Source organism: Phasianus colchicus, chromosome 2, assembly GCF_987193195.1.
Source record: "Phasianus colchicus chromosome 2, bPhaCol1.hap1.1, whole genome shotgun sequence".
Lineage (NCBI taxonomy): Eukaryota > Metazoa > Chordata > Aves > Galliformes > Phasianidae > Phasianus > Phasianus colchicus.
In genome coordinates, this window is record NC_143437.1 from 24,471,001 (window position 1) to 24,675,634 (window position 204,634).

Below are 204,634 nucleotides of genomic sequence, written 5' to 3' on the forward strand. Positions count from 1 at the left end.
GTGCTAGGCCTGTGCTTTCTCAGTAGTTGTTACATGCCTGAGTGTTGGTGGCTGCCTTATTGTTTATGTGATTAGTCACTCTTGGACTATTTTAAGGAGGTGATGTATCATTTTTGTAAATTTTAGATAAACTTCATTTATATTCTGATGATTGATGCTGACCAGTTATCTAGCTAATTGTACTTTCTTGTGTATTTTCTCCAGAATCTGAAGTGCATTCAGAATGAACAAAAGCTTGCTCGCTTCTTCTTCTTCTTTTTTTTTTTTTAAAAAAGGAGGGGAGCCGTTGTAATAAAGCTAACAAAACTGTCGCTGAACTACAGCTTTATAATAAAGCTTGTGACAAGTTCTGGGATCTAAGCCAAAGTCAAACCGAATGTACATTTTATGAGGGTGAAAGGTTTTACTGGCCAGTCTGTTTCTCTTCCAAAATACCTTCATTTCATATGTAAACGCTAATAGAAATAAACAGGTAGTACCATTAACTTCTATTTTTGCCTCACCACCTCCATTTTGTGCAATAAGCCACAGAAATAAATTGCAAGAAAACTTGGGGAGGGGTTAAAATAAGCAGAAAAAATAATGAAATGAAACTGTGTTATATCCCTCCCTCTGAATTCCATCTGGCCCTTTGAGACTTCCTTAAAATTATTGGCAAAACTTATTATTTTGGGAGGAGAAAGGGAAGGTAAAGGAAGGAAAGAGGAGGGCTCAGGCTAACTCAAAAAGAATCGTAATTATAAAAAGCTGCTTTATGTTCCTCCCAAGCTTTGTTTTTCTTTGCAATGCTAAGCCAGCATAGTGGGGAATACATTCATCCCTTTGTGCATACCTGATCATCATTTTGCGAAAAGCCCTTATTTCTCTTACTTGGTTCCATTTAAGTCAAAACTCTGAAGTCTATGGGGGCTGTGCCTAAATAAGCAACAGCTCAAAGCAGGAGGGCCTCAGGGCCCCCTTGCTCACTGTATCATATACACAGCAAGCCTGTGAAAAAGCATGCTTGCAGTATTCATCCTACATCCTTCTTATTTCAGCTCCTATACATGTGTTTCCTCTGATTGCACCTTGTAATAGACCCAAGACTGATAGCTCCTCAAGGCAGTGCCTTTGCATTTACTATGTGTTTACAGTGTACTTCTGCCAAAAGCACATCCTTACGCCAGGGTTATATATCAGTACATAAAGATGATATATTTTTATTTTTTAATTTCAGAGCTATATTAAGTAATTGTAAGTAATCACATGATTAGTGGCAATTAGATCTTTCCTATATTTAAACTGCCTGCACTCCCACTGACTTCCGTGTATGCAAAGCTGGTGCTGAGATTGCAACACGACTCCCTCCTCGAGCTGTACCAACACTACTTTTTTCCCTGAGAAGCAGTTAACACAGAGAACTAAGCATTCTCTTCGTTTTGAGGAACCATGTTTAAAACATTTATAGGCATCAGATACAATGAGGTTAGCCAGATAGGGTGTTTCCATTTGTTCATGTGTTGTAACTATAGAATGTAGGAATTCTTATATTAGCATTTGCTTTGTTTTTCACAAGTGAACTATTTAACTGAGCTCATCTATCTGGAGTCCTGTATTTGCAGAAACCAGATATAAAAGATGTCAACACACGTAGAATCCTGCTCTCTTATCTGTTAGTGTTGCTATAATGGAGTACGTATGTATGTACTGTGATACTCATTAGATACGATGACAGTCATACATTCAGTTGTATTGCTTCATCCTTCTTTTATCTATTTGCATTTCTTTCTCTCTGGATGAAGTTAATAACCCACCTTTTATCACATATTAAGAAGTATCTTCTCCCGATAAATGAGGTTTTACTGGTAATTGAGAGGAACCTGACAAAATCATGCTCCAGAAGTTGTTTTTTTACAAGAATGAGCTCTAAATCTAAACAAAGTGGGAAGCTCTTTACTGACATGCCCTCGTCTTGCCTTCCTTACTGTTAAACTACTAAGTATATAGCACTTTGCAGAATGGTTATGTCATCTTAAAAAACTTAATTAAATCACTCAGCAGCCAGTTGGAGCTATAAAAGCACTGGTGGAATCTTCTTACTGAAGACACTTCACAACATGTCTCTAGGCCAGACATGCATTAAGGCATGATTGCACTCACTACCCTGATGTATATACTGATCTGAATCCTTGAGCAGTTGCATAATACACACACGATGTCTCACAAGTGACTCAGAATGTGTCCACACTGCAATCAGGGTGTGCAATTCATAAAGACATTTCTTCAGAGGTTTTAATAGACCTACCCCCAAATAGTGACCAAGTATGGCTAGTCTGAAACTGGGTGTTATCTCTTCCAGAAGAATTTGTGCATCTGATTTTTAGGACACTTGTGCCTGTAGCAGAGGCCTTTGCTGCTCCTATACTCCTATAGCTGGACTTGTAGAATCTTTTAGATGTGACAACATGGGAGAGAAAAAGAGCAAGGGCAAATGAGAACCATGGTGCATGCAACATTTTTTTTTTTGTTGCTGATTCACAAGTTATATTCTAATGAGCAGTAACTATACAAATAGGCTCTGTTGAAAATGATAATTTCAGGTTTGATAACACAAACACTGATTTCCATTAACTTGCTATAGATTCGACCTGTATACAATAGAGATTTTCTTATGATCACTTTCCATATAGTTCACAGTCTGTATTACAAGATGAGATTCATTTCACAACATCATCTGGTACAATTACAATATAAAAAAATGCTTGCAATCAGCAGCAGGCATGTCTTTGTGGACGGCCTTGTTTGTCACTCCACTAGAGTGGATTAACTGAAAAATAGTAAATGATTCAGGGCAGGATGAAAGCAGTGCTTGGGAAATAAAACCAAAAATTTGAAAACAGTACAAAAGACACAGCAGAAGCAAAATTTTACTCAGTGATTAATGATGAGAGTACAGCAGCAACCTGGAAAAGAATGCTGTAGTGAAACTTTATAGCTCAGTGTGAAAGTGAACAAGAGAAAGCATACACATTGCTGCAAAAGTTCTTTCTTAATAAATGCAGTATAACACTGCCACAGATGTAGCACTAAATTTTCTTGTCAACCCTCAATTAAACAGTGGCAAGACAACAAGAGTTCAAGTTTATGGTGGTTGTTTTCTTCTTTGTTTAGTCATTGTTTCAAATTGGCCAAGAATCTGAGATAGATTCAAATTTGGACAGGACAAATGCATAAATCCAGCCTCTTGTTTACTTCTGAATTGCAGAAGGTGTAACTTAATGTAACCATCCATGGTCAGCTTCCCTCAAAGAAAACTCTACTGTACAGAGTGGGTCAGATATCAAAAGGACAAAGTAGAACACCACATATCTAGGGGCTTTCAATATTGGAATATTTAGGATTTTTTAAGGGCTCAAGAGCAAGCAAATGAGAAATAACTCTGCCTCTAGCTCACAGCAGCACTGATTTCAGCAAAACATGCTCAAATCTTGGGATGAGCTTAAATGCTGCTACAGTTAAACTATGATACTGTTCAACAGAGAGCAAGTCAACATTATATTTGCTGTAATGGTGTTTCTGAACCACAGCATAGACTTCTTCCTTCATAACTGAAGAGTGATCCAAGCTCCAAAAGATAATTCTTATCCTAGCCAAAGGTGCTATAATTGTGGATATTCTTGTTAGTGATATAACAACTCCAAGGGAGTACATTCCTCACACATCTGGAAAGTCATGATCCCTCTACTTACTCTTGGGAATTAATGAATCTTACATACTTTTTCAATACACACACACACACAAAAAAAAAAAAAAAAAAAAAAATCAGTTGTAAAAGAATGATTCACTTCTAATTCTTCTGGCTAGGAAAGTAATAGATGTATTTTTCAACTCTTACTCTGTGGAATTAATTCAATAAGGCCACCCTGTTCTTCAGGCAAGTGCGCAACCCAATATCTGCCAAACAGAAGATAGATGGGAACAGATTGCTGCACCACAGTTTAGGTGGGAAACTCCTGACTTTGTATAGACACATTTAGCAAAGTGGCAAGTTTGGAAAAATAGCTGCTTTTTGGCATATTCGATGGCTGACCTGTGATTCCCAAGAGCTCCTTTCTGAATAAAGAAACTCTCTACCAAATAGTGCTCGTAAGTGTTTAATTTTGGTGTGTAAATATGACCCTGTGAGCCAAATGCTTCAATTATTTAATGGATATGAACCCAACTGCACTTGCTTGTTTGCTCAGTAAGGATTTAATTTGCTTTAGTTAAAACGTGTCTCCGTTTGATCTCCTGGGACCTGTCTACAGTTACTGAACTGGGCTTTCTATATAGGTGTCTCCCTCTATATTCTTTGCTTATTATGAGGTGTAATCATGTCTTTTTTAAAAAACAGTTTTAGTGTTGCAGTGAATAAATGATGGTATTGCAGCATTCTTTTTCTTTCTCAGATGACAACTTAGGCCCCATTTTAAGAGAGGCTGAGAATCCATATCTCCACTCGACTCCAGTGGGTGTAATTGAAAAGTAGACAACCGTTCCTCCCATTCTTCAAGATGCACAGACAATAGTAAAACTGAAATCTGAACCCCATGACAAGGTGTCAAAATATTAATGTCCTGTTCATTCAGTCTGTTCTTGCCTTTTCCTCATGGACAGCTCACCTCTTTCAGCCCACAGCAATACTTAAGCAACTGTGCTGAATTCCAAAAACTTTTGCTGTTTCCAAATATTTGTTGCCCTGGGAGTATGTAATGCCAATGGTACCCTGAGGGAGCAACAAAAGGCATTTGAACAGTGAGGCATCCCACAGTCTTGGCTCATCAAGGAACCTGGGTAGATATTAAAAATAGACTGATGCCAGAACCTTGTTCTGTGTGTTAAGAACAGGCTAAAGGTAAACCAGAAATGTTGAAGGGAGATAGGAAGTATTAAGGAATTAAGGATAAGTAACTAATATTCAATCTGAACATCCAGCTCAACGAGTAAGGAAAAATTTCTTTCAAGGTTTTGTTAAATGAAGAAAGCAAATAAGCAAACACCTGAGACAAAAGTTTCTTGGATGGCAAGGATCGGAAATCCTGTTAATTAACATTCACATTTCTTCCTTTCCACCTCAAGGAGACACTCTGTCTCCTTGGAGCATCTGTCCAATTGGTTGTTTCAGCTCTGTGGATATTCTGCTGATAGCTATACTGTAGATTCCCATGCCAGATACTTGAGTTAATTAGCTTGTGGGCTGCTAGTGTCAGACTTGTTTAGTGCAGGAAAAAGAGCTGACAACAAATCATCACTGTGTGAGATCTTGATTATTGTTTAGATGCAAACAGCAACATGCTGGCACCGCCTTACAAGTGTTTTCAATTACAGAAAGATGTTCTAATGCTAACACAGTGATGCTGGCTTTTTTTTTTTTTTTTTTTTTTTTAGGAGAAACAAGCTTGATCATTGATGGGCCCTAACCCTGCACAAGTGTTTTTTATGTGAATTTCTTTTAGGTAATCTTGTTTTCTCTGAGTTCACAGGTTCATAGGCCCAGATCCTCAGTTTTTAAGGTAGTCTCTGATAACCAGTTGCTAAAACACAGAGGGGCCACAAAGGATACTGGACATGCTATACAGTCAGCCTGCATTCACACAAATATTTACATACACGCATCTAATTGCTTAGAGAAATTAACATGAACATAATTTGAAAAAACACAATGTTCTGCAGTTCATTCTTTGCAATTTTTAAGTATGCATTATGGAAAGGCATGGTACTGTTGGTAACAGCAAGATGCTTAGATTCTGTGGTGTTAAGATCAAGGAAAAATACGCAAAATTACATACTTACAGCTGGACGTTCCTGCAAATGTTATTTATTGTCTCACTAAGTGTTGCAGTACCCAGAACCAGACCTGGCCAAGTCCTGGTTTGAAAATAAAAGGGACAATTCTCACTTGAAATGTTTTGTAATTTTTTTTTTTTTTTCATTTTCATCGAGACATCCTGTTGACAATACTGTCTTCTACTTTTATTGCCTCGTACCATTTCATTATTTTACTGTAAGAAACTATCCAGACTTACAGTGAAATGTAAGACAATCTCACTGACTACAGTAAGACTGTGTGAAGAAGGTTCTTCCATGTATACTTTTCACCAGTATTTTGCAACTTCCCTGGTCTAATCAGGAAAATAAACGGTCATGAAGCATAACCCAGAATCAGAAACCTAGCTGAGTCAGGATATAAAAAAGCCACAGCTCAGATCTCAGAGGATACTCCAATGACCTGTTTTGACCTCAGCTGCTTCTGAATCATCAAACTTCACTAGCTTGATAGCTGTAGAATCAAGGTACAGATAAAGGAAACTCTGTGCTTCATGAACTTGCACAAGCAGTAACAAGTAACTCGAGCCGTGTAATTAGCTACTTTACATGTAATTAGTATAATATGTAAATTGGAACTCTTGGAATTAATTATGCAACATGCATGCCTGAATTTATTCTATAAGTAGCAATCAAATATTCGATAAGTGCATTGTGTTGTATTCCTTAAATCTGTAAACAAAAAAGAGTTGGGGAGTGATAAAGCATAAGTACGTAAACAGATCAGAAAGAAGACATCGGATTGTTCTGCATATGTTTTAGGGGAAGCAAACAATGCCAGATGTTACGAGAAATAAAAATACCATACAAAATGAAATGCAACTGTCAGTCTATTCCTACTAAAGACATAGAAAAGCTATAACCTATGGGTAGTGGTCATGATGATAATTCTATCAGTGACGTTTAAAATAATCCTGATACTGATAGTTTTGAAACTATGATATCCCAACTTTCTCTGTCAATTTTCAAGACTCATACTTAACTCAAAATATAGGCTCAAATTTAATTTCTTCATCCGTAATGCTCACTTAAGAGGTTAATAGTTTACTTTCAACATGTACAGTCAGCTCAGGATTGATGTATCTAGATTGCTAAATGGTACTATAGATAAACGTTTTTCTTCAAAACACTTGGAAATTTGTGGAGAAAGCAAAGAGCTGGGGAATTCAGAGGAGTACAAGTTATTCATTGCAGTCTATCATTTTCATTAGATTATTGTGATGTGGCTAAGCAAAAGCAAGCAGGTAGCTAGAGAGCAAAAAGAGAGAATTTTTTTTAAATACCAGTTTGTCAAACACACCTTTCATAAATGGTGTGATTTCTCCTACCAGATCATTGCTAGGATCGCCCCGAAGTGTCTGAAGTGACACTGATGGTTCCAGACTGGTTTCAAGGCTTGTATTGCAAAAATGCCTTCTGAGTTGAGAGAGAGCAAATTGAGTCAAGATTTCCAAGTGATCCTTGCAAGTCAGTACAGTGTCAGGTGCAACAGTGATTGTATTAAACCCAGTTATAGATAACTGTGAAAACATTTATTCATGACAGGACAAAACAGAGCTAAGAAGCATAATTCCTGTGAGACTCTAAAATGGCCATGAGACAGACATTCCTCTGTGATAGCTGTAACGTTATCAGCCAGAGAAACTATGATTTAGCTAAAGATTTCCCTTTCATTAAGCAAAGAAACTTACCAAATTCTTGAAATTCACATGGTCAGACATGAGATGTGTTAATTTAGGACAAGCACACTATGGACAGGATGTACTTTTCACATTGTCAGAATATAATGCTTCTTCCAGGTGACATCTGTAGCCTGGCTGCTTTCTTTTATGAATAGATTAGACAGTTATCAGTCTTTAAGCTCAGATAAAAGAGCAAGTCATTTTATCAGTTCAAGCTATAATGCTTCAGATTGTGTAGAAGTCCCAAGCTTCTTCTAAAAATGATTTAACTTCTTCCTCTTATGCTTTCAGGAGGAAAGATAAATTAACAGGACAGTTATATATGAAATGACCCAGGAAAGCAATAGAGAATCATTACTGTTAGGAATTTATTGATGAGGGCAGCATACCTGTTCAATCTGGATCTAAATCAATGTTAGCTCTTGATTTAGGCACTGAAGACAGTGCTTGGATACTTCTGGGCAGAGAGTGCTGTTGAGATTTAGTAGTCATACTATTAACATGAATCCTGCTCAAAACCTAGGCTTTCCAGTGCTAAGTCATATGGAAACATGCTCTGCTCTGAAAGGAGAATTTGGAAGCCAGAAACACCCTGTGATGCTTTTGAGGTGGAGTTTGTATGGTGAGAGAGACACTTTTTAAGTCAGCTGGTATAGTCAGAAAAAACACTCAGGCCTACAAATGCTTTTTCAGGATGTAGGGATTTCTAGCATTTTCTCACCTATATTAAAGAACTCATTCTTTTTTCCTGTACTAAGGGTGACTGAAGGATCTGAGTCCAGAGAGAATTGTACATATGCTGTAGATTTCCTATTTTATTCCCTATCAGGTAAGTATGCCGTGTGTGGATCAGTACTTCCATAAATTACAGAATCTAGGGCCTGAGCAGCCAGCAAGTAAAGCAGTATCTTTCAATCTTATGAACATGTTAACTTTATACTACCTAATACTGGGAGCCATAGACCCTTCCCCAAGCAAGCAATTTCCTCCTAGCCACCTAAGCTCACAACTCAGATGAACAACTCAGAAGAACAATCAACAAGCATGTTGATTGATTCATACATGTGAACAAAGTATAATGCTGGTATAATATGTAAACAATTAAAGATAACCTCCCATCCACATGAGTGAAACTGTCCCTTCTCTCCTTGATTGCTAACAGAAGCTGCCCATGTGCATTGGGGTCAGCAGACTTTGAGTGGTGGGGCTCCCATAAGGTAGAAGAGCATCAGATGAGCTCACGAGGAATGAGAGCATGCAACCACTGTGCCTCTCATTCCAAAACAGCCACCATGATCAGGTTTCTCTTTCTTTGCAGTCTAAATGGCAATGGCCACAACTGGAAAGTTGCGAACTTTTCAATACAGTTAAGTTATAGTAAAGAGCTTTACAAAAGGATTCTTTGAAAGATTTTATGAAGTCTCTGTGTAAGCAGAAATAAAGAATCTGATCTGTAACTTTTTCCTTAACCAAACATTCAGCAACCTATAATATTAGTTATGAAATAACTAAATTATTTTCCTTACCAGTGAAATGTTCCTAAATTCACAGCTTTAGGGGGAGTGGGAGGGGATAAAGTAATTTAAAAAATAATAATAATTTCTGTGATTCTTTACATTTCATTACTAATATTTAACTGTTGCCGTGCATGGCCTGTTTTTATGACTGGATTCTGCAAAAGTTCACTGGGTTGGTTTTTTTTACTGGCAAAGATATCAGCAGAAAGCAGAGTTTGGGGGATGGTAGAAAAGGGCACATGTGGCTTTCCAGAACCAAAGGTTTCGTTTGCATGCACAAGTCTGCATGCCAGCACTGTGTGCACACACGTAGGCAGCGAGCAGCTAAGCAGCACAGCTTTTATTTCCAGAACTTGGTGCTCACACGTCAATGTAAAATATTACCCTTCAAAAAGAATTATTCTTGCAAACATCATGAACCTAACCAAAGTGTATCAGATAAATTATTCACTGTTTCATTATTCACTCAGCTCTACTTCTGTGGGTGTGCTCCCATCAGCATTTTGAAAGTCAGCCCAAATACTGGAGCCTACCTATGAGTATAATGAGAGTTAATGATTCACAAAGCACAGTTCTGATTTTAGTAACAAGTGTTTTTAAAAATCGCTTTCTAGACTCACTCTGAAAGAGATTAGCATAAAATGTCCTTATCTAACAACCTAAAAAAGAATGGTTTGATATCAGCTTTGACAAGCTTTTCAAAATCAGTTTTACTGTTGTCCACTGTTGAAGATAGCAAGACTGTACAACCAGTACTATTTCTCCTCGCATCTATCAAAATTTCAGACTTACCTCTTCATCCTTAATGAATTTCTTTTATATAAATTTCTCAGAGTTTTCAGTCCAGAAGATGTACAACCACATATAATTGGACTGTATAATAGCAGTTTGAAAACAATTCAATGTAAAGGTACTAAACCACTGACTTCTACTACCAGATGTCAGTAAGGGTCATGCTCTGTTAAGGCACCTCCTGATGGTCTGAGTGAATTCAGCCACACATAGCACGGACCAGTGAAAGTACTATTATAGGTACTTTCAACGTGCCTGCAGATCAGTCACATTTTAATTTTACATTCTGAATGGTGCACATCCAGCCTTTGGGCTGATCAGTTATATGAAAGTACCACAAGCAAAACCAGACAAATCCACCATTAAGGCAACAGGTTCTCAAGGACAGAACCACTAGAAATGTAAGAAAGCTTCACCCAGGAGGATTCCTTCTCAATTTTCAGAGCAAAAGAACATGCTAGAAAAGTTGCCAAACCAAAACTAGCTGATGCATTTCTTTGGATGAATACCTCCTTCTCCTTAGCCTGTTAGACCTTGTTGACCTAGGTCAATTTAAACAGAAAAAAAAAATGCAGATGGTATATGATTTAGCCTCTACAGCTATTCAGAATGAATCATAGATGTCAAATACTTCATTAAGAATCCCCAAGCTAGGATTAATCTCCAGGGCATGATACAGTTCATTCGGGCCACAAAAAGGAGAATGTGTTCTCTCTTCCTCGCTTCTAATCTGTTTGACTCCCAAAATGCTCACTGGATAGCTTATAATAAATAGTACAAAAAGGCATTTATTATGAAAACATTTGATGAGAGGAAAGATGATGATATCTATATGCAACTTAAGAATCTTAGGCATATACTGTTTCAAACGCTAGACCTGGATGGCAGTCAGAACTCTACTCATCCTTCTCAAGAATATTAAAATCCAACTTCTTCCCTGATAGCATCAATGATCAAAAGGTATAAACAATCAGGCTTTCTATGCTAATGACTGCACTGAAATATTTCCTTAAGTAGTTCAACCAATTAGAAGGAGTAGCCGCCATTAAGAGGAATGTTAATAATGGATTAGTTATATACAATCCTTTGAAAAAAAAAAATAGTTTTTGATCCCATATATCATTTTTCTTGAGATTTGAACCTTTTTTTTTTTTTAATTAAACTGTTCTCAGAAACTTAGAGCATGATGCTACCAGCCTCTTGCCTTTTTATTAGCTTAAATTGTGAATCATTGAAAAATTAATATATTTGTGATTCATGCATGACAGAGGAGATCTGAAAGCTTAAGTAATAGAGTTCTTATAGAAGAAAGACTAGTAAGGCAAAGGATTTCTAATTGCTATGAACAGAGAAAAGCTCTTAAAATGAAATCACATTTCTGTAATTGGATTTCAGTAAGAAGTAGTGTCAGGATTAAGACTTGACTTTTTAAAGTAGCACAAAAATTTTTGAAAAAAGAGTAACTGTGTTTTATTCAGATGGATATGGAAAAAAAGGGATTGCTTATGCTTTGGGAGTATATTAGCCACAACACATTTAGAAGAAAAAGAAAAATTCTAACTAATTGTGTCCTCCACTGATGATTAGATTAATACTTGTCAAAATTTGGCCAATATACATTATGCTAACATAAAGTCACACTCAACTGTGGATTCTATTTAGGCCATATGTTGAGCAATCAGTGCTGCAGTGCGGGAGGATATGATGAGTAACTCCATGGTCAATTCAAAATTAGTAGAAGCATCACATATGTAATTGTTACCAGTAGCAATGCAGACTGTTTAAAAGGTGTGTGTGATTCCTCTGTAGGCTGTTCTCACCATAGAGTTAAGAAAAATAACCTAATTTTTTCTTTGTTCCTCATTAATGTAGTGTGATTCTCTTACGAAGGAAAAAGAAGGGAAGGAAAGGGAAAAGCAGAAATACACAACAGTGTTGGTCAGGAGCTTTGTTTGGAGGGCTTCCCAAGTTTTTTCTACAGTGTCCAAATCGATATGCCATCAGGGTCAACCCTCATTCATAGCATAACAGGTAGTTCTGTCTCCCAAGTGAACCTGTGGCCAACTTGTCTGAATGTCTCCTCTGCTTTGCTGCAGAGCCAAGTTAATCCATCAATATGCATCCCATCGAGGCCAGGTGGAACATGTTAGTCAGTCCTAGCTTGGAAAACTACCAGTGAAGCCCTGCATGACAACTGCAGAAATAAACCCTGGTGACTGGTGAATCACAAATCTCCGACAGCAACACTGCTTTCCAAAGGAAATTTAGTTCTTGCTCAGCCAGGCTGAAGGACACATTTTGAATGCTAAGTACTTGTGTGGCTACGCTGTGTTAGTTCCTACTAGTTTCAAACTTCTTTCAAACTATGGTGACCTTCATACCAACCTGCAAAGCACACAGCTGAAACACAGTGCTCTGATAGCAAGCCTGCTCAAGCCCTGAGTAGTGGAGGGAATCATGGAACCATTCACTCTTTTGGCAGTTTTCTCTTTCCTTCAACCAAAAAAAAAGGGAGGTATTTTGAAGATGAAACTTCTGGTGGTTACGTGCCAGTCTCACAGTGTTAGCATCCTTAAATAAATATGAGCATGCTACTCCTGCCTTAAAAGGGTTGTTTTTTTGTTTTCTTTTTTTTTTAAATCTCAGAACAGCAATGTTTAGGAAAATACAAAAGTTTTGCAGGTTGAAAAGCATTTCCCACACAGCTCTAGTTTTAGTAATGGTAGGCCTCCAATATTTCAAGCAATTTTGGTTTCAATTAAATTAATAGAAGAGAAAATAAAAAAGAAAGGGCTGGGAGGGGGGGTAAATTTTTCCTACCCCGAGGGAAAATTCAATTACTTAAATTGTTCTTTTGCAGAAGAATGAAACAACTGCAGCAGAAGGAACGTTGGAAAATGTCATCTAATCTGTTTCTGAAATGCACTTTATGCAATGAAGCACCATTTCTGTGGAGTCCACAGATTTACTCCAATTTAGACTACCAGCCAAACCCCAGTTCTCTAGTTCTGGTGTTATTTAAAAACTTTTTTAGTTTTGAGTGTGCCTATTGCCAAAGCAACTGAAGCATCTAGGCTCATTCCACAGTGGCAGCTGAAGTACATGGGTTTCCTTGGCATCTCAATAGCATCTACGAGATGCCTTGGAAGCCAGTGACCAAGATGTGCAGTTGCAAAATACAGCTTTTAGGAATAAAGATGCTACAAAAGCTACAAAAGAGCTTTCCAAAAAGAAATACCTATGCTTGTGCTCATACAGCCAGCTAGTGAGCAACAAAGTTAAACTGCATTACCACTGGGTAATGAATGATTATTCTCTAAGGCTTGTTGGGCTATACCAATCTATGACATTAGTCAAGATCATTAGTCACAACTGAGGACACAGTCTAAATAAACATGATTCCTAACCTCATACAGACCCTGGCAGGGCTCCCCTTGAGATTCCTTAGAGAGCTTTGCAAATGGTACCTGTATTCTTCTGGAAAGCATATACACAACTAAAGTGTTTTCAGAGAGATAATTCACTTTCACTCTGCATGCTTTTAGGAACAATCCCATTCATAGCTGGTAGGAAAGGTAAGTGCTTGGAACTCATGTCCAGCAGCCAAGAGTTTTACTCCAGAACACATAATAAAATACCGCTTCAAAAAGACAGTAAATGAAACCAAACCCCAAAAAATAAATACGTAGCCAACATTTTCCAGAATATACCACCTTCAGCTGGTTCTTGTTTTAAGAATACGGTAAAATTGAGTTATTGCAGGTACTGCTGTCTGGAAACGCCCACTATTACAGCTGATAAGATAAACTCAAAGAAAAAATCTTGAAATGGCCTCAAAGAACCCTCTGAAAAAAATTTAGATCACTGCATATTTTGGAAAAGAATTTGGTTTTCACTACAGCAACATTCATCTCTTCCATTCTGTACGTGTGCAAACACATCACACCGTTTGTTCTTTTCTTCCAGTGAGTCCAATGACTGACTACCACAGCTTCGAATTTCATTAATTTCACTGGGTTTTGTCCTTTGCTCTGAAGCAGTCCGTTAGTGATGACAACTCAGTGCTACTAAATGAATCTCACATTTACACCGAGTGCCTGAGTACTTTTAGAAGCTTGACTTTTTCCTACTTCTGTCATAAGTCTGCTCGGCAAAAAAAAAAAAAAAAGAAAAAAAAAAAAGAAAAAAAAAAAAAAGCAGCTGAAAGGAGCATGTCCACTTTCAGAATTCAATGAGAGAGAGTGGAAAAGCAACTTTTTAACACTGCTCAAGAAAATACTTTTCAGCATACTGCCCAGTTTCTGCCTGCAGAGCTGAGGCTGCCCACGCTCAGAGGCGATTGGCAGCTAATGCTGGGTTCCTTCACAGCACTGCTAATCTGCACTAATACTCTCCCATGCTTCATTTAATTTCACTCTCAGGGCTCTTTTTCAAATTCCTCCTCAAATCTTCAAGCAATGCCCTCATTGTTTAGGATTCCTTTACCCTGACAAGGCTGACCTCAGATATCCTCTCCTCTTTCCTGCTCTGTAACTCAGGCAGTCCACTTACTCATTCATATGGTAACCGCACATAATGGCCTCCACATTAATTAAGTAATTTTGGTTCTTTAAGGTACTACAGAGGGGTTTTCAATCTTCCAGTGCCTTTCAGGCCAATTGAACTCATTTATTTTTTTTGCTGAATGGGCCAGAGAGTACATGGAAGAAGAGCCAAAGAGAGCATGCTCTCTCGTTGGGCCATTTCTTTCATGCTGTTGCAGGACCCCCACAAAACAACATCAGCAAGTCTAATTTGCCCCAGCAGCGGATGGGAAACAGCCAAAAACCCTGCAGATTAATTTATGTAAGATGTACACTTTAAAGCAAGTGAGAGCAAGAAGGAATGAGAGAGCACTTACAGAAGAAAAAAAAAAACAACAACAACAAAAAAAACCATGCTGTTGCTGCGGGATGTAGGAGGACCTCTTGTTTCAGCTCTCTTGGGAGCTGAGTGGCCCCAGGACAGAGTTCTACCTTTGATTTATGCTTCTTTTTTATTTGATGCTTCAGAATTATCTCACAATTCTGTCAAAATCAGAGGGAGAAAAAGAAAAATCATGCAGTGCATGATGAGTATTTGAGCAACCGCTGGCATTTTGTGCAAAGACATTTTGGTACTACACGGACAAAACAGGCCAAAAAAGGCTTTTTGTTGTTCATGGTGATGGCGTGTTTTTTGAGGAGCCACATGTAGTACCAGAAAAGGAAAAAAAAAGAGGTAGAAACTTTTTGGTACACATAAGTTAGTGTTCCACAATCAATACTGAAATCAAAAGGAAATTGCAGATCAATACATGAAATGGATTGCTTGACACTGCAACTGTGACAGTCATAGGGAAGCTTAAATTCAAGCTATCGTGCCTGCTGAACCAGTAGACTCCAGTTGCTCCCTGATGGCCAGCTGTGATCATCCAGCTATGATATTCTCATGACAGGAGTCCTGCAATGACATATTGAAATCCAGGGGCTGCAACGCTTCACGTTCACGCTACCACTGTGCAGTAACCATTCTACTGCTAAATAAAACTGACTTAATTTTGTATGTTCTTAGAAACTCATATCCAGTCTGATCTACCCACCACATCTAAAATCATTTGTTTACTCTTTATGCAGCCACAACGCTTAGTTCTCAGATGACTGCCTCTAAAGTTCTGAGGAAGTTCAAATTAAGTTTCGTAACAGAAATGCAGTATTAGTGTGGACTCATATCTGGTGAGAACTAGTTCAGCTCCAAAAGGTCTGTGCCTTACTTTTTTTTCCACACTGTTCCTAATCCTTGTCTTAACATTAATAAGGCAGAACTAATAATATTCAAGGTCCTACCTGATGTCTAAATGCTGATGTAATTCGACAGCAGAAACCTAACTGCAGAAACTTTCAAATAAACCAAACAGACAAAAAGTGCAAATCTAAAAAGATGGTGAAGACATTTTGTGGAATAAGACCTTAAATCTTGGTTTCAGAAGAGACTAATACCTTAAGAGCCTATGTCACAACTTTCAGCAAGATGTCAGGTACAGCTAATACAACACTTAATACTGATGCAGTTAGATTTGTACTCTTAGCAGTATCACCTATGTCAATCTAGAAAGGAAATAGCAATATAGAGAAGCGGCAACATAGTACGTCTTTATATTTATAAATGTGGTTGTGCTAGGACAATTTTCCAACAAAAACACATCCAGTAACCTAAATGGCTGTACAGATGCCAGATCTTTTATAGGAGACCAAAAGTCTCAGATGTCTTAGATGTCTGTAACACACTAGTTTCACTAGAATTTTGGCAGGTAATAGTGTTTCCAAGCCCATGTGTAAGCACCAGATCACATCTGAGAAAGCAAGAAGATCTTAAGTTACCTGAGCAATGTGAAAATATTATTTTTAAAACAGATGAAATGTATAGAATTGGCAAATTAAAAAAATAAGGCCGTCATCTTTAAAAGAAGAAAACTGAACAAAGCCATTCTGAAGATAAAATAACAAAAGTAGATAGAAATCTGGAATAATGCTGATTATATTGGCAGGACTTTTTATATAACCTACATTTATGGAAAATGGTAATGACAGCTATTAGCAATATGTATAATGCTACCTGAGCATTTGCTCTGAGTCAATAGATATGCTGTTATCTCCATATATATGAATAGGTAAATTCAATAACTCCTATATTCTGAATTTCATTATTTAGATCCCCCCACTAGAAGCTTGGAAACTCCAAGCAAAGGGAGAAGGAAGGAATTCCTTATTTTATCTGGCTTTTGGGAAAACTTCAGGTTAATTGATACAGTCTGTCATTTTTAGGGTAGTTCTGAATGCCCTGTCAGAAACAAGCTGGTGTGCCCATGCTGATAGATACCCAGTCCAAGGCAAATCTTCATGGCATCAAAGTCTTGATCATCTATCACAGGTTCAACAGTGCACTGTGGCAGTGTTGCACATGGATTTTTCCTCTGGACATTCACAAAGATTTGAGAACCTGCCATTAACATTTTCCTCTCCTTACCTAAACCCATTTCACATCCAGACAAAATTGCTCCTATTGCTCACTTTATACTTGGGGAGGACTGTAAGCAAGAACTCTAGAGTATCTGGTGCTCCAGAACTGGCAGAATAACATAGGAACTAAAGTGCATATGAGGGACTGGTTCTATGAACTCTTCCTGATCTATGCCCCATCTAAGCATTTCTGTACCTAGCATACAATCGCATTAGTATTTTCTTGTAGCAGAGCCCATGACTTCTATATAGTAAGAAGATGTATATAAGTAAGGAAGATGATTAGAATGTTGACAGCAGATATCTCAGCGTTCATCCTGCCATAAAGCCCTTCAGATCCAGTAAAATCTATACCTACTGCCAGTGACTAGCCAACACAGTCAGAAACTTCTATGATTTCATGATGTAAAGATCTAAAGGATAGCTGAATCTCAGCTAATCATTAATGTAATTTTAATATTTGCATAAATTTATTTTTAATAGAGTAATAACAATGGAACAATTAAGAAGCTTGCAGATGGCTTCGTATTTGGTATCCTCAAACAGCTATTTGTGTGCATTTCATCATTTATTCTACACGCTTATTTATCCTTTGAATTAACAAAGTACTTAAACATTACTGCTGGCACACATTCTAACATAGATTTCTGGCATGAATAAACACCAAGTGAGAACTAACAAATTGCCTGCCAGCAAGGTACCCTTGTTCTGCACTTTCCAGAACATCTGTAAAAGTCTGAAGGGCAGAAATCAGATCCCTGGAAAACAGTTTGCCACAGCTAATTCTTTATGAAAGGAAAAAAAAAAAAAAAAAAAAAAGTCCTTTCACATATTTAAGAAGGCTAGGAGATTGTTATCATTTCCTCTGCAAGTCACAAAGAGGTACTTTTAAGAGAATTCAGCTAGGGATTGTGCACTCTTAGCCACTCTGAATAGTCAGGCCTTGGTTGTCTGGTTTAAATGATAATCAAAAACCCTAAAATACATCAATGGGTTTTACATGAACTCCTGATATTTCCCGGTTTTTGTTTTTCATTTCAGAATGGTCTTCTGTTCACATTTATAGGCATCAGTAGGTATTTATTTTATTTCAGATTCCTTGCATAAGATATTTTTAGGTTCTGGGCCAAGTTATGGCCTCAGCTGTGCTAATATAAACCAAGGCACTCCATCTTTTTGAGTGAGCTCCCCTTAGTGAAGGTGTAAGCAAGACCTAGCCTTCGTACCTGATCTGTGGTGCCCTGTAAACATCTCACACTGAGATCTCAAACAGGAAAATTTTAGTGTTTGAAACACTGCTAAATATATAAGTCCATTCCTGCGCAGGTTTTCACTGGAGTGCCATTTAAGAACTGTTTAGAGAGAGAGAGGAAAAAAAGAGAAAGCTGGATAATTTGACCTAAGTTTCTAAATTTACCTTTTGACTGTACATTTTTCTTTAAATGTGCTGTGACTCAGACATGCATGCACTTGCCATCTGTGTACACAGTGAATAGCTGCACACATTTCATGTGACCAGCCCTGTTTACTTTCTCTCTAAAACTGAAGAGGTCACTGTGTCTGAAACAAACCTGAACTTGAAGCCCAAGTAATAAGTAACGTGAATGCAAACAGAACAAGAGATCTCTCCCTGAAGTCAGCACGAAGCAGCTGATATTCCTCACTGCCCCCCTGCAAATGAGCTAAGTGGGAAGAGGGAAGCATTAAAGCTCAGGAAGCCTGAATAGAGCCTGCAATCTGATAAACCCAAAGCTGCAAAGAGCTACCCTCCTTTCCAGGTTACCCCCGCTTCTCCCTGGCACAACATAGTTAGTATTCTGAGTCCCCACTCTCAGAAAAGAGGGGAGAAGCTTGCTATGGGGAGAAGCCTTTATCTTCCCAGCTGTGTGAACTAACCCAGATTTACTGAGCAAGCTTCTGTGAGTCGAGCTAAATCAATGAAACATCAGCACTCAAACCTGATGCTTTATTTCCTTCGGTCTGAGGTTCTGCTCGCTATAAATATGATCTGGACCAGCACATGTGAGATTGTGAAGCAGAAAAGAAATGAAAACAGAATGTGATGGTACGTGAGATCAGCTCCATGCTGATGTGATAATACATTCAAAATTCTCATTTCTGTAGAAAGCTGACCACAGGCACTTCATCAATCAGTATTTCAATTTGTAATGTGTTCCGTATGGTTCTCTGTCATTACTTAATGGGGAACATCCCCTCTGAAAACATCTGACTCGGAGCTCTGCATCGAAAGAGCCGCTCATGTTTCAACCACGTTTCCCAGAAACTGAACACTCAGCAACATATTCATTTTAGTGACAGCCACTGCTAATGAGAAACAGCCATGCCTTCATCAAATCCTTTACAACCCAGAGACTTTCATATTAAACAGGAAAAAAAATTCACTCATTTACATGATGACCAAATCGCTATAATCCCAGCTTCACCATCCTAAGGCTTATACTATGTTGGTGTCTCTATGCATCCTTTCTTTACACTTTTTATTCCCCTCACCATTTTTCGTCTCTCATTAGGCCAGTTGTTCTGACATGTGTTCTGCATATCAGGAACAGGAAGCTGGACAATGAGCTGCTGGGTTTATCAGAAGCTGAGAGCTAGTGGAAAAAAAAAAAACCAGTAAGTGCAACAGAAGTAAAAGGCTCACACAACAGTGATTGTGTTAGATCAGAAGGATTTACAGAAAGCAATTAGAAAAGTTGAGTGCCTTTTGTTGGAAAGCTAGATTATTTTCCTCTATTGGTCTCCTTTTTCAGGGGATGATTGATCTCAAACCTTTTTTTTTTCCTCCAGTGTTTTGTCATTGTTGATGTGCTTTGTTTCTAAATAAAAAGCAGCTATCCTAGACTGTAAGTTCCTAATATACTAAACAAAAATTCAGCAGATCTATAACTCATACAAGTTGGTTTTTTTTTTCACAAAAATTTCAGTATGCATGAGGGCAATCACTGTTGCAGAAGATGAGATAGCACCTCAAGCTGTACCTTCATTTGGAAAAGTCTCTCTGCTGGTTATTCAGGGCATCCCTTTGAAACCGTCATTAAAAACACAGTAATAAAACAGCTGGATGTTCAATATGTCACAGAGTTTAATCAGGGAAAAAAAAAAACGTTTCACTAATCTATTAAGAATTATTTAAATCTGCCAACTACATAGTGACAACATAATTTATTTCCATAACGAACCTGACAGAGGCAAAAGCAGGACAGCAGGCAAGGCAAAGCTGTGGTAAGAATGAGAGCAGCAGTTCTGCCAGCCCTAAGACCAGGTGGCTCGCTCCTTTGCTCCCAGGGACTTCAGAGGGATTTGTTCCAGGACAAAGAGATGGAAAATGGAAGAAAAGGTTTTTACAGTTACTTACATTTACGTTATGATATTGACCAAGGTAAGGTATATGGACTTTTGTTTTGGAAGAGTATTGTAATCAGCTGGCTAAATGCTCTTAAGTCAAGGTCAGAGTTTTTGACTAGCACACCAAGTTCAAAGCATGATTAATTAGCACTTTTCATTTCTTGAAACACAGAAACGTATTATGTTTCTTCGCGCTAAGAAAGTTTACATTTTCCTCTTAGATTCATAGCTTTTAAGACTACGGTCCCTCCAGAACCTTAGCCTGAATTGCTCATACTTTTCATTTTCACCATGGAAACCAACTGCAATGAGAGAGGAATGAAATCCAAGCAAAGCACGTAACAAAAAAAAAAAAAAAAAAAAAAAAGACCCCTAACTTGTTAACTTACCAGGTTCAGATGGAAGAGGCAGTAACTCCAGTCATTGCAATGGGACTTACTGAGAGAAACCCTTTGAAAATGCACGGCATGGGAATCCAAGCCTGAAAAAGTTTCTCTAAGACAAGGATTGCAATATGTGAAACAGGAAGGCTTCAAGTGATTTGAAGTACAAGAAATAACTAAAAAGTTAATAATCCTCCTCCTTGAAACAAAGCACCCGAGATAGGAGATGTGAGAAGTACTAGGTTTAGAAATCAAAAGTTGCTTGAGCTAGAGAAAGGGACAAGCAGAGCTCAGAGAGCACTAGGGAGTGACAGGGCTAAATTCTCAGCAGTGAAGTTATTTTGAATGGGCTAAAAGATATCTAAAAACAAACAAAACCTGATTTATACTTTATAGGTGATAGATAGTACTATTATGTGAAATGAAAAGCCATAAAGAAAGAGGAAAAAAGACCAAGAAGCAAGTTTATCTACCTCTCAGAATCTTTTGCAAGTTTACTTAAAGGACAACTACTGAGATTTGAAACGTGACATGTATCGCTTCACAGATGAAGAAAAATATCAAATGAGAAGGAAAAATTGATGAAGAGGTTTGTAAGGTAGAATGATTTCTGGAAGCAGAGCAAAGGAAACAGTAACAAGAACACTATTAAGGTGCATCAGCATTTATGGGAAGTAGCAGCTGAAGCCCATCACACGGCCTTGACCCAAGCAGCAGAAGCAAGCATTACCACCTACAGAGAGAGAATGGCCTGGGCACGTGTTAAGTTGTGGGCTAATCAGGTAACTAGCTCACAGGTGCAAACAATAGGATTTGGAGAAACTATGTTTTCTCCAAACAAGAAGCTGTTAGGAGTCACACAGAGAATGACTTCTACTGTATGCTTCAATGCCCTGCTTACCACTTCAGGGACCTTTATGTTGAATTCATTCAGAAAGGTTGCGTGTGTTGTGTTAAATTCAGGCTTTTTTGTTTCATCTTATTTTTCGGTAGCACAGAATGGCTTTTCCACGTGGGAAAGGGCTTTTAGTCTTTCTGCTTACCTTATACCTCTGGGCTGTTTTGTTGGCTTTGGGTGGTCTTTTGATGCCTTGTGAACACCACCCACCAATGGGCCCACCATGGTCAAAGGGTACCAGTGCAGGAAGGATCACGTGGACATTCCTGGCTCCTTCTGGATTTAACCCCATCCCAGGGAAAAATTTGAACCTTACAGACCAAGGATGAATGAGAAAACAAAGCCTCTCTAATGCTGAAAATAAGAAGTTACTCATTTTGCAGTTCTGTGGCTTACACCTGCCAACGGGAGCCATGGTGGTGCTCACACCAAAGTGGCTGCAGGACAGCCAGCCCCAGCCTCCTACTGCTACCACCCTCTTCCCATTGCTGATGACTAATTACCTAAAATCAATGACTGCTGTCACCGTGTTCCCATTACTTATAACTACATGTTAGAGTTACTGTTGTTGTTATTAAACTAGCAATAGGCTAAATCCCATTTTCCCAGCTCAGTTTTTATTCACACAGTTATAATCAGCAGGCAAAACCTGGCTAAAGCATTCAGTGCCACAATATAAGGACACAAAACTATTACAGAGCATCCAAAGAAGGGCTTTAAAGATGGTGAAAGATCTGGAGGGGGAAGGTGTATGAGGAGCGGCTGAGGTCCCTGGGTTTGCTCCATCCAGAACAGAGTAGGCTGAGGGAAGAACTCATGGCAGCTGTAGCTCCTCACAGGGAGAGAAGGGGCAGTTGACAGAGGCCTAAGGGAAGAGCATGGAGCTATGTCAGGGGAGGGTCAGGTGGGGGTTAGGGAAAGGTTCTGCACCAGAGTGTGGTGGGCATGGCCTCAAGTTGCTGAAGTTCAAGGAGCGTTTGGACAACACTCTCAGACAGTGTTTGAGCACTGGGTGGTCCTGTGTGGAGCCAGGGGTTGAAATCAGTGATCCTTGTGGGTCCCTTCCAATTCAGGATATTATATGAATCTATTTTGTTCAGATTTATCCTTCCATTTCCAGAGCTATGTAGCTGCACCAAATCAAGGGTGACTCTTGTTTCCATTTGCAGTTCAGCAGCTGCCTCCTACTGTCCCCCTGAATCAGGGGTTTGGATGAAGTGTTATTGCCATAGTCTACATCACTGGAAGAAAGGAAAGCACAATTAATCAGCCCTTCATTTCATAGCTTTATAAAACATTCTTGCACAAATAAGCTAGACAGCTTTTGTTTGGAAGGGATGCAATGAAATCCAAGAATTAGACTGCGAGAGGAATTTGCAGTGTCAAAAGAAAGTTAATCACAATCATTCTCTTCACTTGTTCTGGCACAGATTTAAGAGCATGATTTTATATGAATTTAGTAAAGGAAAGAAGTTATGCTGAAGTGATCCTATTGCATCAGTCATAGCTGAACTTTTAGAATAACTTTCATCTTTGATTTGTAAGCCTCTTCAGTTTGGAGCCCCATCGTAAGCTAACATTTTGGGATATAGTTTTGAGTTCACAAAGAGGTTTAGGGACTTAGTAAAGGAATCCTGATTTCCAACATATTAAATGCTCACTGTAGGGATCTGAGGCTTATATCCCATTATTAAGCCTGACCTTTAGCATGCCCTGATGTTCAGCACTCTTCACTGACTTTTGAGTGGGAATTTATGCCATGCTGCTTGTCATGTGTGACTAACATAGCAATGTGGTCGATTTTCACATCTTATTATGTGCCCTCTGCATAAGAAGGGATTTACAATAACTGTTATTAGTGATAAAAACAATAATCATCAGCCTAATATATGTTATTAGTTATACAGAATTACAGGAAATTACTGAACAACACATCTGCCAGTAAAAATTATGTGTTCCTCCAAAATACAAATTAATTTTAATACTTAAGGAAGGTTACTTAGTAACAGTAAAAAAAAAGCCACATTTATTATGATTAGCATACTTAAACACATTTCATAAGTCTTATATTGCTTATATAATAAACACTAATTTTATTTTAAAAAATGACTTACCATTGGCAATGTTTTTACTGCATCAATACAGATGTTATTGAGTTATTGAATATATTCAATTATTTAATACATTTTTCAAATTATTGAAAACTGCAACATACACAAAAAAGGAAAATATAAAATTGGAAAAATGCAGATCAATATTTTCTTACCTATCACCACTCTACTGATTAGAAACATATTCTAGAGAACATACAGATTCCTGCACCATATTTTCATGATATGTTACGTAACTGTTAAGGATCAGGGTTATATAAATATAGCAGATTCTTATTCTGTTATCCTTCCATAGGCACTGAATAAAGTGACATGTACAGGCCAACGTATTCATTTATATAGAGGTCAGTAGAAGATAATCAAATTATGGCAAAAAGCACTGTTGTACTTGATGGGTAAATATATATATATATATATTTTAACATATAGGCAACTCAGTACTTCTGATGCTTTTTAATCATTCTATTCTCTATTTTTAAAATACTCAGGTATTAAAAAAAAGAAGTGGTGTTATGTGCTTTAGTTAGACAGGTGTCAATTAATAAGCATTATTAGAATTCAAAACACAGCATTTTCATATCTCTTGAATCATTCCCTGAGTACAAACTTTGTATGAATAATCCATTACAGGCAAATAAAGTAAGACCATAACTTATTTCCAGACATGTTGCATATTTGTTCAAGACTCTCACTGTTTCAAAACTACTTTCCTTTAATATATATTTTTGTAATTTTAAGTATACCATGTTGCCTTTTAGTTAGGAAGCTGATACAGAAATCAGCCCTCTCTGCAGCAGCCTATGATGGTATTTGGCTATACACACAGCTGCTGGAGCAGCTCTTTGTGAGTGTTACCAGGGGATGCCCATAGAAAGCCTGTTTGTGCTTTATGGGAGGAGGGAGGGCTTCTCTACAGTCATTCAAATGCATTTTCTGCTAATGTTGTACAATCTCCTTCCAACTTTTGAATCTCCTGGCACATTTTTGTGCTCCCTGTTGACCTCATCTTCATATAAAGCATGACTTGGAGAAAGAGAAAACAGGTGGAGGCTCAGTTTCCCATTCTGTCTGTACTGTTTCTTCCCACCCGGCTGCCCTCCTTCTCCCCCTTCCCTCCCCTACTTCAGTTACTCAACAAAAAGCAACAAGTGAAAAACTAACCAGGGAAATGCCTCACAAAAAAACATTCCATGGCACCCTCTCCCTAGTGCATACACACAAAAGCCAGCCTTAGTGATAACCATGCCTTAGTAATAACCACAGCCATCCAGCAAATCCTAAAAACCCAACATAATGACCATAGAAAAGTGTGAAATGCTAAACTGTGTTATTCAGTTAGTTCTTGGCAAAACAGTTTTAACATAAACAGCTTTGACATCTGATTAGAAATATGCTTCTTTTTTCTCCTTTTTTTGTTATTGTTGTTCCTTTTTCTTCTCTTTCTCCATTTTCTTACTGAAAATGAATTATATTCAGAGCTCTCTGGTGCATAGATAAATGAAAGCAAGCATATTTTTAACTTGATTACGCTCTGCAGTGATGTATAGAGGCACATAGCTACAGTAAGTGATTCCATGAGGAGAGAGGGGGAGGGAGGGGAAAGCCCTCCGCGGATATGATAAGGAAAGCTGGGATGAATTGTGGGCTCTGTTCTCTGTTATCCAAGGGTGGCTAGCTGCTGCTGCACTAAAGGCCTTTATTCCCTGCCTGTGGGAAAGTGGTGGGCGAAGGCTGTGTGTTCTCAGTTACACTGCACATGCAGATTTTAATTAGCTGGATTAAAAACAAGACCGTATCATGTCCTTTAGCAGTATTCTATCTAGAAACAAAAGATTTTCTTTCCTGGCTTCTGCAAGCAGCACAGTAGAGCATTAATTAAAAAAAAAAAAAAAAAAAGGTCATGGCAGTTTAAGATGAAAGGTCACACATGATAGAAGCTCTATGTGAGGGGGACATCGTGTTTATCTCTGTGATAAAGGAGCTCTGTCCAGGCAGGTCAGCACAACATGCCTCAGCAGTAGGAAAATATAAACATATGGGGTAGATAGATGGTGCAATGGGGAGTTTGGCAAAGCAGGTTCAGAAGTGGAAGTAGAGAGGGGAAGGAAAAAAAAAGATTTGTTAGAGGGAGAGTATAAACTGAAAGGATCCAGCTTTAACATAGACAGTGAGGGTCAGAAAGAGCCTGAGACAGAGCCTGGGGTGATGGCTGCATAGCATTGCTCAGCGCCTGTGCATTGTGAACAAGTGCCAGTCTGTGCTGGACCCTGCATAAGGGGCACCAGCCCCATCTGCACAGCCATAAGGTACTGATAGGGCTGGGCAGTGCCTGCACCTCTGCCCACAGAAAGGGAGGGAGATCTCAGCCCTGGTTCACGCCTTGAGTCTCTGCCTAATCCCTAAGCACTCCCACGCTGGAAGGTGTCTGGGTTGAGATTCTTTTGTTGTTATTTGGGCCACTACAACTAATGTTGGTTTTGTTGTTTTAAAATGGAGGCCCGGACTCGCCCCCAGTGAAGACCAAAGGAATCTGCACGTACTTACAAAGGAGTTAGCAGCTCTCTAATCCATAGCCTCTGAGGCTTTGCCCTGGAATGCACTGAGCACTTTCTACACCACCGATATTAGCGTGAGGGAGATTCAAGTCCTCTTGGTTCCTCTCAAGATCATGCTGCATAAATAAACACATAATGGACTTTCAAGCCTTAGCTGATGCAATAGTCTCTGTAGGTCTGAACAGAGCCACTGCCATATGCAAGCAGCCACAGGAGAGTGCTTCAGATTTGGGGGCAACAAAGCAGGAACAGGGAACTGAAGGAAGAAAATCAAGTGTTCCTCTTCTACTTTGCTGAAGTGCATTCCACTTCATAGAATCACTGAATCATTTGAGCTGGGAGGGATGCTTAAAAGTCATCTAGTCCAACTCCCCTTTGCTAAACAGGGACACCTACAGCTACATCTGGTTGCTCAGAGCCCTGTCCAGCCTGGCCTTGAGCGTCTCCAGGAATGGGGCATCCAACACCTTTCTCGGTAACCTGTTCTCACAGTCCAGATCAGAAAAAAATAAATAAATAAAATAATAAAAAAAAACATATATATATATGTATCAATTTATATGTATATTAGTTCTATTATTTCTTCATAACGCTTTCCTTAAATAGGATTCGCCCATGTTTATGTTGAGCTCCATCACCTCTTTTATGAGACTGATCCGTGAATAGGTCAATTAAGAAACAAAGAGGCTTTTTAACCTAAAAGGAACATGGAGTGAAAGCCCACAATCAAGTTCTCATGGTTCAGCAAGGTGCTGCACATCAAATGACTGAATTAATTGACAACACTCATAGCCTGTAGAAAACCCAAGGCAAAAAAGCTCGTTTGCTTAGATGTTGTTGAAATCAGTACTTGTCAGCTTCAGTAATTCAATCGTATGTCTGAGCCTCAAGAAAAGTAAAGGCTAGTGCTAGAAACCAGAAACCTTCTGGATAAAACAATACCGTTTTTCATTTAGAGCAGAAATTTGGCATAGAAGTTACCTACCTTACAAACTGATAATACAATGATTAAAACGTCTCCATTCTGCTGCTGAGATCACTGGAAAATCATGGTTTAATTCAATACATGCAGGTCATTTCTGTAATACAGCATAGCTTAATGTAATCATTTTATATGATGAGCTTTTAAAATCAACTTGATCTCCACTACCATTTATCTTTAAAATAGAGAAAAAAATAATAGCGTGAATTACCTGATTCCTATTCATATTGCTGCACACGGAATTACAGCATAGTGAAGGATAGTTTTACATGGGTTAATTGGGGTACCAGGTGCAGAGAGTTAGCTCTCGAAACAGAGCAGGCACTCCCCAAATTAGCACAGCCATCCCTGTAGAGTACTTCAGGCTTATACACACTCTCCCTCTGCGCTACACTGAATGTATCCTGATAAGGGGGTGAATGGACTCATGTCCATTTCACAGAGTTTAAAACAAATTCCCTTCCCAGATTCATGAAAAAAAAGAAAAAAAAAAAAAAAAAAAGCCACAGAAATCAAAGGGAGTTTTATGCTCACATCAGTTTGGTGTGTTTATGCACCTGGTATGTTTGTGTCTCAACACCTTGCAGCTTTTAACTCTTTATCCAAATGAGTTGAAGAATCACAGATGACCTAAGCTCCTTGCTCAAAGTCACTGGAGATTGTCTGCCAGGAAATTGAGCTGAAGCTGGCTTTTCCAGAACCTCTGCCTGTTTCTTAACCCAGAGGATCACTCAAAACTAACAGCAAATTTTGGTCAGGCAACAACCCAATTTCATTACTCTATAAGACTGAAAAAACTGTTCATTTCACTATTATTTTGGTAATAGCCAGAATGAGGAAAAAAAAGAACACAAATATGAAGGAAGTGAACAAGCTAATAATTATACCTCTCAGCATCTTCTGATCATTGAGGCCAATAAAGGTTTTCTGCAGACTCTTGCCAGTGTGACTGAGGTTTCATTCTGACATTAGTAAACTTAACAGGACCACCAAGGCATGGATGGACCACCATGGATGGCTTTGTGCCTACTACTAAATTGAGCCCTAGCATAATTTTAGTTCAAGCTAGCTAGCGTTCTTCCAGGCAATGCCAAAGCACAGTTTGGGTATTAGCTGGTATCAGGGACCATCTCCAGTAGAGATTTTGGATGTGGATGCTGTGATTTGGAGAGTAATAAGAGCTCAGCTGTGTTAATGCAAGCTCTTTCATCCCTGTTAGTTTCCAGGAAAAAGCTCTGAGAATTTTATTTCATAGTTTAGATGTAGTTGGTGTGCCCAGATCTTTCTTTCCTTTTCAGTATTACCAAAGCCAGCAATCAATTCTCAGTCCAAATATTGGCACTGTGACATGGCATTCAGCAGGGTGGCAGGATTAACATCATTTGACCATGCGGTTCTCATAAATGCAAGACAGTTCATTATATTTTAAAGAAGAGTACTGTTGTTTGGGAAGGGGATTGAAGCAGAGCTATGATTAATAAACAAACCACAACGTAAAATGATACAAACAATTGAAGAATGAATAGTTCAATTTGTTTCAACTAATTAAGGGCTGGGTCCCTATAACTATAAAGCTGTCTACGAAGTAAATAAATATACATCTGGGTAGTCTTTTTTCTGAACACAAACTGTGATGTATAAATTAACAATATTAAAAACACAAACTTTTGAATATCATATAAAAAAATTAGGTACATTCTGAATAGAAGAAAACAATCATTTTAAACAAAGACCTTCTCATTTAAAGCAATAATGATCAACATGTGGCTTACATGTAGTATGTGGCAGCTGCAACAACATTCATATCTGTGTGCCTGTTCTCAGGCATAGCAAAAAAAGTGTTGAAAACAGTAGCATTCCTCATGGATTTGCTCCAGATCCCACAGAAGTCAGGGAGAACCTACCCTCCGTGCTTGCTTTCACATTTGGGCGGCATAGTAAATGTTGAACTAACAGACCACAACTATGAGGCTCTCTTCCAGCAGCCAGGCACATAAGAAACATTTTGAAGTCAGCATTTCGGGGGGAAAAAGAAAGCAGTAGAGAGGTGGCACTGCAGCCACCTGGTTCCTTCAGCAAAGCCTGTCTTACATTAACCCTGACATCTACAAAGGCCTTGAAGCCTCCAAGAGGCATCAGATAAATAACCATAGTGAAGTTTTCTTTTGGCGGAGTTAAGAGGGGGAGTGTATATTTTTGCTTACTGTTATCTTAATGTAATGCCATAAAACACATTATCCCTACTAGGAATATTCCTAAAACAATATCAAATTATCACAGTATGAACATTAATTTTGGATGAGCTGGCCTACATGTTCTAGAAGGATAGTTGGGAACCGAGAACAGTGACATCTCCCAGGAAACAAATTACTCTTTTCACCTGTGCGCTGTACTTCTGATGCTTCTGTCCCACTTCAGATCATGCTATGGGGAAAAGGCAGGAAGTAGGGTAGCTGATCTTTTCTCCAAAGAGCATCACCATTGCACTGAGTAAGAAGACAAAAGTACTGGCTCACGAAGAAGATAAGGTCCTCCTACAGCTGCCCAGTGACAGACCAGATCCTAAGAATTGTGAAAGGTGTACTGTAGCAATTTAAAAGTTACACCAGAGGGGCAACAAAAGCACTTGTGTACACATCACCAGTTTTTCCATATCTTCAATGCAGATGGTCTGAAGTTCCTAAAGAGGGACTCCAGTAGGCATGGTTGTGAAGTGGATTGCAAGTCCATCCTGTTTGGTGTGCTTAGCTTTCCTATAGAAAAAATATTTTGTGTCAACATGAGTCAAGCTAAGAACATGGATCCTTGTTCCTAAATTAGGTGCATTCACTCAGACCATTTCCACCATCTGTTCTACACGTAGGATGCCAAGGTGAGTTAGGAAGAGGCTTGCAATGGGACATCACACCAGATACTGTGAACTGAGGAAACTGTCTGAAGAAATGGTAGTCTATTGTGTGCAAACTTGAAATCACACTTAAGAGAGGTGACAGGAGGTAAACCAATTTCCAAGCAGTTTCTTAAATAACTATCAGTTTTGTTGTTGGGTTTTGTTGTTGTTTATTTGTTTAGCCTTTACATCTGAGTGCATTTTAAGTTAAGAGTGTTCCATAAAAAATACATACCAATATGAAGTCTGGGAACCTTTAGCCTACACAGTAATTTCAAATCCCCAAGGGGACCTTGATAAATGATAACTCACTGAAAAAAAAAAGAAAAAAATCCAATCCATAACTGATATTAAATCATACAGGTATCAAATGAGAGACCTAAATTTGAGACCTTTAGGGTCTCAGACCCGATAGTTTGCATTAGCACAATGCAAACAAGATTTGCTCCCAAAGACCTGGCACCAGCATTGCTATTGTGTAACACAGCTTTAAACCTGCTCTGACTCAACGTTGTAAATCAGGACTCATTCCACCAAAGTCAATGGAGCTAAGTGACCGTAAAAGTGGTATGAGAGAGAAATCAGGTTGTTAACCTCTAAGTAGAGCTTGCACTCCTCTCACAGCCTCTATTGGGTCAGGCTGTATTTTATTCATTCAGAATGTGAAATGAAGCCTCAAGCTAGGAAATGAGTATTTGATTGCAGTAAAGCTATGCTTGATATAACTTAAGGATACTAAACTTTTAGCATAAACTTCTTTACCCATCTCCAACAACACTGCCTAAATTGGAGTGGAGGTGTTTGATTCTAACCTCAAACAGCAACTTAGACCATTGTCTGCCTACACAGTCTAATGACAAGAGAACTGAAAAGCAACTACAGGCTTCCTTTTTTGACCTGGAAGTTCCTAAGACATTTCCCTAGAAACACTTAAGAATCCCTCAAGGAAACAAGAGAAATAACTTATCTATCAGATAGTGGTAGGAGATAGCTGTAGAATTCTGGTCCTTGCTCTCAGGAATTACCTGACCACTATCATGAAAACAGGAAACTGGGGCCAGGAACTGGAACCTCAGAACATCTACCATACCATCCATGTTTTAAACATGGGCTTTAATTGGTGTTTTATTGTTCAGAAGATAATTGCTACTTGAATTCTGAGTGGGCTGAGGTGTTTAATATTCAGTGTCGGCTGAAAGGGACTTATCCCTCAGGAGCACTGAGGCACCACCATTGCACTGTAGGATTAAAACACATAGGTGTGCAAAGTGTTATCTAAAGTATTCCACAGAGGGTATAAAATAGTCTGAATTCAGGTAAAGCAGCCCTATTTATCCATGGATCAGAAGAATAACCTCTCTTTACAAGAGACCCTTAAACTCCATGTTAATGCTCAGTAGCAGTCAGACAGCAGACAGGATATACACCTCTGATCCACTCACTTCTAAAAGGACACAGCAGAAAAAGGAAAGCTCCATGGGGGTTATCCGATGTGTAGAGAGCTCCTCTTCATGAAGAGTTTAGGTCACAGACAATTCTTCAGTTTGGAAAAAGGAAGAGTGATGAGTATTTGGCATAAAATTATGACCAAAATAAAAAGAGACAGTATTCTTGAAACTTTTATTATGTCTCATAAAGACTAGGAAGATATAGTAGGAAGACTGAGGCATGCTAGAACTAGGAAGACTAGGATGTCATTTCCTTTCATACAGCTACACAGCATTATAAAGGTCACACTCTACAAAAATACAAAATACAATTAGATAAGTTATTTAGAAAGAGCTATAAATGGTTACTGGACATAGAGATAAAGAGTCCTTCCCTTTTTCTTTCTTTGCATGCATTCTGAAGATCTGATCATTCACTCAGCTTGGAAGAGTTCCTGCATTTGGTATCATTTCATTACTTTCATAAAAAATACATTAGAATTCATCACAACACAAGGTTATATAGAAAGATAGCAGATTTACATACTTATCCAAAGGAAAAGAATGTTAACTAGAGATTAAGAAGCTGCCACATCCAGATCTGGATTTTAAGTTATTCACTGCTGAGAGGCATCTGGAACATATTTAATGATTAGTGTTATTAGCATTATGTTATGTGTTAATGTGGGATTGTGTGCAAAAGTCAGTCAGAACGCAGCTCCTGATTTCTGAATTCCAGCTACACTGTAATTTTAAGGCATTTATTCATACTGTTTGTTTTTGCCCCTGGCTTGGCTGGAAAAGTACAAAAGAGACATCTAAAATATTTAAAAATGTCAAAGAAAATACATAGCTTATACGTATATATTCACCAAAGAGTTGTATGAAGAAGCAAAGGTAATACCTGAATTTTTGTAACTGCAGCCTACAAGCATCTGTCACTGCACAGAGGGGAGGAAGTTGCCAGAGAAAAAGCCCTGGCCCAGGTTAAGTGAGTGCATTTCAAGGGTTTTGCTGAGCTTTCACCCTGGCTGCCAGGCCACCCTGGCACCAAGTGCTCTTTCCGCAGTGTTTCAGTTTCTGTTTTCTCCAGGTGGTAAGGAGCTTTCTGTTTTATCAGGGGGGAAATCTGGGTTTGGCAGGCATAAAAAAAGTGCTGTTCACTTTCTCTGAGAAATGTAAACAGCATCACACCCAGCCAGCAGCACCAGGTAGTGTAACAGCAGAGGAGGCTGTTCATATCTGCATTTCACCTCTCTAAGGGCACATCCAGATGAAAGTAAAATAATTAGTTTGAAAAGGCTCATCCATTTATCCTGCTGACGTAAAGACCTTTGTTTTCTTTTAAGGGCTTTTAAGTTCCCATTTCTCATTTTTTAAATTATTAAGAAAGAAAGAAAGAAAGAAAGAAAGAAAGAAAGAAAGAAAGAAAGAAAGAAAGAAAGAAAGAAAGAAAGTAAGAAAAGATGCTGCAGTATGAAAAAGCAGCAACCCTAAAAGCATTCAGAGAGAGTGCAGTAGTTTCAGCCTTCTGTTTGTGCGATTCCAATAGGTGTATTTAAATGTAAATGCTAGCCTTTCACCCCTGAGCCACCTATTCTTGCAGCCAGCAGAAAGAGAGCATTCATGGTATAATGTCTTTATGAGGACAGATCTTATACTTAATTTCTCATGTGAATCAAACTCTTTTATAACACATTTTTGCAAGATTAAAAGAACAATATTAGTCTAGTGGCTCAGCAGCCAGATCACTGCCCTGTCACATGGAACCTTGGGTTCAAAGGGATGGCAGGCAGCTTGGCTGGGAAGCGTGGAGTTGGAGCTGCTCGCTGCGCGGCTCGCTCCTCTGCTGCCAGTGAAGCATTCAGCTCTGCACCGAGTGCTCCCTGGGGCAGCCACTGCCACCCTCCCACCAGCTCCTGGCTGGAAGCCTCAAGGAGAGCCATTAGGGAACGGCCTGAAACCCCAACTCTTCCAAAGCCATCTGTGCAAGCTTGTATTTACACAGTGAAGAGGATACTCAGGAAGAAGGAAGACTTCAAACAGCTGTGTTCACTGTCCCGAGGCCCTTTGCCCAGTTTCACCACAGCACATTCAGGTGACCCACGCACATGGCATGCGGGTGGCAGCTGGGACCCACAGCAGAAGACAACACGGCTGTGGTTGGATCCAGTCCGGATCCTTCTGTGCCAGGGAAGATCCCCACTGAAGCAGAGGGCAGAGACCCAAGTGCTCAGTGTTAAGAGACTGATTTCTTAAGAACAGAAAAAGATCCCATTCAATTTGGCTAGACAAACTGAAAATTAAATTAGTTAAGCGCAGGCCAGGCCAACTGTTTTATCATACTTTCCCTCCGCTGAACTGAAATGAGGTTTGGTTTTTCTTCAGAATTACTTCTTTTTTCTCTCCATGCAAAGTACTTCAACATCACACCACCTCTGCAACACTACATACAGTTTGTGGCATGGCCTCAGAAAGGCTGTAAGATGTCTGCATCACACAATGCTGTAAACTTGGCTCTGCTGGGTACTAGAATTATCACTCACTTTGGGATGCTGCTCAGAGGGCACAGTGTTAGGGGTCTTTGTGCAGCATGATGTTTAAATGCTTAACACTGTGATATTTTTCTCCTCGAAGATTTTACGTCCAAGTCCAAGACATGCTATTTTCCCCTTTCTCCAGCCCTATGATGCCAGACAGAGATGCTTGTGTGTGTCACACATGTGAGCCGTGATGTCAGAGAACCCCACTTATGCCTTCCTTTCCACTTCCCTTTCCCCTGCTGCACAGTGTGCGTCCTGCTGTGGCACCAAGCACAAGAAAACCAAGGGGAAATAGCCTATTATTTTAGGAGGTGCAAGACCAAGCACATGGAACAGTGAAATTCTTGGAGAACACTTCTGTAAATGTTTTAAGTTGTAATATATTAAACAATTAAGAGGTGTTGGTATTTCAGTGCTCCAGGGCTCCTGAAACAGGGAAGTCCCCTTTAAAAGCACCAGAGAGGAATGTGTATGGTCATGCTCTTTAGAAGAAAAATGACCTCCCTTTTTTCCCCCTTTCAGCAAAAAGGAGTTTCAGCTGACTTGCTCTTTCAGCTGAGGAAATGAAGCCAGATTATTTCAATGCTGTTTTAAACAGTTAACTCTTTAAAAAGTCCAAAAAATAGAATCAGTTGTCTTGAAAGCCCTACTCAGGTAATTTAGAGAACAGTTGGGCTAATAACCTTACTGTGCTGCTTGTATACCTGGGACTGTCAGCACCACAGCTTACTACAGATATCAGTACATTGCTGATAGCAGCTGCAACCACTGCCTAAGATATCCAGGCAAAATGTTTTTGCCTGTTTTCCTGACACCAACAAATCAGTGTCTGTGCACCATCAAATCAGTCTAGAAGGATAAGAACTGATAACTGACAATTCTTAGTTGAGAAAATATTCAAAATTTAGTGTAGCTAATGGCTGCTTAGTTAATTCTTAGAAAGCTCTTATCCGTGTGCTTAAAGTACATGAGAACAGAAAGCAAGTTCTCTTATGCAGGTAGGCAGGGAGACAGTCACACACAGGACACATGTAGTATGTAATTACATAAATACATCAATTCAGACTAGCTCTAGAAAACTTTAGTAGAAACAATTAAACAATCATCTTCTGGTCCCTATAACATCAACAAGTGCACAGAGTCTACGGAAAAACTTTAGAATCATCTGGTCGAGTTTTCCCTAGAATACATTCACAATCATTTTCACCAAAATGTTTTTCTGACAAGAAAAGTATTAACAGAACCTAAAAATTAACAATGGAAAATGCCTATTTCAAGTTCCTTGTAAGAAAACAAATACATGAATTGGCAAATTCGGTGCAGCTTTAGCTCTGAGGTAATTATGGCACGGTTTTGCTTTAATCACTTATCTCAGGGCAGCCCATCAGATTAATGAGGGGAAAAAAAATAGTATTAAAACTTAGTGAGTTACTGGAATTTTCTGGAACTGGAACTATACAGATGGTCTGCAACATATTTGTATAGGAGATGCCCGAGTGTTGATGGGTTTCCAACTATTATAGTAGCATAGCAAGAAGGCAGATATTGGGCAGTGAGCACTGAGCAACTGTTGTCACTGAGCCTTCCCTTCTTGGCTGCTTCCCCACTCGCCCAACGAGCAGTTTTGGTCTCCCAGAGCAGAGACAAAGGTTGCTTTGGAGAAGCTGGGAAGCCTAAGAACACCATGTAGATTTAGGGCTGGATAGGAGGTATTGTCTGGAGGCCATGCCCATTACTCATCCGCTGGCAACGGGCTCTCTTCCTTTTGTCTGGAAAGACGGTAAACTTTCAATGCCATCTGAAAACAGAAGGCCTTTCACGAACTGCAAGAACTCTGCCATCTCAATCATGTGAAAATATTGTAAACACTTTCCCAGCCCCCATTCAGCTGTCCGAAAAGCAGAGCTAGAAAATACAAAACAAAACAGGAAGGAAAGAAAAGGGTGTGCGTTGCACACTTCGTTTCAATTTCTGTATTTACTCTTGGTAGGAATTTTACATGGAGTCTCTTCTTTTTTTTCCCTTTAACATTAGTGAACAGGGTTCAATATCTATGATGAGGAAAAGGCAGTTAGAAGCCTGCTCTATGCTTTATTTAGATGGAAAAAAAATCCATTACCCAACAGTTTCTCTCCAGCGGAGCTCTCATATTTCCTTATAGCCCCAGCAAAAGTAGATTTCAAACATTCTGTGGGACTTGAGTTTCTCCTTCAATGCTCAGGTTGACCCACCCCAATGAACTTTTCCCAGGAGGGCCTTCCCTTCAAACTTTAAAACAACAGTAGTGCTGTATTACTGCCATATCTTAACATATATAATTTCAGCTCCAGGATCAGAGTGGGAAGTGTTTCAGAAATAAGAAGATATTCAAATAACACGTGTGTGTGTATGCATACATACTTACATGTCTATCAAACACAGAACATATCAAATATACTTTTGCATAGTTTTCACAAAATTTTAAACTATCTCCCTGATTGCACCTTCTAGATAGGCTATGCTGGTGCAATATCCCATTCAGTGTGTGGTGTGATCGTGTAAAAGTAACATCGTTCCTTGCTGAAAGAGATATGCTCATTCTACTGAAGTCAGCGACTACCTGAAGTTTCATCATAACTTTGAACTACAGTAATGCATTAGAGCCTGGTTTCTACACTATTTCAAGTATAAGGCTTTGATTGATGCTAATCAATTTAATACTGGAGAACAGCACAGAAAAATAACTAGGCACATAGTAAATAGGATATATGCTTTGTTTTCTTCTGTAGAAATCCCTCTCCAGAACAAGATCTCTGGCCCAGGCTGGTCCATGACCCAATCCTCAAAACACAGCAGAATCAGGTACTGCAGGTGAGCCTGGATATGTTTGTCGACTACTCTTGATATCTAAACAAATCACAAATGTGACAATGCAGACCAAATGAAGCATAAACCTGTGTACATTCAAGAGCACTCAGTGTTCTGTTCCCCACCAGCCATGTCCAACCCATTGTCTGTAGGCTGCGTTAGGCCTTGGACAGCTAGTAATGTAGCCCCACAAGATTGTAAACTTTTAACAAGATTATGTGATTTTTAATGATATTTCTCAGGGGGCAGTTTTCTTCACCATTTCTCAGTACCTATTATACATCATAATGACCTATTTAAGATTTTTAGAGGTCCAGAACTTGAGTTCCATATCCCTCAAAAAAGAATGTATATTGCCTGAAAAGTCACTTAGACTTTCTGTATATACAATGAGAATACATAATCATAGGATAAAGAATGAGGAAAGGTATTTGCCAATAACTGAAGCGGGGGCTGATAAGCTGAATGATGCTTTAAATTCACAAATTCATTCCTTGAGGTTGCTTGCACATACTATCTCAATATTACCCTCCTACCCCCTTCATTTTATAAAAAGAAGCTGTAATAAATTAGAATTTTATGAGTCTCCAAATAAAAACCTACTCTAAAATTGAAAACAAAACATGGTCGTAGAAGCATATGGAAAGCTTATGAGAGGAGGCAATAAAAAACCTGTCCCACTCTTTCTTGTTTTTTTACAGACCAAAAATTACAAGAGACAGATGAAGAAGTTTGCTGTACAATAGAGTACAGGCACATCTCCCAGAGAAGAGCCATTATAGTTTCCTTAATCATTCCTTTAATACAAGTTAGCCTAAGAATAACTAGTCTTAAGATCCATCTTCTGACTTTCTTCTTTAAAATATTTTGAAGTTATATATGGAAATGAGATACCTTCCTACTTTGATCCTTAGCTTAAGGGTAACCAAGCTGAAATGGCTTCCTGGCCTTTCATAGAGTTTTCTTTGGAATTGAACACTGGGCCCTCTGAATTTTGTTACTAGCTTTTTAAGAGTTTTATGGATAAAAGCAGGGGTTTTATTTTACTTATTTAATTATTTATTTCACTTTTGTTCCAAGCCTCAAAATGATTAATTCTGGTCACTGTATACACAGTTTTATTTCAATCATTTTTTTTCCATCATTTCTGCCATCATTACCATTCCCTTCTTCCAGGATAGTGTGGGTACAGGAGCAGCTATTAAGGATTCTTTTCCTTTGTTTTTAAATACAGTACTCCACATTCCAGACATTTCTACCAGACACAGTGGTTTGGAACTGAAGACCACTGCAAGCAATGAAGTTTGGGTCTGGATCTAAGCTATTGCAAAATACTTAGAGAACTTTTCAGATTGTCCATCTCTAAGTTGGCCTAAATTTGAGGACTAAGCAAAGAGGATATTTGTGTAACTTCTTAGATCAGTAGTGAGAATTCTATCGTATATTTTGTTCTACGGGAATAATTACAGATTCCATGTTCAGTGCCTAAGTTAAACCTATAAAATGCTAATTTCCACTTATAGAGGACAGAAGTGATACCAACCATACACAGACAGTACTCTATTGGCTTAAAAGTATATTGATTTGACATTTCTGGTAAACTGATCAATTGTGAAATGGTTAATGGTGGCAAATATTGTTACCCTTGTTTCTGATACCCAGTTAAATACCCAGTTCTGATACCAGTGTTCAAAATATGAGCAATAGATGGCAAGGATTGCTCATCATGCCCAATCCCTCAGCTGTTAAAAATGAATTGTGAAGAAACTGTGATAAAATGAAGGTGAAGACATTCCATATCAGTGTGGGGGAAGTGTATTTACAGAATAGACATGCCTATGGTTTGGGGAGGTAGCATTCATACAGAGAATTTGCTGTAAAGGCTTTGTGCCCAACAAATTCACTCAGACTTTGAAGCAAGAACTTCTATATTAGCACATGAAGAATATCTGAAGTGATCTGGGCTTTTGCATCTTTCTTTAGCAATAATTTTGCTGAAACTCAGGACTCTTCCCTGAGTGACCTATGACTTAATCAAACATCAGTGAAATGTCATCCTCTCTAACAACAAAAAAAAAAAAGACAACAAAAAAAATCAATTTTGTGCCATACAATTCACTAAGAGACCTCAGTGGCATGCTGTTTTGTGGTAGCTGAGAAGAATGAATACTATCCAGTCTTCTGTCATAATAGAGAATAATAAAGAGAAAAAAAGTTATTTAGACATTGAACAGGATTCCGTCTGACTTCTATTTCACCAGAGTTTTGAATGTCCCTTGATTTTCTGTCTTTTCCTTTTTTGGCTCCTACCCGTTTTTCCCACTGTACAGTTCCACTGAACTATTTCAAGAGATTCTCCTTGGATATCTACAGAAATGGTGCTACTTCACAGTTTTCATCTGTTTCCAGATATTGAACGTCCACACTGTATTCAAATAAATCAAAGATAGACCATCTGAAAAACTCAGCTACTGAACCAACATGAACTCTTCACATCTTTCAAAAGCTCTCAAAAGATGAACTTTAGCAGTTTATCAGGTTAATATTATTTACAAGTTAAATTCTGCTTGATGTTAGGGATTTGAAAGTAATGAAAAAAGACACATTTTCATTTCATTCTACAGCTACTGCAGTCTATGTTCTGACTTTCTCAATTCTGGAATCCATTAATAATGGATATTTTTTCCACTGTAATTATTTTGTCACACAGCATACTCATACCTAAGTACTGTCACAAAGAGGAATGCTACAAGGAAAGTCAAACCGCTCTAAGGATCTCTTAATGTCTTCTGGATCACAATCCCAAACAAATATCCTTATGAAGGATGGCACCTAACCAGACTTCACACCTTTCTATGGTATTTTCTATGGTGGTATTATCTGTCAACAAGTCCCCTTCTGAGACAAAAGGCATTCCCAACTAGTGTCAAAGGGAGGAGCATCTAGTGAGAACTCCCTAAGAGAGGTTAGCTAGAAGTGTAGCTTTGTGGAATATCCCACAGTTCCTCATGGCAAATCCTGCCTTTTTATGCAATTTATTTTGCCTGCTGCCCCGAACATCCATATTTCCCCCACTCCTCTGTATGGGAGATGTAAGACAAGTCTAAACACAGCTGTCAAGTTCTAAAATCAGCATCAAAGCTCAGTAAAAGCAAGAGAGAAAAACAGTATGCTTTGTTAAACAATACTGCCTCAGATCTTAAAGGGTTATACAATGAAAGTGATACCCCCTTTGAGTTCTGTATATGGCACGCATTACCTAACATCCTTAGTCAGAACCCCACTGTTTATGAGGTGATGAGAAAAGAATACAGCTCCCTCTTGTCAGTAGGATATCTCTACTGCCCTGCAGGAAATTTTTTCCTTATATTTCAGATGTATTGAATCTTCTGGACTTCAGAAAAGTAAAACATGCTCTGTGCCCTCTGGAGCCATCACCTTTCTTGGTCAGTTCATAGGTTCGCTAAGGTCACAGAGAACACCCTTTTACATCATAAGTTGTACCTTCAGGCTGTTTTACTCCTCCACAGGAATCCGAAGGGATTTAAACAGATTTATCAAAACAGAAATGGCAATATTTATGTTTGGAAACATCAGGATTTATAACATTTCTTATTTCTTTCCTTCCCCGTTGACACTGATTCCCAATTGCTGAGCTATGTGAAGAAGTTTAAAAGTTACTTCTCACGAAAAAAATCTGCCTGCTAAGTCACACCCCCTTCCTCTTAAACATTTATGCGTTACTACTGGGGTTAGTGCAGCCACTCTGTATATAAGTAATATTAAATAAAGGTATATTTATGTGTTTATGGGGTCGTTTTATGCAACTATTTTATTTTATAAATATCAATTTTTAAGGATAATGTGAAACCTTGTGACGATCTAATCAAATTGTCTATATAATATAAGCCACAAAATAAACTTTTTCTGTTGGGATCTTGACCCCAGATTGCATCTTTAAGCTGCAGCAAAGTTGCAGAGAGGAAAAACAAAACAAAAACCTTTTGCTTGAAAAATGTGCGTTCTGTCAGTAGAGCAGTCAGGCAGAGTGAAGATGTCTCCTTACACATTCTGCAGGAGCCTGGCCCTCTCTCGAGGTTCTTCTAGGAAGGATCACTGTGGATTTAGTCTTCTTGGACTAAATGTTGGCACATTCTCTTGGCACAGAAATAACAGATTCAGAAAGAAAAAGAAAGTTATGGTAAATGGTACGACAAAATTTTTATTTTTTATATATATATATTTATTTATTTTTAAGTCTTAACAGCCAGGTGAGTTATTGCACTTTTGGCCCTAAAAGGTCTCTGAGTGGGAAAATCAATATCAAGCTCATCATTTGCTGGTGTGCAGCAGGTCAAATGATGCCAGAAATGCATTTGGTAATGATGATGTTGTTGAGCTGAATGAGGATCTACTCCTCTATCACAGCCATGTATAAAACACTTTCTGCTGCCACTCCATTTCAGCTGACACTTTACTTTTTACTAGATAACAGGGTGTGTTGTACTCCATACTGCAAGTATGAGCAAGGAATGGGAAATACTATAAACACTGAGCTAATGTTACGGTATATTCCTGAGAAAGGGGAATGGTTTTGCAACGATCACAGCATGCAGTCCTCACTTCAGATTATAACAGGAAAACACCTCAAGAAGGGAACAGAAACAAACTTAAGACTAAATAACAATTTTTCTCCTGTAGTGAGGTACAGCTGAAGGGACATAAATTCTGCTCCTCCTGATAAATTACTCACCAAGAAACAAAACCAGTTATCTAGCAGCCACAGGCTGTCATGTAGCAACAAAGAGAAGGAGACCACCACCTGTCATTTTGCCACAACATAGCTCATGCTGTTTTTCCTCAGACATACATAAAACCTTCAAGGTGAGGGATCAGCTAAATCATCAACTGGACATGGGGATAAGGAATGGAGACACACCTGAGTTACTCAGCAAGTAAAGGCAGCTTCATGAACCTCCATTGTGAGGAGAATGGGAAGGAAGAAAGGCATTTTAGTCTTTAGTCAGCAAGACTGGCATCTTCGCTGGTCTGCAGTAATTCAAGTCTGGACAAATAAAAGAAAATAAAAAATCACTTTTTAGCAAAAAAAAAAAAAAAAAAAAAAAGACTACTATATGGCACCATGGTTTCATATATATACACATATATGTATATGGCACCCCAGGCCAACAGCCAAATAAACGTGGGATACAAGTATTCCAGAAATATACACCCTTTCCTCAAAGTGAGCCCTTCTTCTTTCCTTTTCATTGTGAAACTCATTCCCCTCACCAGAGAGGGGTTGTGTGACTGTGAGTTCCCTGGGACAGTTTCCCTATTCATGACACCATACCATGGGCAGCTTATCTTTGTAAAAATGCCTGGAGGTCTATGGAGGAAAAAAAGAAAACACCCATTCCGCCCTTACTACCTCATGCTAATGCTTGGCTAAGCTTGCAGTTCTCAGCCTAGCTTTTGCTGTCATACACTGTTTGAGCACAAGCAAATTCCAATCCACTCCTTTTCCTGAGGCTCCCATTTATTTAAACAGGTGGGACCAGAACTGCTGCACTTCCCAAAGTGCTGCTGCAGCTGAACCAGCTTATATAGTAATTCTACAGGTATCAATTAAGAACAGGCAGAAGTGGTAAGGGCAGTGCAGCAGCAGCCATTTCTGGAGCTTTGGTGCTGGCAAAGTGAAAAGGAGTTCTTAGCTATTCTGTAACTTTCTTAGCTTAAAAGACCCTCTAGCCAAAAGACCATTAGCTGGAATTGTTGCATAAACTTAATAACAATCTTTTTTTCATTTAAGGCTGTCCCACCATTCTATTATCTGTCATTAATTTTCCATATGTTCCCCTCACCACCGCTCCTAGGCTGGGTTCAGTTTACAGAGTTGGATCAGATTTCTTTACAAGCCAGGACATTTGCTGGCTTGCTTACTAGCTTGAGGCCAGTTATGTTTGAGTGAGGCCCAAGCAAAACAAGTGAGATTTGGTGACTTTCCAGAGAGTAGGCACCAAACTGACAAGATCTGAGATTGTTGTTTTTTAAAAGTTGAAAAATTTTAAAGTAATAGCTTTTCCATGAATTCAGACAATCTGATTAAAAAAGAAAAAAAAAGCTGCTGGCTAATACTTAAATATTGCAGCATCTCTCTGCTTCCTATAAAGCACAGCTTCTGGTTCTGTTTTCTTTGCACTTAAAGTAAGGCAACAGTTTCTTTGTTATCTATATTTTTAATCACAGATGGGAAAATGCACCAGTACCTTGGGAGAAAACAAACTGATGAGAACAAGATCAGCAAACCATTTTTCCCCACTATTTATGCTAGATAACAAAGTCTACTGTTTGTAGCTCTTTCTCTAATAAGCATTCAGACTTCATGTAAAACCCTCCTCTAATTCAGTCCTGACTTCTAGAAACATTTCTTACACCGTCACATTGAATCAAGAAAAATAATTTAGTGTCCTTCCATCCAAGCCTTTACACCTAATTGTCACTGATCTTCTAACTATATCCAGTGTTATTCCACTCCTTTGTTCTCTCTGTTTTTAGTTTTATTATTCTACATCTGAATTATATTCTAAATGCTTTTGGATAAGGACTACTGGAAATTGCCAAGAATATCTGTGGGCCTTATGTGGAATTTCAAATGCAATTTGAGACTGAAGGACGTCCAGACCTTTGACAGTCTCCCATTGCATACTTCCCACTGTATATTCACAGAAAGGAAGGTAGCAGAACCAGGGTACAGACCAATGGATATTGCATTTCAGGCTGAGTCAAATACAGAGCAGCACACGAATATCCAGTAGTTTGAAATTATCTTGAATAAGAAGAGATTCTCACAAAACATTACATTTTATTAGGGATGGACAGCATATGTGGCAGGAGAATACCCTGACATTTTGAAAGTGGTAGGATTTTTTTTATTAGCATCAGTGTGATAACAGAACAGAATAGAATAGTTCAGTTGGAAGGAATCTTCATAGATAATCTAGTTCAGCGGCATTAGTGTGTGAATTTAGCTGTTCCAAAGGTATTCCTCTGGTTTTGCTCCATGCATTTAAGCACTGTGTTATAGATGTTGTAACAGACAGCATGCAAAAAGTTATGCAAATGCTAAAAAAAAAAAATCATGTAACCTACATTCTTAATATTAGTTGTACTTATCAAGGCAAGAAAGAACAAGGCATGGTAGTGCTAAGCATTTACTGACATACAGATAAATATTCTGGTCTGGACACGAGCAGGATTTTGGCCCCACAGTGCCAAAAAAATTGCTGTTCCTGACTCCTAGGTGTGTACCTGCCTGGCGGGATCCAGAGCTTGGGCACTGAAGAATGCAAACATCCCAAACAGCAGCTACCCAAATTAGCCATTAGGAAATGCTGAGGAAATTGGAATTATCTTAAGCCTCTATGGAATTTTGTTGCCTATCTCAAGTCAAGGATCTCCACCCTTCTCCACAAAAACAAAGAAAGAAGGTGCTGCTGCTGCTGGCGGCTTTGCGCAATAGGACTACAGCTGGGGTGCTCCCTCCCACTGCAGGAGCTCTGGGCTCCATTCCCTTTAGGTATGAAGGAATCTGTATTACCCACATCTGTGCTAAGAACTGCCAGGCTATAGGTTATCCTGATCTAGGAAGTTTCCACTCTTTCCTTCCAAGGCTGGTTCTTTTGGCATGTTTAGGAAATGAACCGAAGGAAATAAACCTAATCTAAGCCAAACATCATAGTGACTCCATGTTTTTTTTTCCTTTCACGTCTATTCTTTTTGAAAGGGACAATTCATTGCCTATCTGAGGTTATTTACAAGGTCATAGAAACCACTTAAGTACTGCACCATCGCCATTTCCCAAATTGCACATGCTTACTTGCAAAACAAATTAGAGTTGGATAAAGAAAGGGTTAAACAAATAGTTGAAGACAGAAGAATGATCACAGTCAACTCAGGGCCATGTAAGGGTTCTGCAAAACAGAGAAGTTTATACCACAAAACCATAGGGACGTTTTTTTCTTATGTTTGTTTTAAAGTATACGACATGGATCAGAAGTGAAGGAGGCAGGAAGAGGGAGACATATAGGGAAGAACTCAGAAAGATTCAGTGACAAAAGGAAACTGATCAAGTTGGAAAAGGCAGATTTGCAAATCATTAGCAAAAATGTAGTTGTTCTGTTATACTCTCAGTAGGCTAGGCAGAGAGCATAGAAGGGGAAGAGGAGAACCACACACAGAGCTCGCCAAGAGCCCTGCAGAGATCAGAACTATGAGGGAACCACCAACTATCCACCAACAGCAGCTAAAAGTGGAGCTGAATGAGAAAACAGAAAATTAGAAGAGAAAGTTGGGAAAGAACAGTCACAAAAGCAAAGAAAGAGTAAGATTTCAATGAGTCAATGGGGTAAACAGCATTAAAAGCAAGAGATAGGTAAAGAAAGATGAGGTTGCAGAACAGACCTATGTCTCGATCAGGAAAATCCCAGTGGGGAGTTAACTGCACACTATGGGTTTCTGTGCTTAGACACAAAAAGCTTTACAAACCAGACTGTTGGCAAAACTTAATGAGTCCCACGCTGGAATAATTAAAATAAAAGCTGTTCACTAAAGTTATTTTTGGTGGGCATGTTTGGATCAGAGAGCAGAGTTGTTGAGCACAGTCTAATACATGCCAAAAGTCCTATTATGAGCCTGCCACTGCTCTCTGCCATACTTGGAAATATCTTCAAAAACTGTGGTAGAGAATCATTATTGGCTTCACACGTGAAGGACAAACTAGAGTTACGTTTTAGTTGGAGGGTGTAGTGTTCCTTGTGAGATTTTTCTCCAAGAGGTGGGAGCCATCTTGCTTGGGCAAGGGAGATGTTTGTTCTCTGACAAACCTCAGAGTGGTCAGGAGACCGGTCTAAATTCAGTATTCCTAAGGGAAATTCCATACTTGAGAAATATCAGGAACAACAGCTTCATTTCATATTTTCCAGAGGAACCAGGATGTATAAGTCAACAACAGGTTATAACACATGGTTACTTCCTAACTGATGAAATGGGATGCTCATACCAAATATACTCTCATAACTGACATGGGCTGCCAAACCAGATGATGAAGTACTGAGATCCAATAGAAAAATATCACCTCTCAAGAGCACACCATTTTTGTTTTCTTGTAGTGGAGTTCCTCAAAGGATCTTGCAGAGAATCATGATGATTTTCTGGATATCTCTTCACTGCTGTTTTTCCCTGAAAAACACAGTATAAAAGCTGCTGTAAATGTGAAAATGTAAGACAAATAGAATAAAAAAAAAACAAAAAAAAAAACAAAAAACAAACAAAAAAAAAACAACCAAACAAACAAAAAAACAGATCCCAAACAAGTGTAAACCAGAAATTTCAGAGGATTCATCATTGCTTGTACAAAAAATTGGTTGATATTTAACTGATTTCAAACTTGTGGAAACCTAGACACTAGGCATATAGCTTGTGAAATGACTGAAATAACCCTAAAGCATTGCAACTATCCCTATCAACCTACCAGGGACTTAGGAACAGAAAAGTAGAGCACATACCCAATTCTTTGACAGTTCTCCTGGTATGACCATTCCCACACTATATGTTTCTTCTCCTCTGCAATAGATATATGCCAGCAGCCTTTTCCTCAAAAATGTCGTCTTCTTTCAGCACAGCAGAGCCTGATGACTCACTGCAGGGCAAATTGCCTTCCTTTTCTCCATAGGTTATTTTTCCTTCAACACTGGACAATGTAGGTTGACTCTATTTGTTGTTATGCAAATACAATCTCCAGACAATAGCTTTCCAAATCAGGCTTTTACTGAGAAAGAAAAGAAAACAATCTGAGAAGGGCTTTAAAAAAGAAAAAGCTTAGATAATATATTCAGTCTTTTTCCTTTTTAGGGGTGTGGGGAAGCTATAATTTGCCGAATACTTACTATTTAAGCAGCTTAGATTTGCTTAGAATGTAACTCAGCCATCAAAGTGTTAACTAGCATACGTGTGAGAACTGAGACTGGGCTCTTGTGCGCTGTTGTATTTCTGTCATCTGAAAGTTAAACACTGGGTTAGGAAAATCCAAATGGCGGCTTCATCATCAGAATGACAGCAGAAAGAAAAATATTTGCACTTTTTTCCCCTCTAAGTAGAGGGTTGGAAGGGAGCATTTCTCTCAAGACATTCCTTTATCCTTTTGACAGCAAGCACTGCATTGCTGAGACTGTCTCCAGTCACACGTTACTAATGCCGCAGTTTCTCCTGTCTAGAGCCCATGCTGCAAATATTGTTTTTCCCAGAAATCACAGCGTTCGTTGGCTTCATTTTATGGACACCAGACTCCCTGTCCTCTATACCCCTGCAAAAATCCAGGCAGCTTCTGTTCAGTGGATCCCAAGAAGCTGAGCAGTGAAACTGCCAAAGCCAGGATTTGTACAGAGCTTGCAGAGTCAAAGTCTTTTTCTAGTTGCACTCAAGTACCTCTGTTATAGCCTCCACTGTCATGGGTATGGTTTTGTACATCAAAAAAATGATCTTAATAAGCTCTTTTTATCCTTTTTATTCAATATCTGTATCTGAGACTTTTGGGATGAAATAATGACTTCCTACTTCCTGAAAACAAGCTGGGTTCAGAAACACTCTTCTGACAATGTTTCTCAATAATTTTTTATATAAAGCTCAATAAAAACAACCACATTACTTCCTTTCAAATCCTACCTTGAAATGCTCCTTTCCTGCAATAACCATTTAAGACATTAATGGCAGTGTGATTAGTGCTGAACTGAGGCTGTGTTGATGGATATCGCTGCCATTTGTACTCCCTTCTTTTCTGTCTCCATCTTCTCACTCTTAGTTTTATGTTTAGACTGTGAGCTCTTTCCCTCAGAGATTGTTTCTATGTTCTCATTTTGGACAGGAGCTAGCACCATAAGTCTCAGTGTTTCCCCAGTATAAAGCATCAACAGGGAAGACAGATTTCCCTTGTTTATGAAATGACATTTTAGCTTTTGTTACACTCAGATAGGAGGAATGTTGTCTGTACAAGAGAGATGAGACAACAGTCTGAATTTTAATCTACAATGTTCAAAATTAGGAATGATTTTGAAAGCTTCAGCTTCTTACCTGAAATTTGGGATATCTGTATTAAGCTTTTTTTAATGCTTTTAATATAAAATATGACATGACATAAATACCATTTTCAAATAAATCTTCCCAATTTCTCTCTTCTCAGTTTCTCCTCCCTGAGAAGAGGTATTAATTATAAAATCTTCAGGGGCCCAAATTCTGTTCTCCTTGGCAGGTCTGCAAAACTACAGCAAGTCAAAGTGGAGCTCATGGGAGGAAAAACAGTATTTAACACTTATTCATCCCATTTCTGTTATATTCTTGCCTCTCTACACAAACTTCTTAAAACAACTTGCTCCAAAAACATAGCAGTGTCTGTTACCCTGTGCATCACTAGCAGCCGAAGGCCACGTCAGCTTAAGAATAGCCATGAAGAAACACACATGCTGCTCAGGTGCACCCTCTCACTACCAAGGGGCTGTCAGCAGAAGTGATGCAGCAGCTCAGATATTGGACTTGACTTATATGATAAAGTTTCCAAAGACAGGCTGTCTGCTGCCCTTATTTTCACGCTACAAAAATACGAGTTACTGTGGTAAAAGTTTCCATCAAAAAGTGAGAGATTCCCAAGCTGGGCTTTTGGAGGCTCTCGGTTCTCACTAGCAGGGCCTGCAGCAGCTGACCTCAGTGCAGTCTGCACAGCCTGGCTGCTGGGCTCCCACACTGAAACCAGCCAGCCAGTTTGCACAAGCCTCCCATTCTAAAATATGTGTAATTTATTTGAGCTGATAGAGAGGATAAGAATCAACTGTCTGTTTCCCAGTTAATAAAAAACATACAATGAGGAGAGAGCTCTGCCAGCATATCTTGTTTACCCAAAAATGTTTGGCATTAAATGTGAAATCGGAAATGAACTCATTATCTGATTATTTTCATTTTGAAGAATTAACTGCTTTGGGGGAAAGGCTTGTCCTAAACAGTCCCCTTGTATGGATGACTAATTGCAAATACATATCTGAGAAGAATACAGCAAGCTCTTGTGACTGCCAGGGTAGGATAGAACTCTATCAATTTGGACAAGAACACTGGGAGTATCCTCCCATGTGATGTATTTCAAAACAGGAGGAAAAGTGTTCAAGCAGCATTACGTCCATATAGATGAGAAGAGTTTCAGGAAAGGCCACGTTCTATCATTTTCATCCAGAAAAATGGAAAATTAAAATTAAAAATTATTTAAAAAATTATTTGTAGTACATCTGCCTCTTCCTCCCCTACAGTATAACTATATAGCAGACTGGATATTTATTACTTTCCAGTTATAAAAGTGTGTTGAAAACAGAATCCCTCAGTAGTATAAATAGGAGTACTTCAGTAAAAATTAAGACAGTTACCATTGGAATCAGATACTCATTCAAGGCTAACAAAATTTTAGGAAAATTTCCCACTCCACTGTAGAACTAACCTTAGACCACTCTGGATTAAGAGAAAACTGAGGTTAAGACAGCCCATGGGGCTGCATCTTTTTGCATTTTCTTCTGCTGTTTCTTTGTTCGGCTCTCATCTGCTTGAGTTCAGCTTTCAGTGTTTCTGTTTTTCCCTCTCCATATCTGACTCAACAGCTGCTGCTCCTTCTAGGCTTGCTGAGTGCCTCTTCTATACTCAAATACTGCTTTCTTTTCATACTGGGAACTGAAGTGAGTTTTGAAAGCGTACTATGGAGCCCTCCACTGTGTATCAGCACCGTGCAACTTAAAGTGCTCCACTGAATATTTGTCTCTTCCTTTTCTTCTCTGACTGAAATATCCCCATCCTCACATGCCCTGTGAACCTCTCCACAATGTGCATGACACGAACTTCCTTTTAGCTACATCTGATTCATTTTTTTCTGTCCAGACCATCATTAGATAGGCAAAAATGCATTGGTGTCAAGGGAAGTGGCAGGCCAAACATCCCAGCACAACTCTGGTCTGTCCAACAAGACAACATCACTTCATAGGCTTCCTACAGCCCACTGACCATGTGTAATATAGGCAGGGGCAGCCCAAATGCATTCTCTCTATCTCAACCAGTACAGAGAGCAGATATCCAAAGGCCAGCTGAATCACTGTGTACTTGGTCCGTACTACTCAGCTTGTGTTTCTGTGTGCTATAGCATAGATGTTCCCAGAGCTGATCCAGTTGGGAATGAAAAATCACCTTGCCAGGCTGAACACTGTTTAGGTCTCCAGAATTTTGCAGCTGCTATTTGTGATTCTTCCTCAGTCTACATTCTCCATTAGTTAGAGTACATAGGGTGGAGCCAACTCCCCCAACTGCGCAAATATAAGCAGCATTTTAGAACAAAAATGTATCATTGCAGATGTACCTCGTAAAAAAAAAATTATGAAAAAAACTCTGAAAACATTACGTTCCCACCAACAAAGATACACATTCCCAGACTAATGCTGATGTGACAATTTCCATGTACTCTGGTTTCTTCCCTTTCACGTAGCAGTGCACACACCAGTGCTCGCCTTTTCTGCAACAGCTGGTCTAAGGCAGTGAAGGGTCACCAGTACTGTTCTGTTTCAGTTCCTGGAGGCTCCCTGCTCTGGCAAATTGCCACGCTTCCTGAGCAAGTCTGTCTTGCCCCAGAAAGAGAAGAAATATTCTGTATTTGAACTGTTAAACCTTCATTTCCTCTCTGAGTTGTCTCAGCATGAGTAGCATTTTTGAGTCTGTTTAGGTGTTTGCTCTTCTTTCTTCAAATCTCTGAAAGATCTTATTTGCACTGAAAGGGACAATTGAGCGTGAACTTTGTGAGTATGGCAAATGTAAGCTTTTAAGATAAGGTATTTGAGGTTTTCTTTCCATTAAACTATAGAAAGCAATTAACCAGAAAGTGTAAACAGTTAGCAAATGTGAACGCAGCGGAATAGGCTGTTTGACTCTCTTTTCATTCCAAATGAAATGGAAAAGAGAGAGTAATAACATTCTCAGAGGAATTTGTCACATGTGTTGTTTGTGCATATCTTTCACATCTTGTTCTTTCACAGCCTGTTAGATCCTGGAGTTGAAGGCACATTCTTCAACTTCCTTCTGTAATCCAGACCAAACCATGGCACCCATATCTGTGTTTTTATCTCAGTGAATAGTAAGGGTTCCACTGGCTTATTATTATTATTGCTACTATGTCTAATATCTTTTCTAGGAAGTTACAAGTTACATCTGCTCCCCACATTACTAAAATTGTACAGTGGTGCTGGTTGTGCTGGTTTCTATCACCCTTGATGTTGCTGTTACTGACACCTTTCACCACTTTCAATAGTGCTTTGAGTTTACCTCACTAAAGAAGGGAAGTCAAAAAAGTGACCATCACCTCATCAACATCACCAGCACTGATTAATGAAAGCAACTTATTGATCAATGTTCAAGCGCAGGGAAGAGCAAACTTGTTCTAGTACTTCCATGGATGCAATGCTACCTGCAGTCTTTTTCTACTGTTTCTGCTTTTTCGTTATCTTAAATTATTTTGCTTTAACCTGATTTGGGGTTGGCAAAGATACTACTACTGATACTGTCACCTGCCCCCTTCACCTGTGAACAACATGAAACCAGCACAGCTTCTGATAGAATCAACCAAAGATCCCTGTTAAACTTCAACCCTCAGCAAGCCAGTTCATTTATTTTTAACACACAGTACTGTGTCACACTTGCACATGCAGCACAAAATGATTTCTTACCCTTGACTAGCCCTGTGCCCAGTTGCGTGTTTGTCTGTCTGCAGGGACAAATGGAGAGAAAGGGTATCTATTGTCAGTCATCTCTGTTAAAGACTGATCTACTTGCATAGTGTTATTAGCTTTGCATTTTTGTGAGCTTTAATCTTGAATATTGCATTTTGCTTTCCTGATAAAAATATTCTCAAGAATATTGTTCATTAGGACCTGGCATACTGCGTGATCAGATTCCAAATATGCTTTGGTACAGGAGATGCTTTCTTGTATCTTTGGGGTAGGGAGAAGTGTATGAATCAACTTTTCCATCGGTAGGCTTTACCACATCTTCTGGAACCACTCAGTGATATGGGTACATGGATTGATTTCCAAACTGCTGCTATTGTTCAAGCTTTCTGTGATTCTGTACCCATAACTGAATGCCAAATGCCCAGAGAAGGCTGAGATAATACTGAACCAAAGATGAAGCATACACTCTCTCATAGTCCTCTTTTTTTTTTTTTTCCTGCTGAAATACTAAAATAAATACTAAAAAAAGATTTGTTCCCCATTATGTTGCATACCGAAGTGTGTCTTTGACATTTTTGTAGATAGAGTATTCTTTTGTCTGTGTTAATCAGCTTCTTAGGGAATCAGGTTTATTCAAAATATAAGGCAAAGACTTCTGTGAGAAACAAAAACATTGTGTCTCAGAGAAGTATCATATAAACAATTCCCATTTGTCCTCAAGTTAATATGCAAGATGAGGATATGTAGCAGAGAACTTGTCAAATTCTACCTTAGGCCCTTGGGAAAATTATGTTACATTAACCCAACTCCATCTGCAGTTGGGAACTTGAGAGCAGCAGCAGAAATGGTCAACTAGTTTCCAGCTGAGTAAGCACACATTTAATACAACAGCTTGTTCTAATAAGGCATTTTTCTATGCTATATTAAGGGTCCATGCACAGTAAGCAGCAAAAAAAAAAAAAAAAAAAAAAAGCTGAAAAAAAGCTGATAAAGATTTACTGTCAGAATTGGAAACCTGTATGTCCTATGCTGAAGCATCACAAATGAAGCAAAATACCAAGAGAGACTAAGAGTCTGAATATTCTACCTCTTAACTCATGTCTGAGGATAGCACTAAAATAGTAAATTAATTGAATTTATACTGATGATTAGATGTGAGGTTAAGGGCATATGAAACAGATGCAATTATATGGATATATTAAGATGAGTACTGCTATTTTATGACACTTCAGAGTGCCCTGTGCTTTTCAGGGCAGGTAAAGGGCATGTAGCTGCTTCTCAAAAGAAGTTTTACAATCCATATTCACACATGATTAAATAACTGTACATGGAGACGAGGAATATGTGTAAATGTTAATTCAGAGAAATGCACATACACAGAGTAAATGAATAACTTCTGTCTTTCATAAGAGACGTAAATGAAGGTTTAAAAAAAATATATTTAAAAAGTCTTTTGGATATATCCATATGCAATGAAGATCGCAACAATATGAGATGTGCACTGCTGTTAGGTCAAGAACGCTTCTGAAAACATGCTCATTAGCCTTGATGAGATGAAGTCTATCATAAGTGTATGATGTTAGCAGTCCTATCACAATAGCATATACGTTGCACAGATGAGAGCTGTCATAAGATGAAATTCAATTTGGAAAAAGGCTTCTTAGTTTTAGACCAGACAATAGCAGGTTCCAGCCCCATTAGGTGGCTGTGGTGGCCATGGGATGTTAAAACACTGCACAGACTGTATGTCACCTGTCCATTTTTACTTTTTACTCATTTGTGCGTTCAGGCTTCCGACACTGACATCCTCAGCCCTTTCTGGTCCTCTGTACTGCCTGAATTTGTAGCTGCAGTAGAGAATCCACTTGATGTCTTGGTCCCAAGACACATTGTCTATCTATATTGTCCATCTATGTTTAAACAGCAAAAAGTTTTCCCCAGATTTTTGCATATCATTTCCATTTTAAGCCTATCTGCATTTTTTTTTCCCAAGTAAAATATAGAAATGACTGTGACTCTTCTGGGGAGGGGCTCTGCAGAACTGCATGATACAGTGATTATGAAAGGAGGAACTTGTACCAAAGCACAGCCTTTAACAAAGTGCCACCATCTGCACTGTGTCGCAATAAATGTTCCTCTCATTGATGCCTCACTTGGGTTCAGATATGAAGATGAATAGCCATTATTTATCCTGCAGTGTAGCTGCAACTCTGGAATTGCATAATTAGTATATTGTAGCCATCCCAGCATATGGGGCCTTCTGTTGGATTTTATGAACTTAAGAGGGCTGGGTCTGGCTGATAATTTGGGAAAGGGATGATAGGGGAAACCCCTAGCCCAGCAGGAACTGGTGTTTGTAAAACAATAGCTGGAACTCTAAATCACTGCTAAAGCAATATTCAAACATGAGTATCACAGGACACACTGTACTGCAAAAAGAGCCAGCTCCTGGATAAGCTGCACACATGGAGACCTAAGAAATGTTCAATTCCAAAAAAATTAAGAATCCTTCTATGCATATTTCAGGAATGAGATCAATACCCCCGGGGTGGTTTTAAATTTGGTAATTACATTTTGTTAGACTCCAGCAATTTTAATTGGATTTTAGCCCATTCTTCACTTTACTGTCTTCCACAGTGGAAGCACTACTTCCATAAGACTGCACTATTAACTAAAAATTCCCTATATTCATTTACAATATAGCAAATGAATGCTTTGGTTCCTGACTTAAGCCTTATTATCACGCAGAAAGTTTGAAAAGCCAGATAAATATGAAGAAATCAAGTCCAAGAGCTGTCGGATTTATTGAAATGCCATAAAAGAAATGATCTGTTTGAAGGAGGGAGGCAGACAGTCTGATTACACATGTAGTGTGATCACAAAGCCAGGATAAAAAGAGAAAAAAAAATGAGCTCACCTGTCTGCCTAGGGCCACTCTTCCTGTTTTTTAATGCAGTTCTTGGTCTTATTACCTGAATGAAGTCCTACTTGAAGAGAGCATGTCCATCAGGTCAGAGCTGTAGTCACAAGACTGCCTCTTCTCTCTTGCCACAGAAGGTTTTGCATTTCAGGAGTTGCTAGAATAATCCCTGCAGAAGGTAAACAAGACTCTGTTCAGCTGAAAATAATCAAATTTAAGATTTTAAGGAATACTGAGAACTGCAAAGCACTTCAGGTGAGAAGCTCAGTTTTGGGGAAAGATATTATTTGTTGCAGGGTTTTAAAAACAAGAACATGAATGGAGTCGAACTATTCCAAAGCCTGGATATTTTATGCACAATTAGCTTAATAAATAGAAAAATGTACAAATCCTGTCCTTCTAGAGCATTATAAAAATGGTATGACATAGGAGATTGATTTCCAGAACTCCCAGGGGTATTGTTCTCTTCTCTCAATGCATATGTCTAGGCACCAAGGGGACAATATATATGTCAGTATAAAGTACATGATCACAACCTTCTGAATTACAACCCCCTAATTAGCATCCCTGTGTCAATTATCCCATTCAGGATGTCAAATATTTCACAAGGATTAAATTTCAAAATACTCAGAGAGACTGATATATAAAATCCCAAATGGCTGCTGAATGGTATATTAATGTTATTGTATCACATCTAACAGGTAAAAGATTAAAAAGCCTTTCACACACTTCTACAATGGCAAAGGTACCACAGTTGCATCTGTACACTTCACTTCTGGGGATATCCACTGTGCAAAAGGGGGAGAAAAAAATGTTTCATTCAAGCATTTTCCTTTTCAAAATAGTAACAATGTTGTAATTCAATACCCACACTGAACCTCTCTGACTCCTGAATCCAAAACTGCAGGGTAGGGGAGAGAGAGGAGAATGAGTGGGCTCTGCTGTGCCAACGTCATAGCAACCTTTGCTTCATGGCTTGTGCCTCACTGTCAGCAGGCAAAGAATGCACACGTGTGCAGCCAGAGCATAAACGTATCAATTTAGAAGTGTTTGGGCTTCCAGATTAAATCAAACTTCCTCTAAGAAATCTGGCTTTCTCAATATGCATTAATATTCCATTTGTAAAACAAACTTGGGCTCAGTCTATTATAGGATGTAGATCTCCAGGTGAGCAAAATAACCTTGGGCTGATCCATCAGGGCAGAAACACACAACTAAATTAAAATCTCTGTGTAGTCCCTAGCCTGAATTGTTTGCAGGAGGAAGATGAATGAGTGAATCAAGATCTAAATTATTTTACATCTAAGGCAGCTTTAATGCTTCACAAATTGAAATCTTTTAAAGTTTAGTGTCTAGTTTAACTTGTTAACCTTTCCTTTAGTTACTACCTTTTCACTGTCTCTTTTCCACAGATGTCTCAATCAAAAGGCAGTTGCATTAAAATGAGCAAATTTACTGACTGAAACCAGAACAAAGAACCTTAATTGACTATTGAAGAAAATGCACAGAAAACAACTCTTAAGTTCAGAATTGTAAATATTATGTCAGAAACAGAGCCTTCACAATTAGATAGAAGCAAGAACTAGCAAGCCTAATCGGCTCAAATTTTGTCAGTAGACCACACAATAAACTACTCTTGAGCAAGCAGCAACCCAAAAATTAGTCCCAGAAATGACTGAGGAAATAATTTCAAATATCAAAGGGAAGAGGACTGTGTTTGGCTGGAAAGAGGCAAAATGTAGCAAATGAATTGTTTGTTTCAAAGAAATAACCAGAGTCCTACCCAAGGGATTGCTTCTTGTACTTCAAATGTGTTGCAATGGTACATGACGTGATCTGAAGGTATCAAATCAGAAAGAAGCACATTGTAATAAAATAAAAAGGTCTAAACTACAGTGGCTCTTAAGATCTCTGGCCAGCCTTGAGGAAGAAAGGGGGAGGTGGGTGGGGAAGAAAAAAAGAAAAAAGAGAAAAAAAAGAAAAAAAAAAAAACCAGAAAAATCTCAATGAAACCACAATGCCTCAAGCAGCTTTACACATTCATAAACTACATTTTATCAAGTAATTTCAATGGCATTTTCAAAGTCTAGTAGTCAAGCTCCTGCTGTCAATTCTCTCTGTAACTGGGAACTCTCTTTATCCCACTTCTGTGGAAGCTGTGATCCATTGAAGACAGAGAATCTTTTATTAGATACATGCACAGTGAGAAGTGCAGAGGGACTCCTCCCTGTCCTCTCACCTCAAATCAGACAGTGAACACAGTACTAATACAAATAATAAGCAACCGCTGGCAATAAAATATTTCTGCATAAAAATGCATCAAATTTCCAGTTATCTTATATTTGCTTTTTCATACCATCTCTAGTAACAAGAGCCATTTGTATCACTTTCACCCTATCCCAGCCTTCTAATTTTTGCCTAAATTCATTGATTCATCAGAGTGTGATACTCTTTAATAAGCCAATCTAATTTCCACCTCCTAGAGCTCTCCCCCGCAATCCCATCTTCCACGTGTTTCAGCTTTACTTTGAAGTGACTTCCTTGCCTGGCATGCTAAAATCCAGGAACAAAGTGCCTACCATTATGACTGCAGTTCATGCCCTGACTAGCCACAGCAGCAGCAGAATTAGACTATAATCTCCTAAACAATGTAGAATCTGTAAATCAAAACCAACCAGCTCCCTTTGGTGTGTAGATCACTGAACCTGTGGGACTATGAAAATCAAAATCACTTTTCTAAGGTGAAATAAACCTTAGCATATGGATTTGTTCAGCTTGGATTCTTCTCTCCTTATCCCCAAAAGCTATTCCATCCGAAAAAAACAGCAACTTTTTCTGAACCAGAGGGCAAAATAGGCACATGTGAACATAAGCATACAGGCAGTACAGAGATTAAAAACAACCTACCTTCAGTACTGCCCCGCCTAGCCTTCTTGATGGTAAGGATGTTTGCGTTTCTTTGCTCTAAATATAAAAACAAACAACAGTGACTGCTCTAATCAAAGCAGTAATTACACATTGCCCCAAAAATGTACAATGCATCAAGACACTTAGACAGAGCCTAGAGTTATTTTACTGATGAAACACCAACTACCCATAGCACATGCAGAAAACATTCAGAGAGAGTCAGAGAAATGGAGTTGTACCTGATGGAGTAACATAAAATTTCTTGGCACAGAACAGTAATTTCCATAACACAGCACACAAGGGATTTCTACTTGCACAAATTAAGCCCCCGCATGCTGACTGATGTGTCATCATGCACAGAATTTAACTGGGATAGCCCAAGTCTCACGTAATTCACTGACCACTTTATATTGTAAGTTACTTGAAACCTCACAGGTGTACAGAGCTCTCTTCCAACAACGCAAATGGACCTAAATGTAATCCTCCAAAGAAGAGTGCACAAGATCAATTTTTTCTTTATCTGTCCTAAAGAAAAACATCAAATAGAAGGTTTATAGAAAATAATTATAAAGTAGAGTTTTTCCTCCTAGTCTTCTTCAGTTTCTCAGCTTTGATGTCTCTCAGATTCATACTTTCCAGGGTATTTTTCCTTTTTTTTTCCTTAGAAGCACATGAAATTCTCCAGAAATGGGGGAAGGCAGCAGAGGCCGATCTGCTGACCACATACTCCCAATATATGATTCCTAAGACTTCCTCTTAGTGACATTTCTGAAGTGGAAAGTCAATAACTATCATAAACAAAAAATCTGTAATCCTAACTCCTCCTTCCACTCAATTTTTCATGCCAATGTGGACCAGTGTGGAAAGAGAGGGCCTCCAGAGTATCAGCTTCGGTAGACGAGGACATGCAGGATAGTGTGAAACAGTTGGAAGGCCAGATTTAAACATGTAACCTGAAACGCTGGAAACCAGAACTCACGGTGGGACTTAGCAACAAAATCAACAATATAGGCATGGCATGACATGTGATCACCAAAGCAGAGGCAAGGTTGCTTAAATATAGCCTCTGTAGGTATTAGAATATTTCTGAGAAGTACACATCAAGCACGAGACAGATGCTACTAATAAGTAGAGCTTTAGACATTTATTTTTGTATTTAAATATCCAGCTATATTTATCTGAAAGATTTAACCACACCATTCTTGACTGAAAGGTATGCCAGTTACTTACTGCTGTCTAGACAAAAAGATTTAAAACTGCAAAAGATAAAACCTTTACAAAAGAATATGGAAAAGTGCTTTAAGAGTCTATGAGAAAGGTAGGTTCTCTACACTTTAGTCTCCAGAGTTTCGGCTTTAAGAGCTTTGTCTATTGAAGAACTCAATATATTAATTGCTTTGTAAAGAGTTTGCTTTTGCTTTTTCTTGAATCTAAATTGTTTGTGCTTGGGGGAGATGCCAGTAAGTTATAAAAATTCTGGAAAGCTGGGAAAGATCAAATCATCTCATAGGTATAAGTACTGTCTGATGATCACCTGGCATCTTTGGAGTCGTGATCGCGGTGTGGTGAAACACTTCAAACTAGAACATAAAGATATGAATCATCTACAGTGAGTAAGCTGTCCCACTTCCAAACTTCTTGAAAAAAAATCCAGACTATCTGGACACTCACCCTAAGTGTTTGGACAGCTTCAAATGATCCTGTGATCTCAGTGAAGAAATTGTTCTTGAAATGAGTTACACATTTCACCTCTATTTTTAGCATAACCATAAACCAGACCTGCTAAACAGAGGTTTCCCAATCTCTGCTACAGTAATTTGGTACCATGTGGTGCATAAAACGGGAAGGAAGCAGCATACAAAAGACTTACCACAGACATAAAGGAGCAGAGAGGTCTGAAGCATTCCCTTAAATGCTACATATTCAGAAATACTTATATTTCTGTATAGGGCAAATATTTCTGTACCACTGTTTCCTTGCATTTCATTTCTGGCCTAAACAGATGAGAAAATGAGAGCAGTTCATATGTAACACTTCAGAACATCAAGTCCCTACTAAAAGAGAGAGTTCTGGGTAGGCACAGCAATCAATTTGTACAATTTGCTCCTTGGTCTCTCCATTTACATTGCACAAATGATGTCCTGAGAGAATAATGTATGACATAGCCCAGATGGTAAAAAGCAAGCGTTCACTCTGTGCAACTAATTTCTACCATTATGCTGGGAAGGATACTGAGCTTCAGGTCATGGGCACAGTGCTCAATGCCAAAGTATGCAGTGCTCTGGAAGCATCTCTTATAGCCACCAGCTTCTGAGGCTGATGCAGCCAGACACAGCAGGCATATGTATTAATGTGGCAAGAGTCGGTCCTTTTTTTTTCCAAAATTTTCCATAGGCCACTGAGCAAAATTTGATTTTACTGAATATTCGCATTCAACTCATTTCAGAAGTTTTAATTTCTTTTACTATACTTGTACTAACCTGAAATACTGATGCTAAAATACTTCCAGGTACAAGTTGATTTAAGTTCAGCAAAAGAATTCACACAGCAAGAATGTCAAACAACTTCCCCTAATGTAGTCCTTATATGTAAGTTAGCATTGCTCTTGCTGACTAAGAATTTTTCCTGTAACACAATAACCCTCCTCATGGAATTAGGCACTATTCAAGATAAGAAAAGGTTGCAAAACCTATTCCTGTCTTGATATAAAATTATGTAGAGTAGAGCTGCAAGAGACATGAAAAAGTCTTCTGGTTTGTCCTCAGGCACAATCAATATTTGTGTCCCTTGTGACAGATGTACATTCTTAATGATAGTGACTTCACTGTATCCCCAGGTTTCATTAAGTTTATGTTTAGAAAGTTTTTCCTAATAACTATTCTGACTCTCTAGCACAATTCAGCTTGTTTCTTAACATGTCTGCTATGGCCACAGAGGATAAATTACTCCCTCTTTACAACAGGGTGGGTTTTGTTTTTTACATCTTAACTATTGCCCTTACCCTTCCATCTTTTTTTGAGAGTATAATAACTCAAATTTTGACAAGTTCTCCTCACCACAGTGATCCAGCCTCAAAGTGCTTGACCACGTGATCCAAGCTGAGTCCCTACTCAACAAAAGCACCAGAAGATTAATTCTGTAGGCTGCATTCTGGCTTTTTAATAATTCATCAACTTGTGTTTAATTTGATTTAGTTTCATATCCAGATCTTTTCCAATGAGAACTGCCCTCTATAGTGTTACCCCTGGCATGTCCAATCTGCAGCCTGGCAGAGCTCACATTGCAGCCTCCCCCTACTCTGCATTGTAAAGGAAAAGGCTCTTTCCCACCAAGCACCCAGCCTGGCCCTGGGCATACACTCATCATTCAGTAAGTCAGTGTGCTATTAAAGCTGTCTGGGCTGAAAAAAGAACACAGGGAGGGCTTGGTGCAGTGCTAGCTCAAGTTATGGCAAATGATTGCACGCATTGTATGCATTGGCTAAACATAGTCCCGTGAACAGCAAAAAACATGCAGCCAGGATTTTCATTCTTAAAAAGGAATTTGAGGTTAGGTTTCAAGACTACTGGAATTTTTTTTTTTTTTTTTTTGTATATTTGAGGTTTTCTTTTCAGTCGTCATAAATATCCTGCAGATTTTCAAATGGAATGTATTACATTGCAATCATCAATTCAAAGCAAATTTGATCATGTCTCTTTACCAGATTTTCATCAGACCTCTGTTACCAGAGAAAAACATCCCTCGCTTCACAGTCATGCCTTATTCATGTCCTTGCTTTCTCAGACTGTGTACATTTGTGAACAACTATTTTGAAGAATGAAGCAAAGGAAGAGTAAAATTTCATCAAAAAATCTTTGATGAACTCCTTGAGATCTCACAATGAATTGCAGCCACTTCCATTGCACCTGACTGAACTAGTTTCACAAAAACAAGGTCAAATATCCCACTAGTTTTATGGGGTTTGTTGCTCTCTTTTCTTTTAAATGTTTTTGTAAAAATATTACCACTTAAAATGAGTTTCATTACTTATATACGTCAGCTATACTATATATTTTATGAGGACTGCTCCAAAAGTAATGTCTCCTATTTCATTATGTTGGCCCATGATATCAGATGTGGATGTTGGTCATACAGCAGTAAGAGGCTGAACCATCCTGACAATATCCCATTATATTTTGTTGCCATGTGACAAACGGCAGCAGAGAGGCAGTCTGACATAATGGCATCTGACATGGAAGTCATGGAAGAAAATGTATGACACTGAATTCTTCCATGTGGAAAATATTGCACCCACTGACATTCATTGACGCTTGGTGAACTTTAATAGACACCAAGGAGTGGATGTGAGCACCGTGAGGCCATGGGTGGCACATTTCAGCAATGATGAAAGTAAGTGGATCATCTTCAATGGTGCAGGTTTTGATGAGTATGGATGGCATGTAGGCTCTTGTTCATAATTGGAAAAAATGCATAGCTAATGGTGGTGACTATGTTGAAAAGTGTTTTGTAGCTAAGAATTTGCTCTGTCAAAAGGAGATACTGTGCTCACTGTATCTGTTGTAGCTTCCATAGAAATAACTAGGAGGCATTATTTTAGGAGTGCCCTATATATAAGCAGCCCAAGGCAAATCCTGTTCACACAGTGGGGCCCAGGCAAGCCAAAAAGTTGGGCATCCATGTGTTACCCTATCCTGTATTTGTGCAATCAATTATTTCTGCCTACCACTTTGGATTTGTCCCTATTGGACTTAATCCTTTTTTTTTTTTTTTTTTTTTTTTCAGATGATCTCTCCAATTTGTCAAGACCATTTGGGATTCTAATTCTGCTTCCCACATGTTCAGAATCCCCCATCTCCTGTCATATGCAAATTTATTGCATATCATATTATTCTCTCATCGAGATAATCCATGAGAATATTTAAAAGCATTTAATCAAGATCAACTCCCCATAGAAAATTTGCAATACATTTCAATTAAAAAATAATGTTAGGCAAATATTCTCTGAGATTCACTTTTCATTCAGCTTTGCATTTACTCTGAAGATTGAACAAGATTGTTTCTTTAGCTTTCCTGTGAGAATATCATTCAAGACAGTGCCAAGTCATAAGTAAAATTGGAGCAGTGTGTCCCCTGTATTTGTGAACTTGTTACCTTGTCATAGCAGGAAGTTAGTTCACTTTGTCATAATTTCCTCCTGTCAAATTATTTGCTATTCCCTCTCTGCATGCTGTGTTCTAGCTGCCTATGAATATACAGGCTATTCATGTCACAATTTTTCTGAGACATTTTAGTGATTTTATCATACAATATGCAACTGAAAATCAGGATTCTCAAGGTACAATTTAATTTTATGCAAAAAAAAAAAAAAAAAAAAAAAGTACTTTTGAATCCTTTTGCATCAAAACATATTCCTAAATATCACCATTAAAGAAGGTAATATCTTTAACAACAGCATCTGATACAGCATCTGTAACAAGTCTTATGTGAGTACAGAACTGCTTATCTCATGCATGAATGGTGTATCTCATTGATCAGCACTAGTAGAAACATCTCTCAGTGCTGCTGATTTATGTCTCAATGTGTCATTCACTGAAATAAAGGCCCCCATAAAGTTTATGGATATCATGAGGTAGTGAATCAATTATGCTCATTCAAATCACACTCAAAGCACTTATGTCATATTGTTGACTCTTCAACCACCTGCTCTTGTCAAGGAGGTCTGGCACACAGGCTTTGAAGCATTCTTGATTTGCTCCAGTCATGCCATGTTCTGGTTATAGAAAAAAAATCTGTTGTCATCATTTTCATATAGACATCTTTTGAATAGCCAGCAGTATCTGTAGAAGTGCATAAATGGGATGGGAAGGGTGCAGCAGACACATGGTCTCTATAGAGGAATATATGTTTTGTGCATCAGTCAGATGATATAGGTATCTAAATATACATCTGTCAAATTAAAATCCAATTAAAAGTGAAGTATCACAACATCTCTGACCAGACGTTTTACTAAGATATGTGATCTATTTTTCATCTGAAGTCAAGTCATGTGGAAGACTAGGAGGTACTCAGATGTCAGAATCCAACAGAATTACCCTTGAAAATAAAGATGTTGAATTGTTAGACTATGCAAAATGAAAAACAAAGACACCTTAAACCAGGACAGCTAATCCTGGTCAACTCTCCAAAACCCATTAATCCTAACAATCAATGGAGTAACTCTATGCCAAGGTGTGGGCTTTCTCTGCTTTTAATAGGGGCAAAAAGAGAAAAAGTGAACTGTTCATAATAAGTCACATGAGAATAAAAATGAACTTGTACATCACTTTTTCAATTAGCAAGACTCAATAAAGAAAAACAAGAATTAATCAAGACAAATCCTGTTCATGCAGTGGAGCCCAGGCAAGCCAGAAAGTTTGACACCCATGATCAAGTTCCAGTTCCCTGCTATGGGCAGGATTGCCACTCACCAGGTCAGGTTGCCCAGGGTTCCACATAACCCAGCCATGAACACTTCCAGGGATGGGGAATCTACAGCTTCTCTGGGCAGCATGTTCCACTGGTTCACCACCCCAGCACTGAAGAATTTTCTCCTAATATCTAATTTAAATCACCTCTCTTTCAGTTTAAAAAAATTTCCCCTTGCCCTTTAATTATCAGACCACATAATGTGTTGGTTTCCATCTTGTTTAAGAGCTGCATTTAGATACTGGAAGGTCACTGTAATGTCTCCCTCTGAAGACCTTACAGAGCTTTCTCTTCTGTAAGCTTAACAAGCTTACAGCCTCTCTTCATAGAAGTGGTGATGATCATCCTTTGGCCTCCTCTGGTCCTACTGTAAAACAACCTCACTTCTGATGTTATTTTATGCTCTATCTGCAAGGAATTATTAATCAATGGCGTTATCCTCTTCCTAATTTATCCAGAACTTCAACTTTCCCCCAAGAACCTCATTTGTTCTGGATTAAAAGTACTTTACGTAAAAATATAACATTTTTCTTCCTGAATTCACAGAAGCAGAAAAAGGTGAAAAATACAGAGTAAGAGAAAATATACTGGAGGCTGAGATCAAACCTATCTACTTGTGCTATTTTTTTACTAGATGCATATGAATTTCTAAATTCAATAAACATGGAACAGAAGCAAGAAAGTGACTCAAAACTACTGAGGTATTTTAGGGATGTTCAAAGTATGGCCTTAAGGACTGTTAATTCTTCTATTCCAGAGCAGAAGGAGTTATGCTTTCAGGAAAAGAAACGACACAAAATAAAAAACCTTAGTACAACTACTAGTCCTGAGGATAACAGGCAAATGTCTTTCCACTTAGCCGTGATTAATTAATATGACTAATATTCCAGCATCTGTATAATAAAATTCAGCAACTAGCACCACTAGGAAGTTGTAACCAGGCAATAATAAATTGCCATTCCTTCCCTCTCTCTATTACCTCATTACAGACTTCCTGTAAAACAATGAGATGCAGTGGTCTGCAAGATCTTTCTGAAGATGCTATACCACTGAATGATAAATGGAAAAAGAATTGACAGATAAAGGAAGGGCATACCTACTTCTTATTAAGTACCTGCTACTGTTACTGTGGAACAAGGCAACAGCTTTCTTTCCTTCTCACATCAAAAAATATAATTGCAGGCAATTTCCTGGAATGGCACTTTTAACTAATGGGAAGGTATATTATAGGACAGAGAGGGAAACTATAAATGATAACAAGGTTTAAATTCACTGGCCCAGGATACCCCATAACCTGTTGTTAATCTAGTCAGTCTGAGGAAATGGTGGCAAGATGATAATTACTAAACTGTTCCTTCAAAGGAGACACTATACAGTATACTCTAAATAGAAATAAAAGAATACTATCTTTTTAGTATTTTCATCATACATTGTTAAGTCACTGCATTCCTATGCTCCATTCCACTGTGATGAAACCCAAGGTAGTATCTAAGTGGGCAGCACTTAACAGTGCATGTGCTTAGAGCGATTTATCACAGCACAGATATCACTAGTTCCTGCTATATTCCAAATACACCTAACAAGAAAGAACACGGTGGTGAAAATAATATCAGAACTGCAAAGAAGTTTCCATGCGATTGATGCACTGGTGTCCATTGATTTCAGCAGGCAGTAAGACAGGCTCCAGGCAATGTTATTGGACAGCAAAATTCCATCATTACTGAGGAACATTTCAACAGGTTGACCAACAGTAGAAAAGGAAGGACCATGTAAAAGAACACTACAAATCATTTCAGGTCTCAACATGTTCTGCACCCATACTTCATCAAACAACATGGAAATACAGCGCTTATAACCTTCTTCCAGTGCTTCTTAATGTCAATGGAATGTCAACCAAATAACATGCATTTTCAGTGCAAATTATTGAAGGTTTTTAACACAGTGAAAACATTGTAAATACCTTTCTTTTTAAATGAAAAAAAAAATATTAAATAAGCAGATTATTAATATAGGCCAGTATTTGTCAGAATGCACATTCCAAATATAACGTAGAACTGCATGAAGCTCAAGTCTTGCATGTTTTTTAATGATTTTTTTTTCCTACTGTAAAAAGAGCAATGCAACTGGGTCATACCAGTTTTAAATAGCGAATCACAGTGCAGTGATAAAGGCTGCTATACCTTCAGCTGTTAAAGTTTGTCCAGAGTGAAAGCATGGTACGGTGTGTCAGAAAACTGGGAAAGTTCTACTTCACAGCATCTATCTACACAATGGAAGATTTTATTGCTTTCAGTGAATATGCTGGTTGTTAGCACAAATCTCTTTGCCTGCTGTTCTGTGAAGACACCTGCGAACAATGAGGTAAAAACAATACAAGGATCCTCAGGCTATGAGCACACACAGATGCCTAAGCTTTGTCTACCTTCCAATGGAATGTCCCAAGTCCTTCCATTGTGAATCCCTCAGTCACTTTTCATTCCCTCTGGATCACTGTTCCTTACCCTGAGCCAAATTTCTTAAGTAACTTTGGCCCAGAACATGAATTGCCATTCTGGCAAGATCAAAATTATTCTCAATATTTCTGGTGCTTCTTATTCCTTTGTGTGAGTAAAAAAAAAAGAAAGAAAGAAAAGTGGATAATTACTCCATTAACTGCTGTAAATTTTCTTCTTCCCGTGGAGACAGATGAGGTGGTGGCAGATGGAATGAAAATCAAATGTTTCTGAGGCTTGTGCAGCCAGCCCCTCTCTCAGAAATCCAGAGCAGCTAATCTTGAAAGGAAAATGAACACGTCATTCAAATCCAAATACCTGGTGTCACATGTGCAGTTTAAGCTATCTGCCATCAGTTCCAGTCTCAGTAAACCAATCTAGAAAACAGCTTTCTTTCCCATGCTCATTTCTTCTCTTGGTCTTTTCAGTTGGGTAGCTGTAATGAGTAGTGGACACATACAGATACATTTCTGAGCTCCAGTATGATCCAGTAGATTAATCGCAGATTTGGGATTTTAGTTACTTGATCATTAACACCTAGTGCATTTTCTGCAAAGCTCTTATGTCTTCTTTTTTTTTTTTTAACAAAGATTTTTTTTTTTTTTTACAAACAACATTTTTTTTTTTTACAAATATCTTACTCAAAATAACAGAGAGTATCTGTGTGTAAGAGGTTGCTTGCAGTTACAGAAATACTTTTGACACATCTATGCCAGAACAACAAGCATTTGAATAATTAGATTCTTTTGTTGGCCAAAGAGCTCGGAGTTATCCATCTCTCCAGTTGCTGGCCTTTGGTGAAGGTGAGTTGCTCTGTTTTAAAACTTTTATGGGCTACAAGCTGACTCTTAGGACAAATAGCTCCCTTCTCAGATCAGAATCTGAGAATTATACTTGCTGTTGCCATGCCAACATGCTTTCTTTGCTCACACTTCGTTTTGCACTCTGAATGGCATGCCTAATAAAACAGCCAGGACTTTCCATTTTAGTCATCTCAAACGTACATCTGGACTCCATCCCAGATTCTAGGTTTCTTTAGGAAATATTCTAACTCCAGTTAAAAATACAGCTCTTAACCATTTTAAGGTGGTTAGGCATAATCTCTCAGTAGGATGGAACTTGAACACAAAGCACTTTGATAGAGAATCACTATTCTGGTTTTGTGACATTATGGAATTTGTTAGACCTGTAGTGCAGAACATGAAGTTGTTTTCCATCAGGCAAGGTACCATCAGAAAATTTAGAAGGAAGAAAAAAAAAAAAAGAAACCTGAATCTAGCAAATAATCTATAGACAAAGATGAGCCACAGAGAAAGCCTGATAATATATGCCTTGTGGATACATTGCTTTCCTGCAGAATTGTTTGAAGTATGTCTTTGATGATAGTTTTAAAAGTTATCCAGCTAATCTTCATTGTGCTACCAAGATAACATGTAGCACTGCCTTATTGCAGACACTACCTTGAGTCTTCCACTCTCAGTCCTTGCTCGTGGAAGGGCTAAGCTACAGGAGCATTCTCCCTGCTGCCTGGGGCAATCCAGTAGGCAAGGGACAGATACAGTTCACCTTGTGCCTTGCAAAGTCTTGACCCAACCAAGGAAAACAAACAACAGGTTTTGAAGACACTGTAAACTTTGCCCTCACAGCTGGAGGCAGTGAGGAACTGGTAGCCAGCAATAAGGGATAGCCGAGAAGAAAACAAAGTGCTGAAAGTAGGCAGCCGCAGCACAAAGAGCTCATTCTGTTCCTATATTAAGAAGTCTGAGAGTCCCCTACCAGGGAAAAGAAACCAGTAAAGCATTCATTAAAATGAATATCACCTTGGGCAATTATTATTTATGGCAAGTCTTTATAAGCCATTACTCTTCAGATACATTCCAATAAGTCCCCATGTACTTCCCACCTTTCTCCAGTCTGCTAACAGACCAAACATCCTGCATCAAGTGCCAGTGTCACCATGCCGCTCCATGGCAGCAGGACGTTTATTATACATGCGTAGGTAGGATTGATTTACAGTTTGAACATCTGCAGTTGAGACCAGACTACTTAATTTTAGATTATCCAAAGGAAGAAAGTTACACAAATCAAAAGTAAAGCTGCATGTGCTCTACACACTGTCTATTCAACAGTGCCAGTGGTTTTAAGAAGGATGAAACAAAACGGGAAAGTACTGAATCTAAAATCTAAGACTGAATCTAAAACCCCTGTCGCAAAATTCCTATGCATTTGATATCTACATCTCCCTAAATTAAAAGAATTGGAAACAAAATATAAGAGAGACAATTGTCCACATAAATCAATCTCTTTACTGATAGCAATTGCTGCTTTCCCAGAATTATTCCTACACCCAGGAATTCTTTTAGTTACAATAATAAAAACTAGGTGCCCTGAACATATCTTTAATGATCCAGAATGAACAAGCATTCAACAAAATGTGTAACCACTCTCATTGCCGGTTGGTTCAACAGCATCAAAGCTAGAAAGATTCTTTTTCAAAGCATTTCTCAGTTCCTTATTTTCTGATATCATTGCTTGAAACCACTAATGTCAAGGAAATATTGGTATGGTCAGATATATTTCCATATGTTCAGTCACTTACAATATTAGTACAGGCAATAAAAAAAAAGTTGTACCCAAACATGGGATGATGAAACATATTGAGAGCAAGAAGCTGGAATGTACCTTCTTTAGCCATATGCTCTGTGATAGCTCCTGAGGAACAATTTCTCTGGTGCTTCGGGCAATAGGCAGAAAATAAAGATGCTTTCAACTGTGCCATCTTACTCAACACGTCTTCTGCTTGGGCATACTTAGTCACAACTGTCAACTTGATAAAAGTTGTTCTTTTCCTTGAAATAACAACTGCTTTCAACATTGCAAAACGAAATATTACTGGATTTTCTTTCATAGCACTGAATGTGAGCACAATGTCCTAAGCACAAGTATAAAAGAGACTGCAATTACCTGGCCTATAGCACCTGCTTGAAGAATGGAGAAAAGTTTATTTTCACTTAATTATAGAATTGCACCTGTTTTGTTGTTAGAGTTTGACTGGGGGCAAGAGAATGGGAAGGATTTAGCTGCCTTTTTGTCACTTTCTTACATAAGGAAACACCCCGAAGATGTAAATCCATGGTTTTCTAGCGGCCTTTCTAGTAAATGTACTTTATAAGAGAAAGAATGTCATGTGTTTTTTTAAATTCAAAATGTGTTAAGTTTTAGTCTGGGATACAGCCTATAAAATTACCAAACTTAAGAGATTGGAGAGAGAATACTTCTCATTATTTGATTAGCAACAGCGGATGGGACATTCTTCCTTCAAGAGACCTAAATTCTGGTGTTCCTTCTCCTCAATATGCAAAGGTGCTGTCAATCAGCCAGGCACAGTTAGAATATAAGAATTACTCTTGACGTATGTTAATTGATCTCTATGTGTAAGAACTTAAGGATGTGTTAAGGATATGATGTGTACTTCTGTTATATGGAAACCAGAGTCGATGTAACATAATACTGTAATGAATAAAATAAAGGAATTTCTATTTAGAGGGAGAGATACTTTAAGTTTCTATTTATAACTTGTTCAGTGGTTCAAACCAACTTTCCAGCCAATTTCTCATTTATTTATCACACAGCTATCTTCTCATACCCTGGTAAGGAAAAGCAGCAAAAACAGAAGTCTTGCAAATGCCTACAGCTGTGGTGACAAACTTATGAAAACTGTCCAGAAAAGGAAAACAGCAAATTCTTTGGCAACTCTCATCGTTACAGTTCTAGTCTGCATTAAACACAGCATATTTTTGGATATATGGAAGAGAGAAAGGTAGCAGCAGCTGAAATGGACAAAGCAGACCTCTGAGGAGATGATACTCATCGCATGTCACTATGACCCACATCTTTGTCAACACCGGAGAAATGGGTTTACAATTTTGCTGTGTGGAATGTACACTGAGATGAAGAGATAAATGAGGATGAATTTATGACAGTTTCTAACATTTCTACTTTTCCAGACACAGAAAAGCGACGTGAATGCACCATTTCAATAATCCCACAGCATTAATAGACTCAATCATTTGTAAAGTATGAGTTGTGTAACAGACAACCACCACTTCAGCATGTCACATGACTTGCTGGCTACAGACAGCTGATTTCCCTGTGTGTTCTCAATAGATTTCCTCTACTACATCTCCTGAAGTTACTTGAAATAATTTAATATTCTCACTTCCTCCTAGGTAAATCACTTCTGTGTTTTTCCTGCTGGAGTTTATTGTCTTTCTCTGCATTGTGTTTAGAACGAGGTCAATGGTCCTGGGTTTTGCTTCCTCCCCAATGACCTCAGCCCCCCCATCTCCTTTCCAGTCAGGAAAACCCGTGTGATGGTCAGTAGCAATGTGAAGGGCAGAGATTTCCTCAGTGCCTTCCCGCAGAGCCTGAGTCAGCAGTGCTCCTTATGAGCCTCAGTGCCCCAGCTCCCCAGTACCTTGGGGAATACAGCTTCGTGTCTGCTGTCTCCTTCCAGAGAAATCCTGTAATTTCCAGTCCAATTCTTAACTCTAGCAGAATGCACTTCTTCACAGAGTGTTAAGCACTATTCTGGCAAATCTGCTTCATGTCCGTCAAGGTATTGAAGTACTATACATAAATGTTCATAAGTCTAACCTTAACTGAATGTAAATCCAGACTGCAATCAAAATATAATTTTACATTCATTTAATAAGTTTTTTTGCTTTAATGTTTTTGCTTGATCATCTTTCTAAACAAGTTTGGGTTGACCCACTTTTCAAAATAGTTCATGTTATCAAAATACATCATTCTTACACAGTTTTAAATTAGTACTCCTTCCTTACCATGCGCATAAAGTACTGCTCAAGAAGTAGAAAGATTTATTTTACAACTGTAAATCTACGCTTTCAAAACTGAGCATTGATTCTAGTTTCTGATTATTCAATATGAGCCAGTTTGCAGCTTCCAAAACGTGGGCATTCAGTTCTCTGATATCCTATGGAGTTATTGCATCAGTAGTATATAAGCTTTGATCAGTGGAACCTTCTGAGTACAAAATCCACCCTGAAGCTGTTGCTTGATGGACTTCATTCTGAAAATAATTTATTTCTGCATTTCCTGGAGCTGTTTTTAAAAGATTTTCATTTGTTTATTGTGATTTCTTTTTCCTTTTCTTTTTTTCCCTATTTTAAAACTTATTCCATATCCCAGATTAGATTAAAAAAAAAAAAAAAAAAAAAAACGCCCCGCAAGACAAAGTACACTCTCATTATCAGGCAGGAAGATATTAGTAGGTTCAGCTGTCCTCAGTAAAAATTAAAGAGAAATAATAGGGTAGTGGCAGAAGGTAACTTTTAGTCAGCCTGAGAGCTCTACCCAGGGTACTCAGGTCACAGCAATCTCCTGCCTCTTAGGATTCCTGAAGTTCAAGATGTTTAACTGTCCATTTGTGATAGAAAGGAAAGTCTGAGATACAGCATATGTCTGTACTAATGAGCACACAATTAACACACCTTTTGAGGTACTCCTGTGGAAAGCATGAGATGTGAATATTTCTCAAATGTAAGAACAAGACTGGTTGACAAGACAAGTGAAACATGGACAACTGCTGCAAGAGGTAGACAATTCTCGTGCAGAGCTGATCAGTGGAGAATGTCTCTTTCTTTCTCCTCCTAGCACAACTTCTGCTGAGACAGACAAGAACATCCTAGCTTCAAAGCTCCACTTCTATTTACAGCCATGTAATTTACACTGGGGCAGACAACCAAATGGTAAACCATTACCTGAGGATACCTGCCTTCAATTTCCGCAGTTATGCTTGCATCTTCAGTGGAGCCATCATACGGGAACATTATGCTACAGGTAACCTGCTCTAAGAGGAGGCCATACAGTCTCAGCCCAGGTAGCAACTCCTATGCCATATAGAAGCAGCTACATCTCTGGCAATGGGATTTCCAGCAGCCAACAGTGCACACCTGCTGAATAAAATGCCAAACGGAGAACCACACCTGGAATCCTTCCTTTCTTTAAAGTGCAGAGCTTCTTAAACACAGCCAGTGCTAATATTACCATTCACCTTATCTACAGCCCAGAATACAGAAGGCTTCTGCATGAAACAGGCAACAACCAGCTTTGGTAGTTCTTATCTGAGGTGAAAGATGTGGCTTTGATCATTTAAGTAGGAGCTCCAATGCAGCTAACAGCTATCATCACAACCCAGTATTCTGAATACAAGTGGCTGTAGCTGCTGGCTTCTGTGCTCAACGCACTGCTGCTCCCACAAACAGATCTACCAAACCCAGTCTTCCAGGAAATGTCAACTCAGAAAACCATTTCGTGACTTCTATTGATGCTTTAGTGCCAGGACACTCAGTCTTACCAAAATAGTATTATTTCCGAATAAAGACAGTGCTACGTAAGGAAGTTATTGACAAAATTGTATGCCTCTCTGGGCTTTCAGAAACCATCAAGGTTAAAGTTGGCCTTATGGGCTCCTAACCTCAACTGAAATGTTGGCATCTGAGATTCACTTTAGAAACTTGATCCTTTTGTCTTGACCAGGACAGACAAGTCTGACTATAGACAAGATCTACACCTGTGTGGGTAAATTAAACAAAACACAAAATGCCTTTCCTGTTTAAATGGTAGAGCATCACTGACACAGTTTTAGTATGTGCCAGCTAGCATTCAGGAGAGTGCTAGGTGTCAGTTAATTCTTCACCACAGCTTAGGAGTTAGTATAGGCCAGAGACTGCTCCCAGAAGTCAGGGGTTTGTCTGGTTTGAGTATAGGAGTGTTCAGCAGTGGGGGCATATGTAATTCCAGTTACAAATACCTGCAGAAAGCTTAATTCACTAACATGGCAGCAAGCTCTGGATACAGAAGTTCTTCAATGCCTCAGCATATTATCTTCTACCATTCTTAAAGACAGCAAAGGAAAGAGGAAAAAAAACATAATATTACACAAAGGAAGCTATTTTTCTTATATTAGGAACATTCCATTCTTGGAGAAAAATACATATATAAATTTGCTAATGACAAAACATATGATCTTCTTATGTTATAGAATTACACTTGTGAAATGGAAACACAGCCTCACAGCTGATAAATAGCCAGGGAGAGTGCTCACCAGCTGATTATAAATATGTGTTCAGATAGCTCAGGGACTCTGAGGATTGAAATCATGAGATACTCCACATGGCAACGTGGTTATTTAAATATATCCTCTTCCACTGGGAGTTCAGCCATTATTCAAAGAGAGGAAGCATATTCATTCCTGAGTGCTCTAGACATGGGACAGTTATGAAAAGCTTTCTGCACAAATGAAGCAAATGTGGCATCCCACAGGGCGACCAAACAGCAGCTTCTGTCACAGTCTCAAAACCAACTGTACCTGAATGAATGGAGACTGGAAGGGAGCTGAATTCACAGTGTGGCTTTACTCGTTTGTCGCTGTCTCTTGAGGGTACTTCTGCAAGTTTAAAACTTTATAGAATTCTTACAGATAAAGCTGATAGCACGAAAACAATTAGATTAACATATAAACAGTTGAGGTTATTAATGCTATTAAAACGAAAATTCAAGGAAGCTGTAGCCATTTCTACAGCTGTTTTGGAAAGTTGCACTTTGGCAGAACATGCTGGATTGTCATTCTAAATGCCTGCACTTCCCATGCTGGTTTCCTGAGGAAGGGTTTGTGAACGGACTTGTTTATTTATTACAGGTTTTTTGTTTGTTTGTTTGTTTGTTTTACCCCTCTTAACTGTAGTTGTGGATTCCCCAGCCTTGTGAAAGCAGTCATTAGTTGCCTTGTTTGGCCAGGAGAAATATAAAGAAACTGGCGCTTGTCCAGAGAGTTCCTGGAATTTTCTCCAAACTTTGTGTAAGAGCTTAATAAAATCAAATTTAATTTAATTTAATGTATGATCCCTTACTTGACCATAGGTTTTTATTTTTTTTTAACAGAAGGTAAAAGGAGTGAAACTGTGCTTATTGTTTCAAAGTACAATGGCTGATCTGAATGTCAATTTATTATGTTGGCCCATGACATCAGAGGTGGACGTTGGTGGTATGGCAGTAAAGGCTGAATCTTCCCACCAATATTGTTACGCTTTGTCATTGTACAACAGATGGCAGCAGAGGGGCAGTCTGACAGAATGGTGTCTGACATGGAAATGTGGATGAAACAAAGGTGTATCATTGAACTCCTCCATGCAGAAAAAAAAATGGTACCTACTGATATTCACTGACACTTGCAGAACATTTATGGAGACCAAACAGTGGATGTGCACACAGTAAGGTGGTGTGTGATACATTTCAGCAGTGGCAACAGCAATATGAAGGATAAGCCATGTTCTGGATGGCCACACACAGTTGTCACACCAGCAAATAAAGAGCATCTCAGTCAGCTCACCTGTGCAGCTTGGTGGATTATGATAAGGGAACTGTGTATGGAGCTAAATACTGGCACCAATGCATTGGAAATGATGGTGGAAAACTGAAATATCACAAAATTTGCATCAGGTAGGTTCCAAAAAAGCTCACGCAAGAACCAAAAGAACACTGTATGCAAGTTTGTCAGGACCTATTGAACCAATATGAGGCTGAAGATGACAGTTTCCTGCATCACACCATTACTGGTGATGAGATGTGGTGTCACCACTATGAGCCAGAGTCAAAACAGCAGTCCATGGGAAGTGTACATGTTGCCACTCCATCAAAGAAAGTTCAAGACTCAGCCCGCAGCAGGTAAAGTGATGCAGACTGTGTTATGGGATAGGAAAGGGATGATCCTACTGGATTTCCTGGAATCCAGAAAAACCATCAACTTTGACCACTACATTGTGACACTGACTAAACTGAAGGCTTGAACTTCCAGAGACAGACCAGAGAATACAACAACCTTTCTTTTGCAACGCTGTAACACCAGGCCCCATGCCAGTTTGAAGACTTCGGAGCACACTTCAAGTATTCATTGGATCATCCTAACACATCTACCATACAGTCCAGATTTGATGCCTTCTGACTTCCAGTGGTTTGAACCAATGAAAGATGAACTGCATGAGAAACATTTTCCTAGCAACATCATCATCATAGCAGCTGTGAAACACTGGGTCACCTCCGCTGTTAGAGACTTTCACAAGCCCAGCATGCAGGATCTTGCACAGCTAGTGGTGGTGACTATTTGCTCCATCAAATAGTGTTATTGTGCTCTTTGTAGCTGTTGTGGCTCCCATAAATCTAAAAAGAAAGCATTACTTTCAGAGTAACCTAAGTAAATCAAACTCAGATGAGGTTCAGATGGGACTTGCTAAGGTGGATCATCCCTCCATCTGCAGTAAGACTCCAAGGAGCAGATCTTTTCTTCCAAAAAGGGAACTGGAGGAAAACAACATCAGCTACATCTCATATACCCAAGGCTATTTTTAAGGCTAGTTTCATGGCTCTGCCAGCCAAAGGCTGCTATAAACTCCCACAAAAACAATGGACAGTCTCAGCACATACGACCTCCTGCCCCACAGGGGTTAACCTTTTTTCCTGCCCCTCCCCCCCATCTGGAAAACAGAAAGCAACCTGTTCTTGCATGTTTTTAAAACAAACGCTCCTATACAAATGCCATTACCTTTTGAGAAAGACATACAGAGCAAACACCTAATGAATTTTAGTCATGCTATTTAATACACTGTTAGAAGAAGAGCAGATGTTACAGCAAAAAGCTCATTATGAAGCCAGTACAATATCAGACATAGTAAAGCACTAGCTCTTCAGTAGACATTTTTGCACTTGGCACTGAACACGTGAAGCTTAACAAAATACTACCTTTCATAGAATAAAAGTCCTCTTTATAGAAATTATGTCCTTGACAACAGCATTCATCATTTTCTGAACCAAAGCCTTCAATTCTGTTGTGATTTTCAGCCACATCCACCACACTGACATCTGGTTATCCACTGGTCACCCCTTCAGAGTGCTGCATGCAGCACAGCCATCTGAACACTATTGTTCTGATTATTGACTTATGATTATGGAGTTCTCCTGTGTTATTACATTTTTATGAGCAAGAGCAAGCCAAAGTGCTATTTATAGTTTCAGCTGTCTGGGAGGACTTAACCAATTTTGTCATTACTGATGTTACAGCCCTTCCTTTTGCTTTGGGATATCACTAGCTATGAAAAAGTTGTGAAGAAGCTTTGTTGGTTAGAGAAATAACTTCTATTTGTCCACTTTCTCATGGAATCAGAATAAGCTGACATCAGTCCAATACTGCTTGCTGTGGTATACTAGCATACTGCCTGATACTAGATTCAGTTTAAGATTCTTCAGCACAGATCAAGGTCTGGGCCTTGTACAATTCTTGTACTACCTTGCTTGACAGCTTACCATGACCTAGCATGACAGCTGTGGTCATCAGTAATCACTGCCAAAAGGGAGGATCATAGGAGTGGGTGGAAAGGAAATCAGACATTCCTGGCAGCTGGCCCACAGCTCTGAAGCTTCCTTTCACTGAACATCAGACTGAAAACAGATCGCTGCTTGCTGAACAGAAAAGTATGGTCTTCTACTTTTCAATCACTTTTCCTTAGTGCAACATACAAATGTCTTCCTTTACCTGACAAAAAAAAAGGAGAAAAGGCAAAGGGAAAAACATGTGTTCATCCAGCAGAGTGAAAACAAAGGGACAGAGAATGCTCTTGCTCTCTGGCTTGTTACTGTCATTTTTGTTAGCAAGAGTAGATTAGACAGAGAATGATGGCCCTTGGAAAACAAAACAGAGAAGTGTTTACCATATAAACAGAGATATAAAGAGTTGCATAACACAGAAAAGTTTTAGCCTTTTTTTTTTTTTTTTTTAATGAGTATATACACAGAAAATATCTTACAGTAGACTTTAATATTAGCTTTAACTATTAAAGTTTCATAAATTCAGTGACTACCTACAACTCAATTCCTCTTGAGTGCTTGATTGTCTCTACCTCTAAGGACAATTAACCATTTTGTTTTCTCATAAATAAATCATGTTAACCCAACTCAGTTCTACAGTATTTAGTTCCATAAACTCTTCTCCGAGAAATGCAAAACAGGTTCTGCTTCCTTGCCTAAATCACATCTTTTCTAGGGCAGATGGAAGAGAAAGTAAAAAAGAGGAACAACTACCAACAGGGATTATGAAATAATATGGTGTACAAACCCATTGATTTGAAAGCAAATAAGTAAGATTTAGTGGCTAAGTCCACTGTGGTAGAACTCCAAAGTTCAAGAATTTCCCTGGTTTTCTGGCCTGCCTATAATTTCAAAACAGTCTTGTGAAATCCTCCAGCTATTTTCTCCAGCTGAGTCTGCTTAATTAGAATTCCTGAGCACTTACACATATTTCCTTAACAGCTATTGATACAAATAGTCACTTCAGGAGACAACAGAATATGTAACAAGGACTCTTTTTAACAAAATAGTAGTTGTTATAAAACTGAAAGACAAAAGCAATAACAAGAGCTCTCCAACAGACATTTGTCAAACCAGGTGCAATCAAGAACATCCCAAAGTTTCTGAGGTTATACTCTCAGGCAGTTTAAAACCCCTTCTCTAACCCCACCATCACTACTCTTTCAAGTGAACAAACATGCAAAGACATCGTAAGCACTGTGGCAGTGTTGACTTGGAGCACTGTTAATTTCTACCAAAAGGCTGCGGGAAGCATGGTAAAATGATAAAAGGTTTCACTTATTAATCTGTGATGAAAACCAGGCTTCTGTTGATGGAGAGAATGGGGGAAGGGTAAAGATAAGTTTGCCTGTTTAACGCTTGACTCAGATTTTATTTTTTTTAAGCAAGCAGCTGAGCGCATTGCTTCTGGCTGTGTCTTTCTGTAGGTTGCGGGTTGCCAGTGTTCACAAAGCACAAGTTATGTAATGCTCTCCTATCAGGAGACTGAGTTTAAAAACATTTCATGAAGTCTCACGCTGTTCTTGCTGGAATAATTGCTCCTGATAATGAAAAGTATATATCACCCTGATTCCACTGCCTCAGCCTCTCCAACAACAGCATTTTCTGCTTTCCCTTGGACTTCTCTCCCCTCTCTCTCCACCACAATGATCTTTGCTCATTTCTTAAGGACACCATTGGCTTCCCTGAACCCCTTCACTGACTGTTGCCAGAGAAAAAGAAAAATAAGGGAGGACATGCAGGTTTTTCCTTCCCTGTACTTCCAAAACAGGCTGTTTTTCCTTGCGTATAATTAAAAAAATTCTCATGTTTTTTTGTGATCAAAATAAATGCTAGATTTACAATTAAACGTATATTTATCACGTTGCCATTGCATTGACAGAGTACCTTTTCTGACCAAATTTTCAGAGCAAAGACTTAGACTTCACAGCAACCTGCCTCCCAGAAACATATTCACCTCTGATAGAAACATTCGAGGTACTTTTCAGGAAAATTCTGCAACTTCTCACAGAAATAATTACTGGATGACTTATGGAGTACAGAATTTGCAGTCACTCTGATATCATTAAAATCAGTCAGGCACAGATGAGAGCATGTAATTATTTAAGGTATCTTAATTGGAGAACATAAAGTGGAAAACAGGTAGGACAACTCTCTCTTTCAAGGTGTATTCAATGTTTTTATGCCAGTATGTAAACATAAAAAAAAAATATTCAATATATTTCAGCACATAAATAACAGCAGTTTTCTTCCATGGTAAAATTTAAATAGATGAAATTGAAAATTTTCTAAAAATCACACTGCACTATGACTCAGAGTTAATATAAACTGTGTGTATTACTTTTCTCACCAAAGTTCAGGTTTAAACTTCAGCTACTATTAAGCTATACTTTCCTCACCAGTCTGTCTCCAGCACAGTTGTGACTACAGTTAACAAGCAACTCATTCTTTAAAGAAGAGTGAAATGTGATTCATATCATTGTGCCTAAGCAAACATGAAACTTAGGCCAAAGTATCTTTGGGAGATCTGATCCATGACAGCCAGTAAAAAGGATTCCCATTTCTTTCAACAGACTTCCACGCAGATGTTTGGAGCAAGGATATCTGGGAAAGATGTGTTTAAAGTAATGATTTACAAGGTACTGGAAAAGAGTACTGATAGAAACCTTCAAAGCACAATTAGATAGATTTAAAGATAAAATATCTGTATGTAAATCTCTGCGGATTTCACCATGTATGTTGAAATAAAGGAGATGAAAGGGGAAGAATATGAAAGTTACTTCTAAAACAACAGGCAGTTCTGTTATTCTTTCACACAGGTGATTTTTAAAGAGCGTAACTGTTTTAAAATCATTTTTATTCAAGTATACTACCTTAAATTTCAGGGGTTTTATTTGTCCTTACTATTTAGTTTCCTTTAAAGTTAAAAGTGAGACCTAGAAATAAGGGAATGGATAGACCCTGTTTATCTCAAATTCAGTCTTCAACTCTCATTAGACCTAGCTCACAAGAACTCTTGTTCCATTATTTTGTGGTCTGAAAAGCCTCAAGCCATATACATGGAGGAAAAACACCTCCTATTTCAGTGAAGGGAATACATAAAATTACTATTAAACATGGGAGGACAGACCTTAGTTAAGGTTCTTTTCACTTAACTTGAACAACTACAAATGTGAGTTATTCTTGCAATGAAACTAACTGATGAATTTATGCCTGTCTGAAGGACAGAAAGATTGATTATCTTTCCAGTTAAAGTGAGAATCAGTGTCAGAATCAGTCACAAGTGCTCCAGGTTAAAGTTCCTAGCTACAAGAAATACCTTAGAAATGAAGAAAACCACAACAACCAAAAGTGCCCACAGTCACTCAGACCTCAAATCATTCAAGCAATTAAAAATTTCCAATCCTGTTTCTGTGAGTTATGGGTGAAATCCAGACAACACTGCCTAAACGATCTAGGGACACAAGGCTAAACAAGATCTGCTTCAATTTCTGTAACTATGAAATAAGGCTAACCATACTAATCTCTTTTTAAAATGCCTAAAATTTTTCAGATCAAAACAGTTACAAAGATGTACTGCTTCTGGATTTCTGCCTACAAAAATCAAACATAGTTCATAGATTCAAACATGGTTCATAAACTATGTCATCCCAATCTAGTGCTCTGAGAAAAATGAATAAAAAACATGGCAAGTGTCAGCTTGCTGCTTCATGCAAAAGCACTGTGAATGAAACAAGTAAAAGCAGCAGCTGGATAAGCAAAGAATAGAAATCCTGATTTGTGTAGCTCACAGTCAATGAACATCACAACATAAGCAAAATAAAATATTTATTGCTACAAGGGTTTGTATAATTGGATTTCTTTTCTCCCTCTAGCATATTAAATTTCAAAATATTAATGAGTCATTTATGTTGCACATGCTTTGCTAAATAATGCCAATTGTGTATGAATCTACACAAAAGAGCAATTTGCTGAAGATTTTTTTTGGCTTTGCAAGACAGAAAAACATACAAACAGTGCTAATTCGTGTACTGGAAAGCAAGTAGGATATTCTTCAAGCACTAAGCATTCATTCTGGAATATATTTTGAACAAATTCTTGATTAACTGAAAGAATTCCAATACAATGTTAGGTAGGACTTGAAAAATTGCCCAGTACCCTTGAATTACCCTGAATTTAAATAGGTACATAGTAACATATCTTGGCCTAGTGATATTGACACTACTACCAAACACAAGTCACATCATTGTCAAACTGGAGCGGGAAGGAAAAAATGAAATACTGTCATAGAAAACAGAAATTAACAAACCTAGATGCTGACATGTGTAAGAAAGCTAGTTATGACTCCATAATCCAGTTTGGTCTGATGATAGATGGACCGCATGGGCAACATTTTCCTAGCAACAATGCCATCGTAGCAGCTGTGAAACAGCTCTCCACTGGAGTAGATATTTACTAGCATGGCATGCAGGCTCTTGTTTATTGATGGCAAAACTCCATATCTAATGGTGGTGACTGTGTTGAAAAAGAGTGTTTTGTAGCTGAGAATGTGCTGTATCAAATAACAGCATTGTGCTCTTCATAGCTATTGTGATTTCAATGGAAATAAATAGCAGGCACTACTTTCAGAGCAACCTAGTACACAAAGAGTTTAAGAAACCTTCGTGTCTAGTGATAAGCACAATAGTGAAAATAGCTTTTTTTCACAAGTTTGTTCCACCCAGTATTTCAGCCACTAACATGTTAAGGCTCACTGCAAGAATTTTCATCACAACAGAGCATATACTAAGTCTCATTCCTGATAAAGTTTCAGTCCTCTTTTCTGAAACAGAAGAATTTCACTATAATGTCTTCTTCTAAACTTTTGCAAACTGAGGAAGTAGCAATAGAGATTTATCACAAATTCTGTGACTCAATTTATATTCCAAGTTAATCACATCAATTTCATGTAGCTATTCAATAAATTATAATGTACTGTTGTATTTGCATACATGCTAATTAGAGAATTCTCCTTTTTCATTCAGGACTATACTGAAGTCCTTCTGCATTTCTCAGAAATATGTGCCAAAAATAATTTCAATGGTATCTATCACTTCCGCCCTCTTTGAATATTACTCCATTTAAGAGTGTGAGAAGGAATAGTGGAATCTACATATCTTTGAATGATATGACTGTCTTTGCAGGAAAGACTTATCAACTTTTACATAGTTAAAAGTTGATAAACCTATGTAAAAGTTGGTTAGCCCCCCCAAAACCTCATCAAGGATTTATCCACATTATTCAAGAGATTATTCAAGAGAGAAAATTAGGGACTATCAGAGAGCAATCATCTCATCCCAAGTTTAGGTCTCTCAAATGAATCACTCTGGACACAGGCTGTTTTCTATTAATGGTTTTTAAAAAGAAGTAAATGACTCGTGCATCTAGAGTCAAATTTAGACCATTAAGAAATGGTGAAACACATTTTACTTTTACTGTCAGGCATCCATTTTGGATCAGGCTACCTTATACTATGCCATGGACTTTCCTAGGCTATGGTGAGAAAACCCACACTAAGTCCCCACCCATTAGTAAGAAAAAACTTATTGATGCCAATGCCTTCTATTAAGAATATTAAATATAACAGTCCTTATGGCATGGTGATTCATGAAATTAGATTGTTTATGGCATCACAAACAAAGGAAAATATGTAGTTTCCAAAATAAACACTGAAATAGAGCAATATTAGAGAAGTTTGTAAGGTTCCAAGTAGTTAATAATAAACAGGATAAAACAGCATGTCCGTATGCTGGCAGAACAACGCCTCATGAATCATGCACCTACTGTGAACAAATATTTGTTGGAGGGTTTTGTTGGGGTTTTTTGATGGGTCATACTGCATTCATAGGATGACATCTGAGAAGAGAAGATGAGCAATGAAAGAATAAATGTTTTGGATTTTGGTAATAGCCATCTTTTAACCCTTGACTGAATCTGCTCCAAAACCATCCAGTAGTAATTCTGCCTGGTTGCAATCTCATCACAGAGCCAACCAAGAAATAAGAGAATGAACTAATGAATTGGCAATTTAAAGTAATAATCTGGGCGTTAAGATTCTCAACAAGTGATGGAGAATTTCACAGCTAGCAACAGCCTCACTAGTTGTCTTTCCAAATAATCTAATGATTCTGTGATTGGTGACAGAGAGGCACAAACATTGTTAGATAAGAGACAACTATCTGATTTTTGGCCACAATCCATCTCATCCCTCCCCTGTAGCATTCAAAACATTTTAACTCTATGAGTTTAAATTTTACTCAATGAGAACATGGAATCTCAAAACATGTTGATAAAAATGAAACAGCTAGCTCAGACACTGGATAAACCAGATCTCCCAAGTTCTTTTATTTTTTTTCCCTCCATTCTATGCTTCTATTGGCAGAAAAATGCTACAGAAGACATTTAACTTATTTTTCTTACTAAAAATACGGTTTTTCCTATAGCATATATTATATTTTTAAATTAATATTTAAATATTTTGAATTGTCTTAAGCCATATTTAACATAAAGATGACAAATTGCTGTGGGGTGTCTCTGTTTACTGCAGGGGAGTTGGACTAGATGATCCTGAAGTGTCCCTTCCACTTCAAACAATTCTATAATCCTATGTTATCACATCCTGCTCTGATAAGGTTGGAAAATGCTGTAATTAAATCACCAGTAAGCAAAGGAATTTTACTAATAACACCATGTCTGAAGTAAAAATGGTGGCTATAACAATGTGAATATTAGGAAGTCAAAGGATACTGAAAACATGGTCTGAGGAGGCTGTTCACATTCAACACCAGGGAAAGATCTTTCTCTCGGGACTCCAGCTGGCTATTCCTCACTGCATTTCCTGTCTGCATAAGAGCGATCACTGCCTGTGAAGCCAGTTAACAGGCACGGTATTGCAGGCAAATGGAGAGGGCATCACAAATCACAACCATAAAACAATTCCTACTCAAAACATACTATCCTAAAGATGGAGAAAGGAAATAGCTCCGATTGCTAGGACTATCATGAATAGCAGGGGGAGGAACTTGAATTAAGGCAAGGAAGAGGTGACAAACTCCCTATCGGTGCAGCAGAACAGTGCCTTGTAGTAGAGGCCTGAGCTGAAGCACCCACCTCTGGTGACCACATGACACAACTGGTACACTGAACAACAAGACTGCTCTCATTTAAATCAGGCAGATTCAAATCAGAATCTTTTTCCTAGGCATTTTATCTAAACCCTTTCTGAAAGAATGGAGAGAATCAAATAGTTCTTCCTAAATTATCTAGGAGAAGCGGAAACACAGACTTTCCACAAATGCTACAGAACAAAGGAGGCATGGCCACTAGAAGACTACACAAGTGGTTGAATCCATCTGGAAGAAGACATCCTCATGTATGCCCACAATGAGATGAAAAAACTCAAGGAAGAAAGAACAAAGGACACCTAAGAATGACTGCAGACAGCCAATTATGCAACAGCTTGCAACACAGCTGCAAAGATCAGTACAACTTCATGTTGCACGCACATATGCATCGTGAGATAGTGCAGAATGGACATTTTAACAGTCCAATTTTACACAGTTCCCATATGATCCCTCATGGAATACTTCAGCCATTTGAGCATCAGATTACCAGATCCATATGATGAGAACTAGGGAAGTTTCTGAGCTGGGTAATGCTTATTTAATTTTCTGCATAAACACATTTATAGAACATCCAAGAGCTCTCACAGAAAGGACTGTAAACAGCAGCCTGTAAGTATTTGCAATGTAAACATGGAGAATGGAAGCCAAATATAAATGTATGCTCAGAAAAGTAATACAGTTATTGAGAAAAAGAAAAATCTTGAAAAAAAAGAATTAAGTTGCAGAATAGGATTTAAAAAATACGAAGGAATCTTCATTCTATGAAACTCCATTAGAAGAACAGAAGACCACAGAAATTTCATAGACCATTTCAAAAGTATAAATACAGGTTTCATGAGGTGAAATGTAAGGAAAGTGAGGATATTCGCAAACAAAAAGAAGAGAGTCACAAGAAGCTTGTCTGTATTTTCTTTTGCAGACTCCACTGGGGCTGTTTGCCAGAAAAGTGTAGAAACACCCCAACTCCAGACAGGATATGCAGGCATCCCACAACAAGGTGTCATTAACCAAACATTCTGCAGTTTCTTCAGACAAATAAGGAACTTCCTAGATTTGAAGTTTAGGTTTCTTACTGTTTTAATTCCTTTTTTTCTTTTTTTCTCTGGATTCTGCAAGCAAGAATTTCTCCCAAATCTCTTTCATTCCCTGTCCTAGATGGATGAAGCTTTAAGAAATGAAGTGATATAGGCATAGGCATGTTAGAAGCTGCAGATAGAAATCAGTCACTGCATTCAACACATCAGCTGACTAATTGTACCTGAAGAACCAACTTATCCAGTACAGTGATCTATGGAGTCTGTGTTAGAGTTCAACTGTTGTCACAGCAAAATACAGCATATTATCTACTTTGACTTCAACAAGGTGTGTTTCTGTAACAAGAAAGATCTATGTACCTCTAGTCCATCTACACAGCTCTACTCAACAGTTACTATTTGTCAGCAGGCTTCTCTAATCACAGAGAAGAGAGAAAAGAATTCTTCTAAATGCTGTGTGGTTTTAGTTTCCCAAAATAGTTGACCTTCTTCTTTTTTTCAAAAAAAAAAAATTAAAAAAAAAAAAAGAAAAAAAGAGGGAAGGGAAGGGAAGGGAAGGGAAGGGAAGGGAAGGGAAGGGAAGGGAAGGGAAGGGAAGGGAAGGGAAGGGAAGGGAAGGGAAGGGAAGGGAAGGGAAGGGAAGGGAAGGGAAGGGAAGGGAAGGGAAGGGAAGGGAAGGGAAGGGAAGGGAAGGGAAGGGAAGGGAAGGGAAGGGAAGGGAAGGGAAGGGAAGGGAAGGGAAGGGAAGGGAAGGGAAGGGAAGGGAAGGGAAGGGAAGGGAAGGGAAGGGAAGGGAAGGGAAGGGAAGGGAAGGGAAGGGAAGGAAAGGAAAGGAAAGGAAAGGAAAGGAAAGGAAAGGAAAGGAAAGGAAAGGAAAGGAAAGGAAAGGAAAGGAAAGGAAAGGAAAGGAAAGGAAAGGAAAGGAAAGGAAAGGAACTTTCCCCTGCCTCCCCACTGCCTTCCGGCTGGCAGACATTAGGAAAGAACTATGTTTGTTTTCACAGTAAATGAGAGGCTGGGGCAGCACAAGAGTGATCTCACAGTTTCCAGCTGTAGTATTTGATTTCTTTACAACTGCACATATGTAGGTACTCATCTAGCCTAGTAAAAACAATATGCCTAAAAATCTGAGCTCAAAAACGGTTGAAGCAGCAATAGCTTGGTTCTCTACAAGAAAGGAAATATCCCAGCTATGACACGATGGTCACCTGGGTGAAAACTGTTGAACACAACAGCTGAGTCCCAACATCCACATCTTCAAAAGCATCATCTTTTCAAAAGCATTGAAGGTCTGAGATCTTATAGTGAAAGTTAGGCTTTTAAGTCACCTGTTTTATAGAGCCAAAGAACATAATGTCAAAGTTCACTTAAAAAATGTAAATATATGTATTTTATTACTACAATATCTCAGATAGTTTTGCTTCTCCCATGCACACAACTCTCCAACTGAGATTTAGAAAGAAGCACATGCTTCAGGAGCACTCTGACATGTTGTTTCACCCTCTCATCCTGGTGGCTGGGAGCTTGGCTGTTCTGGGGCCCTGAGGAGCTGGGCCCAAGCCTTCCAACTCACTGATGCAGACTGGAAAACTTGAGAGCTCCCGTTTCCAGGCAAGACTCCTAGGTCCCAAACTATGGCAGCTCCCAGGCAGACTGGCTTGGTGTAGGCAGCGTTGCACACAATTGAAAGGGTTTCCTTAGAAAAAGGCAGATTTCCTTAGCAAGCCTTTTTTGCTTTTATTGGCAGATCAAAGCTGACACTTAGCAGTACACTTCGTTTCATCCTGTTCAGATTTCTAACAGAAGATGCTTTGTGAGGGAAGTCTCTGGATAGCTCTAGCTGTGTATTCTTACCTTAAAAACAGATTTTTTGTTTTATTTCAAGACTGGAAGCACATAAATGATCACTTCTGAGCAATACTATAACTAGTGTGGTGAGTCCTACTCTTAGTCTGAAAGTTATTGGACAAACCTGAGTTTTGCTTGCATTTCCTTGAGAAAGCCTGGACAGAGTTGATGTGTGGTCCAAAGCCTACCAGTGAGAAAGTTCACATGGCAGACACTAAGAGCTACACCACCGCTATGGACCCAGTGACCTGAGTATTTCCAGTCCTGGCATTAGCTTCCTTTATTCACCATGCATTTCAAGTCAGTTTCCACCCTGCTCTGGCATAGATTCTTGCAAATGAAATGACGATTGAAGTACTCACATTTCTTTCAAATATCAGGAACCTTATTTCAATTTGAGTTTTGGAAAAGACTTGGGAAATCCTAATTACTCTAACTGGTTCATACCAGGACAAGCACAGAGAGAAGAAAAGCAAGGCTCTTCTCCTCTTGTTGCAAGAGAACAAAGCAGATCTAAAGCTGAAGAAAAAAGAAAAGGAGGTTACATGGCAAATCTGTCTTGGATGTGCCTCAGCGAGAGGTGATATCGCACCACTTTACTGCTCCCCCTCAGCCAGACTTCTTCTGAACCCCCAAGATGGAGAAACTCTGGATTAGACCCGTTGGAGATTAGCTCCTCCATAACTACACACAAGTTGTCAACTGAGGTTACACAGACACATGCTCCCATGCTCTGCCTGCTTCAGAGCAACCCCTAGGAGACTTGATGAAGGTGCCCATTTCTTTACTCCCTGCCGACAGCAACTGCTTCTTTGGCACATAACTCTTAGTGAATACTTTGCACCTCAAAAGGAGCAACATGGAGATGATCTAAGATGAACCTTATGCCTTGGATGTCAACCAAGTGCATTATTACTTTCCACAGTTATTTCAGAGGCTGCTCATACCTGGCATGCCTGGGAGAGGGACAACTGTGGGACTTTTGCCCACAGAGCCATGGTATCGGCCCTGTGCACATTAAGCGAGTCGTTCCAGTTGTGCTCAGGTTGCTAGGTTAACAACAAGGAACTTGCCATTTTTTCAGAGTACAACAGAAAGCTGGATAGATTGCAGCTAACAGACAATACTCATGATCATCACACACAACACTAAGCACTAACGGATGCTATGACTTAATACGTTAACTCTGTAGAAAATGCTTCTCCTGCTTAATTTTCGTATCAAATAATTTCTGTAATAATTTCCTATCTTGTAGGTTTTCGAGACTAATTCAGTAAACTCTTACTCAGTCTCAGTGTGGAATTAGCCCCAAAACACTACTATCCTTCCAATATGTATTTGGCTACTTCTTTTTAGGTGTTTACAGTTTATAACTTTTAATTAAAATTCATCGAACTGCAGAGTTCAATATGTGACAGTTATTTCACAGTGTTATTCCATATATGGGATTTCAAGAGGGTGATAAAAAAGGAAAATAATTGGTTTATTCTGCTTATACTCCATCTACCCCATTTGGTCATATCTGAGACTGAGAAGAATTTCTAACATTAGAGGTTTCAGAGCTAACCTTTTCCTTATTCTTATCCCTCTTTTGGCCCCAGTTCTCTGCCCAAAACACAATTCCCCTCCCTGATGGAAAGTGTCCTTATGAATACAAATGCCTGTGGGCAACTTTTTATTTGGCAGCTGTATAACATTATGGACTTATTATCCAAGAAAAAGTTCTGCTTTCTTCAAGCTGGAATTAGAGTGCATTAGGAAACCAAGAAAAATGTTGTTATTGCACATCACACTGGGTCAGACAGCTTTAGAAAATCCCCAGAAGTAAAGGAGAAAACCATTCCCTTTTTTTCCAGTACCATCAGTATCATCTGACTGACTGCTAATTGTACTGCTGAGGTTTTAAAGACCTCTATTCAGGTAAGTGCTGGCCAAAAAAACCTGGTCTCATTCATCAAAGCACAAGTACTTTCAAGAGTAGCCTAGTAACACAGAAAAGACTTGAAAATCCTCATAGTCCAGCCACCTATGGAGCAATCATGTGAAAAAATGTCAAAGAATCACTTTTGTAAATGCTTAAGACAACTGCTACTGAATGGTAAATACAAAATACTGTTTAATTGCAATTTTCAAAAATTCTTCCTGCTTTCAGTCATTATATGTCTGCCCCTCTGATGGAAATGGGAATTCTTTCAGTTTTCAAGCCTGTGCTCTCCTTTCATTGCAATGAGGACCTAATTCAGAGCTTTAAACTGTGTTCTGCAATGCATAATTAATCTGGCTTCATAGAGACCTGGACAAAAGACCCCATTCAATCTTCAGCTCCTTCCCCCTGAGATATTGTTATTTCTAAAAACTCCTGCCAGCTGGGCTGGAGGGAAATCTCAGCACTGTGGGAGAATGAACAAACTACAGGCCTCTGAGGGATTTGAAGTAACTATCTGACTAAATTGGATTAGAAAGTAAGGAAGGGGAGGGGAAGGAAAGCTTATTCTGAAGTCTACAAAAGCTCATAAAAAAAATCTTAGAAGATTTTTATATGCTGAAGGGGAGAGAAATATGCTAGTTTTTATAACAAAATGGAGAAAGAATTTGAAGGCATGAGCGAGCCAATACACTCGGGGATGTTTGAAGGGATTACTGCTGGTATTATTTCAGGAAAACTGTTGTGTCTGCCTGAGAGCTTTGAAACAGCATTTCTCAGCAAAATCTGGGCTGCCTGACAAACCAAAATATTTGTACTTTCCTTCCAGGTATTTGATACATGTCTCCTTTTTGAACGTATAATGGAGCCTAACCATAAGTTCCTTTAAATTTCCTCCTAAGCACGTTGCATTTAAAAGCCTCTGCCCAGAAGGATTTCAAAGGGCCGTGGAAAAACAAATTCAATCTTGTTATGAGAACCAGCACCCTGCTTTCATCCCCAGCAAGATCATTCGCAGAAGCGTGTTGGTGACACTTCCCAGATCACCTGGCCACCTCTCACACATTTCACAGTATTTTTAGCACGCATGTGCATACTCAGGAATACTGTCCCATTTACAAGCGGGCTTTTTGGAAGACAAAGTGGAAAAATCTCACTGCCCCGCTGGGTAAGGGGGCAGCTTGGTGAAAAGATGCTCTGGGTTCACTATCTCCTCCCACCCCACTGCTGTGGAATGGCTTTTCTGCCATTCCCGCTCCTCTGGCCAGTCCCAGTCCTCAGCTCTGCCAATGATGAAGCTGATAGAGATTACACAGACTTAGCCCAGGACAGAACTTGGCTCCCTACCTTCAGAAATATTTTTAAAAGCCAGATTTTTAGCCACTCTAACACTTCCTATCTTTCCACAGGCAGTGCCAGGAAGCTCAGCTGCTCATGGGATACACTGGGTGAGGGACAAGTGTCAAAGACAGAGAGTTAAAAGAACACACACAATACATGGTTTCTCTACTGTCAAAGAGAAAGAAAACATGCCCTACAAGTTAATTTCCTTAGGACTTCCATGCTGTTAAGAGTAAAACACAGGATACTTTTCAGAGCTCTGGCAGGCATTGAAGATATGAGTAGGCAGGATGAAAAAATATACTGTACTGGACTATACACCTGTGTATGATGGGCACAAAAATTGCATGCACTCAGAGCAAACATTATCAAAGATCCTGCTTATTATCATCTATGATCTCTTTGCCATTCCTAAATCAATTATCACAGAATAATTTCACCAGGGAGGAAAGGCACGGAGGAGAGAGTGGGAAAAAGGAAAAAAAGATTCAGCAAGATCTTTTAAACCAGTGGAGTAGGTTTTTTTAAGGATATCACTTCATAAAGAAACACTTGTGTGTCACTTAGCAACAGCAGCCACAGCAAAAATATTGGTAGCTCATATTCCAGACAAACCAAGAAATGTTTAAAACATTAACTTGTTATACAAAATCCACACAGTTCATTTCAGTTAATGCTCCATGCCTCTAATTCCTGGGACTCAGGAAGAGCAAGCCAACATCACTGCCTTTTCTTTCTCAATGAACGTAAGGAGTGGGAGCCACATGTGATAAGAGTTACCCATAATCCAGTGTTGTTGGATGTTGTCAAATCCATGTTGAGGTATCATGTCAAAAATCCTTATTTATAACAGAAGTCTAATGAGTGTGAATAGCCCAGCGGTATTTCTCAAAAAGGATAACTAAAGGTTTCACATCCATGAAAGGGAAATGCTAGTGGTGGCTCTTAAGTTGCAGTAATAGCACCTTACTTCCTATTGATAACAGCATCTATGATCTTTTTATCAACAACACTGATGTTCTCTCCCTATTTCATGGCTTCCTACCCTAAAATATCAATGGAGACTGCAAGGAATGAGAGTCAGAAGACCCAACCTAAGGCAGACCAAGTCACTTGTAAATTTCAGAGCACCAGGTTATACATCATGCTGCCATAACTGCAAGATTGCCCAGAGGACCTCCTGGCAGATGACACTTTCCCTACAGACTGCTCAGGCACTGAATCTCCCACCATCTAGGCCTTCCATAAGCAGCATACAAGTACCTTACTTAATCCCATTGTGACAGTCTGCCCATGGTTGTTGGGGAGTCTCATCCTGCAGTCCTCATCCATCTCCTCAGGTGGATCCAACACATAAAAGATAGGAGCAGAGACAGAGCAGCCATGACAAATGTGGAGGCAAAACACAGATCTGCTGCTTTGGGGAAGACAAAATAACTTACTTTCCCTGCAGGGATCACTGGATCCTGGCAGCAGCACATAGAGGGCGATAAAGGAAGGAATGGGAACTTGAAATGATTGCCAGTCAGGTTTCTGCAGGGAAGGGGGGTGAGGCCCACACCTGCTGCCAGGTGTGGGAAAAGGTGGAAGAGTAGATCTGGAAAGGAGAGCACTTGTGTACTTCCCCCATATCTACAACTCTTCCAGTCCAGCTCTGTCCACAGACAACCACTCTCTTTATGACAGTCACACTGGGACACCAAGCATGTGGAGGCCCAGCCTAACAGCAGAGACAGAAAAGCCTTCTGCCATTCCGTCTTATTCTCTAGCCTCAGGATATGTCCTTAGTGCCATGAATTAACTCCTTTTTTTTCCATGTGAGCTCCCAAAATACAAACTCAGAGGCTTTCCTACATATAGAGCCAAGGAATTTTGGCCTATTTTTTCAGCTTTGGCCAGAACTTCAGTGCTTGTAGTGCGTTCGTTTAAATTGGTGGAAATATATAATTTAGTATTTGTTGATAAACTTGCTCTTTGATTGTTAAAATAGCTTAATGGTACTCAAGCAGGTCCCAGGTCAGTTTACTAGCTTGTAGGCAAAGGAACATTAGGAACAAAGTGAAGTAAATTAAACAATTGGGAGTTAAATGAATACTCCCTTGACCTAAATACTAGTATGAAAACATACAGATGTTATACATCCCAGAAGCCTTTCATTCACGCATCTCCAAGTATATTTCATCCTTAGGGAAGAAAACCAAGGTGTTGGTGACAAGATTGGTCACACATTGAAGAGTGAATGAGGATAACCTGTAAGTTTTGGAGTCAGCTTTCCCCTTCCATATGCCTCTCTGTAAGCTTGGGATGTAGACAGCCAGCCTGCAGTTCACCCTGTGGGCTGCCAGCCAAGCCACCTCTCAACTGCTCCTAACCCACTGCACTTACACACACACAAACTGATATGCACGTATATACTCTTTTCAACATCTGGGGCAGACCTGCCCAAGAGTCATAAGAGCCATCTGACTTGCATGGGTGACACAGGCCAAAAGCTATATGCCAGGTAGCACCCAACCAGGCATGGTGGCCACCTGCCAACAGAGGTTGCTTCCCTGAGGGTCCCTGCCCAACCTTTGCATTTTAGAACATCATTCTTCTTAAACATTCAAGTTCATTCCATTTTAACAATTCTTCTTCAGCTAAGTGATCAAGAATCTATAAAAGTCTCTTGAAAAGGGATCACCTGAGTCTCAAAAGTCTTCAACAGCTTCATTTGCTATGGTACGTTTCAGCTTTGGCTCCTCAAAATCCATGGCCCAACTGATTTCATACAAACTTCCTTCTTCTTCAAGTTTGTTTACTCTGTGCTTTTAAAGTATACTCAAGAATAACTCTGACATTACTTAGTTCCTTGTTTTTCCCTCTTCCTCAAAACCCTGGTTTCCAAATGACAGAAATCCCAGCATAAAAGCACAACTGAAAAGGGTGAGAGATCAAGGAAAAACTGAGGAAAAAAAAAATAACATATTTTCCTGTCACTTAATCTGACATTACCTTGCACTTGCATGTAAATAATAATAATAATAATAATAATAATAATAATAATAATAATAAAAATCAAAGCATTGCATTCCCAAAAGGACGCAGTAGTCTCTTCAACAGATCTGCAACATACAGCTAAACAGCCAAAGGGATTTCTGCAGAGAGACTTGCACAACATGAAATACAGGCACAGAAAGAGTCCTGAGCGTACAACTCAGAGCCCTCAAGTCTGTCCTGGGGAGCACTCTATTGAGAGCATGCCCTGCATAACCTCATTTGTTTTCAGCTGCCTCCATAAATTACAAATGTCACTGTCTCACCTATATCATCTGGTCCTAATCTCCCTGTTGAAATGCAATCCTTAAAAATTTTGAGTCTAGGAAATGAAGTTACTCAGTGTTTTCAAGAGAGTCAATGTTTTCAAGAGAAATAGGTATCAAAACACAAAAAATAATGCTTGATGGAATAGGAAAGCTAGTATGAGGCTTCTCATTCAGTTATGTACATTGAGTTGGGCTTAGAAAATAACTCAAGATAGAAATTCCTAACTTTAAAGTTCAAATAACAACAATTCTTTTAATCTTGTTAAAATCTGCAACATACAGAGTCATGCATTTCCAACAAAAAGTAGAGGTCTGTAGGAAATAAAGCGGCTCAAACATAAATTATTCAAATTTGGATGCAAGGAAATCTTTAAAAATTTGTCATTTTTGTATTTTTCCAGTGTTATAGTGATAGTAATTGGATCCAGAAGAAATGCTTCAGCTTGTCAGCTTTAATAAAGATGACACTGTGGAGACTCTCAAGAGAGCAGAGATCGAAGCATAGCATCAGACACACCATGCTGAGGTCAGAAGGTTTACAGTTGCTTGGCTCTAACAGCCCCAGCAGAGCAACACTGAGTAGCATTCTCTGCTTTGTGCCTGCACTGTGGTGTCCCACCAACCCACGCCACACCAAAACTGAAGTAAAACATCATTCCAAGTGCTGGTCTTTGAAAACTTGGTAGAAAGCATTTTAAATAAAAGAGGGAGGGAGGGGAGATGGAACCCAATAATGAGATGATCTGATCAAACTTTGAACAAAACTTTAACGTCATCCAAATTCTTTTTCATCCCAGGGCACATTCTTAAGATTACGTAAAGATATTACACATAACTACATTTCTGCATGGGTTATCTACAAAATCACAGCCCTAAAATGCAGGATAGACCTCTTCTGCTTCTGTTGTAAAAATACTCCGTGGTCTTGCCTAATAACAGTTGCGAAGAGCACAAAAATAGTCAGGGAAAAGAGCAGGGAGCAGGATGTACTGTCTGTCTCCTGGCGCGCAGCTCAGTACACGTTCCATTGAAGTGCAGCTCCAGCACAAAGTGCAGTGATGGACAATGACACACACACATGCTCTCCCTCCCGTCCAGGTGGTACTTTTATTTCCAGCCCTTCTATCTCTGGATTGCAGAGAAATTTGACAGACCCATCTAGTATCACAGGGGGTGCGTAGGGGCTGGCAGATTCTGGCCTGAATTTCATTCTCCTACAAAGCGCAAAGCAGTTTAAAGTTCTGACCAAATTATTTTGTTGAGAAAGACTACTCCTTGCTGGAGAAGACGTAGGACTGTGAGCACATAATGCAGCCAGACGTTAGTCCCTCCAATGCAATGCATCTGAGGAAGATCGGGCAGCAAGTCCTTGCCCTTCTACAAGATGAGAGGGTACAGGTCTCTGGACTCCCATCAGTGGACATATCTCTTGCCCTGCTATCATTGTAGTCTCAGCAATCAGTCCATTCAAAACCTTCTCAGTCAAGAAGACTTCATTGCACAGAATGCTCAACACATTCATGAAAGTGCTGCAGGAACCTGTGATTTAATGGCTACAGACGAGTGTCATAGAAGGAATGTCAAATATCATTCAGTTCCAACCCCCCTGACATGGGCAGGGATGCCAACTGCTAGATCAAGCACTAGATCAGGTTGACCATGGCCCCAGGAACAACATCATAGAGGCCACACTGACCTAACTCAGACTGAAAAAAAAATGACTGCCCACTAGTAGAAAGAAGGTGCCTGTGCTTTCTTTCCCAAACATTTCAAAAAACAAAAACAACAAAGAAAATCATCACCCTCTCCTATCCTGCAACTTTGTGAAGGTTATTTTGGTCACAAAATCATAAAAATGAATGAGACTTAAGAAAGAAAAGCTATCTACAGGGTATTTTGAGTGCCTTGCTAGATTTAATTCCCTTTTGAAGCATCCTTAAAAATGTGATTTAGGAAATGGAGATTAGAGTACAGTTGGCATAGGAAGAAACAAGAAAACAAAACAAAGTCACCCACTCACCCACCATTGAAACAGCTAATCTAAACCCAGTTTAAAAATAGAAACCATTTATAAGACAATGTGTGCTTTAATCAGTGCACAAGAAACACACCAGTAATTAAGAGTTCAAAATAAAGGTTTAAACTCAAACAGAGTTTTGCAACTGCAGTTGTAGCCAGATTACAAAATTCCTTTCACACAATGCACACAGCATCCTTTGAGACTTAATGACATTCTGCAGCTGGGGTAGTATGAATCTGAGTTCTTTCTGTTCTGAGTTATTTACTTCTGCAAGAAAATTCCCCATGGCAACTGGCCAAAGGGGCTTGTCTCCTTAGTGTGTGAAATGTGAGCAGATACAAACTTGACACCATATTTCATCCCCTCGCCTTTCCTCATGTCTGCATTCCTAACTGTAAATTAAGGGGTGGCACTGACCACTCTGGGGTGGCAGGAAGCAGTTTATTCAGAATGATAGGAAGAGGTGGAGAAAAAAATATTGCAATACTTTGAGGCAGTTTTCTGAAACTAGAGTGAGATTCCTTTCATCCCTAAACAAGACAAATTGAAACTGTACAACAGCTGATTCCCTTCTAAAATGCAATATTTATCCTTCTTATTGACTTTTCAAAGATGTAGTTATCATCTAAACAGAAACCAGTAGGAGTCTGTGGATATTTGGTAACGTATGCCCATACTTCCACCAGCACCCTTCTCGGTTGGGGTCTCTTTTCAAGAACATGGAGATTTTTCTCCTGTATGGAGGGTCCACGGAAACACAGTAACTCTCAGCACAGTCTGCCAAAGCTGATTACAAAAGCAGCAGTTCAGAGCTGCTGAGACTCAAACCAGATTTTAGAAAAGAAGATGCACCTGGGAAATGATGTGCAACTCACAGAGACTCTAAATACACTCTGGCAAAACCAAAATTCCCCTAAGGACCTCAGTCAGCCAAGGGTGAAACAATGACCTTGGACACATGCTTGCCCTTCTTGGAGCTAAAATAGCAGATGTAGATCAGCTAAGAAATATCATGATTGCACTCTTGCTTCCTTTTGCATCCTAGTTTTCACTCCAGTTGCGTAGTTATGTATAGCAGTGACACCAGTAAAACTTGTTTAAAAGACATCTAGTTAGCAAGGTATGTTTTCCTAGAGAGCCTAAAAGGCTCAGAATATTGCTATGCACACTCTGCCATGCACCACAGTTAGGGACTACATCTAATTATTTTGTATCCCATACGTTATCTAGAAAAGTTCAGGCTATAGGCTGCCCTGCAGAGAATCCAGCTACTCCTTTCAGTCCACAAGACAGAGAACTTTCCAATTCTATTTGTAGACAAAGTCTGCTACACTACTTTAAAAAATGTAATGGGTGCAGCAACATTTTAATTAATTTCACTTGAGATGAGGATTACATTTTTAGCAACAAAACTTCATCAAAAAATCCTTCAAGTCCAACCATGGTTTGACTGTTGTTTTCTTGTTTTGTTTTTATAAATGCTCAGTACTGTGCACTCCCTGTGGCCTGCAGGAAAACTAGCCATGGGTGAAAAGGACTTTTCCTGTGAAAGGGACTCACAGCAGTTGTTGCTGTGCTCACTTTCTGCTCCCCACTTAAGCTGATCTTGTTCAGGCTGGCTGCAGAGGAAAGGCATTCCAGGGCAGGGAAGCTGAGCTGGGTGAGTACAATGCACATGCACTGATCCCAACCTGCAAAACACTCCCCGGGGATCATTCTAGCCCAAGCAAGTGAGAACAGGTTAGTGTGTACTAAAATCATGCCAGAAAATCTATCAGTGCAGCCAGCTTAAGTAAAAATGTTTGCAAATCTTAGTGATTTTGTTCTTGTTAAGGTGAGTAGAAAGCAAGGCTGAAAGTTTTGAGCAGAAACCCAAGAAGCTCTTAGAAACAGAAGAGATAACAGCATATTCTGGAGATTCTTCTCAGCCTGCTGCAGGGAAACACACACACAAAACACATAAATGTGTGATTTTAAGAGGCTCAAACAGTAAATTCTTCTTACTGCCAGCAAGTTACAGATAAGCTTTTATGTATCTTGGGAGGGTGAGGTACTGCTGAAGTAAATGCTCACTAGTGAGAAGAGTTACCTACCAGCTAATCAATGAAAGGAAGAGATGGGATACATGTTTTTTCTTTCCTCACTGAGAAGCCAGGCAGCAATGCAAAGGGCTGAGATCTTAGGACTGGCATGAAAAAGGCTATTTGTGTACAGCATCTGTAGCACTGCCTTGTCCAAAACAAAGTGTAGCATAAGTTGCTGTACACACTTTTGTTGTTGCCAGCAGTACATGAAAAGCTTGCAACAAGATGTCTTTATTCTGACAAGGGAGAAAGGGACTGCTGCATTTTGTGTAGCCTGGTAAAAGGCTGAGCTGAGAGCTGACTATCCAGCGTCTCCTCTTAGACCTACCCCAAGGAGAAAAGATAAGGATCCAGCAGTGAATGCTGGCTCTCAGCTCATTGACAGAAGCTGGACAGACTGAGTTGTCTATGCCCATCCTCTTCCAATTGCAGCAGTGCCAGCTGAGAGGACTACAGCCTCTAACCCAGCACCAGTTACCCTTCAATGCTCTTCTGCCAAAAGTTACTGTCTCCTCAGACCTGCTGGATGAGCTGCTTCAGTGGTCATCCCCATCCTGTTTCATTCAAAAGCCCAGATAATTTAAGTAACTTAATTATTGCTCTCTGTCAGTCCAGCTCATTTTGACTGAAATTGCTAATTGGGAATAGTTTCAAGAGAAGCACAACTGGCAGACCAGAGAAGTGTGTAGCCTTCAGCAGGGGTTATTCATTGTAATTGGAGCAAAGCTTGTGCTGCTAAATCTCTTCACCCATTTCAGTTGCTGCCAGGAAAAAGCTCATGTCTCTTCAGTTACAAGGGCTATTTTAACAAACATCATCTAGCTGCACTCACTTCAGAACTGTACATCAGCTGAAAGCCAGCAGAGTACTATATAAATACTGTCAGCTCTGAAACATTTCCAGTCCAGACCCTCTGCTTCCCTGCTGGAGTAGAGTGTGTGTGGTAGTTACTCCACCACTCTATACTAGAGGAGGCCTTAGCTGGCCAGCTGGGCTGCAATTCTGCTCCTGTGCAATAGCAACAAGACCATAAGAGACTGAGAAGAAGAATCTGTCTGGAGGCTGAGAGAGAATACAGGCAGTATGTACACAGGGACAGCCTGTGTGTCCAGGTCTAAATAACATCTCCTGAAGGAATGGCATAGTGGAACAGACCAGCAAAGAATAGGACTAGAGGAATACATGTGATCTCACACACTGCAATAATAAAAGAACTTTTGAAAGGAAGAAACAAAGACCAAATTAGGGACAGACAAGTGGTTCATCAGCTCTAAAACAAGAGTTTGGCAATACTAAGTCAGCTGTTTCCTATCATTTTAAAATAGATGGGTTTAGTTTACTTCCCTCTTAAAAAAAAAAAAAAAAAAAAAAAAAGTGCATTCTTTCTCCTTCCCAAATGTCATTACCCACGTTCATGAAGGAGGTGAAAAGATCTAACAAAAGAAAAAAAGAAAAAAAAAAAATCAGCTCTGCTTCAAAAGGCAGTTACTGGAGCAGAAGATGATTTTGGTTTTCTATTGAAGAGACCTGATTTCACATAATATCTAAGGTGACGTGAGTTGGTACTACTATGTTCATGTCAGAAGATCCACCTGAATATCTGGTCCAACTGCTCCTAGATTCAAATTCTGTGCAGTGGAGCTCATCTCTGTAGTGCTGAGATGAATTGAATAAGCGCTTTTTCAATACTGATCTTTTGAGAAAACTGATCAGTAGACAGCGTTTTCTAAAAGAGCTTTTCATGTTTTAAAGAGCTCAATTTTTTTCCTTTCAGTAACTCCAGCTCATGTGCAACAACTATGCACTCAGATCCTACCACTTTAGCATGAGTTGATGCCCATCTAAGCAAAATGGGATGTTGAAGTGTGAATAAGTCCCTTCTCATGCACTCCATACAAAGTGGCTAACAAGTCCAGCAAAGGTGAAAGCTAAGCATCCTTACAGGAGTTTTCACTTCTATTTATTAAACACTAGGAACACATCAAATAAAGACTATCGTCATTATCATAATTTATTTTTAAGTTATGAGAAAAAGAAAAACCCTCGTGTTTGTCATACTCTTTGCCAGTTACTTTTGCTCCTATACAACACAAAGTGGAGATATTTTTATGTAATTAGTACTCTTGTTGATTATCAGTTGGAATTTATACCACTGAGATCCATGTTATCAACCACGGATGTGTCATGTTAGCAACCCATCCCAACTGAGCAAGCAGTCAAACCAGAACCAATTCTCTCATCTCAGCAGCATCACACCAAAAAGCTCTCAGATAAAAGAAACATAGGGACACTCAGAAGATGGAAACCAACTGCGCTTTCTTAGATTGCCCTTGAGAACTGCAATGCATTCCTCCACTCCTGCCAGCCTTTGCTGGACATTTTTTAAACCAATCTAGCTACCTGCTACCCTGAGAATGACACCACAATCAATAGTGTGATCTAAAGAAAAGGAAGTTGCTGAGAAATCCCAAGAGCCAGTAGAAAGATCTGCCTACAAAGTGAGAGTTTCCTTTATTACCCTACTTGTACTAATTTAAAACTACTCATTTGTAGCAGGGCTTCAGATAGGCACAGGAGGGCCTATCAAACCAAAAGACTTTGAGTCAAAATACTGAGAGTTCTGGTATTTTTCATTATTACACACTTGAACACATACTCATGGCAAGGCTTGTAGTGAGCATTACTTGTATCAGCTCACTGAGAAGACCACAACCTTACAAACTGAAATTTCACCTCACACAGAATTAGGAAGGAAAGGAATTTCTGCTGATGTTGTGCTGAACAGAACTTTTTCTTTTTCCCAAAAAAGGAAGTCCCCTCATAATAGTAACATTGTTGGATGTATTTACTACCAAGTACATCAAGGCTCTTGTTTTTCCTTGTTAAGTTACTTGTATCTTTCATCACTATGGTGTTCGCAGTGAAGCATCGTTCCAGTTTTGAGACAGCAGTTAAAAATACTGTCCCCTGCTCAAAAAAATAAATAAAAAATTATTCTCCTTCAGAGCAATTATATGCTACAGCTCTCTAGCACTTCATACTCAATCATCTCAAAGCTCTTCTGAAAACAACAATGTAGGCAAGTCCACATATTTCCTTTAGAAGAGAGATCCCATTTTAGAGATGAGGAAATAGATGAACTTTTTTTCAGAATTGAAAGGCTAGAATTAGCCTTCTAAACTTACAGTTTGCTTTTCCAGAGACAGAATTTTTTCATTATTTATTTTCACAAATAGGTATTCAATGTGTCTGAATTTCTGCACTTGATTTTTTTTATATTAAATTTGAGTTTGAAAATATTTATACTTGTATCTTTTTTTTTTTTTTTTTTTTTTTTAACTCAAAATCCTGAAGGTAAATTATAAAACAATTTACCTATAAATTCTTCATTTAGCCATAAATCAAAATGTTTTTCCAAAGTATTTAGTCATGGCTAGATACATATGTAGTGGTTTGCACAGGTAAGATAGAAATCAGTTTTTACTCCCATGTAAGTTTGGCTGGATACAGATTTTTAGCACTGTTTTGATGTGCTCCAGATCCAGATTTAAACAATGCTCAGGGAGATTTGTTTACTTTTTTATTTAGTGAAGGCAAATGAGCAGGATGGGAAGAAAGTTTGCAGAAATACAATTTAAATTTCTTCCAAATCCACAGCATATCCTGAATCAGACTTTAGTATGATCTAGTATCCTCAGTAAATAGAACACATTAAAATTTCTTCATGTGATAAAGATCAGAAATCGTTTCATAGGAGCAGTCATTGTCCCTTGGAAGATCACCAAGATGATTGAGAACTGCCGAAGCTGGGACGAAAGCTCAGCCTTCCATCACGATCCTGCAATAATTCAACTCTGCACTTGCCATCTGCAAAGACTCCATAACGAAATGTTTCAATCCACTGCTCTCCCATGAGCACAAGGAAAAGTTTTCCTTTGTCCACCTGCACATTTAAATGCTGATCATCAACAAAATCAAGGTTTGTGCTGGTTTTCTGCTTTCTAATGGAAACGTTTAAATAATTTTCAATATTTATTAGTACAAGAGTATAGTAAAACGTAAGAAAACAGCACCTTCAGAACAATAAAAGCAAGATGTGTGGAAAATATAAACAACTTGATTTGGTAAGCACGCAATGGATTGAGGCCTGTTTGTCACCAGATCTCCCCCAAACTTCCCCCTGGAGTGAAATTCAAGAAGCATGTATGGACGAAAGCATGTCAGGACTTGGTGGGGAAGCCAATACAAGAATAGCTGTGGTAGTAACAGTGTTCCACATTCATGGAGATCTTGGGTTACCAAGATAAATTCAGCTAGGAGACTCACCCATGTGCATTCTTAACCCCTTCACTGCAGGAAAGCAGGAAAAGGCAAAGCAGGGAAACCTCAGGAGGGTCTATTTCTTCTGGCAGACAGTGACATACAGGCTACTACTTAGATTATATCTTCTTAGAAATTTTAAAAGCTCAATTTAAGAGTTAAGAGATATTACCATGGTTATAAAGTCTTTTGCTGTTAAGCCACACTGATGTCAATATTACAGCTGTTTTTCTTGCATATTGAGGCATAAGACCTAATCTTCATAGCCTTCCCAAATGCAATTTTTTTTTTTTTTTTAAAAGCAGCATGGCTATATTTCTTCCATGCTGTTTCTGAAAGCTTTTGAGCTAATAAATGGCATCATTTGAGGTAATAGCTTTGTTTTCCAGTTCCCAAATACTATACTAGCTGCAGCATTAACAGATAGGAAACTATGATTTTCTTGTCATCTTTCTGAATCATAACATTACAAAACAATTATCTCAAGGTTTCCAGTTTTCCACTAACTGGAACCTCTAATCTTCCCTTTCAACAATTCTGAGTAAAGAACATTCATTCACCAACACATCTTACTACATTCCTTATTTTAAAAAGACGTTAAATTAGATCTTTTAATAAATACCTGTATGCATTTAACTCTTCAAAGAACTTTCTTTTTGTAATTATTGCACAATAAGTGCAAGTAGCATAACATCCTCAAAACAGCTCAGAATTTTCTCCAGAAATGATGAGCAAGAAGTAGAAATATTGCAACAAAGACTACTGACATTGTCCCTGCTCATTGCAGGGGAGTTGGATTAGATGACCCTTCCAACTCTAAGGATTCTTTGATTCTATGACATGATAATTGAGTTCAAATCCTATTAAAGAATCGAAGTTCAGCTATGGTTCTATCAAAACCCCTATGAAGCATGCTCCCACCTTCCTCTGCCAGTATTTTGATTTGGGATCATCCTGTCAGCGTCAATGTCTCATCTCTAACATGGGGATCTGTAAATAGTTTGCCCCATGACAACAGAGCTATAGGAATAAGGCCATAAATTTTGGGCTGAATGAACAACACACATTAAGCAAATAACGTGTAAGTATTGAGACAGCAAGACTCACATATGTGAGTATGGAGGTCTGTGGAGCACCCAGTAGAATACAGAACTGGGAGTTAGGTTAATGCTGGATATCTTGAAAGAATAGAGAGCATTGAAAAAAACTCTTTTTGTCTTGTGACTTCTCTGCAAAAGGGTGGGTGTTGGTGCATTTTCCTCTTTCCAAGAAGTATTTGTAAGGCTGCAAAGGAAAAAGCTCCTTTAATAGGCAGAAAGGGGCATCGTGTACATAAACTGGGAAGCCTGGTTCAAACCTAGCAGCAGCCCTCCCTCAGATCCAAACACTCAGGTTGAATCCCTCTCTGAACTCTTCACCTCCTCTCCAGCACGCTTCCCCTCTAAATATAAACTGCACTGCTGACATGATTGCAGCTGGCATTAATCTTTTCAGATGTTTTCCATGTTGTCCTTGGTTTTGTTTACTATATTAAATCAGAGGAAAATCTTATTTAAGCAGCAAAGAAATATAAAAGATATATAAACATGAAAAGAAAAATACAGTTTGATTAAAAAAAAAAAAACATAGAAACCAAATGGTGGGTGTAGGGAGTCAGGGGAAAAAAAAAAACAACATTCATAGAAAGCAAGTAATCTGATGAGCATGAGGCAAATTAAGCTACTAATGCTAATTTGCAACACTAAATATCCTGGATATGTTAGAACCTCTTTTATCTATGATTCCTTTTGGTGGAGCTGTACAAATTTCCAGTCAAATCTGTGTGCATGACTGTGTCGCTGCATAAAAAATTTGAAATTACAAGTTTTTTTGAAAGCTCACAGTACATTGCAAAGCAAATATGAATAAATGTTGGAAAACATTATGTACTCTAACAGAGGAACATTTTCACGCTTTTAGATCTCAAGCTTCTTTTTTAAAACACAAGTAAAGTGTTAGCAATAAAGGGACTCTTCTTTCCCTTTTCAGAGTAGCAAGCACCACCATGGTATGCAGACAATCCAGCTTTGGTAGAGCAGTCATAGAAGCTTATGTGTCAATTCTAATTTTTCCATTCCAGTGACACTGGTGTAGGATCCAGTCTGAGCTCTGGAGGCAAGGTGTGAGGGCAGAGACTTTTCAGAAACAAGAAAAAAAAAACAAGTGGAGAGACGTTGAAAAACAAACACGCATAAAAAAAATGCCAATATTAGCAGAACAGCAAACAGACAAATCAAAACTGTCAGGGCCCTACTTTTCCAAATCTACTAGCTGTTGCTAAGTGCAGGTTTTGAAAAGGAAAACAAGCTTAGCTCTGTACTTGAAGGAAAGTTTAAGAAACAACGTGCTTGCAGTGATGTCTGCTGCATGCTGCACTACTTCTCATGCCTGCATGGCCAAGCTGGAAGGCAGATGGATAAAAAGGCACAATTATGTTCTCATAAAACAGCTACAGCCCAAGTACATACATATTCTACACGTATTTCACCAGCATACTGTTGTCTGCTGTGTTGTTCTTCACAGCTACCAGCAAAAAATTATTTTCCACAAATGTTTTACAGAATTTTCTTAGATCTCTCCTTTATCACTAAGTGTAATTGCATGATACTTATTTCATCTAAACACTTGAATTCACATACAGGACACTCATTTGCTGAAACAGTGTACAACAGAAAATGCTTGGACAGAAGCCAGTGCACAAAATCATGAATCTGTATCGAGATGTAACAGGCATAAAGATATGCATTTCTATGCTTTCCTTATTTGATGCATGCTCAAAAGCAACTTTAAACCTGCAGCTTTATCACTGAGATGTTTTCTGTTTCTCTTTCATCAGATGAACATTCATCTGAAACGCTAACCATATTCATATGAGTGGTTCTGGACAAAGGTCATTTCACTGTGAGCACAGGGAGGAAAAGGGATGAAGTAGCATAAGAACAGCATGTGTAGTGCACAGTCACAGCTCTAATGCTTTTAGATCATGCAGGTGTCAATGGAAAATCTGTGGCAGTAATGTATGTGCACACACACTTGCCCACCATTAGACTAACACTGCACAGCATAGCCATCAAAGTTGTATAAGCAAAACAAGAGCATTTAATTTTTACGCATTAGAAAACACAAATATTATCCATAAATTTTAAAAGGACCATCTCCTGTGAGCTCTGTTCTAGAATCATAGAATCAGCTATGTTGGAAAAGACTTTCACGATCACCAAGTCTAACCATCAAGTTGATCTACCAAGTCCCAACACTAAGCCACGTCCTTTGGTGCTGCATCCACGTGTCCCTTAAACACCTCCAGGCATGGAAACTCCACCGCTTCCCTCAACAGCCTATTTGAATGCCTACCCACACTTTTCTTAATTTTTCCTAATATCCAATCTAAGCCTACTGTGCTTCAGGACACAGATTCCCTTCAATAGTCTGAGTTAAATATATACCCTCTATACAACTACACTGGGCAATAAACTATTTCTCAGCAAAGCTGGAAAGCATTGAATATCCATTGCCACCTATGTACTAGGATGCAAATGGCCAGATTTGGAGAACCACAGCTCTGGTTTTCCTATGATATATTCTTAAGTAGCAAGGGACAAAATAATTCTAAGTCTAATTTTGTACAATAAACTCTCCTGCTAGGTAACTCGTACTTCAACAGTGATTGCTGTTAAGTATTTGACAAAGGCCAGACAGAAATCTCCAGCCTCCCAGCATCTACATAGGGTAACTCTCTTGCTGCAGCAGAACCCGCAAAAGAAAACTGCACCTCACTCACATTATTGCAAATCACTGATTTTCAGAGCAAATGAACCACTACCATAGAAATTTAGGCTAAACAGATAAAATGATCAACATCACTAAGGGCATGCAGTGCTTCTTTCAAGATCTGCAGAAGGAGGAGAGCCTTTGACAGTGAGTGCATGGGGCAAGAACAACTACAGCAAACTTCTGCAGCTTCAGGATTGCTGCAAAATTTTCTGTCCTGTTTATAAAACCTGTGTATAAAACCATATCATCTGGGTTTGCAGACTAGCACCAAGAAGAATACCTGCTCTTCCTATAATTGCATAAAGGTAAAGACAGCTCAAGAAAACAAGATTAAAGACGAGACTCATACTCTAGTTCACTCCTTTTCTTTTCTGTTGTTTTGGGTTGGTTTTTTTTTGTTTGTTTGTTTTCTTGAGGGAGGGAAAATGAGGGCAAAGTTGTAAGATTTCCCACAGGCTGTTAATCTACATAGGCAATTACTTTTACTTCACAGGCTAAGGAAGGAACTGAAATGGAGAGGAAAATAAAATCCCTATTAAAACCCCTGAAGAATGAACTGGACTCCTCCTTGCATATTATGTATAATTACGGAATTTTAGATAGAACTCTTTATAAATATATCTGGTGAAAAAAAGTTGATGTGCACTGCTCAGAACTGTCAGGGTTCCTGCACTGAGGGCAGATTTCCTTAGACTGAAAAACAGCACTAAATGCTGCAAGTGTGCCATAAGGGGGTGGGAGGGATCTGTGTAATTGCAATTCTTGCCAGTCAACAGAACAGCCATCCACCACTCCAGCCCAAATATAAAATCTGGCAGAAGGGCACTAAGGATTCAAACATCAGTTGGCCTTCTGCTTCAAATGATACATGACTGTAGACAAACAAAAAAAGAAGTACATCTGTGTTTTCAGGCAACACCAAGAAGAAAAAGGAGACTTTTTCATGTGTTGACTAAATTCTCAATATGCAAACCATCAGCCAAACTCAAATTGTCCAAATTAGTAAAAATGCCTTGTAAAATTACAACAAGCACTATCTGATGGCTAACAGAAACATTAAACTGCATATTAACAATGACTTTGCAATGGCATTAACATAGGAGACCTGAGAAAAATGAAAAATTAGATCATTCCAGAGAGTAGACAGGAAAACGCACAGCTTTCTCGCATTGCCTACATGTTTGCAAAGAAAACCACACCGAATTTGCCTGTGTTCAAGTTTCATTACAAACATGAAACTTAGCTCAAGGGAAAAATTGCTAATGTTTGCATAACTATTCAGTCAACTGGGGCCCAGCCTCAAGCAGAACTCTGTGATCTAAAGAGCCATGAGAAATGTGTGCAGTTTCACATCAAAACCAGGTGAAGCGGGGAAAAATCTGAGAGTTTCATTTTGATTTGTGAAGATACTTTAATCGAAACTCTGGAGAGAAATACCATAACAACAATACATGTTGCACAAAAAGAAGTGGACTCCGAGGACAATGTATTGTAAACATACTTTTTTTCTTTTTTTTAAAGCCATTTAAATTTGTTCTAATAAGCTCTGTCAGAGAACAACATATGTTTTCAGCCTCATAATACACCTGAAAGATGGGGGATCATCTTAGTTCAGTGGAGATGAAGAGAACAGGCACAGTGTGGTTACTTGCAAGCAACAAAGCTTGACTGTTGATATGGATGGGAAACTAAGCTCACATCTTTCCTCTCTCTCAAATTTGCTTCAGCATGCAAAGATAGTCACACACATGGGCCTGCTCCAAGTGGTCCACTCACTCCAAAGCCAACTGCAACATTTCCAGTCTCATTTTGCACATATTCCAAGAACATCATTCAGGCAACTACAGTCATCCATTTGGTTTTCCTTACATCTTCTTATCACTGCCTGATGCCCTATCTTCTTTCAGAACTTTCAAAAGTAGTTTGCATCCACATTCTGTTCATGTCCTGTTGAATCATTTTGGGCTTTCACTTTGCTTCAGTTGCATTCAGCTTGGCAGGATCCTTAATGGTGGAAACACTAACACAGGCAGACTTGCTTAAGAATCAGCTTGGCAGTCCCCACAGCTGCCCAGATCTTGTTTGTGGTGTACTGAACCTATTCCTTTGCTTCATGTCACTAATAGGGCTGTTGGTAAACAGCATCCCACACTCTGCACAATCAGAGACTCTCTCTTAAGTGAAGAAAATAATAGTAAAATACATCATTGTAATGTCAAAATAGGATTTTACTTTGAGATAAGTAACAGAGAAGTATGGCTTATTTTTATTGAATTATGCATAATTGCAGTGAGACATTTAAACTGTCATCACTACTGAGGAGGAGGAGGGGAAGAATAGGAGGGGATTTTTTTTGGCATAGGGACAGTAGTGATTTTCTGTTTTGCTCTGTTTTTACAGTAGGACAGTTATCTTAATATCAATATTCTGATGTGGAAAAAAAAAAAAAAATCCCCATTTTACACTGAAAACATAGCTTCTACTCACCATCACATGAAGTCAATGGTGGAAACATTAGCAGACACTATCCTTTGAGAGTAATTTATTCCTGGAACCCAATAGCCTCTGTCAGTGAGATTAAATTCAAAAGTGAATAACACTAGACAATCTCAGCAATAATACAGCAATCTTAGCAGTATACAGCAAATTGTACAGCTAAGAATTTTTCCTGACTCCGTCTGGTGCCCAAATTAAAAATACGTTAAGAGACTTGACACCCCAAACAAAAGGATTGTTTGGCCCAGGTTATAAAATACACATGCATTGCTTCTGGCAGCACTGCAAGGCCTGCATCTCAAAGGAGTGGGGAACATTATTATCAAAAAAATTTCTGAAAAATAAAGTGATTCTTGCCTACAGCTCAAAAAAATCTGAGGTACCAGCAGAGACTGGGACCTCCACACAGCTCAGCTCCATAGACTTAAGCCTAAGCTGCCTTCTTCACCATGATCAACTGGGGCATCACACTGCTCAAGATGCACATTTTCCATTTCCAGCACCATCTCCACAAAATCAGGCATCTTTTTGGCATACTCTCTTGATTGGTGTAGACATGCTTTATGCTCAAAACTATAAATCAGTTCCAAAACCAGACAGATCCTGGAGTCACCTTGCCATTGCAACTACAGCTGATGCCCACAAATTCCATTTAAAATGGGAGCCAGGGTCACCGCCTGTCCTGATCTGCTTCCCCATTGTATCTCTTCTGCAACAGCTGGTAGATGTGCTCACCCCTTGGCACCTAACAGATAACTTTCTTTCATTTTGCATCGAATTGCTCTAACTCTGCACTCTTCTTAATTCTGTGACTCATTAGGTGAGTATCGAAATACCACTTTAATTGTCTGGACCTTTACAGTCTGTAGAACAGAGATCCTGGTTCTGAAATTATACCAAGCCTCAGAGTGTTCTACTGTAATCCAGTTTGGATTGCATCCTGAATTAAAGGTACCTGATTTTGTCAATTGTGGTGTCAAGTAAAGGGACATGGTCAGCAGCAGCTGCTTTCCTGCAGTGTTTCCTTAAACTTCAACACTCGTTCTTTCTTTCTGTTTGCTACATTCATAGCAAGTCAGAGAGACTATCAAAAATAAATGTCTTCCATGAGAAGATGGACACTTGACAACGAAACCTGAAGTTTCTCAAGACTGGTTCAAAAGCATACAGACTGCGTAGACTGTTTCAGGGTCATAAGACAAAGGCAAATGTAACATGTCCAAAGTCAGACAAAGCCATAGAGTGCAACCAAACCTGATCCCACCAGCAGAAGTGAGAAAAGGCACAGTGTACTGGTAATCCGCTAATCACTCAGTGACCAGTCATTTCAAAGTCTTCTTAGGAGAGCCTGACCATCTTTCCTCATTTGACAAAAATAAATAAATAAATAAATAAATAAATAAATAAATCCAACAGAGGATAATTAAATCACAAATTCTGTTGGCCAACCATAATCATATTTGCTTTATGTATACAAAAGATCATAGGAAACAATATACTGAGGGCCATTTTGCGTTGTTGTAATTTATGTTGATAAACTCCAGGAATACAGGATGTATGATATGTCAAAAAAAAAAGAGATGAAGAGGCAAGCTTAAAATATGCACTTGGTACAATCTTCATATCATGTGCTCTCACTCTTTCTGAGCGCTACAGGCTGTCGGCCAAGATTTACACAACTCCTCTGGCAACGAACAGGTAAGAAAGAATATCAACAAAATCCATCATCTTCTTTAAGGAATTCCTTCCAGGTAGTTGGGAAACAGCTCTCAGCCTTCCTGCTATGGCTAAGTCACTGAGCAGCTTTGGCCATCATTTTTTATTTTTATTCATCATCATTTTACTTTATTTTTATAACCCAAAACACCTCAAACCAGCACCTCTCTTCCGCCATGTTGAACAGGCACGTCCCTGACTTTGCCTCATAAAACATCCACCCTTCACCCTCTTACTCATTCCTTGCCACAATACAAAGCAATTCTATTTTTAAAGCAGAGAGAAGTGTCAAGAGATTGTCAGAGGTGGCATGCCACTGAACTGACCTAACATCATTCGTACACATTTAAGAAAACAATCTTCAAGGGTTTTTGCTTTCTCAAAATAGAAGATCACAGCCAATAAGATATCATTTATGAGAAACAGTGCAATGAATGAAGGAGTGAAAATTCACAGTTATTGGTGAAAAAACAGACACTGGGTTTGCTACTGCCAAAGGCAGGAGGGAGGGGGGGAGAGCAGAAAATGCTGGGCTCAGAGTTTAGGGGCTTCTTTTTATTATTATTTATATGAGCTCTAAGTGAGAAATCACTACTATTATTTTGAACAGCCTGTTGGCAACTTTTCAAAGCTGCTGGTAAATATTTCAAAACAGGTTTGAATAAAGTAATGCAGATTTAAATTTAGTCTTTTGTTGTTTTGATCCTGCCAATCTTTTTTGTTCCAATTGTCTCTGCATGTAAGAGCACCATCATTCAGGTCTGCATCTGTGGCCCTACTCATTTATTTTGCTTTGAAACAAAAATTCCATTTTTGGAGAATGGGCAACAAAACATTGCAGCACTGATCTTGTAAAGACTCACACAAGCAACTCCATTTAAATAAAAATTTTCAGTACTGCATTGATCACGCCCATGAGTAAAACGCAGAGGGACAGACTGTGACTTCACATTCAAGAAGTGAATTGAAGGAAAAGTACAAGAAGGATCTTACCAAAGCAAGCCTTTCCCCACGGCATCCTAACAGCACAAGGGCCCATATTATAGAAAGTGTCATAACCTGTTCCAGCTGTAATCCCTTCTGTCAAGATTCCCAGCAGAAAGCACAAGAACAGGGCTGAGCCTCTGGTATCCAAAGAAGTCATTCAACCATCTGCCACTAAAGGGGTGCTGTATGCATCTGGATGATACCCAGTTTATATAAACAATTTCCACACAAGCATTGTTACAACCTTGTCCATGCTTTCTTAAGCGCATAAAATTCAGAAATACCCCACGTAGTATTTTCACATGTATAATCTACAGGTAGCAATAAAGAGCAAAGCGTTTCATAGAATCCGAATCACCTATGTTGGAAAAGACCTTCAGGATCACTAAGTTCAATCATAAATCCGATCTACAAACCATGGCCCTTAGAGGGGCATCAACACATGTCTTAAATATCTCTAGGCATAAGGACACTTCCCTCAGCAGCCCATTCCAATGCTCACTCTCCCCATTAATAAATCCTTCCTAACATCCAATCTACACCTCCACTGGCACAACTTGTAACAATTTCTTTCATCCTATCACTTGTCACCTGAGAAAAGGGACTGATACCTTCCTCTATGTAGTCTTGTTTTCAGGTAATTGTAGAAAGTAGTGAAGTATGATCAGTTTTGGAACAGATTTCTGAAAGAGTGAAACATTTTTCATATTTGCTATGAATGCAAAGAGGAAATTTATCCCTGAGCTCCCTTTCTTTTCAGCTCTAACGTCTATAGTTCTGCCCTTGCTATCCTCCAAAAACTCTCCTACTCCTAAGTTTCTACTGCATTCTTGGTGTAAAGATACTGTCATAGAGGAAATCAGATTTGTATGAAATTTCTTCTAAAGATTTGAGATTCACAGAAAGGGTACAAGATTTGGGTTATATTTTATCCTCCATAAGAGCAAATTCAGATCTTGTCTGACTTGTCTGACAGGTGGCTTCAGCCACAGCACATAGCAATCACCATCACATCCAGCTGTAACCCAAAAAAGTCGACAAATGCAGTAAATCCATATCTTCAAACAAAAGTAATTACAGAGGAGGCAGAAATTTACCAAAATGAGGCAAAGATTTACCAAAATGTCTTTGATTCTGTCATGTCAGCAATGGCATACTTCTTGCAACAAGAAAAGCGGCCAAGCAACATCATTACAACACCTCATGATCTAACACTGAGTATGAAAGGTAGGCTTTCCACTTCAACAGAACATCTGTGTAGTTTCTTAATCTTTAGTTTGGCTTTGGGCAACATTTGAAAAATGAAAGAATTGCAACTGGATGTCACAACAAAGTATTCATCAGTAAACAGCAATCTGGCAAATCTGACAGACCAGTCTGATAAATGCAGTAAAATAAGAAATGAAATCATCTTCCAAATTATTTGCAGAACTAGCTGCATGAAACTTGTCTCAATGGTGTCTGTATACATTTAGGTTCATGTGCATACATCGTTCCATATATATATATATATATATATATATATATATATATATATATATATATATCAATCAGGTCACTAATCTACATGTTTATCAACTTTATTCTCAGCCACAAGAATCAAGCAAATGGTGAGTCATTTTAGATAAACCACCAACAGTACAGAGAAAAGTAACATAAGTTTATTTTAAGTGAAAATCTTGCTCAGAGTTTTCAATTATGTTTCTCTTATTTGGAGGTAATTATTCCCAGCAAGAGAAGGATTTATTTTTTGCACTCCCTCTGATAAACAGAAAAGCCCAGATGACAGATTGCACAGAATTATCTTTAAGCACACTGAAGTTTTTTTTCATTGCTCAGAACCTACACCTTGAACTGTGCCTGAGAATCATTCCAACTTGCAGAACTTTGAGTATAACTCAGCACTGCTGTGCTGACACTGTCCTGCCCTACGCTATGAGGAGAGTGAACTGACTGCCCTGCATTTTACCACAAGCAAAATCCACTCACAACTGTTACCACCGAAATGTAAAAAACTGAAAAGCAATAGTTAAGTCCCTCACCACGCAGTCATAGGTAGTAGTGACCTATGCTTATTCTGAAAAGACTTTAAGGAATTTGTGTTGGCCTATTTCCTCACTTCAGATACTGCCTCTGCCCTTCTGTTTCTCCTGAGGCAACAGTAATAGCTTTCCAGCTACAAGTAGACAAACTGACAAGTACTGCACCAAAAATAGAGATGGATAAATCTGAACACAGAAATAGTCCCACAGAGGTCAACAAAGCTGCCTGAATTCACCAAGTTTGGCATGAATGGTGCCTTAATGTTAATCCATCTTCTCAGCAACTAGAAGTCTCACAGGGTCCTAAAGGAAATGTTTCATTTCAGAATATATATCCCTAATTCTTTCCTTTTGGAGGAGGGGAGAGAGGGTGGAGCAGACAGTGGGAGGGGGGGCAGAGGAGTAGAGAGATTACATGTATGTGATAAGATGCTTTTTGCTTTTATATTTTTGCATTTTAGTTTCTTTCCCAAGTAATTTGTAATTAGTCGTGATTATTTGTATCTACAGACAAGCAAGTATAATAATAAAAGAATAATATAACCGTATTTTATTAACGTGGCTTAGATACAAGTCCAGTTTCTTACTTCACTCAAAAACCACACACAGAACAAACAAGACTCACAAGCTCTAATCTGCAGCTCAGTAACAGCTTTTCAAAACCACATTATGCATAAGCTATCTGCAGTAATGTCAGGTATATTTTAAAATCTGCTGATTTCCACCTAGATCTCAAGAGTGTTTTGCATCAAATATACCTGCTGAACAGGAAGGATGCTTGAAAAAGTAGCAAAATTTTTCACTTTCCTAATTCAATACTAGACACATGTATCAGTATACATAGATATACATACATGCACTATTGCTCTGGTAACATTAGGAATATGTTCCCTATTTATTTCCCCGTTATCACAGTGGGTTACACAAACTTGCAGTTTCTATTACGTCTACCAAAGTCTCAGAATGACAGATCTCTAAAGCAGAAAGCATGTGCTGTGAATTTAAAATCTTGCTCAGCTGTATTTATTACTACTGGATTCCACCCTCTTCATGTGTTTCATTATGAAATACAAAATGCCCATGTAGGTTTAATCATTCAGTCCATCAAATTAAACAAAGTTAAGAGGAAGGCAAGAAAGGTTGGTATTAAAAAATGACAGTAGCATAAGAACCACAGGAAACTTCCCCTTGAATCTCAGGGCCCCTTGGCAATTGCATTAAAACTGAAGATGAAAATAAACTCAATCAAAAACCTTTGAAGAGTTGAGTTTTAAGCACTTACACAAGCTCAACAGCTATGAGTGGAGTGATCTTCCACTCATTTCAAGAGTATCTATAAACCTGCATCATAAACCTGTACTACCATTTGAAAAGAGGTGTCTGAGTTTCATCTACAGAGATTTCATCCACGTGCCTGGGAAGCAAAAATAAGATTTCTTACACGATGAAGGCAACATGCAGAGAAAAAAAGGAAATGGGGTGGAGAGACCCACAGATCTAGGATCAATGGTAAAAGCTGTTAGCTAAGGCCCCAGCAAGCATGATGGAGGTGGTCACATCCCATGGATTACAATCAGCAGCTCTCTAAAGTCTAGAGCCCGAGGGGATATAGGACGAAGTTTTTAACAGTAAGTGTTGGGAGACACTGGAACAGGTTGCCCCGTACCTGGAGACACTCAAGGACAGGCTGAGTGGCCTCTGAGCAATCTGATCAAGCTGTAAGTGCCCCTGTTCATAGGGGAGGAGTTGGACTAGATGGCCCTTAGGAGTCCCTTCCAACTGAAATGATTCTGTGAATCAACTGATGAATCAAATCTTCAGTCAATTACTTTGGTTGGAAGGAAAGTGCAGTGTCAGTTTTTGACTATCTGCAAGGATTGTTTTTCCGCACCGTTATTGCAGACGTGCTTCTGCTCCATGCAAACTGAGACAGCGTGAGGCTTCAGACTACACTGAGTGAACAGCCTATCCTGTGGCAACACCACATTTCCATGCAAATATTTCTTCTTCCCAATTTGAAATAGACAGAATTAAGCCAACTCCAAGTCAGCGGTCAGGAGACTATCTGAAGAGATGAGGAAAGACACATCATGGTTTCCTGCAGCTGCTGCTGCAAGAACAGACTTGTCTCATAAAGCCAGCATGGTAATTGTCTTTTTCTTTTGAGGTCAAGTGATAGCAACTCTCTCTCATAACATTTTCAGACTCTCTCACCAGGCCTCTTTTCTATTTCAAAAACGTCAGCACAAACAACTCCCTATGTAGCTCCTGTGTAGTTCTGCAAGCTCTAAAAGACATATTTGTTTGTTCATCTAAACTCACTGAACTACCAAAATTTTGGCATTGCCTTAGAAAATGCCTTACAATCATTAGGCAGCCACAAGATAAATGAGCATTGAGTTTGCACAAGTTTGCTTGTAGTCTGAAAAAGAATAAAATTCTTATTTCCAGTGTAAGGCAAAGGAAGCAGTGGCACACAGCTTGCAAGCCAAGGATACGTACTAAGCTACCTAATATTCTCTCACTGTCCTATACCATTTTGTCTTTCCTCTGGGCCCTCACACATAAACAAGGAGAGAAAGGACACAGCTTACCTGAAAAGAGTAAAATATCCTTCATTATTCCAATAAATTTGCAGATATTTAAAAAAAGATCAAAACATGAAAAGTTCAGTATCTCTAAAACAGTAAGTAAGAGTTAGTAAAGGATCAAACTGCCTCTCGCAGCATGTACGCATTTATCAGTTTTCAGTATTAACCCTTGTCCTTTCAGCATTTGACCACCTAATGAGTAGGAATTTGGGGGAGAAGTGAACTCACAGTTCAGTATGGCAAGCACATTTTTATCCCAAACACAAACCTTTATCCAAAATGGTAACAGAAATTTGTTGCAAGTGTTATAACTAGGTAACTTTACTCTGCATGGACAAAAAATGTGGAGAATATAGCACAACCTGGAGATATGGTTTGGCTTCTGACAGATCCAGATTCATAACTTGAAATCCATTTGAATGCATCATATAGGATTCTCCACATTTTCTCATCTCCAGGTTATTCCCACTTTTATATATTTCATACTTTATTTTTTTAAGATAGGAGCACAATGTATATATCATATTCTCCCATGTCTAACCAATCCATTTTTCCCCTCCATACATCTTTTTTTCTAAACATAATACTTGCAAGGCCCATCATCCTCAACATCTCATACTTCAGGCTCAGTAATAAATACCACATGCCAGATTTCATCCCATTTTTATTCACATCAGCACCAGGCTTCCACACAGGCTTCTTAATCTAGATGGCAGCCAAAAATAAGTGCTGAGCAAGAATATAATATATACAAAATGCAAGTAGAATAGTCAGATAATTCTTCACATTAAATCAGTCTGGCATAAGTCAAGAATTAAGTATCTGTGAGAACTCTCAGTCTCACCACTTAACACTTCACTCTCAAAATTAAACAGGATTGCAGTTGGCTTGACACATTGTTATCTTTATAAAGCAGTAACAGAAATGAGAAAGTACACAAGTATTGAGGAATAAAGATATTTTTTTCAATTTAGCTCCTAACTCCAAAAAACATTTTTATAAGCAATTTTAGAAGTAACAAACTCATTTTTGATCTTCTTGGTCTTGAAAGAAAACATTCTATTAACACTTCGGCTGTTTCTGTGTATGCAAAGTCACTGCCTTTGTGATGTTAATGGACACTGCTTCTAGACACGTTCAGTAAATGAGCATACCTAGGGAACATCAGTTGTAATGTATAAATTAGTAGCTTAGATCTCGACCAAAACACACATGAAGCTGTATTTTTCAGAAGTTCAGCTGTGCACTAACCTTGCTTCTCAAAGAATGTGGGCAACTGTTTACAGAAAAAAAAGAAAAAACTGACCTGCCTTCAAAAGATCATCCAGGTTACCCACCATTCCAAGGCAAGAGGAACTCTACCTGTGCCTTTCCAGCCCAATATTTATCTAATCTATTAGGATTTCCATCACTGGAGGTCCTTTACAGCTTCTCCAAGCAATTTATACCAGCCATTTAACATCATTCTGTTTCTAGCAGCAGAAAAACTGAATTTCTTTATCTTAGTTCACGCCCATTAATGCCCTGTCAAATTATCTGGGAAATGGTTATCAGATTGATTCTTTCATCTTCACAGCTGCTTGATACATACTGGAAAACAATAATTCCTCCCTCATTCTTTTCTAGCACTAGGCTCTTTGTTGCTGAACAGCTACCTACATTATTCTCTGTCATGCTTCTGCTTCCTGCCCAAGTCAGCCTGTCTTTACACTTATTCCTACTGAATTGCATCCCATTTCTCCAAAGTATTTATTTGATTAATCAGGATTATTTTAAACTTTACTCAGGGCTGCACTCAGGGGGATGCCATTTCTAAATCAGTTTTCTTTGAATCAGTTCATCACTTTCTGGAATAATCCCATCTTCACTCTACCTTCCTTCTGACGGAATAATGTAAACAAGAGTCATAATACTAGCAAATTCAATGTATAGAGTATCTTTAAATTATACAGTACCTTTAAACCGTATTTGGCCTTCCTTCCAATAGCCACCACACAAGTAGAGACAAACATCTCCAAAATTGAACTTTTTACCAGAAGCAGTAAAAACTTGAGCTTGTGGTTACATCTTCGGCAACAGTACTGCACAAGTCATCTTAGGCCCTGTCTGCTCGGGGCTACTCATTCACACCTTCATACTGCTTAGCACAAACTGAATGCATTGCAATTGTATGTGGCAAACAGAATCTGAAAATCAAACCACCCAGACACTCCTGCAAGCACAGACCAGAAGCATGAATTATGATTTCTGTGGCCTCAAAGTAATTCCTAAATTATACAATTGTTTTAATATCAACCTGAAAGTTAAATCTAAACTTCTAAGATAAATTATCTGGTGATTTAACTCAGTTACAATTTTCAAACAGAAATCATGAGATGCTTAAGCTGTAGCCAGGCATTCATTTTGCTAAGAGCCAAGCAAACTAAAAATGGAAGCATCTTTCGATGTTCATCATCATCCGCATGCTGCCAGTTACTGATCTAGAGATATATCAGCTTGAAAGACTCACACGAGCAGAGCTGCAAGAAAAGCCTGCCAGTTTCTTGTCATGTGCCAGTAAAGAACTACAGACACTACAGTTCCCATCTGGTGGGCCATGCTGAAGTATTAGGGATATTACTGTTGTCACCTAATGCAGATAGATCCAGAAAAGGTCAACCTGCTTACAGTTCTCATTTTTCAGGAATCTGGCCTCAAATCAAGTCAACATCTTCATATTTTTCTTCAATGTCATAAGACAGTTTGAATCCAAAATTCACAAAGAGCAAACTTCTTTTTGCTAGGATAATGTATTTTAGATCTCTGCAAAGTGAGATCAGTAAGTTTGCCACATATGCTTCAGAACATATCCACATATCTTATTAGTCATAGCATGGCTTACCTGCACATACACAGGACCCAAACTAGAACAGTACCTTCACACATCCTTGACATAAGCACATTCCTTTTCAAACCACAGTACAACCCTCACATATGAATTTTAAGTCATTGACAGAAAGTGGATGATGGAACTTGTTCCTTGTTAATGTGGCTGTCTCCCTGTCACTGGATTAAATGGTAGAACTTTGAAGTATGCTGCTGCAGTGACTGAAACACTTATTTTCCTTCTGCTATTTTGGACATGACAGCAACTAATTTTTAAACAAGTTTCCATTCATAATTAAACTTCCAACATGCAAGTTCAATGTTCTCTATTTGATTATTTTAATAGTTCCTTGTATAAGCCAGCCAAGGCTATTATTTTTATTTCTGTGTGTGAAAAGGCGAAGACTCATGAAATAGCTTGCATTCCTAGAGTCTCTTGCCTTTGGGTAGGAGCGCTCTTGATTATAGACACTGGCAACAATAGACAGTATTGTAAAAACAGCTTGTACGTACGCAGGGCGACAGACTGGATAGCCATCTTAGGACAAGAGAAGTACAGCTCACTATTATGGCCTGAGCAATAGTTGTCTGTGCCAGTTTAAATCTTCAGCAGAGGAATTTGAATGAATGTTGGTAACTGGCCAAATAGACTCTACCTTCAGTGATGAAACTAATTCTTATTATTGCCATTTCTGTCTATAATAAAGATGGAAGGTCTTTTTAGTATCATACAGAAAATCATTATAGCCTTGGTGCAAAAGTAATTACTAGTGGGCAGTGTGCCGTCAAGTCCTTTCAGTTTGTTGTTTCATCACTTCACCCATGACCTAGAGGAATAATCTCTCCTTCCACAATATATCAGTGGTTTACTTTCCATGATCATTAATGTCTGGTGCCTCTTACAATTAAAGTTCTCAGCAAATCCAAAAGCCATAAAACATCTTAATGTCTTTGAAATTCTATGTCTATCATGACCATGTGGTGCTAAATTCTCACTTTATGTTAGATTTGCTAAATGAAAGGATACAACGTATTTGGCTTTGAAAACAAATTTATCAAGATGGGATATTTCATTTGACATCAAAAAAAGACAAATAGGAAAAATCATCCTGCACTGGCAGAGAATGACATGGACCATTTGATTAAAGAGAGTCTCAAGTACTAAGTTCAACTTCAAAATACCTAAAGGTAATCACACTCACATTCTCCATGAATTGGAGCCAGCTGCAAAGTTTACACCAATGAAATATAAAGTCAGGTAACATCTGAATCTGTGGGCTGAATTCAAAGCCATAATTAGAACAATTAGGTCTTTAACACTTTCCGCTTTTTAAACTATACCAGCTTTTAGTTAGACATAGAAGAAAATGAGCCTTAGACATGACCATCACCAAACTGTCCATCCCTCTGCTTCCTGCATACTCCCTTTCCTCTCAGCTTTGAACTGGCTGGTCAATTTCAAGTTTAAAAACTAGACAGAAATCTCAAAGATCAGGTTGGGGATATGAGATAGAGAAGGTGTCTAAGATTTTATTTAGCACTCTCCACTTGAGAGGAGAAAGGCAGAAACCTCAAGAGCAGGTCCATCTGACATCTGGGCAGTAAACACATATAGCCTTCTGAACTAGCATAGCACTGTAGTCCCTTAGAATGAGATGTCTATAAGCACCAAAGGAGAAGGGAAAAGAAAAGCTACTTTAAAGGTCACATATAAATGGTGTACATTGGCTCTCCTAATCCTATTTCTCACAAAACAACTTGGTTAGCAACTTAAATAATTCACAACCATGATCAGAACCACCTTAAAATGTTACAGATTGAATGACTCTAGAATTCATAGCAACATTTAAAAAACAAACAAAAAATCTCTACTTAAATCAAGACTGGAAGATTTTTGCCTTTATTGTTTTTAGAAAGACTTCCTCTAGTTCCAAACAGAAATAATTCAAGGAAGTCTTACATAAGAAATCTGATTAGGCGATCCCAGCAGCCCTTTCTGTCTTCATAATTCATGCCACAAGGATCATTTTGAAGATTCACAAAGCAAAAATTTCTAAGGAAGTCAAAGTACCTGCAGAAAAATTAGAAACATCAAATTGTGAGATTTAAAAAATGAGTCAGAGTGGAGTTGGGTTTACGTGCTAAGAGGATGGAATGCAGTTTGGAGATTATTACATTGCTTACTTTTACTTCAAACCAGACTAACTACTCCTTTATGCCAGCATATTTCCAGATATGCTTATCCCTTCCACTGAATTTTACATTCACTTCCAGTCCCTTTCCTATGCAGGTACTAACCAAATCCATAAAGATCAGTTTGCTGGTGTTCACATACAATTTGTTATTTCAAAGGAGGAATAAATACTTTCTTCCCACCTGCCCAGAATCAGTAGTTACAGATCTCTAGTTGTATTGAGAGGCTTAAGGGCAGAAACAGAGAGCATAAAGTTGTGACTCCTTCCTGATAATGATGCAGTGATTCAGTCTAACCACTCACTGTCATGTTACATGGAAGGAAAGACATTAAAAAGAAGTATGGGTGTTACTAACACAAGGAAAAACATGAGACAGGGAAAAAAATTGTCCTTAGTATACCTACTTGAGGAAAGAACTAAGGTGCTCTTAATACAGCAATGAAGATTCCACTACAGCTAAAGGTGTTGACATTCTTCTTGGCAGTAATTTCCTATACCCTTAATAGAGATGCAAGAGACTTCTTTTTATTTTTTATTTTTTACTTCAAAATTATTCCTTGTCAAGTAATACAACCTCTACAGAACAGAGAGAAGAAAAATAAAAAAGGCTAAAGTGCAAGATATTTTTAGCCTTCCTAAAGGAGTTTCTTCCAAATGTCATTCATTACAGTGGAGCTACATGAAATCATCTTTCTGGATGCTCACTTCAAAATCTAGGACAAAGTGAACAGTTTCAGCTACAGCCCACCCCAGAGAAATACTGCATTCTCTCCTCCAGCATAATGCATTCAATTCAAAATGGTTTGTTCTTCAGCCAAGGGACACAGGAACATAATTTACTATTTCCCTTTTGAATATCCAATACTGAATAAATCCGATCTGCTGAGGAAGTGTTTTGAAAGTCTAGCCTGAGAGCATATCATCTGTTTCCCGGAGCTTCCTTCCAAAGGTTCAGCAGCTAATTTTACATCATTTTCACTCTTGAAGTCTTTCAAAAAGATAGAAGGGCAAGAGGGAATTAAATTAATTACAAAAAGTGGACAAAAAAGTATTTAAAAAAAATTGAATCAACAATTATATTCATTACCCTTTGTTGCAAAGCATTCAAAAGAAAGATAAAGTTGCTATCAACAATATCATTGTAATCATTCCTCTCTCATGCTCATGTAAGATCTCATCTTAATCTCTTCCAGCACTTTTCGTGTTTCAGACCAAATCTCCATTTATCAGTTTGCATGAAGCTAACTGGATATATTGTTTAGCAATAACATGACTCATCTTCTCCATGATCCTCTTTGCCTCTCTCAAGGGATAAGTTTGACTACCTGATATTTTATAGGCACTGAGACATAGCAAGTTGCTCACAAGCGACAGTAACATTAGGATTGGTGTTGTCTGTGGTCTTTCTCAACTCTTCCTATCTGAAGACAACTCTGTACATAAATTACACAAAGAATCATAGAATGGATTGGAAAGGACTTTTAAGATCATATAGTTCCAACCCCCCACTATAAGCAGGGATGCCTCCTTCCAGATCAGGTTGCTCAAAGCCCCATCCAGCCTTGTCTTGAATGCCTCCAGGGAGGGGGCATCCACAATCTCGCTGGACAACCTGTTCCAGTGTCTCACCACTCTCACAGTCAAGAATTCCTTCCTAATATCTGGTCTAAATCTACCCTTTTCCAGTTTAAAGATATTTCCCTTTGTCTTGATGCTACACACTCTTATAAAATTCCCTTTCCATCTTTCCTGTAGACCCCCTTCAGGTACTGGAAGGACTCTATAATGTTCCCCTAGAGCCTTCTCTTCTCCAGGCTGAAGAGCCCCAAATCTCTCAGCCTGTCCCTGTAGGGTAGGTGCTCAAGTCCTCAGAAATACACTGACATCAAATGAAAAAGCAAGGTTTTGTTGCTTCAGACACTGTACATGCAGCTGAATAAGATAGCTCAACCTATTCAAAGTTCTTTAGCATTAACACAATACTTTTTGAGAGACAGACATCTGTGAGCACAGGCACATCCCTCCAGAATTACTGGCAGCAGTAACAATTGTAGGCAACACTGGGAGGGATCTGTCTCTGAAGCTCATCATTCCCCTTTCCTCTTTGGAGCCCAGTGTGAGAGTTATTCGCCCTAATGACCTGGGATTGTGCAAAGGGACAGAAAAGAGGCAGAACAACTCACTTATCATTGCCCTCAGGATTATTCAGGTGTAGGATAATGTCAGCTCAGTGTTCACTGATGCTACTTTTGTTGTCCACAACAAGGCTCTGATCCGCAGTGTCATTTATAGAAGTAGGATATAAGTACATAAGTATATTTATATTCTTAGGATCTGCATTTGGGCTTTTAGTCTGCTTGTAGTTTTCTGTACTGTGAATGTTTAGATGGTTTACAGAAGAGAATAAACTGTCAAAGCAATTTAGTGTACAGACCTAGGCAGTGATAGCAGCGTAAAGAAGAAATGATATCATGTGAGTAACAAAAACAGCTGTAATGAGGGCACGTTAACAATGACAGGTCAAGTCTACTTCCTTTTTGTTTAGTATGACTCAGCTACCCATATCTGACATTCACAGCAGTGAGGTCTCACGTTGCTAAAATCTAGAGAGGAAAAAAGAAAAAAAAGCAAACAAAACTGAGTATAAATTCAGAGTCATGCTAAAGATTTTGCCAAAAGTTTGCATTTTTCTCCCGTAAGGGGGTAGGGGATGACAGAATTATAGTACTTACTAGCATACATCTCTGGAGAAGGGTGCCATCTTTAATGAATACCATCAATCATACTGAAGGGTGTATAAAATACTACTGTAGACCTCATTCATTCATTCTATCCATCTCTAACATTATCCTCCTTTTACTGCCATTTATCCTTTATGTTCTCTGCAATTTTCTATTTGTTCCTAACTTCCCTTCTTTAGCTCTCTGTTCCTACTTGATTTCTTTTACTTTTCACATTTTAGCAGCACAAAGGAAATTGTCCCAGTTTCTCATTTCTTATGCACCCCTATGTATTTGATGACCTCTATAGCAACAAGGAAGCCTGAGCCCATATTGCCATATACCTACAAAAATAACCTGAATGTGCAGTAAAGTCATGGAACTGACTTCTGTCTTCCCTCCCGCATCCTTTATAAATGTTATTTATTTATTTTTAACTACGCGATTGCTTTAAATTGGCTGTGCTTATGGAATGCATGAAAGAGTACTATGTGCCTCATTACATTTAGCACAGTGGCATTATCTCATTATTTCTAATGAAACCTGAAATCCACACATCCATAGGGGGAGAAACCCAAGTTAGTACAGCCCTTTTGAAGCATTGCATAATTCATACTTCACATTCAGCTCGTCTAAGCAGAGTTTCTGTCTGTCCACTCCAATCCTTTCCGTGGCGATAAAGCTGACACTTTCTAACAGGACCCTATCTACACATACATCACTGCTTGAACAAAATATGTAGTAGTGATAAAAGGACTTTCAACATCACCTTTTATTCTCAGTTAACCCAACATACCTCCTAGTCAATGCTGGCAAAGTTTGTACGCCAGGACAAGACAATGGTAAAACTTAGTAACGAGATGCTTATCATTCCATGTAAAAAAGGAAACACAACTTGGTCACAAGTTATTGTGTTTTATCATCCTGCAATTGGATGAGAGATTTTGTGGGTTTATTGTTGTTTGCTTGTCTGTTTTCTTCTAATAGTAATGAGGTTTTGCCAATTTTAAGAATACAGCATAGGAAACTTCTGATCCAATTGTGGTAGAGTTTTCTGGGCTGCCTGACTCAACAGTAAGTGAGCTCATCCTCAGTTCCATGCTTAAAAAAGACTCAGCACCTAGTGAAATTCAAATACCTCAATCAGGTATTTGAACTCCCCAGTACTCTCTGCAGAGCACAGAGGAACATGGTGTCAAAGATGGCCATTTGGACAAAACGTGAGACAGAAAGTCAGCAAGTTAGCCACGAGGAAGTGCTGCAAAGTTGGACTGAGGAAGATTATTATCTGTAAATTGGATTCACAGCTCTGAAACATCTCCAGTCAGAAGGAAATGACATCAGCCTAGACTAGAGCTGACTGACTACTGTCCAGCAAAGACAAAGCTTTCTCCCTCCTACAAAGAGGTAGTAGTAGACAATATGGTTGAAAATGTTAAAATACTTTAAAGGGGTGCTGACATATCTGCTAGAACACCTCAAACATTTAGACAAAATAAATTTATTCTAGCCTGCCGGGACCAACTGAGTTTTCCACAGATAACTTCATCAATTTCAAATGGCTCCAAAAGCTCAAAGCAGAACAAAGAGGTCTGAAGGTGAGAAACACAAAAAATCCTAAACTAGTGAAGAGACTGCATAGGAGGGCACCAAGAACTATGAACGGATTAGTATCCATCTATATTTCATACAGGTAATGAAACAGTGTGTGAGGAGATCTAAAATGCTCATTTCCCAGGTCTTAAACAGAGAGGGTTAACAGCAACGGTGAAAGTCATATAAACCTACGTGTCAGACCAGTTTCTAATGTTTTACTTCCACCTAGTCAGACAGGACAGCTCTGGTCTACTCAGAAATGCCTGCACAGAACGCGGACAAAGACCACTGGACTAAATAGAGATTGATGTGTTAAGGAACACTGGTATGATTTTTCCATGAATAAACAAAGTAACATTATTCTAAATTCTTCTGTTGGCTGGATAAATGAGATGCATCCATAAGACAACAATGCTATATGCATGCATCCTGCACATACACTGGATCTTTTAAGATTTTACTTCAGTCCATTAATATTCCTATAAATAAATAAGGGAAATAATTACAAGACAAATGCAAAGCTTTCTGAAAGAAAGCCACACGCATTAGAAATGTGAACCAGACAAAGTCACAGAGAGACTGCTCAGCCCAACTCCAATCATCCACTGCCAATTGGCCCTGGATAATCCCACAGCAACAGTTTATCTTATAACAAGACCATGTAGATGCAAAACAGCGCATGTCATGTTCATGTTGAAAGAAGTTCACACACCTAATACCTCCAAAAGTAGACTGGAAAGGTTGTGATGTTCCACCTTCAGGCATTTGCAAGAAGCACAGGACAAGCACTTCACGGCCTGAGCCCCTCTGCATGTTGAGCTTTTGGCCATCATCTCCTCCACTCCCAGTGCCAAAGCATTCCAGTAATGGTATCTCCTGGACTTTATTTTTTGCAGATACAGTTTACATTTTTGTTGGATTCAGAGCTTTGCCAATTGTGCATTTAAATATCTGGAGTATCCTTCACAATTTGATCAAAGTTTTGTTTTAGGAAGAATCAGATCTGTACTGTCTTCTGCAACACCTCAGGACCAACCAGTTTAGAGGGCAAGGATTATACTGCAGACAGTTTCTCTTTTTGTTTTATTTTTAAAAGTTACAGAAAGCTTGCAAATCATTTTCCAAATTAATAATTTAAGATTGTTTTTCTGCTCCACATCCTCAAATTGTGTACATCAGAAATAAATTAAAAGAGGGAAGCTTAAATGTAAAAAGGAAAAGATTTAAGCTTCATCTCTCCCAGTGAAGCTACAGATTATGCTTGATTGTCATACAGTACTGTACAGGTAAATCATGATGTAAGGATACACACGGATCAATTAGATATCAGAGCTACTGAAAATTCTGCTGAAATCCAGGGCTGTCTTCAGTTCTCTCAGAGTAAAAACATGCATCTGGCCTTGTGAGTGCTGCATCTAATGAAGTTCATGGCCAAGCCCAGCATTCATTAAACAGGAAATTCCTAGGGGCCAAATCTCAAAGCTGTTATTCAACCCTATACTGCACCAAGAGTCTTTTTTGATTCCAGAACAGTCCTATGAACCAAAACAAGAATCTTCTCTCACGAAAGCCAGAGTTCAGCTCAATGACCTAAGATTATTTTTCTTCCTTAAGCGAGGGTTGCTCCAGGATTTGACCCCCTATGATCAAGGCAAGGATGTTTAGTCATTTGAGACTAACATGCTCAGCAAGAACAAAAGTTAAACACAATCTTTGTCTTTCTCTATTTCACATAATGTCTCAGGCATACTTGTATAGCATAACTTTGAGTGCAAAGCAAAGAAGAGAACTGCACTAGGAGAAAGCTCTCATGAGACCCCACCTGGAATACTGTGTTCAGTTCTGGGCCCCCCAACATAAGAAGGAAATCAAACTTTGGAGCAGGTCCAGAGAAGGGCTATGAAGATGATCAGAGGGCTAAAGCAGCTACCCTATGGGGACAGGCTGAGAGAGTTGAGGCTTTTCAGCCTGGAGAGGGCTCTAAGGGGACTTCATAGTGGCCTTCCAGTACCAGAAGGGAGCCTATAGGAAAGATGGAGAGGGAATTTTATAACGGTTCAGGACAAAGGAAAATGGCTTTACACTGGAAAAGGGTAGATTTAGACCAGATATTAGGAAGGAATTCTTGACTGTGAGAGTGGTGAGACACTGGAACAGGTTGTCCAGCGAGGTTGTGGATGCCCCCTCCCTGGAAGCATTCAAGACAAGACTGGATGGGGCTTTGAGCAACCTGGTCTGGAGGGAGGCATCTCTGCCTATAGTGGGGGGTTGGAAGTATACTATCTTAAAAGATCCTTTGCTATCCAAACTATTCTATGATTCTATTGTCATATCTGGGAGAAAAAAAACAAAAGAAAAAAAAAACCTTTAACCCAACTATGCTGCACAACTGATCATCAATTTAAACAACTCAAACAAAACAACTAATAACTCTGGTGTTCACCATTGCTCAGTTCATTGCGTTTCACACCTTCTCTATTCTAAACTTTCTGTAAAACAGTTATACAGCTTACTCACAAAGCTGGATATTAATATGAGAGTAATGGTTTTCAAAGCAAATCACCCAGAGTAGGGTGAAAGCTTTCAAGCAGATTCAAAGTCCACCATTTTGCAAGAGATTTAGTACTCTCAAGTGACTTATACTTCAAGCATCAAAAGTAGCCCATGAGATAGTACAGTAAGGAAAACATCACACTGATAGCAGAAGCAAATTCTTACTGGAGATGGCTTAACAATGGTTTTTTAGTCAGAGCAAAAGATTCACAGACTTCAGTGTATCAACACAAACTGCTTTAAAATACACTCTTCTAAATACATCAAAGAACCTCAAATCAATCTTCAGATTCTTCACATCTCTAGAAACAAATACACTCATTAGCTCACATATTCACTATGTTTAGAAACAAAGCGACAGCACTATTTCTCATATAAGCCATTACAAAGAAACTTCTAGAGACTAGAATTACAAAGCTAATCTTCATTCTGTTCTACATTTTACATCAGGAACGTGAAGCCATGCCAAAACACAAAGCTCCATACAAACAGGAGGAAAAACTACTTTACTGAATGGGTGGCAGAGCACCCCAGAACAAACTGCCCAGAGAGGCTCCACAGTCCCCTTCTCTGGAGATATTCAAAAGCCAACTGGATGCTTTCCTGTGCAACCTACTGTGGGGAACCCGCATCAGCAGCAGGTTGGCCTAGATGATCTCCAGAGGTCCTTTCCAACCCCTATGATTCTATGATTCTGTCTATTGGACATCCAACAGCAAACTTTTCTTGTATAAGAACAAAAGTATATAAAAAACACTAAAACATTAACTATAGCTTTATGCTTTCACTCAGTTACTCCAAACTGTGCTACAATATCACCACTGCAGTGGAACTTGGTTTCCTTATCTATAAGATCAGAATTTCAGGAAGATCTACTACCTTGTAGTTGGCATTTTCATGAAATCTTAACAAATCATGATGTCATTTCTTCTGGGATTTTTTTTTTTTTTTCCAGTTTTACTATTGGTGTTTTTTTTTTCCTTCAAGAGTAGCAAAATATTTTAATCACTATTTTATTTGTAACTCATGGGCTTTTCAGACCACATTAAGGGAGTGATCCTGGAGGCTTGAAGCAAAATTGCATTTGGTTGCCAGTGAAATCAGAGTTGCCAGGGAGGTATTTTTCACATCATTTTTTCATAATGAAAATAGAACTTGTCAGACTTCATAGATCGCAGTGTACATATGTTGTAGCAAAGTGTTTTACTGATTTTCAACATCAGATAAGAAGCTGTGGATCAAATTTTTATATTTGAATTATAGTCAGAAACCTAGTTCATCGGTTTGAATAGGAATAGTGTTCTACCTACTCAAGGAATTAAGTCAGTGCATCTTCATAGGAAACAAAAACTCCAACAGACCCTGACAATCAATAGAAATCTGACCCAGAAACTCACAGCCTTAGACCCCCCAAATATGTCTGCAAGAAAACATGAACCAGACCCCTGAAAATGTAATGCCACTCAGAGAAAGAATGTAAACCGTTGACACCAGCCTAAATCCCATCTTTTACTGTGGTTAGTCTCCTGTGCTTCAGAGAAAGACCAGAGAGCGCCCAAAAAAAACAGAAGTCATTATAACATCACAGGGAAGTTTTCCTTTTCATGACCCCATAGATGACAACTGAAATCCTCAAAGCATGGCATTATTAACTAACCAAACTTTTTTCCCTCTCTTTAATAAGCACCAGCAGGAGACATCTTTGCATCGGATGCAAAAGGAAGCTGAGGTTCAAAGTCAGACCATTCAGGAACAGATGTTTCCTAGTGGAAAGCTATGCATGAGGACTGAGATTCTCAAAAGGAGCCAAATGACTGGTGGGTGCCCGTGGTAGTCCGTAACATTGGAATCATCATTAGTAATGCTTCAAACCCAGACACTTAACTGTACAAGGTTGAGTTAAAGATGTACAAGGTTGAGTTAAAGAGGTCTTTGTTTTCAGATCCTTAAGTCTGAACTCCATCACTACAAAAGTACTTACAAAAGACTGAAGACTGTAATTTCTCAGGTGGAAAACACCTCACCATCACGTTCCAGTCTGATAAGTAATGGCAAGAAGTAACCTCTATTTCTAAAAAAGTTTCTTCAAGCACAGCCCTTGAGCTGTAAATATACTTTAAATCATGGTTCAGTGCTATCTGAACTGCTGTTCTGGTTTTGAATTCCTCTGGGCAAAAAAAATAGCAGTGTCATGGTGATGAAATTTTTAATTAAGAGTTGTTCAGTAAATGATCTATTTTACAAGTTTATTTCCAGACTCTCACATTCATTCCACATTTAAAGAGCGAATATAAGGTTTTGAAATAACACTTTGTGAGTGAAAGTTGAATCCCTACATGAAGTACAAAACTGAAATCAGTGTTGACTGCAGATCTGAGATCAGCTCTCAATAAAACAGCTGCAGACTGTGGTTATCATCATGTCCTCTAGAGTATTTCTGCAGATGCTTCATTGCATCAAACTGGAAAAACTGATTTTTTGTTAACTGTACTTTCAATTGTAGAGAATGTTATGGAGACAAAGTCATTTCTTATCATAACTTTGTAACAACAAAGCAGTTCAAAACCTGGCAGTTCATGCATGTCAAACATCAGTAATTACTTAAAAAAATCATAATAGCCAGGCATACAGATCTTCAGCATTTTTAATGCCCTTTTTCACAATGTAATCTGTACAGCAGACACTTGAATTTGTTCTAAAGCTGACAGCAACTCCTACTCCCTAACAGGGGGTAGGGAAAGTTTAGTTGCAACAGGCCACAGCAGCTGCCTTGATTCCAGTCCAGGCAGAGAAAAATAAAGAATTCAGTGACCCTCACCAATAGACCCCTTTGTTGCAGGGTGAAAATAACCTGGCAGTACCTCTGATTAAATAGGTACAGATAACAGTCAGAAAGGCAGAGGGGAAAATCAAGCAATCCCACGGAGCACTGCTGCCATGCACCCCAAACACTTTTTTTTATGGGCAGGTTAATATTGAGATTGCAAACTCTACATTAGCAGAAGCAACAAGTTGTAACTTGTCCCCTCTGTCCCCCTCACACAAGCAGAAACATTTTTGAAGGCTCAGTGCATTTGTTGATTTTGTGCAGGTGGGGAGACTGCAGAAATTCCACCTGGATTCAGATGAAAGCCATTTCTTGAAAAAAACTGAAGCATTCTGATATTGTTGAAAGCCTCAGCAATGCAGAAAGATCCTTTTCAAATAATGTAGCTGTTTGACTTCAAAATGTTCAAATGAAAAGTTTTTCACCAGTGACAGTCCGATAGTCAAACCATCCACCACAGACAGACTTCTCATCTTCACTTTCCCACCACCCTTTCCTATCCAGGATCTCCCCTCTCCTTCCCAGCAATGCTGAAACACAAACTCCTTATTACTCTTCGAAACAAGCAGGTAGTCCAGATGTTCCTGCATAACTGCCACCAGTCAGTGGTGCCACATCGTGCAGTAACCCATACAGTCACCCTGTCATAAATTATCCAAAACCCCTATACATTCAAGGGAAGAAGTAATTATTTCCTCTCACCATGTAGACACACAACCCTCTAAGAACAAGACTGGGTACCAATACTCTTTTGCTATACAGGAAGATGGTCAGAAATAAGAATTTGTTTTGCGAGGAGAGAAAGAAATAACAGATTTCAAGCAAGAGGAAAAACTGCATAAGTGTTCTAGAAAAAGTGTTCTAGAAAAAAAAAAATTTAATCATAAATAATAAATAATAAAGACATTTCAAAGAATGGAGAGGAATAAGTTCTTCCACAGGCAAAAATAAAATGTTCAAGACTTAAAAAGGAACTCACTTAGAAGGGACCTTCAGGGATCATCTAGTCAACTGCTTGAGCAAAAGTTAAAGCATGTTATTGTGGGCAAATCCACACGTCTCTTGAACACTGACAACCTTGGGACATTTCTGTGTTTCTATAAATGTGACAAATTCAACAAAACTTCACTGCTCAAAGAAATACTTCAAATGAATAATTTCTCACTGTTAGCTCCAACAATTCATTACAAAGTAACATCTAGGAGTTCTAGACTAAGACCTGTGAAGAATACTGTACAACAAAAACAAAGTCCTTAGACCTAGAGTTAGTCCTAAAATTATACTCTCAAGCTTCCATTTGAGTTTTGCATGTTTTGTTTTTTAATCAGAAATCCTCCAATAACCTCATGTCTCACAGCACATAGCCATTTGACCCCTTCAGGAAACAAGACATGAGTATTATCATTAACTTATTCTATTTTGCACTACAGTGCACTTTTCTGAAGGAAAAGCTTTTCATAAGTGTTGGTAAGTTCAAATTTTTCCACTGTGTCAAAAATTCCCATGATTTACCAAAACAAGTTCAAAATAAATAGCTGTAAATCTGTCCGTTAATAGACAGCTATTTTTGGCAAATAAATCTTCAAAAACACTTGTTCTATTTTGTTGGGTTTTTTTTCTTTAAAACTCAAGCACCTCTTTTTGTAATCCTGGAAAGCAAAGGAAGCTTGATTTTTACATAGCATTTTATACACTTTTTTCCTATTTTAAACATATCCTGATGTTTTACATACATAAGAAAAAGTTCTAAATAACAGTTCCTCATGACTTGTGTGCTGAAACAGCCCATGAGGAACAAAATCCATTAAATTCTGGAGTTATTTTCTTACCTATGGTATCCATGTCTTAAAATAAACAATATACAATAGAAGGAGACATGCCTCTCTTACACCATAGTTACTTCTGAGGTCCACATGCTCTCCACTGATTGACTTTGGCCAAACAAGTTGTCCCTGTGGCATACTCAGAAAAGTACTAAAATTGCGTTGTTATGCTGCCATCATCTTATTCTTTTAGGGTTTTTTGAAGCAAGAAGCCTGAACATGCTAAACATTTTGGTGTTTCCAGCAATAGAACTACTGTGCCTTTCTGCTATACTTAGGCACAGATTGTCCTTCAACTCCTGCAGGAAATCTGAAGCTTGCATTCGAGTATGAATTGGGGTGTCCTAGTGGATCACTCATACTGATACTATTTAAAACACTTGGACAGAAACCATCACAGCCAACAGCTAGGGGCCCTGCAGGACAAGGTAAAACCAAATAGTGGGTACAAAAATTCTTACCCGAATAAAATAATTGAGTTGGAAAGGACCTTAAAGATCACCTAGTTCCAAATCCCCTGCCATGGTGAGAGGGCTCCTTTAGCACCTGAACTAAACTGTTACTGGATTTGTTTCTCTCTTGGCTTTAGTTGTCTATATGCCTTCTGAAAACCAAGGCAGTGTTTGAACCATTCAGCAGTGCTGCACCTACAGCACTTCAGTATGGTGGATGTCAGTAGCACCATGCTCCTGGAGCATAGCCAGCCCCAGACAAAGCATCCAAAAAGCACTGTGACCGCCCTCCTTTTCAGGAGTTTTTCCATTTTAATATCATTTAAGAGTGCCAGCAATAAAGCTAAGAGGTCACTGCAGAAACAAAGAAGTCCACCGAAATACTCAAACTCTTAAAACAGATGTATTCAAGCCTGATGGCTTACATGGTTCTTCAGACTTCTTCAAAATTAAGGAAGAAGATCCATGGATTGTTAAATATTTTGCTTCCCTGATTAGTAAAGCATGCGGGCTATCCAAATTTTCAGCAGGCAGACTGACAGTCATTTCATTATTGCCCTTCAATGCCCATGTCAGTTCAAAACCACCTTACTGGTTCCAGTGAAATTTTCCCTGTGCAAGACCTGGACTAGTAGAGAATCACCCTCTGGCATTTTGCTTTGGGGCATTCTAAATTTAAAAGTGAACTGCAAAGCTCAAATCTGAGAGTTTGGATCCACACCCATTTCAGGTTTTTTTGTTACTTTTTAAAGCTACAAAAGTGTGCTCTAATACATACCATAAGCAAACAAGTTGCAAGCCAGACTAATTATATCACTTTCGCCCTTTGCTCAGAGCAGTTTTAACTCATCTCTAAATTCCAGTCATCTGTTTCTAATTTGAGTACATTTCAATTTCCTCAATGTGAGGACCAGAAGCACTATTGCTCACCGGGGGCCCTTGTCAAGTGCAAATAAGAGTCAAGAAGAAACCCAGTACTTAGTGGAGCAAGCTGTCCTGGCAGTCCCCAGCACGGGCATTCAGTCAGACCTCATGACGTGCAGAGCATGTAGTCCATACTTGCGCTGTTGCTAGTGAATGTGAAAATATCATCTGCTCCCTTCAAGAAAAGACTACCCCCCAAAAAACATTTTAATAAATTGGGCAACCAGTTTTCCCCCCTGTTACCACTTGCTATAAAAAGCATGCTAATCGATAATTCACATCTCCACCAGTTGTCCTGCTTTGATACTTCTTTTACAGTAGAAAACACTTTTGAATACTCTCATTGGTGTTCTAAGGTCTATGCCTGGAGCCTGTAGAGATAAACAACACATGAGCTTAAAAGGTTGGAAGGAGAAAGGAGCACAGTTGTGTGCCTATCAATCTATATTACTTTATAGCTCACATTTTACAAGTTTCCTTTGTTTTGGGATAATGGGATGAAATGCAACCACCGCCAAAGAAGTAGTGCATTTTTTCCTCCCTGGTAGGGGGAAAAAAAAAATTGCTTACACACTTGAAGAGCAGAATATTATTGGTATATGATACTCAGAATAGGCCTTTCAATTTACTCCTAGAAGAATCAATCCACAAAAATCATGAAGTGGGTGATGGAAAATTAAGTTCTTACACTTATTCTGCAGATTAAGTTGAGAAAAGACTGTCCAACATGTAAGCCTGGAATAGGCTTTCTTGTGTTAGGATATGCAGCTCCAAAAACAAAAAATGCAATGTTCTCACGGCAGTGGGGAATATTCAGCAGTATGGATAGAAGGAAAACAACTAATCAATTCTGAATAATATTCTTCTTAGTTACTAGAAGTTTCACTTAAACACAAAAAATCCCCCAGTTGTGATATTTTAATACAAGGTCATTGGGGGGAAGTTGTGGCTCATTTTACATTTACTCTCAGAAGTCTGTTATTTGTTATTTTACTTTCAAGTGTAAATTAAGAGGAAATGATATACTGCATCAAGGCTTTTGTGAATTGGGGTTCCCCTCGGATTTTTTTCATGATATTTCTCATTCAAGCACTTGGTAAGAATAGAAACAACATCTGCACCAAAAAAAAAAAAAAAAAAAAAAAAAACCCAAAAAAGAAAAACAAAAAACAAAAAAACTCCAGCACTTCTTTGCGTACTTGAAGAGTTCTGTGATTTCCAGATAATCAGTATGAAACTGTCAAAACTTTGTCAATTAAAATCTGAGATATTTTAAAACAATTTAAGATATTGCTGCAGAAAAACTGAGGCTAAGTTCAGCACTCTCATTTATTAACATCATATGATCCAACCAGCCAATTTCTCAGTCAACCATTTAACAGCTATTTCTCAAGCATCATTCCTAAGCACATTTCTCACAAAGGTATTAAATCCCTAAAGGATCTATTCACTTTTTTTTTTTTTTATTGTTGTTGTTTGATTAGCATTAACTGCACGGTGCATACCTAGAAATAACTTCTCTCAAAATTGGAGCCATGTGCAAAACCTGCAGAGTCCAAAATGAAGAGAGACAACCTCAGCTTCTTTGAGTGGTAGCAGATGTGGAGCCCTGACTATAAGACTTCCAGGCAGAGCACTATGAGGGGTCTTAACACACATTTGCTGGCAGATTTAGGTGTGCACCAGAGAAACACCTCCAATTGACTGCTCCCTCCCAACCACCTCCCACTTCAACATCTCAGCTAACAGCGGGCACAGCTGAGTAGGATTCATACACACTTAAATGACCATTTACTTCTGGCACAGTAATGTAAACAATTGGTGGATATACCATTAGAGCTACTTATTTGACATTCTGCATGGAGCCAGAGCAATTAACAACATTCAAGAAATCTCCCCATTTAGACAGAATTTGGAAGGAGAGACAGCTTCACCCTGACCACTACCCAAGCTCTTATGTGAGAGCTCCACAGAACAAGACATGTTTCTTCAAAAGGCTGAACAATGCTCAGACACATGAATTCATAAGAGTACAGGTAAGGTTGCCACCTAGTGACTCCTGCCATAGCAATATTGGCTAGATTTCAACTGGCTCTATCAAGTATCCTTAAAAGCCATATGGCTTTCTCCAATTTGGCAGATGGAGTGTGTGAATTTTGGGGTTGCAACCTTTTTCATATCACACCACATTACAATAGAGAATCTATTTTAAAAAAAAAAAGTCAAATCATTTTCAGGTCTCTTTTCCTCTAGCTCCTAGAACAGCAGTTGCAACCATTCTTCAGCCTGCTTTTGATCAAAGCAAGGAACCATGAAAACCTACCACTCAACAGATTTATTCTGCAAGTTCAGTGATTCTTCTGGCACCTGGCTTTTACCTTGTACTGCTATTTAGACTGTTACAAAACATTTTGTTAAATCCAGCTTGCAAAATTTCAATGGATTGAAATATATCCAGCAACACTCTTGTAGTATGCATAGAGAACAATACTTGCAGCTTTTCTACATCTCCACCACACTAGCCAAGCTTTAAATTATATTTCAAGTCAGTCACCTCACAATGACAAAAACCTCAGCCTGCCAACTGACCTGTTACAAATACAGTAGGTCAAGACTGCACCTCTCCTAATGCAAATTTGTCAGAGCTGCAACCAAGTCTGAAGCATTTAGTGCTTTTGTTTATGCACCACAGAAGACACTTCCTTTCACTGGGGTGTTTAGTGCTGAGGTCTCTGTAGAGGCAATATGAGGGAGTTACCATGTGAAGACTTTTTGTTTGTCGCTTTTTTGTTTGCTTTTTTTTTTTGTTTGTGGGTTTTTTGTTTTTGTTTTTTTTTTGCTGTTTTTTTTTCAGATTTTGGTGAGATTTTGTGTTTTTGTTTTACACCAAGAACGTGGTAGCAATTTCCCTTCAATAGGCTGGAGGTTCTTGGGCAGGAGAAAAAAAAAAATGAACATCAGTAAATAATTTAGTAGGAAAGCATGATCACTACACACTGGAGTAGGTAGAGAGCTACAAATAGAAACACAAAGGCAAGCTCTAAAAGAGGTGGCTGGGTTTAGTTAAAAATAAGTGAGAGGAGAGCAGAAACAGACAAAATTCAAAGGAACTTTAACAGTGAAAAAAATAGCAAGATAAGGAAAGGACTCTAAGAAAAAGAATGCACAGTCTTGGGAAGCAAGAGAAAAAGTGCAGCTCTGAGCACCTAAGAGACAAGCAAGGCAAGGATCCAAGAGCAAAGAGCAGTTAAAATTAGTTAAGGATAGAGAAACACCTTTTGAAAGTTAGGGAATTTGTTAATGCTTCACCACAGGGAGCAAAATTAGAGGATTTGAACAGTGCTGTTTCATTCTGCATCTCTTGCACTGACAGCCAAAACTCAAGTCTGTTTCATGGGTTAGTCAATAGCATACACACTGCAGACAGCTTCTGTAAGTATAACTTTAGCGCAGAACAATTTGGAACAGTCTCAGTGCATCACTTTCATATCATTCTTGTACTTGAATTACTTCAGTAAAGTCAGCTGCATAACTTGAAAAATTGAGAAACCCTAACAGTGCCTCCATTTCAGTTTGTTTAGCTATACAACTCAATGCCTTGGGAAACTGGTGTGGTCTTGTGTCCCCCCAGTATTGACACTGACCTCCAGCTCTCCATTAGCTTCCTTGTGCATTCCAAGATTTACTCTTCTCAATGAAATTTGTTCCACAGTTTGGGATCATACCAGTGCACACATTCATATGCACACAAGCCTGGGAAGGTCAGAAGTCACAGATGTTTTGCTAAATACACAGAACTCGTGATTTGCACGAGATCTGCGCCTTACTCATAATGCACAGAGAAGCATATACAATACTACATATGGAATGCATCACATTTAACTCACTTAAAACACGATTCACATTTCTCATTTTTGCACAGCTCATCCCAGATATATAGTGGTTGCTATTGCAAAGTTAACATCCAGCCTTAAAAATATTAATAAAAAAACCTATTACTACAGAGTACTGTTCCCCACAGATGAAGACTTGAAGGTGCGACTGACAAAAAATGTAGGATTTAAGAACAGAAAAGACTGAGCAATACAGAACACTCATGTAACACTTGTATCATGCATATAGGAGACATGCCTAGATCTCATTTATGAGCTACCACCCATAGTGATGTTTATATAGTGCAGAAGCAAACAATGGATTGCTACCTCAGAAGACTTACAGCTTAATTCTCCAGCTAGTCCTTATGTCAACCCAGCCATAGCAAGCAACAATAACATAGTCTGAAAGTAGAAATGGGCTCCGGTAAAGTAAACACAAGAGTTTTAAAATGCACTGAACCCACCCTCAAGGAGAGTGTTGAGGATGCTTTCTAAATGCTCTAATTCAGCCCTAAGGAGATTCATCCCCCTACCTTTCCAGTTACATCTTGTGGTACACAGAGCTGTCACACCACAATTCATCTTTGAGATTCTCTCTACTCAGAGAGAATGCCTACATATTATAGTGTGCCACTTTTGCAGTGTTTTGTAGGGAGCTAGCAGCACCAAAGGTCTTCCTGCCCTTAAGCAAAGTATTAATCTTACAAGTAAGACAAAACTTCCTAAGCTGGAAATTAAGTTGCAGAACCAGAATTCAGAGTTTGTTTCAACAACTAAGCCCTAAACACTGGAAAAATAGGACTCTGTTCCTTTCCATTGAGCATGCAGAGTACAATCAACACTAATGAACTGCAAGCCAAGCAGAGATGAAGAGGCAAAATCTTGGGAATGAAACACAGCTGTAGAAAAGTAAAGGAAGGAGAACATAAAGTTAAAGCAGTTCAAAGAGATTAGATCAAGATTCATTCAGATCCAGATAAAAACCTGCAGACTCCAACAGTATGCTTAGCCCAGGTCAGTGCTTAAATAACATCCTTGGCCATGCCACATAGGGTCTGTCAAGGTGACTGTCCTTACATGCACCAGTCTTGCTTGTCCTACCACTGAGGTGTGACTCAGACAACCTTTCCTGCCTCCCCCAGCTACATACAATGACCTGACTGAGCAAATAATAGGGATTAGCAAGTTGCAGCTGTAATTTCTTCCTTCCATTGAGATAAAGCACACGCAGAGTGTCCAGGCACCCATCAGGCATAATATAAGGCTATGGATCTGATCTGCAGAAACAACACAGGAGAAAGGCAGAAGTATGCAGTTTGAAAGTAACTTTCTTCATCCTAGCAAGGGATGTGTACAAGGTGAAATGTAGCTTCTGCAGAATGTGAACTCTCACACTGTCAGGCCTGGAGATATCTCTGTGCATCAAGCCTAATGGGACACATCCATGGTGGGACTTGATCTGAGGACAGGGAAAGTAGATACAGGGCACAGGACATCCCTCAGGTGGGAGCACATTGGACACATGAGAAAAAAGGCTTCAGGGCAAGCACATGGACCAGAGAATGAGCCTGAAGTACTTTCCTTCCCCCTCTGAAATGGCCATTGAGGAGTAGTCAAAAGCAGATGTTACAAGACTTTAATGATTACTTCTACCTGTTATCTACCTGATTATCTACTGTTACCTCCATCAGTTACAGAGAGTGCATGGCTAATATTTCCTTTGCTATGAAGGAGAGGTGCACAGCAGCATCTGCAAGAAATTAGGCTGCAAAATTTGTTCTGCAGATATAATTGGCTCAAGTATATTTAAATTTCAGGCATATTGCAGGAGAGATTTTTGCAGAAAGATCACTGGAGAAACTTGAGAGCTTCCCTCCCCATTGTGAGGAGGTATCTGGCTTTCTAAGTAGCTCTAGCAGACATGCAAACTAGCAGAAACTCATCAGAATGACTAGGTAAGAAACTTCAGGTTTCAAACATAGTTCTTAAAGTTTATTAGAACAGAGAAATGAGGAGGAGAATTTTACTGGGGAAAAAAAAAAAAAGAAGAAAGGTTCCAACACTGCATGAAAATACAAGACCTCAATTAGCAGAAATCCAAACTTTAAATGGACTCTTGTAAACATGCATGTAGTAGAAGGGTAAAGGCTTATACAAATGCTAGAAACTCTGCAACAAATTGAAGAAGAGAAAAAGCATGCAGTGAGTAAGAGCAAGCCTTTTTGCTTGTTAGATCTGAAACTCTGTAGTCTCAAAATACGTGAGCTGAGACATTAGAAACTGCACTACATGAACAAGGGGGAGGCAGGAACTGTAGAAATTCATGCCTAGGGGATGACTTTTGCAAGCCTTGCACTTCTGGACGTGAGCACAGAAGGAGGGATTTTACAAAAGCAAGAAAATCTAGCTTACCCCGAGCCACATACCCTTGTCTGTGCAATAATGGAGGAGATCAGGAAATTCAGATGCACATATGTATGTCTCACTGAGTCCATACATACCCAGACCATCACCATAGCCAACACATTTTCTGTTTAAGCCCTTTTTCCTCCCTTGCAGTTTCTGTAAGTTTCATAAAGCTGACTTGTACTTTTTTTTCCCTAAAGCTCAAGTGAGCTGTGCGTGTTTTATAGTCAATCCATCCATAAAGCAAACATGCCAAATGCTAGGGCAGCTTGCTAAAACTCATTCAGGCAAGCCCTAATTAAAAAGAAAGGAGACCATTGCAAACAGCGTGTCTCCAAGAGGTGAAAGGTCCCCATGCTGCTCGGTGAGGAAACACTATGGCCACCTTTAAACTTCAGAGTTTTATTAGTGCCTTTGTCAGCAGCGTGTATCTGTGCGCACTGCGTTTTAATCGAGGCCCTGAATTTGTCTGTGACAGACTCAAAACAGGAAATTAACACCCTGCGGTGTGGCGGCAAGGCCTCAGAGGAAGCAGCGGTGGGGTACACGAGGCCGAGGATGAACAAAGACCCATAAACATAACGTCACCCATAAAAGTCACACTTGAAGGCACAGGAAGGATACTAAACAACACTTGGCTGCATTACATTCTTGCAGTAAAAAAAAAAAAAAAAAAGCCTCAGGTTGAGAGGCAGAGAGTTTACGAGGCAGTTATTTTTCTGGGTTCTGCTACTATTTTTTATTTTGAGCAGCGGAGTTCAAAGTTAAGCATAGGAAATACCCCACAAGCTCCCAAATGTTAGGCTTCCACTTGACACGTGGCTCAAGGCTAAGATACTGCTTTTTATCTACCTCCCTGTTTATTTGGGCTGTTTCCTATTCAGAAGGGTTTCGACTTTTCTACAGACAGCTGGATGGATTTCTAATGTTACCATGGTATTGCTGACCTTTAACATGGGGCTGTTAACGTGACCTTTGCTTCTTTCCATTTCTACAAGGATGTTTCAGTGTAAACAGTTTGGAAGCCAAATAGCACCAGGAGATTCTTCCTCTCAGAGATGGGAATGCACAGGGAGAGCTGCAAGCTGAGAGCAGACAGCAGAAGAGAACAGAAGGCGGCTCTGGAACAGAGCACTTTCCTGCAGCTGAAAGATAGCTGGCAACTGAGTCCTACAGCACTCTACCTGCTGTCTGCCCCACCTCCAAGGGAAGAGGCGCAGGAGGTTGTCACAGAGGCCCAAGGCAGGCTTCGCAGGCCAGAACATCTGATAGTTGTTTGGGTGGAGCAACAGAGACTTCAGATGAAGAAATATGGGCAATGTTGCCTAAGACTGCAATTGTAACTCCCAGGATTTTGAAAGTCTGAAGTGTTGTCACAAAAACAGGGAAGATACTGACTTTTTAAGAAAGCCATACATTTTATAGCATGCCAATTTAAACAATACCAGATAAAGCCTTTTTTTTTTTTTTTTTTAGGAAGGGAAAAATTCACTGTTGTAGCCTTTATCTAATGTATTATTTGCCTCAAGCAACTATTAATACAGTTACATAAATTCTCATTCTATTAACCTAAATGAAAGGAACATCCAGTTTCATGGGGCAATAGGAATTGCTGCTGTAAATTAAAACAGCATGCAGGATATTGAAGTGAGGGGAACTGTAAAAGATTTCTACCAGGCTCCTCAGGCATGAAGTGGTATTTTGAACACTGTAACAGCGGTTAGAAGCTTCGGGAAAAGGTGTACATTATTGGAAAGAAGTTCTGTTCACAGTGGGAGTTTCCTCTAATCCTCCACAGATTTAGAAATAATTTTTCAAGAGAGACCAAATAATACCCTAAATTCCATTAAAATCCGATGGGATTTATGTGCCTAACATCCTAAGTCCTTCTGAAAATCTCAGCTTTTATGTTTGGCTTATTCTGTACAGAATGAGAGGCAGATATTTCTTGTATAACTCAAACAGTTCAGATTATATGCAAGTAATCCAAACCACCTGTGAACTGCTGCATTCAAAAATGTGTAGTTGTTCCCTCCACACCACCTTCCTTTTTCAAAGTGTGGTTTTTAATGCATTTAGGCTTCAGACAGACTACAAGAAGCACAACTCTCAGGTAAGCAGAGTGTTGCTTTTTTTTTTTTTTTTTTAATCTGCAGGTTGGTCCTGACAGCTCCTTGGTGAGCAGCTGCAGCTGGGTGCTCCTGCAGGCGGGCGAGCAGCAGCTGCTGAGTCCCTGTACCTGGGGAATCCCCAGTGATGGAAGTCAGTCAGCCTCAGTTCTTTAAGCTACCAGAGCAGCAGAGGTGCTAGATCAACTTTGGATACAGCTGTGGTATTGAGGTGGCCCAGAATATCCACCCATCGCTACTACAAAATAAGCTATGGAATCCTGCATTCACTTTTTTACGGATTACCTAAAAGTAACCTTTGAAGACTCAAACTACTAATCTATATAAATATTACTTTAAAAGTGTACATTTATGGGGGCTTTTTGTTTTGTTTTTAAACACAGGATGGAAACAGTAAGATGGACCCACTTGAAACGTCACCTGGTCTTTGGCAGCTCAAAAATGTGGCTCTCTACAAGTAAGGTCTGAGTGATGCTCTGCACTAGCTGATACTGTTGCAAAGAGTCAGCAGAGGAAATCACTGAAGGAAATCTAAAAGCGTTCCACTACCAAACAGGAAGCAAAGCAGCAGCAAAAAGCTGTGCTGTTCACTAGGGATCTGTTCAAATGAGATGGTGTTGAAGAGATTCAACCCAGGATAGGATGCTGCAAAGATGAGTTTAAAGGCATGTAAAAGATTGAAATGGAGCCTAAAATTAGTACAGAGCATTTCGCCTCTTTGCAATATGTTCCTATCCAATGCTGTGAGATCATATCACTATTAGAGGCAAAAGCCTTTCACAGGAGCAGCAGTGAGAAAGCAAACAGAAGATGCCCAAACCTCTAGTGAGGAATATTAAATGAAAATGAACTTTTCTGCTGTCCTCCCTGTCATTGTACAGTATTTTATAGTGATAGCAATTTGATTCAGTAGTTACATATCTAGCAAAGAGCAAAGCTGTGCCTAATTTCACAATAAACAGCTTTTAATACAACATTAGCAATATTTTGAGTGGAAAACATGAGACAGGAGTTGGCTTAGGGGCTTAAGTAGAAATTAAACTTGGAATAGCCTCAGAAAGCTCTCATACCTCTCACAGTTACAACTAACAATCCAAATAAACTCCCACATAAACCCCCCTGCAAGCTGAACAATAATCCTAGAGTAAAATCTAGTTGCAAAATTAAGCACCTTAATATTGCTTCTAAGCCCAGGAAAGAAAAATCTTTGGATAAATGTATTTGAAAAAACTAAAAAGAACACAGCTTTTGTTTTGAGAATATTCTGTGAAGGAGTTATTTTCAGCCAGCTGGTACTTGTTGACAAGCAGCACTTGGGCAGTCTCCTATTCCTTAGGTAGATCCAGAGACCAAATCACAGATATACTCGCTCTCAACACTCACACAATTGCCACTGGCAAGCAAAATTACCATTTCTTCAGTTTCTCAAGCGCACAGCACATAACATTGTTCAGATAATTTGGATTTACAGTAGGATCTAGTGACACTATCCAAACTGTGTTGCCAGTCACCTCTCATAAGGAGGCAAGACACAAGGAAACTAGATATAGCCCAAGGAGGCAAGCACAGCTGGGATTAAGGGTGTAACATAACTGAACTGGACAGCATTTTTTGGCTCAGATTATTATTGCCAGCCCTAACAGACCTTGCGATCCTGCTCTTGATTTTCTCAAGTTTTTGCAAGTTTACCCAACTTTCACTTTAGAGGTCAGACTAACACATAGCCCACGAGATTAGCTGCATAAATCTCAGGGCAACTTTCCCTCTTTGGAGTAAAAGTGCTGCTACACAAGGGGCAATCCATAGGCTTTTCACAAGCTCAGCTTCTCACTCTCGCTGAGACATTTGGCAAAACCGAAAGGAGACAAGAAGAGAGGGAAAAAAACAATTAAATGAAATGAAGCTTAGATATGTAACATATATATATAAACATATTTAGTATGCACTTCATTTACAGCTTTTGATTAAATCTATTTTGCTCATTTTGGTACATTTAATTTTGGAGACAAGGCCAACACACACAAGCCAGCTAAAAGAGAAGAACGAGCTAAGAGTTAAAGCTTTTCATGGAGTTCACAGATGATCAGAAGCAAAGCTGCAGCTAGAACTGATGTTTCATCCTAGTCTTGCTCTGCCACTTCTTGGCTTTGCCACTGTTAAAGCCTTTCCCATCTACAGGAGATACATCCCCTGCATCTCAAACAAAAATCAGGATCACATCTGTTGAAATTGGAGTGACGTGTTGTAATAGGTGTTAGAAGAACTAAGGCTTAAAGTGCTAGTTTTATCTCCTAAGAAGCCATTTCAGAAGAGAATGATCAACTGAAGTTTACTCCCAGTCTTTTTTTTTTTTAGCCCCTCATAGACAAATTCAGTTGTGTTAATCTAGAACAAAGAATCCATTTCTAGATTATATAGTTAAATAGAGTAGTATCTTGGTTCAACAGTTCATGAATTTAACATATGAAATCATGCCTGTGTAGCATGAGGCTGCATAAGCTGTTTAAACAGACTTAATCCTAGATCCTGAGAAGACACTTAGGGAAGCAGCGCTTCTGAATGGATTAAGTAATGCATTATAAGCCTTTTTCTTAACTAGCATCTCTACCAAATATCACCTTGTTGCAGTTCTCCAACTTAACAATAAAAATACAAAGAACCTGTCTGGCCACTAACAGCATTCGCATAAGGGGATTTTCAGTCTAGTTCTCTATAAGCATCCACTAAGAGGTTTAAACCACAAACTTTTACTGCAGCATAAAAAGGGACTATGCAGGACTTTCTAAAAACATTTGTGCAGAGGTATGAATAGCTGCCTTGGGGAAACTCCCCCATATTAATAGAAATAGCTGTTATTGCCCATGCTGTGCAATGGCTCAGAGGGAATACTTACAAAGTATTCTTGTAACTTATTCCGTTTGAATGCAGTGGTTTCCAGAATAGGATCTCAGTAAGTGGGAGTCAGAAAGCAAGCTGAAAAAAAGAGGCAATGTTTACCAGCATAAATGCTGGAAGTAAGTACTAGTAAAGATAACAGACACATTTCTGGCCAAGAAAGCACAGGGGCTTGCTGCCCCTCCATTCTCTGCAAGATCAAATTTCCCTTTTCCCTCAGGATTTGTAACTGAACTAAGATAAACTCTCAGTTTCATGGACTGCAGTCTAATTAGTGAAGTATCTGTCCAGTTCATAGGATATCTGTCAAACCGAAATCCAAGATAACAAGAAAATGTGGCTGTCAACGTAAACCTATGGATTCTGATTTTAACACATGGCATTTTTCAACCATGATCAATTACAGCAAAACTGCAACAGTAACGCTGTACTCTCCAAACAGTTCAGCTATAGTGTCTTCTCATCCTTTTATCCCAAAAGACTTCAGCTATAATGGCTTTTCTTGTCCTTTTAATTAGTCCTAAATAAGGGGAAAAGGTCATAAATGACTGACAGTCAATCCATTTTTATGGTCTGTCTCTGAAGAATCAATATCCACAGGTGTTAAAACGGCAATTTGACAGTGATTACTGAGGAATATTTAAATCAGCTGCTCTTTAAATTTTCTCCAGCATTTCCTGGAAACACATTCTTGGCTTTCTAGAAATCCCGTGGAATTAATCAACACTAAAGGAAGCAGCATGAAGAGAAAAAAAAAAAACTGAAACAACAGATAATACATGTTTTCTTCATATCCAAGTGTCATTCATAATAAAACAATGCTGATCTCTAAAAAACCATGTGCCATTAAATCTCCTGACTGTAGAGCACTGCAGTTTTCCAGGGAAAAGGAATGACACCTCATTTGCTGTTTACTGATGAGGTCTGCTTGAATCTTGCACAGCAGTGAAAAAACATTCCAGCGTATGAATATCACCAAAAACATTAGTGACCTGCCAGGAAGTCTTTGTTTTCTTCATCTTGAAGTTGCCCAAAAGAGCATCCTTAAAAGTCACCAGGAGTTTGCTGGGTGCCAAATCTAAGATCAAGAGGAGTCATGGATCAATGTTTCATGAAATAAATAAATAAATAAATAAATAAAGGAACTTGTAAGACTAACATGCTGAAGTTTCTCAATGCCCTGCCTTTGACTAAACCAAAATGGGAGGAGAGGGAAGGAGAAAACAAGAAAGAAGAAAACATTCACAGTCCAACTATTTCTAAGAATAGAGGCAAAAATAAATTTACCTTGTTAAGTTCAAACTCTACTGAACTTCTCTTTAAGCATCCCTAAAGTTTCTAGATTTAAAACCAGAAAAGAAGTTCTGTAAGAGAAACCGCATCAATAATTGGCCTTCGTGGCTCATGGGTATACATACCTAAATCATGACAGGCTAAGCATTAGCAAGTGAAAAGTGAAGTTTGTACTTCTACCTAAAGATATTTCAGAAGTTAATAACTCCTTGTCTCTTTTCATATGGCAAACTTCCTTCTCTCATGATTTCAAGTTTTGTGTACGCTACTCCAAACAGGAAATTTTAACATGCATCATACATTTACAACTCTTGCCGCAGAAAATCTGAATTCATTCCAGCTTGAGAAGAAACAGATGAATAAAGATTTATTATTATTTATTTATTGATGTAATACTTTGTATGGTTTCCCTTGGTTAGGAAGCTGAAAGCAGGGACCTTGCTTGCTCTTGATAAACCAGTGAATTCCTGAGAGATTTAAATAATGCCTGAAGAACGCTCCTTCGGCATTTAAATAAGTTGGTTTGGTTTTGAGGTGAGGAAAAAGGGACACAACCAAAGAGCTAGGATTTCCTGGTCTGCAGAAAGGATGTTTACCAGGTTTTAATGTAGCAGAGGAGTCTACCAGTGAAGATAGGAGAACTGAGCACCATCTAAAGACCAGGAGGGGAAAAAAGCAAAAAACATACAGAAAGGAAAACTGGACAAGAACATAAGAGACTGAGGACTATAACTGATTCAGGAGAAGGAATAAGCAACACTAGATCTGGCTGGGAAGCACGCAGTGAAAGTACACAAACCTATTATTTGAAGAAGAAATCTATGATCTGAGAGCAAGCATTAATGAGAAACAAGAAGATGAGTTGTACAAGGAGCCCAGCAGCCAGGTTAACCAACAGGTGGGTCGCCGTGGGTTAACACACAAATTAGGAGCAAGTTAAAAATAAACCAAAGACAAGAAAAATCTTATGTCTAAATGGTGCAAAAGAGTTTGGACTTGCTGAATGAAGTTTGGTCTCCACCAAAGCTTGAAATAGGTTTCTGAATATACAGATTCCCCCTTGTTTCCACATCCATCACTACTGGAGGAACTGACTAGCACGGTCCAGATTTCTGCACACAGAGTAATAATCTGTTTGGATTACCAGTTAGTCCAAGGTAACTACTAAGTCCCACTAGTGAGATATCTGAATTATCTGCATTAAAAGAACATTGACTATTAACTAAAAAGACAGGAAGTTCAGGATAGTCTCTTCTACAGATCTCATCTGCAGAGCAGTTCAAGATGTTACTCCCCTTTCAATTCACTCTGACAACACACTGATGTTGTATATCAAACACTCGGGCTGACATTCTGCAAAAAAAAAAAAAAAAAAAAAAAAAAAGAATTTTACCCAGAAAATCCTGCTGCAAGTCCAAAATATACAACTAAACTAAACATTTTTCAGAAAGGCATTCGACATGGAAGTTAGGCCTTCAACCAGTGACAAACTCATGCATCATTATCTAAATTGCTTTTAGACCAAACCATATTTTCGTCACAATTTTGCATTACATATTGTAGAACAAATTCATCCAGCTTCTGGATTTTCTTGACAAAGTTCTCCAGTGCTAATAAATACAAAGCCAGTTGGTTAAAACTAGCATAGGTATAATATGTATCAAGTAGTATTTTAAAATATATTTTCTATGAACAACAGCAAATAGCTCTATAGGAACAGCTTTCATACGACCCAATGTCCTTTTAGTGAGCATCACAGGCTTGTTTCTACTTTTAACTACTTGAAAATGTGCATTTTATACAGCAGATTTTTCTTTTCTAAATAGACTTTCTTCTCTGGTTCCCTATCACTTAGATATTGAGCTGGAATGCTAGATAAAATTTTTAAGTTCTCATTTTACAGCACCATAGCAGAAGAATAAGCAATTTAATATGCTTTAAATAATTACTGGAATGAAAAAATGCATTCTCTTACTCAAAACTCTTACTTGAGGTCTGTCAATTTTTCCTCAGCAAAGAACTTGATGCTGGACCACAGTTTTAATGGATAGAAACCTACCACATTTACAGAGTTGTTCAAGGAAAGATGACTTTCTTCCCTGCTGATAGCTGTGTGGAGAAAACAACCATATAGAGACATGTGCTAAGCAAAAGGAACGAAAACAAAGCTCTGTTTACACACTAAGCTCAATTCAGAACACAGCAGAAAAACAGGAAGGCACTTTCTGAACCTGGTACCCATTTGGTTTCCGTATGCGGTTTTGTGCTTCTGATGTAATGGACTGATGTTAAAATGCAGCATGCTTACATCTTGCTATTCATAGCACATCACATTTGAAGAGCTACGGACCACACTGTGAAGGCACAGAGTGCTTCTCTCACCATCTCTGCCAAAACAGGTAATAGAGATTACAACCACACCAGTTGGTGGCAACCATGTAATACGAACATTAGAACACAGCAGAAGCAGACAGCTGGTTGAGGCTCTTAATTCTTTCCCCCCAAAACCAGAGAACTGGTGGAGAACACTGGAGGTGGCTGTTCCCTCCATTTCATCCTATTAAATGGCTGAAAGTACAAGCAGCCTGCAGTACAGTCCTGCATTTGTTGATCCATTTTTTCAGTAAACAGCACACAAAAAGTCTCACCCTCTTCAGGATTTCTACAAGTAGGTGATAATTGCTTCAGAACTTATCATTAAAACAGGGATGTAATTAAGACATATATTCCATTAAGAAAGACAATTTTCCCATCGGCTTCAATGGAAACATACTCAGGCCTATTATTAGATGTAAAGCAGACTGAAGATGACACCAGGGCATTAGTTCTCATTTTTTCTTCCTGTTCCAATTTCTATTCAACTGAGATTGAGACATCCTTACTTTGGATAAAGGGAGGACAGATTGCAAATTTGCAGCTGTGTGGTTTGAGACTACAAAATGGTTAGAAAGCTTAGCTACTGTCCATCTAAAAAGTGCTTGACAACAGCATGCTGTCATATTCAAAGATCTGCTGGGATGGGGACTCAATCCTTACAAGACCCATCAATATTATCATTCTTTTGTATACCACCTTGCAGTATTCTTATCTGGAAAATGAATAAAATACTTGGCACACATAAGTGAATATTGATAGTTAGCATGTAGTAAAGAACTAGATTTTATAGTAATAAAATTAGTCAGCCATACTGATACAATTCATTTTACATGACAAAGGGAAGAGAAGCAACTTCAATTAAGTCAAAAGACCTGACATTTAAAATTCAGAATTCAAAAGCCTTATCCAAAGACCACTCTGCTTCTTGAAATCTTTGCAATTAGTGCTTCAGACCAGCAATTTGAGTAGAATTTGGCCTTCAGAATGTCACGAAGCTTCCTGTCAAAGCTTGAGAACTGCTTTGGCAGATTAATCCCCATGCAGTTCTCATTACTCCACAACCAGATGAAATATAAAAGTGTTCTAATACACAAATAATCATGATGCAAGAGCACACACAAAAGCATACAGTCAAGGGAGTAAGGAAGTTTACAGAGCCAACATGTTTTTCCAGAGAGAAATAATAGCCAAATGGGAGACAGAGCAGCAGGGGATGAAACAGATTGCACAGTTTGAAGAAAAACAGGTGGTAAAAGGAGATTCAGTAACAATTATGTCTGGTTCTGAATAATATGGATGAAAATTCTAGACACAGCAGTACATTTTGTGCTTACAGTCAGGTGTGCCAAAAGGACATTTGTTTGTCCACACATTTGAAGCCAGACACTGTAATGAGAGATTGCTAAAGACCTTTCAGCAATGCCTGAAACTTAAACTAGAACTTCTTTGCATCTCCCCTTAAAACAGACATTCTGTAAATCTATGGAATAAAGATATCTCAGCATAGTTTTCCTGCCTGAATCCATACATGGAGGCTAAACATAGTTTGCTACTCCTCTAAACCAGCCAAGTGAACTCTTTGAAACAGTGTAGGTTAAAACCCACACTCATATTTATTCTATGACACAAGCTTCTATAGAAAAGCTTTTGCATCATCGCCTAAGTCTGACTGACACTTTTATTACCCAAATCACTAGGAAGATTTTCTTGCATTCTACTTCTGCTAGAGTTAGACTTTTGGGCAACGCACCAATTACTCATCAGGAAGTGAAAAAGGAGCACCACACATTATTTACGCACGTTAGCAGCCCCATCACAAGTAAAAGCAGTGGTTATATAGATATCAGGGGACCATAAACAACCACAAAAAAATCAAATATACAACGCAACCTAACATATGTAACCTCTACTTTAACCAGAGTTAGCAATAAAACATTTTGTTCCAAAACGGTTACCCTCAGTGTAAACATATTTCAAAGTACTGCAAGACAGATTGATGCAATGTAGCACTTAGGAACCATACTGATTTGTATTACTTCAATCACAGTATATCAGAGCATTCTAACTGAAACAGTCCTCAGTAGGAAAAGAAGTAGTATACTGACTTCAACATGTCACTGTGCAGAGACATGTCATACCCTGGAAGAGTTGAGAGAGAACTTCAGCAAGTCTCTCGTTTTAAGTTAGGTCCATGCTTTGAAACTTGTAGGATTAGGGGAAAGGCTGGAGTTCAGCACTCACTGAAGCATTCCGTACCCAATAACTTGAAAAAGCATATAAACTTATGCAGCTTTGGTCTCCATAAGCAACAGTTAAGAATAATAAATCTCAAAGAACTATAGTGTAAATATCTGCTTTAAAAATACACCAGTTCCCAAAAAGATTATTACTACAAAGAAGTCATTTTATCATCTTAGTCTTGAAAAGTCCTGAAGAATGACAACTGTAACCATGCACCCCATAGCTTTCCTCACTTTGCCTTTCATCCTGCCAAGAAGCACCATGAATCTTTTCCCATCTGCATTAAGCTTCGGTCAGTTCAGTCTCTCTTCACAAATAATCTTGCCACTTTTCCTATGAGTGAGAGGATATTAACAGAATATCCTTTAACTCTCAAAGACCTTATTTTCCTTCCATCTGCCTTATTCTTCATTGTAATTTCCCTTTTCACCTTTTTCTTCTCAAATTCTGTTTTCCAGTTCTTCCCTGATGAGGGAGATAATGACTGGCCTCTTGGCCAGCAAGGACAGACTGAGGAACCACATCTTGCTCTGCCTGTGGGTGAGATAGCTTCAAGGAAGGCCAACCAACAGCTGTCCCCTGGTGCCTGTGGGGAAGTTACAGAGCAGCTGGAAAAAGGCCATACACAATGGTGTGTGTTGAGATGACAAAAAACGATGGGCACAAATTGAAACAAGAGAAGCTCAGACTAGATACAAGAAGCAGCCTCCCCTATGAGGATGGTGAAACAGGCTGACCAAAGTGTCCTTACAGTCCTTGTCCATACCAGTTTCAAATACCCATCTGAATGAAGGCAAATCTGAATTCACAGCCATCCCTCTTCCCTCAAATCAAAGCACAATGACCTATGAGAGTAGTGTCTGTAGGAACTGCTTTACAGAACAAGAACAGTGCAGAAATGTCTAATCTCTCTAACCCTAGCCCTCAGCAGCAGCACATCAGTGGGAACAAGTCATTATCATTTATCAGGTAATAACATCAACTACTGATGTGCTAGCTGATGTTGAGACAATCTTCCTTGTTCCAGGTTCCTGATAGCCATTCAAATGCAAAGCTTTCTCCTGGACAGACTTCACAAGCCAACAACTCATAACAAAGTCTTTTCAGCCTGCCAGAACCATGACGTCAGATTTAGGGCCACGTCTCTAAATCTTACATTGAGCCAGGTGCTCACGGTGATCTAACATTCTTACAAAGACAGCCTGACCTTAGCAGCTGCACAGGTGCAGTTATCAATCAAGGTTTTCAAACACAAAGACAGCCCAGCTCTCTGCCCTGGACAGAACAGAGGCACTGGTGTTGGTTAGATGGGTGCTAATTGCTTCACCCTGTAGCACTCGGTGCTGGCCAGAGCAGAGCTGGATCTGTCACAAGACTGAGGGGAGCAGATGCACAGAAATAGGTGCCCAAAACCCTGGTTGCTAAAGGACAAACACAGTGACATTGCACATCTGGAAGAAGCTCTGGAGAAGGAAAGTAGATCAGGCACAAGTAGAATTTAAGTGGTGTGAGATGTCATCCATTACACATCTATCCTGATTTCTCTTTTAGAAGAAGCGACTGGTTTCCTGAAATGCTGTTTAAGAATTTATACAAGAATTTTATAGTGTTTTGTCTCTGCAGCTCAAGAAAAAGAAAATAAAATTCAAATGAAAACCAAGATCCAACAATTCTGTTTTGACCTTTTTTGTTTTAAAGAATGTTTCCCGTGGCCTAGGCCGATTCTGGTGGCTCCAAAGCTTATATTTAAAATAGGCAGCTAGGTAGATCTGCTAAACACCCTATCTTTTTGTTAAAGCAATAAAAAAGAAACCAGAAGAAGTGAGTTAGCACAAGATTTTTCTTGTATATGTGGGACATTCCCTTAAGGAAACCAAGATGCTTCCTGATCAGCATTTTAATGGAAAAACAATAGCGAGCTGACATGTTGTAAGAAATCAATATAAAAAGGACATAAAGTTTATGCACATAAATTGCACAAGCCATAACCATAGGACTTTAGATTTCATTAGTCCCAGCACTCATAGGAATACATACTCCAATATAATCCTGCTCCATGAAACTAGTAGAGACTTGGTAGAGCACTGACACAAAAGCCAGAACACGGTATCCAAAGCATTTGCAGGCAGTAAAAGCACGTCCATACAACTAATCAGAACAAAGGATAAGAGGACTTTCAGTTCTCTGGTGGTTTTGGACACACACATCTTGCGTTGGCAGAATGCTGAGACTGTAAACAAATTAAGAAGTCATTGAAAGGCCAGAGGACAAACAGCATTTTTCACTTGCCCCACATTACAAAAAGGGACATTTCAAGAAAAAATGTTAAGTTTTGACTGAGAGGTCTGCAAACATTTTAAGAACAAGAAATAGAACAGATATAAATCAGTCTTTTGATGTTGCCAGTTTTCTTTTGTTACTGAAAAGTGGTCAAGGTTTATTTATTTATTTATTTTACTTTTTTTAGGGGGAGGAGAAGCAATGGGGAGTAGAGGGAGCATGTTAAAAATTGATCTATAACACTGAAATGCAAGCACATCTGTGGGGCTGTTTCTGATGTTTTCTGTTTTGCTTTAGTTTTAAGTGTACATATACACACACACACACTTGGGCACATGTGTTTGAAGGCATCAAAATCAGCTCTTAGAGTATTATTCAAACATTTGCATGTTTTTTTTCCACACCAGTTTGAAGCATTCACAAACAACAGCAGAATTACTCTGGTCTCCCATTTTACTGATAAATTTCACCTGCCCTGGATTTCCTAAGTGGATTTCCCAGATTTGCAGGCAGAAACTCTTATAGAGCCAGGAACAGGAGTTAACTCTGCTGGTTTCCTGCTCAGTAACTTAATGAAGAGGCCATCCTGTCTCTTTTGCTCATGTACATTGTATAATTCCTTTGGGGACTAAGGGGAGAGATGTGCGTGCACACAGACTCACATGCATCATAATGAGCTACTCTATGAAATAATGCAGAACATTTCTCTATAGGAACCCTGCCAAAAAAGAAACAATTGGCAGAAGATGTATGTTAATATGTGTTCACCAAAATATTCACATCCAAACACTCCACATCTCTCAAGAGTTCTCAGAGAGTTTTGCAGCCATTGGATTAAGAGATGGTAAGAATAGCAACAAATCATAGTCTTTACAGAGCAAATCAATCTATCCAAAAATGCTCCTGTAATTTCTCACCTAACAGTCTGCATAATGGCCAAGTATTCTAAAATAGAAACCAATTCATAAACCAGAAAAGGACCTATGTTGTTGTCACAAAGGATTTATTGCAAATAGCGCACCCAGCTCTCGTTGTTGCTAGACTTTACCAAGATGTCTTGGATAACCTGCTCAGAAAAAATGTTTTTCAAACTTCACAGGTCAGGTCCTTAAAAAAAAAAATCGGGTAGGAAACTAGTCACCCAATGGAGATAATTAACTGCACTGATACATACTGTTTACAAGGGTGGGTAGTGATAGGACAAGGGGGAGTGGTTTTAAACTGAGACAGGGGAGATCTAGGTTAGATATTAGGAGGAATTTTTTCCACACAGAGGGTGGTGACACACTGGAACAGGTTGCCCAAGAAGGCTGTAGATGCCCCATCCCTGGAAACATTCAAGGCCAAGATGGATGTGGCTCTGGGCAGCCTGGTCTGGTGGTTGGTGACCTTGCACATAAGCAGGTGTGTGAAACTAGATAATCAATGTGGTCCTTTTCAACTCAGGCCATTCTATAATTCTATGCTAGAACCCTTAATAAATCACCCTGAATTTAAGAGGAGGCAAATAAAACATCCTAAACACGTGGATGCTCAGGGAATTTATAAGTGTTTACTAAAAGTGCTTTGAAAATGTATAGCACAGCTGCTATTCAAGTTCTAAGCATTCAGCAGGTCTAGGTTTGCTCAGAAATTCTTGAACTCTCAAAGAACCTGATCTGAGTTTTGACTGTAAGTAAACATGAAACCAGTTGAGATTTGCTACACCTCAGTTTTCACTGAGTATATAGCATAATTGATAATGATCCCTTCGGATTTATGTTCCATTTCCTTGAGGTTTTTTTTGTTTACTTTGTAATGGCTGGACAACAAGAAAACGTGACACTCCACCTCTGCAAGAAATCAGTAGTAAGGTGCTCTAGACATCTCACACATTTATATTTTTTGTCAGTATTTTATATAAACGCACAACTCCATTTAGAAAATACAAGCATATGAGCTCCCATATTTATCATTTTGGTAATCTCCCCTTGATCCTCCCAAAAGATGCTCAGTAAAGACTTATAAACACTCCGGCAGCATTTCACTACCAAATCCTAGGCATAGCTAAGTTAGCCTTTCCAACATAACTAAGAGCAAGTCCATGGAATCAAGAGCAAAGCAGGTGTAGCTACCATAGAACCAAAATAAGTGCTACTAACAATACAGACACAGCAAGTTCACATTACTGCAGAAGACTAGGTAGACAGTTTCTATAGCAGCCACCCTGCTGGAGTTCATTCCCTGGACAGAGGGCAGTGAGATAGTGGCAAAGACTGGCCAGAGAAGCTATGGATTCCCCATCCCTGGAGATATTCAAGGCCAGGCTTGATGGGTTCCTGGGCAGCCCGATTTAGTAGGTGACAACACTGCCCACAGCAAAGAGAGTTGGAACTAGATGATTTTTGACATCACTTCCAACTCAAGCCATTCTGCAATTCTATGGTTCATTTTGGTCAGTTATAAAGCAGTCTGGCTAGCTTAAGTGCATGCTGACAAGAGAATCTTTTACAGAGAGATGTTGTTACCCCAAGGTCCCTTCTGACAGCTTTACCTATTTCCACATTCCCACTTGAAAGCCAGAAAATGTATACTCAGCAAGATGGAGGATATGCTTACAGAGAACTTGAGGCATGAAATAAAAGTATCAGTACCTCTACTAGTATTAGAGCACATTAGGGTAACAGCGTGACATTGCATCACAAATTTCATCTGCATCTTTTCAAGACATGCCAGATTAATAACTACGACAAACTAGATAAGGAAAAAAGTCCCTCGCTTCTGCCAAACTATCTTTCCTCTTTGAGATCCTCAAAAAAGAAAAAAAAAAAGATAAAGAACATACTTCTACCGGAATTTAATGTGGATTCACTTTTGGCTGTTTCTTCTGTGACTTTGAAGATGCTATTTTCATACACAGAGCTGGAAAGAAAAAAAAAAGTCCTTTCAGAGACATGGCTCTCAGACACGCTAGTTCCCCAGTGAAGAACAAATAATGCCATATAAAGCTAGACACAATCAAGCAAGTGGCTGATCTTGTCTATAGCATAAGTCAGGAGTAACTATTCAGTAGAAATAGAATTACATAAGGTTTTGACTGATAAACTTCAGAATTACGTTCCTTTCTGTATCTAGGAATAAAGTCACTGTTGATAAGCTGTTATTTTTTATTTATTCACAGAAAGATCAACCACTCAGTATCAACCAGAAAATCTTTGTATTTCTCTTTGTTCTCTTTTTGTTTCAAAGGGGAAAAGAAAAGGAAAAATCTTCAAGAACAGAGAGCACATTCCTTCTCAGTATCATTATGCACTTCAGAAGACATTTTTATAGAAATCCTTCAGAAAAAAAGCGTGGTTCAAGAACAGATCTGAGGTGCACAATGCATGTAAGTATACTGTAAACATTGTTCAGACAGTTTTGATAGTTCAAATATAGTTTCATTTGGAGGCATCTTAGATTAGTACCAGTGTGATGGCAAAAAAAGCCTACAGAAATACGTACCTTGTTATCTGAAATATTGACAAAAATAATCAAGCTGCAATTATGCTGTAAGTACAGATACTTTCGCCTCCTCACTTCATCTTTCTTCTATTAAGGACTTTCATCCCTAAGGAGTCTTGGAGAGCCTTCCAGAGCTCAAAGAACTGAGTCAGGCTCTGGACACCTAAAGCCAATAGCATATTCTCACTGAGTCATTGCTTTAGACTTTGTCACAGAGCCGAGTATGAACAACTGCATACCCACAGCATTACAGATGTGCTTCTGACTATCCTATTATATCCAGGATGCATGTTTTGTTATCCATTTCCCTCCACTCCAACCTAAATTGAGCTCTGTTTAGAAGAGATGTTCAACTAAGTGCTTGCAGTATGTATGTAAACTGCAAAGCACAGAATGGAACTGTATCTCCAAATCGCATCCATCTTAGACCAAGTCAGAGCACAAGCTAGCACAAAGTTCAGCAAGGCTTATATGATATTAATTACTGTACGATTCTATCGCAAAGCTACATGTTTCTATCTGTACTCATCCTTGAGCACTACAGTTTAAAAACAACCATTCCAAATAAAAAAATATGCATTTCTCCTCAGAAATAGCATTCAATCAAATGGTAGAAATCTAGTCAATATCCAAAAACCATTCAAGGACACAAAGGCATCAGTGAGGTTCTTTTTTTTTTTTTTTTTTTTTTTTTTTTTTTTTAACTTTTGATCCCTTTAAGTGCTTTTGCATCTCTCCTTGTCAGGTTAACCTCAACAGGCCACATTTATATCCACTATTCAATAGAAAAGCATATCAGAGACTTGCTAACCAAATAAACTTTGAACTGCATCATACTTTGAGGAAAGGTCAAACACAAACAAGCCAGTATTTTCATTCCACAAACCCAGTAATTTAGCTAGTACTTTTCTACCAATTTTAAACATTCAAGAAATAATGTCAGGAAGGTACAATATGTGAACAGTAATTCAACATGATCAAATCACGAAAAAAATAGGGCTTCATCCTAATAATTAATGGATCACAAAGATACCTTTGAAACCTCTTTTGCATCTATCAACTAGCACAGGGTAGCATTCCCCATACCATACCTCCTTGGCTACACCTCCTACAAGAAGGTATATTCCCACAAAGACCCAACCCCACACCACACTTTCAGTCATACACCATTTCTTTCTCCAGTGCTTCATTCCTACCCTCGTTTTTGTGAAAAATAGTTCTTTCTTCCTTTATAAGGTCAGGTCTTGTCACAAGCCTCCACACAATAGCACCTTCCTGAAAACTTCACCCATGTAATGATTCCTCCTCCTTATACAACCTTCCCCTGAGTGTTTTTATTCTCTACAGCTGTGCTCCTTCCTGCACCCTATTGTCTGTTCTCTACCCTTTCTCTGCATGTGGGCATTTTTCTTAACCCCCAGCCAATCAAGACTATTTGTACACAGAATTTATAGTTTTTCCTTATGATATTTTATTGTGAGTTACTTCTCTCATCCTAACACGACAAGAGTTCCCAAAGACACTACAAACTGCTGTTGAAAAAGTTAACAGGAATGGCCTGATTCGTACCGCTCCCCAAACAAGGTTGATGTAACATGGTTGTTGCCATCTGCTACCAAGCAGAGGGAAAACTCAACCACTTCTAAATCTGCTAAACTTCAGTAGGAAATACTAAGAATTGTTAATGAATACAAGCTGTGAAATGCTGCAGTTTAGCTATTACTTTGCAGCATATTGGCTATTCCTGAAACAATTTCACAATTTCTGGAGGGGTAGGCAGAGATAAAGGAAAATACCCTTTTGAACCAGGGCTTTTTGCCTCTAGTCATTCAAGAAAATTGAAGGCTTAACTCAAGATTTAACCTTGAAGTTGTCCATTTCTCCACTAAGTTCAATTAGTCCCCTCTTTTAACAAAATCACTATCCTATTTTTGGAGTACCTACAACTAAGGAAAGTCGTATCTGTTACTTGCTTCAAATTCTTTTTTCTGAGATGAGAAATGATTGGTTTGGGTCATTAATCCTGCAGCCTCTGAAAAACAGAGTTCTTGACTTTGAGCCCCTTAATAACTGTACCAGCTGTAGTTGAGATGATTCACAGATTTTCCAACCATTAAGACAATCTCTTTGAGAAGCACAACACTGAAAGTCTTACGTGGTATTTCATGCAGCACAATGGATCACAAACCACAGTATAATTTTACTGGTTCTAAAACAAAAACTTATTAACTGAATGAAACTGGTGAAAAAATAAAGTTACAGGCAGAAGCACATGTAAAACTCTTTAAACAGGATTGCCCTTGACAATAGCTGAATTCCAGAATAGGGATTCCTTAAAAAGTATTCTTAAAAGTCATCTGACTCTGAGTTTTCATCTTTTCCTAACCTCAGATCCTAGCCTGCAAGCAGTCATGCTGAGGAAAGATGAACAGTTTAGGTTTATGCACTCTCTGTAGCATATAATCTTGGTAGGGAGGCTGTGTTGCAGCAAGCAGGGTGCTCTGTTATAGATCATGGATTGCTCCTCATCTATGCGAGTCCTGCCACAGGGAAAAAGTAGTCAAGAGAAAAAGAGAATGTAGAGCTCTCAGCAGAGGGAGGTATTGACACAGCATATAACTCCAGGGGAGGGGAGCGGGGACAGACTGTTTCAGTACTTGGCTACAGTTAGAAACTGTATATTCCTCCTCCAGCAGTATTAAAAATAAAAATAAATTAAAAAATGGAATAGCCTGCCCTCAAACAGCTTTGCTCATGTTGTTTTCCTGTTTGCAGATGTTGAGTTGCTTTCTGCTCTCAGTGAAAAAAAAAAAAAAAGCACACAGAAACGAGAGAGTGGGGGAAGGAAAGGAAATAGAGACATAAATTTAATGAGAGAAGCCTCTGGTCACCAAAAATAGCCACAGCAGATAGTGTAACTAAAACCTGTGCCTACACTGCCGGCGTAGCGCAGAGGGCAAAGTTACATAATATTTTCCACATTTATTTCAAGCAGGGCAGCCTGCCAGCTTGATAGATTTCTAGAAAGGGTGGGAGAGAGAGAGTGGTTTGATTCACAGACTGTTGTATTTACAGCTCACCCCACAGCCACTGCCTTCCCTCTTTGGGCGTTTACCTTCACACTTTGCAGACAGCAGTGTGAGCATAACCCTGATACAGAAAGTAAGTCGCTGCTCGGACCGCCTAAAGCAGTGCTGCTGCGTAAGTTAGCTTTGCTTTTCTCATTTTGCCAGTGCTAATACGCACTGATTTGCTGAAAGCGCTGCCTTTGTCAAAGTCCAGAAATTAGCAACAGAAGAGTGCTGAGATGATGGGGAATGAGGGGGCTTCACGTCCTGTCTCTTCCATACTGAGAGTCTGAGGAGCCAATCTCGGCAAGAGGAGCAGAAGTGGTGTTTTCTGAAAGAAGAGGTTTGTGCAAAACTGTTAACATGAAAGTTTCTCCATGATCTGCTCATGCTAGAAGTCAGCGTAAGTCTCCAAAATGGATCTGGATTTTCTCAAAAGGCTGGGCTACACCAATCAGGTGCCTGGGTGAAACCAGCTACTTCTTTTCTGTGAGGAAAGGTATAATTATGTGAAAAACATTCATCAAGGACAGTCATACAAATGACTAAATGACATTCTGTGCTACGTGTGGCAGGACAATCCATAAAGTTAAGCATTGGCCTGTGTATTTCCTGCATTTATTTTATATTTTCTTTACATGTGTCTGAACCTCCATTGGGATTTCCCAAATACCTCATTAAGATTTTACTGTTGCTGGCAAGCACTAACACTAAGCTCCCCATCAAAGCTAGAAAGGAATAATGAGTAAAAAAAATGGTAAACAAAAACATCTGCTTCCTATGTCCAACTTGCACGAAGACAAAATGGGACTGAAAGAAAGAAAAATAGAAGACTAATATCTAGCATCATATATACTGATATATAGTAAGATTAGTATGCCATAAAAACAGACTACAAAAAAAAGTTAAGACTCTTCTTCCCACTCCCATCTGCAATATATGCACAGCATCACTGTAGCCATGTTTGAATGGGAACACATGGAAAAATGAGTTTGGCCAATTCTCACCAAGCTGAACGTAGCCACACAGCATAAAAGCTGTTAATACACTCTTGTACAATATTAGTGCCAGAATCATTAAATCAAACTTTGACACTAAAGAAAGTTGTTCTGACCATGTTTTTAAACAAAGAAAACAAGAGGATGCCAGCTAAATGCCAACATGTCATAATTTTAACCTTCATACAAGAGATGTTCTGAAACCAGTGTAGAGATAAAACAAAAGCACAGTTCATGAAACAATACAATGATGTCAAGTGAGGTGTAATATTTCCTCCCGCTAGTAACATTCTGTGATCTGAGAATAATGCCTTTGACCCTAAAATCACCCTCCAAAGCAAATCCCTTCTTTCCTAAGTTGGTCTTACCAGTAGTTTATAACTGGAGCTTTACTTTTACAACACAATGATCTCCACTAAAAACATAGAACTGGGTAGACCATTTTTAAAGAAGACTTTTGCTTCTTATGACCATGTTTAAAAGAAATCCCTCAATTCTTTCTCTGTCATGGAAGTCATTTCACCATTTCCACATTTTTTTCCAGTCCGAACATGGACATTATGCACATTGACAAACTCTAAACATTTACCCAGAGAGAACTCAGTATCCGCTACTTTCCCCCTGCAAAGGTAACTAACTTTACCAAAAGAAAGTAAACACTATTGAACTTACAGAACCAATAGTAAGCTTAAAGAAAAATAAAAGCGCTAGTTTTGGAAAAGGGTAACTTATTTGCAAGAAGATAAAACAATAAAATATCTCTAACACAATAAGCAATGAGATTATGTAGCACCATCCAACTGTAACTGTTTTTCCAGTGTTACATTGCCATTGATTGAGTTTTCTGAATATTTGAAGACTGAATAATAAAAAGTGGCAGAAGGGAAAATAGAAGGGGAGGCAAAATTTTGCTTAGGGGGAAGAACACAAAATCAGACAAAAATGGTGAAATGGAAAAAAAAAGGATGTTTGAGAAGAGCTGACTCAGACCCTGAAGAACAGAGAGTGACTAGGACAATAGACTGAGACACAAAGATGCTGGGTCAGTTCCAGGATCAGCCACAGACTCTGCAGCAAGTTGTATAATTTTTCTGGAGCCTCAACAAGCTACTGGCAAATGGGGACAAAAACCTCACCACTCTCAAAAAAAAAAAAAAAAGAAGCTACTGGCAAGTGGGGACAAAAATCTCCCCACTCTCAAAAAAGGACAAGCTATGACTGTGAGGCACAAGGTGCGTTGTATCAACCACACTGTTAGGAACACCAGGCATGGAACCCATTTGGCTCCAAACACCTTGCCAAAAGGCAACATGCAGCAACTGCACGGTCCTGCTCCAAAATCAGTCTTGCAGTCCTGCACATCCTCAACACAGAATTACTGTCAGGTAGGAATATTCACTGCAATTTAAGTGCAAAGTTTGGAGTCACTGCACTGAAGCTTCCTAAACACCCAAACGAAGGTCTACCAAAGCTCTTGTTCCACAGTTCAGCTGCAGAATCCTGTCAAATTATGGTTCTTCTCAGACCTGAGTTATATGCCACGTAGAAGTAAAGCCACACAATGAAGTCTTCAGCTCAGACGAGTTCCAAAGCAGCTAGCATGTACTGATTTGCTGAAAGCACTGCCATTGCACTTCTCTCAAAGAGGGAAGAATTTATCATCCCTTTTCCTGAGACATTAATAAATATATTGCACATTATAAGTGCAAACTTTGCTTTTATCAGTAACTAATCAGAAATTAAAACATAATTCTCCTGTTGCTACTCCTGTCCTTTAGAGTTCACATTCCCCTTTCTTTAGAAAAGGAAATTCAAAAGCTGCAGGTAGGCAGCAGGACAGAGGAGAGCACTGCAGTTCCCAGGGTAGGGCATGCCCTTTCACCACATCCTGACTGTGCTGTTGGACCGGACCAGTCTGCACATCACTTTCCTCACCCCTCTTCACTCCTATCTGGCTGCCCTCCAAGGGAGGTGAGTGGTGAGAGCTGCGGTGCCATCAAAAAGGCCCTGTGATGGATGTGGGAAACTGGGACCAAACGAGCTGCAGCCAGTCAGTTTCACTACTGTCCCCTCACTGCCACTCACTCAGTGCTGGATCACTAGTACTTGCTTTTACTTCAGTTATTAAGGTGAGGATTTCTACTTTATAGAAATATTTTGCTAGCCCAGAAATCCATTTCAAACTTCAATTAAATGCTAATATCAAGGAAAACACTCACATGTTCACAAGCAGCCTCCTTTCAACTGAGAATCAACATGCATCTTCCTGATGCTGTGGAAAAGCTCTCAAACATATTCCTCGCTGTTGAGTCTGATTTCTTGTTATACGTTTAATGTTATAACAGGACAATATTGCCAGAGTAAGGGTTGTTACTTACACAGCACTATAAATATGTAGGACATTTGAAAAAAACTACCAAGCAGAGTAGCCCCAAAAGCTCTTAACTTATTGGTACAATGCCGCCATGTGTGCTGCTCAGGATTTCCAGCAAAACTATTGTGTAATGGAGTTCTCATCAACCTGTAGGAAATTAAGGATATGCATACTCACTTAAATACGCTATGTTATGTTGTGGTAGGAGGTAATTTAATCTAAGCCAGCCAATAGACTAGTTCAGAAAGTGATATGAAAGGCTGTAACTCAGGAGATAATAGGGGTATTTTTGAAAGATGTGGGCAATTTCGCTGCAGATATAACCAAGATTCCAGCAGCATTTTCACCACCATGTTTAGCAAAGAGTCACTAGCATGGCTCCACCATTATGTAGGAGGTTGAGGAGAAGATCTCCACTACATATTCAATCACAGCTCCTTAAGCCTCCAATGTTGGTCTGGAAGTACAATCAGCCCAAGTGCCAGGACCAAACTCCTAGGGATGCCTTGATCAACAGGCAGGAGTTTATTAACTCAAGAATGAGCAAAGTAGGCTTGTTTTGACTACTGCAAACTCCCCTTTCCGGAAGTAGGCCCTCCTAGGCTCTGCTGTACACATGACTACAGGGGTAGTGAAGGGAAGGATGTCCTGATACAAGTAAGGTTGGAAACGCATATGATCTCTTCCTTATTTTTACCAAGGAACTACAAAAAAGTAGTATTTTCCTGTTGATAAGGAACAAACTAGCTAACAACACAGAAAGGAGTGTTATTTTCATACTACAAGCTCAACATATTAAAGTATTTTAAATCTATTTTCCCACTTAAACCTGGATTTCATTAACAATTACAGATTTCACTGTTTGGATTTAATTTCTAAAATATTACAATCAGTAAATATGCAACGCTGTTTGTTTTCAAATTTAAAAAAATAATTACAAGCAAATAAAACTAAAATTTCTATCCCTATCAATAGCAAAAGCATCAAAACAGATTTTAACCTTTTTAACTAGATATATACAGAGAGTGGCAGACAGCCATCATCCAGTTGTCATAAAATATAAAGATAAACGTGTTGTATGGGAACTGCTGAGTCACAGTCTGAAGCACTGATTGAGCACCCAGGGAAAGGACCTGGTCAGCCCTGGGAGCACAGGTGAAGGCAATTCAGCTGTGTGACCAGAAGGGATGGAGCCTGGTTGCATCTCTCTAAAACTCCATTTAAGGGCTGACTGCTACTGTGGAAGGATCTCTGGTTGGAGATCCCTCCCTTGTGGAGTCCTTCCTGCGTGCCTAGATCTTTGGAGATAGGTGAGCACCTTCCCTTTTGTAATACCATCTCATCTGTGCCAATCTTTCCAATTGCAGCACCATCCCATCCACACTGATCTTTCTAATTATAGCACGTCTTTTAGTTAGTTAGGAAAGGATCCAGCTGCTGGACTCCACCTGAATTCCAGCTGCCCCTCCAGAAGAACAAGGTTTTATTCTGTACCTACCAGCTTCTCAGACATCTTAAGGTATCTATCATCTACATTTTTTTTCCCCCATCACTTTTACTGATGTACACTAGTAATTAGTAAGAAATTAAGGAACGATGTCCTAAGTTATTTCCCCTGAAAGAGTATTGTCCCATCAATTCTCTAATGTTTCATGAACAGAGTATTCTCTCTTCTGGGTATTTCATTACTCACTTCTTCCACAGGCATTAGGTATGAGAATCTGACAGATGCAGCAATATTAGTTATTTACATTGGAGTAATGATTTAAACTCTTACGCTGACTACAGTAACACCATATGGCAAATACAGTAAATATTCTTACTATTGTTCAAATATAAATAGAATGAGTTTTAGTTTCTAATTTTCAATGCTTTGTCTTCCATCCTGTTTCCACAAATTTGGAATCCACCAGAAGAACACAGAAAACATGACTTTTCTGAAATCAAAGAAGATATAAACTGAGAAGACACATAACATAGAAGCAAGTTAATCCTAAGTGTTAACACGATACTTGCAGAGTGAGCTTGTGGAAAACTGTGCCTCCCTGGTCTTAAATTCCTAAGCAATCTACCTCTGTGCTTAGAGTTAAGAAGTAAGGCCAGAAGTTTGGTTCCTAGAGCAATGCAAAAACTGGATGCAGCATGACATTGGTGCAAGCTGATCTTCACAACTGATCATAATATGCAATTACAGCAGTCCAGGACAAGACAACGAACTGACTTTTATGTGGTTTCACAACATAATCAGATTAGCAGAAATTGCTTTCTGCTGCCCAGTTCCACTTACATATGGGCCCTGGGCTTTTTCTTCTGAGCATAAAGGAGCAGTTGTTCTTCCAAAGGGCATGCAGGTACTAGCATATCTCACAGAGCAGGCTGGAGACCTTATGGAAAAGATGTTCAGTATAAGCAGCTCATCAGCACACACAGCATTTCAAGGAAGGGATATAGCAACAAATCACAGCAACTCCATTCTGTCCTTAATCTGTCATAATCACACAACTGTCAGCCTTAGCCTGACTTAAAACCTTAGAGGTTTTCTTTAGTTAAGGTTCTCTGTACATAAAAAACTAAAATACCTGAAAAACACAGAGGAGTCTAAACCAACTGACAATGGCACAGAAGTGTGTGCAAGTTAAGATACAAAGCTCATTCCAGCTTTGCACCTTCCTGCAAAGTTTTATACTCCCTTCTCCTCGCACAAGCCTGCAGATTTCATACATTAGAAGTATACAGATGAAAAAGCAATTTGATAATCAATTTTCACTTTTTCTTTGTGAGTCACAAAATTCTATTTAGGGAAAGGACTTGAAATATATACACACACACTTTCCTTTTATGTGCCAATTAGAACAGATTGTCTTTAATTACTTATAATTTGTTTGTACTGTGCAAACTGTAGATACAAATTCTGCTGGTACATGATGTCAAAAAAAAAATAGAAAAAGCTTCTACCCAAAAGAAATTATATCAAATTATATCCTAATTATTGTAACACCTACAACTGAGGTATTTTGGGCACAAACTTGATTTACTTTGGAGTTCAAAACTGGGTATTCTGCAGAAAAGTGGTTAGATTCCTTACGTATCACAGACAAAATAATTCTTTCAATGTGTCAGAAGATGAGAGTTACAGTTAGGTTTCCTCACTCAGTGGTTCCGCCACACAGTTGAGACTTAAAGGTACATACATTACCATAGAGCTAGGGAGTATAAATTAAATACAGACGTTAGATTCTCCTATTGCTCACACTTTGCAAAAGTATTCAGCATCACTGGGAAAAGAACTTTGTAACAAACCAACATAACCTCTAAAACTGAAAGGAAAATGAAACCCACAACATCCAGCGGATGTTATAACCATCTAGATGAGAAATTCCTGAAGAAATGGGTCATACTTGCTGCAGCCTATAAGCACCTACAGCCTAAGCAATGCAAACTCATATAGCTGAGGAGGTCTTCTGACTGCATGGTACATCAGCAGGCTCAGTGGGCAGCAATGATTATATGACAACAGCTAGTCCTAAAATAAATCTAACAAATTCTAACCAGTTTCTTATTCATATTCGTAGTTCTACAAAATTGAGATACAGCCACATAGGCCACATTTCTTCTTACTGATAAGCTCTTAGGCTCCTTGGGAACATAAAACCACAATTGCATTTCTGTGAGGAAGAAAACCCAACCAGCCAAGAAAGAGAGAGACAAGAACCACTCTTATATTTACATTTAGCAAAAACATGCAAAAGCCAGGTTCTGCTGGAGCAGGTAAGCAGAACAGTTTTGGTCAATTCTTTGTCTGTTTCTCGGAGATAGAAAGCTCTTATTTACATTGCAGTTTCACCAGCTGAAATTCCTGAACCACCTCTGTTTGGACTCAGTGGCAGATGACTCCTTTTCAGACTGCTCAGTCCACAGAAAGCTGTCACTGAAGGTTATTTTAACCTGGAATTTCCAGGTACACATGTAAAACAAGCTCTGTGCTACTCACTGCCTTTGAGAACCCTGTGAGGTAAGCTATGCACACCAGCACCATGTACCCTAAGGCCAAACTATAACATCACCCTTATTCAAACAATTCTGTCCAGTTTCTCAAACATGGACAACAAACAGAACAAAAAGCATTAGATATGGTTCCTTCACTTGCAGCAATGAAGTCGCGTTCCTAAACCAAAGCACATTCTGAAGATGATCCATACACTCTGTACACTACTGCTAAAAAGCAGTAAAACGATGTGGATAGGTGCATCTCTGGCCTCACTGAGATAACATTTCTCACACTTTCTCTTTTTCCACAAGGGGAACAGAAACATCAGTTCCTCTTGGCATTCCATGTAGTGCAAGACACATTACTCATTCCTTGTCTGATCAAGGAAGAGGAGATTTTCTAAATTGAGCGGAGAAAAACAGAGTGGCAATGTATGAAATGCCTATCTGTGGTAATTACTGCAGAGGGCAGGGAGTGAAATCCGGCAGAAAGAACAACTCCGGAATGCAAACGAAAAAGAAAAGATACGTGTACATATTTGCCAGGGAAGAATCAACGCTAACACATCTGAGAACTATTTGCGGTGCTGTGCCTTTCAGGAACAAGTCCCTCCTTGCTGAAGATCTGGACAAACGGAAGGTACCTTTGGTTTGAATGCACCAAATTCAGCAATGAAGCAACGAGAGACTTGCTGTGCAGCGTGCAGTAAGTGTGCCACAGAGAACAAGCCTCAGGTGCAGCTGGAACATGCTGTGCTCTTTGGCCTCACATCACCTGCTGCTATTGGCTGGCTCTAAGTATCAGATGGAAATATCACACCGCAGCTCACCAAAAACTGCACCCACTCTTTCACAGCAACAGACATTTATGGCTTACAGTTTGCGTCATTTATGCCCCTCTAACAACAGCAGGCTGCAGATCTGCCTGCATATGCAAAGTAATCAAACTGCCTTATCTAGAGATGCATGCTTTCTTGTGGCTTTTTTAGGACAACCTTTATTCTATCATCCTTTTTAAAAAGTGCTTGATTTCACAGTCATAATAACAGAGCTTTGTGACACATTTTGTTCAAGAAATCCTGCTTTAAAAAATCTTGGTTTTTAAAATATCTTTAAGAATGCTTTGTCCCACTGGCAATAGCAGAATAGCATTATCCTCAGTATGGGTGGCAGTTTAATGGGTTGAGAGAGACAGTTTGAATACTTTGTTTTGCCAATATTTGCTAAAAGTACTGGAAAATTAAAAGAAACCTGTAATTACACTCCAGAGTCTAGACATCTTTAGGCTCTACTTTGCAGGGGTTATTCTGCACATTTTCTGTCCAAAATTTTGCCTATCTGCTCTCAGTCATATTCCCAAGAGATTTCAAATCCTTCCTCCATTTGAGAGGAGCTGGAATACTTCTCTCCTGGGAGAGATCCCTACAAGGACAATATGTTAAGCTTTGCTTTATAGAAACAACACAAATTAGGTAAGCTTTCCGTAACTTGACAACTGGAACATGCACTGCTAGAGAGGGAACCTGTCCTCCAGGTTCTGTATTGATGGGATTTAAGCTCAGTGTGACAGAGGCTGGGACACAGATCTTCCTTCTCCCTACTGTTATTACACAGTAATTAAAAGCAAGTTGCCAGATAAAAGTGGCATAGGCAACATGCAGAAGTCACTTCCAGAAATGGTTTCAAGGCCACTTTTACAAGGTATTCACCGGGAGGATGCTTCTGAGCATGGGCTGATATTGTCTACCCACCAGATTTTCAGTTACATGGGAAACAACTGCTACTGACAGCATACTTCTGAAGTTCTTGCCTTTACCATCACAGCTACTTAGACATAGACCTTTTGAAAATTTGCCTGTAAAAATGAGAACAGAATCCTGAAAATGCACTCAAACTCCTCATACACACACTTGCATGGCAGATGAGGAAAGTACCTGATGCTGGGGAAGAGATCTTCGATGAATTAGTTTGTTCCTATTAGTTTGGACAAATCATTTCATTGCTAACATCTTGCGCACAGCATCATTCCACGTGCATTGCACACAGAAATAAATAAGGGTCATGCAACGTTAGGAATGTTTGAGTTCTAAATTAAAAAAAAAACAAAGCTGTAAAGAATCAATTACGATCATAGACTCAACTACAAACTGTATTTTCAATGGAAAGCAGTAGATTTTAAAATCTTAAATATTTCCCTTGTAACAACTTTATAAAAAGAACATTATTTTGATTCACTGAAATATTCTGCGTCATAGTTCCCATTAATAATTATTTCAATCTGCCTTTTTACTGGCAAAACATGCAATCTTTCCTAATCCTTCAGATTTGTGAGATAACAGCCTTATTTCTACTATTGGTCCGGATGTTTCCTCCAGACACTGGAATTCAATAAAGCAAATGGATTCAGAAAAGAACAGTTGCTGACCACAGCCATAGTGAGTTTGCAATGTTAAGAAGAGCCCTGGGGTACACAGTTGCAAGCCAAGTGCAGGAGGGGCAGACAAAGGTGCAAAATATGTAATCATCATCCCTGGATGACAAAGACAGGATTTAAACAGCAGCCCCCAATCACTCTGGACATATGCCATTTGCAGTGCTAGTGGGAGCTGAAGATAGCAAGCTTGCTGGCTGCTGGAGCACCAGTGAGGCTTGTATGTGTTTTGCCTTGGAGAACCAGTGGGCCCACCAGACTCTGGAAAGCTTCAAGTGGCCATTTGCCACAGCTCAACCCTTGTCCCATCTCTCTGCAGAAGGCTGTACGAGGCCCAAGATGTGTGAGAGAGCTCTGACTCTGCAGCAGTGGAGGGAAAGCCTTTCCCTGAGGTGACACATTCCCAGACACTCAGAGAAGCCTTTCTTTTCCCTCTCTTGTGCAAGAATGGAAAACCAAGCAGGTTCTCAGAGCCTCTCTCTCCATACCCAGTGGCCTTGCACTCTCATCAAATGCCTCTACACTTTGTTTTGTCATCAGTTCATTCATGATACAAACCATAAAGCTACAAGTAAACCATGCCATAAAAGGCTGGCGTGTAGGCCTTTCTTTTAGAAAGAAAACATATTTTGAAGATGGTTTGGCTGATAAAAGTTTCGCAATTCTAACTGCAACTCTAACCAAACCACACTTTGCTAAACTTACAGAGCAGGAGAGTGGGAGTCCTACGGAGGATGCTCTTAGCACCACGAATTTCCCTTCATATACAGAACAAGAGTCAGGCACTAATTAAGAAATCTTTTTACATGAGATGTATTCATAAAAAGCAGTAGCCCAGAAGTGACCAGTAAGTTTGACACACAAGGCTGCAATCCGCAGTAGGCAACACTTTGCAGGACTTTCTCGTTAGCTTTTAGACTTCCTAAAAGCAAGCACTGTATATCAGGAGCTGACATTATTATTTCCCTACTAACGTCTTCATGTAACCACTTTCTGCAGTTCATAGGTACAAAATTTGAAGAAAAAAATATAGTATGGTGATCATATAGGTTGAGGGAGGTGATCCTGCCCCTCTCCTCTATGCAGGCCTCACCTGGAACACTGCATCCAAACGTAGAGTCCTCAGTACAGGAGAGACATAGACCTGTTGGAGAGTGATGAGAGAAAGGCCACAAAAATGATCCAAGGGATGGAATACATCTCCTGTGAGAGCAGGCTGAAAGAGCTGGGGCTGGTCATCCTGGAGAACAGATGGCTCTGGGGAGACCTGAGATCAGCCTTTTACTATCTAAAAGGGAAGCTGTGAGAGACTTCCTAGTAGGGTCTGTTGTGACAGGACAAGAAATGGCTTCAAACTAAAAGAGAGGAGGTTTAGACTGGGCATAAGGAAGAAGCTTTTTACAGTCAAGCACTGTAAGATGTTGCCCAGAGAAGTGGCAGGAACCCTGTCCGTGGAGACACTCAAGGGCAGGCTGGACAAGGCTGAGCAACCTGATCTACCTGTAAGTGCTTCTGATCATTGCAGGGGAGTTGTACCAGATGACCTTTAAAGTTCCTTTCCAAATCAAATGATTCTATTTTGCTATTTTACTTTCCTCTTTGTAAATCCCCTTTTTAATTCCCCTTTGTGCTTTGAAACTGGACTTGAAGCATTGAGAAGCTCCAGACTGACCTCCAGGAAAGCTCTCTCCTGTTCTGCACGAAGTGAACCTCTCTGTTCCTGAGCAGTTAAATTGCAACCACCTTCCTCACCCACGAATTTCAGTCTTCCAGACAGTGGGCTCTGGCCACAGTAGAGAAGCTGCAGACAGAAAGCAGGCTTGCTGTGATTGTTTGCCATGGAATGGATAAGCTAAATCTTCTGTAGTGTGGCTGAAACACAAACTAACTTCTGGGGAATTTGCATTTCTTTCCCTTTCTCTCTTGTTGCAGCAGAAGTTGCCAAATGCTCGGGATTTAGATGCAAATAGCCCTGCTAGTTCTCTGGCTGCAGAGAAGCAGCAAGCCACAGAACAGAGGGCCGCATAACTGGAGCTCATCGCCCTTTTATCCAACACAGATCAGGCATGCTGACGACTAGATACACATCAGACTTTCTAGCTGTGGTTTATATAGCTGATAAAAGTCGCTAAAACAAATTTCCTTCTCTTCTCTCAAATCAAGAGCCCCTGACAAGAACCATTGCTAATCCTGGGCTTCGAGAGGGTTTTTATTCACCCCGCAGACAGTTTGCACTGCAGCCCCATGCTGTGCAAGCCTCAAAGGCCTCTTATGCAACGCAACTCTTTCTCTGCACGAGTGTATCATGCTTAGGCTTGCAGTGTGCACTGAAAACTCCATCAGGCTGGGACCCACCAGAGACATTGAAGAAAAAATATCCAAGATAGCTTTTCCTTAGGAAAAAAAAAAAAAAAGGAAACTTTCTGCACGAGCAGACAGAAGACGGTGTTCCACGTGTCCACACATTTGTGACCACAGAATGCTGTCTACTTATCATAGGAAACAATCCACTCTTATTTATTTCCTATGGACCCAATAACTGCTAGAGCTTCTAACATACCTAATTCTTCCTCTTACCACAATGCAAAATATAGCACAGAACTAGAAATAATATCCAAAGGGAGTTACAAAATTTGGAAAGGTTTCTCTCTGTAGGTATCTCCAGAGTTGCCATAAGAATGCATTACCCTCTGGAGGACAAGTGTACATGAAGATCCATTTAGTTTCTTGGTTCTGGAACCACACTCCAACAGCATCACTCCTTTGTCCCAGTGGTCTAGAAGCAATCTTGCAGATAAAATTCATCGCCTGACAAGGGTTCCAGCATTTTCTTCCCTCTATTTGTGCCAAGAGGTCACCATTGCTTGAAGCCCAGGAAAAAAAAAATAATAATCCTGCAGCAGCAAACCCCTCGGGATCATTGTTAGAGCTTGTACTAAGGTGGTGACTGCACATTGCTATATTGGGAGCAGCTATATTCTGTTGTGCCAACAGCACGGACGGGGGGAGGGAACAGCAAGAGTCTCCAGAGCAGCTGAGTTTGGACATAGCAGTGAATGCAGAGCCTTCAGTGCTGACTCACTTTTTCCATTTTTAAAATAAAAACACTAGCAAAGATATTTTTAAAGTGGTTACTATGCTTTTCTGCTGCAAGCAAAGCCTTCTCGCAAGTTTCAACTGTCCTCACTCCCTTCCTCATCCGTAACAAGCTTTAGTAATCTCTTATATTAAATCCTTCTAACCAAAAGACCAAGATAATTTTAAATGGAGCAGACTCTAGTCTATAACTTATTGGTTTCTAAGGGAAAACTATTGTCCAGAGAAAGCGTAAGAGCCTCAGAGGCAGGATCCCTTGACTCTGTCATGTTTCTGCTGACATGCTGTATTATGGAAAAATGAAACAGTCCTGGTTGCGAAATTAGGGCCTGAGCTGTACGAGCAGATTCCTGTGCTCATTGAAGTAGACAAGGACTCAGAAGTTCAGCCACACAGATGAAGATTCTTCAAACATAACCTCTCCAGAGCACTAAATACACCAATTACTAGCATCAGCAAGAGCAACGTTTTCAAAAATCCTAAATTAAATCTAATGTTAAATTCAGTCCAGAACTTGAGTTCATTAATGTTAAATCCATTAAATATAATTTAAATTCATTTCCAAAATAAAACAACCAAAATACTCCAGTGCTACCAGGAAGGACAAGCACATGACAGGATACTACCATCAGATCTGGGCTGGTAACTCATGGAGTACCCTCCAGTTAAACTGGAAGGATTTCAACAGCTAGCAGTGGTACTCAAACTCACACGTTAAGCCCTTGAGAACACAGCAAATCTGAAAATTAAGCAGCAACGAACCATATCTGTGATGTATGATAGCAGATGAGGTGTAGCCTAGAGCATATTAGAGAGGTTGTGTGGCATCTTTTTGACATTTGGAGCAAACAACAAATTTCACACGCTCTGCTGCTCGCAAGTGGTGCCTAATCTAGAAGCTAAAGAAGCCTCTGTATTTTTGGAAGTGCTCAATATCCATAACGTAAGGCCAGACACTTCAGGCTCCACTTTTTTTAAAAGGCACACTGAAAGATTTTGAAAGGTTGTCACATATCTTCAGATAAAAGTAAGAGCACAATTCTTTTGAACTTGCCCCTAGTTATGGGCTAGTGGGCTTAAAAATAATATCTGTCCTTGAAAATAACTGCAAGCGTAAAGCAGTTATTTCAAATAGAGGGGGGGGGAAAAAGTCCTACTTGAAGTTCAGCTTAGGAAGTCCCCATGTGGAAATCCCCACTGTTTTATGTTCTGTGATAGCAATTTTCACAAAATTCTCTTCCACGTACTTTTTAATTAGATAGTATCAAGAAGTCTCACAGATTAAATATTTCTCCTGTAGTCTTGAAATTACCAGAACTATTTAGCTGATTTTGAGAGCTCTCTCGTTCTCTCTTTCCTCCACTTTTGTGTTTGTCTCTGTATTCTTCTGCATCATATTTTTCTGTAATTTGAGAAATTCTCAGCTATTGTTTTTAAATAATATCCATTTCATGGAGGGGAAGTCTATTTTTCCTATTCCTCTTCTCCATCCCCCACCCCTCCAATTGTGCATTCCTCTGCACAAACAGATCCTGGAGTATGTTACTGGGCATTCTGTCTCTCTCTATTTCCCCCGCAGTTCCCACAAGAATATTGTATTCCTGTTTCCCATCCTGTTCCAGACTGTCTCTGTGGTTGCCATGTACTGTTTAACAGTTGCCACATTCCACCTAAAAAGTGGAAGAATTTCTCTAAACACTCAGCAAGTGATTTCAGTTTGCTCAATACTTCCAGACCTTCCCTCGCATGTGACTGGTTTACAAATGTATTGGGTGTAATTTTGTGGTCCCTATAATGATTAAGGTGTAGAAATTGTATGTTTTTTTAAGCTCACTGCTCAATTACGTGGCTAAAGGGTCAAGTCCCCATCTGGCAGAAACTCTGGCACAGATGTACAAATGAAAAGAAAAATCAAGATTTGAGATTAGTTTCCTTAGGAGAAGGGTTAAATGAATTAAGAGAATGTGTTAACTCATACTAGCATACTCCTAAAATCTGATTTAACTCTATCCCAGTAGCCTAGATTTCCATCCTTGAAGTGCACGCAGAACAACAGCTACAACTCGGATCCTATAAAAACAGCACAGCCCTTCTCCAAAACTCACATCTGCACAGCCTCATAGCCACGTGGTCAGCTCACCTAGTCAAAGAGCTCACAGATCAGCACAGTGTTTCTGTCTGCATTCTGCATGCCAGAGAGCCTATGAATTACACTAGAGGTATCAGCAGCTTCTCAGTCCCAAGTGGAGTAGCTCCACTGACTTAATAAGAGCTGTGCCAATCAAGCTGAGGACTTGGGTACAGACATGCTCAGCAAGTAAGACCGCATAGGCAGAGCAGACAGAATATAGTTTCACTCCTGGCACACCAGTGGACAAGTACCCTGTAGATAGGAGGGGGAGAGAAAGAGTTTTTACCTCCATCTCTCTATTTTTATAAATCTTTCCCTAGACCCTTTAAGAGATTATACCTTCAGTGCTTGCAGGAAGCTCAGATCCTTGTCCAAAAGCTGTAGAAACAGAGATTAGATTTTTCTTCTCTCTCAAGATGGAAAAGCAGCAGCAGTACACACAGATAAATCCAGAGTTCACCTTTACACACTGGGCTGAGAATTACAATTAATGTTGTTGGTATGAAACTGATGAGTCCTTGCAGACAAAGATGTTTGTGTGATAAATTAACTGAGGCTCTCTTTTATGACGAATTGCGTAAAAACTGTTTCAAGTCTACATTTCTGCAACTTTCCACATGAAGTGAGGAAACAACGAGAGAGCAGCATCTGCAGCATGAATACATTTTAAGAAAAAAGGAAAACCCTATTTTGTGACTGAAGTTCCTTAGACACTTTGTTTACCAAAAGAAGTGTGTCCTATTTTTCTGTTTGCTGCTTGTAAAAGCTCCTCTTTAACTGAAATGTGTGTAATTTCCATCCTGGAGTCAGGGTAGTTCAAGAAAATTTGTTCTTTCTCTCCTAAAAAGAAAATGAAATTCTCACTTCCCGGAAAATCTCTTGACCCACACCATTCTATGTTTTGTACTGTTTCTCAAACCTTATCTCTTTTCCAACTGAAGATAGCTAGAAAGAGTAGGAAGGTGAAAGGAAATACAAAGACTGGATCACCTCCTCAAATGCCTTATATCCTGCTGAAGGCGAGTCTTAAAGAAGACTGTTTAATCAATGGCATTTCGCAATTATTACATCTCACAATACACTTAGGTATAATCATTAGAAAATAGGAACATATATTAAGAATATATGCCTGAATAATTTGCAGACACAGTGGGGAAGAGAGAAAGGTGAGTTCCTCAGAGGGAACCTAGGCAGGGCAATAATAGCAGTCAAAGTTCCAGAAAAATTAGATGTTTGTCCCCCAAAGCTGTCTTAGCAAGAAACAGATTTCATTTTTCATTACACAGCAGTGGAACAAAAACTGAAATTTGAAGTTGGTGCCACACCACATGGAAACACTACTTGTGACTTCAAGCCTGGAATCTTGCTCTGTTGGAAATTTATGGTGCAATGTTTGATTACAAAGTTTTGTTACACATCTCTTGGACTTTCATTTTTTGGTGAGGGAATAGGTACCTATTTTACACAGAGATTTCCCTCTTTGGCATACACCTTTTGCCTTTTTTTGCTCTCAGCTCTGGAGAGAAAGCACACTCCAGAAGCACAATATGCTCATACTATTATAAGAATGGTTGAACATCACCATCTTCTCCGCACCTTCATATGTACTTCTGACCTTTTCAGGAATCTTACTTGGGCTACACTAACAAGAGAAAAAAGTCAGTGAGACAGCATGGGGGACAGAAAGGGCCATAGGAAAGATGAAGAGGGGAAAAAGGATAGAAAAATATAAGAAAAAAAACACTAAAGAAGCTGTGTTGAGAACCTAGTACATGTTTCAATTCAGCTTGTCTAAGTCTGTACACCTAATGGTGGACCCTTAGTTAGAAGCACCGTCATCTAATTCCTATATAGGCAATGGAAAGAGAAGGACATCTCCAGAGAATGCTTCAGAAATTAGTCATACTAAGTCTTCAGACACCAACTCTCATGAAGCCTCCTGGCCATATTTTTTTTTCCAGTTTAAGGACAGACCACAGTTACAACACAGCAATTTAACAGAGTTCTGAACATCAACCAAGTATGTTTCCTTAGACACCAACAGCAGATGTTTTTTGATGTGAAGTACTTAGAAAAAAAGTGTGCATAGACTCCATAGCTCTTTAAACAGTTCTCCTTTGTTTTGCATTCTTACACTCACATATTTCTATTCTGATAGAGCTGAACATACTTGATGATAAAAGTTGACCTGTCCATCTGGAGAAAGTGCCATATAGCAATTGATAATGCAGGGTCCAGTAGAAAGCTGAAGAACTAGAGGAAAACACAAGTTTACACTGAAAAAAATGCTTAGCTGAGGAAGGGATGGAAAAGTCCACATTCCCTAACCTTTCTGTATTATACATAGAGTAATGTATCATCCTACTTTGAATTTTTAACATGAAAAATTGTTTTCTGAGCTGCCACACCCTGCGTCAGTAGGACTTTTACCCCATCACAATACTTGAATCCCTAAAGGAATAAGACAGGGTTTGCCTTTGACAACAAATACATCTTCTGTTAATGTGAGGCCCACAAAGGAGCACAAAGCTTGTGCTAAAGTAATCATACTTGAGTTTGGTGCCACTTAAGGCCTCTTCAAATTTGTTTTTATTCTTGTTATGGGATGCCAGATATTTAAGTATGTTTTGAACATATTTCTCCCAACTATAGCAAACTCTTCCAGACAATAGCTCTAGTCCACAGCGAGACTGAAAGGTTCAGATGATTCGCTCTGAAGGACTGCAGCTTCTCTGGATTAAAAAAAAAAAAAAAAAAAAAAAAAAGCAACAACAACAAAAAAACACAGCTAAACATTTTGTTTTTAGATGACATCTGACCGCTTGCTGAAGCAACTACGTTATGATCAATTCATTGGCTATGGTCTTGTGGTTGGAGCATAAAGGTCAATAACTGCTGGTACAACAAAGCTTTTATAGTTAATAGAAATATCATAGAAAACACTGAAACTATCATAAAGGAAATTTATCTATGCTACAATGAAATCACGCTGAGGCATTTCCCTAGGGCAAAAACTTCCAATAAGTATGCTAAAACTTATTTTTCTTTTTCCAAATAGCAGAATACTCATTTCACTACTTATAGAATAATCTTTCTCCTGTCCTATATGCCAGCCTGATATGACAGTAGAATATATAATGCACAATCAATGTTAAGAGAAAATTCATCAGGAATGAAAAGCAGTTACACACTGTTCTGTCTTCTATGCCTCTTTTTCCCATTCTCTTCTTCATACCAAATATCTGTAGAGTTTTTATTATAAGATCAGGGTCATTTCATGTTTAATTAAAGTTACCAGATTGTCATACAAAAAGAACCCCACAGCATTAATAAAATGTAATCAGAAGTCCAACTCAGGCTGCTCATGGGGGCACTAAAACAAACAAGACAAAAAGGATACAATATATGCTAATGCATATGAGGTCTCTCAACTGCTGTGTACAGCTGAAGAAGGAAATTCCCACATGTGAAGGCAAATGTCAGCTGCTCAAAATCCCCTGTCAGCTTTGAACATGGCAATAGATAGCACTCTCCACTACAGTCCTTTCTTTTTTTGACCAGAAAAATGTCTTACGAGTATGGGTGTATATATACAAATTAAATGTAGAAATACAGATCTCAGGACAGTCACATCAACTTCTATCACAGACTACTACAGCATGGATAAATAGCCACAGCATTTCTTGAAAGCGCATCGCATAGTAGCTAAAGTCTCAGTAACTGCTCTCATTTCTCAACATCAAAAATAGATTCGTATGCTTTTAAGATTTAAATTTATTTGACTGACAGTAACTGACTCTGAAGTACTACATTTATATTTAGACATCTCTTTACACGCATTCTACTGAACCAAGTCACATTAGCTATTCATACATTAGTTCCACAAGTGATGGGTCGTACCAACTGCTAGGATACAGCACACGAAGAAACCAATGAAGTTTTGTGCTGCACTGCTTCTTGCCTTTAATAATCAAGGCCTAGAACTAAAGATCCTTCTGATCTTTCGGGAAGAAGAAAAGGAGAAATTCACACACATGCAGAAATTGAGTTTCTACATAATTTACGTTATAGTTGTCTACCTTTCAATAAATATTGGAATTTTCAGCTTATTTTACTTATGATCATATGGAAGAGAAATCTACCAACGTACATAAAAGCCTTACATCCAAAGAATTAGTCAGGAGATCTGCAGGGACCTTCCACTCACAAAACTCATCCATGGAGTCAGACTTACACAAATGGAAGTCTAGGAATTCCAGAAAATGCCCATTCTCAGGTAGAAATAAATAGTTATAGGCTGAAGACCAAGAGACAAAAAGCAGAGCTACAAATGGAAAATGAAGTCATTTGAGCTTTTAAAATTCAGAAAGGGCTGGAACAAAAATCAGGCAAGATAACTTTTTATTCCCTAGTTTAAGAATAAACTCTTGTTTTGTTAATCTCTTGTATTTCTTTTTCTTTAAAGATAGAAACAAAAAATATGCATTAAGTGGCCTTTTCAGCATGGAATTTCACTGAAGGAGCTAAACCAAAACTAGCATTTAAAAGTTTTTAAAATGTGTTTAAAGTAAATTACCTTTTTCTATACCTGTATCAATATAATAGCTTGGGAAATAAAACCCAATTATCTAGATTTATCATTCAAATTTTACCCATTACAGCTTGTATTAAAAAAAAAAAAAAAAAAAAAGCTAAAAAACACATCTAAGGAGAAAGCAAACCCTTAAAACTAAATATCATAAATTACTTTATAAACTAATTTTAGCAATGACACCAAAATGAAAAGAAAAAGTGAGATAAACTTCTAAAATATCTCTAATCTACCTTAAAATGAGTTTAGCCAAGATTTTCCTGTAAGCTTAATCATTCAGCATTTAAAGACTTACCCTGCATATTTTCTGCGGGAAAGATGCATGGTATATAGAGCCTAATGGCCTAGCACACTGAAAATACAGAGCATAGGTAAGCTTTGCTGCTGATTACTAACTGGAAATTTTTTATCTTTCTGCATTCCTTTCTCAGATCATAGACACTCCAGTGACCCTACTAATTGCATCCCACTGACATCCAATCCCTAAAAAGACAACTTATTCTATCCAGAGCGACTTGGAAGATCATTTCACATGGCTCAGTAAAGACAAATATTTGCCACAGGGCTGCAGTTTATGCAGAAGTTTCTCAGTGGACTCTCAGTCACAAGCATAAAAGCAGAACAAAGCAACAGAAAAAAAAAAAAAAAAAAAAAAAAAAAAGCAGCTTCTGTTACACTGTTACAGTTGATATTACAGCTAGAAAGATTATCATGGTGAAAGTGGGAAAAGAAACAAACATGGAATGAATACTCACCTGTATCCAAAGGTCCAGATTTGAAGGAAAGTCTCCACAGAGAAGAAATGTCTAGAAAGAGATCATTCCCTCATGGCAGTCAGCCCTTAAATGGGGGGGGGGGGGGGGGGGCGGTCTAGGTGAATTCACCACTGAATTGCCTTCACCTGTGCTCCCAGGGCTAACTCAGTGCTTTCCTCAGGTGATCAATCAGTGGTTCAGGCCATGACTCATACAGCTTCTAAGACCAAAATTCATACTTTTTGTCAAAAAATGTTACGTTACTTGAAAGAAAGCTGAGTGCAACAAAATAAATAAATGCATCATTGTTTTTTCTTATACCATTCATACAAACCACTTGACTGCAACAGTAAATTAAGTAATATCACTCTCCAAGTTTCATCATATTTTAAATTTTATGTCCTGCTAGAAGAAAGCTTCCTATTCTGGTCGTTGCATTAGCTCCTATTTCATCAGTGTAAATAGCTAAAAACTTAATTTTGTGTTGTCAGTGACACACACACACCAGTGGCTTCAATGGCTTCATTTTCTTTATGTAGCTCTTTCAAGCACAGCTGATCTCCATGATTTTTCCTCTTATACAGTCCCTGCCATTTTACCAGTGACTATCGTCCTCCCAGATTCTCTTAAATTCCTAGAAATTTCTCATTTTCCTGTGAAAACAGGCTTTTTTTTTTGTTGCTGTTACTGTTTATGCCATTTATTGAAGGTAAAGTTAAACAATTTACAAAAATTACTTCATCAAAATAAGGTCTGCTGTTATTTAAATAGCTATCCAAAAAAAAATCAGAAAATTATAAATTCACGTTTGAACTTTAGCAAATGGCACCTCTACAGTCTGGTTCAGCAGTACTCTAACAAAGCCGACTTGTCATGAAGTTATAAAACTACAGGTGCAGATCTGAAAATGAATACAAACAAGTCATTCACACCAAGAATCACACACTAAGAAGTTACATAGAGTCCACCTCTAAGCTTTTGTTTGCTCGGTTTCTTACCACTTGAAGTGTTTGGTGTCTATTCCACAAAAAATAAGATAGCAGAAAGAACTTTTTCCTCATGTAAATCAATTCAGGCAGGCTGTAGAAATGTGCTGAATGTTAATTAAGGTAGGAGTCAGCCTGAAATTAAAACCAATTTCAGCTGTAACTGTAAGGAGGTCCACTACACAACTAAAAAAGGAAAATATCCTGAGTTGGAAAGGACCCATAAGGATCATCAAGTCCATCAGCCCAACACAGGACTATGTAATAATTAAATCTGTCCTGAAAATGGAAAGCAGAACACCAAAAAATGCCATCAGCCAGGAGCCTTCCAGGCCACAGAAACTGGGATAATCTTCTTACCATTCTACGCTATTTGAGCACCTTGTGAACAGCTTGGGAAGTACAACAAAAAATGTTCTTTTTCTCATAAGAAACTCACTCAGAATCCATTTTTAAATCATAGAATCACTGAAGTTGGAAAAGACCTCTAAGATCATCTAGTCCAACTGTCCACATATCGCCAATATTTTCCACCAAACCATGTCCCTTGGTACAATATCTTTCTTGAACACTTCCACAGTCAGTGACTTTACTACCTTCCTGGGCAATCCATTCCTGCACCAGACCACTCTTTCAGAGAAGTATTTCCTAACATCCAACATGAATCTCCCCTAGAGCAACTTGAGGCCATTCCCTCTAGACCTACTGTTAGTTATAAGGGATTCGAGACTGACCCCCACCTCACCACAACCTTACTTGAAGCAGTTCTAGAGAGCCTCCATTCTCCAGACTAAGCAATCCCAGCTCCCTCAGTTGCTCCTTATAAGACTTGTTCTCCAGACCACTTATCAGCTTCTCCGGACACGCTCTAGGGCCTCAATGTCTATCTTGTAGTGAGGAGCCCAAAATTGAACATAGTACTCAAAGTGCACCCTCACCAGACAGAGCTGAATACAGAAGGATGATCACTCCCCTGCTCCTGCTGGTAACACTATTTCTGATATGAGCCAGGATGCCATTGGCCTTCTTGGCCACCTGGGCAGACTGCTGGCTCATGTTCAGCTGAGCAATGACCAACACACCTAGGTTCTTTTCCTCTACACAGTCTTCCAGCCACTCTGCCCCAAGCCTATAGTGTTGCCTGCAGTTGTTGTGGCCAAAGTGCAGGACTTGGCATTTGGTCTTGTTGAACCTTGTCCTATTGGCCTCAACCCAGCCAACCAGCCTGTCCAGATCCTTCTGTAGGGCCTTTCTACCCTCGGGCAGATTGACCCTTCCTGCCAACTTGGTATCATTTGCAAACTTACAGAGAGTACACTCAATCTCCTCCTCATCCAGATCACCAATTAAGATGTTAAACAGCATAAGCCCCAGTACCAATCCCTAGGGAACACCACCTGTGACCAGTAACCAGCTGGATTTAATTTCATTCACCACCACCCTCTGGTTCCAACCATCCAGCAAGTTCTTTACCTACCAAAGAGCGTATCTGTCCAAGCCACAGGCTGCCAGCTTCTACAGAAGAATACTATGTGAGACGGTGTCAAATGCTTTGCTGAAGTCCAAGTAGACCAAGTCAGCAGCGTTTCCCTCATCCACCAGGTGCATCACTCAATCAGAGAAGAAGTTCAGGTTGCTCAAGCAGGACCTGCTTTCATGAATACGTGCTGACCAGACCTGATCCCTCAGTTGTCCTATACAGATGCCATGTGATCTCCCTCAAGATAATCTGCTCCGTAACCTTACCTGGCGGCACTGAGGTCAGACTGATTGACAGGCCTGTAGTTTCCCAGATCCTTGTAGATGAGAGTCACATTGGCAAGCCTCTAATCCTTTGGGACCTCTCTGGTTGACCAGAAACACTGATGGATAGTGGAAAGTGGCTTGGTTATCACCTCTGCCAGTTCCCTCAGCACCCTCAAGTGGATTTTAGTGACAGAAATGATATTAGTGACAGAAAATTTGAAAACTTCAGATATGTCATCAAGTTTTTTAAAACAGATCTGTGGGCCCCTCTGACAAAAATTGTCAGATAATTAGCTGATTTAACAGAAGATTCTTATCTACTTTAGACAAATACATACAGATGGACAAATTTGAAGATGATTTAATCCTGATTTCAGAAGCAACTCTCACCTTTGTAGTGTAACAAAGGCTGCTCTAAACAAGATATACTGAAAGGTATTAAAAATGATAAACATTTTTTTTAAAAAAAGAAACTGGAATCTATAATAATTGAGCTGTGGTTTTGTCACAAATATATGTAGGTAAAAAAAGATTGTGTCTGCATAATTCAATATTGAACTGCAACATTAAATGAAAGCCATTCTATTATTTAGCACATCCTATATACTTCATAAAAAATTATGAGCACTGTGAAGCATTTGTAATAGCCCCATGATGTTCATCACATCAGAGTAGAGGAATGATGTCATACAGCTCTGCCAAATCACAATGAAGAAACTCTGTTTCCATGAGCAATACACATAGTAAATTTTTTTCACATCATGAGTATATTCAAAAGACAGTCATGAGCAGTGTCCCCCAGGACTCGGTACTGAGGTTGCTTATATTTAACATCTTTATTAACAATCTTGATGAGGGGATTGAATGCACACTCAGTAAGTTTGCAGATGACACCAAGCTGGGAGGGAGTGTTGATCTGCCTGAAGGGAGAAGAGCGCTACAGAGGGACCTGGATAGACTGGATTGATGGGCCAAGGCAAACCTTATGAGTTTCAACAGGGCCTGCATTTTGATCACAACAACCTCGGGCAACCCTACAGGCTTGGGGAGGAATGGCTGGAAAGCTGCCTGATGGAAATGGACCTTGGTGTACTGATGGACGGTCAGCTGAACATGAGCCAGCAGTGTGCCCAGGTGGCCAAGAAGGCCAATGGCATCCTAGCTTGTATCAGGAATGGTGTGGTGAGCAGGACTAGGGAAGTCATCCTGACCTGTACCCGGCACTGGTGAGGCCTCACCTCGAGTACTGTGTTCAGTTTTGGGCACCTCAGTACAAAAAGGACATTGAGGTCCAAAGAAAGGCAACAAGGCTTAAGAGCTTAGAGAATATGCCCTATGAGGAGAGACCGAAGGAACTGGGGCTGGGGAACTGTCTGGGGAAAAGGAGGCTGAGGGGAGACATCATTGCTCTCTTCCAAAATCTGAAAGGTGCCTACAGCAAGAATGGGGTTGGCCTCTTGTACTGGTGACAGATGACCGGACGAGGGGAAATGGCCTCAAGCTGCACCAAGGTAAGTTTAGGTTGGATATCAGGAAACACCTCTTTACAGAAAGGTTGTTAAGCACTGGAATAGGCTCCTCAGGGAGGTGGTTAAGTCACCATCCCTGGATGTGTTTAAAAACAGTTTGGATGTGATGCTCAGATACATGATTTAGCAGAGGGTTGTTAGTTAGGGTAGTATGGTTAGGTCGTGGTTGGACTCAATCATCTTTAAGGTCTTTTCCAACTTGAGTGATTCTATGATTCTATGACTTTAATCCCCTTCCAGATTCTCCACCACAGTGGGGAAAATCTAAATTCACTGTCCTCAACATTACTGAGTAGCAGATTGGAAAAAGAAAGATTAAAAAAAGAGCGAGGAGACCTTTTCTCAGCTGAAGTCTATAAAGAATTACATGTTCTCTTCCTTCTTCAACTCAAAAAAATCCCTATAGGTATCTGTTTGACAGAGCATACGTACTATCAAAGCACAAGTAATTCAAACACTCCAAGTTTCAAGTTCAACTGCCAGCTGAAACAGAGAGAGCACAGGGTTCAAGCCTGCTCATTTCCCCACACTGAACACAGGTGAGATGAGATGCCAGACAGACACGACAGCAGTGCGTTCAATTTGAGATCACTTTTGGAAGCTACAGAATGTATCTTCCATTTTAGGACAGCTGGAGCTAAAAAGCCTTGTAAGCCAACTCCAAACATTCACCCCTTGGGTCACCATGTGGGTAAGCAGCTCCCCACAGGTGTCCTTTGAGCCTGTCCCATGTCCTGCCACCCCAGCCAGGAGCACCTCCTTCAGAACAAGCCAAGATCAAGCTAGGATATGGGCCTGGCTCAGTGGATCCCATGGCCAGGCAGGGCTATGGGGATCTGGAGCCTGGCCATGCTGCAGCCTCACTGGGGTAGTAGCTGATAGGACCGGGGCTGAGGTGGAGTCCTGGGCATGGGCAGAGTTAGGGAGTCCTGAGGTGGGCAGAGTGTTGGTGCTCCAGATTCTGAGCTGGGAATCCTGAAAAACAGTTTATTATTTGAGCTGAACAGCCCCCCAGCCAAGGTGCTAGACATTAAAACCAACCAACAAACAAACAAACAAAAACCAACAGTGTTTTCTAGCCATAATCCCAATCTCTGGTCTTTTGGAGACTTTACTTTTTTTTTTTTTTTTTCTGACTCAGCTGCCCATTTCAGAAAAGTGAGAATACAATTTCAAGAAATTTGACACGCCTGGTCATAGTGTTCTCAAAGTGGTAAATACTGCTACATCACAGAACTATGAACAAAAGGCCAAAAAGGTCATTTTATTTTATTGTGACTAGTTGTATCTTTCATCAGAGATGCATTGCAGATGGAGAAAAAAGAAAAACATTTTGTTGTCTTTCCCTTTTCTATCTCTCCAAATTAATGCATTTACAGCTGCTGTTGAAATATAATTTACATCTTTTAACATCCATCTGTGCCATTTGCAGGAGTTAAGATAACACTTCAGGATTCCGCTACTCCCATTCCCATGGAAGCTGCAATCAAACTGCCAAAAATGGGACATGATGTTTTAAACTAATCACTTTTCATTGGAGGAAGGCTTTTTTTCTTTTTTTCTTATTTTTTTAGAGCCGTTTCCATGGGATCAGAAGCCATTACTGGTTGCTTAATATTAAACAATTAGGTGTACAGGCTCTTTAAACAATTAGGTGCTCAGCTCTTTCAAATGGACCCTTTTCCACTAGGCTACTACAGGAGAATTTGTGAGCCTGATTCTTCTGCTATCCATTAAGCCATTAGAAACTTGTGAGCTCACTACAGTTTCACCAGTTTGAAATCAGCATCCAAAAAATGCCATCATTTAATTTAGAAAAAAAGTTTTCAGAAGCATGAATGAAAGAGGGAACATCCATCGTTTTCATCCCACAAGGTAGCTCAATGTTGTTTTGAAAGAATTCCTGGTCTGCTATTGTCAGCCAGCACAGGAAAAGGCTATGTATCAGGAAAGCCTGACTGCAGACACAAGGATATAACAGAATTCCTTTGTGACTTTCTGTTTGCACATATGTCACCTTTATATTAACTTCTCAATCTATAAAATAAGAAAAATTAGAATATCAGGTGCTACTGAGAAGAAATGAGAAGAACCATCCAGTTGCTCACTCACTGCCTGCAGTGGGACTGGGGAGAGAACCAGAAGGGTAAAAGTGAAAAAAAGAACTTATGGGTCAAGGTAAAGACAGTTTACTAAGTGAAGAAGGGAAAAAAAAAAAAAAACCCTGATTGAAAAAAACCAACAGCTATGCAAAGTCAATCACTACCTCCCACCAGCAGATTGATCCCCAGCCAATTCCTGAGCAACAGCTACAATGGAAAAGCTCCGTGTGGTTTCATTGCATGATAGTATACAGTCTGTAATATTTCTTCTGTGACACCTGTGACTCCCCCCAACCCTTTGCCCACACCAAACCTACTTGATGGGGAACAGAGACAAAGAAGCTCTTGCTGCTGCAGTAGCACTGTTAAGTACAAGCTAAAACAGTGGTGTGTTATCAACAACACATTTTTGTCACAAATCTGCGCTGCAGCACAATATGTGCTGCTAAAAGAAATTAACTTAATTCCAGAAAAACCCAATACAGACTGTAAAATATCAGCCGCTGTTTGTTAAACACTTTCTCTATTACCAAGCCACAGAAACTCAAAGGCTACAAGCTTTTTCACTCACATCATTAGTTTCGAAGGTGGCTCTGGGCAGGGCAGCAATGATCACAGCCATAGATCCTGAGCTGCATGAAAAAAAGCATGGCCAGCATGGTGAGGGAGGTGAGTCTGTCCCTCTGCTCTGTGCTCGTGAAATTTCACCTGGAGTGCTGTGTCCAGATATGGAGTCCTCAGTACAGGAGAGACGCAGAGCTGTTAGAAAATGATCCATGGGATGAAACACTTCACCTATAAGGACAAGCTGATAGAGCTGGGGCTGTTCAGACCAGAGAACAGTTGGCTCTGGGGAGATCTGATATTGGCCTTTCAGTATCTAAATGGGGACTATATGAAAGAAGGGGACTGACCTTTAGCAGAGTCTGTTGTGACAGGACAAGGAGAAATGGTTTCAAACTAGAAGAGGAGAGATTTAGATTGAATATAAGGAAAAGCTTTTTTATAATAAGGGTGGTGAGGCACTTGAACAGCTTGCTCAGAGGTGTGGTAGATGCCCTGTCCCTGGAGACACTCAAGGTCAGGTTGAAGCGGCTCTGAGCATCCTGATTAAGCCATAGGTGCTCCTCTTTGGCAGAGAAGAGTTGGACTAGATGACCTTTAAGGATCCCTTCCAACTCAAACAATTCTATGATTCTACAATTAAAAAGAATAGAATCATATCATAGAATCGTAGAATGGCCTGGGTTGAAAAGGACCACAATGATCATCGAGTTTCAACTCTCTTGCTATATTCAGGGTCGCCAACCAGCAGACCAGGCTGCCCAGAGCCACATCCAGCCTAGCCTTGAATACCTCCAGGGATGGGGCATCCACAGCCTCCTTGGGCAACCTGTTCCAGTGCATCTCTACCTACTGTGTGAAAAACTTTCTCCTAATATTTAACCTAAGCCTCCCCGTCTCAGTTTCCCCCTTGTCCTATCACTATCCACCCTCGTAAACAGCCATTCCCCCTCCTCCTTATATGCTCCCTTCAAGTACTGGAAGGCTGCAATGAGGTCACCCCACAGTCTTCTCCTTTCCAAGCTAAACAAGCCCAGTTCCCTCAACCTTTCCTCATAGGAGAGGTGCTCCAGCCCTCTGATCATTTCACTGGCCCTCCTCTGGACCCTCCGAGAGCTCCACGTCCTTCCTGTGCAGGGGGCCCCCTAAATAACTTGGAGCCTGACTCTAAAAGATGTTGAAACTCTCCTAAGAGAGAAAAGCATCCTCAGTTTCCACCATTTCTACAACCTGCATGTTCCTGGAAGGACACAGTAATTAGACTCTATTTCTCAGAAGTTAGTGAGATCAGGTGCAATCATTAAAAACTTGAGCAGTTTATGGAGTAGAAAGAGGAATGAGACCAAAGTGTCTAGAATATTTAAATTCAACAAATTTTTGAACTAGATGGAAACTTGACAGTTTGGTTTAACCAGACTTTACTCTTGTAGTCTGATGGCCAGAACCTCCTGAGGTACAGAGACAGGATGATCTTCTTTTAGGCCTTTTCTGGCCTTTCTTTCAAAGCCCTTGTATTTTCATTCAACCTTCTTCCAGACTCACTCTTTAAAAGCTACTCTTTCTGAAAGGCCCAGCACCAAGAGAAACACACTCCTCACTTCAGCATGCCTCTGTGTTTAGCCCATAAATCACCACGCATTCAGAATAGAAAATAGAAAAGCATTACAAATTCTGAGTATTAAAAGTGAAACAAAATATTATAATAATCAGTTTTAAATTATTCTATACTACTCCATGTTTCTGTGATTCTTGAAAAAGTTAAAGTAAATTAAATTTACTTAGTTTCAGAGGTCCCGCGCTTCATATTTATTATTCATCTCTATCTTCCAAGCAAGAATACTGGTATTGTTTGCAAAAGTCATTTTTCTGAGTCTCATTATTATGGGTCTCGATTTTGTTTTTATTAATTAGTAACCATTATGTATCAGTGTCTTGCTCATTTGTTCCATCTAGATGATAATTCCTGTCCTCAGATGCCATTGGTTTGAATAGGAGCCTTTTGCATACATCCAATTGTTTGTCCTTCCTGTTTGTGGGTTTTTGTTTTGTTTTAATACTTGAAAGGAAATTAAAAAAAGATAAAATTTAAAAAAACACTGGAAAAATAAATTGCATGTACGTAATGATAGAGTCACCACTCTCCCCCTCCTCATCTGGGTTATTTTGGGTCACATTTCATTTTCACATCAAGAAAGAACTGGATGAATAGTGAATGGGAAAGTATCATTATAATTGGAATCATGCTGTTTTATGCAGGCCTGCACATCTGGAAGAGGGTGGGAAAAGAGAAACAGAAGAGTGGGAAAAGCTGGATTCATCTCACTAGACAAACCAGGGAGTCTGGAAAGCACATGTAGTCTGGTTACTTAAGTTACAGCGAAAGTTAGCACACCAAAAAGAAAATGTTTGCCAATAAGGCACATATCTCCACATTCAGAAGTTCTTCTCCTCTCTTTTTGAAACTATACCCCAGCCAACTCCATTAGTTATTTTCTTTGAATGTAGGGGCTATTCTCCTCCTCTGCCAGCCCCAGTGAGCACAACTAAGATGGCAGGGCAATTCTTCTCCAGCCAGCCTACTAGTTACAGATTTACAGGAACAGCCCTGCTACCACAATGCCATTTAGACAGGCAAACACATTCATTCATGTGATTGATAAAACGTGTTTGCTTAGTGTTAAAGAATCTATAAAAGCCTTTTCTAATGCTGCTATTGAAAAACATCTTAGAGGTTTCCTTACTGGTAAACAACTGCAGTGGCTTATCTAGGTCACTACAGTGTTCCACACACATGTCTATGGCTGGTGGCCTTTACATCTCTTGGAAGCTTCATCTTGGATCACAACGGAGTCTCTGGACAGGCAAAGCACAGAGGCATGGCTAGACTCCAAGACTGAGAGCTACCATCCACTCTCAAAGAGGAGAGGAGTAACACATCAACCACAAGGATGCAGTTTTGTGGTCAAACCACAGACAGGATAAAATGCCTTTTCACTTCCACTTCTCCAAAGAGCTCCCAAACACACAGCCAGGTCATTTGTACATTAGGGTCCAGAAGAGAGACAGTGCATGCTGTTTGCTAAATAAATACTACAGAAGGAAGCCAGAAGGCTACATTAGTATTCACAGTGACAGTATAGTACACTGTAAGGAGGTATCGCATAACCCCAGCACGATTATTTTTATTACCATTATTTTGTCATCTCCATCTTATTTAGCTCTCCACTTATATTTCCCAATCCATCATACAGCATAATTACATTCAATGAATGGTCTCTCAAGTTACATTACAAAAAGAAACTCATTCTTAGAAGTTTCTAACTAAGTTGTAAGCAATTAAAAACATCTCTGTGTGCTTCATTTAATTTTCTTGAATGGGAGAAGTCTTAGAAGTAGGTAGAAGCAATTTCCTTTGCGGAAGGACCATGAATTCATATTATGGCATATGAATAATGCATTGTTCCATTTAAAACATCTGAAGAGCCAGCACGGTCTGCTGGCAACATAAAACAGAGGGGAGTTCTGCAAATAAGTCAAGCACAAGTCATGCAGTGCCAAGGAACCCTATTGCTACTTCATCTGTCAGACATGGAGGCCTACAGAAAAAGGAACCTCATCTTGTCCCAAGAACCAAATGGGTTAGAGAGATGTTAAAAAAAAAAATTAATAAAACGAGTCTATTTCATTTAGGACAAGTTATTTTGTCTTACAGACAAAGCAAGGTCCTGACATTTCCAACTGAGAATTCAGATTTTCTGGGAAAAAAAATGTTGCCTTTGCACTAGTCTGAAACAGGGACTGAAGCAGTATGTTTATCAAGCCAGCACTGCAGGATTTCATAACTAATCTTTTCTAATTCAATCATTTTATAACTAACTAATCCATGTTATAACTGTAATTTTCAGATCTTCAAAATGAGAACATATCAGCTCTATTAATACTACAGCTGCAATTCTAACTGTAGAACTCTACTGCACTTAATGGCATTTTGTCTTTTTTGGGCTCAGTAATTCCTGGCTAACAGGTTCACCATAAAAACACAGCCAAGACAATAGGGAAAACAGTGTCAAAGCGTGTTTAGGACTGTAACTGGATTTGGGATCTTCCCTTCTTTCTGAGAAACAGTGAACTTGTTAAAAAAAATACAGCTATAAAAGCAAAATCTTTGTTCTGAGTTAATGTTTGCATAATCAGGACTGACACTAGGGCATTTTTGTGCTCTGGCTAGTTTCAATGCCTTCTTAACAAAATATGAACTGATTCTCCACGATTTCTATTGACTCTCTGGACAAAAACTTCTTTGTGCATTACAGGACCAAAAGCATTACACAGAGTAAATATTTGAGCTGAAGGTGTGCTACCGATAGGTTTGTACCCACTATCATTATTTTATGTTGTTCATGTTGCTGGCTTGCATCCCACTTTGTAACACAGTAAAGTAAATGACTCTCAGAAAGCTGTTGAGCAGGAATGAATCTCCCACATAACATAGAAATTGCAACAGATGATTGCAGTTTTAGACAATAATGATCTTACTATTTTTAATAGCTGGGAGAACGAGGTTTCTTAGAATGCATAATATACTCTAATGACTCACAGGCTATTTTTGAATATGAGAACTGCAGAATCACGTAACTATAAGGGTTTGAAGGGACCCTCTGGAGTCCCTTCAATCTACTTCAGCTCCCCCACAGAAGCAAGCTCTCCAGGGTAGGTTACACGGAAAAGGCAGGTTTGGGATATTTCCAGAGGAGGGGACTCCACAGCCTCTCTGGGCAGGCTGTTCCAGTGTTCTGTCACCTTCACAGTAATGTTATTTTCTTCATGTCTGTATGAAACTTCTTATGTTCCAGTTTGTACCTATTGCCCCTTGTTCTGTCGCTAGGCAATGCTGAAAAGAGCCTGGACCATCCACTTAACTCCCACCCACTAGATATTTGTAAGTATTTATAAGATCTTACCGCAGTCTTCTCTTCTCCAGACTGAACAGTTCTAGGTCTCTCAGCCTTTCCTAATAAGGGAAAGGGCTTCAGGTCCTTCATCACTTCTGCTGAACTCTTTAGATGTTCCCTGTCTTTCTTAAACTGGGAGCACAGAACTGGACACATTACCCCAGATTTGGCTACACCAGGGTAGAGCAGAGGAAAAGAATTGCCTCCCTTGACCTGTTGGCCATGATTTATTTAATACCCCTCAGGATACCACTGGCCTTCTTGGCCACAAAGGCACACTACTGGCTCATGGCCAACCTGTTGCCTGCCAGAACGTAAAGTCCTTCTCTGCAAAGCTCCTCTCCAGCAGGTCATTCCCTAGTGATCAGTGCAGTTATTCCTCCCCATGTGTAGGACTTTACATTTGCCCTCATTGAACCTCATAAGGTTTCTCTCTGCCCAACTCTCCAGTCTAACCAGTTCCTGTTGAACGGCAGCACAGCCTTCCGGTATGTCAGTCACTCCTCTCAGCTTCACATCATCAGCAAACTTGCTGGGGTACATTTTATCCCTTCATCCAGGTCACAGATGAAGATTTTGAACAAGGCTGGACCTAGTACCAATCCCTGGAAAACACTGATAGCTACAGGCCTCCAGCTAGACTCTGTGCCTCTAATCACAGCCCTCTGAGGTCTGACAGTCAGCCAGTTCTCAGTCTACTTCTCTGTCCACTCGTCTATCCCACACTTCTTAAGCTTATCTATGAGGATGTTCTGGGAGATGGTGTCAAACACCTTGCTGAAGTCAAGGTATACAACATCCACTGCTCTCCCCTCATCCACTCAGATGGGCATGAGATCATAGAAGGCGACCAGGTTGGTCAAGCATGATTTCCCCTTGGAGAATCCATGTTGACTACTCTTCATAACCTTATTTTCTTTCGCTTCCTTGAAGATGACATCCAAAATAAGCTGTTCCATAACCTTCCCGGGGATGGAGATGAAGCTGACTGGTTTGCAGTTTCCCAGCATCCTAGCTTCACTCTTTGAAAACAGAAACAATACTGGCTTTCCTCCAGTCCTCAGGCACCTCTACTGATCTGTGTGAACTTTAAGAGATCATAGGAGAGTGGCATGGCAATCACTTCTGCTAGCTCCCTCAGCACTGGTGAGTACATCCCATTGGGGTCCATGGATTTGTGTGCGTCAAGTTTGCCAAGACAGCCTTTGACCAGATCCTCCTTGACAAAGGGAAAATTTTCCTTTCCCCAGACCCTCTCTCTTGTCTCCAGGGTCTGGTATTCACAGGGGTTAGTCTTAGCATTAAAGAGTGAAGAGAAAAAGGCCTTCAGTAACTCCACCTTCTCAATGTCCTCTGTTACCACAGCACCCATATCATTCAGCAGTGCATCCACATTTTTCCTAAACACCATCTCAATTTACTTTAACACTATCTAGAAAGGTCAATACTTATTTATTTATTTATTTATTAAAAGACTACTTATGCAGAGGATGAAATTCTACCCTATTTATTAGAGTGAGGTTCATCTCACTTAGCCTTAGCTAACGGAATGGTTAGCATTAAGTTTTTCAGCTAATGTTCATCCTATGATGGGATGAACAGCTTTGGGAAGACACCTATTACTTTGACCAAATTTTAGAATTAGCCAGAACAATTGCTTCAGATAAATGCAGCTTTTAGAAAGCAAAGCAAGGTGAGAGCAATTCACTCCTTACTCTTGTTTGTGCTTCACCGATAAGCACATTACTACAGCTGTGGTAAGATATCGCTGAGAATGAGAAAAGAAGGCTGAAGATGGGCCTTTGTTAAAGAGGAATTTCTTTCACCGTGTAGAGATAAACAAGTTAAAGTTAAGTTACTCCTGCCATCAATACTTGCCTAAATCCTGGTCTACCAAATAAATAGTCTAATTCAGATATCAGTGGTATTAGCTGAAGAGTTAGATAAATAAAGCTGGCAAAGCTGATAGCATGATATAATCCTATTCTTTTTCAAATACCATGTAAACATTATTCTTATCTTCTTCTTGCAGTTAGAGGCCAGAAACAACCCGAAGATTTCAAAGTTTTATTCTCTCACTCACAGCTTGAAAAGATACCTGAACTTGTACATGGTAACCAAAAATAGGGTAATGTACATTAGGTCTTCTCAAGATCCAAAACAAAAGCATCCTTGACTTTCTAGCATGGATTTCTAATATATATATGTTGGAATAATGTCATTATTTCTTCTTTCATTGAAGTGTATCAACTTATTTCTGCAATATAATACAGCATTTCAAGAACATATTTTTCTCTTCAATTTTTGCAGACAGAAAAAAAACTTCCAATGACAGAGGCTACACAAACCCTCTGGGCTCTTGTTTCATTGCCTAGCTGCCCTCAGAAGGAAAAAATAATTCTCTTTGCACAGTTTGATCTTCTCTCTTTTCAAAAAATGACTGCTTGCTCTCATCCTCCCACTATGCACATGGTCTGGCTCCTCGCTCTCACTAACCTTCCTGCAGGCACTGAGGAGCTGCTGTTGGCCTCCCATGAAGCTGCCTCTGTTCCAGGCTGAGCATGTGCCATTCCCTCAGACTCTTCACATGGGACATGTATTCCTCCAGCCATAACATTGGCCTCTGCTGAAGACCAGGTGACATAACCACAATACTCCCTTTTTCTTTCTATAAAAAATAATAAGGTGGGAAAAAAATAGATGTTTGTAGGAAAAATAAGAATGATTCGTGATCCTCAACAATTGATCCCATGTTCATGATATTAGTATGGTGTCATCACCTGTTAACAGTGGACAAGAAATCACACATATATTTCAGAACTGATGCTAATACAAATGTTAAGTCATCATGGTAGCTAATAAATGCACAGCTCTTAGATGATGTATCTCAGCAGGAAACCCCTGTGTCCCTGAAGCAAGTAAGACTCTTATGAAGACAGTCTCTATGGCTTTCTGGCCTCACTGACTTCTACTTTGCATAGTCCTAAACTAGTGCTCAAAGGATTAATGAAATTAAACTACATTTATGCCCAAAGCATGTGCTTTCTCTGACACCACTATTACAATGACATTTATATTGTAATAAAAGCATAAAAGCAGAGTTTGAGCATTTTTTCCCACCCTCCAGACACTTCCAGAGAAGTTTTGTAATCTGGACACTATACAGTAAAGGAGTGTTTGTCCTCCAAATCTGACCAATAAGCAATTAACTTTCTGTTGTCTCCAGCTAGCTTTGAATGTAAATGAAGAAAATATATTGACTGTTTATGTCACTATTCAGGACTTCATGAAGATGGTAGAAGTATATCTGATACTTAAGAGTACTTAGCTAATGCTCCATTCTTGTACTGGACACTATTTAAGAAAGGAACCACTGTTTCCTAACCTAGACAAGACCTTTGGAACACAAACTATCAAAATTCCACTAAATCACTACTATTTTTTGCAGAAAATATATAATCTGTAATACAAATCAACCTTTGGCACTCAGGACACAGAGCTTCCACTGACATTAGTCTTAGCTAAAATTGAGTCAACCAAATAAAGGCTGATCACTGACACAGAAGCTGCCACCCATCTGCTTCCCTCAGATGGACTGCATGAACCAAAAAAATGACTTATTCCTAATTTCACCTTGTTTGACTGCAGCCTCTGGCAGCACCTAAGGAATGCTGTGACTCTCCTGTGCTGTGTAAGAACATGCTGCAACTATGAAGCATTACTGTTGCTGCAAGAGAAGCAGGTAGATTATACAACACAAACTGTCCAGTATCAGATTGCATTACCATTTCCCAAAACCAAGGATATGTGCAGGATGAGAGAAGATGGTCTGCTACAGATAAAAATTTCAGAAAGGTACACAACCCATGCAAAAATGATCTTTTATTATGAGTAAAGCATAATATGTAATTTCACATTTTTCTACCTACCTCTAGAAAGACTTCAAAGACTTAAACCTTTGAGTTGCTTTGGAGGATATGAGAAATGCAATGATGAGTTTTCTAACAAATACAAATTTTACTATCCTGATCATGGCACATATGGCAATAGAAATGTTCTCGGTGAGTGCTTTTTTCACATTCTCCACCACAAACTCAGCCAATCATCACAGATCACCAGCCCTCTGCTGAGCCAGACAGATGGCTTCCATGCTTAGGCAGACGAGAAAGCTTCTTGCATCATATCTCATCACCTGGTTCAAAAGTAAGGTAACATGAAGCCAGGAATACAGTCATCTGATTTGTCACAGCCATCTTTTCTACTATGAATATTTTATAATTATTTAAGTATAACCAAAATATGGATGTATTTATGCACGTATAAAGCACAAAGCAACACCAAAACAAGACCAGTTGGCATCCTGTTGTTAGATGCTTGCCTGAAATTTTGGTTTCAATTCACATTTTGCATTTTTAGCATGATCTGGGTTATTTAGTATCTCCACCCATTTGATTGTTACCTTCAAAGGTGAAATAAAAATATTTCTTTCACATTCCACTTATTTTTAGACTTCCAATCCTCTGGGAAAAGTACCATCCCTTTCTCCTTGTGAGATCTACACAGTAGATCAGGAGTCATAAAGTTCAGGTAGATAGTCATTTGGAAAGCAGCAAAGACCTGAGGTTCTAAACTGAGGCAGAATGTTATTGCACAGTGCTCAACAGAAACCAGTTGCCTGGATTTCCATACTTGATTTTGGGCAAGGTCTTCAGTCAGCTCTGAGCAACACATCTCACTCTCCACAGCACTCAGCTTTCAATGCACATACGTGAGCAGCAGTCACAGTCTAATTGACGCTCTAGGCAGTAATAAAACACAAGGTCATAGCACAAGTTATACCTGAAGCAAGACAAATGTGGAAACACAAGATACAAACAGTGTAGCAACAGCATAAATTATCTAGCACGATTAATTCTACATTTATAACCTGTCAGCTGGTCACTTAACAAGAAAAGACAATTCAGAAATGCTCTTGGCATTCACAAAGCCATTTGTAGTTCTGGACATAATTTTTTACGAGAACTACGAAATAAAATTACTCCACAATGATACTTCAGGTGAAAAAAATGAGCAAATAGGGGGGCAGGAGCAACAAGTTTTGATGAAATAAAACTTTTAACAATTTTTTGATAGTTTGAGCACACATAAGGAAAATAGAACTTATCTAAGAAAGAAATTGGAGCTTCAGGCCAAACCCTCTGTGGGCATAAATCAGTTGCATGGTTTTATATAAGGTGAAGAGCTGGCCCTGAAAGGACTTCACCCTGCTGCTGCGTTATCAAAGAGCTTCTATTCACCTCTTCTGCTCACCAGAGCTTGAAAGGAAGCATCCCATGAAGTACTTGCCAGAATCCACATGGTATATCTCATTGCATTTCCTCATCATATCCCCTCAGCTGATGACCTCTGGACCCTTCCTTTCAAATCCTCTGTGTCCCGATACCCCCACTGCACAAACATGGTTACCTATTTCCTACAGAAATAAACTTTGGCTAGTAACCATGGACATAGTTTATGCAGTCAGGAAAACACAAAAAACAACTGTCCATTGTGGAAAAAAAAAAAAAAGAGAGAACGCTCCTGTTCCCATTCAGTGACCCCGTCCCCACTGACACCAAAGCGGTAATTTTTCTTATCTGAGGAAACGTGACCACATGGGAGAAGATTACTAGTTGGAATATTGCCATCACATTGAGCAATGCCTTTCTTTTTCCTCTTCTGTAATCACAGTACAGAAAGATAGATCTGACAGGATTTTATTGACACAGACTTTTTATAGATCCAGTTAAAAGGTCCCCAGACACTCATTCAGCTTCCTGTACATATAGTAAAAAGCACTGCAAAATCATTGTTGGTGAAAATATATTTTGCTCTGAATAAGCAGGGCAAGGGAGAAGGGAAATCCAAAAGACCATAGAAGATGACGGTTTAACGTGGTACATCACCTGTGTTAGTTTGCCATAACCAAAAGGAAATACTTTCTCTTATCATTAAGGGAATTCTAAGACATGGCCTCAATTCTCAGCCCTAATCTATCTGATCTTTGGCATATGTCTCCCTCACCTCATTTCCCTATCTTAGCAATAAAGACTGGTTCATTCACTTCATTTATCTTGTCAAATTAGACATGTACACTAACCCTTTCACCCTACATAATGTGGTTGGAGTAATGTATGAGAGCCCTAAGAACCTTATATCCAGCCACAAAAATAAGATTCCTGCAGTGAAACTCAGAAGCCACAAAGCTTCTTAAAGAAGGAACATACTACATCAAGTATGCTTCAGAAATATCTACACTAATTATATCTTTAATTTTATGTACTTTCAGAAATTTAACTGAAGATTTCAGCCAACTGCCACAGTAATTGCATCAATACCAGTTGAAGTTGGAAAATAATTCATTTTAGCCTTTTGGTTTAACATGTTTCTCCTCTTTTGAAGCTGAACTTTTTTATGCATTAGAAAGAAAACAAAACACCAATACATTCTTGCTAAAATGGGAGCAAACTCCCAGCAGCTTTTGTGCTATGGAACAGTGGGAAACAAATATACACATACTCTTTTCCCATTGTAATGAAATTCTAACCATACTTGTTTTGAATAGGGCAACAGCAAAAACAGCTGAAATTTGAAATGTGACACTCAGCACACACATTGTCCTTATTAAGAAGTACATGGTGTGCTGTATTTGAGGAACACACGTTTTTAGCTTTTTTTAAAAAAGTACTAATTGGCAGGAAAAAAAACCCTTCTCATTTTAAGAGAGTCCAATAAAGCTGTCCTTTTTTGACACCACTACAGTTGCACCTGCCTGGTCTGACAAGCTAATGTGTTGCTGAAAATGTTCACACACAGATAATATTATATTTTCTGCTTCATAGAATGAGAGAAATCTGAGTAAAATCACCTAAAAGTAGTCATTGATCCATAACAGACAAAATACTGGCTCTGAAATTGACTTAACTTAGTCTAAATCTCAGATGAAGTCAGAACATCCATTCCTTCTGGAAAAGTGTGCCATCACCTGTGTACTTCACTGTGCTCTGAACTGCCTTTGCACCCAGCTGGAGGCCTTCCTTTCCCTCCCCCGTTATGCAAGATTTGAAAATGATGTTTCTGGGTCCTGCTTGCTTTGTAAGTTCAAGGCTCCTTTCCTACTATTCTGTGAGGAGAAAGAAATTGTGATCTTTACTCTATGCTGTTGCTACCACCTTCAACTATCTGCAGAGTACAACTCTCCTGCAAAACAGATGGCATCTTCCACAGCAGTCTTCTGTTCTTTTCTATTCTTTTGACCTACTTATGGCCACATTTATGCTTTCATCTGTGTGACCACAGCCTTAGTGTATGCAGGATTTTAGCTGGGCTGACTCCTGACCACACAGCCAGCAGTTGGCCATGCTCCATGTAGAGGTAGACTCCATGAGATCTGATCAGTCCTAGTCAGAGAAGGGGCCCAAGGGAAACCTCTTTTCTGTTTCATCAAGGATCAGAGCAGCACAGCTCTATATACCATTTATGTGATGTATATGCCATGCGGACCACCTAGGTCTTGAGCCATTATCAGACCAAACCACAAGTAGACAATATTATGTGCAAGACAGCAAGCCAAAGCAATATTGTACCTCAAACTATTTTGAGCTTGGTCATGCACAGTCCAGGAACATGGTCATATAAATCTCTCAATTTATGCACACCTGCAGGAAGTAGGCTGGCATGGCAGATATCCAAAGACTGATAAAATTTTCAGACAAGAATAGGATAGAGGCCCAGGGCACAGAGGAGGCCACAGGTCCTGATATGCAGGACCGCTATATCTCTAGAGAGATCAAGGGCAGCTCAGAAACAAAGGCAGACAAGAGCATTCATTACAATCTAGATGACTCAGAGCAAACTCTCTGGGCAGAAACAGGAAAGGGGACGTGTTTACAGGGATGTGAGTGTTTATATCACTCTTATTTAATTCTGTGTTTAGTCATGGCAGTGACCTGCCCACTGGCAGCTCCTCAAGTCTAGCAATGCTCCATAAATAGTTGTGACCTACGCCCCCTACTCCACAACTACTCTTAATACTGAGCAAACTGTCTGCACTACCTCAGTAGTGCATGGTCTTTCACTCTTAGATCTTAGCTAGTTAGAAATTTTCAGCCTAGCAGATTCAAAAGATTACTAATACTCATAACATTACAACAAGCCAAAAAACAGGTTCTAAACCACAACAGCAGACACCTCATGCCCATTACCCTAGCTTTCTGATTCAAATAATGGTCTATGACTGCCAACACAGGACACGTAAGTAAGATGCTGGCACTGAAGCAAGTAGTGCAAGATCAGTTATCAGGGGCTGCATGCTTTTCTCATCTGCAGAGAAGGCAGCCATCATTTTCCATCTCCATAGGATTTCAGCAGAAACAAGCCTCTGTAGCCTCATGAAGAAGATAGCTTCTCAGCCTTGGTCAGAAAAACAATACACAAAATGTCATGTATAGCATAGGAGTGCTACCTGAATATAACAGAAAAGTGCAGAGGTAAATGCCCACTGTCTACCTCCTTTGCTTCTCCATGTCCTACTCTCAAGCCACTGACAACTAGCTAATTGTAGCAACACTTTCAGCTACCATTTGGTTACCTACAAAGCATTCAATGCTATCATTTGGCTCACAACAAGGTCCTAGTACCTCCTTTTAGCCTTCAGTCTGAGGCACTGTGAGTTTCTTGACAACAGTCTAAGTTTTGATTCTTATCCCAAAGTTGTCCGAACAGATTTATTTTATTTATTTTATTTTTTTTCTCACCTGGACATCTTCCCAAGTCTTAAAAATACTTGTGAGGGGAAATATGAGTAGCAGGTTGGGACTTCTTTCTGAGCTATGCTAGGACAACTGCATTCTTCACCTGTTGAAACAAGACAGAGAATCACAGAATGATTGACATTGGCAGGGACCTCTGGAGGTCACTTGGTCCTAGGGCTGCTTGCCCATGACCATGTCCAGATTGGCTTTGAAGATCCACAAAGAGGAGCCTCTGGGCTCCCTCTTCCAGTCATACAGTAAGAAACATTTCCCATTGTTTAGACAGAACATCTTGTGTTCCATCTTGTGTCCACTGCTTCTTGTCCTGGCACTAAGCTCACTGAAAAGAGCTGATTCTATCCTCTGTGCACTCTCTCTTCAGGCATTTGCACACTTTGCTAAGATCCCCTGCTCCAGGATGAACAGTCTCAACTCTCTCAGTTCTCTAGTCCATTGATCATCTTGGAAGACCCTCACTGGACTCTTTGTAGTGTGTCCATATCATTCTAAGGCATCAACTATGTCAAAGCCATTAGTTAGACTAAAGACTAAAAGGCAGGAAATGGTGCCAGAGATGTTTGCAGGAAGTTTCCCAAGGGTGTGATGGAGAATGTCAAAATAGCAGTTTTTTGAGATCACATAGGTGACCTTTGACATGTGTAGAATCATTGAATGGTTTGGGTTGGACATTCTCAATCTTCAGTCAAGATCAGACATTTTCTGCAACAAATGACAAAAATCTAGCAGACAACATCCAGTGCTTTAGGAAGTGTCACAATGACCGGTTGTGCCTGCAAAATGCACATTCCACCAGGTTTAACCTACAGGTTGCATCTGCACCAAGGGTACAGAGAAAAACAGTAGGCAAGGTCACAGAGGGAGAAAGATATATTCCACTAATTTCTGTGATCTGCACAAGGACAGCCTCTATGCAGGTTTCTGTAACTACAAACAAGTTACTGAATCTTAGACATCATGCATTATATCCTATTTGCTATCACTGAGTGATACAGGAGTAGAACTGCTTTGCAATGGCCCACAGACTGATGGAGGAAAATACTCTTATGTCAAAGAAAATCTCACTGGTCTACAACAGGCAGAATGGTATATACTTGTAGTTCCCCTGGAACAAATGTGGAAAGCAAGCTAGGCCACCAGTGGCCTTCACACATCACTGTTTTGGAGATAGCCTGTGAAACTATCCTTTACAGCCATCCATACCTCTCAGCATGCTTCAGTCCTTGATATTATATCAAATCATGTCCGTAGACTTTTAGAAGTCAGGAATTACTGGCTTCTGTTGCTGAGTAACAATTCAAGGAGTCAAGGCCACAAGAACAGTGCTTATCACCACAGAAGATACAGAGTAAATTTAGAACAGATATCCATGTAGGGTATCATGAACATCTTTTATCATTCATTACAATTATTCCAGCCTTGAAACACAAAAGAAAACTTTACTTTATTGTTTTATAGCCTCACCATTCATCTGCACCCAACTTGACTAAATATTCAGAATATATTAATTCATGACCAATGCTTTTATCCAGCATTGGCAGAAAGCTTCATCTTCTTCATCTTTTGCAGACCTAGAGACGTAGGTATAGAAATCAGTTATAGGAACACATAAGTGTTAGGGTAACAGTAGGAAATATCCTATAATTCTCAGGCCTACTCTTCTGATGATGGCTAATATGTCTGTAACCAAGGCCGAAAGCAGGAAAACCTCAATCTTAATGTACCACAAATCTGCAGAAGGCATTACTCTGTTCTCTTCCTGGTTTTCTTCTCATGCTGACCCTAGAAACAAAAATTGGGCTGCAGAAGGAATCATACTTATCAATCACACTCTCAAAATGCAGAGGAATATTTATTCCACGAGGCACTACTGAATCTTAGAGTCAGACATATCACAGTACCAAGCCTGTGATGCAGTAACATGACTCTTCTCTTCAGAAGCTGAACCTACACCTTGCCTTTCACACCTAACACGGGAGATTTCTCAGACCTACAGAATCACAGGAATTTTACAAATCATCATGACATACTGTCTTTTATTTAAAATATGCACATATGTTCATTGTTGGAAAAGAGCATTTGGACAAGGTCACTTTGATAATTCTGAATGGAAAGTTCTTAGAGATGTTAAAGGTGTATTAAACTCTGGGTTTTTTTTCCTGTAATTTAAGGGGGATGAGGATGCTCATCACTTTGCAGATTTCCCCTTATTGTACAGACATGGCTGAAGAACAAATGTGTAGTCACTAGATGATTGTAACACTTCATTGTTCCTTACAGAGTTTTAGCATATTTTTCACAGAGGGAGATTGAGGGGAAGGCTGTTAGATTTTTGGCTGGAAAACCATATTACAGAACAATGCTAATCAAACTACTAATGACTATCCCATGAATAAATGTGGCCAGCATTGTTCTTTGCAAAACAAAAAAAAAATGCTAGTATTGTGCTAGTATTGTTCAGAGATACTGAAAGAGAGTTCTTCTGAGTACATTTGACAATGAAACACGTTGTCACCATCTTTATATAGAAGGTCTAATGCTTTGGATTTCTACCTGAACAGTGCCTCTTCACTGGAAACAAAATACTAGTGATGCTCCATTTTGTCAGCCTTTCTTCCTTCCAATCAAGTTTGATAGACTGTAAAACAACTTTTCAGTCCCAGCTACAAGGTCAGAGCAACAGGTCAGCTCTAAGTATAATAACTATAAACTCTAAGCATAATAAAGTAATGAGACATTTCTAAACATCCAAAAGATTGTGTTTCATGATTAAGCTGCTATAAATGCTATTTAAACAAACTTATCCACCACTAATACCAATGTTGACACTGCCCTAGATTTATAATGCTTTTTCAAAGGTCATTAATATTGTCATCATCAAATATCCAGTATTTCTTCTCTGGAAAGAGAGGACTTTTGTTTTCATATATTTGATCTGATTGTATCAAAAAGAAACATTTCCCCTTTTTTTCTGCAAAACTTTTGACTCTATGTTCTAATTTACAACAAAAATAAACTATACATACTCTGAAACCTCAACCATCGTACCAAGAAGGATCTCAGCTTTTGAAGCAATTTTCATCTACTACAACAGACAATCTATTCTGAATGCATCTAAGGCAGATTTTTAAATGCAAGCTAGCTTATACTACTAGTAAGCAGATGACACCAGGTTGGCAGGAAGGGTTAATTTGCCTGGGAGTAAGACAGCCCTACAGAAGGATTGGGACAGGCTGGATCACTGGGTTGAGGTGAATAGGATGTAGTTCAACCAGGACCAAAGTGCAGGACCTAGTGCCAGGTCCTGCACTTTGGCCACAACAACTGCAGGCAACACTACAGGCTTGGGGCAGAGTGGCTGGAAGATTGTGTGGAGGAAAAGGACCTGGGTGTGCTGGTCAATGCTCAGCTGAACATGAGCCAGCAGTGTGCTCAGGTGGCCAAGAAGGCTGGTGGCATCCTGGTTCATATCATAAATTGCATAATCAGGAGGAACAGGGAGGTGATTGTCTCCCTGTACTCAGCTCTGGTGAGGCCTCATCTTGAGCACCACATTGAGTTTTGGGCCCCCCGCTACAAGAAACTGAAGCCCTGGAGCATGTCCATAGAAGGGCAACGAAGCTGATGAGGGGACTGGAGCACAAATCTTATGAGGAATGGCTGAGGGAGCTGGGATTGCTTAGCCTGCAGAAGAGAAGGTTCAGGGAGATCCTATCACCCCCTACAGCTACCTGAAAGGAGGTTGTGGTGAGGTGGGGGTTGGCCTTTTCTCCTGGGTAACTAGTGACAGGACAAGAGAGAATGGCTTCGAGTTGCACCAGGGGACGTTCCAATTGGATAGTAGGAAAAACTTGTCAGAAAGAGTAGTCAAGAACTGGAATGGACCCAAGGAGGTGGTGGAATCACCACTCCTGGAGGTGTTCTAGAAAAATATAGATGTGGTACTAAGGAACATTGTTTAGTGGGCACACTGTTGGTAGGTAGACACTTGGACTAGATGATCT

General features: G+C 39.2%; 1 long non-coding RNA gene across 3 annotated transcripts; it reads right to left on the bottom strand.

Annotated features, from left to right (window-relative positions):
- Positions 1 to 256: 256 nt before the first annotated feature.
- On the bottom strand, positions 257 to 180,010 carry LOC116230037 (uncharacterized). Of its 3 annotated transcripts, XR_016464054.1 has the most exons (18): positions 179,942 to 180,010; positions 155,852 to 155,928; positions 144,836 to 145,915; positions 120,403 to 120,513; positions 54,587 to 54,758; positions 46,822 to 46,931; positions 46,441 to 46,703; positions 46,026 to 46,114; positions 41,814 to 41,939; positions 40,876 to 41,031; positions 31,500 to 31,594; positions 30,293 to 30,368; positions 29,548 to 29,920; positions 27,171 to 27,264; positions 23,634 to 23,723; positions 20,628 to 22,760; positions 19,384 to 19,484; positions 257 to 5,886 (listed from the first exon to the last, which is right to left on the bottom strand). It is a non-coding gene; the product is annotated as an uncharacterized LOC116230037 (long non-coding RNA). The 3 variants fall into 3 exon arrangements; XR_016464055.1 differs by lacking the exons at positions 257 to 5,886; positions 120,403 to 120,513; positions 144,836 to 145,915; positions 155,852 to 155,928; positions 179,942 to 180,010 and adding an exon at positions 73,289 to 73,364 and having other exon boundaries at positions 16,650 to 19,484; XR_016464056.1 differs by lacking the exons at positions 257 to 5,886; positions 120,403 to 120,513; positions 144,836 to 145,915; positions 155,852 to 155,928; positions 179,942 to 180,010 and adding an exon at positions 57,497 to 57,674 and having other exon boundaries at positions 16,650 to 19,484.
- Positions 180,011 to 204,634: the final 24,624 nt, after the last annotated feature.